General features: G+C 40.0%; 42 protein-coding genes, 1 long non-coding RNA gene, 2 other non-coding genes and 1 pseudogene across 60 annotated transcripts; 27 read left to right on the top strand and 19 right to left on the bottom strand.

Annotated features, from left to right (window-relative positions):
* Window positions 1-4951: 4951 nt before the first annotated feature.
* LOC135600144 (mediator of RNA polymerase II transcription subunit 17-like) lies at window positions 4952-11107 on the top strand. Its single transcript, XM_065094118.1, has 8 exons — window positions 4952-5257; window positions 5344-5557; window positions 6635-6748; window positions 8025-8110; window positions 8187-8577; window positions 8649-9119; window positions 9223-9543; window positions 10690-11107. The coding sequence occupies exons 1-8, from the start codon at window positions 5160-5162 to the stop codon at window positions 11011-11013; spliced, it is 2019 nt and encodes a 672-aa protein (XP_064950190.1). The 5' UTR covers window positions 4952-5159; the 3' UTR covers window positions 11014-11107.
* Window positions 11108-12370: 1263 nt separating this feature from the next.
* On the bottom strand, window positions 12371-17497 carry LOC135600160 (RHOMBOID-like protein 3). 6 transcript variants are annotated; one of them, XM_065094124.1, is made up of 6 exons: window positions 17059-17497; window positions 15370-15533; window positions 14372-14535; window positions 14111-14285; window positions 12988-13100; window positions 12371-12905 (listed from the first exon to the last, which is right to left on the bottom strand). In XM_065094124.1, exons 1-5 carry the CDS (start codon window positions 17340-17342, stop codon window positions 13084-13086), a joined length of 804 nt encoding a protein of 267 aa, XP_064950196.1. In that variant the 5' UTR covers window positions 17343-17497; the 3' UTR covers window positions 12371-12905; window positions 12988-13083. The 6 variants fall into 6 exon arrangements, with proteins under 6 accessions (XP_064950196.1, XP_064950193.1, XP_064950191.1 ...); XM_065094121.1 differs by having other exon boundaries at window positions 14026-14285; window positions 17059-17496; XM_065094119.1 differs by having other exon boundaries at window positions 12371-12895; window positions 14026-14285; window positions 17059-17496.
* A 697-nt stretch (window positions 17498-18194) lies between these two features.
* Window positions 18195-23749, bottom strand: LOC135600128 (probable RNA-dependent RNA polymerase SHL2). Its single transcript, XM_065094117.1, has 2 exons — window positions 20702-23749; window positions 18195-19317 (listed from the first exon to the last, which is right to left on the bottom strand). The coding sequence occupies exons 1-2, from the start codon at window positions 23429-23431 to the stop codon at window positions 18481-18483; spliced, it is 3567 nt and encodes a 1188-aa protein (XP_064950189.1). The 5' UTR covers window positions 23432-23749; the 3' UTR covers window positions 18195-18480.
* Window positions 23750-28706: 4957 nt separating this feature from the next.
* LOC135600112 (nicotinate phosphoribosyltransferase 2-like) lies at window positions 28707-39958 on the top strand. The gene is made up of 15 exons (XM_065094116.1): window positions 28707-29119; window positions 30155-30299; window positions 31336-31455; window positions 31645-31779; window positions 31875-31936; window positions 32484-32559; window positions 32949-33050; window positions 34582-34698; window positions 35204-35262; window positions 35470-35644; window positions 37469-37603; window positions 37681-37779; window positions 37999-38107; window positions 39453-39565; window positions 39644-39958. Exons 1-15 carry the CDS (start codon window positions 28932-28934, stop codon window positions 39719-39721), a joined length of 1713 nt encoding a protein of 570 aa, XP_064950188.1. The 5' UTR covers window positions 28707-28931; the 3' UTR covers window positions 39722-39958.
* Window positions 39959-40862: 904 nt separating this feature from the next.
* On the top strand, window positions 40863-44258 carry LOC135600096 (small ribosomal subunit protein eS10z-like). The gene is made up of 5 exons (XM_065094114.1): window positions 40863-40963; window positions 41064-41112; window positions 41205-41487; window positions 41581-41719; window positions 43999-44258. Exons 1-5 carry the CDS (start codon window positions 40961-40963, stop codon window positions 44071-44073), a joined length of 549 nt encoding a protein of 182 aa, XP_064950186.1. The 5' UTR covers window positions 40863-40960; the 3' UTR covers window positions 44074-44258.
* On the top strand, window positions 42317-42412 carry LOC135613870 (small nucleolar RNA Z161/Z228). The gene has a single exon (XR_010487392.1). It is a non-coding gene; the product is annotated as a small nucleolar RNA Z161/Z228 (small nucleolar RNA).
* A 1219-nt stretch (window positions 44259-45477) lies between the features above and the next one.
* On the top strand, window positions 45478-47198 carry LOC135600080 (uncharacterized). The gene is made up of 3 exons (XM_065094113.1): window positions 45478-46228; window positions 46302-46487; window positions 46576-47198. The coding sequence occupies exons 1-3, from the start codon at window positions 45734-45736 to the stop codon at window positions 46858-46860; spliced, it is 966 nt and encodes a 321-aa protein (XP_064950185.1). The 5' UTR covers window positions 45478-45733; the 3' UTR covers window positions 46861-47198.
* Window positions 47199-47600: 402 nt separating this feature from the next.
* Window positions 47601-53302, bottom strand: LOC135582379 (uncharacterized). Its single transcript, XM_065094112.1, has 8 exons — window positions 53094-53302; window positions 51369-52021; window positions 51160-51291; window positions 49384-49479; window positions 49106-49298; window positions 48591-49003; window positions 48001-48249; window positions 47601-47911 (listed from the first exon to the last, which is right to left on the bottom strand). The coding sequence occupies exons 2-7, from the start codon at window positions 52017-52019 to the stop codon at window positions 48028-48030; spliced, it is 1707 nt and encodes a 568-aa protein (XP_064950184.1). The 5' UTR covers window positions 52020-52021; window positions 53094-53302; the 3' UTR covers window positions 47601-47911; window positions 48001-48027.
* A 962-nt stretch (window positions 53303-54264) lies between these two features.
* LOC135612699 (uncharacterized) lies at window positions 54265-56266 on the top strand. Its single transcript, XM_065109296.1, has 2 exons — window positions 54265-55422; window positions 55553-56266. Exons 1-2 carry the CDS (start codon window positions 54840-54842, stop codon window positions 56152-56154), a joined length of 1185 nt encoding a protein of 394 aa, XP_064965368.1. The 5' UTR covers window positions 54265-54839; the 3' UTR covers window positions 56155-56266.
* Window positions 56267-57651: 1385 nt separating this feature from the next.
* Window positions 57652-64030, top strand: LOC103976051 (long chain acyl-CoA synthetase 9, chloroplastic). Its single transcript, XM_009391234.3, has 12 exons — window positions 57652-57833; window positions 58230-58765; window positions 58919-58999; window positions 59929-60201; window positions 60709-60840; window positions 60927-61100; window positions 61199-61428; window positions 61951-62068; window positions 62743-62874; window positions 62962-63096; window positions 63165-63371; window positions 63716-64030. The coding sequence occupies exons 2-12, from the start codon at window positions 58367-58369 to the stop codon at window positions 63878-63880; spliced, it is 2046 nt and encodes a 681-aa protein (XP_009389509.2). The 5' UTR covers window positions 57652-57833; window positions 58230-58366; the 3' UTR covers window positions 63881-64030.
* Window positions 64031-65589: 1559 nt separating this feature from the next.
* On the bottom strand, window positions 65590-77836 carry LOC103976052 (CBS domain-containing protein CBSCBSPB3). The gene is made up of 14 exons (XM_009391235.3): window positions 77490-77836; window positions 77240-77399; window positions 77010-77142; window positions 75502-75672; window positions 73141-73219; window positions 72919-73032; window positions 72716-72782; window positions 69714-69819; window positions 69585-69643; window positions 68697-68806; window positions 68487-68614; window positions 68306-68388; window positions 67968-68057; window positions 65590-66053 (listed from the first exon to the last, which is right to left on the bottom strand). The coding sequence occupies exons 1-14, from the start codon at window positions 77645-77647 to the stop codon at window positions 65880-65882; spliced, it is 1632 nt and encodes a 543-aa protein (XP_009389510.2). The 5' UTR covers window positions 77648-77836; the 3' UTR covers window positions 65590-65879.
* Window positions 77837-78929: 1093 nt separating this feature from the next.
* Window positions 78930-85277, bottom strand: LOC135600018 (calcium-dependent protein kinase 24-like). The gene is made up of 7 exons (XM_065094111.1): window positions 84340-85277; window positions 82582-82725; window positions 82305-82457; window positions 82099-82214; window positions 79851-80018; window positions 79484-79708; window positions 78930-79305 (listed from the first exon to the last, which is right to left on the bottom strand). The coding sequence occupies exons 1-7, from the start codon at window positions 84893-84895 to the stop codon at window positions 79180-79182; spliced, it is 1488 nt and encodes a 495-aa protein (XP_064950183.1). The 5' UTR covers window positions 84896-85277; the 3' UTR covers window positions 78930-79179.
* Window positions 85278-89184: 3907 nt separating this feature from the next.
* LOC135600002 (patellin-3-like) lies at window positions 89185-92032 on the top strand. Its single transcript, XM_065094110.1, has 4 exons — window positions 89185-90802; window positions 91047-91171; window positions 91259-91400; window positions 91483-92032. The coding sequence occupies exons 1-4, from the start codon at window positions 89306-89308 to the stop codon at window positions 91741-91743; spliced, it is 2025 nt and encodes a 674-aa protein (XP_064950182.1). The 5' UTR covers window positions 89185-89305; the 3' UTR covers window positions 91744-92032.
* Window positions 92033-95554: 3522 nt separating this feature from the next.
* On the top strand, window positions 95555-98110 carry LOC103976057 (protein WHAT'S THIS FACTOR 9, mitochondrial). 2 transcript variants are annotated; one of them, XM_009391239.3, is made up of 2 exons: window positions 95555-96005; window positions 96339-98110. In XM_009391239.3, exon 2 carries the CDS (start codon window positions 96346-96348, stop codon window positions 97501-97503), a length of 1158 nt encoding a protein of 385 aa, XP_009389514.2. In that variant the 5' UTR covers window positions 95555-96005; window positions 96339-96345; the 3' UTR covers window positions 97504-98110. The 2 variants fall into 2 exon arrangements, with proteins under 2 accessions (XP_009389514.2, XP_018677656.2); XM_018822111.2 differs by having other exon boundaries at window positions 95555-96227.
* A 635-nt stretch (window positions 98111-98745) lies between these two features.
* Window positions 98746-101991, top strand: LOC135599986 (short-chain dehydrogenase TIC 32, chloroplastic-like). The gene is made up of 8 exons (XM_065094109.1): window positions 98746-99207; window positions 99729-99960; window positions 100102-100181; window positions 100911-101064; window positions 101144-101222; window positions 101345-101429; window positions 101505-101560; window positions 101660-101991. The coding sequence occupies exons 1-8, from the start codon at window positions 99093-99095 to the stop codon at window positions 101834-101836; spliced, it is 978 nt and encodes a 325-aa protein (XP_064950181.1). The 5' UTR covers window positions 98746-99092; the 3' UTR covers window positions 101837-101991.
* Window positions 101992-102027: 36 nt separating this feature from the next.
* Window positions 102028-105885, top strand: LOC135599919 (amino-acid permease BAT1 homolog). The gene is made up of 8 exons (XM_065094106.1): window positions 102028-102374; window positions 102549-102825; window positions 102908-103090; window positions 103725-103844; window positions 104042-104233; window positions 104476-104781; window positions 104861-105043; window positions 105188-105885. Exons 2-8 carry the CDS (start codon window positions 102754-102756, stop codon window positions 105677-105679), a joined length of 1548 nt encoding a protein of 515 aa, XP_064950178.1. The 5' UTR covers window positions 102028-102374; window positions 102549-102753; the 3' UTR covers window positions 105680-105885.
* Window positions 105094-110726, bottom strand: LOC135599935 (3'(2'),5'-bisphosphate nucleotidase-like). 2 transcript variants are annotated; one of them, XM_065094108.1, is made up of 9 exons: window positions 110415-110726; window positions 109558-109633; window positions 108463-108536; window positions 108180-108382; window positions 106554-106764; window positions 106384-106482; window positions 106151-106304; window positions 105785-105969; window positions 105094-105675 (listed from the first exon to the last, which is right to left on the bottom strand). In XM_065094108.1, exons 1-8 carry the CDS (start codon window positions 110709-110711, stop codon window positions 105797-105799), a joined length of 1287 nt encoding a protein of 428 aa, XP_064950180.1. In that variant the 5' UTR covers window positions 110712-110726; the 3' UTR covers window positions 105094-105675; window positions 105785-105796. The 2 variants fall into 2 exon arrangements, with proteins under 2 accessions (XP_064950180.1, XP_064950179.1); XM_065094107.1 differs by having other exon boundaries at window positions 105660-105969.
* A 335-nt stretch (window positions 110727-111061) lies between these two features.
* Window positions 111062-113177, top strand: LOC135612696 (probable polygalacturonase). Its single transcript, XM_065109290.1, has 5 exons — window positions 111062-111596; window positions 111794-111914; window positions 112084-112258; window positions 112336-112406; window positions 112490-113177. Exons 1-5 carry the CDS (start codon window positions 111138-111140, stop codon window positions 113125-113127), a joined length of 1464 nt encoding a protein of 487 aa, XP_064965362.1. The 5' UTR covers window positions 111062-111137; the 3' UTR covers window positions 113128-113177.
* Window positions 113178-117615: 4438 nt separating this feature from the next.
* On the bottom strand, window positions 117616-120236 carry LOC135599903 (alcohol dehydrogenase 1-like). Its single transcript, XM_065094105.1, has 9 exons — window positions 120076-120236; window positions 119793-119976; window positions 119374-119699; window positions 119210-119292; window positions 119041-119116; window positions 118861-118922; window positions 118283-118378; window positions 118037-118198; window positions 117616-117938 (listed from the first exon to the last, which is right to left on the bottom strand). Exons 1-9 carry the CDS (start codon window positions 120110-120112, stop codon window positions 117822-117824), a joined length of 1143 nt encoding a protein of 380 aa, XP_064950177.1. The 5' UTR covers window positions 120113-120236; the 3' UTR covers window positions 117616-117821.
* Window positions 120237-120911: 675 nt separating this feature from the next.
* On the bottom strand, window positions 120912-122479 carry LOC103976062 (actin-66-like). Its single transcript, XM_009391245.3, has 4 exons — window positions 122426-122479; window positions 121953-122346; window positions 121257-121870; window positions 120912-121098 (listed from the first exon to the last, which is right to left on the bottom strand). The coding sequence occupies exons 1-4, from the start codon at window positions 122477-122479 to the stop codon at window positions 121033-121035; spliced, it is 1128 nt and encodes a 375-aa protein (XP_009389520.2). The 3' UTR covers window positions 120912-121032.
* A 4744-nt stretch (window positions 122480-127223) lies between these two features.
* Window positions 127224-132143, bottom strand: LOC135599887 (putative RNA polymerase II subunit B1 CTD phosphatase RPAP2 homolog). The gene is made up of 6 exons (XM_065094104.1): window positions 131092-132143; window positions 130081-130815; window positions 129753-129946; window positions 129394-129657; window positions 127833-127991; window positions 127224-127542 (listed from the first exon to the last, which is right to left on the bottom strand). Exons 1-6 carry the CDS (start codon window positions 131651-131653, stop codon window positions 127450-127452), a joined length of 2007 nt encoding a protein of 668 aa, XP_064950176.1. The 5' UTR covers window positions 131654-132143; the 3' UTR covers window positions 127224-127449.
* Window positions 132144-133141: 998 nt separating this feature from the next.
* Window positions 133142-133738, top strand: LOC135611645 (NAC domain-containing protein 41-like). The gene is made up of 2 exons (XM_065107283.1): window positions 133142-133219; window positions 133319-133738. Exons 1-2 carry the CDS (start codon window positions 133142-133144, stop codon window positions 133736-133738), a joined length of 498 nt encoding a protein of 165 aa, XP_064963355.1.
* Window positions 133739-146519: 12781 nt separating this feature from the next.
* On the top strand, window positions 146520-149104 carry LOC135599850 (S-adenosylmethionine synthase 5-like). Of its 2 annotated transcripts, none has more exons than XM_065094102.1 (2): window positions 146520-146669; window positions 147604-149104. In XM_065094102.1, the coding sequence occupies exon 2, from the start codon at window positions 147614-147616 to the stop codon at window positions 148805-148807; it is 1194 nt and encodes a 397-aa protein (XP_064950174.1). In that variant the 5' UTR covers window positions 146520-146669; window positions 147604-147613; the 3' UTR covers window positions 148808-149104. The 2 variants fall into 2 exon arrangements, with proteins under 2 accessions (XP_064950174.1, XP_064950175.1); XM_065094103.1 differs by having other exon boundaries at window positions 146545-146689.
* On the bottom strand, window positions 148857-154194 carry LOC135599876 (uncharacterized). The gene is made up of 5 exons (XR_010482221.1): window positions 153856-154194; window positions 152285-152386; window positions 151999-152092; window positions 151878-151915; window positions 148857-149905 (listed from the first exon to the last, which is right to left on the bottom strand). It is a non-coding gene; the product is annotated as an uncharacterized LOC135599876 (long non-coding RNA).
* A 2009-nt stretch (window positions 154195-156203) lies between these two features.
* LOC135599834 (diacylglycerol O-acyltransferase 3-like) lies at window positions 156204-157577 on the top strand. The gene is made up of 2 exons (XM_065094100.1): window positions 156204-156623; window positions 156805-157577. Exons 1-2 carry the CDS (start codon window positions 156249-156251, stop codon window positions 157495-157497), a joined length of 1068 nt encoding a protein of 355 aa, XP_064950172.1. The 5' UTR covers window positions 156204-156248; the 3' UTR covers window positions 157498-157577.
* Window positions 157578-168751: 11174 nt separating this feature from the next.
* Window positions 168752-170334, top strand: LOC135599818 (transcription factor MYB61-like). Its single transcript, XM_065094099.1, has 3 exons — window positions 168752-169057; window positions 169139-169268; window positions 169330-170334. The coding sequence occupies exons 1-3, from the start codon at window positions 168925-168927 to the stop codon at window positions 170210-170212; spliced, it is 1146 nt and encodes a 381-aa protein (XP_064950171.1). The 5' UTR covers window positions 168752-168924; the 3' UTR covers window positions 170213-170334.
* A 4910-nt stretch (window positions 170335-175244) lies between these two features.
* LOC103976069 (uncharacterized protein C24B11.05) lies at window positions 175245-177135 on the top strand. Of its 2 annotated transcripts, none has more exons than XM_065109265.1 (8): window positions 175245-175328; window positions 175546-175606; window positions 175690-175755; window positions 175887-175984; window positions 176051-176176; window positions 176261-176575; window positions 176655-176720; window positions 176835-177135. In XM_065109265.1, the coding sequence occupies exons 2-8, from the start codon at window positions 175561-175563 to the stop codon at window positions 176985-176987; spliced, it is 870 nt and encodes a 289-aa protein (XP_064965337.1). In that variant the 5' UTR covers window positions 175245-175328; window positions 175546-175560; the 3' UTR covers window positions 176988-177135. The 2 variants fall into 2 exon arrangements, with proteins under 2 accessions (XP_064965337.1, XP_018677677.2); XM_018822132.2 differs by having other exon boundaries at window positions 175256-175328; window positions 175552-175606.
* A 1626-nt stretch (window positions 177136-178761) lies between these two features.
* On the top strand, window positions 178762-180019 carry LOC135612682 (zinc finger protein 8-like). Its single transcript, XM_065109258.1, has one exon. It carries the CDS (start codon window positions 178987-178989, stop codon window positions 179791-179793), a length of 807 nt encoding a protein of 268 aa, XP_064965330.1. The 5' UTR covers window positions 178762-178986; the 3' UTR covers window positions 179794-180019.
* A 152-nt stretch (window positions 180020-180171) lies between these two features.
* Window positions 180172-180253, bottom strand: TRNAS-GCU (transfer RNA serine (anticodon GCU)). Its single transcript has one exon. It is a non-coding gene; the product is annotated as a tRNA-Ser (tRNA).
* A 177-nt stretch (window positions 180254-180430) lies between these two features.
* Window positions 180431-182464, bottom strand: LOC103976071 (heavy metal-associated isoprenylated plant protein 20-like). Of its 3 annotated transcripts, XR_010482155.1 has the most exons (5): window positions 182231-182464; window positions 182011-182086; window positions 181264-181591; window positions 180629-181165; window positions 180431-180543 (listed from the first exon to the last, which is right to left on the bottom strand). XR_010482155.1 is itself a non-coding variant. In XM_065094098.1 (4 exons), the coding sequence occupies exons 1-3, from the start codon at window positions 182315-182317 to the stop codon at window positions 181299-181301; spliced, it is 456 nt and encodes a 151-aa protein (XP_064950170.1). In that variant the 5' UTR covers window positions 182318-182464; the 3' UTR covers window positions 180431-181165; window positions 181264-181298. The 3 variants fall into 3 exon arrangements, 2 of the variants coding, with proteins under 2 accessions (XP_064950170.1, XP_009389530.2); XM_065094098.1 differs by having other exon boundaries at window positions 180431-181165; XM_009391255.3 differs by lacking the exons at window positions 180431-180543; window positions 180629-181165 and having other exon boundaries at window positions 181190-181591.
* Window positions 182465-183314: 850 nt separating this feature from the next.
* LOC135599772 (ATP synthase subunit beta, mitochondrial-like) lies at window positions 183315-189115 on the bottom strand (annotated as a pseudogene). Its single transcript, XR_010482119.1, has 9 exons — window positions 188572-189115; window positions 187808-187880; window positions 187601-187689; window positions 187332-187449; window positions 187150-187253; window positions 186903-187053; window positions 186566-186808; window positions 186184-186495; window positions 183315-184487 (listed from the first exon to the last, which is right to left on the bottom strand). The product of XR_010482119.1 is annotated as an ATP synthase subunit beta, mitochondrial-like (transcript).
* A 492-nt stretch (window positions 189116-189607) lies between these two features.
* LOC135599736 (uncharacterized) lies at window positions 189608-193161 on the top strand. Of its 3 annotated transcripts, none has more exons than XM_065094097.1 (5): window positions 189608-189810; window positions 189883-189976; window positions 191374-191580; window positions 192060-192326; window positions 192429-192818. In XM_065094097.1, the coding sequence occupies exons 1-5, from the start codon at window positions 189733-189735 to the stop codon at window positions 192752-192754; spliced, it is 972 nt and encodes a 323-aa protein (XP_064950169.1). In that variant the 5' UTR covers window positions 189608-189732; the 3' UTR covers window positions 192755-192818. The 3 variants fall into 3 exon arrangements, with proteins under 3 accessions (XP_064950169.1, XP_064950168.1, XP_064950167.1); XM_065094096.1 differs by adding an exon at window positions 192856-193161 and having other exon boundaries at window positions 189610-189810; window positions 192060-192755; XM_065094095.1 differs by having other exon boundaries at window positions 189610-189810; window positions 192060-192818.
* A 236-nt stretch (window positions 193162-193397) lies between these two features.
* Window positions 193398-197019, bottom strand: LOC135599720 (uncharacterized). The gene is made up of 7 exons (XM_065094094.1): window positions 196775-197019; window positions 196567-196647; window positions 195743-195870; window positions 194296-194447; window positions 193985-194132; window positions 193743-193902; window positions 193398-193643 (listed from the first exon to the last, which is right to left on the bottom strand). The coding sequence occupies exons 2-7, from the start codon at window positions 196577-196579 to the stop codon at window positions 193552-193554; spliced, it is 693 nt and encodes a 230-aa protein (XP_064950166.1). The 5' UTR covers window positions 196580-196647; window positions 196775-197019; the 3' UTR covers window positions 193398-193551.
* Window positions 197020-197790: 771 nt separating this feature from the next.
* Window positions 197791-200961, bottom strand: LOC135599694 (B3 domain-containing protein Os11g0197600-like). 2 transcript variants are annotated; one of them, XM_065094092.1, is made up of 5 exons: window positions 200842-200961; window positions 199609-200173; window positions 199017-199163; window positions 198718-198881; window positions 197791-198185 (listed from the first exon to the last, which is right to left on the bottom strand). In XM_065094092.1, exons 1-5 carry the CDS (start codon window positions 200953-200955, stop codon window positions 197907-197909), a joined length of 1269 nt encoding a protein of 422 aa, XP_064950164.1. In that variant the 5' UTR covers window positions 200956-200961; the 3' UTR covers window positions 197791-197906. The 2 variants fall into 2 exon arrangements, with proteins under 2 accessions (XP_064950164.1, XP_064950165.1); XM_065094093.1 differs by having other exon boundaries at window positions 200736-200949.
* Window positions 200962-202019: 1058 nt separating this feature from the next.
* LOC135582321 (N-terminal acetyltransferase B complex catalytic subunit NAA20) lies at window positions 202020-206639 on the top strand. Its single transcript, XM_065094091.1, has 7 exons — window positions 202020-202178; window positions 202458-202655; window positions 202762-202852; window positions 202938-203070; window positions 205081-205150; window positions 206137-206197; window positions 206296-206639. Exons 2-7 carry the CDS (start codon window positions 202578-202580, stop codon window positions 206385-206387), a joined length of 525 nt encoding a protein of 174 aa, XP_064950163.1. The 5' UTR covers window positions 202020-202178; window positions 202458-202577; the 3' UTR covers window positions 206388-206639.
* A 2632-nt stretch (window positions 206640-209271) lies between these two features.
* Window positions 209272-211340, top strand: LOC135599663 (beta-hexosaminidase 2-like). Its single transcript, XM_065094090.1, has 2 exons — window positions 209272-210179; window positions 210277-211340. The coding sequence occupies exons 1-2, from the start codon at window positions 209366-209368 to the stop codon at window positions 211239-211241; spliced, it is 1779 nt and encodes a 592-aa protein (XP_064950162.1). The 5' UTR covers window positions 209272-209365; the 3' UTR covers window positions 211242-211340.
* Window positions 211341-214176: 2836 nt separating this feature from the next.
* LOC103976077 (protein OBERON 4) lies at window positions 214177-221679 on the bottom strand. The gene is made up of 2 exons (XM_009391263.3): window positions 217870-221679; window positions 214177-214955 (listed from the first exon to the last, which is right to left on the bottom strand). The coding sequence occupies exons 1-2, from the start codon at window positions 221318-221320 to the stop codon at window positions 214399-214401; spliced, it is 4008 nt and encodes a 1335-aa protein (XP_009389538.2). The 5' UTR covers window positions 221321-221679; the 3' UTR covers window positions 214177-214398.
* Window positions 221680-225183: 3504 nt separating this feature from the next.
* Window positions 225184-227744, top strand: LOC103976078 (small ribosomal subunit protein uS5y/uS5u/uS5v). Its single transcript, XM_009391264.3, has 2 exons — window positions 225184-225905; window positions 227349-227744. Exons 1-2 carry the CDS (start codon window positions 225231-225233, stop codon window positions 227505-227507), a joined length of 834 nt encoding a protein of 277 aa, XP_009389539.2. The 5' UTR covers window positions 225184-225230; the 3' UTR covers window positions 227508-227744.
* A 510-nt stretch (window positions 227745-228254) lies between these two features.
* Window positions 228255-232782, top strand: LOC135599617 (calcium-dependent protein kinase 20-like). Its single transcript, XM_065094089.1, has 8 exons — window positions 228255-229457; window positions 230184-230307; window positions 230492-230635; window positions 230806-230958; window positions 231068-231183; window positions 231363-231530; window positions 231885-232115; window positions 232355-232782. Exons 1-8 carry the CDS (start codon window positions 228954-228956, stop codon window positions 232508-232510), a joined length of 1596 nt encoding a protein of 531 aa, XP_064950161.1. The 5' UTR covers window positions 228255-228953; the 3' UTR covers window positions 232511-232782.
* A 1236-nt stretch (window positions 232783-234018) lies between these two features.
* Window positions 234019-235237, bottom strand: LOC135611639 (transcription factor MYB83-like). The gene is made up of 2 exons (XM_065107274.1): window positions 234936-235237; window positions 234019-234810 (listed from the first exon to the last, which is right to left on the bottom strand). The coding sequence occupies exons 1-2, from the start codon at window positions 235235-235237 to the stop codon at window positions 234225-234227; spliced, it is 888 nt and encodes a 295-aa protein (XP_064963346.1). The 3' UTR covers window positions 234019-234224.
* Window positions 235238-237036: 1799 nt separating this feature from the next.
* LOC135599586 (GEM-like protein 1) lies at window positions 237037-241335 on the top strand. Its single transcript, XM_065094086.1, has 4 exons — window positions 237037-237529; window positions 237616-237717; window positions 239319-239593; window positions 240972-241335. Exons 1-4 carry the CDS (start codon window positions 237211-237213, stop codon window positions 241170-241172), a joined length of 897 nt encoding a protein of 298 aa, XP_064950158.1. The 5' UTR covers window positions 237037-237210; the 3' UTR covers window positions 241173-241335.
* A 499-nt stretch (window positions 241336-241834) lies between these two features.
* On the top strand, window positions 241835-242863 carry LOC135612677 (NAD(P)H-quinone oxidoreductase subunit S, chloroplastic-like). The gene has a single exon (XM_065109249.1). It carries the CDS (start codon window positions 241969-241971, stop codon window positions 242683-242685), a length of 717 nt encoding a protein of 238 aa, XP_064965321.1. The 5' UTR covers window positions 241835-241968; the 3' UTR covers window positions 242686-242863.
* A 1087-nt stretch (window positions 242864-243950) lies between these two features.
* On the top strand, window positions 243951-244862 carry LOC103976392 (NAC domain-containing protein 74-like). The gene has a single exon (XM_009391584.2). It carries the CDS (start codon window positions 243951-243953, stop codon window positions 244860-244862), a length of 912 nt encoding a protein of 303 aa, XP_009389859.2.
* Window positions 244863-246310: 1448 nt separating this feature from the next.
* On the bottom strand, window positions 246311-255528 carry LOC135599601 (novel plant SNARE 13-like). The gene is made up of 10 exons (XM_065094088.1): window positions 255132-255528; window positions 252310-252402; window positions 252018-252111; window positions 251896-251933; window positions 250754-250851; window positions 249104-249183; window positions 248969-249025; window positions 247451-247543; window positions 247280-247354; window positions 246311-246724 (listed from the first exon to the last, which is right to left on the bottom strand). Exons 1-10 carry the CDS (start codon window positions 255206-255208, stop codon window positions 246617-246619), a joined length of 813 nt encoding a protein of 270 aa, XP_064950160.1. The 5' UTR covers window positions 255209-255528; the 3' UTR covers window positions 246311-246616.
* A 2715-nt stretch (window positions 255529-258243) lies between these two features.
* LOC135599570 (uncharacterized) lies at window positions 258244-260238 on the top strand. Its single transcript, XM_065094085.1, has one exon. The coding sequence runs from the start codon at window positions 258515-258517 to the stop codon at window positions 259517-259519; it is 1005 nt and encodes a 334-aa protein (XP_064950157.1). The 5' UTR covers window positions 258244-258514; the 3' UTR covers window positions 259520-260238.
* Window positions 260239-262450: 2212 nt separating this feature from the next.
* On the bottom strand, window positions 262451-263814 carry LOC135582306 (uncharacterized). Its single transcript, XM_065094084.1, has 2 exons — window positions 263340-263814; window positions 262451-263202 (listed from the first exon to the last, which is right to left on the bottom strand). The coding sequence occupies exons 1-2, from the start codon at window positions 263444-263446 to the stop codon at window positions 262728-262730; spliced, it is 582 nt and encodes a 193-aa protein (XP_064950156.1). The 5' UTR covers window positions 263447-263814; the 3' UTR covers window positions 262451-262727.
* Window positions 263815-267195: the final 3381 nt, after the last annotated feature.

Raw genomic sequence — 267195 nt, 5'->3', positions numbered from 1 at the left:
GGAGGTCGAACACTGGCCTTCAAAACCCTCCGACAAGGATACTACTGGCCAACGATGCGCCGAGACGCCGCATCATACGTGCAACAGTGCCAACAGTGTCAAAAGCACGCCCGGCTGCAGCATCAACCGGCGGTCCCTCTCAGCCCGATGGAAGTCGCTTGGCCCTTCGCCCAATGGGGACTCGATCTCCTCGGTCATTTCCCTCCGGCTTCGGGGCAATGATGTTTTCTCATTGTCGGGGTTGACTATTTCACAAAATGGGTTGAAGCCGAACCGTTGGCCTCCATCACCGAGAGGCAAGTCCAAAGCTTTACATGGAAGAACATCATCACTCGGTTCGGGATCCCGAAGGCCATTATCACCGACAATGGGGCCCAGTTCAACAACGCCAAGTTTAAGGCTTACTGTTCATCGTATGGAATACAACTGAAGTTTAGCTCGGTGGCACACCCTCAGACCAATGGGCAGGCTGAGGTAATGAATCAGGCGATTCTAGAGGGCCTGAGGAAGAGAGTCTCGGGCGCGCACGGAACCTGGGTAGACGAACTGCCAAGCGTTCTATGGGCGATGCAGACAACCCCGAAGACGGCCTCAGGTGAATCCCCGTTCAGCCTTGCATTCGGGACCGAAGCAGTCCTACCGCCCGAAGTGGTATTCCCAACCTTTCGCACCTCGGATTACAAACAAGAGGACTCCGAGGAAGGCCTGAGAGCGCGCTTAGACCTCCTCGGAGAAAGGAGGACCGAGGCCCACCTACGCACCCTGGCCTATAAAAAGGCCGTGGCGCGAATGTACAACCAAAGAGTTCGTCCTCGCCCAATCAAGATCAGAGATCTCGTCCTCCATAAAGCAGGGGTAACCAACCCGACCCGGGCAGGAGGCAAGCTCGCGCCCAACTGGGAGTGCCCGTACAGGGTCTACGACATGGTCCGAGAAGGGACCTACCGACTCGAAACTATGGAAGGGAGCCGCCTCCCGAGGACTTGGAATGCAGCAAATCTGAAGAAATTCTACCCGTGAGGGAGAACCAAACAAAGACATGTATCACGCGGATGCACGAGACAATAGTCAGAATAAGTCGTCTCCATTATGAAGGATTCATACAAAACGTTGGGTAGGCAATACAAAGACCCGAAAAGCCAACCTGACCAAAAACAAAAAACACGCATCAACACGGAGGGGGCGTCTCGGGCCCGTCATCGAAGGGGATGCTCGCCGGCATATCCACCGCCTCGTCCGATGGGTGATCGGCGAAGGGATCCGACTCCAGCTCCCACTCCGGATGACTCGAGCGGGCGCGAGCATAGGCCACTCGGTATCCGAACTCGTACGTCGCCCGTCCGGACCTCACCAGGCCGCGCTCGAACCCGTCCGATGCCTTGTATTCGGTGATCGCCCTCTCTATCCGCCCGGGCAGAGCCTGTTGTTCCTCCTTCAAGGCTGCCTCGGCGGCCCAAGCGGCCGACCGCGCGGACTCAACGTCGTTGGAGAGCGTTCGGAGTTCATCGTCCAGCATTCGGGCGCGAGCCTGGCTCTCCTCCAGCTCGCCCTTCAGGCGCTTCACCTCTTCATCCAACGTCGCGGCACGCTGCTCGACCGCCGCCACGACCTCCGGGCCGAACGACCGCCTCAGCTCTTGGTTCTCGAGACAAAACGCGGCATAGGTGCTCGATTGTCGTTCGATCAACCGCCCGACATCGAGGACTCGGTCGATCAGCGCCATGGCGTAGTGTTGGCCCTACACGCAGATCAGCATCAACACCTGAAGTGACGGATAAACGAAAAAAGCAAGGATGCCACTCACCCACACCAAGGATTTCGCCGCTCGATCTGCCAACACCTCCGAGGTGGAGCCATAAAGTTCTCTGGCTAGCAACGGGTGGAGCGCCCCCCGGATGAACTCCTGAGCCGTCGATCCGTCGGCCCAGACCTTGCTGTCAGTTTTAAGCCCGGGCCACCGAGGGACGTAGGAGGCTCCTGCTACGCCGGTAGGGAGGCTGGTCATGATCGGGGCCTGGTACTCCTCATCACCCAACCGGCTGACACGGCACAGGTCCCGCATCGACTTCGGGCGTACCGATGCCCCTTGAGCCACCAGCCGGCTCGTCCGCCTCCTTTCCTTTGGCGTTTCCCGAGGCCCCCCCCGACAGGGCGGTCCCCGTCAACCCCGAAGTGCCACGCTCTCGAGCGGCCGAACGCGCAGACACCTTCCGGACCGTAGTCTTCAGTTTCTTCGCCGGCCGACTCGTGTTCGGCAAAGTCGGCGTGGTCTCGCACGCGCCCCTCTTCGGGACCTCTCCGGAGCTAGTGCCACCCTGAGGTTGAGACGCGGTCGGTCGGGAGTGCGACGCCTTCTTCACGGACTGAAAGTTCACCATCCCTGCAAAAGGAGACCCGATCGGTCAGATAACTCGAGACGAAGGAGGAGGTATATACGACGTGAAGGCAACCATACCCCCAGCAACCGGGCTCAACCCTACGTCGGCCAGCCACTCCTCGGTCATCTTTTTTATCACCCGAGAAGAGGACAGGATGCCCCTTAAACGATCTACATCCGCCGACTCTCTGCCCGAAAGCAACGGGAGGACGTTGTCGACCGTGCGAGAAGTCCATCCGGTGCTGAAGCCCCACCCCCGACTGCAGCTGACGAAGAAGAAGCGACTCTTCCAGCCTTTATTATTGGAAGGGGCACCACTGATCCTGAACCCGCTACGGGCGGCCAAATAATACCCACCCCGACCCCTACACAGCCGAAAGCAGGCCAGAAATAGAGCCCTGGACGGTTCTATCCCGGCCATCCTACACTCCCCGAGGAAGACGACCAAGTATCGCCAGGAATTGGGCGCCATCTGAGACGGCGAGATGCCCCAGGTGCGGAGGCAGTCCTCAATTACGGGATGGAGCGGAAACCGCAACCCCGCCTCAAGAGCGCCCACTGTCAGCCCAAACCCCTGAGGGAACTGGTCATACGGCCGTTGGTCCGGACGAGGGGCTGACAGGCCGTAACCCTCCGGGATACAGTAGCGAACCCGGAGCTCCTCCAAAAGCTCCTCGGTCACCACCGACTCTACGTCGTGCCACAGCTTGAGGTTTGCAAGCCGGGCGGAACTTCCCCCCACTTTTAAGGATACACCCCCCGGAGACAAACGCCTGACCCCGGGGCCCTCAGAAGAAGGGGTGGAGGACGAAGAAGAGGAGGAAGACGAAGACATCCTAACCTCAAGACGATGTGGAAGGCCTGAGTCGAAGGACAAGGCGAACAAGGGGCGGCGGCAACCAAACGGAGCGACAGCAACTGAACGACGATCAGCGAAACCCCTTTGGGGAAAGCTTATATAAAATAAGCCGAAGGTGACGGTCGAGCTTCCTGAGAAAGGAGAAATAAATCGCAGCCGGCAACGCGCCACCCCTCTCGAAGCGCCACGTGGCGCGTGGCGCCGCGCAGTCCACTCAAGACGCCCGCGTTCCCGCCCTTGGGAGACAGCAGGGCAGTGTCGCCCAAACGCAATAGAGGTCCTCGCCTCGAACGCAGCGCCAACGCGAGACAGCATACAGTCAGTTCAAATTCCGACCTGCGACCCGTCGATCCAGTCATTCCGAGTCGCGTCAGTTCAAATTCCGACCTGCGACTCGTCGATCCAGTCATTCAGAGTCGTTCCAGTTCAGGTTCCGACCTGCGACTCGTCGATCCAGTCGTTCCGAGTCGTTCCAGTTCAGGTTCCGACCTGCGACTTGTCGATCCAGTCGTTCCGAGTCGTTCCAGTTCAGGTTCCGACCTGCGACTCGTCGATCCAGTCATTCCGAGTCGCTTCAGTTCAAATTCCAACCTGCGACTCGTCGATCCAGTCATTCCGAGTCGTTCCAGTTCAGGTTCCGACCTGCGACTCGTCGATCCAGTCGTTCCGAGTCGCTTCAGTTCAAATTCCGACCTGCGACTCGTCGATCCAGTCATTCCGAGTCGCTTCAGTTCAAATCCCGACCTGCGACTCGTCGATCCAGTCATCACGAGCCGCTCGTTTCTCGGACTTGTGGTTCGCCTGTTCAATACACGAGGACGCCCTCCATCCACGAAACTCTAAAGACCAATGCGGGGATGCAGACTGCGACGCCAGCCATCCCGTGGTGTGACACCCGAAGGTACTCCCCTAAGGGAGTAATGACGACGTGACACGCCACGTCGCCAGTCGAGGGAACGAGCATTAACATCGACCCGACATCGCCAACGTCACCCCTCCACAGCCAGCGACTCCCTCGCCCATGCCCTGCACGTTCACCCAAACGCAGGGGGCAACGATCGAGGCCACCCACATCCTGCGACAAGATGGTCCGCCACGCGACCTTAATAGCAATGTCAAATCCCGCCAGAGACACGACCTTGCTCTGACAGACAGGAACATCAGGTAATATCAGACCCAAGCTATAAAGAGTCCAAGGCCCTGAGAAAAGGGCCATTCTGCTCTCGTCCACTAATTAAACCGTCGGAGGGGTCGGGCCGGAGGAACGGTCCGACCTTTGTGCAGGTACACGGCGACCGCGCAACCGGGGCGTTGCATCTATCCGCCTCCGAAGACCACGACCCGAGCAGGTTGCTGCGAACCCTTTCTCGAAAGACGTCAAGCTCCTCTCGAGATCCTCGGCATCCGGACCCGAACCGAGCCGTACCATTCTGAGGTCACGGCTTAAACTGGTGTAGGCCGCACAGGATCAGGCCGCATCAAACACCACCAGTTGTACTTGCAGAGTAGTGATGGAGAGGAGAGGGGATGGGGGACAGAGGAGAGAGCGACGAAAGGAGAAGAGATCGAACGAGAAAACAGAGCTTTAGGGTTTCTAGCGACTTATGCGGGCCCTCCGTTGTGTCGAGCAAATCGCAGCCATCCCCCGCAAGTCATGTCCCATTAGGAGCCACGTCATATGATGGGTTCCTCCTTTGGGAGATGGGTAGAAGTTTTACCTCTCCCCTCTTCCTCCATTCGTGCTGTCCGCCCGCCCTCTCTCTCTCTCTCTCTCCTCTTCTTCTGCGCCGCACCACCTTTAGCAGCGGCGAATCGATTTGTGAAGTGTCATCTTTCTAGGGCTTCATTTTACTTTGGTGGATTGCGGTTGGTGTTTAGTCTCAACTGATTGAGATCGAGAACGAGATCGAGATCGAGAGAAGCATGGAGGAAAACGCAAAGAGGAACAGGGTCGATCTTGACAGACTCCCGATCAAGCGATTGGACGCCATTGATGAAGCCGGGAACGAGCAATTCCCTCCGTGTGCATCGCCCTCCTCTTACGGCCACCCCTCTTCTTTCTGTAAGTTATATTTTAGGCGTGACCTGAGCACCTTCTTCCTTACAGAGATGTCAGCCATGAAGAGAAGCGTCTTGGTATGATTCGGCGGATCGATTTCTCTAACGTGGTGGCGGAGAATACGGACACGAGGAAGAAACAGAAGAAAAGCCCCAAGGAAGCGGCTCCCGCACCTCAACAGGCCTGGCCTTGGCAGAGTTTGGTGGAAAATTTGCAGCTTGCCCATCAGGAGTTATCTATCATCATCGATCTGATCAACACGGTCCTCTCTCTCTTTCCCCTCTTCTCGGAATGCAGTTGCAATGTTGTCTTTAGTATGGAGAAGTTATCTAATATTCCTATTTCCTGCCTCCAACGGATCGTTCTTCAGTTCGTTTGCTCATGTTTGTTGAGTCCCTTAGCTTCGCTGCGTGTTTCTATGAGATACTTGCTGATTAAGATTAACCTAAAGTTGCTACTGCTGTTGTATGTAACATGGACACGTAAATCCAAGAATACTCTTTCAATTCACAAACTTCTTTAAAGATGCTGGTCAGGCAAGACCGTTTTCTGTATTAGCAATTTCTAACCTTTTCTTAACTCCTAATATTTTGCCTTTGCCTAATGGTGTTCCAGATACCCAGTGAGTGGTCAAATGTTGAACCGTGCTAATATCAAATGAGCATGGTAACTTTTATGCTTATAGGTTAAGGGAATTGGTTTATAGCATCCACAAGTGTTTTAGGGTCTAGGGTTTTTCATACTAGCAAATTTCTAACTTTTTCTTAACTCCTAACTTTTTGCCCTTGCCTTTTCGTGTTCCAGTCACTGATTGGCCAAAATCTTAAACAATGATTATATCCAATGAGCATGGTAATTGTTTGGCTTATATAGCAAGGGAATTGGTTTGTGGCCTCCACAAACAGTCAAGTGTTTAGGGTTCTTAGTCTAGATAGTTTATGAGATCCACACTTGGGTTGAAGTTTTATTATACAATGTTAAGGTAGTGTATGAGATCCACAAAGGTAGTCAAACTCTTATTCTTTTGATAAATAAAATGATTATTTAGATTTTTATCTTTGTAGCTTTTCATTTGCCTCTATTAATGGTATACTAATACTAACTATCATAAATATCTGGTATGTTTGGATCTATAACCAAGAACTTAATAGACAAGTGATCAAGTTGTTTCTCATCATTTTTGTTCATTTCCAAACATGCAGCAGCTAGTTGTGAAATACAGAGAAGCTTGGCTATGCTTTTTCCCCCACATAAATTATGGAGAAGCTTGTTTATTGTAGGTTAATTTACATAAATAGAGAATTTACAGTCAGTTACTTTGTTGGAGATAACTATGTAGGTTGAAGCAAATGATGCAGTAGCAGTGGCTGGAATGCAAAGACCAAAGCAGTTGCCCAATGAAATCCTCTCGGATCTTGCAGTATCTGCAGCGACCAAGCTTCAACGTCTTCGGGTACTAATTTCACTATTAAAATGCGGTAGTGTTTAATGTACTTCCAAGTCATATTATGTATGGCTTTTACAGTTCAATAAGTTTGACCTGCAATTGATCATAATCTCCCTAATGAAGTACTGATAACTGATTATGGTTTAAGTGTATGTTTAGTTGTTTACAGTCTAAAAACTTTACTCTGATAGGGATTCTTCTGCTCTTAGGCTAGCATGGAGTTTTGAGCACTGCATGTTTATCCTTCATACTATCTGAACTCATAACGAGCAGTTTGGTCTGAGGCCACCAGTGAGATGTGGATGTGTATGTCAAAATGAATTTTCTCGTGTTGCAAGCATTGTTGCATGCCTATGGACATGTCAAATATATATGAGGACATTCCAAGAGATCGATTCTGCAACGGAACAAAAAAGAGAGATGAGAATGTTTGATCTTAGAATTGTATTCTTAGTCGATCATAGCCCCACAGTTTCTCCTAGCTGACCCTACTGCTGAACTCAATTTTGTAAATTTTGATCAATATTTTTCCCTTAGTTTACCCACATGATATTTTTTAGAATTAGATGTTTTTTATTACTCTTAAAGAAAACTAAAGGGCAACACATATATTGAATAATGATTATAAATATTTTTAAATTTCTAATCCAAATACTTATAGATCAACTAGACTTGCTTACAATTTCAAAGTAGTTTTTAAGAAACTCTTATAGCGATAACATGTATTACATTTAATTGAGTAAAGCTTGAGGGTCACAGTTAAGGGATTTTTAAGTATGTTGAAAGTCAACATTCATTGAGGGTGAACTGATCGTCAATTGTATATAATAGGTTTAGCTCCTCACCCGATGCACTGGATTTATCCTTTAGAGGATGATAAGATGACTCCTCCTCAACCTGGATGATCAGAGTTTGAGTCACAGAATACTTTCTCTATTTATAGGGTAAGACTACAGACGTTTATCCTTCCTAGACCCCATAGTGATGGAAACCTTGTGCACTGGTTTTGCCCTTCAGCTCCTAGCATATTCTAATGTGCGACACTAGGTTAATCAAGTGTCAACTATTTGTCATTCCCTTAAACGAAAAGTCTCAACTATTTTCTTCACACTGATTAATCAGACTCTGGAGAATAAATCTGGATGTTATTCTGAATTTAAAATAATTGTTCTTTTTGGGTCTTATGCTGACAACATCTGGTGGTCCTTTCTTTGACTTAGTACATTTGTTAATTCTAAATTTTGTGATTTGTTGCTTCTGGGACTTAATGCATGTCATACAGAATCTTGGTAGATACTTCAAGCAATCTTCAAAAGCAATGGAACAAAAAGTTTCAAAAGAGGCTAGATTCTATGGCTCACTGATCAGGTATGTTCCAATCTTCTGGCAGAAGCATTTTCAAATTTTGGAAGAGTATCTAACTCAGTTTTCCATAAAATGATAGATTGCAGCAACACTGGAAAGTAAAACGACAACGTCTGTTAGCAGCAGGCCCAGGAAGTGAGGGGTTCACATTTGATATGCTAGATAATCCAGCAGACACGACCATGATATCTCGTCCATCACCCATTGGTGTGGTTCGTGTTCTTCATGAGACTGCAGGCCTTTTGGCCATACAAAGACCTCAAAGATCATGCCGCTTCATATCCATTAGATATCTTGGGACCAATTTTAGTTCCAAACACAAAGGACTCCCTACTGGGAATATATATGGCTCAGATGAGAGTCCTCAAGCAGACAAGAAGGAAGCTTTAACTGATGAAGATGTCAATTCCTGGGTCAAAGATACACATTCAGCTCTTCGTGAGATTCATCAATCAATATTTTTAGAGCAGGTAATATTGTTCTAATTATTTCATTCACCATTATGAACTTCATAAGTTGTTGGGTTTAATTGGAATTGTAGGTTTTTGATCGGGTGAATCGTGAAAGTTACAGCCCATCTCCAGGAATTAATGTCACTGGGATGCGAGAAGACTTTTTACAGTTAGCAATTGATCAAGATACTTCAATATGTTTATGCCTTGTGTCCTCTAAGAACGAAGATGATATTCAGATGATTGACTCCAGGAGACATCCTCAAAATGGGGAAAATGGGCTCACACGTCCTGACTCATCAGCATCGGCAAATACTAATGAGGACAATAATCCTCTCAAGATGAATAAATTTGGAGTTCCTAATCCTGTCAGTTTAGAGATATATTTGCTCCATGTTTTCCATAAAAATTTCCAGGTGAAAGTAAAGGAGAGACATTTTGCCACAAGAGCACCAGTTCCTGGTCAGGCTCCTGCTGATTCTTGTGGTCTCAGTCATTTCTGTAAGACAGTAGCCCATAGAATTTTTTCCAACAAAGTGCTGGCAGAAATTGAATGTCTCGTAAGAACTGTTCCTCTCTCTCTCTCTCTCTCTCTCTCTCTCTCCAATGATGAATCAGATTATGGAGAAAGTATGTTCTGATTCTACCTTCTTTTATATTCAGGTCAGCCGAATTCCATATCTTCAGTTGTTATCTCACCCTACTTGGCATTCCAGATCATCGTCATGGTCCCTTTCCTTGAAATTTCCCGACTCAATTTTTCATGCTGGTTGCCTCTCCAAGCATCCAAACATCTATGATGTGAAGCATTTAACCAGGTCACAGTTCCATACCAAGATAGTGGTCAAGGATGACCAAGTTACTGTGAGTGGAGAAGGTGCACCTGGTATCCTTAGTTCATTTAGAGGAATTTCTGCTGATGTTTTCTCAGTCAGTTGTTATGGTTGTGACTTGGATGACCTCCCACTGGTTCTTCTTCAGCAGGTATGATTGGTAACATACAGTGTGTGTTTATTCTAGAAAAAGGTTAAAGTTCCAAAATGATAGTACTTGTATTGTTTGACTTGAAAAATTCACTCTGCCAAGATGAAATCATCATGATGGAATGTCCAACTAAGTTCCGAATTCCGATCCTTGTTCCTTTTTGTGGTTGCTCAAATTTTAAAGGTTCAACATTTCTTACATTTAGTGCCTATTGTATTGTCAAGGCCTTGAAATAGTTTAGCTTAAAGCTTAAGAAATTGAGCAGATTGACAAAACAAAAAGTTCTTAGAAATTAGAAATTTGCGACCAAATGATTCAAGAGTACAGAGTAGAGAATGCTTTAACCAAGCTAACTTTGATGTCATTGTCTAACTAAGACAATTTTTTCAAGATATTTCCATCTGCACCCTTGTATAATATAACCAAAGAAAAAGTCAAGGTTTCATTTGAGCAATGAAGCAGATTGCAGGAAATCTGAATTCAAACAAGAAAAGAATGGAACATTAGTGGGATGGTTCATGTGGCCCATTATATCTCAACTATAAAACCTATATAAATCCTGCAAAGAGTTGTATAAAACTTAATAAGCAGGTCAGGAGACTAAGTCGATAGACAGCAAAAGTGAAGTATCAGTTTGGAGTTCACTAGTTTGTAGTTAAAATAGCTGTATAGAAACTGATATGAGACTCGAGGCTTTTGGAACATGTGAATGCTAGTTAATACATTTTAATATTTTCCCTTCCACTGCAATTGAATTGTCATCATTGTTAGGTTCTTGTAGAGTTTCATTCATAAGCTGATCTTGAAAGAGAAAATCGATCCTTACAAGACATGTTGCTCATTAGTTCTGCATTATTGATCTGGCTAGGAAGAAAAGTGTAGCGCAATGTCATTTGTATGCATGTGAACTGTTTTGACATTGTAATTGCTTCCATCTTTTAAATTGTAATCTTCTATTAGTATAAGAATCTCCTGATTGTTTGCATTTTGATGATGATTTCCCGGGATATTGAATTATGACAGAAAATAACCTTGATGGTATCAGGCAGGATTGACACCACGTGTATATGCATCATTGAATTTTCAGAAACCTTATTCTGTACTCTTATCAAATTAACCTTGACATTGCATCTTTGCTTCTGACAGATCGCAGGCCAGATCATCCATTGGCTTCACGAGGAAGCTTTGGTAGTTGGGATGAAGGTAAGTAGAGACTTCCTATGCCTGTATTTTGATGTGGACCAAGGTGACATGCTTGGCCTCGTGGCACATGTGGACCCTAATGATGTTGATGGCTGCATATCGTGGTGGTTGATAATGGAGGATGGATTGACGGAGGATGGGAAGTTTTCTAGAGAAAAGGGGGAGTACGAAAACCGAAGATTTCTCGGTCATTTGTCTCTTGAAGCATTGTATTCTCTGTTGATGGATCTAGTGAACCTGTGTAGTAGTACTACCGGAAGCCATTAATAGTTTAGGGATGGATGATTTCTTCTAAGAAGTAATTCTCATAGTCTGTATCAAGATGATCCTGTAATACATGGGGTTGAAATTAGTATTATAATTTTCTTCTCGCAAACTAAATGCTTTTGTGCTGCGACTCCCTTTCAGACGTAATGGTACTGCGACAGGGTGTGTTTTTAAGTAAATTCTTATAGAACATTAGTGATGCCAGCAAGGAGTTGCAGCTTGTGATAGGCCTCATCTCGGTTGTGTCAATTTGGAATTGGAATTGGAATGGTTGGTTTCTGTTTTATCAAATTTGGAGCTGGAACCGAGTTGGTTCTATAGTCATTTCGGTTTTGATATTGAAATTATCCTACTGTCGGTTTTGATTGATTAAAAAATAAATAAATTATTTCGTCAAGATTCAAACTCGGGCATTAGACTTTATGATTAGAGTACTAATCATATCTTTGTGTTTCTTTAATAAATAAATAAACTTTTTCGTCAAGACTCAAACTCGGGCATTAGACTTTATGATTAGAGTACTAACCATATATTTGTGTTTCTCTTAATTTTTTTCATTTTTAGTCGGTTTCAAATCATTAGATAAAGTCTTAACCACTATATCTATTATGTTTTACTTTGGTTCCGAACCATCAAATCGTTGATCTACATCAGTTGCGATTCCAAGTCAATTCGATTTTTGGTTCCGTTCGAACAAAATCCCGGCCAGGACCATCTTTCTACAAGGAGATATTGTTCCGTGACATGCTAAATCAGGTATATCCATACTGCTGAAGGGGTTCATAAGTGAGGATCAAGCTGAATGGGCTAAAGTAGGGTTTGGAATACCGATCCATGGGTTTCGAAGACCGATCCATACCAATATATCTCGAGTTTTACTCGGCACGATACCTATAGATATATATATCATTAGCACACTAGGGCATATCGACGATATACTCTAAAACCTTAAAAATACCTCCACCTACCACATCAGGATATACCGATCGATAAGCCTCGATAACAATTGTAATCCAAGGTGGTATTGGTCGATTTACCTCGGTACCATTGGCACTGCCCAGTAAAGAACGAACGATTCGCATATCAATATCCTCTTGGATCAGTATGTAATGCCCATATCGAACAATACACATCAAAATTGACAACATGGGCTGAACATCATTTACCATTTGAGATGTCGAAGCTTATTAGTGTACAAACTGATTTCTGTGTGTCATTATATTGTTGTCAAAATCTATGACATCTTAATCCTACATCAGTTTTAATTTTATTCATTTCTTCTATTAGACTAATAGATTTACAGCTAAATACACACTTAGCTTGAAAAATATTCCAGGTTAATCGAAAGACACAACGATAAGAAAATCCGCAAAATCTACTTGTAAAATTCACAATTTGTTTACAATTGCTGCTATAAAGTACAATTATAAATATATAATATGACATTCCTATAGACATGCTATAAGGTAAACTCTTGTCCCTTAATATATCGACATTCTCAGTGTTCAAGATCAACTATGCAAGAGAAACACTAGTCCAATTCCAATGATTAACGATAAGAAAAAACATCTGGTGAGACCTCCAGAACACAGTAGCAGCTTAAGAACTTCACGGTTTTAGTGTTACAGAATTGTGGCTCAAGTTTCCACTATATCATGTTCGATTCATAGCCTGCATAGGAATGAGAATGAGAGCACCTGGTTCCTTGTTTCCTAATGACAATGTCCATCGGCTGCTACTCCTTTCATTCACATCTCCTCCAGTCGAAGATGCTTCTGCCGTGCGAAGCAGCACAATTTTTGCAAGCATTGCAGTAAGCAACGTCAAGCATACATCTCTCACATTATATAAAGATCACCATTGGAAGTTGACTTTTCCTGTGCTAAAAGAATCTTACCCCATCAAAGATGAGCAATAAGAAATTGTTTACGCACATATTGGGTGTGCACAAAAGATTCCAGCTATTCTTCTTACCTGATATTTTGATGAATGAGGTTGTAAGTTGCCCAAGCAAATATCACAACACCAGAGCATATCAATGTAGCTGCCGGTCTACATATGATAGCTTAATCAAGCCAAACAAAAATCTGAAATCCATAAAACACGAGCGTTAAAGATGCCATCCGAGGGGCACATGTTCATAAAGAATTCTTGTGAAAGCAAAATTTGAAGGAAAAAAAGAAAACTGGTACAAGCAATTTCATAAATGTTTGTGTTTATAATTTGATGAATGCAACAAACAAAGAGATATTAATAAAATCCTATAAATTTCAATATAGTTGATCCTATGAAATTCCAGTCCTGAAAAGAATAAAGATCATGCAGGCCATGTTGATTCAAATTATCATTGAACCACAAACACCTGGTGATATATCCTAAAAATTTTACCACCTAAGTGAGGGCCCTCTCACCACAACAAACTCATGAAAATAAACTTGCTTCCTATCAACCATGAAGGAGAAAACACATCTAATCCACCAGAAAAGATTACTTTCAAGGTTCCAAGACAAGTTTTAAATGTCCATGATTTCAATAACACACCAACTGAAATCATGGCAGTGGCACAAGCACACAATAGAGAATATAAACTACAAAAGGCTAGTTAGACTAAATGATGATGATAAATAAATCTATCATTATTAATTGCCTTCCAACTTTTGCAGTTGACAGAACCAAGCAGAAAAGAAAGGTAAAGTCAAAGACTGCTCTATATTGCTTGAACAAGTAATTTTTTTCAGAAGAAATGAGATCTGTGAATTATCAAAACCTAATGTTAGTCATTTATGAAAAATATGACTAGCTATAATGAACTGTTACAGAAAATAAGCTATAATCTTATATTTATGAAAAATATAAGAATTATAATCTATAAATCTTTTGAAATTAGGTTATAGCAGAGCCATAGATCTGACACTTAGTTAAGTGACAAATACTGATAACCACAGACCATACAGTCAAGCAGATATAAATTCAGATCAGCATATAATAGTCCAATGAATTAGAAAACTTTACCCAATGATCAAGACAACAAGGGCTGTAAACCAGAGAAGATATTGGCACAAGTTGTGCTTTGGTCTAACAAGTTCCATGTTATAACCTGGAGGGATGTGCCTACGGCTGATCCACCCAAACTGAGGACGCATTAGAAGCACAAAACCAAGCAGAAAACCAGAAACAAATCCTCCAATATGGGCAGAACTATCCACATGAGGAACAACTCCAACCACCAAGTTAATAGCAATTACGACCATTAGAGTCAAAAGTGCTGCACACTGAAAGGAATTTCAATTCATGTTTTATCAATTCAAAATCTAGTTTTAGAACTGTCTTTGATACTCTGCCATTTAATAATTAATACCTTATTAGAGTAAATTGTCCAATTTGTGATCAGCTCAGACAGCATTGCCCCTAACAATCCAAAAAGTGCACCTGATGCACCAACTGATATATTTGATTGAATAGAGAAACAGGACATCAAGCTCCCACCAATGCCAGAAAGGACATATAGTAATCCAATTTTCACTGCATAAAATAACAATGAAGAAAACAATTAAAGGTATATCTTAGTAGATAATGCAGCAACAGCAACCTTCATCCAGGGCGATATTACATATGAAGTTTCAGCAACATAAAAAAGATGCAAATAAGTAGAAAAATCTGCATCAGAACTATAAAACTCATAGAATTAGGTAGGGGCAGCTGCTATGAGGCCTCTTGAAAGACTGTTGATCTTTTGTGATTTTTAGCAGAAAAGTCATCATCTACAGGATTCTGATGTATCAAGTTTTCTACTATCTTTTAGGAAGCTTGAGACCAGCTTGCAATTCTGCTAAAAATTTATAAGGACATACCAAGAAAGAAGTAGTGCCTTCTCCTCGTGGCATAAAAACCAACCACAACTGTAGTTTCCAAGCTTACAGGGATTTTATAGAATTTCAAGGTAAATCTTACTTTTCAGTGAATGCTTGACATGTAGATAATCTCATATTGTAAGCTATTGAACTACAGTCCACATGGATCTAAGAGGATCATGCAAAGGATTCCCGTGCCACATGCTGAACTCATGTCAGCCACAGAGTAATGCAATTTTGTGCTGCACTTGCCAGCCCATGCAGATTTCAGGACCTGGAAGATTCCTGCATTTGAACATAGGCACATGGCATATGAACAAATATGCCTGCATGCTATGATAAAATGAGCATCTTTTTGCCTTTTTTGAACTATTTGTTCTCATGGGCAATGAGTCCAGATGTTGTGACCAGTGTACTAAGCTTCTTACAACAAACAAAAAGAAGGCAAATGTACATCTGAAGTTAGTATAAGATGACTAACACTAGTTCACATTTTAATTCTTACCAAATCCAAATTCCTGTTCAAGACGAACGCCCGTGAATAGAAGGCTTAACATGTTAGCAAGCAAATGGATAACCCCAGCATGTAACCATATGCAGGCAAGAAGCCTCCATCTTTCACCTTCCACTACTACTTTATTGTAATCAAGAGCCCCCAAACTATCAAGCCTGCATAAAGTTCAGAGATGGATTACAATCCTCTCTTTGCTTAGTGCCACAACATTAGCATTGTGATATAAGAATGAGAAATAAATGTAATATTTGTTAACACCTTATGTCAAGTACAATGCAACGACATCTTTAAAATTTCACATCATAATGCAGTCAACATTGTAGCATGCATATGCATCATCGTGTACGCATTACTTCATGATGTCCAAAATTCTTCTATTTCAGAATGTGAATAGTATAATCCACAATGTTAGAGACTTGACAAAATTGACAAGATAACAGACACTAACATGTACCATATATTCCTCTCATGTTCTAAACTTCTAATGAACCGTTACAGAAAAGATCATAGTATCTTATAAAAGTCTGCCACCATTAGCACAAGGACACAAAATTTCATGCATAAACAAATAGCATATAGAGATTTCCCTCAAAAAAATAAAAAAAGAGCCAATCCTTGGTTCTTAAGACTATTGATAAGAAAATAATTAGCAGTCCAAAGTTCAGGGTCTAGGTTATCTTTTCAACACTGTAGGAGGAATGGACCAAGTACAAATTATTAAATTAATATTATATAAATCTAAATAAACACCAAGAAGAAAGTACTACATTCTCAAGTCTTAACAGCCAAGCAAGATGGCTGCCAATAGTCTATGTCGCTCAATCAAGTTCACAAACTCAGATGGAAGCAACAAGTTCACATCCAGAATTATTCACAATGTAGTTCTGAAGTCCACCTTACATATGACATCAATGTAAAAGAAGTTATCAACAAGGTCATGGTATGTAAATATTCTTATATTATGAAGTGAAATAAATAATAAAAAGAAAAGGGACAAAATATTAGTGGTATGAAACATCAGATGTTTAGGGAACAACAAAGAGAGCCCAATGCAGGACAAGTCCTACTTGTGCTCATGAGAGCTTGAGTTCTCTTATTTCCTTTGATTTTCTTCATCTGTTTACAAGTTCTGCTTTTTTCCCCTTTTCTAGTTCTTTTTCTCTAGTATTACACACAAATAGAGCTTGTAATATTGTAATTAAGTTTTCTAGTCATAAATAAACCTATTTCTAAAATGAGTAAAATCCTGCTGTGAGCGAGTAATCATTGATGCCATCAAATTCACCATTGCTCTTTTTGCCCTCCCCTTCGTTTTAGTGAATCTGATTTGGAGAGTTTTCCACCCATTAGTCAATCGTTGAACAACGAGACAAACTCACAAATGTGCAACTAGCTAAATAAACCCAAACCCCAACACCCCCACCCCCCTAAAACGAAAAGGCCATACAACGTGACCTTTGCGGGATACAAGAAATGCAAAAGCCTGGTACTAGCCACGGGTGTGATAACATTCAATTGCTTCCTTTTCTATTCTCCTCTCCTATGCATTGTCAATCACTAGATACAAAGCGAGAAATATCAAGCATAACAAATGCCAACTGAAGTTAAGATTCAAAGGGAAGGAACAAGGCATAGAAGAATAGAACCCGTAATAGGATGATAAAAGAGAGACGAGCTGACGTGTAGAGGGAGGGACCAAGGAGCGGGTTGATGGAGAAGGGCTCGAACGCGAATCGGCCAAGGGAAGGGAAGACGCAATCGGAGGCCTCGAGGCGGTGGGTGGAGGGGCAGTCGTTGACATACATGGTGTAGCCGAAGGAGACAATGTTGGCAAGGGCGATGAGGGGCACCAACCACGCCACCCACGTCTCCTGAGGCGGCGGGGGGCACGGTGCCACCCACGGGCCTCTTCGGCCAGCGTCCAAGTCGCTCATAGCTGGCGAATACGAAGCCTTCTTCCCCATCCTCCTCCTGCTTCGTTCGACGGCAGCACGAGACCGGAGGGAAGAAGGCCACTCTTGCGCGGTCTTCTTGGACGAAGGTTGTTAGGAGGGAGAGGGCGACGGGGAAAGACAACCAACCAATCAAAGAAAGAGGGAGGAGGGAGCCACCACTGCCAAACAGATGCAAAACCGAATTCATAAATAATTATAATACAAATAAAAAAAGGATTAGCGGTTATTTATTTATTTATTTATTTCCGTTTTCCTTAAAAAAAGATAAATCAATAAAGACAGAAAAAAAAATAAAACAACTCATTTTTAAGAGACAAAACAAGAATATTAAAAAGATGAGACTCTACGCGATTAAAAATAAGCATGACTATTTGTGGCGAGAATTGGCAAGTTTTTTCCAAGTAATTCGCCCAATAAAAATTAATTCTTCTGACTAACTAATTTTGTTTAACGTAAATTAATTCTCCTGCCAGGATAAAAAGAAGAGCGTATTATAACATGGACACTATCAGAAATGAAACAGGAAAGAAAGCAAACCCCAGCTTAGATATAAATATATTCCAATGCATCAAGGAAGTCTCACCTGTCCGGAGAAACAGATAGACAACTCGGAACAAAAAGAATATTCCAAAATCAAGAGAGTACCTTAGGGTATTGCAATGGATGGTGATCAGAAGAAGCTGCCACCTATATTTCTGTCCACCTTAAGTCGTGGATGACAGCAAGACCATGGTTTCAGCGCAACTTTCCTGCTTAAGAGTCCTGCTAGTAGTTTAAGCAATTGTAAGCACATCTTCCAATGAAGTTTCTCTTTCTTGTGCTTCTTTAAACTGAATTAATCAAATGGCAAACAGGCAAGTGTAATTTCTAAGAGTATCAAGCGCCACAAATAATCATTGAAGAGATCAAGGTATCTGCCTAGAATCAGAGAGGAACATCTGGAACCACATGACAAAATAGTTACATTATACAGAAAGTTATGAACCTGATTTGCAACATACCCTTGAACAAACAAATTTGATATCCTATGAGTTAAATGCTAAAAGTTGGTAGAGTGGTCTTGCTGACCAGAGAAGACAATTCTGAATAGAAGCTGATGAACCCATAAAGCAATCAAACCCTTCCAGAAAGATAGCTTGCAAGTGAATCAATTGGCCTTTTGGCTATCAGGTGTTCCCCTCTCCTGGCATCTTACCTTGATCCGAACCAGGTAATCAGCTGCTATCCATGCAAAACTAAGCCGTGCAGGCACCCCATCCCCATCAGGTTCTTTTAATTCGCTATACTTTTTTACCCACCGAGGATGATAAGTCACTTGATACCATGCTGAAGCCTTCATTTCATAAAAAAAACACTTCTCATCATCTGTAAGTTGTAAAAGATCAGGGCTCATGGTCTTAAAAATATGCCGGAACTGTTTACGAAGTGAGCTGTATGCATTCTTTAGCCGCTCCTTTAACTCGCCTTGTTTCCTGCTATTGTACTTTGGCAAGGACCAAATATGGCCAGTAACCACTTCCCCCTCTGAGCTGACTCTGTACTGAGCTAACAATGCATTTAGATGTCGGTCATATACAACCTTGTTTTGCCATGCATCGGCAAGGTAATCTAAGGATCCAATAATCTCAAGATCCGTATCATAGGGTAAGTCCTCAAATGTGCATGGTAGTTCGGATGGCAACTCATCATCAGTGGCATCTTTGATCTTACGATACAACTTTCCCAAGATCTTCTCTGACTTATAGGACAAACGGTCATCCTTACCCATGAAATCAGGATAGGTCTTAGGTTTAAGGGCTGGCGGCATAGTTACAATTTTTCCTGTCTTCGGGAAGTCCACAGCAGTGGCAGCCAGCTCAGCTAACTTAAGGCAATTCTCATCCAGGGCTCCATGTTCACTACGGTCAGCATGGACCACATGAGCATTACAAATGACACCATGGTTTTCATTTACCATATTCTTCAAATAGAAGTCAATAATGTCCTGGAGGAAAAAAATTGAAAAACCATGTGTGAAATTCTACATGTAAAACCATTTCCTGGAACATCAATCTTTTACAGACACAAAATAAATATCAGTGCGAGTACACAGTTTCTTAACTCATGCTAGCAATATGATATTGCATGTTTACAACTTGATCTTCCATTGAAAAAAAAATATCCGCTTCTATTTACTGAAAACAGCATATGCATGCTTACAACTTATAGTTCATATAATACTGCAGAGTTGAACGACCAACACACAAACCGAGCAGTCAATTTTGGGTTTATCAATCTTAAGAAAATTCTCATCAATTATTCTTCACATAACCTTCAAATGAATAATAACAAACTCTATAACCCAATATATGTATTTTGGGTGTACCAATCTTAGGAAAGTCACAAATTAATTTTTCTTCATATAACCTACAAATAGATTATTACAACTTCATAACCCAATAACTAATAGTACATAAGATGCTAACCAAACTTTTGTCAGCATATGGACCCAGAACTGTGGCCTGTTTATCGTAACTCACCCCACCATCTCTCTTATTTGATGACCAGGGAGAAGCTATATTAACAACTATAAAAGGATATATCTCATGGAAACAACAACCATCAATATCCTTTAGTACATTTATACTAATGCTTCACCACTAACAGATGGACTACAGCTGTATACATTTGATATTCCAGCTGAAGCTGTTGCTTAGAATAAAAAAAGTATTTCCTGATGATGCAACAACATAATAAAAATGTATTTAAGCTAGTTCTTAGCTGAGTCTAGGGTGCACCGGATTTGAGATACTAAATTCAACTAAGGTATGAATATAGCATTTTGGGAAAGTTCTGTTGCGATAAAGTAGGAAGTAAATGATCTGAAAGCCTTCTAACTTAAAAAAAAGAAAATCATCTCTTTTGCCTGCATGTGCTATTCAAGATGATGGCATGAAGCTATTGACTCTGCATGTTTCTCTCGAAAACCAAAGTGAGTGCAGGGAGACCCTTTTACTATCTTCTTCTTCTCCTTTCTTCTCCCAGGATGTTTTTAGAATATCCCCCATCCCCCATGTAAAACTGATTCACAACTCAACTTCATTGTAAGTTTTGGGACAGCAAGATAATTACTATGTCCCGTTGACCCATTCTCCAATTTTTGGTATTTGATACTATAAGAAATTATATAACCACTATTCATGATTTCCTGCAAACTATAATTTGTTCTCTTGACTTAGATTCAATGATTAAGGTTCCACTATAGTTGCTATCATCTGACTGGTCCATCATCATTCCATCATCGTGTAGATTTAGTGAATCAGAAGTTTTTAAGTCCATGGCACATGCAAAATACTAGTAAGGTAAAAATCATATAGCATAGAACTTACTTGAGGCAAGATTTGCCGTGGAAATTGCTTGACTTTAGCAGGGGTATAATCCATTGGTATCCAGCTCTTCTTGCCTGGAGGTAAAAGATTTTCATCCCATGTCACAAAGTAGAGATCGCCATCCAGGTCACTTCCAGATGCCTCATTGGTATGAGGCCTGTCTCCTCTTTGAGGAAATATTAAACAATCAACATGATGATGCAACTCAGGTACATCAACAGCTTCAAGGATCCTAATATCTCCTGGGTGAAGACACGGGTTTTTGCCTACAGCCACAGTACCCACAATTACTTGCCTATTGTTCTGTGATGCTGAAAACCTCGAACCGTGCTTTGACAAACAATTCTCCAGTGAAGGAGTTGAGGCCTGGATAAAGCATTGTCCATGTTCAAGAACCCCAAGTTCATCAAGGCAGCCCATTAACAACCTACCTTTTGGAACAAAAATTTTTGTTTTTGCCAAAAGATCTCCTAGCTGTGTGGACCTTATGCATGAGAGCATCGCTTTCAAGTGAGGTTCACTTTGAGGTCTGAAACCAGCACTCAACATCATTGCTGCAGTGTTCCCTTGTTCAGCACATGAGGTGGTAAGAATCTCAAATGCAACATTGGTATCATGAAGTATCTGATTCAGTTTAAGAATCATCGTGTCCTGCATTCTTTCGAAAACACTATCAGGTACCTTCAATGATGAAAGCAATGTCACGATCTGTCGGTTTAAAAAGCCTGGCTGGAACCTGGTCCATGAAACCACCTCCAAGATTGTATGGTTAGACTCAAATTTGTTCATGCTTGGTCTCAGGGACAGCTTGATCCCATCATCATTTCCTGGCCAAACAGCTACGACCCCTTTGCAGCCAGCATATCTGATCTGATAGGCAGAAGGGGGGTCCTCCGTCAAATGCAGTTTTTGGGCAACTTCCAGTGCAAGCTCTGGTGTGATCTTTCCTATTCCATCTGAAAAGACATATCCATTTCGCTTAATATCTTCAAGTTCAGAATTTACTTCATTTGGTGTCACGTTCACTGTGGCATATGTGGATGAAAAGCACTGCCCCATTCGAGCAGCACACTTCGCGACATTCTTATTAGAGAATTTGCCCATCCAGTTCCTAATGGTTGCCACTGTTATAGAGCCAGAAACCTCTGCAAAAAACCAGGCTGACCGATCCCGTAGCTGATTGGACGAAAATGCTAAAAAGGAGTACTTCTGACCATATAGATGAAAACCATTAGTTAGTATATCCTTTACCCTCTTAAACACAGTAGTTTTCTGAGGAAACGAGTTTGAAGTGATGTCCCGAACGATCGGTGCAACATAGTAGTTCAAAACATTACTATTCAACTGTTGCATCCCTTCATCCGTAAAAGTCACCCTCAAGAATCTATCAGCAACCTCCTTGTACTTCCGAAGAACCCTATTCGAGAGTTCTACCTCTGGAGGGAGACAGTACGCCTTTGTTGGAGTTATAACAAGCTTCCTCACTTCAATAATGTCATCAGAGAACTTCGAGTGCCTGAGAAGTTTGGGGTTCCTTAAAAGCCACTCCTGGACAAGCTTAAGCCTCCCCGGGGCATCAAATATGGGGTACTTGTAAGACAAGATATGCATCAGTGCTGTTCCATTTACCATCTCACTCTGGCACCTCAGTAAGGAAAAGAACTCGTCAGACAGTTGGTGCTGGTTAACTATGCCTCTATGTACTAGTGCATTCACTAAAAACATTGTTGCAAAATTGATACCTTTTTTGTTCTGAATACAGAAAAAGGGATCAGACATGTGAGCTCCATAACCAGGCTCATCTCGGACTACAAGCCGGCATCTCGGCCGGTTCTCAGCTACACCATGTTCTCTCAGATAAGCCAGGGATCTCTCCATCTTAGGCCCAAAACGTGGGGACAGTGAAATCCTGTATGAGTTACACCGACCGATGGCACCACTAGGTGTAATGTCCGTTGTTCTGATCCAGGGATCCTCATCGTCTAACAGATTAAACGGGACAGACGTGTAGATGTCATCATCAGCAGTCCGATAATACACGTAAGGCGCTGAGATTAGCTGGAACTGCATCACAAAGGGGGCTGCATCCTTGTGTACTCTCACTTCATTGATGTCTCTAAGCAAGAACTCCACCTTGAAATCACACATGATCAGTGTCATTTCCCGCAACCCTTTGAAATAGAAAGCTGTCTCTTTGGAGAAAAGGATCTTGCAGCAATCATCGAAGGGGTCGATCACAAAATCGACCGCCGAATCAGGCCCCTTCCAACTGACCAAGAATTCATCTCTGCTGACCAAATTACCGATCTCGACGCTGGCGTTGGAGAATCTGAAGGGGTCGGTTGTCCTCCTCCTGTTGACACGGAACGAACTCTCGGTTCCCACATTGGCCCTCAGCGGGCGGCCATTCAAGACAAGATCACACTTTCCCGCGGCATCCATTGCTTTCTTAACGGCATCAGGGCGCGCAAAGTGAACAAATGCGTGAGGCACCACGCGGCCGTAATCGTCCTTCCTCGGCACATCGAAGGCATCATCAGTGCCCTTGAAGACGGGGTATGACTCGGGCGGGGTCCAGGACGTCTTCACACGACACCGCCAAATGATCCCAGCTTCATACTCCAAGAAATCAGCGAGTTCCTTCGAGGAGACCTTCGCATCGAACCCGCCGAAACTTACCTGACTAACAATCATTTCCTTCTGCTCCGTGTTCCTATGGAACGAATCCATGGCGTCCTAAATCAGAGGAAACCGGACGATCGGGTGTCGCTGCTATGATTGTGAAGATCTCCAATACGAAAATTAAGATTATCGATTAAGTCGGGAAACAAAACAAATCAAATCGTATCCCATCTCCGACTCCACTCGCGAAGGCTGCCCGAGAAGCGAAGCAAGAAAGGGAGAAATGAAATGGGGGAGGGACGACGTTGGTTACCACGAATGCAGTTCTGCTTCTTCCGCCTCCTTTCTTGCGGCAGTAAAAGGAGTCACGCCATGTGTCGTCCCGAGATTGCAAGATTGAGTTTTAGGAGGGGCGGAGTAAACGCAGACCGCGCCGCTGGGATTGTTTATAGAATGGTTTTTGCGGCAACGAGGTGGATTTGCTTATAATAAAAATATTTGTATTCCTTTAGCGTTTTTTGTTTTCTCAGATAAAAACCTTCAAATTTTCAGTATTTTCAATGTACGTCTTATTTTGTTTTATTTTTATATAATATTTTTCTTTAGTCATCTTTATCATTTTATCTTAGGCTTCGACTGTACTATATTTATCTTCGTCTTGTCGTTATCACCTTCCACCCTATACCCCCATTCGTAATTCTTTTTATATTATTATCTTTGTAGTGATGGTAAAAAATGAAAGTTAGAATATGACCTCCACAAGAATATAATAAAAGAAATGATCATACAAGATAAAGGCAGTAAGACGAAAGACAACCACGATAAAATAAAGATGATCACAATAAAACAATGGACTAAGGATATTTTCATATTTTAGCTAAAATAAAGGATATTTGGCAAGAAGTAGAGTGAAAAATGAACATTTCATGAGAGAAAGTAGACAAAATTGAATAGATAAAAAATTTCATGAGATGCTTATTTTCAAACCCCTATTTACTATTTATAATCTTATTTTTTTTAAAAAAAAATATTTTTAAATTATTCCTTTGTAAGTGGACTTAAATAAATTTTTTTCTTTTTATTATTTTTCTTTCTCCTCAAAGAACGTTGTTGAGGGCGACGAGTATTAGGGAGTCTTAGTGTGGATAGGGAGCATAGGATAATGATCGACAACAATGATGGCATTGGTAGGGAGCATAGGATAATGATTGACAACAACATTAACAAAGAGTAGTACCACGGGGTTACGGGGAAGAAAAAAAGATAAATTAATAATAATAAGATTATAAATAATAAAAATAAAAAAAATATTTTTAAGGATTATCAATAGTAAAAATGTGGTTGTGAATAGTAAGCTTCAATTAAACCAATATTTTTCGCTAAAAAAATTCCATAGCATGAGTTTACGTGTAATTGCTTTCATATGCCCACTTTCACTATCATCGTCACAATCCCTTGAAAAGCAAATTGGGATGAATTATATATTCAAGGGCCTCTATCACCCAAAAGGCTATTCATTGATGGGCATCATTAGAGGTCATCGAATGCTTTCAATGAGCGCACTAATTAGCCATGATTATTGTAGTATAATCATCATTCAAGATAATTATATCCTCCAAAAATTGGGTTGCGATGCATTATGCTTTCCTCAAATCTACTCCGCGTTCGTACTTCAACAAAAATACAATTTAGTCTCCTTATACTGACAGGATTAATTGTGATTTTGGCAAATAACACTTTTAGTCAAGCTCAATTTATCATGTAATCCATAATTTTATTGTGAGCATTTGGCAGACATATGATAAGACAATGTGATATTTTTTATATAAATTATATTTTTATAAAAATATAAATTTATTAAGAGAAATATTTTAGGAGATTACTATTTATAACTCTTATTTTGAAATCTCCAACCTCATTTTAATGATTTTTAATATATATAAAATATTCCTTTGCAAATGCACCAAAATATCATTCTCTTCTTCTACAGGTAGCAGAGTCGACGGTGACGATGCCATTGGAAGATCGATGATAATGACTTCCTCCTCTTTCGTAGCCAGTAGAGCTAACGACAACGTTAGCGGAAGATCGATGGCAAGTGGACATGCTAGGGTTAGCAATAGGTGACAATAACTTTCTAAACTTCAGTAGCAAGCAAAGCTGATAATAGTATCAACGAAAGATCAATGATAGGTGAGTAAGTCAAGGCCATCAATTAATGATAGTGAGCGATAAGGACAAGAACGTGGGTGATGATCGACGACAATAAATAGTGGAGAGAGTCGACAACAATAATTATGGGGGATAATAGGGTGTGCAGACGATAGGGAGAGTCCGTGGTAATACGGTGTGCAAACGGAGGCCTACAGGTTTCTAATATTTAGGGCCTACAGGTTTCTCCCATTCATTCATGATTCAACATAGTGGCAGTAGTGCGAAATGTTTCGGCATATCATCATTGGCTTTGTGATGCCCATCCCTCTCTTTAGAACGCCAATCATGAAAATTACTTCTCATGCACTCCTACTCCTATACAGAACTGCATTGCCAGCTTCTCCATCATCTCCATATGCTATATATTTCCTGGGCAACACAGGTCGAGGAACCTTAGTATTTTCACAAGACCAAGTTCCCTTTCTCTATTGCAGCCTCACAACATCGTCATAACTGCAGCTTCAAATTATAACGACGACGGATATCAAGGGAATAACCCTTGACAATACAATCGGGCGTAAAGGATCCTCTATGCACTACATTTCTCCTAACCCTCCTTGAACCCATGAGAAATCGACAGGAGTACATACAAAAGACATGGGATTGAAATGCTAAGATCTTTTTTCTCTCATTATCTTTCTCTCTCTTCCTTATTTTACGGGTATTTGTTCATAGGAGACTCATGATATTTTGTTTAAAGAAAACTTTATTGTAGATCGCCTAGAACATGAGTGTCCTCCTTAAATATAATTTACTAATTGATAGGGCATATTTTAGTAAACAGACTCTTCAACATCAGCCCATGCTAACGATAGCACCGTCAGGTACAAGCTCATCTTGAGAAATTCGGGACGACATCGTCAGGTACAAGCCTACCCTGAGAAACTCAGGACGATGCCGCACAATGTCATCCCGCACCATAATACCAACTCCTATGTACAGGTATAAATGTCCACTACACAGCCAGCGACGCGCAGTGCCATTCCGCAGCATACGACCAACTCCCATGTAGAGCTAAATGTCCACTGCTCAACCAGCGTCGCACAGTGTCGTCTCGCACTATACGACCAACTCTCATGTATAAATATAAATGTTCACTGCACGGCTCATGTAGAGCTAAATGTCCACTGCTCAACCAGCGTCGCACAGTGCCGTCTCGCACCATACGACCAACTCTCATGTATAGGTATAAATGTTCACTGCACGGCTAATGCCGTGCAGTGCCGTCTCGCACCATACGACCAACTCCCATGTACAGGTATAAATGTCCACTGCCCGGCCAACGCCACGTAGTGTCGTCCTGCACCGAATGACCAACTCCCATGTATAGGTATAAATGTCCACTACCCGACCAGCACTGTGCAGTGTCGTCCTGCACCATACGACCAACTCTCATGTACATGTATAAATGTCTACTGCTCGGCCAGCACCACGCAGTGTCGTCCCACACCATACAACCAACTCCCATGTACAGGTATAAATGTCCACTGCTCGACCAACGCTAGGGGGAGGGTGACACATTCGACTGACTCTCATTCCACTCAATTTTAACTTGAGCTTCGAAGGGGTCAGATCAGGAAAAACTCCTCCCGACGTTGGCCCTAAGTGCATGGGTTGGCGATACGATAGAATGTGACAACTTTTACGACCCATCCCGACCTAACGTTCGTCTCGGTCATCAAAGATTTTACGTTAACACCCTTGGATATTTAGAACCGGACTGAACCATGCTGACTCCTCGATCACGGTACAAAGGTGTACTAACACTACTATTCAAAAGGTTGTGAGTTGAAGCGTTCGTAGTTCGATTGATATGAATCCCACTAAATGCGTTGGTAGAATGGGGATGCCATTGCAAAGATTTTGAGGGATCAGGGAAAAGGTGTTGAATGTTTGAGCATATTGATGAGACTTCACCACAAAGTTGGCGAAGCAAAGTTATTTTGCTAATTGAAAATCGTCAATAATAGCCTATCATTCTGCATGTAGTGGACTGTAATCAAGATGGTGGGACCAACCCTTACCAATCATGATTCCATCAAAATCGACAAAGCTAATTCTATAGCCTGCAAAAAACTTGTGCTTGAAAAAGACTCATCGCTAGTGCTCCACCGAGGGGGCTTATCATCGGGGCTTGAGAAAGAGACGACATCGTGGAAAAGAGAGGTAGCCTTAAACTAAAGTATCATTGATCAATGTAGACAAGATGTTTGATGTCTGTTCATGATAATGTTTTATTTTTATTATTTTCCAAGTTTCTAAGTATTTTCTCCTGGGTAACATGTTGGAGGTAGAAAACATTATTATCAATCATATTTTTGCTTCTTGTTGGTTTTTTTATTTTTTATTTTTATAATATAAATATTAAAAAATAATTTTTAATTAAAAAAAATAATTTAAAATAATTTTATTCTTTATGTCTGACTAATACTTAGCGATATGAAATATCAATCGTCTCAGCCCCTTATATATTCTTGCATGACATTGGGATGGATGAAGTCTTAGGTATAAATTAAAAGGGTGATATGATATCTTTAGTATTTTTATTTTCTATTTAACGAAAATATTATGTGAATATTAGGCTTGAATATACCGTTGAAACTTTTTTGTGTTTCTAATTCAGTCTATTTTTGAGACTTTATGTTTAATGAAAATTTAATATTTTATGTTACTTATTAGTTTAATTATATAATACACACTCCCCAAAATCCCCACATATACAATCAATACAGTAATAACTTCAACCCGCACCCAACGGAAAAGTCAAAATTAGTCACTCCATAATATTCCGTCAAACAGGAAATGTCAAATCATCTACGCACGTCGAGATAAACAATTAGAACTAATTTGACGTCACATTCCAATATCACAAGATGATCCATCAGTGTTGATCTTAAAGCACATCAATGTCACAAGATGATACGCTACACAAAAGGTCAAACGATGCATTAGGAAGTCAGCAATTGGGAAGTAAAAAGGACGATTTCTCTTATTTCGGACCGGAAAAAAAACAGAGCTAGTCACGTGGACTGACCCGTGACATGGTCATTCCACTCTTTTGTTGGGCCCCACCGCTTCTTGGGTCTCTGATTGGTTCTCTAACTTCAGATTACCTTCCTGGTAAGTTCGTCTTCCGCGGATATCAGCCGGCCTCCCCGCACCGCTAATTTCCAATACGCACCCAAACGTTCTTCCCTCCTTCCACGGAATACCCGTCCAAGCCTCTCACCACAAATATACCACTGACTCCGAGGAAGCTATAAATACCTGCGGCGTACCCTTGCCGTCTTCATCCGCTGCTCGTATCCTTCTCCTCCTCTCTCGCCTCCGTACTTCATCAGATCCTCCTCCGACGCTGTACCCGGGCGATCGGAAAACCCTAGTGAAGAGATCCATGGCGGCGCTTGCGAGCGGCAACGGGACGATTGACGCGGCGGCGACGGCGGAGCAAAGGGAGACGGCCCAATCGGCGCCGATCCGTTCGGCGACGAACCCCATGGTGACGCCGCTCCTCACGGACCTGTACCAGTTCACCATGGCCTATGCCTACTGGAAGGCCGGGAAGCATCTCGAACGCGCTGTGTGAGTTGCTCCACCTCCTTCATGATATCGGGCTAGATTGTCCTCTTAGTTCGTTTGGGGATCCGACGGAGAATTCATTTGCTCTATGGTTCTTGTTTTCATTTGGTGCTTTATTGCTGAATTAGTCCTTTTTCTTTTTTCTTTTTCTCTTAAATTCTCTTTCAAAATATGCATAATTATTGACTCATTATCCGAAATGGAGTTGATTAGTTTCCCTGTATGCTCTTTCTTTCATTGGACTTGACCACTGTGTTCACAGACTTTCCCTTGTCTTCTTGTATGTGTCGGTTTAAAATTTTTCTGTTCTGATCGTAAGGTGAAAAGGGCAACCATTTAAATAAAGGATTGTTGGCTGCCTACTTTTGGTTTGTACTATGACTAACTTAAAGACAGATTTGTTGTGGTACAAGTATTTGTTAGGGTGTTGGTTGTTTCTTCTCTAACACAAGATATCTTAAATGTTCATAGATTAAATCGAGGTAGAGTATCGTCACTGGCTATGAGGTTGTAATGTAATTTCTATTAGGATATTTTAGTTACCACAATTGTATTTTTGGTGCATTAAATATGACCAACTTTTAATTTGCTGTAAAATGAATATATAGGATATTTTTCTGCATGACTGTCCAGAATATCTAAATACTCCCAGAACTTTCTAGGTTTCTATTGAGGAACCAATGATTTATCAGAGTAAGGTCATGATTTTCAGAGCAAAGTTGTTGTTTCCTGTACTTCAGTTGATAGAATCTTTGGCTTCTCTGTTCTGGAATAGATGTGTTTTTTGCACTAAATATCTATTGAACTCTGGAAATTTTGGCACTTTGATGGCATTAGTATGTCAGATTGTATATACTAAAAACTTAACTATTTTGAAGGTAGAAGATAGAAAAGTTTGCGGTTTTTGGTAAATCATGCTTTCTGAATTGTAAGCAAGAAATTTGTACTTCTTTGTATGAGAGATTTGTTTCTGAATCTTGCTTCTTCAAAAATGTTATGTTGGGACTGCATTTCTTCATGAATCTTAATTTGTTACAGGTTTGATTTGTATTTCCGTAAGAACCCCTTTGGTGGTGAATATACAGTCTTTGCTGGTCTGGAAGAATGCATTCGACTCATTGCCAATTTCCATTTCAAGGAGGAGGATATCTCTTTTATGCGCTCGGTCATGCCTACTTGTGAGGTATGGCACACTAGGCAGTTAGCTGTTAGTAAACTTTCATATTTCTTTGTTTTCTTAGAAGTACTCTTGAATAGTCACATTTTGATGTGCATCGTGTTTAAAATTTCAGAATACTGTTAATTCATCAATTAGATGATTCTGGTTTCTATGGTCGTAGTTGATCTGGAATATTAACTTAAATACCAAGGTGGATAGATTGCATAGTGCTTCATGCAAGGATTAAAATCTCGGTCTTGTTCCTATATCAGCCAATAATTAGACTGGCATTATCTTGTACTATGCATTCCTGAGCGCCAAAATGGGGTGGTTCCAGTCATTACCATCTGGAATACTAGAAGAAAAGAGATGGTGGGGAGAAGGTGGTGACATGAATGAGGAGCGGTGATGCTGCTGAGAAGGAAAAGGAGGCAAAGGCGGAAGATGACTGGCCAGTTGTCGATGGAGAGGGGGATTAAAGAAAAGTGATGATCTATATCCTTGGATAGGAACAACTTCCTTGTTGCAAGTTTCAGAGAGACAATTGGGATTTATGCATCCAATATGCAGAGATGGAGAATCATAAAAAAAACTAAACAGAAAAAAAAGACAAATAAATGCAATTTACATGAAAATGAGGAAGCAGTTTCCTGTAGTATTAGTAGTTCATTACCAAGTTATTCATATATTATAGATATTAGATAGGACGGTCATTCCTTAGCTCTTCTTGATGTGAAGCCTTTCATTATCTTATTGGTTACATTGATTGTCATATCTGTTTTCTTACTCTGTGGTGCATGTCATTATTAAAGCTAGCACAACTTTTAGCCAACTGATCTGTTACAGCTAAGTAAGATGACAGTACTAAGTTGCTTGCTCTGTACTGTTAGCTGTACACTTTTAATGTGATGTCTTGTTGAAGTTGAAAAGAACTAAGTCGAAATACTATTTAACTTATGTTTAATGTTAAAATGCACAATTTATATCTTAAGTAGCTAAACCTTTGATTCTCCAGCCGGAATTTTATTCAAACTGACGATCTTTTTCTTCATGTCTCTAGGATGGTTTCTTTGAATATCTCAGAGAACTTGACTGCTCAGATGTTGAAGTTTATGCTATCCCCGAGGGTTCTGTTGTTTTCCCCAAAGTGCCTTTGATAAGGGTTGAAGGCCCAGTGGCGGTGAGTAACTGCAATGTTAACTTTGTGCAGTCTTTAACAATTGTTTTGATAAGCTGTATGTTCATGTGTTAAGATGTGTTACTGAATATTCCTGGAGGAACAAGTTATCGTTTTTGTTTTGACAAATTAAATTTTAAGATCTATGATGACCTTTTGTATTTTAAATGCTTTTCTGCTCCATGTATCTAGGTAGTTCAACTGCTTGAGACCCCATTTGTTAATCTCGTAAACTATGCCTCATTGGTGACTACAAATGCTGCACGACACCGATTTGTTGCTGGAAATACAAAAAATTTACTTGAATTTGGACTTAGAAGAGCCCAGGTGAGCTCTGAGCTATATCCTCCTTTATAAATGGCCTTTTAAGCTTTTAGCATGTGACTTGTTGAGAAATTCTTCTCTTTTCACCTGATGCTTAGGGCCCTGATGGTGGAATAAGTGCTTCAAAGTACTGCTACATTGGAGGATTTGATGCAACAAGGTGACTTGTTTTGAAATATGTTACTGCTTATGCTGTGTGGCTAATTTTTATTTCATACATACATACATACATACATACATACATACATATATGTGTGTGTGAACCTGTTAACAAGTATCAGGCTTGTGAAACGTTTTGTGTTTGGAGGAGGTGGCCGTATTAAACATGTTAACTTGATTGATACTTGCTTACAGTACTTAATCAACATATATATGTTGTTTTGTGGTCAATCACATAGTGCCTTTAGATGTGCATTGGTTGAAGAAATTATATGCCAAAAGCTCATTACTTAATATTTATGTTGTCATAAAGAGCTATTGTTTGTTTCTAAATGATTTTAATTTTCGCCATTCTTCTCTATGATTAAAACATGACATGAGAATTTCATGTTGTTCAGTGTTGGTGCCTGATTTTCGGACATTGTATGTTTAGTATGCCCATATATAAGTAGTAGGATACTGAAGATAGTAGTTCTCTCAGTTCTTCCTGAAAAGGTTGATATCAAATGCTTGTCTATGTTATTAATATTTCCTCATTGTATAAGCAGCAATGTCGCAGCTGGAAATTTGTTTGGCATACCCCTTCGAGGAACACATTCACATGCCTTTGTTAGCTCATATATGGTGGGTATGTTCAGAAATTAACATTATATATGTATATTTTTGTATTTCTCCTAGACAATAAATGTCATCCATTTGTGTGGCAAAGAGATGAATTCCTGCATTATTTTCTTCACATATGCTCCCATACCTTTTATCTACATGAATTTACATTTTGAAGCATAGCTGTATCTTACTTGTAGATATCAAATGTGTTAAAATGGTTACTTGAACATGAAGCTTGAGATCAATTATCTTACAATAGAAATGGTTAAATGTGTGTGATTTTTTTATATCTGTGAAATAATAAAAAAATATATTAGCAAGTTCTTACTATCACCACTATGTTTATTCTTTATATCTTTACTGGAACTTGTGGTATCCAAAATCTCACTTATTAGGTGATTTTGTAGAGCCCTGACGAGATTGTTGACAAATCACTTCATAGTCATGATGGTTCAAGTACTTGTATGGATTTCCTTAGTCTGGTGCAGACATGGCTCAGCAAACTCCAGGTAGTCAATTGTTTAACTGGCATTGTTTGGTTCTGTTTCCATTTTTTTTATAGTTTGGATATTGTATCTTTTGACTATAATATAGTGTTCCTTTCATTTGACTGTTATTATGTATGTATGTATCTCAAGATCATTATTTCACTGTGTTATCCTATATATTTTCACAATGATTATTACATAGATTATTTTAGTAAATATTTTTTATATTGTCTTCTAAACTCATGTTCTTTATTGCTTAATGCACTAAAACTGTATGTACTGATGTACTTTAGCATTTATTTGCACTTATACAATAACAAACTTTGATTACAATGTTGGGCCATGAATAAGTTGTTGGCTGATAGAGCTGTTAGAAGATTTCATTTGTATCTAAAAGCAATGTTGTTCTCTTAAATATGAACTTAGTATGTTCAAATGTAATTGCTTCCATTTTTTGCTTTGTTCATGAATGGAGACCACATGCATGGTGTTATATTATATTTACGGTTATAGATACTAACTTGTAGAATTGGGTGGTAAGAGTAGTCAGCCTATTTGATCTTGAAGGTCTGATCTTGCCAGGCTTGTAACTTATTTTTGGTAGACATTGTAGTTTTTGGCTGTAGGATACAGTATGACTGATTTACATAAGTGCATTCGTACAGAACTCACTGAGACTGACTTGCCAATTGCTATGTTCCTGAATCACCTGATCAAGTCTGATAAGATTTACACTAGTGTAGGATGCTATAATCAATTATCATGTACGGTTTGTACTTTTCTTTCTTCAATTATTGCAATCTTAAACTAGTTTGCTACTGAAGACTCCACAAGTTTCTGTACTAGCTTGCTTCTCATTCTCTTATGGGATTGCCCTGTGCTTGATTATGTTTGTGAGACTTCATGGGTAGAAACTACAGAGTAATAAATGAAGTGAAGAAGAGAGTTTAGCAAGCTCAACTTGTATAGTCATATGGATAATTAGAGAATTCTTTTTATATGCTAGGTCTTTTAAGACTTAGTAACATCTTTCTGTTCTTGCTGAAGCATTGTATTTTCCAGTCATGTAAATATGATTAACTAAAAGCAGAGCTTGTTTTGCTCAGCCTTTTGGGTCTCTGTCACAAACTATGCATTTGATAGATAGATGGTTGTGTCTTTTGTGACCTGCCTATTTCTCTTCCTCCATCAAATCAGCTTCATCATCAAATGTCCTTGTAATGACTGCATGCTGCACACATTATTTAAAGAGTACTTGACTATTGTAATTCCTCCTAGAACTAGTTATGAGCCAAAGAAAATGTGGCCAATTCTTCTTCCTCAAATAGATTTTTTGTAAAACATTAGGGTCCTTGTTTCTCGATAATTAACGGGCAAATAGATGCATGCTCTAGCTTCTTTTTCATCTTTCTGATTCTTCTGAGTGTTGGTAATCTTGGTTGCTGCCATTAGCTCTTTATTGCTGTTTAGTTGCTTCTGAAGTTTTGCTTTGCACAACTAGGTGTGGAGAAGTGATGTCAATTGTCTGACTTTCCTTTTTAATGCTTGTCAGTTTTCAGAATCACTGCATGGTGTTTTTGGTGAGACAAATCAAAGTGAGCTTGCTGCGTTCACTTCATATGCGTTAGCTTTTCCAAATAACTTCTTGGCCCTTGTAGACACATATGATGTGAGTGAAAAGCTGTTGACTTATTTCTGTCATTTTTTTCTGTTATTTGTATTTCAATAATTATGTTGTCAGCAGTGCTAGTCTGATTATATGGTCTTAAATATTTTTACAATTTTTATATCCTTCTGTTTCAGTAATGGAATATTTGAATGAATTTGGTACTGCTAGTTTCTCTTTTTGGAAATATATTAATGTACAACATGTATATAACTGCATATTAATTTGACATGAAGAATATAATGCTTACTTTTAAAGAAACACACATATGGTTTGGCTTTTCATCATCCAGCTACTCAAAAGTAGCAGAATGCCAACTTGGCCTTACAAAATTACATAGTATTTAATGGGCCTAACTGGTGAATTTAGGGAGTATATAACTAACAGTGGGAAAATGTTTCTGGGTCAACAAATGTCCCTATGATTGCATCAGTGCATTTAAGAAATATACGAACATTATTGTGTTTTTCTGATGTTTATCAGCTTGTTTCTATGACATTTTAATCAGGTTATGAGGAGTGGCATTCCCAATTTTTGTGCAGTAGCTTTAGCACTTAATGATTTGGGGTAAGTTGTGAAGCTTTTCAACTTTTGAAGTTAACTTCTCTTTTTAGGATCACCCATTCTGATTTCTATGGTTTATAGTCTGATAAAGAATGTAAATGCCTTTGATTCTCTTAATGATTATTAACTTGTTATAAAACTCGTACCCACTAGAGTATGAAATTAATGCAGCTATTTTTGAATTACAAATATTAGAAATTTGTGATGCAGGTACAAAGCATCTGGAATTAGGTTGGATTCCGGTGATCTAGCTTATCTGTCTATTGAAGCTCGAAAATTCTTTCAGGCAATAGAGAAGGAATTCAATGTACCTGGTTTTGGAAAAATGAGTATTACAGCTAGCAATGACCTGAATGAGGAAACTCTTGATGCCTTGAACAAGCAGGTAATCTTCTTTAATTGCTTGCATATGGTGTGACAACAAGCTTAGTACATTATTATGAAATTTCTTATGCATCTATTTCATCCTAAAGATTGAATTGAAAATTCTCTTTGTAAAGTAATTAGGCCAGCTGGATAGGCATATCCATGAGAGATTTTGACAAACTCCGACTCCATTGGTAATTTAGTTTCTGATTTATTTGCTAGCACCTATTTCTACATGGATGGGGACTATATTTTTGTAGCAAAGGTGGCTTTTACATCCCTGTATTATCCAGTCACAATGAGGAAATGTAGGACTGTTGAAACTGCTGCATCTGGATAGGAATTAGGTAATCCAAAATTCTGAATACGTAGGATTCTGAGCAGATATGACCCTTCTATAGAAATTTATTTTTAGTTTGAGGAGAAAGAACCTTGCAAAGAGAATAAGAGGGAAGGAGAGAGCTAACCACCGAATTAATTGTATAAAGGAAATAGTAACCAAGTGTTTGGGCTTGGTCTTGCTTACTCTCATATATATAGAAGTTGTGGGACTGAACCAGAGGGAACTCTTTAATCTAGACTATGAATCCTAATAGTAATGTTTTATTTTATAGCAAAGCAGACCTATATGAGATGCATATTGAGGATTTAAGGCACCAAATAGACAGGGACGTTAGAAGCTCTATGAAATAGCTACCAAAATTGAGGACAATAGCTTGTCTGAGAGTAATTGAAAAGTAGAAATAACCTAATGTACTTGTATAGTTAGGAAAAGGACTCCCTTTTGGGTTGTGACTCAAATGGAGAGAAACTGGAAGAACCAAATCATTCTACAAATTACCAGTTTCAAGGGTGAAATATATGATGCCTAACAGAGGAAATGGTTAAAAAAAAGAAATGAAAATATATAAATATAAGGAAAAAAAAAGAGAGATCATAATGAGAATTATGTGAACTTGGTGGACCAGTGAAGATGCTTGTTGACCAGTGAGACTAGTGATTTCCTACTCCGGTTTCTTTGAGCTCTACTTTGCTGTCACCAGCATTCTCTCTGATCTCCCCTTCTTGTTTGACTACACTGTCCGTATTAAGAGGAACAAGGAGTGGTTGCCAGTTGTGAGGGCAGTTGGTGTAAGGGTGGATTAGGGCTGTAGTTCGAGAAAAGAGTGAAGACGAGGGCTAAGATTGGAGAAAACAGTGTATGGTTGTGGCTAATAAGATTTAGGTGATAAATATTTACATGGGTAAAGGCATATGTGCTGGCAAAGAACAAGGTTATCATCACAAGAACATCAAATTATTCGCAATATTTGTTTGCCACTAAACGTGTGATTGAGAATCTTTGATACTACACTTTGAAAATTTTGTCACTATTGCAGAGTTTTGGCACAAGGATGTAAAAATTATCGTGTGGAAGAGATTGGGCACTGAAGCATTGTAAACAAATTATTTATTGTCACCTAAACAAAATTTAGTGACAACACTGTCAAACGAACATGTTTTTAGGGACGATTGTAATAGCCCATAGCATAAAACTTGTCAATAATGGATCATTTTCTTGTGGTCTTTGGCACCTAGAAAATTATGGCAGCAGATCAAGTTAATTTTGGACTCAATCTAGTGACTAATTAGCTTAAAATTTTGGAAAATACAGATTGAGAAGTTTTTCTTTTTTGTTATACTGGAAGCTAAATAAATATTTTGACTCATTCGAGGATGTAAGTCATAAGTTGTTTGGATCTGCAAATTATGTAGATTAGGTCTGATATTTGGGAATGCTAACAATAATAATTAAGCTCATTATATGACAGTTTTATATTTAATTGTTTGATACATTTTGTAGGGACATGAAATTGATGCTTTTGGAATTGGCACATATCTTGTTACATGCTATGCTCAAGCAGCTCTTGGCTGTGTGTTTAAACTTGTTGAGATAAACAAGCAGCCCCGCATTAAACTCTCTGAGGATGTTACGAAGGTCTGGTAGCATGTTAAAGCTAAACCATAACATGATTTTACTTTTCCTGCTAAAGTTTTATTAGTTTTCTCCTCTAGGTTTCCATACCATGTAAAAAGCAATGTTTCAGATTGTATGGAAGAGAAGGTTATGCCTTGGTAGATATCATGACTGGGGAGAATGAAACACCTCCAAAGGTAAGTGATAGCCTTTTTCTGCTTTGTTTTTCCAAATGTCATCTTGCATCTGATCGTGTGAGTTTTAAGTTTTATCATCATATGGCACAATGGCACATATTCACCATCACGTACACGAACTCTTAAAGAGAGTAGCCTATATATCTATGATGATGAACAGATGGAGAAAAAAGATCTTTTGCTATTTGATTAAAATATTTTCTCTCGCACTATCTGCAGGTAGGAGAGCGTATTTTGTGTCGCCATCCATTTAATGAATCAAAGAGAGCATATGTTGTGCCACAGCGTGTGGAGGAACTCTTGAAGTGCTATTGGCCCGGGAGTTCAAGTATGAACTTTGTTCTGTAGCTTACTCTTAAGTGAGCTTGTTATTAGACGATTAGCTACTTCTCATTATATCAACATGCAGATTAATTGTTACTGACACAAAATAATAATTACCAAAAAAACACACACACACATTTCAGTTAAGTTTTGCATGTCTTTTTTTTCTGTAAAAAACAATGCTTTCCTTTTCAATTTTATTAAATAAACTAGGTACATGTCATTGGGAAATTTTTTATTTTTGTATACATCCCCTAGATTTTGGTGGTCAGTGTTGTTGCTATCATTGTATTTATCCAGTCTAAGAATTTCTGACACTTATTCAATTGGTGGCTTTTTTTTTGTTAACTGAAATGTGACATCTATTGATTCTCAAAGGCGGTCTGTTATTATACCTATTGTTTTCCTAAAAGTGACCTGTTATTGTACCTTGGAGAAGTAACCTGCTGGCCTTAGATAAGGTGTTGTTAATGGTGGGTCTATGAAGTATCAGGGACACTTCCAATGCCTTGAAGAATTTAGTTTCATACTTCCATAGAGTATCACAACAATGGTCTGGATGCATTCTTCTTCGCTGGTGTTTTATTTATCTGCTATTCTGTTGAGGGTTGACATCTTCATGAACAACTCAAGAAATAAGTCATGCTTCACTCTCATGGGCAGATTCCCTTGGATATTATCTCAAATATACCAAGAGATTGGTGATTATCATTGGGGTTTGTGGTACCTTTAAAGCTAATAGTCAGGTGCCTTGGTCATGGGACACATTTTGCTATTAAGATAGACTTTGTACTCTAGGACTTGCCTTGGTACAATTGTAAGGTTGTTCATTCGTGAATTGGAAGACTAGAGATCGAGTCATAGAAACAATTTCTCTGTAGAGCTAATGCTGAAGCCACCTCTCATTCCTTTCTTTGTTGTAAGTTGTAACTTTATTCTCCATGCATAGTTCACTCAAACTTACGCTTCTTAATCTGTTATTGACTAGTTTCAGCGCAAGTTGAGCAATTAGCTACTAGTGGAAAATTGAATGTTCAATGTATGCTTGTTATGTTTCAGCAAGCATACTACCAAACTTGTCCAAAATTATTGCCTGGTGGTTCTCTGTGGCTTTGGATGGTTGTTGGCGGTAGCATTATGTTTCTACTGTTTTCACTAAAGCCAATGCTTTCTTCTTACTTGGGTTATTCTTGAGACAGTATATATATACATACACATATATATTGTGGAATTGAGTTTCCCCATAGTTGTACACCTGATATTTTATTGAAAATTTTGTTATATATTTCAGTCAAACCTGTTGAATTTATAGCATATGATCATCTTATTGTGGTCTCTGGTTCATGCAGATAAGCCAAGAGAAGATTTACCCTTACTCAAGAACATTAGAGATCGTTGCATGCAACAGCTAGAACAAATGAGGTCTGATCACATGAGGAGGTTAAACCCAACACCTTACAAGGTTAGTGATCATCTTGTGTAGTGTTTGCTCCCTGTAAAAACCAATTTATGCTGTAACAACCGCTGGATGATTGACCAGGTGAGTGTCAGCGGGAAGCTATATGACTTCATTCATTTCTTATGGCTCAGTGAGGCCCCAGTTGGTGAACTGCAGTAAATGAGGATAGTTCGGGACAAAATAAGGGATCATCATCCAGATTTTCCGCCTCGTATATGGTATAGAAAATATGATGTTAAAGGTGCTTATAGTCGAGTTATTTATCCTCATTGATAGGCTGCTGTTGCTTAGGAAATTGCACCGTTTTACAAAGCCCTACGTTGGGGTTTCCATTTTTATTTCAATCCTGTAACAAATACGGTTAGATGCAGTCTATTGGTGTACTAGTTTATGCCATTCACCATGTTCTTTTTTTTTGTCTGAGTTTTGCGATTGTATAAAATTTTGTTTGCAGGGAAACGCCTGATTTCAACGAATCCTATAAAAATAGGATAAAGTTGTATCTGTATCATTGCATGTCGAGGGAGCACAAAGCTGGGCAAGCATCATATTCTTCCTGCTCAATCTGTGCTTTGCTCGTCTTGTAAGGTTGCTGCTACAAAGCTTATTGCCTGCTAAATTGCATCTTAAATCCTGGAAGGATTTGCCTACTTTTTCAAGGTTTTATTCTTTGATCATAATAGTGCACACAGATTCTGTTTCTTTTTCTATGAAATGAGAAGAATCAGATTACTTCACAAAATGAGTACATTTGGCATCATCTATCTCATAAAATAATCCAAAGGAAAAGTATACATACATATGAATTTTTGCCGATATCATCCGTCTTTTAGCTTGTTATCAATTAGTCAAAATTGGTAACGCTTTCATGCTGTTCTTTATTCATATTGATCATACTATCCTTTGAATGCAAACTCATTGGACTTCAGAATTTTATCTTTCGAATATCTAATTTCAAGAATTCATTCTATAGCCAAAATGTATAATATTTTTTTTATTTTATAATTTTTTTAATCCTTTTAAATATGATATATAGTTTATCTTTAAATATTTTATATTCAATCTACGATCGGAGGGTTTGATCCATTGGTTTATTCAAACTTGAGGTTAAATCTTGATAATATTATTTATCGAATGTGTCAATTAGTTTCGTCAGTAAAGTCTTTGATAGTTGTAAAATAAAAATTAAAAATTAAAATAATTTTTTAATCAAATATGGAATGCAAAGACGGATCAACCCGCTCAATCTGAGCCGCATGATCCGAAGATTATCAACGGCCCAAAACTGTCTACCCTTCCTATTATAAACTCGTTGTGGATAAAGGCTAGGGTTTCGTCGTCTGTTACGCTCCCGCGCTCCAAATCCCCTGCGGCAGATCTCTTTTTCCCCGTGCCACTATGGTATGAATGACAATGCGAGAATCGATTCTGCTCTCCATCGATTTCTTCTCATTCTTCATCTAATCTCGTCTTCTTTTTTGACTTGAATCCCCTTTCTCAGATCATCCCCCAGAAGAATCGCCATGAGATCTGCAAGTACCTCTTCCAAGGTTCGCATTTGTCCTGATTCATCTGAATGCTGTCTCAGTTAGTGTTTTGATGGTTGCTGATTTGTGTTTGGATTGGGTTTGTTGGGATGTAGAGGGGGTGCTGTACGCGAAGAAGGACTACAACCTCGCCAAGCACCCGGAGATCGAGGTGCCGAACCTGCAGGTGATAAAGCTGATGCAGAGCTTCAAGTCGAGAGAGTACGTGAGGGAAACCTTCGCGTGGCAGCACTACTATTGGTACCTAACCAACGATGGGATTGAGTACCTCCGCACCTACCTCAACCTCCCATCCGAGATCGTCCCCGCGACTCTGAAGAAGTCCTCCAGGCCGCCGCCCCGACCCTTTGGTTCTGGCCCTCCTGGTGATCGCCCAAGGTACATTTTTTTCTTGCAATGTGAAACGATTCTACTGTTATTTTGCGGGTTTATGGATATAGTAGATTCTGAAAGAATAAGAACGGTGGTTAGGGGTCCACCTCGCTTTGAAGGTGACCGGCCGAGGTTTGGCGATAGGGATGGGTACCGTGGAGGCCCTCGAGGAGGCCCTCCAGGTGATTTCGGTAGTGACAAGGGTGGCGCTCCTCCTGAGTTTCAGCCATCATTCAGGGTGAGCAATCTTTTATCTATTGTATGCTTGCAGATGATAATTGAATATACTTTTTGCAGATTGTGTCTCACGATCTTAATTAGTTTATCCTATTTTGACATATTATGGATGACGTTCTGTTAGTATATATATTTTTAATGTTGCATTCTATGCTTTGCTGTTGGTAGATCTCTTTTTCTGCAATGCTTTAAGGAAACAAAAAAGAACCTATACCTTCATCTATGAGTGTTGTGAACATATTATTCTTTTATGGTCTGTGTGAAGAAACTAACGTGGACCCAAATATTGAATAACTTGGGTTTACATGTCTTTTATGCTCAATAGTATGTTCTGCCAATTCAACACTCATTCCAAAAGTTTTGATGAAGCAAAAGAAATAAATGGTTGATAGAATTGAAATTGTAAAAAACGGACGATGCTAAATATCATGTTTGTCATCTGGAATCCGTAGTTGTTCTGTCTATGATAAAAAACGGATGATACTAAGTTTTCATTTTTATCTTTTCCGCAACATCTTGTGTGGTTTCCCTTTTAGTTGTGATATTCGTAATCAAAATTATTTCTGTATATTCTTGGGTAAAAGTTTATGAAGTATGGAGCTAAATGATGAGTGTGGATCTTTAAATCTCATGACGGTCATCTGAGATGCTTTCATTAGTGTCCAGGACGATGCAACTCCCATCTCTGATGGCTTATATATTAACTGTACAAATTATATCTTAAGCAGCTTTTGGTGAATCTGAGGGTTGATAACTGTGTTGTGTACTGGTTGCAGTTATTGCACCTAATATTTTCTTCAATGTTTTGTCATTATGGTTCTCTTAATAGTGCTATTTCCCAGGTTTGCTTCATGATTGAAGCCATCACTTTTCAGAGTATCCTATGCAAGAACAGATATCAACTGACTTATAGTTGGACTTCAAAATGTTTTTCGCTGAAGTTCTTGTTCGTTTCATATCAATTTGATTTTATGTTTCCTGAACTTTTATTTGTCAATGCTTGAACACTTGTTTCTGATGAAATACATTTTTGCAAAGGTAAAAGCTGATTTTACATTGAAGTTGCACAGCAACATGACAAGAAGCTTTTGGTGGTTATAGTGTTATACCAATAGTATTTAGGAAGTTAGTGGCAGATTGATTTTGCTTAAAAATATCAGTTGGCTTATTTTAAGATCAACATTCAACATCAGATTTTGCACTTAAGGCCTATTGAGCATCCATTGTCTAGCTGGTAGGAGATGCACCATAACCACTTGTACTGGTTGTTGCATCTTATGATTAAAGTATGTCTCATGCTTGATTGTTACACTGTTTTTATTTCCTATACCCCCCTTGATTGAGCATTCTGAAAGTAAAAGCAGTTTTTCACCTCATTTGGAATATCTGTGGTACTGAATAGCAAATATGTTTGACCTGATGTCAGCACCTCCCACTGGCTAATTTTGATGATTTGTTATGTTAGACAGAGGAAATATATCCTCTTTATTCATTTCTTTCATCTCATTATTAATCAATTCATTTTTTTATGCTCCTGGGGAGATAGAAAGGAAAAAGGAGAGGGTCTGGCATCATTCTTTCTGCTTGTTGGCAGTCATGAAGTTTGATCTGCTTTTGATCAGTTATGGAGGTTCAGTCATCTAGGCATTCATGTCAGTTTTCCTTGTTCTACAAAAAAAAAGGTCACCAACTGGTCCATAAGTAAGCCATAAAGGAGGGAGGCTGATGTTAGGGCTTAGAGGGTGGCGTGTTGGAAGGGAGGTTGGAAGGTATCTGGAGCCCTCAACAGGGTCAGTGATGCTAAGTTGGTCTATGGGGCAGTACCAAGCAGAGATCGGTTGAATATAGATAGGAGGATTATTAGTGTGGCAAATAAAATCAGCAACTTACCTGAACAGCACTTTTGGATATGATGGTTTTGAATTCATCAGGTGCAGTTGTATCATGAGGAGACCATCGTGAGGTGGGCAATGAGTGTGTGGTAGAGTTGTTTAATATAATTTGGATTGAGCTTTATTGGATATGATACACCACCTTGTCGGTAACATGAGAGTTCACAATTTGGCTGATTAGTATCACTGTTCACTGGTTTTGACTTTTTTTTTTTTCCCTTTTTGTGTCATTTTCTAAATGCCAGATTTTTCTGGTGGCCTAATCCAAGAACACAGTTGGGTCATTGATCACCAGCATATTTTATGTTTTAATGCTTATAATTGGTGCTTGAACTTGAATATATGATGACATATTTAATTTGATTGTATCATGTTTTGGAACTTGCAGGGTACTGAAGGTAGGGCTGGCTTTGGCCGTGGTCGTGGTGGTTATGGAGCAGGTGCAACATCGTCAATGGAGTAGATCTAGTCTTTCTGGCTTACCTTGCTCTGCTTATACTCACGCAGCAGTTCTACTTAGATCGTTCTTTTTCCTGCTTTTGGACAATTTTGTCAAGTTCAAGCTTATATCGATTAACATATTGCTCACATGAACTATTCTTCCCAGACATCAATCGCAACGGTATAATAAATTGTTCTTTTAAGTTAGTCCATGTTGACATTTCTGGTCGTTGGCTTTGATGAGGCAGTTATGTGACCATATGATGTACGTTCTGGCTTTCATGGTTTGTTTTTTGATGCAGTGTGTAGGTTACCTGAAGCAGCAATCTTGCTGTGAGCTATACTCTGCAACTCTTTTGCATGGGTGACGAGGAATTCGTTATCGTTTAGTATCTCAGAAACTACCTTACATTGTTAATCTGATAATAAAGTTGACACGAATTTAATATTGGAAACACGTCTCAAGATGTCTTATCAGCAAAGTTGCTCTCTTTCAATTTTTGATGTTGTAATAGGTTTACGAAGCATAGACATTGGTCACCGCCACTGAAAGTGGCCAGTTATGATCGAGGGCGTGATGTTTACACTTGTAAGCTGAGCTAATTGGTGCAATGGCTTTGTCTTTACAGTTGAGTTCATCTATATCCCGACCACGTATGTATGGGTCACCCAGTTTGCCAGAAACCCATGGATGAACATTGATGCATACACAGCCATGGAGTGATGCTGCCAGAGCTAGTGATTACAAAGCAAGCAAGACTTAATCATGGGACTCTAGCAGACAGCTAGAGAATGTCAGAACTGGACGATCCATCGATGGTGGAAGCTGTTGATTTTGTTTGGAGCAGCGCCATTTGGTGGTAGGGAGGGATGGCCAAATCGTGTACTCGAAGGGAAGTGGCGAGCAAGACCTATGTGAGAGAGACCGAAGAAGGTGAAGGCAGACAAGTAACGAGGTTTCTTTGCTTCTTCCATCTTCTCCGACCACTTGGATAGATCTCACATTACTCAGTGGCAATCGTTCAAAGCGTACTGCTACTTGATGCCATCACATGTTCCCCATGGGCAATGAAACCCTCTCTCTCTCTCTGTGTCTATGTGGACACGTGGAACCAATCTGGGTACTTTTGGTGTGGTCGGCATCAGTGGTTCTCGGAAGCTTCGATCCCGGTCCTACGGGACACCATTCTCGTAACAGCAGTCGTACCGTGATCACATTTGATGTGTATTTTGTAGGAGAAACGAACAGCCACAGAACGGGGCATGGACTACACGTAACGTGGTCATAGCATTTAGTAACTCACCAGTGATCCGTGGACCCCGGACTCCTTGGGGCCCACCCGTTCCTTGTATATGGAACAAAATCTATATATATCACGAGAGAAGAATAAAAGAACACAATTCCTTCAGCACAAAGGGGGAAAAGAAAGATGATTGATTATTCTGAACTCGTTGCAGAAAAGTGTCACAAGAGAACGTGGGATGTCAATGCTTGCTTCCCCCATTAACCTCAGATCCAAAAACAATGCCTATAAATAATAAGAGAAAAATATTGCTCTCTCTTTCTCTCTCTCTCTATATATATATGTATTGTCATCGAGACTGATATTAAACCACACCCAGTGTCGCAGCGGGAAGAGATCAAGCAAGGCAGCGGACAGAAGCAGGCGGTCGCTGCAGATATGCCAAGCCACGAGATGGACGCGAAGACCGACTCCGAGGTGACGAGCAACGCCACGTCGTCCCCGGCTCGGCCGGTTTACTACGTGCAGAGCCCGTCGCGCGACTCCCACGACGGCGAGAAGACGACGACGACGACGACGTCCTTCAACTCCAGCCCGGCGCTGTCTCCGCCACGCTCCCACTCCTCCGTCGGCCGCCATTCCCGGGAGTCGTCCTCGAGCCGGTTCTCGGGATCGCTGAAGCCGGCCGGGGCCAGGAAGATCTCGCCCCACGACGGGGGCGGAAGGGGCAGTCGCCGTCGAGGCGGCAAGACGTGGAAGGAATGCGCGGTGATCGAGGAGGAGGGACTGCTGGACGGCGAGGAGGACGACGCGGGCGTTCCTCGTAGGTGTTACTTCCTCGGCTTCGTCCTCGCCTTCTTCGTCCTCTTCTCCTTCTTCGCCTTGATTCTTTGGGGCGCGAGCCGCAACCAAAGGCCTCGTATCATCATGAAGGTGACCGCCGCCGCCTCCTCATCGTGTCCGCTCTCCTTCTAACGATGCATGGCTGATTCCTCGCTCGTTGCAGAGCATCACATTCGACAACTTCATCATCCAAGCCGGCACCGACGCGTCGCTGGTGCCGACCGACATGGCCACCCTGAACTCGACCCTCGAGTTCACGTACCGTAACACCGGCAGCTTCTTCGGCGTCCACGTGACCTCCACCCCCATAGATCTCAACTACTACCAACTCACATTGGCTTCCGGAAACGTATCTCCATCACCACCCATCTCACTTGTGTCTACATTTCCTCTCAACATATGACTTGGTAATATGATGATGCTGATTCTTACTGTAGATGAACGACTTCTACCAATCAAGGAAGAGCAAGAGGGACCTCAGAGTGGTGGTGAAAGGGCACCAGGTTCCTCTCTACGGCGGTGGTTCAAGCCTTAGCAGCTCGGAGGGGAAGACGAGCGGGCCCGTGGGGATGACCCTCGGCTTCACGGTCAGATCACGAGCTTATGTGCTGGGAAAGCTCGTCAAGCCCAAGTTCTACAGCAACGTGCAGTGCTCAGTCACCATGGACCAGACCAAGCTCAGCACTCCAGTCTCCCTAAAGAACTCTTGCCGGTACAGTTAATAATGAGGAGACATCAGAGGCTGCAAAATGAAGAGAAGACTCCGTGGCTCATTCACTCGAGTAATATTACTTTGTTCTCTTTCTTTGAGCTGTCAAGCTCTCAGAGATCTGAGCGCGCATTTACTCATCTATTCGATCTGTCTCTCTCCCCATTTTCCCAAACGAGAAGACAGCTATGGAACTTGTGTTGTTCGAAGTGCTATGGAGTTGAGAGTTTAGCTTCATTCTTACCCTTTATTTTGGATGGTGTGCTTGAGAGTGACTGAGAAGCATCCATGTGGTATGTGGTCTCTATTAATTGCTTCTTCTAATATGATATATATCAGGTAATAATATAATATACATTGAAGTTGTGACCTAGAAAAGAACTATATCTCATTCAATGCAGGCATATCTTGTTCACTAGCTTGGATGATGGGAAGGACACACATCACTAAGTGAAAGGACAGCTTCGTATATAAATATAAGTGTCTTAAATGGCTACACCATCACTTTGAACAAAGACTTAAATATCAAAATTTGTTTAATTCTAATAAACAACAATTTGAAGACAATTCTTAATGGTTTAATAATCTGATTTTATGTTAGTTTTAAATGAATTTTTCATCATTAGAATTATCATGCCTGAAATCTCCCAACCACACAAAATTTTTTTGTAGAAAAGCAATTAGAATCTGTAATCCAGAAAAATAAAATACAATGCCAATAGACCATCTAGCAAGGAAAAATTGAAGCATATGTGGGACATAAGAAATGATGATATAACAAAAAATAAATCAAAAAGTATAACAGTTCATGTGGCTGTAAAAGATGGAATTTACTGATCCCCACATACGGCAGTATAATTGGTTGAATTGAAGCAATCCCAGAATTTGATACAGCCAGAGTATACTTACAGAAAGATCAAAGATTGTTGTGTTGTTATGTGATATTTCATCCACCTTTCAAGCAAAAGAAAAGGGTGTCACGGTGCATGAGGCTCCCTCCTTATGAGATCTGAGGGACCACTGGTGCAAGATACTCCAGTACTCTAGAATAGATAGGCTGTCTCCTGAATCCAAATCCATAAAGCTCAGGTTATATCAAGTCAGCCTTGTTATTCTTTAGTCTGAACTGATAGAATAAGTCAAGCCTTCTTACTCTTTATATCGAGACAAGCTGCTACAATTATGATTCATAATGCTTAAACCATATAGGCACCGAGTATACAAGAGTTCCCAGTGCAAATGATGGAACGATGGTGACAATGATGTAGAAGAAGGCCCTCCAGCCATGCCCAGTCTTCCACATACCATATATCTCAGCAGCAAAAGTTGAGACTGTGCTCAAGCAGCCGAGAAAGCCTAGTTGAAATCCACTGACAATGATTGAGCATCTCTTTGTGTTTACCTGAACAAAACAAGAAATTAATCAATGCAAAAAACCACCCGCACACAATAAAGACAACAAAAAACCACATTTGCTTGCTAAAAGGAAACCTAAAAAATTGTGTACAGATGCATGTATGTGTGCGCATGCAGATCTGTGATTGTGTACGAGTCTTCCTTGTCATTGTGTGGGGATCTATTAGACCCTAAATTATGACAACATAAAAAATTTGCATGAAGCAACTCCCCTGCAAATCCTAGCAGGTGCAATTTGTTTCTCAATTGTCAATACAAAGTAATATTAGTGAAGTATGGCAAGATATAAGTTCAAGATTGATCCTGAGTTTTGCACCAGATGCTTACCGCTTTGCTTATGATAGCAACTGCAGCCATAATGCCTGCTGCAAGTACATTGGCCGAAAGAGTTCCGATTGGTAGCCATTTGAGCATTCGCTTGTTCCCTATACCTTGTCCATTAAACCTAGCCAAGCGCCAGCGGAGCCACACACCCGGGGGACCCACCAAGAAAGCAAGCCAAAGAACAGCAGAATTACTGACTCTGTTCAACTTGACCCTAAAGAATTCTCCACTCAGAGTCCATAACAAGCACCATATCAGTAGAAAAGCAGCCATTACAACCAAATGCTTATTGCGGTTATCCACCCTCCATTTTTCCAGGTTGGTTGTTCTCTTCTCACACCAATCAATAATGATTCTGCGGAGTCCTCCGGCACATCCAACCCCAACAATGATACTATAGTTGACAAGGAAAGTCCCTATAGATGGGTAGAAAGATTAAGAACAAAAACTGTCCAAGTGATTCAAATAAATCCTCCACAAATTCTAAGCTAACCTATCTTCAAACTTTGTTATCTCACCAAGTATCAGGCCAGCAACAGTATACACCCAATGGCCCTTGGAAGACGATTCGAGCATCTTCTGGTTCCACCCACTGAATGTGGTGAGACTGCCCAAGTACCCTGTACTTAATCCTACCAGCAAATGTTCAGATACATGGAGGATGTCAGCCTTGAAGACAAATCCAATCCACCCCATCAGGAAGGAACCTATCTGTTAGAAAGCACATTATGAATTGCATCAGTGAATGGAGATGCAAACTTTACCTTGTCAAACATGAAGAAAGAAAAGAAAGAACCATATTGGAGGGAAGATCAAGGTACAATGGGTTATCCCCTGTGAGACGCAAGAGGCCAGGACCAAAGAGCTTCTGCAGTAAGTATCTTGTATACACCTGTATGTTGAAGGGCCATTCGCTTAATTCTTGTTGCATCAACAGAAAATTAAACAGAGAAGAAAGCATGTACTAATTTTGATAGATACAGTGTGTTAACATTGTCAATAATTCTTCATAACAGATACAAGAAGTGATTCCTGTGGCTTCAGGATGAAAGTTTTCCCCTAAACAAATCATGGTAGAACGCTTTGATGGATATTCCAACTCTCTACTCCCCTTGAGCTGCTTCAGTAGCTTAATTTGTCAAAAGAACAGGAGGCCTAATTTATTCATTTCGGCTATATCATATATATGATCAATGATGACTAGCTTTACAGTATCATTTCTCCCCTTCTATCAGTAATTACGTCGTTCTTAAATGGAGTAATAGTACTATACTAACTCTAAACAGTCTATGACAAGAGAACATCAGAAAGATAAGAGAATGCTAAAAGCTTACTCCTGTGTCATAATAATATTTTTCATCATCTAGCGGATAGTAGCAAAGTCATTACTTAGAAAAGTCATAATAATATTTACTCATGTGAAATCATTACTTAGAAAAGTGACATCTGTCAAACCAATCTATTGTAGAGGAGAACAAAATATGTGGCACAGAAGCCTTTCAAATAACATCAGACAGCACCCATTCTTACGTTTCCAGAAAAGTATCATTTGCTCATAACTATGTTAACTTTTATCCACAACAAATATTCTTTTCCATTGTTTAGCAATCAAATACAACTTCAAGAAGCAAGAAAGTTTAAAAATTAAATGCCCAAAATTTTCTTCAGAAGGTCTAACGTTTTTCTTTATTGACAGATATAGCAATAGAGAAAAATTAGCATGCACAATCACACACTTCTTCTATCATTACAACGGATTGGTTTTGGCTCTGTATATATATTTTTAATCATGTCTCTCAATTCAAAACATTCTTGTATTTGTTTTCTGAATCCAAAAAAAAACCTAAGAAGTCAACTTAGTTTCCTAAGCTCTTCATTTTGATGTTCCTGGGTAATTGTTTTGAATTTGAATCTTTTCATCTCAAATGAGTCCTTAATGTCCAAGCAAAAGTAAGCAATTCCTTTCCCATAATAAAAAAGTGAATCCACTTGTATATAAATTAACTACAGGCCGAGGAGATTAACTTAATAATGAAGTCCCCTAGATTAATCCCACCAAAGAAAACTGGTCTAGGAAGGAAGTTGCACAGAAAAACACAAGTTCATTCTGAGATTTAGAGATACTACGGCTCATCAAGCATAAACTACTTTATCCTAACAATTTCTCACAATAGTCAATTCCTTTGCACAACCTTCGTAGAATGATCAATGCAGTATCTTCCATTTTCATTTGGATTTGAACAGCATATGCAAATATTTTCCATTTTAGTTCCTATTAACTTTGTCAGAAAGAAATTCTTTTGCTCTGTATATTCAAACAACAAAATATCAGTCTAATTTAACAAAAAAAAGCAAGGATTTGTCATATGTTAAATCTTTACAGTCATCAACTGGCTTAATGCATGCTACAAGAAGAGAAATTTTTTTGAGATGAATAATGTATTTGTAGCCAAGAAATTTCACTAAACAGATAATGGAATAATAGAAAAAGGAAATAGAATAATCAAAGAATAAGTGCAGACAAAGATTATATTAGATAATGGAACTATGACAAAATCCTAGACTCAGTTACCAAATTGTGCCATACACTCTTGGTAGACAGTAGAAAAGATTTCAAAAGTTTTACCCCAAGAATTCCAAAGACAGCCAAATGACTCAAGTAAGAAATATAGTCCAGCCAAAATGGTAGCTTGTATTGCTTATCCTGCAAAAAAACATTAAAATATCAGGAAAGTATTTTTCTCCCTTCTAAATTAAAATCTAATCATTCATGAAGCTCACCTTTGGTGAAGCAATACCTGTCATTTGACCCTTTCCCGTTGTAGACAAGATGGAATCAGTTGGAAGAGGAGACACAATTTCTTCAGTTAATGGAGTCACAACTGATGGCAAGTTTGCTTCATATGACCAGGAATTAAATGATAGTATTAGAGAATCGTCGGCAAATGTCACAACTCCATCCTCATGTTCTTTATCATCCACTCGACTCCCTCTGCATCCTACTTGTGCAAGTGAACTATCTATCTTATCTATTAGTTCCTGTGGAAGTGCCAGATTATCGATAGTTCCACGATCACTAGAAAAACTAATTGAACCCCTCGGCCAAGAATCCCTACTACTCATTCTGCTTAGTGAACCTTGTTTGAGACCATTTCCAGCCATCTCTGCACCAATTGCTTGATTATCACCAGCTGCTGCCGGCCTAGTGGTGTCAGCAGGAATTCCTTCAACTATAAGGTTGGGCCTGATAGAGCCAAGCTGCCAGTAACCCGTGCCGCCGATCCTGCCCAACGATGCTGTCCTCATGAAAATCCTCTGACTAGATGAATCTAAGCTCAGGAAGACACCGAGCGATCTTGCGGTAGGGCTGCTACTCTCACTAACAGCATCCCTTCGTGAAGTCCCGTGCATCCTGTTATGCTCCTGTTCCATGTCTGCAAAAAAAAAACTACTTTTGCTAAGAAAGAAAAGTTGTATATTGAGGCATACAGTTGGAGATCATATTGATAAGGTACACCAAAAGTGTGAAGGGAAATGGACTTTGTTATGAGTTGTGGTCATACAAAAAAAGTGGAAGGAAATGGACTTTGTTAGTGTTGTGGCCTGTGAACCTCATCTGATGCCATCAGACAATGACATGGGAGACCAAAGTATAAGATACTAATATAAAACTAAACCATGCAGTGGTTGCAGCCGCATGAAGACATAAAGATTGCACGGCGGCGAAATTAAAATGGGTAAATTGAACACTGATCTACAGCTCTGTGATCGGGAGAACGCAAGGATCCAAACATAATCATCTTGTTGAGAGGATAAAATTCCTGAAACAAACAAAACTGTGCAATTCTTTTCTAATCAGATAAGATCGGTAAGAGATTTCCGATGGTGAAGCAAGTGAAAGGCATCAATCAAGCTACGTATGTATTGAGGTAAAATATGCATCAATCAGGATGCAAAAGAAATATTGAGGTCAATTATCGCTTGCACATCGATTCGTTGGAATCTTGGCCTCACTGGATTAAAATAATAGCCCGAAGTAACCATGGTGATGATAGATTTGGATGGAAAAGGACACGCATAGGGCACTGTGGCGGAGACTTCGCAACAATTTGAGGGCCCACCGACCCACCGACCACTTCAAATATTCGAAATAGGTTGACGAAGAACTGAATGGAAAAACACATCAAAGAGATCCAAATTACATGAGTCGGTGATTCGCAACGACATTCGTGCCTACAAGCACAAACTTTTGGGCTAATTTTACTCCCAATAGATCACATGAACCAGAAAGTTTCTGATCGATTTTCTTTAAGGGGAAGAATACCAAATTTGCAGCAGTATAAACGAGAGTCGCAATTTCTTTCCTTTTCTTTTGTTCTAAAGGAAAAATTACTACGAGCTATCTCAGATCCAAAAAGGCAAAGGCACTAATCCATTTCGAAATCAGAAAAAAGAGGGTTTCTCTACGAGAGAAATAGGAAGGAAAACAATAGAAAGACCACGTACTCGGAGGAGGCGGAAGAGGATGCACCACCGGCGTGGGAGCGTCGGCGACGCCGGCCTCCGGCCTCACTGCGGCACTCAACGTCGAGAGACGAAGCACGGCGACAGAGGGTTCCTTGCGGCCACGCGTACGAATCGAGGAGGATGCCGTGGGTGGGTAACTCGGCGTCACAAATCCCGCTGCTTCGGGGTCAAATATGGCGGTACGAAGAGTCGTCAACGTCTGTGCGAAGCCCGACCACCGAGAAGATGCCAGGTCAGTAAACGGGTCGGATCTTTTCAACCACATCTACCCGATCCGTTAAATTGGACAAAGCTTTCATCGATCGAACCCAATTAAATCCTATTCGATACGGGTAGAGAATTTACTATGAATCCGGAACCGATTAATCGAATGGCCTCACTGTGTGTTTTAATCTACGCAATTTAAATCAAAGTTAGTGAATTTAATATCAACAGAAAATTAATAATATAAACCAAACATCAAAGACAATGGAGGACATGAAGGAGAACTTCTTGCCGGCCCAAGAAACTTTGTGAAGTAAGCCCAATGAGCCTACCATGTTGTGGCCTGTTGCACCCAGTAATGTTCTTGCTTCCAAGTCAAAAAGATGATCCAAGAGTTCTTTAAGATCATTTTGTTGACACATTTCTGTCAATTTAATCTCATGATGTTCCCAACCAATCCTTTTGATCATCTGCAAGCATGCATGACGTGCTTCTAACGATCAGCTACCTTTGACGTCTCTCGTGTTCTCATCTTCTTCGGGGAGCCAATGAAGGTTCTTGCGGTCTTCGTCGACGACAATTCATCGACAAAGCGACGTGGAACGCCGAGAATGTAGGCAAAGGTTTTGGTGGCTCGTTTGTCCATGGCTGATGAGTTTTCATGTTCCGAGCGCTGTTGCATTTATTGTCATGCCCTCGATGCGTTCCCCTATTGAATAAGGCCATATCAGATGCATGACCTCCTGACCTTTATCCAGTGAATTTGTACAGGTGGTGTTTGTCACCTACCTCAGTGATCACCTTCGCCTCCACATGCATGTGTACAATAAATAGGATCAGGCTCTTTGAAGCTGTTTCAGATAGTGTTGTGTCCTTCGATGCATAATGTTAATGGACCTGCGTCAAGGAGGCAGCTGGCATAGGGGCCCCTCCCATCTCCCCTCCACCGAATGAAGTATTTTAAGCCATTCATCTTCATCTTCATCATCATCATTGGGATTGCAGTACAAAAAATCAGCAAAGAGAGAGAAAATGAAGCTCTAAAACAGCTTGTGATTTATGACTCTGTTCATATTAGCTATCTGCTTTTGTCAGATGAAAGATCACGGTTAATTTTAGCTGGTTTGACTGGTTGATGAATGGTAATCTACTGATGCTTTATCCTTCATCGGCAGGAACAGCAGTCTACTGTTTGACACAGATGAGCTTACAGGAGATTCCTTGTTGCTGCCCATGCTAATTGCAGGAATAAGTGAGAACATGGTCTGCTGCAGCAGAGGTGTCTTAACATGACTCATGTTCGATGACCACCATTTCCTGGTAGTCTCCTTCGAGGACCACCAAGTCTCAGTTGCTACATTCTAGTCTTCTTTTCTTCACAAAGCCTGCATTATATATAGTTGTTGTAGCTATTTACACATCACACAAGTATTTCATCTGATCCAAGGAAGGAGAAGACACTCCAGGCCTCAAGCAGCAGGAGAGGATACAGACTTGGGAACAAGATCACCACCACTCCCAATGGCAGATACAAGGAATGGAAGTAGGACCTGCAATAGAAGCAGAAAGAGTAAGATGCAAGTTCAAAGGAAGGCCAATAACTCACTCTCCTGGGGGTTCCTGAGACGCTGGCTCTCGTGTAAAGATCAGAATGATGTACAAGAGAAGAAGAAATCCAACAAGACTGCATGCTCTGTGTCTTTCCGTAGAATGAGGAACAGCCCAAGTGTTGTCAAGCCAGAGATCACCACACCTGAGTCTTCCAAGAGACTGGCTGCGACCAGCAGTCTTAATACTCCCGGCAGATCCTTCAGGTCTCCTTCCAAAGATATCAGTGGAGCTATTTCCACCTCCTTCTCCTCTCATTCATCTTCTTCCATCACTGCCTCGGTTACAACATCTTCTTCTTCTCTGGGAGGATCTTTCAAAGGAATGCACCTGAGAAAGTTATCCGGGTGCTACGAATGTCATGTGATGGCTGATCCCACTAATGGGCCATCAAGGGATGCTTCCATGAGGGCTACCATCTGTCCTTGCCCTGACTGTGGGGAGGTCTTCATGAGGTCTGAGACTTTGGAGCTTCACCAGGCAATTAGCCATGCAGGTAATTATCCATCTTCATCATAAGCAACTCGGTTTCTGGTTCTCAATCTGAGATACTTGTCATGTTTTCAGCTGCTTCATTATCATTTACAAGATATAATCATCTGAATCTTCTGTTCTCTGCAATATAGTATCGGAATTGGGTCCTGAAGACACAAGCAGAAACATAATTGAAATCATCTTCCAGTCAAGCTGGCTCAAGAATCAAACTCCAGTCTGCAAGATAGACAGGATACTGAAGGTCCACAACACCCAGAAGGCCATCACAACGTTCGAGGACTACAGAGACTCCATAAAGATGAAAGCCAACAAGCTGGGGAAGAAGCACCCAAGGTGTGTTGCAGACGGGAATGAACTCTTAAGATTCTACTCCACCACTTGTGCGTGCTCCCTCGGCCTCCATGGATCCACCAGTCTATGTCAATCCATCAAACACTGCAACGTGTGCGGCATTATTCGGGATGGGTTGAAAGTGGATGAGCTGGGGAAGATACGAACGATGGCCACCAGTGGGATGGCACATGACATGGCTCATGCTTCATCAGATGATGAGAACAGGGCAATGCTTGTGTGCAGGGTAATTGCAGGAAGAGTGAAGAAGAGCCAAGAAGCTGCTGAGGAGTTTGATTCAGTCACTGGTGTGGCAGGAGGGTACTCAAATATGGATGAGCTCTTTGTTTTCAGTCCTAAAGCCATCTTACCTTGCTTTGTTGTGATATATAGAAGCTTTTAGTGCAATCAATGTGTGTTAGCAGTTCCTCACACCAGCTTTGATCTTAGAAGTGCATGTACTATATTCATTGTTCATTTATGTGCTCCTTGGAACATTGATTTCTGCACTGCAATTTACGAGAACCCAGGCAGTATTATTCTGCGATTTTTGTTCTCAGACAATGAGGTTTACTGCAAACAACATAGCTGAGAAGAGATGAGTTATTGTCACAAACTCATGATGAAGGCTGTAATTAAAATGTCATAGTAATTTGTATCAAAATTATGCTTACCAACTAAAGTAGATCTGTAGATAAATAATGCCCAAAGACTTCATTCCCCTGCTCTATGATCCCTTATTCTAAGCATTCTTTACCCTTGTAGTTACCCATATACAGGTGAATTATATTAAGTATGTCAATTGGACAAGCTGATAAAAACACAAAGCTTGTGCTTTTTAGTGTCGTTTATTAGCTTGAAACAGCTTTCGAAGTGTCTTCTTCATCTGACTTATTTCATGTGTTTGCCTGTAGAGATACTGCATCAGTTCCTAGGAACACTTTTGATATCCAAAGCATTCGTCTCATCTCCTTGCCCCTATTTGACGCAGCCACTGTGCTCACCTAATTTGTGGTACATGCAGCGGCTACATTATTGTAACCTGTCTTAGATAAAGCTAAAGGAAGGAATCAGCTCCTGACTCTTCTGGAGCTGCCAAGCTCCGTTCTCCCATTGAAGGAAGAGAGGGGCTGTGAGCACTCTATCATGAGCCATTCTTTGCGAAGGCCACTGAAACCTGAGATTGGAAGCTGTGTAGGTTGAGGTCAGATTCAGGTGGCCAATTATATATCTTCGAATTAAGTTTAAACCAATCCAAGGAGAAGAAAAGATTCCACAGGTGACAAAAAAAAAAGGGATGTAGAGAATTAAAAATAATCAAAATAATAATTGTTCTCTATTTTTCGGCAAAATCATCTTTGCTTAATCATTTCCTTGTGATAAGAAAGACTCATTCAATTCTACTCCAATGTACCTTATATCAGCAGCTTAAAATTACTTCGAGTCAAAATTTGCCTTATAAATAATAAAGATTGTTGACATGAGACACATATATTTCATTTTGCTAGTAAAGTCAAATTAGAATTGTAGTAGATGATGACATATAAACTATTATAAAGTGGTACATAGTAATGGTAACAATAAATATAGTCAACATTGGGTAGCATAAATTAGTGGCTACTTTTCTTTTGACTCAAGTAACAAGAGTGCTTAGTCTCCCATCAAAGCTTGTCTTGACCAAATTCATGAGAACGTAAGGTGGTCAGGTACAACTTGCCGTACACGTCATCTGCATGGATTATGTCTCTCATCCTTATTTGACCTTGAATATGATTGATCTAATGATCTACTACAAGTTTATTGAATCTATCTTTCAACAAAATGGAATAAATGATGTATTAATATTATTATTATTATTACAACATTATGAGAAAACAGTGTTGATGAGAGTTGCTCGTTGTATCATTACAAGATATAGATCGCATAATTATATATTTATTTCAACTAATGATCAACTAATTATCTTATTTATTATGTTATGTGGGTGCATTGATCAAATCTGTGGCTTTTCTTCCCACCGCTACGAATTCGGAGGGCGGAATCGCGTCGATTCCGGCTCCGGACTTCGCTACGACCTACGAGGTACGGCAGCTGCTACAATCGTTTTTCGCTTTCCCCTCGATTCTCGACTCCTAGTTTCTTGATACGATGGTCCAATTCTATTGGAAAAAGGAGAACCTCGATTCCTTTGGGTTTGACGTGGGTTTTTGCTACTTTCTTTTCCCGTGATCGTGTTCGCTTCTGGATTGATAAAAAGAGGTTTTCTTTGATTTTCTCCTATGATAAAAGTGCGATTTTGGAGAAGAGAAACTAACGGAACGTGGGGAACGAGGAATCCAGTTGAGGACACAACATTTCGGTGGTTTCTTGATTGATGTTTTCGCGAATCTAAGCTGTGAATAGGAGAAATTTAATGTGTTAAAAGAAACGTCTTAATTGAATCCCATCCCTTGTAATATTTGTCGTTGTTGTTCTCAGAGTTCTGGTAGATTTCCCGGTGAGAGATTCTGCATTGTGTGTTGAGAATTGGGCCAGACAGAGAGAGTAATTGCCTATTTCAGTGAGTGAATCCATATATTGTTGGAATTTTCGTCCCACTTCTTGTTGCTTCAATCATGTTACGGGAGTCGAACGACACAAAGAAACGAGGGTTGCTAGTTGATGCTGGTGGAGAACCTGGATATGCGGTTCGCAACCACCGTTTCGCTTCTCCTGTGGAATCTCTTTGGGAGGGTGTCTCAACGCTGGCTGAGCTATTTGAGCAATCTTGCAAACGCTTTGCATGCAAGCCTCTGCTCGGATCTCGGGAACTTATATCGAGGGAAACAGAAGTGAGCCAGGACGGGAGATCCTTTGAGAAGCTCCATCTGGGAAACTATCAATGGATCAGTTATGATGAGGCTTTCAAAGCTGTCTGCAATATTGCATCTGGTCTACTGCAACTTGGTATCAAAAAGAATGATCACATCGCGATATTTTGCGAGACACGAGCAGAGTGGTTTCTTGCTCTACAGGTAGATGTTCTTGTCATGCATGCTGAGCACTTGATGAATATCCTGATACTTGAATTTTACCTGGAGAATTTAATTATGGCCAATAAGCTGTGTTGCATGAAATCTAACATAATGTGAGTCCCCTAATATAATTGACCTACTTCCTTAAATTAGGGTTGCTTCAGGCGAAATCTCACCGTGGTTACTGTATATGCTTCACTGGGGGAACATGCTCTTTGTCACTCACTAAATGAGGTTTGATTGTTCGAGACTTCTCCCCATTTAAATATTTTTTTTCTATCTGTTTGCCTATTGGATTGAATGTATTTATGGACTGAAGTTTATGTGCTTTTGAGCTTCTACTTGCATTTCAAGATTATTCAGCTGAGTCTTCCAGGAGTATGGAAGATATTTCAGCCTATTGTATCCTTACTGGGGATTATAAGTAGTTATTTCTTTGTAGATATACATATATATTTACAGAAGGTAATTCCTTCACAATTATTTATTCTCTTTGCTCTTAGATTTTATGTAGCATTGACAAGATTGTTTAAGATCTATTATTGACAAGGCATATGACTTTTGCTGTGACAAGATTGTTCGAGAGCAATTACTGGCTTCTCTGACATTTCTAATAACAAGAGAGCTTTTCTTATTAGTGTTCATATTATTTCTTTTGCCACTGCTCTATCATCCATTTTAACTCTATAAATATCTGAAAGTTGCATTCAGTTATTCAATTTCAGTGACAGAAGGTAGGTGCACTGATCTTTTAGATCATATTGTGGAAATATATGCAACTGGTCATTTCTAAAGTTGGGCTGTTTAGCTGCATATAAAAGATTTTACATTGTGTTCTGCAACTTATACCAGTTCATACATTGATTTTGTTCACTTGGAGAGGTCTTAATTGCAGAAAGTAAGCATCAATCACTATATTTCTTCATTGCATAGGTATCATTTTTTATGCTATTAATTGCATTATCTATATGAATTACTTATGTAAGATTGGATCAAGGAATAAAACTTCTCTTTCTTTACATAGCTTCATTTGGATCTAGATGAATTGAGCCTTTGATGTCTACTCTGTTACTGTTAAATTCCTTTAGCATTTTCTTGTCCAATGATTCTAATCATTTAGCTTCATCTCCATTGCTTATCAGTTTGGTTTGTGATTGACTCAGACAGAGGTCTCAACTGTAATTTGCGGACATAAGGAACTTAGAAAACTGATTGCCATAAGCGGACAACTTGACACTGTAAAACATGTAATTTATATTGGTGAGGACAGCATTTCAACTGAGGTTTCACTGACCAAGGAGAATACCAGTTGGATGATCACATCATTGACTGAAGTAGAAAGGATGGGCACGGAAAAGCCTGTGGATGCAGATCTGCCTCTTTCATCCGATCTCGCCGTGATAATGTATACAAGTGGTAGCACCGGTTTGCCAAAGGTTTGTTAAGCCCTCATGCTTTTTTTTCTAATACATCAAATTGCATTTCCCTTGTAGATTATATTTAGTTTTCTCGATGCTAAGCTGGATTCTCATGCAGCTTGCTTGCATATCTCCATTAATATGGTTAGAATTGTCGCAACCAGGGTTTATATGGATGAAATTGTTGTTGTCAGAACTACTGGAACCACTAACATTTGTTTAAAACTTTTGATCCAAAGTGCTACTTGATTAAACATACAGTGACCAATATTCTGCTTTAATCATACATTCGGCAATTAATTTTGGAATTGACACTGAAAGATCTAGCTGTATTTTTTGGATTTTGTTTAGTTGTGTTCTACGTAACGTATTCCTATTGTGCATTGTCTCAAAGTGCCCTTGCCACACTGTAAAATTTTGTGCTGACAATACAAAGCAAATCATTATTTACTTCAAACTGTTGTTGACTTAAAAATGTTCATAGATGTGCCTGTTATATTCCTAATTCCTTGTGTTTTCATGCAGGGAGTGATGATGACGCATGGCAATGTTCTAGCTACAGTTTCAGCTGTTATGACTATCAACCCTTCCATTGGGACTAAAGATATATACGTGGCATACCTGCCGCTAGCTCATATTTTTGAGTTGGCTGCTGAGGTGAGAAGCTTCATAATTTGCACATGGTCTAGTTTCATTGTTCTTTTCTTTGGTCAATAATAATTCTGTAAATGTGCCCTATGCAGATTGGAATGGTTGCTGCAGGCATTTCTATAGGGTATGGTTCACTTCTGACTCTCACTGATACATCAAACAAGATAAAGAAAGGAACAAAAGGAGATGCCTCAGTCTTGAGACCTACATTGATGGCTGCTGTACCTGCTATCCTTGATCGTGTTCATGATGCTGTGCGGAAGAAGGTCTTGCAAATATTTCTGTAAAGAAGATCTTCATGATCTTTCTCACATGATTTCTAGGAGACTAATATTCATGTTGCATACTTCTTGATATATTTCAGGTAGATGCTAAGGGTGGGTTGTCGAAGAAATTATTTGATGTTGCATATGGTCGTAGGATGGCTGCAATCAATGGAAGCTGGTTTGGTGCATGGGGTTTAGAGAAGGTTCTATGGGATTATATTGTCTTCAGAAAAGTTCGAGCAGTTTTAGGAGGTCATGTACGTCATCTTCTCTCTGGTGCAGCTCCTCTTTCTGGTGATACTCAGAGATTTATCAACATATGCCTCGGGTTAGTCTAACCTCTTCAGTTCATTTCCCTGAGGAGCTTGCATATAATTTAAACCTGAACTTATAGGATCTTGTGCACGTGTAGAAGCAGTTGCAGGTGCTTTGCTTTTACTGTAAGCTTCAACCGTAGATGCTGATATGCTAATTAAGATAATTTGGTGACAGCTAATACTGATGTGTTCTTTTCCTAATTATCCTTCTCATTATAGGTGTCATGGGCTTGAATCTTGATGGCCTGATTTCATATTTAATTTAGAAAAAGTAAAATTTTTAGTTTCGCTTGAAATTGTTCTCGACTTTTTATTGCTAATTCTGACCATGGTGACTTTCTCTACCCAAGTTATCTGTCAGCATAAGTTGTGAAATAATGACTCTATGCAGGACTTAAGTGCATAGAACACAACTACTGTATGAAATAATTCATTTGATTTCTTTGGTTATCAACATCTGTTTCTCACATATGCATGGATCTTAAGAGCACGAATGCCTTCTAGCCTAGTAAGACCTTTTCAGATATTTGCAGGGCTCCAATAGGACAAGGTTATGGTCTGACGGAAACTTGTGGTGGTGGAACATTTTCAGACCACGATGATACATCTGTTGGCCGTGCTGGTGCTCCACTTCCCTGCTCATATGTCAAGGTGAGAAAGAGAAATATATGTGATAGATCAGTCAGACTTTGATGACATTGCTTGCTCAATTGGCATGATAGATCACTGTTTTCTTGTCTAAAATGCTGCTTGTCTCCTGATTTTTGTGTTAGCTTTAAGATTATCCTTCCTTGCTACCTTTACTTTATATTGCAACTTGATGGATCTATCATAAGAACAAAATGTTAACCATTTTTTCTTTTGCAATTTCAAGTAGGTAGTCTTGTGTCTTTTTCCACCAGATCTGAAACTTTTAAGCATGAGGAGACCTCTTTCCTAGTCCTTACTCTTGTAACATCTGCAAGCAATCAGTCAGGACACATTTGCTATGCTGATGAAATATGAGAGTTTTCTATCAAGTGGAAGAAAAACTGAGGTCTTCAAAGGTTCTCTAGTGTCCTTAAATTCTTCGGATTCTTTCACATCGCCGGTGGTGTTGGATTTTAGAGTTGCTCAATGAAGTTTGTCTAAAAATCTGTTCCTTGAAACTGCAGTTTTGAGGACTCGCCAACGCTTCATGGCAATTTTCTACATTGTCCTACTCTTGCATTGCAATAAACAAAACATTATTCTGAATTCTGTAAACACATAGAACAGATATGTTTACCATTACTTTAGATCATTATTCATTATTATTCTCTCTTTTTTTTTAAATTTTGTAACAGCTGATTGATTGGCCAGAAGGCGGATATTTAGTTACCGATTCACCAATGCCCAGAGGGGAAATTGTCATAGGAGGCCCAAATGTCACTTCCGGGTACTTCAAAAATGAAGAGAAAACAAAAGAAGCTTACAAGGTTGGTGGCCTCTTGCAATGCTGCTTCTAATGTCAACTCTTCTTCCTGGTGACGCTAATGTGGGTGCCTTGATGCCCAACTAAAAAGGTTGATGAGAGAGGAATGCGGTGGTTTTACACTGGTGATATCGGAAGGTTTCATCCTGATGGCTGCCTAGAGATAATTGATCGTAAAAAAGACATAGTGAAGCTTCAGCATGGTGAATACGTTTCTCTGGGAAAGGTAAGACTGTTCATGTCTGTTTACTAAAGCTTTAGTTCAGCAAGCAGGCCTTATTCCTTCTTTCCCAGGTTGAGGCTGCTCTAATTGTGAGCCCATATGTGGACAACATCATGCTGCATGCCGATCCTTTTCACAGCTTCTGTGTTGCACTAATTGTTGCTGCACAACATGCATTAGAAGGTTGGGCTTCAAATCAAGGAATAAGCTACAGTGATTTCTCAGATCTATGCCAAAGGGAAGAAACTGTGGAAGAAGTGCAAGGTTCCTTGTTGAAGGTCTCTACATCTTCTATACTTCCATTTGTCATTACATGACATCTCTGAACATTTTATGAATTGCATTCTGCTTCTACTTGTTTGAAACATTAAATATCTTTGTCAAGGTCTCAACTCTCTTATAGTTGCATGCTGTCAATATATCACCCAAAAATATGTTTGCATTGGAGTTATCAGCATAATTACTGCTAATTTTGCATCCCTAATATATCTATGGTCCTTATAAGCGTGTGATGAACAATAATACATGACTCCACATGAACCAAGCTTCCTAGTCCCATTCAATACTTGTAAACTGTAGCCTTGACATCTCGTTTGGTTTCTATGTCTCTATTTGAGTGCAGGCGGCAAAACAGGCAGGATTGGACAAGTTTGAGATCCCAGCTAAGATCAAGTTGATTCCTGACCCATGGACTCCAGAATCTGGTCAGGTCACTGCAGCACTCAAGCTCAAGAGAGAAATCATAAGAAAGGCATACGCTGATGACCTTGAAAAGCTATATGCGTGAATCTTTGTTGATACGTTACAAGATAATTTGATTAGCCACCATGTAAAATATGTACATCATGGCAATAAACCAAGACATTATAATCTTGAAGGGAAAGTGTAGTGTATGTGAATGTTTCTTATACCAGAAAATATTTGCTACAGTTTGTGATTACAGAGGTAAACCTTGATGAAAGTTTTGATTACCGGAATAATTATTTAGTTACCATAAAAAAAGATTCTCTCCCTTGGTTCTAGTGAGAGAGAGAAATACTAACCAATCTGTCTAGGGAGAAGGGTCTTCCTGCTAAAGTTGGAGCAAGGTGACTGGGAGCATTACTTCTACATACGGTATCATTCTTTTTGGCGAATCTATTTAGAGAGGCAACTGAAGCCCACATTGAAGGAGAAGCTCTATAGAATCCAAATCCAAGCTGCGCTGTGTGTAGAAGTGGATCCAAGAGAGATTCTCTTAATTTACGAGGAATGACAAACGAGTTTATACGATTAAGTTTTTGGGTAAAATTTTATGATCGTCAATTTTTTTCTAGTTTCAATTTCACTCAATTGAGAAATCAAAACCATCCTCACTTGGAAATAGCTTCAAGGGGCAAGTTAGCCTGCATGCGTGTACTATTGAATCTTTGCTCTCTAGTGCCCCGGGAAATCCGGATCTTGGTTGGAGAGGCAGCTTACCTAACATTTTGCTTCAAGTGTGATTTAGTGGGACACCGGACTTCTAGCTATGAAAGTTTTACAGCTCCTATAGCCCCACAATCGGTTTTAGTAGCTATGAAACTCGTCTTCTTCTCTCTTCTTATCAACTCATCCGCATTAAGTCCTTAGGGCTAAGAGGTCCTATTTTTTTTATAAGCAAAGCAAAAAGTCTAGAATAAATAATTAAGATAAATCCTCCTATCAAGATCATCTCATAAATTTTTTTATTAATTAGAATATAATTATATTCATAATATATCTTTTCTAACTAAATAAGTTCATATATAAAAAAAATCTAATTTGATCATAAGGTGATATCGTTATTAAGGTGTATCCAAAGTAAAGATACTTCTATAAAAGCACATGTTGGAGACAGCTATAGCTTCTGGAAGAGCGGAGAGTAGCGGGTCGTTTGATAAGGTGTTCCTCTCGATGGTGGCAAACACTCTCGACTGTGGTTGTATAGGAATGAATGCGAGGCCACCGCATAGGGTCCCTTGTTAGGAAGGTGGGCTCTTGATAAACCTGAGGGGGCAATCCCAGCCAAAAATTATGGCAACATAGATGAATCGCAGTCTTGATTGGGTTTCTTTACCCCTTCCCTTTGAGGCCACCAGCTAATTCTGATTAATACAAGTTCCTTCCTTTTTCTTAGAAAAAGAAAAGCTAAAGTTACCTCAAACTAGTAGAAAGTTCTTGCCAGTCTCTGCCACTGCAATTTTAACGCCACGGAATAAAGATGGAAATCCACTTGCTTGTGTATGATTGCATAAAGCAGACCATGAATGATTTAGCAAATCTAAGAATGAGCATTGACAGAAGCACATCAGATGCACCATAAGATTGTTTGTAAAAGGAGGGCAATTGAATTAGTGTGATATCACCACTTTCACCTTCAAATTAATGGTAGCTAAAAATTTTGATCCTACTGGATTATAAACCTTCTTGAGAACAATTCCCCAAAATCAATTATAGAAGCTTTTAGTACTGAGAATGTAGAAACTGAGCGTCCCATAAGAAAGACAAGCACATCGATACATGAATCATTTAAAACATGTAAAAACATAGTGAAGGCAGCTGCAGATATTTCATGCAGACATTATCTTATTTCATATACTCAATTAGCATGACCCCTGTAAATTCTTCTACTGGGGTATATTCAAAACTGGATGGAAATTTCTTCGAGGTTGTGGTGACTATATGATCATGCTCAGGTTCCTGTAACCTAAGTGTACAATCATTAAGGATCTCTGGAGCTTGTTCTTTTCAAGCCTCTCAAGTAATTCTTCTAGCTTTCAGTTGAATCACACCTTGGATCGTTTCAAGTAAACCATAATTCCAATGCTGGCCAGTACCACAGTTCCTGTCAAAATCCCAGCCTGGAGAGATATCAATCCACTCCTTTGGACCTCCGAAAGATCTGATGGTCTTGCAGCTTCCTTCTTGGTTTCTGACTCATCAATATGCAGCCTTAGAACCTGAAACAAGCAAACAATAAGGGTCAACTATATGAAAACATCCTGTCCAAGTGACCAGAAACAAAGTTGCACTACTTATCATAAGGACAAAAGTGTACATCTGCACCAAATCTCATCATATCTTGGCATTAGTAGGTTACATCAAGATTGTGGCAAAATGAAACAAAGTTTCTTGTGTTTTGGCAGGAATATGAAGACTGCAATATTTCTTGCTTGAATCTAATTAACTTATTGCACAACTTCATTTGAAGGTGGCCTCATATACAAAGGTTATTCATCTCTGCTGCTGAAACGAAATCATCTAAGCAAAGTAGTTAAACAAAGACAAATATATCCATATAATAAAGATTAACTTAATCCACAAAAAATCCTGAATTAACCCTTTGATCATAAATGGAAAGTGCTCGATTGGAACATGAAAACGTGACTGAATTGGTTGTAGATACTCTTTGGGACGCTATATATTTCAAAAGAATATTTGGTTGCCCACAAGGTTTTTCAACTCCTATGATAGCAATGTAAAGTCTTCGGTTCACAGAATGAAGAAATCACATCACCACAAGATCCAAAAATCTGTAAACTCATTCATAGCCCAGTTTGAAAATTTTACTGAGATTCAACTCTATTAAAAACTGGACATTCTTGTAAATGAATTTCCTAGGAACATTCACAGCTAGCTGTTCGGGGACCTAACCAACATCCTTCCCACAACATTTTGAGTTGATTGTCAGCCATGTACCATAAAGACTCGTTGCCATAGTTCAACTCACGGTTCTTGAACCAAGATCTGACTGTTTGATCTTCTTTGAGAGCAGCAACTTAATATACATTATTTTAATAGAAAGTCAAAAATGCATTCACACGTAAGCATAATGGAAAAATTGCCATAATTCACAAAAGTAAGAAAATATGGGAAAAAAAAGTGGCTTTAGCATACAGATGAAGCTACACCTCATAAATGCTAAACAAGGTCTACATGCATACAAACTCTCTATGCCATAAAAGGAAGCCTCTATATTAAAAGAACTAAATGGAAGGATAACTAAAATTTATCTCTAACACCAAACCCAGAAAAGGATCTATAGATGCAAAAAATCAATTTCTCTTCAAAGGAACAGATGTGTGGTTGAACTAATAAATAACAGGTACAATGGGAAGCAGAGAAAGTCCCCTACTATTTAGGTCAGCAACATGGATCCTTTCCCACCATTTAGGTCTCTTAGTAAACATCACTAGTCAAAGTCAATTATACCCACAAATTTTCTAGTTGCTCATAATGTCCTCTATATCCATTGACAAATCTGCCTAGCTGCATTGTCACACAGGGAATGCATATAGTAATAAACAATATCACTAGACACTTCTTAGAGGTGTTTGCATTTATGCATGATACTATGCCAATGTTAATTTTGCTGGAGTCTTAAACACACTGCTTGTTTAGTGAGTTGCCATAATAGCTCAGCTTCTTAGAGATGTTTGCCCAAAGGGTTTGCTCATGCTATTTAAGCATGACGCTATGCCAATGTTAATTTTGCTTGCGAGTCTTAAACACACTGCTTGGTTAGTGAGTTGCCATAATAACTCGGCTTCATAGCCAATATGATCAAAAGACCAATAGACTCTTTTAAAATGTATTAGATTATAGAAATCCTAATAGGCTTGTATTATAAAGCTGATTTTTTTTAATCAATGCATGAGAATTAATCAGTATGAAGCTACCAACTCTACCCCAGCATCTACACGTGCTATAATTTCACCTGCTAAACAGAAGAAATATGTTGTGCCACCATAAAATCAGTCCAAATTGATATTTCCATATGATTGGGTATAATTTACTACACCAACACGTTCTTCCATATGATACATAGATGATCAGATGCTTGAACTAAAGAAGATAAAAGAGAAAAAAGGCACCTTCCATCCTGCTGATCTTGCATGATTTACAGCTCCAACAACATCATTATCTGTAATCAGAAGAACCCTGTCACCTTCATCATCTTCATACTGCACAAGACAACAGTTACGGTTGGTCCCTGGTAGCTATACCACACTACACACATGTCTGCATGCTCATCCAAGGACACACAACACAAAATACAACCCGACATATTTTATATGCATTATATACATGCGCATAAATGCATGTGTATATGTGTGCACACACAAATTCATGCCTACATGCATGCATGCATACATCCATGCATCCATCTGTTACTCCATGAACACAGATATATATCGAATTATTATCTCACCAAAAGCTGAAGTTTGTCACAGTCACTAGCAAGCCCCATTCTCTGCCTTACAGCAGATTCCAGCTCATCTAGAACCTCAGTACCTGCAAAAAAACAGCTCACATGTATGTGTACTGGCAATACACACTAGGTAATAGTTAACGGAAGTTCTGACATTAAGAACATGATTTTTGTGTCATACCACAATTAAATCTGTGTACGCGTCCCTTTCGGTCCTTAAATTTGAAAACAAATGAGTTTCCAACAAGAGGGGGATACATGTACTTCCCAGTTTCAGCATACTCTGATGTCATCAATGCTGACAATTCACTGCAAACAAGATATTGAATGCTCAGCGAGATGAGGTTTTGTTACTTAGCAAAACACAACAGGAAAAAGATACAATAAATACCTATGTGTATCAAACTCCTCATCTGCCGGCTCCAAAGCAAGGGCAGAATCCCAAAACTTTTGCATCATCGTACTTGCCATGTCATTTACAGTGTCAGCACCCCCTTCAACCTTCAAGAAATTATAATGCATTAAGGAAAGACATAATTGTAATATAAACTCTGTATAAACTAGAAATATAGGTCTAGTATCATATTCCATGAAATATAATTACCAAACAGAAAACAGTCTGAAAGCAGTATCTGGGTCAGATTTGGTAGGCCTTAGATTGTATCGAAGTGTGACCTTTTCACTATAGCTTCATGTAATAAGTAACAAATTCTGTACTATAATCAGTTTTAGTGATTGGTAGAGACTCCACTAATGAGCTGACGAGAATGTATACAAAGATGCATGATCCTTTTGATAAGCTATATGGTTAAAGTTTGTTTATCTTAAACAAATCAACATGAATAATACAGTCAACACACACACACAATGACAAGGGCATAAACAAAAGTGAATTGTGAGACCACATAATAGTTATGTAACAAGTTATAAATTAATAACAAAAAATCATACCAAGCCTCTTGTGTTTCCGACCTGCAATATATTATTCATTTCTGAACTAGATTAATATGGGTGCAAGATATGAAGAAGCTCCAGGAGTTTGATCAGATAGAAAAAATTGTGATAGTAAGTATGAGATACTAAATTTTGATTAAAGATACCAACACATAGTGCCAGTTTGGCATAATTCTAAAATGAAGATTGAATGTGGTAAATGGCATAACATAGTACAAAAAGCAACAGAAAACATTTTCTATGTTGCTTGATATATACTGACATATTTCAGCAAAAACCTATGGAATTAAACAAATTGCTAAAAGCAAAAGCATATGACTATTACCATGGAAATCGCTGCATGTGTTAGTTGCAGAACGTCCAAACAAGCAACAATGTGTCCATCTGTTTCTAAAAATGTGTCAGAGAACCAAAACAAAGAGGTTCACATCCATGACAATAAATGACTGATTACCTCTGCCTAGCACTGGAAGATGCAGGAATTTCCCATCGTGCAGAATATGCAAGGCATCAAGAATTGGTGTGTCCAGTGTGGCAGATTCAGGGTCTGCAGTCATTACCTTCAAAAGGAACGTCAAACAGTAACTAATTGAAAGAATTCATGAGAAAGGCATTCCAAATGCTATGCAAAATTCAGCAGCATAAGAAGGAAGATTTGAAACATCAAACAAGAATAGACAAATATAGAAATGAATCGACTCTCATGATAAGAAGTTGCTCTCACACACACACGTGTATGTGTGTGTGTGTGAAGATTTGAAACATCAAACAAGAATAGACAAATATAGAAATGAATCGAAGGAGGTGTATAGGTGCTACATGCAAAGAATGCACTAAACTGGGGAGTTCTGACTAAACCTTCTGTTGTCTTCACCTATTGACAACAAATTCTTGAACAAAAATTATTTCAAATTTCTTAACAAGCCACTTCAAGGTTTTCTATGGACATGTACAAACCACTCGACTATCATTCTTCATTTTATCCATTAATTGATGTAACTGAGACTTACCAAGAATACAATCATGCTACACATCCTCTGCCTAGCTACCCTTATGTTACATACTTACCAAGAGATCCTGAAAATTCCATTTAAGAATTCCATTTGGCAGCAGAATACACTAAATGTACCTCCACTTAAGTTATCATGTGTTTGCTCTATGAGCAGCATACTCTTAAATCTCTTTTAAATTTAAGAAATAAAGGAATCAAATCAAAAAGCAATCATGTTCTGTACTTCTTGATGATTTATTTCAACCATGGTTTTATTTATTAATGTGATATTTCTAAAGTTGCACCATGTAAATCGGCACCATGTATATTCTATCCTGTTCCCAATCACTTGGTGATACAATTGTCTTCATAATTCACCATTGAAATTTCTTCATTGATTAAAACAATATTATTAACACATAAATCACCATCAAACTTCATCCATGGCTAGTACTAACAGATATGGACTCAAGGCTGGCCCTAAAAAGCAAGGTCTGCTGCAGTATACTGGCCAGTATAAGCGGTACATTCCGGTCCGACAATGGACCGGTACACGGACCATCCTGTACCAGTGATCTACGTTATATGATCCCGTAACGTCTGATATAGGGTCTATACCGGTCAGAACAATCAAAATCCGATCATTACCGGCCTTTATTGGTTGATAACAGTTGGATTTCAATCGATACAGATCAAGGGCCAAGATTGATTTGATTCAAACGGTCCATTTAACCGTTTGAGCCAGTAGAAAGTTAAACCCTTTCTATCCCCTCATTCTCTCCCTTTTCACTCTAACTTATCTACTCTCTCAATCATATTCTTACTCACATATTTCTCTCATTATCTTATTTACACTCTCTTTAACTCCACAAAACTGCAATTTGTGGATTGGATCAAACTTGAGAGGCTAATTAGGGAGGATTAACACCTATGTTAGAAGAAGAATTATCTAACTTTAGATTATTCTCTTAAACTCCATAAAGTTAGAGTAAGAACTCGCAAGATTAACACTTGTGATTCGTTCTTGAAAGCCCGAAAAAAATACGTGCCACTATTCTTTCCTAATTTAGATTAATTTTACTAAATTTATACTAATTTATATTTATTTCCTACCAAAAAACCCTAATCTTTTTTTTATTTTTAATTTTTTTTGGAGTTATTTTTTGTTATTTTCCTGTGTTGTTGGCATGCCTTGCTGTGCCGACACATGGTACACCGGCATGGGGCAGTATATACTATACCACCAACCGGTCGGTACACCGATCTAGGCCAGTAAGGCAAACGCTACTAAAAAGTGTATCAGTTGAAATTCAGACCTCAGTTAAATCAATCTCATTGTCCTGTCAGTAATAATGCTCCGTTACATCCTTAGTTAATGGCAATATACATATCAAACAGTCCTCTTCGGAAACCTCCATTCTCTAAGAACATTGTCATGTTTTTCTGTCAGTAAAGATCATGTGTATCCTTTCACTAGAACTTTCATTATCCAGATCTTTCTAGTTTCTAACTCAAGTAACACCTGATACGTCACATTAGTTGTTAATTGTGCAATATCTCACTCAAACTTCAGTAAGAAGCAATTTTTTGCATAGCAGGAGGTGAGAAATGTTCTACACCTAGTATCTCTTAATAATTCTACTCTTCTGCTGGTGGTGGCAGCATGCAAGCGAGCAGGTGGCATGATAGAAATGATCCATCAATGCAAAATTAGGTGTATTGTAAGCTATACAAAGACCAGGAGACAGTTCTCCAAAGTGAAACAGAAAGGAAATGCAGAATGAAAGATTTTATGGTGCCTCTACACACCAAGCAGAGCATAATCTCATTCGATGTTTTAGAGCTCAGCATCATGCATCACAGGTAAATCCAGTTGAACAGAACTTCAACCAGAAATGCTCCTTGAAAAGTTAACTGTGTTGCTTCAACTGTAAAAAGAAGCACTATCCCCCCTTAATAGCACCAACAAAACCAATATGATATGATCACTTTATAAGGTAAATCAAGAAACATCAGGTGTTGTTCTTATCAGAAGGAAACAAGGTTGTACAATGACACTAAAAAAGTTGAAAACATTAAAGAAGTTGCTATGATGAATGCAGATAACGTAAAAGAAACCACTTCAAAACCTATAGGCATTGTGACAAATCATTAGAGAAGCAAAACCAGGATGGCCCATGAGAAAATCCATGATGAAAGCCAAGATAACAAAATGTAAGGATACAACAATTGTGAAACATGGTTGGATCCCAAATGTAAAGAATAAAACTAAATACAAAAGTTTAGAATAAAACAAGACAAGATTGGTTTTGGTGGCCTGATATGACCTCGAAAGAGACATTTAAGGAAATTGATGTGCATGTGCTTTTAGGATTTAAAGCTTATAAATATTATCAAGTACCATAATGATTAAACATTTTAAGGAGCAGATAAGTTTTCTAGAATCGAGTTTAGCATGAAGGTACCTTTTCCACAAGAGTTAATTCGGGTGAAAGATTTTGAGCAACTACTCGCATAAGCACATCCTTTGAGCTGCAACATATTGCATTTAGTGATTAAACAACTACTATCGAGTGATAACCATCAAATACTAAGGTGAATGGAGGAAAAAACATCATTTAAGCAAATAAGAAAGAAAAACTTGAACAATCCTGAATGAACAACACACGTCAAAATCCCATGAAGCCTGCTTCCTGTCATGATAATGACCGAGTTAACTCGAAAGTCATGCATCTTTTTTGTGGCAACATAGACAGGATCAGAAGGAGATACTACTGCAACTCTGCAAATAGGTAGAAGGCTCGTATATTAACTGCATATTTATGAGTAAAAATTAAAAACTAACAGATACTTCACGTAACATAAATTTCTAGATGATATCCAGTCATACTTTGTGTGCTCCGTCACTAAAGTTGACAAAGTTGGCTTGAACATCCGATCTCGGAGAGTCTCAATGAAAGCATAAGGGGCTGCATCCAGGAACATGTAAATATCATAAATACCTTACAAAGTAGAGAGCATTTAATTAAGCAAAGTTATATGAAAGCAAAATTCTTTTTCTGCTTAAAAAGTATATGACAAATGATTGTTCGCAATAAGGTTGTCAAAAGGCACAGGCAATCCTATATAGTGATCCCTATGTAGACTCCTGAAGTACAACATGATAAAAACAAATGAATCACTACTTAATATATTCCTACAGCATAAACTATCTTTTCTAAAATAAAGATTCACAGCTCAACAAAAGCTCATAATGTTTAACACAAGATGCAGCGTTAAGTGCTAATAATGTGCAATTTTGAAAGGTTTGAAGTGTTAAATTTTGACAAATTTGTATAAAGCATAAACCCCCTGAATTTTTCCTTATTATATGGAAAACCCCTCAACACTTGCATTTTTACATCTCACCCCTAAAAGAAACCAAAAGAAGAGGTGAACCGCCTGCCCTTTCTGACAGAGTCAGACACTAAGTGCAGATCTATTCCATTATATTAAAGCAAACCAAGAGGCAAATGTCACAATTACCACTATAGTGACAAGTCAAATAGGACAAGACTGCTTGCAATTTCCCAAAGTCCTCAACTATGGCATCTCCCCAAACTCCCTTGCTAACACTTCACTCCAATCCAACCTTCCATCTCCACAATCTAGGCATCAGTCTCAATAATTGAAACGCCATCCTATCAACACAGTGAAGCTCAATGATCTAATGATGCCTAATCTGGTTGGTACAATGAAGCAGAATCCTTCATTTCGGAGATGGCAATGAACATCTTACGTAATACAACATGTTGTGCATTTCACCTACCTAGATTGTCCAAAAAATAAGAGATAAACAAACAAAAAAAGAAAAAGATAGGGATTTTGAGCTTGATAAAAGAGTGTATGAAAAAGAAGTCAATTCCAATCAATTCTTTTATAAAAAAGGAAGCATCATTCAAAAGGGAAGTACATCAAACAAATTTGAAAGGACATCATCCAAAAGATTTGACTTAAGGAATAGGATTTCTTGAATGTATTTTCCATTTTTTGGTTCCCCTTTTTCTTTCTATACTTGGGGAGACTAATGAAGGGAAAAGGATTGGTATCAAGGAGACAAGGACGACAAGGACATCATTGAACGAAAGAAAATTTCCCTTTCCCACACTACTGTGTACAAGTGAAGTGTGGTTAATTTCTTTCCCTTGGAGTGCGTTTAAAGTTTTAAACAACATGGTTTGAGTCCAATGTAACTATTCATTTCTTGGCTTCTTGTCCTCTCCTGTCATGCCTAATATATATCCTCTGTCATTTAAATTAGCCTTAAAGCTTTGGAAACTTTGGAAATCTATATTACAGTCTGCTGTCCAAACCTCATATATCTTTATGTAATTTTATGTCTTATTTGGATCCAATCACTAATCTGGATCTAAATGTTTTAAATGCATCCTTACATAAGTTTAGCAAATTTTATGTACATTGCGATGTCAAAAGTGCTTACCTTCACACTAGTAGATACCCAAGTCAGAAGAAGAAAGCAAGGAGAAGATGTTCCAACAGTTTCCAGATAATGTAGATCATGTTCAACAAAATTAATCTAAATTTGACTTAATAAAATAGGGGTTACAATCAGTGTTACATGGACTCTCATATCCAACTCCATTAAATATGTTCGACGCATGTCCACATCAAAGACTTACCAGAGTCTTCAATTGTATCGATCCAAAATCAAACTACACAGCAATGTTAGAAACAGATTGTTATAATTCCAAGTCTTCTTATAAACATAAATTCCAATGTTTTGTATTCTCATGATGTTTCAAGTTTCAATATATTTCTATATCTTTATTTTGTCTCATCAAATTGGACACTGTCATATGCATCTGTGATTACAATCTTCGTAATGCAATACTAGCTAAACCCCAAATGTGATCCATATTATACATCATATGTATTCTAAAATATGCAAATTATATTTAAATCCTAAGGAAGTTCCATTTGACGTTCTACTCACAAGGCTACAAACACCTTTATGGTTAGTCTATCAATTCAATGAACTAAAACTGATATGAATCTGAAATGATATCTTGAGGACATCAACTTTATCATTCCATCCATCCTTTAAGATTTTCAAGTCAACATGTCTTATATTGAATGGCATGTGGTGTGGGTCATGGGTCTTATACACATGCACGCTGCATACATGACACGATAACTAAGGTGCCTAATCTACTGAGAACTAATACATTACAACTTCAATAAGTCTTTCAACCTGAAAAGTTGCTTCCCCATTGACGTTCTACTCCCTCAACTGCAGCTGCAATAGCGCTGCCATGCTCTGCAGCCTTCTCCATTCTTGACATAGCATCATACAAGCACTTCGTGATATCCAGCATTGCAATAACTTCACCATTTTCTACAACAGGAAGGTGTCTAAATTTTCCTGTAAAGAAATGAAAGAAAACCCAGGTCAACCCAGAATAGATATGTAGAAACAATACAATGTTTAAGAATAAGATTGGAGAGACACTAATCATGCATATGATATTAAGAAACAAGAGATATAAATATGACCATGCTAGGAAAAAGTGCCTTATCGGACTAGTGAACAACGGTTGGTACCATACTGGTACCAATTAGAACTCACCAAGAAAATATTGAAAGAAAAAGTTTAATGTTGATATTTGGTCCACAATAGCATAATACAGTGCCCAGTCATACCAATACAGTACAACTGATATATACCACAAAATTTCAAACCATGGTATATTGCTCGATCATATAGAAAATTTAAAGATTAAGCTTTTACAACAACAGAGAAGTTAAGAACATATGAAATTGAATAAAGCGGTATCACGGGAACACATCAAACAAGGATGATGAGAAACCTCAGAAGTCCCACCGTGGAAGGTTGTGCCTATGTAAAAGGATGCCAATAGAAGGAAAGTATCTGCCCAATCAAGATTATTTTGCTTCATCCTTCTTTCCCAAGTCATAAGTCAATCACAGTAGAACGCAAGTGCAACAAATGATGGCAAACCAATATGGAAGAAAAATAATGTCATATTCGATTATTCCCCAGTGTAGATATTTAGTTACTATGTCAAAAGATCAAGTTAAACCTTTTTAGAGTACCACAGAATTAAATCCATCAACACATCATAATTACATTTAAAACAATATAAGATAGCAAACCTAGAAGAAAGATAGTGGGTACAAGAAATTTGATCCATATAGACTCAAATAGCATTAACATAATTGATAGAAAAGCAAGCGATGCATGAATTTCAGAAAGAACAGGCACATTATGACCATTAAATCACACAAGGAATGTGATTTCTTACAAAATTTAAACTTCGAAAACTCTCCACATTGTAGTACGTTATGGTATTACTCACTCGTTGGACAAAAGAATGGGATTGGTAATTGTTTGCTATGCTATATACTTGAACTATTGCCCTGAGAGTCTGAGACTAAATATGTTCAGTAAAGGGAAGATACCATCATTCCACCACACTTTTCATTATTATTTTGTGCTCATCAGCTTTATGTAATGATTCAATTGTTCATCCTAGAAATTCATATTTCCGAAAGAAATGCTGTTAAACTAATGCATTATTCCAAAAGACATGATACGAGTTCTGCAATTTTTTACTGTTTCGAAGAAGCAAAAAAGTACATGTCAATATAACAAGACACTCAAAGTGATCATCATCAGCAGCACCAAGTAGGATCAAATAGATGTAAAGCAACAATGCAATAACTCATGTACAAGCTGACCTTGGACCATCTTCTGCAACGCCTCAATTGCGAGAGTATCTGCCATTACATATAGTGGGTTCCTCGTCATGATCTTTGAAATAATCGTCTGCTCTGGCCTCAAACCCTCCGCTATAACCCTTGTGGCTATATCCTACCAAACCAAACACCAATCCCAAGAAGAACAGTTATTCTCGAACTCAAAGAACACATTCGAATCAAAATAATGAAAAGCTCAGCTTTGAAGCAACCTTATCTGTTACAATCCCTGAGAGAAGGCCAGTCGCATCCGTTAGCAGCACGGAGTCCACTCTTCGCGCAGTCATCCTCCGACACGCATCGGAGACAGTCGTGCCCTCGGGAATAGTCAAAGCTTTCGACAGCTTCAGCTTCTTCACCGTCCTCTCCCCACTGTTCCAACACCACAAAAATCAACCACGACAAGAACCATACAAAAGAACAAACTTGTACGAAAGGAAAGAAAGGATCAAGGAGTCTTACGAGGTTTGGGTAGGGGAAGTCGGCTTGGTGGCGTTCTCGCTGGTGGCGGCCGCAGTTGTGCCGCCGTTCTCCGACGGGACGGACTTCTTGACCGCCGCCGATGGCCGGCGGGCGGCGACGCCGTTCCTTCTTGGCGGAGGGACGGCGTGGTTGCTCATCTCCGTCTACCAACCGAGCTAGGGTTTCAAACCGTGGAGATGACCGGATTCGAAATCCTCGATTACTCTTGTGCTTCGTGGGGGATCCAAGAAGGGCCGGAGAGGGGAGGAGGAGGAGGAGAAAGGCGTGGTTTTCGATTGGGGGCTCCCTCTGTCTCTCTCGCCGTGAGTTGCCTTTTCCGCGTTTATAGTTACATTAATAGAAACAAAGGTATGGATGATTTTACATAATAATCCTTCAAACTCATCATATTTTTGACACAAAATCTCGTTGTTTGTTGGACTTTTTTCAGTTTGGTACCCTACTTTCTCTGGAATATATAAATTAAACCATTAAAGTTCGGACGATAGGGACCAATGCGCACATATAAAGAAATTTACGGAGTGTGTTGTGTAATTTGACTAAATCTATCAGCGACCAATTTGAAATAGGAAGGGAAAAGGAATCCGAGAGAGCGTGAATCGGAGATTGTTGGGCAATTACCGGCACAGCCATCGGTGCGTTGGGGGTACCCTTTTGCTGTTCGGTGGGTCCACCGTCGCTGCTGTGGTGGCATTGCGACGAGGAGAACGGTCTGAATTCTTCTGGGACCGATCGTTCCGTGGCATCCACTCGGTCGCTTGCCCGTCCCGCTATATCGTTGCTAGTGGGATCCAGCCGGACCCACCCGTCATCGGCAATAATAAGACGGGTAATTCAGGTGGGTAAGATGTTGTTTTGGTGCGTTGGGGGGTGGGGGAGCGGATCGTTCTCTCTTCCTGTTCATCTGGTGACCACCTAAAGCAGCGTCATCATCGGCTTGGCCTCTGGAATAGGGATACAAATGTTTAATATTTCGATTTTTATATATTTTTTTTTAATTATAAATATTTTTATATTTATAAAAATAAAACATTTAATGCTTTTACAAAACTTTCTTCTTTCCTTTTTACTTTTAATATTATAAAATTATTTTTTTAATCTTCTATAGAGATATAAATATTTTATTTTTATAAATATAACTATCTTAATATAATTTTTAAGATTATAAGGATCAAAATGACCGATATACATTAAAATTTTTAAAATTAAAATTCTCAAATTCAACCAAGAATAAATGGTAGAAATATTAGATAACTTAATATAATTTAAACTCTTTTTTTTAGATGAGTTAATAGATGATGCATTAAGTCGCTAATTAAAAAAGGTAACATATATATTTTTTAATAAAAGATTTTTGAGATTTTAGAAGCTACCATAAGACAGCATCTATAAAAGAAATTGTGTGGGGGATAAAGGATATGTAGTGGAACCTACTCTTATTTGCGGGGAAAAAAACAAGATCCAATAAGTGCAGTTAACATCACTTGCTACAAGATTAATTACTCAAGACATCACCAACAAAGTGTTAAACAAATCATCCTTGAAAGATCTCTCGAAATAAGTCTATAAGTTCTTCATCAAGTGATCAACATGATCGTTCAGGATTCATCTCAGTTACTTCCATGATCACCACCATGTTGTCCATTTTTTTTGTTCCGGAGAGCATGAGTTAGTGTTCTACGTTGAAGGCATCACCCAAGTTAAAGTTTATGCCGGTTCTCGTGGCCCTTCTTCCAACGCCTACATTGCCTTTTCTCATCATGGCCGTGAATTCATTGTAATCTATTTGCCCATCCTGCAAATATAAAAAAACCTCGAGGTCATCCGTGTATACCAGTACAAAGAAAATTCAATTGTGGTTATGAAAAATCAAGATAGAAGTTACTAAAATAATAAGAGGAAACTGAATTATTGGACCGAAGATTTATGAGGGAGGAAAAAGAACTTCAGAAATAAGAAGAAAGAAGACCCACATTGTCTTGATCGGCTTCTTTGATCATCTCATCAAGGTGAACTTCATCAAGACCAAATTCTCTGCAAGCTTGTGAAAGTTCATCAATAGTTATGTAACCGCTTCCATCTTTATCGAAAAATGAGAATGCGGACATCAAGTTCTCTTCCCTCTCCAACTTATTCATGTGTACTGTTGCTGCAAGAAATTCACCATAGTCGATTGTGCCACTTCTGTCAATATCAGCCTGCAGCCAGTTCAAACAATCCAAATCAGAGTTTCAAGTATCAAAATTTAATTTAATGTAATTAACTAGAAGAGATGAATTTAAGCATTTAACAATGCAAAAAGTTCAAGCCGAGGGCACTAATATAGTCAATATTGCGTACTGCATCCATTAGTGCATGAATCTCAGATTCCATCAGTTCAGACCCCACCCTTCTCAATCCTTCTTTCAGTTCATCAAATGTTATGGTTCCACTGTTGTCTGTATCAATCATCTTGAACAACTCTTTCAGACCACCAATCTCTTCCTCGGACAGGCTTTCAGCAATAACCTGTAGAAGAAAGAAAATGCATGCCATTGAGAAACATACATTTTCCAAGAAACAGATTTTCAACCATTTGAGAACAGATTCATTATGCTCTTAAAGAATTATTTTTGACGATTTGGAAATGATACTTCACAAAGCAAGATCTAAGCAGAAATGCATCTTTCTCCGCAAAATTGTATATGTTATGACATATGTGACAGGTAGAGTATGATAAACAATAGAACAATATAAAGATGAAGGGCATTATGCAGTCCAACTACACTTAGTGCATGTGTCTGCTGGATTCTCACTGATCTCCTTTATATTTGCAGGGTTTCTAGTATTGCATCCAAAACAGCAGAAAATTTTCTTCTGTAATAATAAATACATTCCAGTCATATGATATCCACCAACAACAATTTGGTCAAAGTGAGGTAAATAAATGCATTTATCCCAGAAACATATATGGAAAGAGAAGAAAGTACCAAGCTTGTAGCTGACAATACCTAACAGGGCAAAAAAGAAATTTAAATTTCCCACAATTGATACTGGAGATGAAGCAATTAAATGTATGCAGTCCAGAAAATATAAAGATGTGAGTTTGTAGCATTAAAAATTCCAAACAGGATGAGATGAGACATTTTGATTTCCTAAGATTGAAACTGTAATGCCAAATTAGTTAATTTCAAGCCAGTTATCGACATAATTCTGTAATCTAAACATCTGAGAAGGTAGTATGCAGTATATGGCATACAAGTAAACCACTATGTTCTGAAAGCTTATTAGCATATTTTTTTGCTTTGAAAAGTCAGAGACAGTATGAAACATATAGCATGCTCTTTTTTACAGCAGCAATATTAGCAATACATATCCTTCTCCAGCACCTCAGAATTAGTCTTATCTTGGATAAGAAAGAAAGTAACAAATAAAAGAGAAAGAAGTAAAGACTTAAACAAGCTTCCGCCAGTGCATGGTGTTCATATTGCAAGCTTCTCAAAAGACATGAGATAAGTAAATAGTTAGAGAGGGCAATGAAGATTGCAAATTGCATTCCTGCATCTTCTATTGTGCTGGTTCCCACAAGGATAGCTAATCTAAAAAGAAAAGATTTTGTCTTGCAGCGAATCAAACATAAAAGTCTATCTACAGGTATGTTGACATGGTTTGTAATTTATATATGTTATAAAACCAATAAACTACATGCAAGGGATTGACATAAGTTTGCCACTCAGATTTTTAGTAACAATACATTCTATTTTGGTTTGCAGACAGCACACCTCAACCATAACTTTTCCACATTGCTGCCAAGTCATCAACTTTGTCAAGGACAAACCTCAGATCACCATTCTCAAAGCACTAGCAGTTTTGCTTATTAGGCAACTTGAAGATTCTAAGAGGACAACATGATATCTCCAAAATCCATTACAAATTGAAAATTCTAGGAAAGGATTTCTTATGCATGTTTACTAGGAACCCTCTGACCCCTGTGGAACCATGATTTGGATTCTTCATCCCGTACATGATACTTCAGCATGTCACTGTGGTGTATGATCCAAGATGCCAAATTTGAAAATTCAAATCATAAATGTCATTCAATTTAATTGATATAAACCAACTAAAGAATCCATAGTTGTTCCGACTATAGAATCCGACAAGAAAAACAGAAAACAACAGAATCACTAAATAGTTAAGAAAAAATAATAAATTAATAACTTTAAAGTCTTCTACTGCCATCATTTGATGACCTAACTGAATACATGGTTGATTACTTGTAGCAAGTGTCCTAGGTGAATTATTCAATGGGTACATCAACTCGAAATAACTAACCAATTAAAGCTACCCTCACACCAATAACACAACCTAGAATGTTTCACATTCCAAGTAACATAATATATAGATTGTGACAAGTCCAACAAAACCTTCATAGCTCAGGAAGTTAACACATAAAAGACTTGAAAAGCTATGGCATCAAACAAAATTAAGGATTTATCATCTAGATAACTAGTATGATAGAGATTTGAGAACAGGGAACTTTATTGAAGTACGATCAAATACCATGACAAATACCTCTTATCAGCTACAGAATATCACAAATGAAAATTACCCGTAAAGCCATCTTCTTGAGCTTGTTCATGGCAGAGAACTGCTTAAGACGTGATAGCACTGCAGAATCCAAGGGTCTATCAGGCGCAACATTGTCATCAGTGATCCATGGGTGACCTGGCAGAAGAAACTTCATATTAACTAAGAATCTGATTTGCATTTGGAGAATTTGACTCCTAAAGCAAATTATTTGCTCAAAATACTTACAAAGAACTTGATGTGCTGTAAATCTCTTCTTCGGATCTCTATTAAGCATATTACGTATAAGATCCTTAGCACTATCAGAAATGCCAGGCCATGGTTCAGACTCAAAATCTAGACGACCTTGTAGAATGTGTCTGAAGATCCCTGCTTCAGATTCTGAGAGCGACAAGAAAAAAATACTGATAAAAAAATTGCAACAAACTTTTGGGAAAATAAAATTAGTCTAAATGATCCGGTATTAGCTTGTAAAAGCCGAAATTACAGATCAATAATGAATTACCTGCCCAGAAAGGAGGCACTCCACTTAACAAAATATATAAAATGACTCCGGCACTCCACACATCTGCTTCTGGTCCATATAATTTACGCAATACCTCAGGTGCAACATAATATGGACTTCCAACCACGTCAGAAAATGTATCACCTATATAGTTCAAAAGAAACCAGCTTAAGGTGTACCACTCATTTGACTCTATGCTATTTAGGTTTATATGAAAAGTGTGAGACATCAACTTTCTTAGTACAAACTTGCATGAGAAAAGCTAAATAATTTATGCTTAATTAGATAAGGACATCTTTTGAGTATTAACAAAACAAGATAGTTTATTTAAACTGTAAAGGGTCAGGGATAAAAGTGAGCTCCTTCAGGCATTCATGGAAAATAGGAAGTCTTCCAAAATCTCCTTAAACATCTAGTGAAGGTAAGGAAACATTAATGTCAGTCCATGCAAATGGCAAGACTTTGAAAAAAACTCCACTTGCTCTGTTCTTAGCATTTCTTTTCTTATGGAATAATTGGACACAAAAAAAAGCAATCGACTCAAAATCCTTAGCGAATGAAACAACCAAATAACTTTGTATTAGAATTTCTTAAGCTTTTTTTTTAAAACAAAAATTCTTCTAAAATAAATGGAAATATTCCTTTCTAGACATGTAAGGAAAGTTCTTACTCAAGTTTTCCTGCAAACAAAACAATGCCTATCTTATGGGATTTATTCCTCTAACCTGCTTGTAACAGAAACCATCAAAATCAAGTAATAACAGACCTCTAATGAACTACACAGGCAGCTGAAATGATCAGGAAGCTAAAATCATGATATCAGTACAATGGATGTATGAATCTGTGCTGCAATTCTATACCTCATAAAAGTGCAAAAAGTTATTTATCATACCATTCAATAATTGCTCCTATATTTGCCACACACACACACATTAAAAAAAAAAGAATAGAAGGAAAAGATACATTAGACAAACTACCTTCCATGTCCAAAAAATATCATCTTTCCCTGCTTGTCAATCCTCTTCACCTCTCTCAAGCTATCTCGTCCGGCAGAAGATTATTTATTCATTGTATCCAAGCTTAAGCTTAAAAGATCTTCAAACTTTCTCATCTAACAAGCATATAGAGCTTTCAGTGATTCATTTTTTATATCATAGAGTGGCTGCTCCAACCATAGAGGCTCAAGATATGTAATCTTTTCCTTTTTTTTTTTTGGTTCTCTTTTCAGTTTCATGATGTATAATTAACTGACCCATATCATACTATCAAAGATTATTCTCTCCCCATGAATGATGCAGGGGATGTGATGAATAAGAAGATTAAAAAAAGAAAACTCAAAGTACATGAATTTTGCTAATGATAATTCTTGAACTACTGACCAAGAAAGCGGGAAAACAAAATTGAAGTATATGATGCAAATTAATCATCAGGATGATGACCATTCGAGTGCTGCAATTAAAAATGTACTAAAGACTTAATATCAAAGCAGACACAAACATACAATCACCTAAACATTTCAATTCATCAGTTATCATTTATGGCGTAGCACAGCAAATGCTCTTCAGGAATTAACGAACAAATGTAGATGAGCCTAATGCACAAGAAGCAGACTAAGACAACCAGATGAATGATATGATAATATGACCATAAGAGTTCGACAAAGTTAAGAAAAAAGACAGAACAAATGTCCATCATAAACAAGATTGGCAAAAGATTAGAGATGATAGGAATAGGTCTTCGATGAGAACGAGACGAAACCTGGCTTATAGAACACAGAGAGCCCAAAATCCGTGGCTTTGAGTGCCGCATCCTCATCGGCGCTGGCGAACAAGAAATTCTCCGGCTTGAGGTCCCGATGCATCACCCCGAGAGAATGGCACGCTTCCACGACCCCCACGATGGTCTTGATCAACTGCGCCGCCTTCCTCTCGCTGTAGTGCCCCTTCTGGATGATCCTGTCGAAGAGCTCCCCGCCCGCGCAGAGCTCCATCACCAGGTGCACAAAGAGCGTGTCCTCGTAGGTTCCCTTGATCCTAACGACGTTGGGGTGCTCCGACAGGTGGTGCATGATCTGGATCTCGCGCCATACGTCCTCGTAGTCATCGCGGCAGAGAAGCTTGCGCTTGGGGATGGACTTGCATGCGTACTCCTTGCCATCGTTCTTGTCGACGCAGAGGTACGTCGTGCCGAACTGGCCCTGCCCAAGCTTCTTCCCGATGCGGTAATGCTCCCGCAGGTTCGGGGTCTTGTACGGGAGGACCGCAGAGGGCCTGGAGGGACGATGGGGAGGAGGGTTGGAAGAGGGCTGACTCATGGATGGAAAGATTGAATCTTGGCCTCCGAAAGCGAAACAGAACACAAATTGGGATTTTTAGGTAGGGCGGCGTCAGAAAGATTCCGTCTTTCTTATTCTTCCTGATGAATTCTTGAAATCGTGAGGCATTCCTGAGGAAATCGATGCGAAGGGTCTTCGGAGGAAGGAAGAAACGGATGGCGTTCGGGGCTCTTCACGGAAATTTGCAGAATGGGAGCTGAAGGAGAGATTCTTGAAACCTCCGGGATGTGTATAAAGGGATGAAGGCGGAGGTCCGCGATTGGGGTCTCGGGGAAGGAGAGGGGAAGGGACGCAGGGAGGGAGAGTCAAGTCAAGAATAGAGAAGAGGTCATCATCCCTTCTCCGATTGGTGGCAAGAACATGGTTATCTTTTCTGCACGACCTTTATAGGGGGTTCCGTTTCCCTTCTCATGGATCATCAGTTTTAATGGGTTGATTGATTCTCTTTTCCCTTTCCTTCATTATTTATGAATTAACAACTTTTAAATAATAATATTCACATTATTAATATTGGAAATCATATTTTTTTTTTTAAGGATTTCTAAATTAATATTTTTTTATAAAAATAGAAATTAAAAAAAAAAGATAACCTTTTATTATTTTCTCATGGCCTTTGCAGATTAAATTTGTCTTATTGTGATAGATTTGGAGGTTAAAGTGTTCTGGCAGGACAGCAGGTGGCCTATTTGGATGAGGCTGATTGCTATTGACAGTCGTCAACCATTCACAACATAATATTATTATTATTATTATTATTATTAGGATCAAATCATTATAAGTTGATCCAAAATAATAAAGAAAATAAATTGCTCAAATATAACAACACCCTATTTTCTTACTCTTCTCCTGCAGCATCCATTGATTCAATAGGAAAACAGCATCATATCGAACGGCTTGCTCTTAAATATAGCATATTGCAGATTCCTGCTGCTGCTGCAATGTTTTCACAGTAATACAGCTTGTCTTAAGGGACCAATGTGTCCTAAAAGTCAATCCAATAAATGGGAGAGATCTAAACTGTGCTTGATTTTATCTAGTTTGGTTAACATATTTGATTTCTAATATTTTAAGTTTATTGCATATTATAGGAGAAAACATTTACAGAAATCAAATTGATATATTGATAGAAGATAAGAAAATATGTATATGATCTGATTAGATCAAGTGAGATAATCTAAACTCTCCTGATTTAATTAAGAAATATTATCTTGTACAAGACTCCGAATAATTGTATACTAAGAGAAGGATCAAAGAACACTGCACACATACAAGAGAAGAGGCAGAGCTCTGATAAGAACCATGTTCATTAAGAGGCATCAAACTCAGTTGCTTACGGTAGGTTACAGATTCCACTGATTGCTCTGCAAATGGTGTGAGTCAAGGAGGGAACAGTTACTGAAGTTAAGTATAGAAGGCAGGAAGATGACAAAGAGATGCATGAATCTCACATGAGGCAGTGGTTTTCTGAAGCTGACAAAAGGAGTATGCATGAACACTGTGCATTTTGTTAGAACCAAGCAGAACGAGCACCTTGTGTGGTTGTACTCCAAATACCAAGTGCAGTCCAAATCTACAAGCATACACGGCAGAATACATTGAGGAAATCTTTTGACATGTTTCATGTACCCACCTTCCCTACATGCAACCAAATACCAAGTAGATTCTTTGGCAGATGTGAAGAGAACTAGCAACATGTTCCTGGAAAGCACATAGCATCATGATTTCCAGCTCATGTGCAGCTGAAGGTTGGCTGATAAAGATGGAGGAATCTGAGAGAGGGAGCGAAGCTTTGTGGCACAACATGAGGAAGATCTTTCTGGTATTCACAAGATGGCTTTTGGTTCTCTGGAAGGTGATCTCAGTATGATTACTCCTGACTGTAGCTCCATGTAAACGAAGTGTAAAGACAATAATGCCTTCTCATCAAGAACACTCGTACATAGAAATACTAGAATTGGATTTGCTCGCACTGTGCCGAACAAATCAGATCAAACGTAGTGGAAGAAAGGATGATTTCAGGAACGAATTCATCCATTTCTCTCTGCTTTCTACATTTCTGTTTTTTTTTTGCCATCGATCCAAAACAAAAAATCGAAGATTGAATCGGTTTACACACTTCAAGTCTCCGACAAACACTAATTAAAGCCCAATTCAGCTCCAATAGTAAGCGAAAAAAGCGATCTTTTTTTCCTACACACGCTTAATGTCCCCCGCCGCTGTCGCAGTCCAAGACCAGCAGTTCTCCTCCGACGAGCCGCAGCTGGTCCTCCAAGTAGCGGCGCAGCAGTCGCGGCTCCATCGCCGGCGCCTCCTGTTCCTGGCACAGCCCCAGGATCACTGAGGCGCCGCCGCTTTCCCAGCCCGGTGAGTTCCGCGGCCGCCGCCTCCTGGCCTGGAGACAGAGCCCGACGATGCAGAGCAGGGGGAAGGAGGCGCAGGCCAGGGGGATGAGCACCGGGGAGCAGCAGATCAGGGCCAGTATCAGCAGGCAGGTCCTCCTCCACCCTCCTTCACCACTCGCCGGAGACCACCGCAGGGCGGCGCGCGGCAATCTTTGACCCATATCCGCCTCTGTCGCTGATGCCTTCCCCTCACCCCATAACAACCGCTGCCATTAGAAGTCCACTTGGCCAGCTATCCAGATTTCCATACCTTAAGGTCTCTAATCTATTCTTGCCCTTTGGGTTAGGCGTCAATAACTTCTATCTTCATATCTTAGTGAAAGAAACAATCTTTTTCTCTCTCTAACAGGCCTCCACCTCTAACTGCCAGACATATCGAGTGCTTCATCCTCACTCCCACTAAATAGATGTAGGCAAAGATGATAAGATGCCTCCTACCAACCTCTCTACTGATGGCACCGTTCATCTTACAAATATTGCCGTAATGTTGCTTCGCTCGAAACACAACCATCATCACATTTATGTGTGGTAGTTCAGTCATGCCTAGTAATTAATTCCAATGCATTAATTAGTAGAAAGGTACGCAGAATCATTCTAGTACAAATGCCAAATTGCTTATTACAGTCCGAAGTTACAGAGGATTGAAGTTGTCTTACTCTGTCGATGATACCAAAAATCTCTCCACTGCAAATTGGTAACTTGACAGGAGAGGTCCAAAAGCCATGGTGTCTCAACCACAGCCATGTTCTGCAGAATCCTCAACGGCTCTCTGTCCACAAGAGCTGATAGAATGGGCAGAGAAGGCAACAGAGTTGGCCAGTCCCCACACTCGTCGACTGACCCAGTTATCTTCTCATGTTCTTAATGCAGCCTCTAAATTATTAGTTTCTGTGGAGAGCTACAGATCTTTTGTGTTGGAGTTCCATCGCCCCCAACTTTGGTTAGCTGGACCAGCTGCTATCGACTACTGCTACTGCTCTTTCCAACTACATCATTATCACACACCAAATACTATCAGGCTTGCCTTCCAATCATTGCTCTTAGACTTTACAACCATGTGTGCGCGGATATATTATTTCTTGTAGCGCAACACGAGGCATGAAACCCGGCCATTAATGTGAATTATGTCTTAGCATTTATCCTTATCCATCAGTAAACAAGCAGCAGGAATAGCAAATATTCTGTAGTCGTTCATTAGGACTTCTTTTCTTCTTCTTTGTCCAGATAAGTGTGGTGGGGAAGAAGATACTCGGCGAGGAACATGTAGGACATAGCTGGAGACGTGTTGGAGGTGAGAGACGAAGAGAGAGGCAGGAGATAAGAAGGAATGAAAGCGGAGCAAAGTAAAAGAGAAAGCGACGTGCTTCCCTCAAAATGAGCACAATCTCGTCCGCCTCATCCGGCCTTCTCTTGGGATGCATTGGATCCTCGATAGGCTTCTTTGTCGCCATCTCCATCGATAAGATGCCGAAGCCCATTTAAATATTATGGTGTTTTTGTTGTTGTCAACTCTCTACGTGATTGTATGATAATTCGGCGAAGAAATAATAACATTCTCTTGTCCAAATCACTGTTCCAGCCATTAATTACTAATATAAGATCGACATTAGGAATCATCATCTTGTTCTCTCAGCAGAGTGATTGATGCAAAACCAAATTATCGAGCAACATTAGGCTTATTATGCAGATCGAAGGAAGGAGGAGGTGTCGTGAGATTCCTTCGAAATCATTGCAACGGCTACAACTTGTTCGTGATTTAAAATCCTTCACGAATCTTAAAGAAGTCGTCCTTCTTCTCCACAAAAAAAGCCACCGCAACAGTTCTCAAAGCTGTCCAACGGACTCTGACAGCCTGTTCTCTTCTTTGTGGGTGTATATAACTCCGCCTACCCGTTTCCCTCTTACCTACCAACGCAGCCATCAGCTCCGCTTCAAGACTCGAACTTTTTGAGTCCTCTTTGCTTCTGTTTGTTTGGAAGACCAAGCGATGGCCGAGGAGACCAAGACGGACGCACCAGAGGCGGCTCCCGCCGAGGAGGTTGTCGTCGCGGAGGTGGCGGCCGCGGAGAAGGAGGTTGTTGATGAGCCGCCGCCGCCGCCTGCGCCTGAGCCTGAGCCTGAGCCTGAGCCTGCCCCCGAAGTGCAAAAGCCGACCAAGAATCCGGCTTTGGAAGTCGCGTTGGCAGCTGAGGCGGCGGCCGAGGCGGAGGAGAAGAAGGCCGCGGCGCAGGAGGCGGAGGCGGCTGCTAAGGCCGCCACCATCCTCCAAGCTGTCTCCTTTAAGGAGGAGAGCAACCTCGCTTCCGACCTCGATGACCCCGAGAAGAAGGCCCTCGAGGAGCTCAAGCAGCTCGTCCAGGCCGCTCTCGCCAATAATGAATTCTCCCCTCCTCCTCCTCCGCCGCCGCAACCGGCCCCCGCTGCCGCTGGACCCACATCTGCTGAGGAACCTCCTTTCAAGGCGGAGGAGGCCAAGGCTGTAGAGGAACCCGCTGCTACCCCGGTGGAAGAGCCCCATAAGGCCGTGGCGGAGGAGGCCAAAGCTGAAGCGGAACCCGCTGCTACCCTGGTGGAAGAGCCCCAGAAGGCTGTGGTTGAGGAGGCCAAGGCTGAAGCGGAACCGGCTGCTACCCCGGTGGAAGAGCCCCAGAAGGCCGTGGCGAAGGAGGCCAAGGCTGAAGAGGAACCCGCTGCTACCCCGATAGAAGAACCCCAGAAGGCCATGGCGGAGGAGTCGGCCCCACCGGCCAAGGAGGAAGAGGCCGAGAAGCCGGCGCCGGCGTCGGCGTCTCCTACGGCGGAGAAGGCCATCGTGGTGGATGATGACGGCGCCAAGACCGTTGAAGCCATAGAGGAAACCGTCGTCCCCGTCGCCGCTCCACCACCCGCAGAGACCGAGGCACCGGCGGCCGAAGCGCCGAAGGCGGAGAAGGAAGAGGAAAAGTCACCTGCTCCTCCCACCGAGCCGACTCCACCGGCGCCGGAGGAGGTCTTCATCTGGGGCGTCCCGCTCCTCGGCGACGAGCGGAGCGACACCGTTCTCCTCAAGTTCCTCCGCGCCCGGGACTTCAAGGTGAAGGAAGCCATGGCCATGCTCAAGAACGCCGTGCTCTGGAGGAAGGAGTTCGGCATCGAGGCACTCCTCGAAGAGGACCTCGGCGTCCTGGAGATGGAGAAGGTGGTCTTCATGCATGGAGTCGACAAGGAGGGCCACCCCGTGTGCTACAACGTCTACGGGGAGTTCCAAAACAAGGAGCTTTACGCAGCAGCCTTCGCCGATGAGGAGAAGAGGAAGCGGTTCTTGAGGTGGAGGATTCAGTACCTGGAGAAGGGGATAAGAAACTTGCTTGACTTCAAGCCGGAAGGGGTTTCAACAATGGTGCAGGTCACTGATCTCAAAAATTCCATTGGCCTGGCAAAGAAGGAGCTCCGCCAGGCTCTCGACCTGCTTCAAGATAACTATCCCGAGTTTGCAGCCAAGCAGGTAACTTGAACTCTCGATCCTCCATTACTTTAAAGATACCAACGTGATTAGATCTTTAGACTGTTAATCTAAGTTGAATATAAGCAAAAGATTCTGATTCCAATGATGTTGCTATCAAACGTTGGATTTTGATGGGTGCCTTGAGAACAGTTATGATGAATTCACGAAAAATTCTTGATGGTTATGGCTAATGATCCTACATAATACAATCGAAAGCGTAACAATGAGCTGCTGTCTTTGTTAGGTGTTCATCAATGTCCCCTGGTGGTACCTGGCTTTCAACAGGATGATTAGCCCATTCTTTACACAGAGGACCAAAAGCAAGTTCGTCTTTGCAGGGCCATCTAAATCAGCTGAGACCCTTTTCAAGTTAGTAGAGATCTGTCAATAATTCCTTTATTGTAGTAAATAACACGGCTGCTAATCTTAAATTTCTTGTGTTATCGAATCTTTTAGATACATAGCTCCCGAGCAAGTCCCTGTTCAATTTGGAGGCCTGAGCAAGGAGAATGACACAGATTTCAGCACCACTGATGCTGTTATAGAGACAACCATTAAGCCCTCAACAAAGCAAGCGATCGAGATTCCAGTTACTGAGGTAGGGAGGTTCTTCTTTTCCACTTCCAAACAACTTAACGTTTACGTTGTGTTGTGGTCTTGATTGAACTGCTACTTTACAGTCATGCATTCTTGTTTGGGAGCTTCGTGTTCTGGGTTGGGACGTGAATTATGGTGCTGAGTTTGTGCCTCGTGCCGAAGATGGATACACAGTGATTGTGCAGAAGTCGAGGAAGATGGTCGTGACCGATGAGCCTGTGGTGAAGGACAGCTTCAAAATTGGAGAGGCTGGCAAGGTGGTTCTCACAGTGGACAACACCACCTCCAAAAAGAAGAAACTCCTCTACAGATACAAGACCAAGAGCTCTAGTGATTCAATTTGAGGTGCTTGCTGTTGCCCAATCGCGAAAACCGAAAGAAGACATAGCGCTTTCTGTTGATTACATAGAGAGTTCTAAGCACTTTACGTTCATGGATTTTGTGTTGAGTTAATTGTTTTGCATGATCTAAGTGGATGGATGCTGTTCTTTGCGAGTCGAATTCGTTTTGTGAAAATAGGTACAATGAGGACCTCTCTTGCTGCTGTCCTGTAAATTAAATCTTGTATACATGCTGTCTGTCATATGATTTTTGCTTGTGTTCAGAGTTCCAGCCATGAGAGCTGCTATCTGCTGTCTGAGTTCTTCATTTCCTTCTTGGTTCTGTCATTTGGAAGTATATTATCTATTTGCTGTCTTCTTCAATCATGTGGTCTGCCACTTGAAGTTCAACTAGCATATCTATCTCCTACATTTGCTCATTCCAGCTAATGAGATTGGAATAATACAGCCAAGCTAACATGTGATGCAGTACAAGGATGGTGCTCATAATTGTTCCTGAGTCCTATAAAAACCATATTAGCCAAATTCAAATTGGCCTAGTGGATCCTTCAAAGTCCCTGTTTAGTGTGGTGGTATCCAACTTATTAGCAATTTCAGGTGGTCTTATCACAGGCTAATTGTGCAGGTGGCTGAGCCAAAAGCAAATAGCTGGACAGTCTAGTTTTATGCTTTGGCATCATTGCCTTTGTTTCACCTTTCCTGTGGAGCCAGAACACAGCATCTGAACTTGGCTGTAAGATCCCAATTTCTGGTCATAACATAGATGATCAAAGCTAATACTTTGACAAAAAGGTGGGTAAGAACTTCCCTACATTATCATGTCTTTGGTATAAAGCTCTCATAATCTCTTGTTTGGCCACAGCAGGAGAGGGAGAAGGTTCATATTGTGTTTATCTTTAGCAGCTGTAAAGTTCTTCGACACCCTACATGCAACCAGTGTGTTGGAATTTAGAACATGATGGTGGTCACTATCCCTACCTTGGGGCATCTTCTCTGTGACAGTTGCTGTCCTTGATTTGGTCAAAAACTCAGGCTCCTCCTCTAATCTTTCCAACTTAAAAAGAGGAAAACCATTTCATTAGGAGAACACCTTGCATAGATTAAAAAATGTGGACTCATCTTGATTTGATCCTACAACACCTGAAGTTTATCACCCAGAAACAACAACACCAACACAATCATTTGATCTTCTCTGTGCTCCCATGTGCAGGTCTGCTGGAACTTGGCCTACTTTACCCGTATCAAACTCTAATGCATGAACTTAAGCTACCCATGAATCCTTACAAAATCCCCCATGGTTACAATCACACAATCATGCTCAGTTCATCTTGCCCCAGACACCAAATTTCCATGGAGTACAATGATTGTTAGAACAGCCAGTGGGTGCAGGGGGAGGCATTTGTACTGTGAGGGGATCCCAAGTTATCTTTGTCAGAAATTGACTGCTATTTAAGATGGCTTCAAGATCCAGCAAACATGAAGAAGACACCAGTTTGTGAGAAGGAGAAGGAGCCAGGGAAAGATGCACTTGTTGCAGGGCAGTGGCATGTGGGTGTGTCCAGGACTTGCAGCCTTAGCCTGGTGGCAGGGAAGCTGGGGAATGTGATTGTTTTGTTGCCCATTAAACTTGATGGCCAGGACAACAATGCATGTGCTTCATTAAAATCTTTTGGCCTTCAATTTATTATGCATCACACTCAGATTGCTTGGCATCTCAGATCATGCCATGAACTCTTAGTCTTTTTCCTTTTTTTATTTTTTTGGGAATAACTTGCCATCTATTGCCAAGCCTTCTGTGTAATGCCAAGATTTTTCAACAATTAAATCATATTTATAAGTCTATACTGCAGAAAAATGGGAAAATATTAGAAAAAGTGAAACATTAATGCTGAAAAGCATATATATATATATATATATATATATATATATATATATATATATATATATATATATATATATATATATATATATATATATATAGTTAATATCATTAGTTAAAGTTCCAACTAACATCAATAATATTACATATTTATACTTTCTAAATAAACAATCAAGTAGAAGGTGAAAGTGATAAGAAGTAGTTTAATTACTTTAACATCTTAATCTATTTTAAACTCATTGATAATTATAAGTAGTGGTAATTAATTTAAGTTTATCGGGCAGATTCTAAGATTAGTAAAATATGTGTAGGATTTAAATATTTAAAGGATCGGATGATTGATTAAATGATCACAAAAGACATCTTTAAAAATTCAATGATAATAACCTTATCTTTTCTACTTTTTGATGTCTGTGAAGAAGCAGTCAAAGAGCCACAACTAGAATTGGATTCCGGGTCAAAATTTGTCTTAATCCGACCCGATTGTTTGAGTATATTTCAATTTGGGATTGGGTTACAATGAACAAATCAATTCGCATGATGTGAGTTGGATTCATGGGAACGTCAAGCCAACTTGTTTTCATAACACATTATGTGTTCTATCAATAATCTTGCTAAACGTGTCGTTTAATCTCATTTATTTTTTCTATACGCCACCAAACAATCCAATGGAATATTTTTTTTTGTTATTAAAACTTCGATTTATTATTTTATAAAAATATTAGCGATTTTATACTTGCATTGACTTTTTGAAAATATTTATCATCAGATATAAGGTTATATTTTAAAGGAATATTTTTTAAAATATATTTATTTATATTATTAATTAGAGTAAATTAAAGTGTAAATTCCTTTAAAAGAATTACTTTTTAAATTTTTTTGCAAAGCATCCCTATTTAAAAAAATCAAAAATAATAATTTTCTTCAACATAATCATTTTATCTTGTCTGTACTCAACCCTGGTCGTCGATCATTGTCTCCATCCGAATCCAGCAACTTACAACAATATTACTTACTCAAAATCACTAAGGATGATCTACACATGATGGAAGAAGATGATCGATCCTCGCATAAGAGTTATAGGTGAAAGACGCTCAACTTTTACGTAAGACGTATATAATGACTCAGGCCTAATGGGCTAACTGGCCTATCAACTTTGTTTAGTCTAAACCACTGACCAAAATGCTTAAGCTGAAGTTGATAGTAGTACACTCATCAGACCCTTATAAGTCAATCTTAATCCTGCCCACTTTCGATGTGGGACTAATCAAGGGTGTTACAATCACCCCCACTCAAAGGCTTGACGACATAACCCAGATCAAACCCTAGCATAGTGCATGTGAGGCGTAGCCCAGTGGTGGCTTCATGCCGTGATGAGTCCTCTGATTCCGTCTACGAGTAGCCTTTTCCTACTCGAGCCCCCTCACCATCGAAAGTGCATGTGAGGCGTAGCCCAGTGGTGGCTTCATGCCGTGACGAGTCCTCTGACTCCGTCTACGAGTAGCCCTTTCCTACTCGAGCCCCCTCACCATCGAAAGTGCATGTGAGGCGTAGCCCAATGGTCGCTTCATGCCGTGACGAGTCCAGTGATTGTAACACCCCTGATTAGTCCCACATCGAAAGTGGGCAGGATTAAGATTGACTTATAAGGGTCTCATGAGTGTACTACTATCAACTTTAGCTTAAGCATTTTGAAATATATACGAGTGCATCTTTATGCTGAGGGCTACAAGTAACGATGGACGATAAAAGTGGTGATGAGTTTGATAATATATTATATATATATCTTTATCATACTAAAAAAAAATCATTCTACAGAAATTTTCAAAAAAAGAAAAAGTCTTTTCCGAAAATTCGTTATAAATTAAATATAATTTACACGTCTTCTGTAAACTATAAAATAAATGTTTTTTTAATAAGGTAACAAATCTGCCCTCCATGTCAGAAACCAAACCGACCGTTCTCCGTCGACGCCGCCGTCCTTTGTCGCTCTCGCGCCTCCGCCTCTCTTCATCTCTCTCGTGCTTCAGCCCCTCTCACTTTCTCGCCGTCTCTCTTCTCCGTACGCCGCCCGCCTTCTCGCCGCGTCACGCAGCACATCAGCGCCCGCCTTCCCTCCCCCGCTGGTTCACGGCTTCCTCTCTCCCTTTCTGGCTGTCGCCATCTTTCTCTTTTCCGCTGGCTCATGTCAAAGCTGCCACCAAATCTTCCTTCGTCAGTCGCCCTGTAGCGCGTCCTCGGTCCCTGCCACCGGGTCCCGGCCATTACTTATTCCGGCCTTCGACTGTCTTCTAGGAGGATAGGAAGAGGGAAGAGATGTTTTGAGGAGGGATTCGAGGAGGTTCCTACGTTTCCATAGGAGAGAGACAGAGCGCTAGAGAGAGAGGTAAGACTGTTGACTCCATTTCCTTTTGTTTGTATTTGATTCTGGAAACTCCAAAAACCCTAAGCCCTAATGGTATAAAGTCTCAAACTCCAATCTTCATCTTATTCTTCGGAAAAAGCTTTGCGTTCTCTGCTTGCTGGTTGATAGATTAGATTGTTCTGAACTTAAAATCGTAGAAAAACCCATCAAAATCTAACCTTTCTCATTGGAGACAACGATCAGGTAGCTTCTCATCAGAAACTCATGTAATTTCCTCGCCTGCAGTAGACTTGGTTTATCACCAATACTAAGAGGTTTGCTTGATCTGTAAACCCAAATACTGAATTCCTGTAGGACAAAGATGCTTCTGCTGCTTGTCAATAGAAGGTTTAGAGAACTGGTGTTATGTTATCCCAAAAATTTGGCTTTCTCACACACACAAAAGTCCAACTATGTGGATGTGAAAATGAAATGGATGAAGGATCCTTTATATGATTCTGTTAACATCCTTCTCAAATCCAAGGAGCTCCGACCACTCATCTCCCTCAAGAACATTATTTCCAAAGAACCCACTGGCTGTATCCCCATCTCTGCCGTCTCCAAGCAGAACCGCATTCTAGAAGTCTCTGGCAAGGTTGCAGGATTTCTCAGGAGGTACCCAGCTGTTTTCGAGGAGTTCACCGGTCCAAAGTACAACCTCCCATGGTTCAAGCTCACTCAAGAAGCTGCTGATCTTCATCACAGAGAGTGTAAAGTCTATGCGGCCCATCGGTCAGAGATTGTTGACAGATTGAGGAGATTGATCCTTATGTCGAGGGAGAGGAGTCTGCCTTTGAGGACAGTCCAAGGTATGTTATGGTATCTCGGATTGCCCGAAGATTATCTTAAAAATTCAGAAGAGATTTCAAAAGGATACTTTCAGATCGTGGATATGGGAGATGGAGAGCAGGGATTGAGTGCATCAATTTGTTCAAATGAGCAGGTGTTTTCTGTGCTACAAAGGAATGCAATGAAGTCAAATGGGATCCTTCACTCGCCACCATCAGTCATTGACTTTCCTCTTTTCCCATCTAAAGGTTTTCGCTTAAAGCGGAAGATTGAGCAGTGGTTAGAAGAATTTCAGAAGGTCGAGTATGTCTCCCCATATGAAACTTTTTCAAGCTTGGATCCGAATAGTGATATTTCAGAGAAGCGGGTGGCTGGGGTTCTTCACGAATTGCTCTCTCTCTTTGTAGATAACTCTGCTGAAAGGCGGAGGCTGCTTTGCCTCAAGAAGCATTTAGGTTTGCCGCAAAAGTTTCATAAGGTGTTTGAACGCCATCCCCATATTTTTTACCTCTTGCTGAAGAGCAAGACTTGTTTCGTTGTCCTTAAAGAAGCATATTGTGCTGGCTCAGAAACTGCTATTGAGAGGCACCCTCTTCTGGGAGTGAGGGAAGGGTATGTGAGGCTGATGATCGAGTCGGAGGCTATTCTGAGAAGCCGAAGGAGTACGAAACCTTTGGAAGAAATATCATAAGGAAATTAAGATGCAAATCCCGGTTCCAAGAGTAGAGAAAATCCTGATTCTGTGTAGATGGGAAATGGAAGAAGGCTGCCATAACTAGTTCTGTAAATTTCAATGGTAGCTAGAATGCCAGAACACCATAGTGGTTGCACAACATGCTGAGTTAATATTAAAAAAAAAGAGCCCATGCAAGTACTCCATTGTTGTTAATATTAAAAAAAAAGCTACTGTTTTATTGAAGCATCAGTGCGAAGCTTCAGATCAAATTACAAGATCTACGTCCCAGTAGAACTGAAGAACCCAAGATACAGGATGCATCCAATAATCTCATTAAAAAATTTCTCGTCTCTTTTGCTTATTCATGAAATATGAGGATCAAGAATCAGCTATTGTGCTGGATACTGTGTGGCTTCAACATTGAAAACCATCATGCTGCCAGAATTCATATTCCAGTTTCATCATCAGGATTGCTATTTATTACCAATGATGGAGCTTTCAAGTTAAATATGCACATCTCAAACCTAGTAGTTTGTATCAGCTAGAGTTGTCACTGGAAAGCTAACTTTCATTAGTAGCATATGTATTTTTAGTATAAGCAGGACCTCATTTTTTCGGCGTAGTCTGTATTTGCTGAATTTTGTTCATTTTGATGAAGGTAGCACCATAGGTAACAATGGATAAGAAAATTTAACTCATCAAGGGCCTGTTTTGTGGGCTTTCAAAATTTTGAATTGTGTTTCTAAAAACAAAAACAAAAAACAATTATTATTTGGATGATAGTCTGTGTTCTGTGATTGATGATTGTGATTACGAAACAGAATATGGAAAACAATTTTAAGGTGTCATTACTTGTCATGATTTCTATTATTGACTAGTGGTCTTAGTGATTATCTGCTACATTTTTTTGTTTTTACTGTAGATAAATGTCCTACTTTATGCTATTGTTCTTTTAGGCTCTTTCTATGAACACCTTGTTCAGTTCCAAATTGAATTGGGAAGCTTTTGATAGGATAGATGTGCACAAACATATATTGATATATATGTAAGAAATGATGATTATTCATGGTTATTATTGGTTTTTTTTTAATGATTAAGAATGTTAAGACAGAGTTTGTGACACAGCTACAGCATTTCTTAATTAAGAAAAAAAAAAGTTTATCTTAGAGGGCCTCCCATTGCTGAGCATTTATATCATCTTTGTCATGTAATAGCTCACTTTTTGTTTGACGATGTCATCCGCGACTCTCAGAATGTGATGATGAAGTCCGAGCACGAGCAAATGATTCGAGCTCGTCCGGTGTTCGTGCAAATGCCCTTGAACTTGTACTCTCACAACCACTTTGATATGCTGCCATTCTGCTGGATTGCTATTGAAGATTGACTCGAGGCCCCAATCCACATCATTCGAAGCCGGGGCTCTTGGAATCCACAAGCTACCTTAGCTCTGATCCATAAATCCACGCATCCGAACGCCGCCACTTCTATGGCTAACAACAGCCCACCTCTCTCTGGTCGCAGTCTCTTAGCTTGCTGTCCTACCACGCTATGTGCGTCGTACTACACCGATTCTGTAGTTGCTAAAGAAGAACAGAGAGCCGGAGATGGGTCTTCTCGGATGGCTTTGGCGAGCAGGTCCTTCTGGCTTTGGCTCATCTTCGACCGCCGAGCAGGTCACAGAAGGAATTGATGCAAGTCAACTTACCGCGATCGTCACAGGTTCTTGAGCTCCTTCTCCTCCTCTCGATAGGGATTGCCATGGCAGCTCTATCAGTAGTGTCCTGTGAATTTATCCTTCTCTTGAAAATGAAGACGGTTCCAAACTTATTAGAAGCATGCTTCACGAAAATGAACTGCAAGTGAACCAAAGGGCTTAGAATAAGTAAAGTTGGTGACTTTGTAGCCAAATCATCATTCGCTACTGCCTTTTCCTTCTTCCTTAGAATTTTACACTCCTTTGTCATCATTGCTAAACTCAAGGAAGGTTTGATTTGAAGCCAGAACTGTTATTTCATGTCCTTTTGTCCAACGTGCCTTGGTACCGTAGACCATGCGGACAAAGTGACCGACGAATTGCTCCAAAGAGCATGAGAATTCTCACCCTAGTGTTTGAATACTTGACCATGCAAGCATAACTTGTGACTAATGAATTGCCTCTGAAAATAATCAGAATATTAGCAAAGCATATTTTAGATTTGATTAACACCACAAATAACTACCATCTATTTTATGTACTGCAGGAGCAACAAATGGCATCGGAAAAGAGACAGCAAGAGTACTAGCGCTCAGAGGTGCCAAAGTCATTATACCATCACGAACTCTGGATAGTGGGTTGAAGGTGAAACAAAGCCTCCTTGAACAGAATCCGAGTGCAGAACTTCATGTTATGGAGATGGATCTCAGCTCCCTCGACTCTGTTGGCTCGTTTGCTCGATCTTTCAATTCATCGCACAAGCATTTGAACATACTTATGTAAGCATAATCTCGACTGATGCAGCTATTATGTAAAATAGCATGAAACTTTTGACCTTTATACTAAATTTAATTTATGAAATTTGATTCCATTTAATTAGCTCACAAAGTAACATTCTTATCTTTAGAACTTCGTATCAGCAATAATGCAGGAATCATGGCTTGCCCTTTCCAGCTTTCTAGAGATGGAATTGAGCTGCAGTTTGCCACAAATCACCTAGGTATTTGTTTCAATCAAGCAAGTTGCTTTCCTAATTCCACATTGCATTTCTCCAACTATTTCATATAACTTGCTAGTCTTTCTCAGTAGCTATAACACTTCTTATGGAAGGTGCATTGGATACAATGCGGCATGAGTGAAGTACTATATATATATACATATACATATATACATATATATATATATATATATATTTATTTATTTATATATATATATATTTATATATACATATATATAAGAGATAAATAAATGTGAGTGCCATCCCATGATTCTTCTGAGAGGATTTACCTGATGGTCCAAAAGAAAAGATCTGTGGGAAGGATCATAATACGATGGAGGATAAGTTATTTATATGACAGGCGACTTTGGAAAGCAACAGAAAGACATGTAGTCAGGACTTGGTATGTCCATGATGATAGCAACCAAATAGATTTGAAGTGCATTCCTTTATAACTAAAATCCTGTATTGTGGTAATTCACAAAATGAGAGATAAGCTTAGTTATCATACAGGAATAGTGACAGTTGCAATCCATTCCACTGTAAGCTTTATATATTCTGGATGATCATCATCAAGGCATGATTAAAATCAGTGCTCATTAAAAAACAAGGTTATATTATCTTGAGAACAGCCAGATCAGGTATATACTATTGATGTAAGCAAACAGTAAGAAATAATTTTTGCTTCTTTAAAATATCAAAGATGTGTCCTAATGTTTATGAATGCCACAGGACACTTTCTGCTCACTAATCTCCTGCTGGACAAGATGAAAGCCACAGCCAAAAAAATGGGAGTGCAGGGAAGAATAATCAATGTTTCATCAAATGCTCACCGAACAAGTGATGGATCTTGCTTCAACCTTGATAAGATAAATGACCAATCAAAGTTAGCTTCCTATTGGATAACTTATATTAGCAGCTGATCACATTTCAATTGGCTTACTTGATACAAACTCTTGCCACAGGTACAAACCTTTCATCGCATATGCTCACTCAAAACTAGCTAACATACTTCATGCAAATGAGCTGTCTAAGCATCTACAGGTCTGCATCAATTATGCAATTGCTGTGAAGTACAACAAAGATATATATTTGCAATTTGAAGTATCTTGCATGACTTTAATCAAGAGTGGATACATTAAGCTCCATTTAATTATCATCATCAGGAAGAGGGATCCAATGTGACAGTAAACTCTCTGCACCCAGGAGTAATATTTACGAACCTCGTTCGTCATATAGAGATGAACCCTAGTATGTACTTATTACTCATCTTCTTGTTGAGTCTCTAAGTAACTTGGAATAAATCGTTTCCTTTTTTCTTTGTAGCCTTGATGAAATCACTTGCCGCTCTTGCAAAACCAATTTTAAAGAGCATACCCGAGGTATGTCATCGATTTCAATGATTCTTACTTGGAAAGTTATAATGCTTTTTTTCTCTGCAATTGCTGATCTTTGAGTGAGCAAGCATTCCGTCTTTGCAGGGAGCAGCAACTACTTGCTATCTAGCATTACATCCGCAAGTAAAAGATGTTACCGGGAAATATTTTGCGGACTGCAATGAGGCAATGCCTTCAGGAAAAGCAAGAGATGAAATCTTAGGCAAAACGCTGTGGGAGTTCAGTGAAGAACTTCTTAAAAGAAGAAGCAGGCCTGTGTGACATCGTATGGTCTCTTTCCTCGTGTATCGATAATTCACGGTTCCCTCTACCTTACAGTGTCCCACATTATCATGACACTTCTGACCTCGAACTTATTCTGTATGAAGACTGCTTTATAAAGCAGTATGTTACGGCAGACGACACCGCTTTCTTGATCTCTTTCACCATGCTCTGCAAATGGCGGCTTGCAGGTGGGTTCCGCAGTCAAGCAGTCCTAAATGGCGGCGGCCAAACCCCGACCCGAGAGCGTGTCCGTTGCGGCATCCACCAGTGGGGCCCCGTCGTCGCAGTCGACAAGGTGGGTGCGCTTACAGTTGCATCTGGAGATGCGCATAATATTGTGCGAGGATCTTGAAACTGGATTCCAACAGACGAGATTCGTATACTGTTACGGAGAAGATCTTATCGGATCTAGGAAGAATAAACGGGTTTCGAGGATCTTCCCCGGTCAACCAACTCATTTCTTATTGGAATTACGTGGCTGGCTTCCCGCGCACACGTTTCACCGCTGCCGTCTCCCACGCCCAATAGAACCACGGTATCAATCAAACCCGGTCAATGCGTGCTGTAATTTTAAATCCATCGCATCTCATTTTCCCGATCGCAATCTTAGTAGTTGGAATTTTTTTCTCTTCTTATATCTCTACTTTTAGCGGAAGCGATGTCATATTAGTCAACTGACCGACGACAGCTGTTTGCTTTTATGTTTCAGAGCCGCAGCACGCAAAACAAAGTGTTCAATTGCTGTGTAAGTCAACCACGGTAGAGAGATCGGAGAGGCTGCGTTCCCACGCTCTGTGCTCTGATCCGACCTCTGCTGCTCCTCTTCCTCTATTTATCATCCACGGCAGGAGACTTTAAAGCTTCCATCCAATAATCCGAAACAGAGGCGCAGAACGAAGAGAAGGGAAGCAAACATGGTGGAGATGGATTCGGGGGAGAAGCGCCTCAACGAGCTCGGCTACAAGCAGGAGCTCAGGAGAGAGATGGTGAGTCTCCGTCCTCACTTTCCTCCTCATCTCTCTTGTAGAGATGGTGAGTCTCAGGAGCCTTGTCTGCTGCGGTGTACAGACTCTGTTCAAGACGCTGGCGATATCGTTCTCGACGATGACGCTGTTTACGGGGATCACACCGCTCTACGGCTCGAGCTTGCTGTACGCAGGGCCGGCCAGTCTCGTCTGGGGGTGGGTCGTCGTCTCCTTCTTCACTTGGTTCGTCGGCATCGCCATGGCGGAGATCTGCTCCTCTTTCCCTGTAAGTGCTCGTTCTGAGGTCTCAGATCATGATCTTTGCGGGTTTCTTCTTCGATCTTGCCTATGGTGTTCTTTATATTTTCAACCATTAAGGATCTAGCCTGAAGAGTGGTACTATGAGACCCTTAAATTACCTGCTCTGAACCAACTTGTTTGTCGCATCTTTCACTTGTTTTGATCTAATCTTAAGTCTCTGCTTACCATGGAAGCATGGCTTTTGCTGCAATCTAATCTGTAATAAAGGAAATGATCTCCTCCCCTTTGGGAATCGAATGCGCAATGAATCCATGAATTAATTTCCAATGGTTTATTTAGATTGTATTCCCTTCTTTTTGTGAGGAATGTAGGTATTTGCTCTGTGGTCTGAATACTGAAGGAGCCATTTCCATTGCTAATTGGATTGCATAGGCTCCATCATGCTCATCCAAACCTCAGCAGTATTTGCCAGAAGGTTGATGATGAAGCTGAAGTTTGATATATTTCTCATCAACCCATTGTCTCTCAGTTTGAAAACACTCCTGATTTATAGTAGGATAATCATATGGAATATACAGTGTAATACGGCAAATTTGCGGAACTATATGCAATATTCTATTGGCGAAAACACTCGTTAAGCTAATTTTAATTTTTGACAGACCACTGGTTCACTGTACTTTTGGGCTGCTCATTTGGCTGGACCTGTATGGGGTCCCTTTGCATCATGGTGTTGTGCTTGGTTGGAGGCTATCGGACTTATTGCTGGAATAGGCACTCAGGTTTGATAATCTAAAATTTTTCTTTGTCATATCTATGTAATTGCAACATTACCAGTAGACTCTTTCGATCATACTCTGTACAAGAACAATGCAAAATCAATGGTTTGATCATCTAAAAGTACTTAATTCTGCTTAAGATCGGAAGTAGTCAGTCTACCGATATTGCTATTAATCTGAAGATGATTTTGTTGTCCCAGGCTTATGCAGGGTCACAAGTACTGCAAAGTATCATTCTATTATGCACTGGGACAAACAAAGGTGGTGGATATTTTGCACCTCGTGGAGTCTTTCTAGCTATGTACATTTGTCTTACAATTATATGGGCAGTCCTCAACACATTTGCATTGGAAGTCATTGCTATAATCGATATAATCTCTATATGGTGGCAGGTAAATGTTTATCCACATGGTAGACTCATCTGTCCCACTCCATTGCTTTTTTCTGGCATCTTATATGAGCTGCAGATTGGCATGTAATCAGATAAGGTTGATGTCTACCGTGTGTTTACCTGATGTGATGATGTGTACTGTGTTCCTAGTGTCTATTTGCATATCTTAATCCATTTTGTAGCATCTGAAATTGCATAAAACGTGTTCCAACATTGATCATATGGATGGTAATGATGATGCAGGTGATTGGGGGTTCAGTTATAGTGATCATGCTTCCCTTGGTGTCTCTCACCACCAAGCCTGCTTCCTATGTGTTCACTCACTTCGAAACAGCCCCAGATTCGACCGGTATTACCAGCAAGGCATATGCAGTCATCTTATCTATTCTTGTAAGCCAGTATTCGCTATACGGATACGATGCCGCTGCCCATCTAACGGAGGAAACGAAAGGCGCAGATAGGAATGGTCCGATCGCTATTCTGTCAAGTATCGGAATCATCTCGGTGTTCGGATGGGCATACATCTTAGCTCTCACTTTCAGCATCCAGGTACCGTTTCCAACTCTGATACTGTTATTGGTGCCATGGCTCGACTTGTTCATCATGTTGAGGATGTTTCCTATTGCAGGACTTTAATTACCTGTATGATACTGGCAATGAGACGGCTGGTGCCTTTGTGCCGGCACAGATTCTGTATGATGCATTCCATGGGAGGTACAATAACTCTGCCGGAGCCATTGTCTTGCTGTTTGTCATCTGGGGTTCCTTCTTCTTCGGCGGCCTTTCGATCACGACAAGTGCTGCCAGAGTGGTAAGTCAGCAATGTATAATCATTTGTCTTTAACGATGCAAGCACATAAATGGAGATAAATCTCACCTCTTATGAGCCTTGATTATCCTACTACTCAATCAAAGTAAGACGAAACATGATTATCACTACTATTACTACTCGCAGGTGTATGCATTATCGAGGGACAAAGGAATCCCGTTCTCGTCGGTATGGCGGAAAATACACCCCAAGCACAAGGTTCCTGCCAATGCAGTATGGCTGTGTGCAGCCATTTGCATCCTGCTCGGCCTCCCGATCCTTAAAGTCAATGTGGTGTTCACTGCCATCACTTCCATTTGCACAGTTGGATGGGTTGGTGGCTATGCAGTGCCGATATTTGCAAGAATGGTGATGGCAGAGAAGAGGTTCAAACCTGGTCCATTCTATCTGGGGAGAGCAACAAGACCCATTTGCTTGGTGGCGTTCTTGTGGATCTGCTATACTTGCTCAGTCTTCCTGCTGCCAACACTGTATCCTATCAAATGGGATACCTTCAATTATGCACCCGTTGCTTTGGGTATTTGTCTGACTCTTGTAATGCTGTGGTGGGTTCTTGATGCCAGGAAATGGTTCAAAGGGCCGGTTAGGAACATCGATGTGCAAGATGGGAAAGTCTGAATTGGCACACTCATTTTTTTAAGTTCGAGTAATTCAAACAATGGTCATTTGTTAAGATAGAATGTAATAAAAAGATACAGAAAGCTGGCAGAAGATGGGTGGTACCATTAGAGTGGACTACAGATGGGAGGCAGATTGGGTTTGTTCTCTTATGGCCTCTTGTACTGCAGTCAACAGTGATGGCATCAGCTTCTTGTTTGTGACAATAATGCCTGTATCAAGATCGAGGTACCTCCCCTTTGAGAAATCCAAATTGTTTCCAGCAGCATCTGTCGCGATACCACCAGCTTCTGCAAAATATATGAAGGAATTGTAACAATCTGAAGAAATTAAGCTTTCGGCTTAGGTAACACCTAAAGAACATGATGCATTCTGGAAGAAGACTTATCTAATAAATCCTTACACTAATCTGATGTAGTATCTAAGAATCCACCAAGTAGAACAGTTCATGAACCTGAAGGTTGTCCCTACCTGTGACAACAATAGAACCAGCAGCATGGTCCCATATCTTCTCGCGATATCCTTTATGTGGGAAGCGTAGATATATTGCACCATCTCCTCTCGCCAAAGCACCATATTTGGCCTGACTGTCTATTCTAACTGGTGGTGCTTGGACTCCGAGTTTCTATTTGAACAAGTATCATCAAGTTTAATTTGCTATAGATACTCTAATTCGAATACATAAATTAATATGTTCTTAGTACCTTTGCTATTGCACTCGACAAGTCATGCAGGGAATGAGCTGCTTCATACGACTCGAAGAATGATGCATCAGCAGGATTTTCGGTAGTGCAGACAGATATCTGAATGGGGTGGGAAAAACGTCAGGCAGAAAGTAAACCTTGATGAAATAAAACATCAAGGAAAACACTACCTTTGCTGCCGAAGGTTCATGTAGCAACTGCATATAGGCACCACAACCGGTTTGAGCAGAGAAAAGGCAGCCAATTTGATTTTCCGAAGAGTGTCCATCAAGATTAGCAATAGATGTAAAAGGAAGATTTGGACATGCCAAAACACCTAACACTACTCTTCCTTCATCAAGCAATGCTAAAGCAATTGCATATTGGTCTCCCCGTACGAACCTAAATTTGGATGAAAGACCATGAGACTGGAAATGGAATATTTTTGGCAATAAATCATAAATAAAAAGAAGTTCATCCTGTTAATCATGGATGTATTGCTTGGGATGAGATAAAAATAATAATAGTACAACCATCATTATCAGAAAAAAAGCTACAATTTCCTCCATCCTTCAGAAACAATTCCAATTATTGCTGGACTTAATTTAGTTTTAGGAAGGAAAAGAAATGGTCCAGGCTTTGACTGCATAACATCCTTAGCCTCATATGCCTATTTTTCTTTTTGTGATGTTTGCAGTTTCATCATGTTACTAGCATACTAGAAATAAAATATAATAGATCATCAGGACTGTGGGTAATACAGTGTTGATTATCTCATATTGCAAACATATAATATCAAACAATATTTTTATGATCTACACCCCTTGTTAAGGACATAATATATTGGCTTTCTATTGACTTCTCTAGCACTGTATTGCAAGTATGCTATAATCATTTCTGGTATGCTCATACGTCCTATGTCTCTCCCTTCATTCTCTAGTTAGGTATGTCCGTAAATATCAAGATCCACTGTCCTTGCTGTTTTTCTGTAGCGATAGGTCCATCAAACTGACTTAAAAAAACTATATCATAACCAACAAAGATACATATGCTCTTTGAAAAACTATATTGTAAGTTATCTAATGTCATACATAAGCTCTTTAAAACTATATTGTAATTTGTACATAAAAATCATTATCTACTACAAGTGTGATGAAAGCTTGGATGCAACAAATTAAAAAAGCACATCCGCCGATTAAGACAATTATACATGCAGATTTCAAAGCAGCCCATAGAATTACATGAAGGCATGGAATCATATAAAAGAAAAGGATGACCCAAGCATAAGACAATAAGTAAAAGCAGCCTTACCCCTACAAGCAGAAATGTGGTTTTTGCCATTTGAAGCCTAGTCACTTAGGTCTTAAACGAGCATCGTTAGCATGATGTCATGCATGCCATATCAAATCATAGGTTGATGTGCCACTGATAGCTATAGTTCTCCTAAACGAGCAATCATTAACTACATCTATATGGATGGTAGGATTTCTAATAGGTCTGGGTAAACTAATACCAATTAATATTAGCAAACAAGGATATACACATAAAATTGTTCAAATACAGTGCTAAAAGTATAAAAAAGAATTAACCAACCTAAGGGAAAATAGGTTTGCAAAGAAGCATACATCATATGGCAACATATTATAGTTCCATAAAGATGTATCATCTAGTGGAGTGATTTAAGATTTAGAATAATGTCTAAATCTTTAATTCCAAACCTAATCAAATGACATCTATGATTAACTTGTACAAAGCATTGACATTATATCATATATAAAAATTGGAGACAAATTTTTAAGCTAGAATTACATATTTACCCTTTAGTACCATCTATAGGATCCAAAACCCAGTGCCGGCCATGAGGGCCTCCATCAGATTTGCCACTGTCAATTGCAGCAAGCACATCTTCCTCAGACACAGATATACTGTATGTACCTTCAGAAGAGAAAGTATCATTTACAAGATCTGTAATGCGTTTCAGTGTTTCTTGAGATTCATCCTTTTGTAGATCTGCCGAATCCTAAAGGAGTAAAATATCATTGCTTTTCAGTGAACTTAGACAACGAGAACTAATACATTTTAGACCAAAATTATATGCACCTCTTCAGCCACCAAAGAAAACTTTTCAGAGGGAAGTTCCATCTTCAAAACAAGACTGACAATTGCTTGTGAACCTGAAAATACGAAAAAGATATGTTGGTAGGAGGAATATACTGATTATAATGTTCCAATGATCCCCATTCTGTCCAGCTTTAGGGATTCCTCAATCATTAACTCAATTATATTGCTTACAAACAGTACGAAAGAACATGATGGTTCAAGATGGAAATCTTCACAACAATTTAACAGCTGATTTGATGATCTTGAGGACACCTTATTGTGGTATATTCATCCAACAACCAGTGATAACATCAAGGCAAGAGTTTGCTGTAAATTCAATTAATTGGCTACTACAGTCTGGAGAAACAGCTGTTCCTTGATTGTTGTAATGGCAATGGAACCATTATTAGACACCAAAAATATAAGCAGGGAGGTGCTACTCCAAAAGCAGTATTATATGAATAAATAATTATCTTTTCACGTGATGCCCACAGCATACTGGAATTGAAGGTGACTATATTTTTCCAGGGAGGTGCTACTCCGAACAATATTTTGCCAGATAACGAACTGGAAAATAGTGGCTATTATTTATCTTTCATATAACAGAGGCAGGAGATTCATGACCATACAAGTAAGTGACTCTCAGAGATGAGCTTATTTTTTCAAATGATTTCTTAATTATGTTTATTCTAATGGGTACATCCAGACTCTAATGAAGGTAGGACCCATTAATTATTATTGGCATAAAATCTAAAAAAATAGGGACAATACCGAACATGCTCCTTATTTTCCGGAATAGTCTGGATCCGAAAGAAATAATACAAGCATATCTATTAGCAGAAAAAAAATTTGCAGTAGAAATTTTTTGTATTGCCATGTGATATCACCTAACTGCATGGACGTGATAAAAAATAGAAATATCCACTCAGAAAATGTGGCACTATAAAACAACACCAGCATAAAATATCTACAACCATCATATGTCTAATCATGACCACCTGTAGAATCTCACAAAAGACGTTTATTTTTTTTAGCAAATATTGGTTATTTTCCCAGCATATAGTGCCAAGAAGAGAATATTTGATGAGATTGTACCATAATCTGCGACTGTAACAGGACTTTTATCTGCTTTTGATTGAATATCTGATTTCAAGAGTGCCTTTTGTACTGTCTGCAAAGTAAAACAAAGCATATTCACAATCTTCAACAACAATGCAGGAAGCAGAACATATAATAAATCAATGAAACAAGGACAAGGCATATACCAATCCTCAATATGTTATGTAGACAAAGGGTGAATCAATAATATGCCATTTTTAGTATCCATTTAACCAATAGACCAGAAACCTTAACATAAAGACATATTAATCCAAGCTATTTGTTTCTGTGAGGCTCATTCCTTTTTTCTTTGAATGACAGCAGTGGAGCACCAAGTACCACTTAGGTCAGATGAACATATCAATACATGGATTTCTCAGTTCATGCGGAAAGACCGGAAACTCGTCCAAAGCCCCTGCATCCATAACTACGGCCTAAACCCTTTTACCCGGAAAATTTAGTACAATCACCACTAGCGTGTAATTTTGACCAAAAAAGCACGCTTAAAAAACCTAAATTTCTAGAAAAAATTTTAACTACGAAGCCAGCTAACACCATGCACAAAGATTGTCGCAAAGTACACTCCAATATTGTTATATCATATGGCTTGCAATGCAGTCCCGAAATTTATTAGCTATGACCCCAACACCTCCAAACTATAATTTTCGTACGATAGCTCTGTTAGCAAGGGAAAACAAGTCCAAAACAGTCTCTAAAGACGCTACTACAGCATCAACTCGGAGCCACATGGCGAGATCGTTTTCCCTCTACTAGCGCCCAAACTGGTATGACCAGGGAAATCAACACAAATATAACTGCAAGAATTTCCAATTCCATCCATCCGACCCACGCACCTGGCAGAGGCGGGCGGCGAGGGACGCCGCCTTCTTGGCGGCGGCGAGTTCCTTCTCGTAGGAGGACGAAGACATGGAAGACACGGGAGACGAAAATCCGGTGCGGTAGGAGGAGGACGGGCTCGGTGAGGATCGAGGAGCAAGGGGGCGACACAGGGGGACGAACAGGTGACGGCGGTAGGGTTTGGGCTTCGAGAGAGGGAGGCAGAGCACAGGAGGCGGTCTGGATGAGGACGCTGAAGCAGCGAACAATGGGCTTCTTCCGTGCCTGAGTCGGATCCCGGCCCGCGATGCCATTTGGGTGCTTCCATAGGGGACACCACTTTTAATCTTTTTATTTATACAATATTAAATATCCATAGTACATTAATATATGTAATATGTTGGTAACATAACCATAGGGAAAAAGAGATATTATTATTATTATTATTATAAATATTAATTTGAGAAAAATAAAAGGAGGAATTAAGATGAGAAGAGAAGAGGGGATGAATGGGAGACACTTTTATGGCATTCCTACGAAGGCAAGCCTGCATAGAGTAGGATTCCCATTCCAATTAAAATTGCCAGCTGTCACCGAAGCACAAACACGTGAGCGCGGGCTGGAACTTGCCATGCGCGCCAAAGCGTCACCGGACTTAACGGATCACGCGTTCCTCGCCATGCTCACGCCTCGTTACGACTTCCTCCGTGAAGCCTCGATGATGGAAGTATAGCGGACAGATGGACGTCCAAGAGAAGCATCCATGTCTGTGGCGCTGGCACCGGTGGCAGGACGGCCTGAGGCGGCCTTCGGTGGTGCTGCTCCTCGGAGCCATATCCTTGTTGGGATGGTCATCGCTCCAGTCTACCCCGGCCTGGGTGGCTGTGGCCCCGGCGGCCGCCCCAGCCACGGTCAAGGACGATGTTGCCGTCGCCGGGAGGAGGAGTTGCATGGAGTTCTACCGCCCCGTCGGGCCTAGGAATGTTGTCTTCTCCATCAAGGAGTTCGGTGGGGTGGGCGACGGTAGGACTTCGAACACCGAGGCGTTTCGGCGGGCCGTGCGTCGTCTCGGGGAGTTCGGAGACAAGGGCGGCGCTCAGCTTAATGTCCCTCCTGGGAGGTGGCTGACCGGTAGCTTTAATCTCACCAGCAACTTAACCCTCTTCTTGGAGAAGGATGCGATCATTCTGGGCTCTCAGGTACATCAAAACCACGATTCTATTAGGTTTCAGGCACTTCAACATGGACCAACATTTGATCCAATCATCATGTCAAGGATATGAAGAGCTCTAATTTTCTTGGATGCTTTGAGTATTAAAGCTTCTTTCCTTCCTTAGATATCATATCAAAAAGATCCGAGACCATTTTAAAGATCTTTGTGTAACCCATTGTGTAGGATCCGGAGGAGTGGCCAGTAATAGAGCCATTGCCATCATATGGGCGTGGGAGAGAGAGACTGGGGGGACGCCATATTAGCCTCATTCATGGGGAGGGCCTCAGCGACGTCATCATTACCGGTCTCTCTCTCTCTCTCTCTCTCTCTCTGTGTTGCATGAATAACTACACATTTGGTTCAGAAAACAAAGCGATGTGATCGACAAGCATATGCAACATTGCATACCAAATGTTAAAGAACTTGTTTTTGTCTAGAAGAGAAGAAATGCTGAACGCCATACTCTGTTGCAGGGCAGAATGGGAGCATTGATGGCCAAGGCAAAATGTGGTGGGACTTATGGTGGAATAGAACCCTGAAGCACACAAGAGGTCACCTGCTTGAGTTGGTGAACTCAGAGAACATTCTCATCTCCAACCTAACCTTCCGCAACTCTCCATTTTGGACAATACACCCAGTTTATTGCAGGTCAGCCTTCGGTACATCGGTTTTCATGGCTGCTTTCAGATACTTTTCTCTCACAAGAAAGTTTCATCTTCTTTCAGTAATGTGGTGTTAAAGAATCTCACAGTTTTGGCGCCACTTCATTCTCCAAATACCGATGGGATTGATCCGGGTATCTTGGCTTATCAGTTAATCCAGTCAAAGGACCTTTCAGTAGATACTAATTCATCTTGTTTCCGGCCTTTGTGATTCCAGATTCAAGTTCACATGTCTGCATCGAGGACTGTTACATAGAAAGCGGGGACGATCTCGTCGCTGTGAAGAGTGGCTGGGATCATTATGGCATCGCCATGGCTCATCCTAGCTCAAACATAGTCATCCGAAGGGTCTCAGGAACAACTCCAACTTGCTCCGGTGTCGGAATCGGCAGTGAAATGTCTGGGGGTGTAAGCAACGTGGTGGTGGAAGACTTGCATGTCTGGGATTCTGCGGCTGCTGTGCGATTGAAGACCGACGTCGGACGAGGAGGATACATAACCAATGTCACTGTGACCAATGTGACAATGGAAAGAGTTAAGATTCCTATAAGATTCAGCAGGGGATCCAATGACCACCCTGATGAGGGATGGGATCCAAAGGCTTTCCCCAGAGTTAAAGGTGTCCGTATAAGCAATGTCGTAGGGTTTGATGTAGATAAAGCTCCAGTTTTGGAGGGCATCGAGGGCGCGGTCTATGAAGATGTCTGCATCAGAAATTTCAGCTTGTCTGTAACAGGCCGTGAACCCCAATGGCACTGCGAATTCGTTGCAGGAGAAGCCTATGACGTTTCCCCCTCGCCATGCCTGCAACTCAGCAGCAATGGGTCTTCGTCCTGGTGCAGACATTCATCATGAGTACATGAACAAGATGACAGAGAGAGTTTTGTTCCTTTGCTTCTCTTTTATATCAGAGAGAGAGAGAGAGAGAGAGAGAGAGATTTAGGCTTGAATTTGATATTCATTCCATCTTCCTCTCTTCTCTTTCGAAAGAACAATGGTAGATATTTATAGTTCTACTAAATCCTCAATTTCTTTATAATCTTTTCAACAAGTAATCTTCCTACAGACTGATAATCCAATTATTTCACTAGTGTAATCAGTAACCTGAAACTCATCAGCTCAAAAGCGAAAAGCTTTCCTTCTTGCTTAAACATATAGCAACAAGAAGGCCCTGAAGAAGGATGAGCTCATCCTTATTAATGAAGCAGGCATCTGCTCCTGCCTGCACAAGGTTGAAGAATCAGTATCAAACTCATCAGTTTCTCTCTGACTGCATTAGGATACAAGAATACAACAGAGAACTGATTGTCCAGGAAGAATGATTGGAAATTCAACTCATGTTGCTAAGGGAGCATAGTAGCCAAAACATGCGAGGATATGAGTTTTAATCTTATCAAAGATTTGGAACAACAATACCTGAAACTTCTTCCGAGATTTATCCACTGAATGTTCAAAATGTTTCAGTAAGCATTTGTTTCTGATTTACTCTTTTGTAAATTGAAATACATACTGCTCTTTTACTGGTATACACAACTTTCAACATCAACAAGCATTAAATTTAGATTTAAGTATTTTGGATTTATGGTTTGAACCAAATGAGATTAATGGATCAGTTATTCTGGTGAAAATTGATATTGACTTGTTATATTTTTTATAAATTGAAGGTTTCAGGTAAAATTTTTGATGATATAACATAATGTTGTGAACTCCAATACTATTTTTACTATTTATCATTTTAAATAAATAAATAAATAAATAATATCAGAGCCCCTAGATGGAGTTAGGAGGCACATCATGATGTGAAAAGAAATGCTACTCAAGATTCGCAATACCGTACCGTACCGAAGTTTCGACCTGGGCTCGGTACTGGTACGGTACGGTATACCGCTCGGTACACCTAGGTGTACCAAACGGTATATTCAGGCGTGCCGAGCACTGTAGCATTGCTACAGTGTTGGAATGATAACATATGATCCGCGTACCGGAAGCCTATCGGACCGGTACATACCGCCCGTACCGGACGGTACGGACCGGTACTGCAAATCATGATGCTACTATTCTTTTTCCCTTCAAATATCACCTACAATAAACAACATAAATTAGTGCATATTGTCGTATAAGCATGAAGTACTATACAATTTAATGGGCATATTGAACTAAAGCAAAAGCTTGAATCTTGCACTCTCTGTGCATAGAAAGTAAATACGGTTATATGCACAGTAAAATACTTTGACACATATCTTAAATTTGTGTCGGAGAAATTAATCTTTATTCGTTCAACAAAATACATATATATAGATATTTATAGGGCTAATTAAGTATTACCTATATAGTTAGCTATCTTTAGCATCTCAATCTTTATATTTTCAAGAGTTACATTAAGATTCCTATACTTACAAAAATAAAATATTTAAGTTTATTTCTTCTTACGTTGTTGACAAAAGTACGCTATCATATATGAAAAATGATATTAAAATAGGATCAAAAAGTAATTTTATAGTTCGATTCTCGTCAATATTAATTTCTCATACTATAACTTATGTGAAAATAGTAGTTGAGAAACCAACAACAATCGACGGATAAGGAGGTAAAATCAAATCACACGAGAGAGAGAGATCCTTTTTACCGAGTGTTTCTAGGAAGACATAAAAGAGAAAACGTGAAGCAATTGAATAGTACTGTCTCACTTTGTTTCCCAATAAAACCTCTCTTTTTAATTTTTTTTCTTTGGACGATAAGAATAGCATTAAAAAATTATTTTTTTACTATGTTTTAACATTATTTTTCTCACATGATAGCACGTACAATATTTTCGTTAATAAAATTGATAGTGTGGGGAGGAACATAATTAAATATTTTATGTTCGTAAGTATAAAAATTATAATATAACTTTTGAAAGTATAAGAACATAATAATTACAAAATTACAAGAAATAATCTATATATGCTTTAACTTATCAACGTCATAATTGTGGATAGTGAATCTTTGCATGAAATTGGTCTCGTGCTAATTACGTGTACATAATCTGAGGTTTATAACAGATTGGAGGATTTTTAACCATGAGACTGCTGTCAATTCCGTAGGTTAGATATAATAAAACCACATTCACATGACAATTGGAGGTGATCACCATTCCGTTCAAACCAAAATCGAATCAAATCAATAATTTAATGAGTTTGAATCAAATCGGAGATAATGTGTATGAAACTGGATATTTTAATTCAAAGTTTATTGAGAATTAAAATTATCTGAAATTAATTTGGTTTCGGAATCGAAAGCTGACGTTTCGGTCACCCCATAACAAATTCATGATGGGAAACTGACGAAACCTCATCGTCCGTTAATGGACAGCGGGACAGCACGATTGGACGTTTGGACAGGATCGCCGTAGGCGCGTCGGGACACGTACACCGACGCCATGGTGCAGCTCTGAATCTTAGCCGAGAGACCGGTCACGAGACGATGGACACGTACATCGACGCCATAGGAGTGTTACGGAATATTCCGATGCCTTTCCTAAGCTTGATCGCTCGAATCTGGAGACACGACACAAGGGTCTCTGTTTCCTGCGCTGTGGAGAACCGAATCCAATAACGTGACAGTGCACCACCTCGTCGTGTCGCCAACTATGTCGTAACGTAGAGAACACGTTGAGCATTTTGCTTGAGTATAATATTTTATTCCAGACATATTATGTGTTCACATGAAGAATCGGAATTGATAACTGATACTTCGACGATGCTTAGTCAGTTCGACTGTAGGATGTCTCCTTTTTTGATGGGATTCCAACATGGTTTTTATTTATGCAGTCAACCAGCTTATGAACTATATCTATTCCACGTGCACATCCTGCATAAAATAAAATATAAAGTTAAAGATTCATTTTAGCATTTTGATAATGGATCACTTAAGATTTAATCATACTTAAAATATTTTTTATATATTTAAAAATATAATATATAAGTTCCTTTCATCAAGTCTAAATTTAAGTTAACAAGTGTTAATATCTTATAATATAACATGTTGATTCATAATAAATTATTAATATAATAATATATATAATTTTAATTTTAAAAATTATTTTAACTTTTATTATTTTGATCAGGGATCACTTAAGCTTTACGATTTTATTTATATCTAAAATAATCTTTATATTTTTAAAAATATAATATATAAATCTTTCGATCAAATCTAAGTTAACCGACATTAAAATCTATTTACGTAACATATTGACTTATAATAAATTATTAATATAATAATATATATATATATATAATTTAAATTTAGAAAAATATATATCTTGTCGTTGAAGATGAGAGGTTGGAGGCAGTGAGGGAGAGTTGGACGATGCACTTACAGAATACTAAACTAAATGATTGTTATTTAGATTGAAAGAGAAAAATTCTTCGATGATATTTAATTAAAACCAGACTTGAGTATATTCTGTATGAACCTGCATTATGTTCGATATATAACTTCTAGAATATTAGATGAATGAGGGATTATATATATATATAGTGATTGAGGATGGACAGGTCCAATGGATTGAATCCCTTTGTCTCGTTTAGAGACAATAACATAATGACATAGTAATCTTATTATATATCCAGTAAACTTCTGAATTATTGGATCTTTTAGATGAGATCCGATCCGATAAGAGTAAATAGAGATTTTTGGATAAAGATTCAATATCTAATAAAAATAATGTATTATAATTAAATAATAAAAAAACTCTATAAATATGAGAGGCTAAAAGCAATATGTACGAAGAAAAAAATTATACAAATGATTTGAGAAGCATTGAACAATCTAAATTTTTCAATAGCTTCCTCCTGTCATTGATAATGATCTTAATTTTTTTTAATTATCATATAAATATATTATAATATTTATTAACTTAAACTTATTTAAAAAAACTTATATGTTATATTATATATATATATTATTTTATACATAATTAAAACCATAAGAATTTAAATGATAATAATCAAAATCACAAAGATTAAAATATTTTTTTAATTAAATTTAAATTATATATATTATTATATTAATACTTTATTATAAATACATAAATAATATAAAATATTTATATGTTATGTTTTAAAAAAATATATTAATTATTTTAGACAGAATAAAATATAAAAACTTAAATGATCCATAACCAAGATCACATACGCTAAAATAAATCTTAAAATTAAAATATATCGAGAAGCATACTTATATCAATCACTAATAATTGTGTTGAATAGGTATGACCGATACCCTTAAATTTCATGATATCAAAATTCAAACACAAACAATTATATCAGTCGCTAAATTTAAGCCAAATCATTTGGTCACACAGAGCAAAATGTAAATATATTGAATCAAACTTGCGAAAAAAGAAGAAAAAAAAAAACAAGTGAGACATTATCTTTATTATAAGCGTCAAACAGCGGCTGTCAAGTCAAGATCTTGAAGAAACATAAAAAAGTACTAATCCCATATACCACATAATTAGACTGCAAGAGAGACTTATTTTTTACTGGTTTAGCAATGCAGTAACTCGTCTAGCCATCCATTCGAATGATACAGCGGAGGCTCTCCCCCTTGAGCATGAGGTCAAAAGCCTTGTTGATCTCAGAGAACGGCACGGAATGGGTAATGAACTTATCCAATTCCAGCTCCTGCAACATCAGAGTGTGCCAAGAATTACTTATTACGGAGGGACCATCAGATCACATTAAGCTCAACTCTATATCAAACTCGGTCTACACCTCATTACCTTGTTCATATACTTCTCGACGACCCCGGGGATATCTGTACGTGGCTTATAGTTCCCAAAGAAGGTTCCTTTTAGGGTTCTTTCGTTAAGAAAGTTCACAGGGTGCGTCTTGAATTCAGCATCTTTGTGAGGCACCCCGACAAGTACAGCAACTCCCCAACCCTGTAAGATGACAACCTTCAGAATTATGAGACATTGCCGTATATTAGATTTCTGAAAAGCAAGTTCACGAGGCAAGAGAAGTACATCATGAACACACTCAAATGCAGATATCATGGCGTTTATGTTGCCAGTGCATTCAACGCTCCGATCAACTCCACCATTAGTCATTTCGGCAAGCACCTGTAAAAGTGATACATTCATCATGGGAAACACAGGTGATACATTTATTGAAATACAAATACAATGTCACACATGCTTAGTAGCTAGCAGCTTTCTTCCATTTGGAAATATGTATAGTGGCAAATGGAGGAGATGAAATGTGGTATCCATCCCATTGATCGTCAACTAACCCACTACCAAAATAAGGACTATGCATTTGCTTGGACTGATATGGTATATGTTTCATACTATTTATGAACTCTTTGCACATAATTTCTATAATTTGGACTTGTATATTATTCAATAATGGAATAATTCTTGTTATACTACTCTATGCAATGCATTTTCTTGAACACTCTTTATTACAGTAACTATAGCATGTTCTTGGTGATAGCATGTGGATCATACTTGAACATGAGGGGCTTTGCACAATGAGATCATGACAAAATGAGATATTTGATAGCAACTACAGAAGAATTAAATTGTGAGCCTCAGGAACAAACCTCTTGAACAGGTTTCTTATGGTCTGCAGGATTCACAAACTCAGTCACGCCAAACTTCTTAGCTGGTGATAAAACAAAATGAAGTTAGAACACAAATAGCTTGATAAGCACAAACAAAAATAGTGAGAAGATCCAAACATAGAAATAGACTCAAGTGAGGTAACAGTTCATTAATCCCACCTTCCTCAAATCTCTTAGGGTTAAGATCAATACCAATAATCCTTGATGCCCCTGAGGCCCTTGCCCCTTCAGCAGCCTAATTGAATAGAAGTTATGATGTCACAAACTAAAATAATATTTTCATTAAAGGCTTACGGAACAACATAACGAGAGGAAAAGAGAGACTCACTGCAAGGCCTACAGCTCCAAGGCCGAAAACAGCCACTGTTGAACCTTTTGGTGGTCTTGCAACATTGACAGTAGCACCATAACCTACAAGAAATCAACAAGATCAGTCACTCTGTTGTCCTCCACATCCATCTGTATGGCTCGATAGGTGTCGGCGAGACTCACCTGTCGATATACCGCAGCTGATAACACAGACTTTATCGAGCGGAGCTGCGGGGTTGATTTTGGCGACGCATCCGACATGGAGGACCGTGTACTCGCTGAAGGTGGAGGTTCCCAAGAAATGGTAGATGGGCTTACCGTTGATGGAGAACCTCGACTGCCCATCACTAATCATCACTCCTCTGTCTGTGTTTATTCTGAGGAGATCGCACATGTTGCTGTCTTCGGACTTGCAGTGAGCACATTCCTTGCATTCTCCCGTGAAAATAGGGAGGGCGTGGTCCCCCGGAGCAAGATCGGTGACACCCTCCCCCACGCTCTCCACAATTCTAAGAGCACCAAACAAGAACAAAGGTAACGAAATTGTGTTTCAGTAGACAAAAGCTAACACAGCTTTCTAGCTGAGACGAGATGATCCATACCCTCCAGCTTCATGGCCAAAGATCCGAGGAAACACAGGAGTCTGGCCCTTCGCTTCCCAGAAGTAGACATCAGTGTGGCAAAGAGAAGTGTACAGGATCTTGAGCCGAACCTCCATGGCCTTGGGAGGCGCCACCTCGACCTCTTCGATCACTAATGGCTTCCCGGCCTCCCAAGACACCGCGGCTGAGCAACAACCCAACCATACGAATCCAGATTCCATTAGCATCACAAGATTAATCGGAACTAAACAAGGCGAAAAGAACAAAACGATCAAAGGCCAACCTCTGCATTTGATGACCTGACCAGCCGTGCTCGACATCTCTTCCGCTCCTTCTCTCTCTCTCTCTCTCTCTTCGATCTTTCTCTTCGGTACACTTGAATTTGGAAAGACCAGCTACAGGGTTACTTATAGCCGGCTGTTAACTAGCATAGCGAAGAGAGAGAGAGAGACAGAGTTCGTTCCTTGATTACGTTCCCAATATTTTCCGCCGTCGCGTGGCAGCCTCATACAACGGCGAAACCAGGACCCGGTTTTGGAATACGGTAGTCTGCTGTAAGTATATTATTATCCTGTACCCGCGAATGAGACAAAAAGGGTGAATCGAGTAGCCAGGCTCTCAATCTGTGGAATGGACGAAGGTTCAGGTTATGGGCGGGAGTGGCGTACGTGGGAATCGCGTCGGTCTAAAACCGAGCGCTGGTTTCGGCAATTGATCCCTGGTTTTCGTGGCCATCCGCGGTTTTGTCGGTATCACCGTCTTTCTCTTTCTCTGGTACCTGTTCTTCGTTCGGGCCCCATTTCGCACGGGATTTGCTGGGATTTATTGTGACTTGCAGCATGATTTCTAAAATTAAAATTTAGAAACTTATCCATTATCCTGATAATTATCATGCAGTGAATATTATATTTAAAATACCCAAAAAATAAGATTTAAAATTAAAATTTATTAATAATAATTTTTTTAATAACGAATAAGGATTCGACCCAACCGATAAATGTAACTTTAATGAGAGTTTTTTCTTAATTAAAAATATTTTTATATATTAAATGGCTTATAAGATTACACCTGTATTTGAATGTGCAATAATGTATTAATCAATTGATATGCATATGTGAGTTGAATATGAATATTTCTTGAAGTGAACACATCAATTACATTTGTAGAATCTAAAGTATACAGCTCAAGAAAATCCAAAATACCCCCAATACAACCACTTCAAAGCTCTTCCGGATGAGACTCAGAAGCACTTCCTGTGGACAATGGAAGGGCCATATTCTTGGTACTCCTCCTTTGAAATCCACGACTGTTTTCAATGCAAGAAAAGGAAGGAAAAAAACACATTATTAGCATGCATAAACTGGAGTTGAATCATTCACAAAAAAATAGGAAAAGTAATTGCAAGATGTAGACATGCATGAGATAACAATAATAATAACAAATAGGTCACTTGTCTATCGTTACCTGTTCGAAACTGCTGATGGAGGCGAGGACGGAGCCACCAATCCAGACACTATACTTGCGTTCAGGAGGGGCGACGACCTTAATCTTCATACTCTTTGGGGCGAGGGCACTGACCTCCTTGCCCATGCGATCATCGATTCCAGGGAACAAGCTTGTGCCTCCGCTGAGAACGATGCTTCCGTAGAGATCCCTCCTAATATCCACATCACACTTCATGATGGAATTGTAAGTGAGCAAATGGATCCCACCAGCTTCCATACCGATCAGTGATGGCTGGAAGAGCACCTCCGGGCACCTGAACCTCTCTGCACCAATGGTGATCACCTGTCCATCCGGCAGCTCGTAGCTCTTCTCAAGAACGGAACTGCTGTTAGCTTCCTCTAGTTCATTCTCATAATCCAGGGCAACATACGCAAGCTTCTCTTTGATGTCCCTAACAATTTCCCGCTCAGCGGTGGTAGTGAAGGAATAGCCTCTTTCTGTAAGGATCGTCATCAAGGCATCAGTGAGATGACGACCAGCTAGGTTCACACGAGAGATAGCATGAGGGAGGGCATATCCTTCATAAATCGGGACAGCATGGCTCACACCATCACCAGAATCCAGCACAATACCTGTCAACAGATGCCGCAGATCATCATGTAAAGAAGATGCCTGAGACTTCAATGCTCGATCTAAGTCAAAGCAGGGCATTACCGGTCGTGCGACCACTGGCATAAAGGGAGAGAACAGCCTGAATTGCCACGTACATGGCCGGAACATCGAAGGTATCAAACATGATCTCGGTCATCTTCTCTCTGTTAGCCTTGGGGTTGAGAGGGGCTTCGGTGAGCAGCACAGGGTGCTCCTCGGGGGCCACACGGAGCTCGTTGTGGAAGGTGTGATGCCAGATCTTCTCCATGTTGTCCCAGTTGTTGACGATGCCGTGCTCGATAGGGTATGACAGGGTTAGCATACCCCTCTTGGATTGAGCCTCAGCACCAATATAAATATTTTTATTGTTCATCCCAATCATGACACTGGTGTGACGAGGTTGCCCGACGATGCTAGGGAACACGCTCCTGGGTGCATCATCTCCAGCAAAACCAGCCTGCGGTTTTGGCAACATGAGCTACTCCAACAGTAATCGATCGATTGGAACATAGGAGAGGAAGAATCGAATGTCTGACCTTGACCATTCCAGTGCCATTGTCACAAACAATAGTCTGACCGTCAGTATCCATCTTCAGGGAACCTGAGAAGCCAATTCATAGCATAGCAATTAGAAGACATAATATAACATCTTCCATGTATTTACTACAAGTCCTCTCGCAAACATTTAGCCGATCGAGTATCCCTCATTCATGTGCTTTAACAAGAAAAATAGCCTGGTCAATTCGAGATCAAACGGACAGATTACTTCTCATGTGATCTCCTGCGTTTCCTAATAACCTTAGAACCTCGATTATTTGTATCGTTCGTTTTTTGGGTCAATTTTCCAATCACTATCAGCAAACCATGGATCGAGATCAGCTTCTCAAGATTGAGCGTTTGAAACGGATCATAAATCATTCAGATTTTGGACATTAAGATCGTCAACAATGTGTCCGTCCACTAATCTTTGAACACGCTCGATCCACAATTTACCATAACAATCATGTTCGAACTCACACACTCGAGCAACTAGATCCTAAAATCGAACACAGGAAAAAACTAAAAATCCACCAAGTTTCAGATAAAAAGACGGTGATCAGTAGCACGCGCATAGGAATACGAAGAAGAAGCGATCGACCAACCTTAGTACAAGTCCTCAGCGCTTTCCCAAGAGAGAGGAAGGAGAACAGGGAGCGACACGAGAGGGAAGAGGAGATGGGACGACGGAAGGAATTTTAGCCGGGCGATTTCGAAACGGTATTCCGCCCATCATCGCGGTCGCAAGATTAAATAAAGGGCCTCGGAAGAGCCACAACCGTCCGATGAACCCAGATCAGGGTCAGTAGACCGTGCGATCGGGTTCGGCGTAACGTGCGGTGTGGATGAGATGTTGAAGCCGTGCGGCCACGCCAAACCGTCGATTACTTGTTGTTCGTTAATTAATACCTGTCGACAAAACTTTATTGTTTTGTCGTCCTTTATACTATGGATTTTGTGTCAATTAAATTCTCGAGATGTTTATTTATTTATTTATCCGAGGTTGACTTTTGTATTATTATTTTATTTGTAAAAAAATAAACACTTTCACACGTAGAGGTTTTGCCTTATTTGAATTAATATGTTTTGTAGATCAAGAAGAACCTAAGTAAAGAAAACATGGCTAATTGGTTCCTACGTCTTTAATCATAACGACAAGTTAGACATGTAATTAATTAATTTGAAACTAAAAATTTATATGTTCTTATTCTAATTAGGGTTTTTGCCTTGTTTGGATTAATATATTAGTTATTTTTTTTTAATTTAAATTAAGAAAATAATTTAATTTTACTTAATTGTCTAAAAATATAGGCAAAATATTAATTAATTAACACATAATTAATTAATTTAATTTTTTAAATAATTTATTTCTTTTGGTAAGACTCTCCTTTTCCTCTTATTAAAAAATGAAGAGATGTCTCTAAATCTTTGTCTCTCATTACTTTCTGAGAAAATAAAATATTATTATTTTTTGACATGATTAAATTTAATTATAAAGTATTTTAGTCTTGATCTAATAAAATGTCACTATAAAGCATCCTTTACACTTTGATAAGGGGAAGTGACATGTGGGCAATTGCAAACATGCCATCCTATAAACCTGATATCTATTCTTCATTGAGAATTAACTTCATCATGAGTCATTGTACTATAACTATAATGTTCAATAATTCGATATACATCTTCACGATTAAATAATGACTGATGATTCTACTTAATCATCTTGTAAATTAATTATCCACTTAATTTTAGTAGTGATTCATAGCCCACTATCAAAATGGCTATTGAATCCTCCAACCCAATTAACTTAAGTATTATTGGACCTTTGTTGAGTATGTCATCAGAATAACTTGTGACAATCTCATACGTTAGACTTAAGTTGGATTTAAATCCTTAACCTATTAGATAACTAAAATATGAAATAATATATTAGCGCTAGGAGGGCTCAACATCTCATAAGCAGATTGTGACAAAACTTTATGAAATCATTCAAATGAAGTATTATTCGATGACCAAATTCAATCATGAAGAGTCCTCTAATAATGATGCAATTAAATCTGATAATAAAACATCATTCAATGATGATGTAAGGCTAATAGAGACTCAGGGATAAGAAAGAATTAGTAATAAGATCGATATTCTATGGAAGTGTTCAAAAGTTCATCAAATATTCTAAAAATCGAAGGTATCGAGGGTCAATCACATAATAAGTGTAAAGAAAATAAAGACCGAATGATCCCCTTTAGTTGGGTGATCCTTGAATTCTATTGTTAGGTCATTTAATGCATTAGGATTTAATTGGGAAAATGACGGGATTGATTACTAAGATTGTAATCTCCTCGTATCCCCGATAGGTTTTTTGAATACTGTCATGAAGCTTTCCTAATTAGCTATAAGCAAAATCAACTATTCATGAATCTTCATAAATTAAATCATATCAAACATTGCAATCAAGGGAGCCAGTAATGGTTATACTTATGAAGAACTCAAAAGGATAATTATAGATTGTACATACATATTTGAACCACTATAGTGCTCATCACGAAAGCCAATACCCTAAGGTGACGATGATTAGTTGCACATGTGATTTGCATAATGATAAAGTATGTGTAGAAAACACCTCCTTGATGACAATGGTGATCAAATATGGTCATGAGGCATCATTCTATGATAATACGATCAAATCTAACAATAAATAATCCTATATGATCAAATGAAATATTATTCGATAATGATGTAGGATCGATAAGACTAAGTGGGAGAAGAACTAGTGACTAGTCTAATTCTAAAGAAGAAAAAGATGGTAAATATGACATTTAGACCTGCAGCTTTAGAAGTCCATGGAAGGTTCTAAAACTAAAAGGTCTAGAGGTTCAATCTCATGGAAGCATATAGAAAATGAAGGTTAGACAACTCCTTTTATAGGAACCAAAGTGATCTTTGAATTTAACTACCGGGCCTTATTGATTGTTCGATGGTTCAATTGGAAAAGTGACAATGCAGCCATTAATGATTGATCATCAGGAGTGCAATCTCTTCATATCCATGATGATTTGACTAAATGTTGATATAGAGCATTCCTTGTTGATAAGGGATGTAAAAATAGTTGCAATGCCCATTAGGCAAGTTAGTACCCAAGCTGATGGTGACTAGTTACACACATAACTCACATAGCACATGTAGAAAACATCTTCTCAATAATAATATGATCGAATTTAATCATAAAATATTATTAGATGATAATATAATCAAAAGGGAGGAGAAGCAACTAATGATCCATACCTTCTATGAAAGGGTTTGGAAGTTCACTGAAGGTTCTTGATATAGAAATTATGACAAGTGGATGGTTGCTCATACTTCGTCTCCTCTATCAAGCCAACAACTAGTTGTCACACTACCTTTATCGAGCTAGTATGTGTAACTATTCTTGACAGTAATTATGATGTCTCCTCTATCAAGCCAATAACTAGTTGTCACACTACCTTTATCGAGCTAGTATGTGTAACTATTCTTGACAGTAATTATGATCCCGAATCCAATGGTCATATACCACACTTTAAAAGGCCTCTCACGTGTGTTATTAATAAGATAAATTTTGATACAAATTACATCTTATAGTTTCGACATTTAATTAAATTCTCTGAACTCAAACTAACTTAAGTATTAAAGGGACCTTATTGTGGTATGCCCTTGACATAATCATATAGAGTCTCGATCTATATATTATATATTCTACTGATCGCAATTTGAGATAAATTTGAAAATGGATCTCATTAGCTTTGAATCTCCATCCACGTTGAGCAACCAAAATTTGACTGAATAGATTACCATAGAATTTGTCAACCAAAATTTGACTTAATAGATTGCCATAGAATTTGACATGCACAACATGAGTTGTCGAAAGTTAAAACACAATCAAATCGACCATGAAGCACTTCACTAGAATGATAACATGGTCAAATGGACCATAAAACGCTATGCTATAATAACATTATTGAATTAGTCATAAAAGCAAGCACTCTATTATGATGACAATGCAATTGACAAGATCAAGTTAGACAATAAACATCCTACTCCAACAACACAACCAGATCAACCTCGTGATTCTTAACCAAAATTCAGTAGTAGGTAGCCAAATAAATTCTATATTGTATCCCGACCTTGCTCTACGTATTATAACACCATGGAGGGACAAATGTTACAGGGAGTATGACACACACCTCATTTTCATTTGGCTAATACTTAGTCACCAAGCCACCTTTATCCAACTAACATGTCACTACTATCTAATGAACATCTCGACTTTATTCAATGGATACGTCATATAGGGCCAAGACTTACAATGCATTTAATGTTGCACTATCAAGGGGTTCGATTTAGCTCCACACAGTAATCCATGCAACACCAATGAAAAGCTGACAAGTCATTATCACATGTTCCTCGGGTTTGATGTGATGCATGACTTCATGATCGGATGGTTCTTATAACTGTTCATGACATTAACCACAATCTCAAATCCAACAATTGTGTATAACACTACAAAAAGACCTGCCAGGTATATTATTGAGCATATGATAGATTCTAATATAAATTACATCTTATAATTTCAACATTTGACTTGAGATCCTCTAAACATGAACTAACTTGAGTACTAAAAAAACCCTCTTAGATACTCTCCCAACATAATTTTGTAAGGTCTTGACATATATTTTCTGCTCATCCCAACTTGAGATAGACTTATAAGTAGATTTAATAGTTTTAAAACTCAAAGATCTAGAGAGTCAACCACACAATGTGTGAAGAAAATGAAGGTCCAATGACCCTTATATAGGGCTAGAGTAATTCTTGAGTTCTATTATCTAGTCCTTTGATTGCTGGACAATATTATCTAGTCATATTATATCAAATTCTATTGCCCAGAGGAGGGTCCAACAAGAAACTAATACCACTACACTTTACATAGAGCCATTTGATATATATGATGAGTCACTGCAAGGAGTCCATGCTTTCATTATCCACCTCTTTATATTGGAATGTCAGAAGACCTGCCTAATGGAGTAAATAGATCTCTCATGGAGTCATACTCCTGGCTGCTAACCTGGGCAGGATTCAACACCTGTTCCATCCAAAAATGCAGGTGGAATTATTACCCCAAAAATAAATAATAAAATAATAAAAATCTTTCCACCTATTGAATGTGTTCCTTGAAAATGAAGTCATCATAGCCAAAGAACATTCCATGACAAAAGAACAGAAAATGATACAAAGCAACCTAGTTGATTAATCAACTCCTGGTGGTGCTTTATCATGGTTAAAGAAGCTTAGAATCAGCAAGAGCTTGACTTGCAATAAACAGAAAAAGGACAAAAAAGAGAGAGGAACATTAGTGGTACAGTGGTCTTTGACCTTGTGTAGCAGCAAATCCATATTTGTCACTTCTGAAGCCAAGGATGGCAGTCTGTGCACGGAAAGGGCATCAAGAAACAAAAGGACAACAACTTGCCATTGCTCAAGTTTGAAGGAAGGCAGTGCATCTACAAATGACATTGTATCGAGCAAGCATCCCTGAAATAATACATTATCATTACAACAATCATAAAGTTATTCATTGAAAAAAAATTGCTGGAGACAATCAGGTAATCTGTAAAAATAAAGAACATAGTAGCATCATAAAAATATGATAAGGGTGAATGGTTAAGATCTTCATATTACTATGCAGAAGTTCATATTTAGATGTTCAAGTAATCTACACTTAAGCAACTTGTAAAACTTTAAGCAACTAGCAGATAATTGACTTAGTGGAGTATGGTAAAATTGTAAAACATTTTACATATCACAATATAAACAAATTGGAATGCACATGTATCATCTAAATGGCAGATTCAATGCAGACAAACTGTCATAGTTACTTTAAGGAGGTGCAAGCCGTCAATCTGTGGTGGACAAATCAAGCCTAATGCATTGCTTCAAAAGTTAACCCCATCCAGAAGGAATCATGATTCATAATATTCAAAATATCAATATCCTGAATTGTGAAATCATGATTTCATCCACCCTAAATTGTAATAGGTATTTTATGAAAAATGGCACCACTATTTCCAATAAATTTTATAGAAACAGAGTTCAAACCTTTTATGTGTCCCCTGTAAGTCGTTGAAAAAAAGTAAAACACCAAAAGAAGAGTTCGTGTAGCCTTTATAAATCTTATTCTACTATGGCAATGTAAGTGCTTCTGTTTGATTTGATGAAAGACTTGTATAGATATAAGTGTACATATAGATACAAAATCTCTCTCGGCACCTACTTCAGGCTACTTGTGCCATTCCATCATTGTAAAACCTAAATAGTTACAGAACCTTTTGAGAGGTGAATTCTGCAATTTGGAGACCAATTTGTTCTATGGCCATGGTCTTGCATGTCTCATCATGCTCGTCTCAAGATTATCTTCCGAATTTTTTGATCTTGTTACTAATTAATCTATTTTTATCTTCACTCAATTGTGCACAACAGAATAACTTTCTAAAAAGAATAGTACATTTATTTATACATAATGTTTGTATCTCCATGCATATGCTACAAATATCTTGAACAAAGTTGTCTATAGCTTATTGTTGGCTTTTAGCATCAGATTTCTTTAATGAATTTACAACTTCCACAACCTAGGATGCCATTTCCTGTAGCCGTAGAGAGTCAATGCTGACTCATCCAGCCTCCTAGAATGCAACAACCTTTGGTACTTTCATTGAAAATGAATAACTAGGAGTTGGTATAGGCATTATGTTGCACTTTCCTCTGACCCTTTTTTTTGTCAATTCATCTTTCCATCCCAGCTGACATGTTGCCCCAGCAGAACACCTCCATAATCGGATAGGAAGTAAACAGAAAAACTTGGATTGTGTAGATCAATTTTCTTAAGTAAAAGAAATCAATTGCTGCATAGAAGAAACAACAAGAAATATCGTCATACCACAGTTCTCTCCAAAGTTGAAAGTGGAACTGGCAAACTAATTTCCATGACAAGCCCTGACAAGGCACGACAAATACATCCATCAATAGTTCGTCTTATCTCAGGTGAGTGACCATCTTTCAAGATTATCTTGTGAGGGTATTCCCTCCCATTAACATACAAGAAATCCTCCAGTGAACTATTGTCACATCCATATATATAAGCCAAAGAAGAACATGTTATCCATCCAAAAAGTGCCATCCACATTGTGGCAAATGATGATAACTGAAAGAAGAATTGTCATAAATTTATGTAAATAATCCACTAATTAAAAGGAAAAGGGAAATTTATAGGAATTATAGGAGAAAATAAAAACTTACTTTCAAATCGAAACCTTCAGGTGGAGTGTCATGCCATGAGTCTTCAACATCAAACATGTCTGTGTCCAGAAGCACAGTCTTCTTAGGCCACTTGACATATCCCCTATCAAATTCGAATGTATCCTCATCTTCCTCGACATCCCCCTCATCAACACATATTGGTTGTGGTAAGATAACAATTCCAGCCTCAGAAGCTTTTGCAAAAGATGGGGAAAAAAGAGAGGATCCTAGTCAGTCATATCTTTCATTTTTTCACCTTTCTGTGGCAAAATCTATCTATATTACCCTAATAAAAAAGGCAAGGTATAACTCCAGTAGTATGTCAAACCTGCATCTCCAGCTTCAGCGATGCCTGAAGCAACAGCCTCTGCTGCCTGAGTAAGTGCAGCTGCACAAGCCTCAGCTGATGCAAATCTTAAAGAGCTGTCATCTTCAACTTGTGATTCTTCAGGTTTCGTACTACTTTTATGGTCATCTTTTCTTTCTTCCTGAGCCATGTTTTCTCTCTCATCAGCCCATTTGACAGACCTACTAGCATTTTTGGACCTTGAAGTCTTAAGAGACGATTTCAACACGGACCCCTTGTCCATGGAAACCTTCTTTTCAAATTCATATGCAACCTTCTGAGAACCTGTTGTACTTTCCATGTGAATCCCACTGTCCAATTCTGATATCAGCAACTCCTTATCACCAACAAATGTTGTACTAGTATAGTCCAGCTTTGGAGTATTTTGAGCTGCAGCAGATGACCCAGGAGGAACCTGCTCACCAACAATTATGGTGCTCATGAACTCCACCTTGTGTGTCTTGTTCTTCTTTGAGTGTTTGCTCGCCTTAGATTTAGAAGATTTTGATGCAGATTTGGTTGTCTTTGCCTTTCTCTCCTCAAGAACAACCTCTTCCAACTTCTTAGCTATTGCTTCTGAGGCATCTACTGTACCACGGGATGAGTAAGCAAGTCCATCATCCTCATTTTCGAGGATTACAGCACTTTCAAATTCAACTTCACCAGGTGCAGCATCTTCTACTTTCTTCTTGGGCTGCTGATTCTGTTTGACTCCACCTGCAATTAGAACGCATGCTCACTCCTATGTTCACAGAAAAAACCCGCAAAAAAAAAAATATCACACAAAAAGAATTCAAAAAAGTTTTTATGAGATCAAAAGATAGTTTCTTTGTCCACAGCAAGATATAATATGTCCGTTGCGTGTGTAAACAACAATCTATTCATCCCAAATGTTCTCAATCTTTTATGAAAGAGATGCATTAACATGTCCATTAACAATAGAGAAACGACCAAACAATCTAAACAAGGATTGAAAGAGAAGTATAATTTCACCTCGGTTGCGGTCGTAATTAGGAACATAGCCCTCGATAGCATTAGATGGTCCAATCCATTCGTCCAGAGAAACCTCTCCTTTTTCCGCGTCGCTCCTCTCCCGAATAGTCAAACTCGAAATCCCCAAATCCCCGTCCATCCCCAAATCCCCATCGGATGATTCCTGGCGTCGGAACAAGCCCAGGATCTCTTCAATCTTGGAGGCACTCACGTCTGAGCTCCTCTCGCTGCTGAGGGTCGCCGAGAAGGCGCGACTAGAGACGACGCAAGCCTCACAGCAGTACTTGTAGGTCTCCTCGAGGTCGTATACCTTGTGCTCGCGGAGTGAAATGCGATACCGGCCCCTCTTTTGGCGATCGGAGGGGAGAGGGTTGCGGCAGAGCGGGTAGCCGCAGACGTCGGCGATGGATAGCTCCACGACGACGTCCTCGTAGTCGGGCCGGGACAGGAGGGCGGCGGCGGCGAGTAGATGGTGTTCGGATCGGGCGGCGCCATTAAGGAGCGCTTGCTGAATTTGGTAGACGGCGTCCGCGACGGTGGCGGCCGTCGGCGGAACAGCCATGGTCGAAGAAATGAGAGAAACCTAAGGGTTTCAAGGTTGAAGAGAACCCGTTATGTTATATATATATATATATATATATGTGTGTGTATATATATATATATATATGTGTATATATATATAGGTCATTGCTTGTCGAGCACGCCACGATGTATCACGGTAGTGAACTTTGATGATGGCAAGGAGATGGCTAGAACGGGGGTTTCTCCTTCCTCCTCCCTTGCACGACCCATCGGCATCGCCCATGTGAACCCACACACCGCTCCACCCTTAAGCGTTGCCACCACCTTCATCGCGGAAGACCTCTTCCACGTGGTCACCTCCTCCTCCCTCCTACTTATCGACGCCATGGTAATAAGGGGCGAAAGCAGGTGGGTGGAAATAGTTGAGAGCAAACGATCGAGCAGCGGTGGAGCCTAAAGAAGAAGCTTGTTGCCATCTCTCTTACCCACTTCATAGCCAGTGAGGCGGAGCCGACGGGGTATAAGCCGCAGGGTGGAGACGATCGAGATGGAAGCAATAATCGATTATAACAAAAGATATATATATATATAATTATAAAAAAATAGGAGTGCCATCTGAAAAAACGAAAATATGAGTTCTATAAAAAAAATCCAAAAAGAGCTATTTTAAAAAAATATTATATATATTAATAATACTATATATATAAGGCATTTTACCCCCCAAAAAAACAAAGTCGGATTTTACTTGGGGCGCTCCTTTTTCGTACTTTAACGAAAATACTCATTCGCCACCGGCCCCGCCCAGCCGCCGCCCCTGACCACTAGCACACTGTCGCCCTCCTCCAGGACCTCCAGCTCCCCCCTTCGCCTTCCAGCGTCGTCGCCACTTCGCCGCCTTCCACCAGTCGTCCCTTTGCCTTCACCACCGTAGCCTTGCCCCTCCTCACCACTATCGCCAGCATCACCGGAGGGCAGAGGATGAGGAAGGGGGAGCGGGAGCGAGGGAGGGTGACGCGGGCGACGCCGAGGGTGCGGTCGAGATTGGAAGGGCGGGGCCCCATGTGCAATCTGGGATGAGGAAGGGGGAGCGATGGAGGCGACACTGAGGGCACGGTCGGGGTCGAAAGGGCAGGGCTCCATGAGCGATCAAAGACAGGGATAAGAAAGGGGGAGCGACGGCGGGCAACACCGAGGGTGCGGTCGGGTTCGGAAGGGCAGGGCCCCATGAGTGGGGCCATAGGGCTCCGCGGGCGACGGTGACGGTGACGGTGTGCCGATGGTCGGGGATGTGGATGGTGGCACAAAGGGTATTTTCATCACAAGTGATGAAAAAACGGCATCCCCATATAAAAGACTCGTGTTCGGAGTTCCGATTCGGAGTCGGACTTCGTTTCCTATTTCAATCCGGATTAGAACCGATGCTATGTATCCGGCTATAAATACGTCCGCCGAACTGGCGTTGCTTCTCCATCAACAACCCACATCAATCCCTTCCCTTTTATTCAAACCCTCGCACCGTTTCTTGCCGATGGAGGACAATATGTGGGTTGGGTACAGATTCACGCCGACGGATGAACTGCTCGTCTGCCAATTCCTCTTCAACAAGGTCCGAAGTCTGCTCCTGCCCGTCCCCTCCGATTTCGTGATACCAGAGCTCGACGTCTACGACAAAGCTCCCTGGGATCTCGACATTCGCTCCGCCTAGTTCATCGACCATGAGTCCTACTGTTTCGTCCGCGTGTGCCGCTCCAAAGAAGCCGGGGACGAGAGGTCGGAGCGGAAGGCTCGCGGCGGAACTTGGATCGCCCTAGATAAGCCCCACGAAATCCTACGTGTAGACGGGAGGGCCGTCGCAGGGAGTCGGAGGAGTTTCAAGTTCTTTGTGGACATCGACGATCCGACCAAGAGCGAGGAGGGCAGAAGGGTTGCGACGGGGTGGATGATGCACGAGTACCGCCTCCACCCCAGCATGTACCCGCCTCAGTACAAGGAGGACGAGGAGATGATCCTGTGCCGAATCCGGCAAGGGAAACAGATCCGTGGACAGCAGCAACAACCATCGAGTGGAGGCTTCACCGGCAGCAGAACAGGTGATCGCCACACGAATCCTAATGCAGTTGCCTGACTTCGGAGCCGAAATGTTCCTCGTGATTTGTGAGATTTTGAAAGCGGCGGTGGCTGCTTCGTTACTTCGAATTGTTCGAGATAAGTACTCTGCTATGTGATTGATTGACTACTCTTTTAATTGAGATGACTACAGTGAGACTTACATTCCCTCCTACACATCACGATAATTTGCATATACGAAGATAAACCCATCAGAATGTGTTTGCAACAGAGATGCTTGTATTAATCATATCCAGAAACCTGTACTTGTCGGATTATAGCAAGCTTACTTGTCTAGAGAACACATGAATGCATCAGAGTTTACTTCAATTCATACTTTGTTCGTATCAAATGCACATTGCTACCGTCACACTTTTTAACACCTTAATTGCCAAGAGAAGTTGAGAATACGTGCCGTGCTACTCTATTTTATTAACACATATAACTAATTCTAAATCAAAATTACACTTGTATTTCAACTTAAGGCATCTTTGATAGTGAATATTTACTCAATTCTCTTTTTAAAATAGGAAACATTCGGTGATTCCTAATTCGATTGGGATTTGGCAATCGATTATTTACTTCTTGTTTCTCACGAGCCCAGTTTTTATCTATTTCTCGCCGCCTTTTCTTGTTCGTTCCACTTCGCTCTGCAGCAATGGCATTGGAAGACAACGACGACGACCAATTTACCCCTACGGATGAGGAGCTGATCGACCATTTCCTCAAGACTAATATGGCCTCGATTATTTTGGCTCCCTATCTTATTCGGTGTTCTGTTAACTAAAACTACTAAATTTGCTGGATGAAACAAAATTCTCGAGGCTTGTGTAGATTCATTCTTTCTCATCATCTCATGGAATCACGAAACTTGTTCTTTCTCATCAATTTTTTTTATATTTTTTAATACAAGACTACTAAACCATTTTTGTTATGAAAGTAATGAGAGAGAAATAAATACATATGGATTATGTAAAAAAATATGTATGTATGAGATTGATAATACGAAAATAAATGATAGAATAATGAGCAAATGAATTGATGAACATGATTCAAATCCTTTACTAGTTCGTTGCAATCACACCCAAATAAATATTGGGAAGTATATTATTAAAAAATTAAATCATGATAAGATTATCATGATCATCTCAATATTTTGATAATATATTATTATGATTTTAAATTATAAAAATTATGATAACATATTATCATGATTCTATTAAATAACGAGAATCATGTTCTCAATGTGATCTCATATATTATGAAATGATTTAGATAAATATTTTATATTTATTATTGATTGAAAAAATCATGTGATTATCGTATTTTGTAAAATCTCTATATAAATTCATACCCAATATCAATAAAAAATTAAATTAGTCATTTCTTTCATGGTATCAAAGCTTTATTCTAGCAAATCCCTTTTTATTGTAAGCTACTTTCAATCTTTTCTTCTCCACTTTTTGACATGATCGATAATACCTCTTCAACTAATAACCAATCTTATATCATTCCCAGCTTCTTTATACTTGAAAATACTTATCTATATTAATATTACAATGCAAGCTCCTCTCAAACTCATGTTCACAAATTATACCGTTTGGTATACTTAATTTTATTCTCTTTTAATCGATTATAATCTTATGAGTTATGTAGATGGCACTATCAGTTATCCACTATAAATGATTAAAGAGAATAATATTAAAATTATCAATCCTAAATATACTTTTTGGATTCGTCAAAATTATATTCTTAGAAGTGCCATCATTATCTCTCTCTCATCAAATTATTCCCTACATAGCCTCTACAAAATTCTTTCATGAAATATGGTCCAACCTTATAATAATATATATCAATCAATCTCTTGATTGCCTCATGCAACTTTAAGAAACTACCTTTAAGCTTTCTAAGGGCACATAATATATATCTGATTACATGCAAGTTATCATAACTCTAAGCAAATGCTCTTGCTATGTTTAATGCACCTTTTGACGATACAAATATTATTTTTCATATATTAAATAGTCTCGATTCAGATTGCAAGAAGATCTTGACAATGATTCATACTTGTAATAGTACTATATCTTTTGAAAAACCTCATGAAAAGCTTTTTAACCATGAAGTTTATCTTAAGTGAGAGCCACAACTTTTTTATATTACTTTTATCATCGTTAATTTTGCTAACGGAACTAATTTTAAAAGGCATGACCCGTAATCAACAAAGTAACTATTTAAACAATCATTCTAGAAATAACATGCAACATGACCACAACAAATGTGTTAATAAATCCACGCAACAATTCAACAATAAAGTCACTTATCAAATATATGATATACAATGCCACATTGTTAGGAAATATCATCGCTTACAAGCTACTATTTCATGGATGTTTCGGCCTTCATATCTACTCTATTCTATATATCTTGCTACACTACCTAAATACTATTGTGTGCTTACTTTGCTACTTAATCCTTTAAATCTTTGTTAAATTGGTTTATTGATTCTTGGGCTTCTAATCGTATCATGTTTGACTTCAATAATTTATCTTTTCATTTAAATTATGATGATTCAAATGATATCATTATGCGTGATGGTAAAAGTCTCAAAATAACTTTACTAATTCTACAAACCTCTAGGCCTTGAGTAACATGGCACCTTTAGCCCAATTGTGAAGTCAATATTTTATATATTACCCAGTCTAACAATTGAAAACTTCGATAATTTGACGTAAATAATACACTTCTTCATGATTATATTTTTCGAGGATGTATTTATGAGGTAATTTCTAGGCTTTATTGATCATAATTTTCTTTAAGGCTTTTTATGATCTCAAGCAGGCCCGCTTGGTATCATAAATTTTGAATATATTTAGTCTAAGTTAGATTTTATAATTCTCAGTTTGATAATTCGTTATTCATTTATTCTCATAAGGGCATAATTATATTTTTACTAGTTTATATGAATGGCTTAATTATTATTGATAATTAATTAATTCTTTCGGTAGCTTAGGAATAAGTACTCTTAGGTTCCTCAGCTATTTTTATAGCGTTGAAGTCATTCACATAGTAAATATTTTATTTTTTTTTCAATATAAGTATATTCATGATATTCTTAATCATACTAAATGCCTGAAGTCAATATTGTTACTATGTCAATCTTTATAAGTGTTCCTCTTATCTTATTTGATAGTGCTAATCTCATTGACTCCACTGAGTATCGTCAAGTTGTTGACAGTTTATAATATTTAACATTCACTCGTCCGAACATTTTATATATGTAATGAATAAATTAGCTTAATTTATGCACAAATCTACTTCCAACCATTAGATAACCAATAAACATTTCTCCGATACTTAAGGGGTACTATTGATCATCGCTTATTTTTTTGAAAGAACTCTTCTCTGTTGCTTCATACATTTATGGATATTGATTGTGCAAATAATAAGGATATTAGAATATTATATCATATTTCTTGGTTATAATCAAATCTCTTAGAATTTCAAGAAACAACGCTATATTATAAAATCTTGTACAAGAATGAATATCTTGAAACTACTAAACTTTGTTGGATTCAATAATTGCTATATATACTATTTATCATATTCTTTGATCCTCCATCTATATATTATAATAATATCGGGACAACATATATGTATGCTAATCTTATATTTCACCATCGTAAGAAACACATAGCTATTAATTTTTATTTTGTTCGTGATAAAATTCAAAATGGTAAATTACATGTTTCTCATATCTCATCTTGATCACCTTACAATCTAGCCTACGTGGCTAGCAATTCATTTTACTTCAGTCTCATATCAATATTTTTTATGAGAGCACCAACTTACGAGGCTATATCATGAAGAATATTATTAAAAAAATAAATCATGATAAGATTATCATGATCATCTTAATATTTTAATAACATATTATTATGATTCTAAATTATAAAATCATGATAGTATATTATCATAAGTCTATCAAATATTAAGGATCATAACATCTTCTACATTATGAATTCATAATGATTTAGATAATTATTTTATATTTATTATTAATTAAAAAAAATATATAATCATTATAATTTATAATATATATAAATTTATATCCACTATCACCAAAAAGCTAAGCTATTCATTTCTTTCAATATACACCACCACCAAGGTGAAAAAAAAATTATAGTTACTATGCTGATTATGTATGTATCTATAACATGCATCAAACTGCAATTCTCATATTTACCATCCTGCAGGTTGAAAGAAATTTATAGTTGGCTATCATCGGAATGGAACTACCGCGGCAGCAAATAATGCTGCTGAAGCCAAGAATGATGCATGAGCATGACGTAGTGTAAGGGAGCTTTTCTTAACCTTTTGGTCTCTGACCTAACAGTAGACGAGGTATAAAAAGGTATTGCAAAGAAGAAGAGTAACCCAGAAACAGAAAAGAAGGCATTTGAGTTGCTTTCTTCTCTATTAAAGCTGGAAATTATCATTATGTGGTGAGTTGAATGCACCCGACCCGTCCTTTCAGTAATAGTAAAATCAACGTAACGAGGACTTGGGAAAGTCAATGAGTATAGAATTCCGTCGACGAGCTCATTATTCATCGGATATATTATGATGTGCTTCTCTCACCCTACGGCTAAATCTATCTAAAACTACTGTTTCCCACTGTCATCAGCCTGTCACATCTTATTAACCATAATTAACTCTTCTCGTCAGCTTGCTGTGCTCATTTGCCCTCAAAATTCTTAAAGACTATCCACCCATATTTGACTGAAATAATTAAGTTTTTACTATAATATTTGATACGTTATCATGGACCATTTCTTGAATCGATTATACTTTGAGGATTACTCCAAACCTACGATATGATTGACTCGCGCCTGTGTGGGGATAATCCACCACATATTGGTTGGACTTTCCCCTTTTTGCGATTAAATATTCAGAAGAAAAAAAAACACGTATGTTGTCATTTTGGTGATCATTGGCAGGTTTCTTCTGCAGTAATCATCGGCAGCAATCATTTTAGTATGGGATGAAGAGAACTGTGCTATTGGAAGGACCAAGTCCTCCCGAGTGGGTGATCTCTCATATCAATCGTGCTATATAACCGGACTCAGCTGGCTCGCCCCTCCATAATGCCATCGATCATGAAGGTAAGCGGTGGCTTAGATTGATTTCATGTGTCATCACCGTGGTTTCTGATCCCATCTTTCCTGGAATCCGATTGCAGAAGATCGTGTTGAAGGTCTGCATCATGTGCAACAAGTGCAAGATCTGCATCATGACGATCATCGCCCACTTCGAGGGTTAGCATGCAAGAACCCTAACCTGCTGCTTCAGTCTTGGCAGAGAGATGTGAGTGCATGCAGGGGTTGTGTCGATAGCACTGGACGCCGAGAGGAACACTGTGACGATAGTGGGGAACGTCGACGCCACGCTCATCGTGAAAGCGCTGAGGAAGGCCAAGAAGACAGTCGACATCGTCAGCGTCGGGGAAGCCGGCAAGGACATGGAGGAGAAGACGAAGAAGAAGGTGGAGCTATGCACGCCTTCGCAGTCGCACTGCAGCTCTTGCAGGCCGGTGATGGTGGTGTACGAAGAAACCAATTGGTGTAGCATCCTCTAAAGCAGTTGATTGTGCTACTTATGTGTTTATTGTTGGGTCATAGTGAAGAATTCTAAAATCAAAATAATATTTTTTTTCTAGAAATCAATAAATTAACAAGTATATCAGAAAGTCAATGTTGGTTTAATAAATCTCATATATATTTATAGATAAAACTAAATTCTTCATCATACGAGATCAATTATAAGACATCGAATTATCCTCACTTAAATATAATTTATTTATAGATCATCTCAAATAAATTTAAAAAAAATTACTTTTCTTCCATCAAAATTTACATGAGATATTCATATAAGAATCATATCCTAATTATTATGATTTTATTTCTTCATGAGAATTCGTTATGTATTAAGATTCGTTATCTCATTAGAATATTGACTTAAAAATTTTAGAATACTCACCAATCCCAACATTTATTTATATTTCAGTTCCAATAATAACCAAAATGACGTACATCACTGCATATTCTATATTGATCTCAAGATAGAATTCATGTACTGATCGATACATAAGAACTCAGATGCAAAACAAGGTTTTGTTGAATCATGCTACAGAGAACATACGTTATCTTTCTCAGTGCCCTTTCCAAAAGGCCAAGGGGTCAAACAACGGCATACGCTCGGTGGATATGCAGGTTATCTTCTCTCCATTAAGAATGATTTCTGCGATCCTCATATGAGCTCCGCTGACCTTGGAAAAGAAAATGATGTGGTCGTACAAGGCTACCTCATTCTCCTATACAGCTGAGACTGTAAACAAAATTAGTTTATCAGATAGGTGGCAAGCTTCTCTTGACCTAATCAGAACAAAGGGAAGATGCATGGAAGGTAGCTAAAACAAGAATACGGAGGATTCCTGTCGGAAATAAATCGACAATTAACTTGATATTTGGCATACTACTTGACATGTTCAAAATGGTCGACAGATTGCACATCTGATGGCAGAACGAGTGATCATGTCAACTCACGTATCTTCAAACAAACCCGAAGCATTTATTGCTGCTTAATAAGCAGAACATCGTTGCTCTACCTCCCAAAAGGCATGTATAGATGGCATATGAAGGAACTCATCCTAAATAACGAAATGTAGAATATTACTTTTGATCATGTAGGAGCATCATCTTACGGAGACATAATAGAAAGGATATTATTCAAAAAAATAAATCATGATAAGATTATCATAATTAGCTCAATATTTTAATAATATGTTATCATGATTCTAAATCATAAAAATTATAATAACATATTATCATGATTCTATGAACTCAACATGATCTCCTATATTATAAAATAATTTAGATAAATATTTTATATTTATTATTAATTAAAAATATATAAGTTATTATGAAATAATTTAGATGAATATTTGATATTTATTATTGATTTAAAAAATTATGTAATTAACATATTTTATAATTTTTTGTGTATATAAATTTATATTTATTATTAATAAAAATTTAAGCTAATCATTTATTTCAATGTACACCACCAAGATGTGAAAAGAAATTTATAGTTAATATTCTGGTTACGTATGTATTTATAACGCGCATCAAACTGCAATTCTCATATTTACTATCCTGCAGGTAGAAAGAAATTTATAGTTGGCTATCATCGGAAAGGAACTACCGAGGCAGCAAATAATGCTGCTGCTTCTGACAATCGAAGACAAGAGTGATAGATACATGAGCATATAACATAATGTTAAGGAAGCTTTTCTTAACCTTTCGGTCTCTGACCTAACAGCAGATGAGGTAGAAGAAGAGTAACCCGGAAACAGAAAAGAAGTTGACAATCGAGTTGTTTTCTTCTCTGTTGAAGCTGGAATTTGTCAGAATGTGGTGAGTTTAATGCACCCAACTGGTCCTTTCAGGTACAGTGTAATCAACGTAACAAGGAGTTGGTAAAGTCAACGAGTATAGAATTTCGTCGACGAGCTCATTATTCATTGGATATCTGACAATTATACATTTATGATGTGCTTCTGTCACCCGATGGCTAAGTCTATCTCAAACGACTGTTTCCCACTGTCCTCAGCCTGTCACATCGTATTAACCATAATTAACACTACTCGTCAGCTTGCTGTGCTCATTCACGGATCATCCGCATTGTTCCGTGTGGTGTATTGGCACTCAAAATTCTTAAAAATTATCCACCCACATTTGACTGACATAATTATGTGTTTACTAGAATATTTGATGCGTTTTCATGCACCATTTCCTGAATCAATTATACTCTGAGGATAACTCCAAGCTTACGTTATGAGAAACTCGCGCCTGTGTGGGGGATAATCCACCACATATTGGTTGAACTTTTCCTTTTCTGTGATTAAATATTCAAAACAAAAACACACGTATGTTGTCATTTTGGTGATCATTGGCAGGTATCTTCTGCAGTAATCATCGGCAGCAGTAATTTTAATATGGGATGAAGAGAACTGTTCTCATGGAAGGACCAAGTCCTGCCCAGAGGGTGATCTCTCTCGTATCAATAGTGCTATCTATATAACCAGACTCAGCTGGCTCGCCCTCCAGAATGCCATCGATCATGAAGGTAAGTGGCGGCTTAGAGTGATTTCATGTGTCATCACCGTGGTTTCTGATCCCATCTTTCCTGGAATCCGATTGCAGAAGATCGTGTTGAGGGTCTGCATCATGTGCAACAAGTGCAAGATCTGCATCATGACGACCATCGCCCGGTTCGAGGGTTAGCATGCAAGAACCCTAACTTGCTGCTTCAGTCTTTGGCCGAGAGATGTGAGCGCATGCATGGCCTTACGTACCTTTTCCCGGCCGGTGATTTGCAGGGGTTGTGTCGATAGCGCTGGACGCCGAGAAGAACACGGTGACGATAGTGGGGAACGTCGACGCCACGCTCATCGTGAAAGCGCTGAGGAAGGCCAGGAAGACAGCCGACATCGTCAGCGTCGGGGAAGCCAGCAGGTACAGGCCGGTGACGGTGGAGCTATGCACGACTTCGCAGTCACACTGCAGCTCTTGCAGGCCGGTGATGGTGGTGTGCGAGGAAACCAAAGGGTGCAGCATCCTGTAAAGCAGTTGATTGTTCTACACTCAAAAGAATATTTTTTTTAGAAATCAATAAATTAAAAAGTAAATAAGAAAGTCAATGTTAGTTTAATAAATCCCATCTATATTCATAGATAAAATTAAATTCTGAGATCAATTATAAGATCTTGAGTTATTCTTATTCAAATATGTCTTGTTTATAGAGCTTCTTCTCTTATAAATTTTAAAGAATTTATTTTTTTTCATTTTTTTTAGAAATTATAAAGAATTTTTATTTTTAGAAATTTTAAAGCCTTGTTGTTAGGGTGATGGTGAAGATTTCTGCAATCCTCATATGAGCTCCGCTGACCTTGGAAAAGAAAATGATGTAGTCGTACAAGGCCACCTCATTCTCCTATACAGCTGAGACTGTAAACAACACTAGTTATATCAGATAGGTGGCAAGCTTCTCTTGACCTAATCAGAACAAAGGGAAGATGCATGATGTGTCTGCAAAAGGAATATAATTATAGCATTTGGTGTAAGAGATTGGACCAAACCTTCATATTCTACCTTTTCACGCTGATAAACCTCCCCAATATCTTAAATGTATTCATCCTCTCTTCCTCACTTCATATCTTTGCGTCTGCCTATAGGAGGCATAAACCATTTCATTTCCTCACTTCATTTCTAACGTAAAATGCATGAAAGATGGTCTCAGTCCTCGTGAAGCAGTGTGTTAAAGCAATATTGGATATGGCAACAGACATGCGATGATGTTTGGGCAAGGACTACTGCCTTAAAAGATAAATGTGATGAAAGCATATTAACAGGGAATAGAACTCCGAGAGAAGGTCTCCAGACATACTTCCCATGGCGCACTGGAGCAGCATTCTTGCCAGTAACTCTGAACAAAGTCAAGTGTCGATCACTTGTATCGATTTCTAAATGATTCCAACTCTTATAACTCGAGCACAATCAGAAAACTACTCCAAACCTGACAAAAGGGGACAAAGAGCATTCCGATCGAACACCTGCTGCACTCTCTGCCTTTTGTGGAGAACAGAGCGCACGGCGAAGGAACAAAGAAGGATGAGAGAGTGTCAAACAGGTGCACCAAATCGCACTAACGTGAGACAAATGTTGGCTCATATCATCAGAGAGATAATGTTGAATCCAAGAAAGACATTTTGCTCTGAAAGAAGCATGAATGAGAGACTGCTATGCCCAAAACTATAGCGTCTCGAAGGAACATTATTGAGAGTAACGTATAATGGTCAACGCAAAACTGCTAGCATATAATGTGCATGAAGATAGCTGAGACCAACAGGATCGAGTCAGGTGAATTCGGCCTTAGCAATTTTGGTTTACGACTAATCAAATTCAAATTAATACACTTAATAAACTCGACTCCGATGTGATGGTGAATCCAATCCTAAATCCGATCAAATCTAAAATTTCTAGAAACTGTAATATTATATTTAATAAATATTTTTAGTGGCTTCCCTAATTTGATTGGGGCTAATTTCAAGTTTAAAACAGGTTTCCTTCTTCTAATCGTGTTTTCTAATTCGATGGGAATTCGGCATTCTCTCTAATATATACCGCTTACCATTCCTCCTCCATCTACACCTCACACACACTCTTCTCGCTTTTGGTTCTGTCTTCCTTCTTCTTTCTTCTTCGTTCCCCTTCGTTCTGCGGCAATGGCGTCGGAAGACAACAGCGATGATGAAGAGAAGAACTGGATGTAGGAGCTGATCGACCTTTTCCTCCTCAAGAAGGTCCGCAATCTGCCGCTGGGAATTCTCCCAGACTTCAGAATTCCCGAGCTGGAACCTGGGTCGCCAACGGCAAGCCCCGCGACATACCACATCGAGATCGGAGGGCGGCGATCGTCGGGACTCTGACGAGTCTCGAGTTCTTCAAGGACGGTGGTGACCTAAGGATGAAGAAGAAGGACAGGAAATTCGGTACGAAGTGGATAATGCACGAGTACCGCCTCCATCCCAGCTTGTACGGGACGATATCCTCTTACGAGACCGAAGAGATCATTTCGTGCCGAATCCGGCACAAGGGGAAGGGCCCCGCGGATGACGGCGATAGCCTCGCAGCGAAGGTCCCAGCTTTGGCGGATACCCAAGAAATGTCGGAGCCATCGAGGGCGGCACCTGCAACCCAGGACAGGGCAGTTGACGTCCCCGGGTGTTCTGGGGTTTGGCACCGGAGCTGCGGAAGAAGAGCCACGAATGCCGGCACCTGCGACCCAGGCTGCGATGGCTGATGCCCTTGTATGTTGTCGTGTACCTGACACGAGAGCCTTGGGAAAAGAGCCATCTTTCGAGGATTCCGCTGCGATGCTAGAAGTGGAAGAAGAAGCGTGGACTTCGGATGAGATGCATGAACGTCACAAGATGCTTGAACTCGACGACCTGCCAGCGGAGGCCACGGCTGCAGGAGAGACAGCGTCAGCGCCACCAGTTGCGAAGCCACGGATGGCGGCGCCTGAGACCCAAAGTGCTGACCCTGGGTGTCCTCCTCTCCATCACAAGAGCTACGAAAGAAGAACCGGCTTCCGCGGGTTTCGATGCTACGAGACTTTCTACCCGCTGAGGACGACAAAGTGTGGACTTATGACATCGATGAGTTACTGGGAGAGTTCCCAGTATCTGCCCCTGCCACGGAACTCTCCAATTCATCCTTCTTTAGTAGGTCAGACAAGTGAGGACTAGAAAGTTGTCATGACATGACCTGACCTGACTCAACCACAACCCCACCACCCACAAACCTGTGAACCTGAATCGAATCTGTTGGAATCCCCGAGAAGGTGCACACGCCATGATCCTAATCTCTCTAAATTCTCTTTTCACGAGTAAAAGATGGATCTTAACTTTATTTCATATAAAGACCAGCAAACACAACCAACATGTTTCATGCATGCAGCTCATTCATAAACTTTGTTTGATCCACAGCCAGTTCTTTATGTCGGTGACATCATCATGTACTCTCCAATTCATGAGGAAAGGCCAGTGAATTAATAGACTTGTAGTTGATGGCTTCTGAGAGAGCAGTAGATATATATCGAAATGTCAACATGTTGCAAGTGTCATCACCACCACCACAAGAAGCCAAAGCCTCTTTGCATCATTTGCTGCGTCCTCACAGAACACCTAATAGCATTCACCTACCAACTCGTGATGTCTCTAAAGCAACCCCACCACATGGAAATTGTCACCACCTAATGCAGTAGTAGCACGTCTGTGTTGGTTGCGAGCAAAGGTCGACGTCATATGGACTTTCTGACGGAGTGAGTTGGTGACTCGCTTCTTGACATTTCAGTATACGGAAGGTTGGTGGTGAAGTTTTAGACGATGACTGATTTGAAGAAGAAAATTGTAGAAGATTATATTAGATAATGAAGAGTCAAAATAACATAGCAATTGATTCAATCAATTAAATACATATATACATAAAACATCTGTATCTGTTTCCTAATAATACACATAGCAGTTCCTCACCGTTGACCTTACTTTCTACTGCAGATAAGGGATGCTCGCTTAAATGCCCAACGTGTGGGGTTTATGTGCAATGGATCCGAAATCCCATGAGATCCGTGAGAGATCGCACAGGAAAAGCCATGCAAACAAACAAAAATCTGAAGTGATTCCATCCAATATAATCAACCCCACCTAATGACGAATCCATAGTTCCTACTTGTGCCAAATGACACACGAGTTTGTTTGATAGTGTTCCAATTTAAAGATAACGGATCATAAATATTTCCCTCCTCGTAAAGGGGTTGGTGGGCTACCGGGTCCGGGTCGCTGTCCCTTACCGACTCCGGCAAATATTGGTCGCAGGATCATGTGTGATCCGACGGCTATGATAGCCCGACGGACTAAGAGGATCTGGATCTCACAATCTTTCCGCACTCGGTCCGCAATTTACTCGCTTGTCTACCTATCACGTGACTAAGAGAAGTTGGGCCCACCGATCCAGACGGTCACAGAATGGGTAGATCCTTCGTGTGGCGGACGAACGGGTTTGGAGAAGAATTCATGATGTGTCGCATCTACGCGGCTTGCAGATACATGGTCTACCCGTGGACCCCACATGGAAGGGCTATCTCCTCTATCTGATCTGTGTGTCGGTAGGTTGCTCGAGTAACACAAGGACTGGTTTACGAAGTAATTTATGAACCACCCGCTCTCGAAGGTGAACGCCGCTCGTCTATAAATAGGCGGCACATGGGAGGGGAAGAGGGTGTGAAAGGGCAGGTCTCCATTACCCGGCGCTTGCAGATCTTGTCCAAAGGTGAGGGCTGTCGCCTACAGGTTTGGTGCTCTGTCGCTTGCTTGTCTCTTTTGCGTTGGATTTCTAGCGATTTCGCTTTAGTTTCGTTGCTCCTTTCTTGTTTCTCGAGCTATTTATTCTTCGGATGTTCAACCCTTTCTTGTTTCGTGAGGTGGTCTTTGGATGCTTACTCTGTAGTTGACTGGTTGGTTCTTTTTGTGTTGCTCTGCGGTTCGAATGGCCAGATCTGCCATTTCTAGTTGTTCGTTGGGCTATATGGCTCGTGCTTCTTTAAGTAGAACCAGTCTTGTAGGTGTTCTTGACCTTTGGTGCAGAGATCCGCTTGGAATAATGGAGATGCTGTGGTTTTGTTGCTTTGAAAGTGGCTGGATTTACCTAGAACTATGTGATTCTTGATATTCTAATGCTTTTATACTTCAGAAACAAACTTGGAAGATTTGTCATCAGTTTTCAAGATCAAATCTTGCTTGATTACTTGATTTAGGGAATTTTCTTTACAGTTTCATGTGATTTACTGCAGAAACTTGTGATGCACGCGAGACATATGTAATGGTAAAGAACTTCTGCTCCAGTAGGAGGGAATTTTAGGAAGTAGAAACGACATGACTATTAGTTTATCACGGATGATGTTCCCATAAATATAAGTGCTTTGGCAAATGAAATTATCCGAAAACAGTGTAATTTATTAGTATTATTTTGTTTTAATCTTGGAACCTGAGACAGAATTTAGGATCTGCCTAATAGGTGTAAGAACAATCTGTTGCTTTTGGGTTTGTTATGCCTAAAATTCCTTGTCTTCCATTCGAATACTCTGCTCTGTCGTCCGTTGTTTGCGCAGGTCATGCTTATGGCATGTCTGTCTACATGTGTGTCTCTTTGGGGGATGAGCTCGTGGACTCGCATACTGAACATTAATCTCGTTGTGATTCTCCAGGCTTAAGGAGATGGCGGCCAGCAACGATACCTTCCTTTTCACCTCTGAATCCGTGAACGAGGGGCACCCTGACAAGCTCTGCGACCAGATCTCCGATGCCATACTCGATGCCTGCCTCGCACAAGACCCCGACAGCAAGGTTGCGTGCGAGACCTGCTCCAAGACCAACATGGTCATGGTCTTCGGGGAGATCACGACCAAGGGCGACATCGACTACGAGCAGATTGTTCGTGACACATGCCGTTCGATTGGGTTCGTTTCGGATGATGTCGGCCTGGACGCTGATCACTGCAAAGTGCTAGTTAATATCGAGCAGCAGTCCCCTGACATCGCCCAGGGCGTCCATGGCCATTTCACCAAGCGCCCTGAGGACATCGGTGCCGGTGACCAGGGTCACATGTTTGGCTACGCGACCGATGAGACACCTGAGCTGATGCCCCTCAGCCATGTCCTCGCCACCAAGCTCGGTGCGCGCCTCACCCAAGTCCGCAAGAACGGCACCTGCTCCTGGCTGAGGCCTGATGGGAAAACCCAGGTTACGGTCGAGTACCAGAATGACCATGGCGCCATGGTTCCCATCCGTGTCCATACCGTGCTGATCTCCACCCAGCATGATGAGACCGTCACCAACGATGAGATTGCCGCGGACCTCAAGGAGCACGTCATCAAGCCCGTCATCCCTGAGAAATACCTCGATGAGAAGACAATCTTCCATCTTAACCCATCCGGGCGCTTCGTCATCGGTGGACCTCACGGTGATGCTGGGTTGACTGGCCGCAAGATCATCATCGATACGTACGGCGGTTGGGGTGCTCACGGTGGTGGTGCATTCTCGGGCAAGGATCCCACCAAGGTTGACCGCAGCGGTGCGTACATCGTCAGACAAGCGGCCAAGAGCATCGTGGCAAATGGCCTCGCCCGCCGCTGCATTGTCCAGGTGTCGTACGCGATCGGTGTTCCTGAGCCTCTCTCGGTTTTCGTCGACACCTATGGTACCGGCAAGATCCCAGACAAGGAGATACTGAAGATTGTGAAGGAGAATTTTGACTTCAGGCCTGGGATGATCACCATCAACCTCGACCTGAAGAGGGGAGGCAATGGCAGGTATCTGAAGACTGCAGCTTATGGGCACTTTGGAAGGGATGACGCTGACTTCACCTGGGAGGTGGTGAAGCCGCTCAAGTGGGAGAAGCCTGCTGCCTGAACCCAAACCATTTCATAGGTACACGTCAATCTATCTATCTATCTATCTATCTATCTATCTATCTATCTTTTTAGGTGGTGGCAGATTGTGTGTCTGCATCATTGCCATTTGCTGCACCAGAACTCCAGTGTTTAAGATACCGCTCCATTCTAGTTAGTTTCGTGCAAGAGGATAAGTTTGATTAGAAAGGGAAAGAAAAAGAAAAAAAGGACGAGGCTATATGGGATTTGTTTGGAGTCACTGATGTTATGCCGTGTGTCAAGTTGAAGAAAAATAATACTCGTGTGTTGCAGTTTCTATAGAGCGTTTCTTTCTGTTCTGTGCTCAGTCCGGACAAAATTTGGTCCTCCAATCCATCAAGCTCTAGGGAGTAACATGTCATTTGATTGATTATTTGCTCACCGGAATCCATAGTCTACCGTAGAAAGTACTATGCAACAATCAACGATTAGATAGATATTTTCACATACATGGTAATCACAGTGAGGACCGCAGATGAACGTTGCTGACACGAAATTTAGTAACATTGGTGGTTCCCCACTTTTTCGTCTCGTAAGGCAGCCCGTAGAAAGCTGCCTAGAGATAAATACAACACTGGGTTGCACAATGCAAAAAAGAAAAGAAAAACTCAAAACTATCTTGCACTCTGAGAGAATGAAAGTACGATATAGAGGGAAGATGATACAACAAAAAAAAAACTGGCATATCATACACGTAACAAACCAACAGCACATCACACCATGCTGTGAATCCAAACATATGGATTCCAACATCTAGGATCTCGAATTAAAATAATAATAATAATAATAATATCAACCAACAGGGAAAGAAACCTTATAAGATATAAGATGGATCATCAGCCAAACAGGCTCTTGCTCAAATGCCAAAGTTACTCTAAACTCCCCAAAGCTCTTCTGACAGCAATCTCCTTGCAGTGGGAGCAGGTGGGGACAAGCCAGGTATTATATCTCTGATGTTCTTATTATTTGGGTTCACAACCGACAGTTTCATATCAAAGAGTTCTCAGTTGCAGGATCACTACCTCCAGCACCCATATCAAAGAGTTCAACTCTTTGATTACCAAGGCTATTTTGATATCTGAAGGCCACAAATAAAATTAGAAGGTCTAGTCAATAAAATAATACATATAATAATTAAAAATTGGATTCATCTATGAAGAAAATAGATAGAACAACTATACTCAGAAAATAAAAAGTTCCAAGTAACTAAACAATGAAAGTGAATGTGTTTTTCTGGTAGACATATTTTTAGGTCATTAAATATGATGAAGAATGGTGACAAGAAAGCACATCTTCATGTCATGTTCCCACATAGATAGAAGCTACTTGATAAGCATGCACAAATGCAACACGAAAAGAAGCTAAAGAGATGATTGTTACAGGCTACAACATAAAATAAAACAAAAAAAAGATGGGTAAGAAAACAGGCCAGATAAAAAAGCATCAAGCTACAATGTGTCCCAAATCTTGTAACTGGGCTAGAACAGGTGTGACCAACTTGTTTCCATCCTTTAATATTATGACAAACAAGCATCTGAATGATATAATTTTGTCAAATAGATATTCTCATATGCTCTTTCAACAAGCTACAGCAAATAGATCTTCTAACTAATCATCCACAAACTAATCTAGTAAAGCACTAAATAAAGCAATATCTAAAACTCCAACTTCATGACCCTGCAGCCTCAAAATCTTCATGCTATCTCCTTGTGTTACTTTCTGTTTCTCTTTTCCTCATGGCAGCCATAGCTTCAATGACAAGACAAGTTGTATTGATGATTGCAAATAGCAGGCTGGCCATTCTAGTGGGCAGCTTTGCCACGTCGCTACCATGGCTACTGGCCAAGATTGGGGGATATCATGGTAGGTAAGGTGGAAAATCGAAAAGAAAAAAACCATTAATTAATTATGTATTCAGAGAGTTGGGCTTAACCCATGCTACTATCATTGGGTTTAATCTGTATCTAAGTCTTTAGCCTAGACACAATTAGAATCGAGATTGTTTGACAGAAACAGAAGTTGATATACAGTGGGATTGGACCAGGTTAATTTTGGATAGATATATTGAATTATGTCTCAGCTATGGATATTTTGTTTGAGTTGATTCAGTCTAATTAAACCAGCTCTGAATTTAATTAGTTGTCATATTGATTGAATACAATCAAATCATTGAGCCCCTAGTAGGGCACTCTGGCTGATTGCATCATCCAAAACAATAGCCAGACTGCCAGAGAATCACTCATGGTCCCAAAGTTCATCAGGTAGACTAAAAGGAAGACGAGCACTCACCTAGGTTCCCCTCACATGGGTTTTTTGGGTTACATCTGTGGGAAGAACTCCCACATAACTGAGTGGCTGATCAAGGGGATCATCCACCCCACGATGGCAAAAAGTTTCGCCAAATAAATGACACCCAACTAATCCAATCAACGTCCAAGGCCATGCCTAATATAGCTTGCTTTATACAATCTTGTAAGATAATTTTCTTGTTCTTCAGCTGGACCTGATTAGTTCGAAACTGTTCTTACAACCCAAGCGTCATCCCCAAACACTTTACCATTATTTATTTATTATCTTTCAATTGTCTCATTGTGTTGAATTGTGACCAATGTAATGAAACAAAACATCAGGTCAGGATTTAGATAGACCATCATGCCAGCATATACCTGCAGCAAAGTGAATAAAACTCTATGACATTAGATGATATTAAAGAAATGCACAAATTGCCTTTTCAGAATCCAAGCAACAAATTGTTGGTGAAACATATAAAAAACATATCTTTCAATGTTAGTTCCTCAAAGGGAAGGCATGGAACACATGTCATCCTCTTCAGGGAAAAAAGGTCAAAATGAAAGGCCCTAGATCAAAACTGAGCTGCATTTCCAGCTGTGGAATCATATAATAAATGAGATAAATTTATAACTAAAAGGTGTATCTATATGTAAATTGTGTATCTGTAACCCAAAGGCGTATCTATATGTAAATTGTGGAATATGCTACTAGCAGCAACCATAAGTTGATGTCAAATGGAATAACTAACCAAGACCTACGTTTTTCTCATGGCCACATACAAGTTCAGCTCCTTGATCTGTAATAAGTCAATGACAACTGATTAGGAGAATAAAAGAATGGATGTCGTAAAGTACAAGAGTAAAAGAAGAAATTACCTACCATGGTTTGCTTCTTCTCATTGAGCTGCTTACTAACATCAGGAGTATTTCGACTCTCCTGATCCTTAATTTCACAATCAAACTCTTTAATTAACCTGTAAAAGGTTATTTTTAAAACAATTTGAAGTACATATAAGACTGGAGATTTATGGAACTGGTTGTTTCAAAGTGTAAATTGTAAGTATAAAGAAAACATAACAAAGATTGATCCAACATGTTAAGTTACTATGGCAACCAACATGATAAAGATACTCATACAACGATTGAAACTTGAAATATCAACTAACCTGCCGCTTACATTCCCTCATCTTCCCAGTAAGATCCTCCAACTGCTTAGACTCTGTTAGGACTTAGGATACTTAATCTTATCCAATTTCTGGAATCCATTTCTGCAGATATACATAGGAAAGCTAAAATGTCAGTTTTGCGTCTTTTGATCAATGTATAGAAATAGGCAATTCCAAGGTTCTTCCATAAATTAGTGGGGAATGATAAGGACTCAATAAGGTTACAGGCTCAATAATGATTCTGTGTACAAGTAGGAATGCAAAGACCTAACGGAAACTAGTTGTATAACACAAAACAGGAAAAATAGAATTTGTATAACACAAAAAGGGACTAAATGTCACATGAACTGATAATTATGAATCAATCTGCAAAAAAAAAAAAAAAACAAACAAACAAATGTATGTTTTTTTCAAAGTGCATATCTATAACCACTTAATTATTAGCATACATAAAATAGAATGAAGAGAATGATATGCCAAATCACCCTATGACCCTAATATAGATAGCTAAAGCTTTTTTATAGCTAACATCAATATAACCACAAGTTCAACATATCATGTCCAAAATAGCTAAGATATACTTTCCCAACTCTACTTGGTAGTTTCTAATTAGAATATAAACTTGTGCACCTAGGAAGATAATATATTTGCCTATTCCTTGTCAATGAACATCAGAGCAACCAAAAACCAAAATTATTCTGTGCCACGAAATATTTACCTCCAGTCATTTTACATAGTTGCAAATCTGCTTCAAATTGGCATATCAATTTTTTACTCATTCCAGTGTAATGATGCTTTCAGGTAGAAGCTTTCTCCTTTCCTATCTAGCTAGATCTTAGAAGCCTATTTTGAAAACCACACTGACGATTTCAAGATTATCTTCAAAATTTCACTACAATTTTTGCTCTTACATATCATATTCTAACAACATATTGGTCCAAATCGTATCTGTAGATATAATTTCTTAAATTATAGCACATAAGGCATGCATTAAGTGTCAACTATAACCACCTTGCAAAATAGAATTCTTTTAAGCTGACTATTATACAAGCACATCAAGAAAAAAAAAGTTAAAATCACACAACCAGGTCAAAAATAGAGGAATTATTTTTCTGAAACGTGTGGAAGATGACCAAGAAGATATACCTTTTCAATTGGATTTTCTAGCTTCTTACAAAATCAAATAGAAATTTACCTATCCAGCAAAGACAAAAACAACTTTTGTCTTCTCCCCATCAACAACCATTGGTGCATCCCAACACCAAATTTCTTTTGTGTCACGAAATCCCACTCTGGTCACTTTGTATACCTTTGCAATTCTAATTCTCTAGTACAGTAATCTTCCATTCCAATGTCACATTTGGTAATGCTTTCAGGCAGTCCTAGATACTCGCTTTAGAACGCGAATCTTTATTACCCATTTTGCTCTTACCATATCATTGCACACATCGATCAAGAAGAAGTTGGTAAAACGCAACAACAAGAAAACTACATAAAAGATAGAAAGAATAGTTTACACAAATACCAGCAGAATCGCACGACCACATCGCAGAAGAGAGCGATGAACTTACTGGAGGGCACGGAATATGTCCCGGATTTCGCCATCATTCTGCTCCAGCTCCGTGCTTATAGGCGCTCCGCTCGCCATTTCCCCCTACGAATAAGCTCGAATCTCCAGCAGCACAATCTCCCAAACCCTCCAGATACTCGGATCATCTCCGAACCAAAAACAAATCTATCTATCCTATTCCACACAAGGATCAGGTTGGGAAAAGTCAGGAGACAGGGTTGGGATGAAGAATTCCAAGAGAATCCCTAACCCTCGTTAAAGAAAAGCTCCGCCAAGAAGAAACCCTAAAAAGGAAAGAAAGGAAGAACCATATAAAAAGAAAGAAAGTGATAAGGCTTAGTTGTTGTTTGAGGAGCGTGGAACCGATGGTTTATAAGTCTATTGGGTATCCCTTATCCTCATACGTGTCTTTTAAAGTTCACATGCTTCGAAAGGATAAAATTGTATGGGTACGTTCATCGTCCAAAGTGATAATTTCTTAGAGTCTACGAGTCTACGAGTCATACCAATAGTCGACCGACTAAATTGGTCCCTTATAAGATCGGCGTTAGAAGTCCGCTAGGTCTCCCTTATCCTCTGAGGTGTCTTTTGGAACTCACATACTCCAAAAGAACAAAATAGTGTAGGTACGCCCATCGTCCAAAACAGATAATTCCTCGCGAGTCTACGGGCCGCACTAATAGTTAACCGACCAAATAATCCCTTATCAGATTGGCACTAGAAGGAGGGCCCAAGTCGTGCACCTCGACCGAGCAAACTTGCTCCTGAGTTGTGCACCTAACCCTTAGCTCCTCTATAAGAAGGAGCACTTATAAGGTCACATAATCTCATATTGGTTGAGTAGTCTGGAAACCAAGAGCTCATAAGTCCGCCGAGTCTTTCTTACCCTCGGAGGTACCATTTAGAACTCACATACTCCGAAAAGATAAAACCATGCGAGTATGCCCATCGCCCAAAGCGGATAATTCTTTGCGAGCCTACAGGTCGTATAAATAGCCGGCCGATCAAACGGTTCTGTATCAAATTAGCACTAGAAGGAGGGCCCAAAGCCTGCATCTCGGCTGAGTAAACCCGCTCTCGAGCCATGCACCTTGATTATGAGTCATTGGCTCCCGTACGGAAAGCACTGATAAGACCATTTAGTCCCCTACGGGCCGCACAAATGGTCGACCGACCAAATGATCCCATATAAGAAAGAAACAAAGAAAGAGGGGGAATTTCGAACCAAAACCAAATCGATCGAGAGTTGCGGAAAAGAATTGCTCTTAGAATTTTCCTTATTTAAGAAGTCTATTTAAACCCTTCGATGGATGCATCGTATTATTTTTCGAGCGGAGAAGGTTGTTAGCTTAACTTGGGCTTGACGACCCGAGAAGGTATGCGATTCAAGGTCACAATAACGTCTGATCGAGATCGAACGTTGGTGTGCTTCCATGCGATAAGAAGCCGACCATTGAAGAACCTTTTGACTCTTTCGGGCTTAACCTTCTTGACTTATTCTTGGCGGACATGTGGGTCCACATGTGAATTCCACTCCAGTCGAGTGGCGAAAGCCCATACCTTTAACAAGAGTCGATACCTCAAAACACCCAAACCGATGTTACCTTAACCGGTTTTTTGGCTTGCCAGCCGGATCCCACGTACAGCCCTTCACTTCTCCAATTAAAGAGCGGTATGCGTTTGGGTAAACAATCGCCTCGTAGACAAAAAAATGCTGCCACAAGAACCTTTGGTACGATGTGCCCTTCGCAGCGGGGTCCACCCGCCAGCTAATGGGAGTTAGTGAAGTGGGACCGACGTTCAGAAAAAGAGTCCGGCCGACGCGAACGAAACGCAAGTGGGGCCCGCAACCCACGCCCGCGCATTGTTTCTCATCCGTTTGACTCGGTAAAATTCGTGTCGAGCCGTCCGTCTTTGACCTCAACTTCTATTATGAGTGGACGACTTTTTTTTTGAACGGCTACAGTACAAAGACATATATACCTTTAAACAAACCTTGAATTATCCGATAACCATGTTTGAACGGCCTCCACGGTCTGAGGTGGCGAAGGGCATTGTCGTCTTAAGAAATCCCCATGATGATCGTGGATGACGCGTCGCCCACCTGCCTCTGATCCAGACTGTTGAGTCCTGAGTAGGACAATCGGACGGTCCATATCGGCTAGTCTCGTGTGGTGGAGACGCGGTGAGCGGGTGCCGAGACGTGCCTGCGTCAAACCGCCACGAGCCTCTTGGCGCGAAGCGAATTCAGTGGTCCACGTACGCAACGAACCACCGTTTCACCAATTAAACGACGCCACGTAATCGAGTATTTTCCTATATTAGAAACCGCTCCCAACCGCAGGCAAACTCCACCGACCGCTCCTCCCAACGAATCGGAATCGAAGTCGAGCGATGGAGGTCTCCGGCGCCGTGCTCCGGCGAAACCCGGCCGTCTCCGTCTCCCCGTCTCTCCGAAATTCCGGCCGCCCTGCCCTCGCATGCTCGTCGACGGTGGGGTTTGGGAGGAGGGCGAGCGTTTCGGCTCGGCCGATGGGAGCTTCAACTGAAAGCGGAGGCGGCGGAGCGGTGTTCGCCGACGTGGGACACCTCAACTACTACGCTTCCCCGGTGAGGAGCGGCGAGGGGAAGAGGAAGAAAAAAGAGCAGAAAAAGAGGGCGAAGCTGGTGAAGGGGCTATCGAGGGATCTGACCACGTTGTTCACGTTGGGGATCGGCGCCGATGCCGGCGAAGGGGTTGCCGGAGAAGTCAAGGGGAAGATGATCTCGGTGCGTGCTAAATGTTCCTTCTTTTGCCAATTTGTTTATCTGAATTAGCGCAATCGATATTAATGCAGGAATACAAATTAATTTTGGCCCAAATTTCTGCATGATCATCATGTTCTTAATGCGTTCTTATTCATCTGAATTCAAATGCTTGACATTCAATACAAATCGGCTTGTGGTTCAGGAAGCGGCAGAGATTTTGCTGGCAGAATTAGAACAGCTGAGAGCCCAACAGAAGGAGATGAAGAGAAAGCGGAAGGAAGAGAAGTCTGCGATGAAGGCCGCAAGGGCTAAACAATGTGCAATGGCTGAATCCTCCTCGAGCTCTTCATCGGAGTCGAGCGATAGCGAACGCGATGAGGTCGTCAAGATGAGAAATTTTGGAGCTGCTGCTGTCCAGGAACCCAAATTGGAAGACCTGGCAATTCCATCTGCAGAAGCTGAGTGCAGTCCACGACCTTCAACTTTGGAGCCTAAAGCACTGAAACCTTCTCAAGAATGCTGTGGTACCGGCAGTAGTGCATGTGTTGGTTGCTGTAATAGTAGTAGTACGAGCAGCAGCACATCAGGAGTCAGGAAACCGATGAACAAGATTGAGGTTTGCATGGGAGGCAAGTGCAGGAGGTCTGGTGCGGCAGAGCTGATGGAGGAATTCGAGAAGATGATCGGCGTCGAAGGGGCCGTGGTTGGCTGCAAGTGCATGGGCAAGTGTAGAGATGGACCAAACGTTCGAGTCTTGGATCGCAGCAATGGCAATGGCCAGGAAGCAGTCAGGGTTCCCAAGAATCCCTTGTGTATTGGTGTCGGATTACAAGATGTTGGCACGATTGTGGCCAATTTCTTTGGGCAGGAGAGTTTAGGGCTTGTGGCAGCATAGGGATCAACCAATTTGTATATAAATGTCTTCGTTCGTTTCTGCTCCCATTGTTTTAGTAAAGCTTTCTTAAGTTTGTGTCACTTGGCATACTGATTCTGATATAATGTCAATATTTTTTGAATGGAACCAAGTAATCACAGACTTGAAAGCTTAAAGATTCAATGGAAGTGATGTTTGATGGGTTTTCTGTCACCTGGTTGTTCACCGGCAAATGTTGCTTGTTAATATTGGTGGGAGAAAAAGATTCGGGTCATCCCGGCGTGGAGTGGATAAGAGCTCAAGATAGGGCAACCTCCAACGCCACGTATAAAAACACGTCATCAATATAATATCAAGGGGTTTTACTTCTTTCCACCCGTCTACAATTATCATTAATTTGGGTGTCGAAGTGATCATGTCGAGAAATCTCTTGATCTCGATCTTCATACAAAAAATACCTCGATAACTTGATATTTCTACCTCGGATGTATCTTTAAAAAATCCACGCATATGAGTCCGAACAACATTAGATTGATCAAGATGTTAACGATTTTTTTTCCTAATATTTTTTTATGCTAGAAGGAGGTCCGATGTCGCAGGAAAGTTCGTCTATCAACCCTCTCAATGAGTGCTCGAGCAAGGAGGCTTTGTCTCTAACTGATAGTACTTTTACTAAAGAGAGAAGTCGTCACCCTTTTTTCGCACATGGATGTATCTACATCGGCGTAAACGCTGATGCAATATTAGCGTATGTTTAATGACACAGGCCTCTTCCCCCCAGGGGCTACCTCGAGTCACCTACTCATCCCTGCTGAAGTGTTCTTGAACCTCATCAAGCATGTGCAGATGCTAACGGGCATGATGTGAGTTATAGCTTTGCTCTTGCCTCACATAGCCTAGCAGGCAATGCCATAATCTCAGCCATGGTCAACAACTCAACCGCCACTAGCACCGATGCCCATCAGGGTCCCCCCACTCGATATAGTACCAACATCTCAAGAGCGCCCAAGGCCCATCAAACTATCAGCCGAGGGAGCACCCCGCTCTCCAATCGTGAAGTTTAACGAATCATTGCACCACCACTCTACTCCACCTAAGTTCAAGACCCAATTGGTAGATTCAACGAATTATTTCCTAAGGATCCAACTATGACAAATGGATTGATATTTGCAAGAGATGCGATGAGAGTTTCAACAATCCAAAGGAGAATGATCGGTCAACCCCACCTCGATCGATCGACATTCACCCAGAACATCCAAGAGGAGCTGATCTTGACAAACTTTCGCTTCCCATCATTGGAGGCCTTTGACGATAGTACCGACTTAGTGGAGCACATTATTGCTTTTCATGCCCAAATCTCATTATACTATACTTTGAACACCCTAATGTATTGTGTCTTCCCAACTACGTTAAAAGGCTTGGCGTGAGAATGATATGCTTACTTGAAGCCACTCTCCATCAGTTCTTTTGCTCAGCTCACAAGGGAGTTCGAGCTTCACTTCCTCATGAATATTTGCTCGAGACTATCTACGATAATGCTTCTTGAACTTAAGCAAGGAGAGAAGGAAATACTCTGAAACTTTGTCACTTGATTCATGAATGAAATCCGAGGGGTGAAAGATGGTCATTCGTTACTCATAATATAGGCATTTATGATGGGACTAAGGCTCTCTCGTCTTTTCTGATCATTGGTAGGGAGGCCATCAATGATAATACTCGAGATACTTTAAAGGGTCAATCAGTATATTATCATCAAGGCAATGATCTCAGATAAGTATGAAGAAGTACATAAAAAGTCGAGACAAGAACGACTATGATGATGAAGAAACGAATGAGTCAATCCAAGTGGAGAGGCTCCAAACGATTGTCATAGAGGTTTCTTTGACTCTTTAACTTTTAGTAGTATATAAGTATCAAATTTTTATTATTAATGGATGCATAAACTAATTTAAATTTTTTAAGAATTTCTTTTAAATTTTTTTGATTTTTTATGAAATTAGCATTGTAGTATGTTAGAGAGATTATTCAATTGCAAGGGGTTCATCCGACAGGAATCTAAGGTTCATATTGAGTTTTTAAAGAAGTTCACAAAAAAAAAAAAAAACTTTGGAGACTCAATTAAAATTTAGTATGATTTTTTATCCTCAAACAAATGGACAATCTGAAAAGCAACAATCGATTCAAAAAGATGTTGAAATCTAAAAGAGATCTGTCAAAAACTATTATCGACTCAGAATAGATAAAAAAATTATGCTAGCTAAAGGAAAAGAGACTTAGAGTTTAAAATTGGGAACCATATCCTTTAGAAAATATAACCACTTAAAGATGTTATGAGATGAATTTAAAATTGGGAACCATATCTTTTACAAAGTATCACCACTTAAGGTGTTATGAGAGTAAATTTGCTCCTAGATTTGATCTATGAGACATGTAAACAATCATTTATGTGATTTTATGTTTACCACGAGCAGATTCTTTACTTAAGCATAACAAACATTTTGTTCTTGCAGATTAGATAATTTTATTTTATTTGAGTTACTTTTATAAGGAAAAAATAAAAAAAAATAAAAAAAATAAAAAAAATCCTTTTTTTTTTTCTGAACTCTCCCAAATAAAAAACCTTCCTTCCAAGTATGATTTTTCCTAAAGGTTCTCCACAACTGTTCCACACCATCCCCTAAAATTTGTCCCTTTAAAATGCATTTAACATGTGAAACCTAAGATTTGTTATGCATATGAAGGATGAACAAGATAAGGATGGATCCAATAAGATTTCATCATTGAACATAAATTTATGTTTTGATTTATCTCATCTATTTTATGATGGGAACAAAGAGAGATATATATTACACCCAAGGTATAATCAAGTTTGGGGATCTTTTTCTTTTGAAGGGGGAGGAATGTAATCCCTAAACAAATTGAATTCAGAATAAATCCGAATTTAAATAGGAAAGAAATATATATAATAAATTAAAAGAGGGGGTTTGAATCCTAATCAAAGTCTATTAAAAAGAAACTACTTTAAATTAAATAATTAATTATTAACTTCGAATATATTTTGATTGGATTCATAACCCTAGTAAGACTCTTTTCCTTTCACTATATAAGGACCAATAGATCCCCCCCTCCTTTTCACAATGGAGCATGGCCCTAATATAAGTGGACAGGCATGAGAGGATTGTTGTAGAGGTAAGTTGTGTGACTCTTTGGCTTTTAGTAGTATGTAAATTTTATATTTTTGTTATTAAGGGATGCATAAATAGATCCATAATTTTTAGAATTTTTTTTTATGAATTTTAAAATTTTTATAATATTAGATTCGTTCACATGGAACTCATGTTTAATCGTAGTTAGAAATTTTGGTTCTAATAATTAGATAATTTTATTTTCATCTCCATACTTCATGAAATATTTTCTAATTAGACCTAACGAAAATCAAATTAGAGATGATTTCAAATCAGTCATTGAGGATTTTATATTGGTTCAATTAGGTTTTGGTTAGATTAAGTATGGTTCGGATCAATTGGATTGATTCAAGTAAAGTTTAGGCCAATTAAGGATTAATTAGAGTATGATTCTAAATACTAATATTATATAATAATTTTTGGATTGATGATAATTTCTTGAGAGCCAATGAGAAATATTACTCCATCCGCCGTGAATACGATATGAGAAATATTATTCATTTACTAGAGAGAATTCATCATAAGGGATAAAACATATCCATCTTTCGTTGGAAAAAATTGTGACACTTTGGTTGGTTTCATCGACTATGATTATGTTGCGGATCTTGATAAACGAAGATTTTTGACAGGTTATATTTTTTTTTACATTGGCGATTGTGCAGTTAGTTGGAAAGCTTCCTTATAACTTGTTGTGGCTTTATCTACTACAGAGCTAGAATATATGACGATGAGTGATAGAGGCGATCAAAGAAGTTTTATGGTTAAGAGGTTTATTCGACGAATTATGTCTGCATCAAAGTGTTACTACAATTTACTATGATAATCAAAGTGTTATTCATTTGACTAAAGACCAAATGTATCATTGGAGGACGAAACACATCGATGTGAAGTTTCATTTTATTCGGGATACTATTGTTGAGGGAAATGTCTTTATTTAGAAAATTCATACGAAGGACAATCCGGCTAATATGCTTACGAAGCCCCTTTCGGTTTATAAGTTCAAGCAGTGCTTGAACTTGGTTGGTGTTCATTATTGGTGATTGCCCGTTAAAGCTTTTGTGAAAAAGGTGGAGTAAGTTTTATTAATTGTTAATGTTGGGATATGCCAAGGTGGAGATTTGTTAGTTTGGCAAGACCCACATAGTCCCACATCGGAAAAATCAAGCTTGTTATCTCCTATTGTAACTATAAATAAAGGTCTGGGCTTTGAAGTTAGATGTACCAAAAACCTAATTATTTACTTTGAGTTTAATTTGTATTAAGTTCACACTTAGTTAAAATAATTTGGGTTTATAATTTGGATTTTTTTTGTTTAGTAGTTTTAGGTGTTTTATGGTTTAGAAATATTTTCCTTAAGGCATTTGTAAATTTTATGGGGCCAGTGTCATAGATGACGATGGCACGACTCCTTCTGTAGCTCCAATGCCACATTGAACCCCAAAACACCTAGAGACATCTAATGTCACTGTCATCCATGGCTCGTCTTCCGTAGTCATATTGAACCCAAGAACACTCAGGGACATCAATTGCCGGGTGGCAGGTCCCGCCCTCCATGGCTCCGGTTGGGAGGCTGTCGCCGCCACTCTTGTCCTCCCCTTGTGTTGGATTCGGCACAGGATTATCTCCTCGGTCTCGGAGGAGCAGATCATCTCGAAAAAGTTGGGGTGCAGGCGGTACTCGTCCAGTATCCACTTCAGACCGAGGCTGCTATTCTTCTTTCTCGGATCACCGCTGTCCTTGAAGAATTTGAGGCTCCTCCGAGTCTCCGCGATCACCGCCCTCCTATCTTAATGCGGTATGTCACGGGGCTTGCCGTTGGTGAGCTAGGTTCCACCGTGCGTCTTCCGCTTCAACTTGTTGTCCTTGGCTTTGGAGTTGGGCATGCGGACGAAGCAGGACACACCCGTGGAAAGGTAGCTGGAGCGGACCATCAATTCGTAGGGAGCTTTCTTGAACACCTCTATCTCAGGAATTGTAAATAGGAATCGATCAAAATTATGTTTTATTTATATTTATTATATTCATTTTTGTTCGCTTAGTATCATTTTATAGTTGATCAACTATTGTTTATACACCAAAATCATGGATGTCTTCATCTAGGCAGCAGAATATATGGAAATGATGAACCTCTTCAGAAGCTGTTCGTGGCTGTAAGAAATGAACTCAATCTTGACCTTAAGAACATCGATACAGAGCAAGCAAAATGTTGGAAGCCACATCCTTCCCTCGTTAAGGTAATTATTACATAATTACGCCTAAGATGGCCCCGTTGAACTGGATTCGGATCTCCTCGTTCTCGTACAAGTTGGGATGGAGACGGCACTCGTGCACTATCCATTTCATACTGAGGCTCCTATCCTTCTTGTTCTTCTTTCTCGGGTCACCATTGTCCTTCAAGAACCCGAGACTCAGTCCATGTGATCGCCCGTCGTTACGTCCATCTGAAGCTGATCATCAGTTCCCAGGGCGCTTTCTTACGTCCAGCTCGGGAATGCTAAAGCCCGAGGGGATTCCCAGTGGCGGATTACAGATCTTGTTAGCAGGAAATGGCCGATCGACGCCTCGTTCGTCGGGGAAGGACAACGGTGACCCGAGAAAGAAGAACACGAAGGCAGGAGACTCAGTATGAAATGGATAGTGCACGAGTGCCTTCTCCATCCCAACTTGTACGAGACCGAGGAGATCATCTTGTGGCGAATCCAGTACAACGGGAGGGGACCCGCAGACGACGACGGCCTCGCAGCGAAGGCCCCGCTTGTGTGTGTGGCAGATACCATGGATGGCGGAACGTACCACCCAGCGCATGGAAATTGACGTGCCTGAGCGTTCTTGTGTTCGATATGGCACCGGAGCTATAGAAGAGAGCCATGGACGGCAGCACCCGCGACCACGGATGATGTAAGAAGCGTGGACTTGGGATGAGATACTCGCACCTACTTTGGACCATGACTTGATCTAATCCAACAGGAAGGAAATTGGATCTAACTCATGTTCATTGTAGTTGAATTGGATTCGGATTAAGGATTCGTTATTAAAAAGATATAAGTTTATTTAACTCGAGCAAAATATTGCTGTCAGAGCAGAAAACCAAATGAATAATATGATATCGCGAGACATTATGGTACACTTTTTTAAAGCAATTATTTGAAACATTATTAAAATTCAAGTAAATCCTATATGAAGTCTGCGTTACAGAAAAAATGATAAATTTATAAATAAATATTGTATAATAACTTATTCCTAAACAAAGGGTCAACGGCCCCTATAATCAACAGTCTCCCTCCCTCCCCCAATTTATGCTTTCACAGTACTTCAAAGCATTCAGATACTCATCTTCCTCTACAAGAAACTTTGGCCGTTCATTAGTTCCATCACCATTGCCAATGTTGGTAGAATAAACTTCCTCCTCTAGTGAAGGTTGGTCATTCATTGAAGTGATTGGATCCTTTGACACAAGTCCCTCGTGAATATATTAGGGAGACTTTCAACATTCCGATTGAATTTAAGTGCAGTCACGAGGATTGTGAGATCGCACTTGAACTAACTCGATTCCTAAACTTATACTGTTACAATATGAATAGATATATGTAGGGAAGTACAGCCACGGATCTAAAAGATTAAGGCCCAAGAACGTATGACCCGAATCCGCTCAGTCCATAGAATCATCACGTTGGCATGTGGTGTCCTTTCTGACCCCGGCTTGCGTTGAGATTAGTGCAGAAGAGGGAATCGCGACAGATTCCAGCGAAGCATCCCGCTAAACGCGCCTGCGGCCGCGTGTCTGTACTAGACGTTTGTTAAGCCCAGGAATAAAAAGATTCCACATGGCAAGCGCCGTCGGGAATCTTTTTATTGTACAGATGGCCGAAGAACACTGGCCCAGGCGAACAACGACGACGACGCCGCCGCTAATCGGGTCCCACCAGGCTGTCACGACAGCGAGGCGGCGGGGACCCCAAAAGGGAACGCAGACAAGAGAATCGTTATCGTTTTTGTATTTGGCGAACCCGGAAAAAATGCCTAGAAAATTTCAGCGCCAACTGCCAACAATTTCAACAGAACATTCCTAATTATATAAAAATATCATTTTACTTTTATCTTTGTTTCTCTCTTGATGCACCGTTCTATTTTCACGGATCCTATTAGTTCTTGTCAGGGTCATTCTTACCTTCACAACTCTTGTTAATTTTAATTGGACTCATCTCTATGCGCCTCACTCTCATCATTCTTACTCATGTCCCTTTGTGTTATCGATTTCGTCTTTGCGTGTCTCGCCCTCGTTGTCTTTGTCTATAATATATGTGACCAATGATGAAGGTGCAAGCAAAGGAGCTACGAGCGAGGAAGGATGGGGCACGAGGACCGACGTCGCCTCCGCCCTTGGCTGCCTCCGTCGTCACCTTATTGAAAGATATTGTAGGTGAAGACGAGGGCACGTAGATGATGGGCAACGATGCTAGACTAAAATGATGGTCGATAAAGGTATTCTCATTATTTTAATAAAAGATGTTTTACGAGAATTTTTGAAAGTTAGAACGCTAATTAAAATTTTTAAAAAATATTTTTTTTCAGAAATTCATCATTTTCCATTTATCCTTGTAAATTGAAGTCCAATGTGCCTATTTCTACAAAATATAAATATCTGTAAATTCTTATATTAATTGACTGTCACTTGATTACTAATCAATTCTTTAATCGGATGAGATATCTTCTAAGAACTGACAAAATTTCAAGAGATTTATATTTTATATAATTTTTAACCTGAAATTACTATTATTAGCCTAGTGAAAAGGAATTAATCTTAATATTTTAGATGGATATATGGATGTGTTTTAACATTTGAATACTAAATACTATTTCCACACTTAAATCCCAAAAAATCACCATGTCCTCCTGAACTACCGTGCTCGTGGCTTCCGTTGGGTCCCTCATCTCCTCACCAGGGACCACCTCATTTACTAACGGCCCCGAGTGCCCTTTTCCTAACGTACTCCCCTCACGTGAGTTTTGCATCCACAGAACGGTGTCCACGTGAGCTCATTTATCCTACCTTCTTTGAAAAGTAATAATAATAACAACAATCAATTTTAACTACACACATACAAAGGTTGCAGCTCAAGTGGTTGATGCAATCTAGCGACCTACCCAGTGCTGCGAAGATGATCCTACGGGGGGGTCAATCGATGAGGTGGGAGGTTATGTCACTTTGATGCGTAATATACAGTTGGAGAATGATTGATCAGATGCATGTCATGGTGGAGTTTTAATTACGAAAAAGAGGATGTAGTTCTCAAGTCATTTTCCCAAACTTCTTTTAATTAAATTATTAGATATATTGATGCATGCATTTTTCATGGCTTGCATGGACGTCGACGACCGTAGTCTAGAAGGTGAGCAGTGGGCGTGGATGTATCCAAGAGAAATCGACACGAACCATGGCATGAGATCGCAATTACGTTGGTTACTGAGACGTGCATGTTACCTTGAAAAGGACGAGGACGTGATTGATGGTCGCCTCTAGTCGAGTGGCCTTCCGCCACACACTGTCACAATCACATAGATTAAACTCCTAGTGTGTCCTCAGACGATGGATGTCAATCTTAAGATCTACAAATCGGATTTCCCTTCAATCTATAGAGGATAGCTTTCGTTTACAGTTCTTCTTCGAAGAGTGATCGGAATAAGGTACTGCTCAAGGGTGGCGTAAACTGAAAGGAACCGATCAAAGAGACTGAGACTGCTGCAATCATATATGGTTGCCCTTCCCACCTAATCCGCCGGCATTGTTGGGTGCAGTGTACTTTATTCTGAAGGGAACATTACCTTAAAAAAGTGGGGGAAGGACCAATTCATTTCCTTTGACAACCCAACAAGACACCGCAGTAGGTCACTCCTCATCTCCAGTCCCCCCTTCATGAAGCCAGGCATAGAGAGAAGGAGCACATTCCACACCCAATAATTAAGTTCCGTCCCCATCTCTATCCTCCATTTATTTTGCTTAGGAGATAAGTCCCAGAGAAGGCCACGGATATTTGTGGTGGAGGTAGATAAATGGAGGACTCAGTCGGTCATGGCCATGGCTGTGGTTGTGTACAGACATGTGCTTGGTAGGGTAGTGCAGGCATTGAAGGTCAGCTTGTCCCAAGAAAATGAGGACCATCTGTGGGTCAAATCCACTACATCATCAGCCAAATTAGCCACCACATCAGTTCAGCAAATCAACAACGTCTTCTTCTTCCATTCCTTTTCTTCCTTGCCAGTGAGTGAGAACTTCTGCAGGACCAGCTTCTGGTAGTAATCCAACTATGGGAGAGAAGAGTAGACAAGCAGTATAGAAATATATAGCAAGACCATGAGTTAAATGATAAGGTCAGTGAGTGATGATGTATTTAGACAGCATCAGCAGTGTAAGATGTGTTTCTGTGCAAAGTATATCTATTTGAACTTGTGAAAAATCAAGGGATGCTGTCACAAAGTCAGAGTGTTCTTATCCACCGTCTTCTTCTTGCATAGGTATGATCTGTAGCTCAAGCCAGTATTGGACCTGACAAGTGATCCAAAGATGATTTCTTAGATTATCTCCAAATGGTTTGTGTTTATGTTCTAAATGATAATCTTTCATTATAAATGGAGAGTATTTGGCATTAACTTTGCTAGGTTGGCTTGTAATTGCACAACAATACATGATTCATGTACAGCTGAACATTAGGGGGGGGTCCATAACACTGGTTGGAAACAGGATGGATACAGTGTGATGATAGCCATAGAATGGAAGCAATGGCTTCCATCAATTGCAAGGGTGGTCCAATGTGACAACCACCACAAATATTAATCTGGTCCACATCATGAAATATCATCGAAGCAGCATTGGCATGTTTCGGTCTCTTTGTTTGACTGAGAATACATTGCAGAGTGTCATACGGAATGGTTCAATGTGTTGCAATGATTGGTAGCAAACAAAACCAAGTTGTAAATATGTTAATCCGAACAAATCTATTTTCCAAGAAAAAAATCTCTCTAATTGACCATAATTTTTCATTTATCCCTGTAAAAGAAATAGGAAATAGTTTTAGTTGTTTTTAATTAAGGTTCATAGAGAATGAACTCTTGTTGAGAACATTCTTCAATTGTGATCTTTCTCACCAAGCAAAGCCACATACATGATTCAATACCTGTCATATGATCGACGATTATGATTCATACTTTTTTTGATATAATTTTAGATGTTAATAAATATTCTATATTTCATAAAATATTTCGCACTTATCGCCACCGACTGTATTGTTCCACACTTTTATGACAAAAAAATTCAATGAAAATTCTTGTGACCAGATTCAAATTAAGCAAACTTTTATCTGCATAATGTAATGCATAATTTCCCCACTGTGGTACTTGCATGAAAATTAATCATACTTTCATGCACCGTATAAGCTTTACTGCATGAAAATGATGCAGATTTTTTTGCAATCCAAGTTAATATCGTTCTGTGAAACTAACACGCAGTACTAAAGATCAGTATGACTGCCCTCAGTGTGAGCAGATGTTAACATCAACCTATACATTGCCAGTCGATCACTATTCACAATGCATTCAGAGATGAAGTTGCTCCGAGAGAACGAGTAGTGGTAAAAAGGAAGATGCTGTGTGTTCTGAACTGACATAGATGTTGCGTTCTTTCTGTTCAGCGATGGGGATTTCGGCAGTGACCATGAGTCCAGGGATGTTCCCACAAACCAGAACCTCTCTGCACCCTCTGACACAAAGATATTGTGGAGATCGAACAGGGAATTCTATTTACTGGCCCTTTTGGGACAGAACAAAGTCAATACTGCAGTTTTGGCAAACAAGACTCATGGACGTTGATCTTTTACAGATGGAAGGAAACCTCATGCTCAAAGAGACGGTGTTGTCTTCCTACTTGTACTGCAGTGATCAGCATCAGAATATTTTAAGCTTCTTCGCTGGAAATATCAGACTCATGTCAGCCCCACCATGGCCACACCAAACATTGGTTCTGAGAAGAAGATAAGACGTGAGCATTTCAGACAATTCAACCCTCTTCTTGCCAACATTTAAACGAAGGAGAAGAAAAGGAAAGGAGAGGAGAGGAGAGGAAAGAGAAGAAGGCAACCTCGACTCAAATCCAACCACTTGACTGTGACTCGCCCTTCCTCTTCTTTTTTAGCTTGGCCCTTCACTTGATTCCGACGCCTCCTTCGGTGTTGCCGACACTTCCGCTGGCAGGCCTTTGTTCCTGGTAGGAATGGGGAGGCAATCATGCTGCTACAAGCAGAAGCTGAGGAAAGGCCTGTGGTCTCCTGTGGAAGATGAGAAGCTGATCAGGCATATAACCAAGTATGGCCATGGATGCTGGAGCTCAGTTCCTAAACAAGCAGGTAATGCATATACGCATTGCCAATTCAACCAAAATATGTCCTCTCCGCTGCCTCTTGTACTCATATGCGCAATCGTTTCAGGTCTTGAGAGGTGCGGAAAGAGCTGCAGGTTGAGGTGGATAAACTACCTGAGGCCTGATCTCAAGAGAGGGACGTTCTCAAAGCAGGAGGAGAGTCTCATAATTGAACTCCATGCAGTGCTCGGGAACAGGTAGAAGAACCCCCTGCAGATGGCCTTCTCTTTCTCGTTTCTGACTCCACAACCTCTGCAGATGGTCACAGATTGCATCACGTTTGCCAGGAAGGACCGACAACGAGATCAAGAACTTCTGGAACTCCTGCGTCAAGAAGAAGCTCAGGCAGAGTGGCATCGACCCCAACACTCACAAGCCGCTCGCAGAGATGGAAGACAAGACCTCTAACTCCGGTGATCTCAAAGCCCCCGCCACAACCTTGGAGAAAACCAAGCATTCGGTACACAAGCCGGCATCATCATCATCATCATCAGGCGAGAGCAGAACATGGAAGAATTCGGTGACGCCGACCAGAGGCTTCTTCCACGACCACGAGAGCTCATCGGCCTGCCACTTATCCCCTCTTCCACAGTCAGGCTTTGCCCCTGACTGCGCTCCTCTCTTCGAAATGAACCAGGAGTTAAATTGCAGCACGATATCCACAGTTCTGCTATCGGTTCCCAGCGGAAACATCTCAGCTTTGATGAGCCTGAAACCAAATATCGATCTTTTCCGTGATGAAATTGATGGTATTCAGTGCAGCAGTGATGTTTATTTGAGTAACAGTCGCCGGAGCAGCATGAACACTGGTAGCGTAATCGAGTTGCAAAGCAGCACCTCCTTCGACGGTGGCATCCTCCCTTTCTCGGAGCTGACGCCAGAAAAGAACGCCCACGTCCAGCTCGAACGGGAACACGAGGACCTCAAATGGTCAGAGTACCTTCAAGGAACCATTACGGCATCGGCAACAATCCAAAGCCAAAGTCATCCTCTGCAATATGACATCAAGACCGAAAGCCAATCTGTACTCGTTGGTCTGGGCACTTGGCAGCAGAATCAGCAAGGACAGCAGCAGTTGCAGTCCTCAAACATCTACGGTAAGGATTTCCATATGGTATCTGTAGGTTTCGGACAGGTTTAAATCGAGTCAAGAAAGGTAGAGATAGCGACTCTCTTCCAACTCTTAGAGCTCCTCTGTGTAATGGGTGTATAGACATGATGTTCAAGAGTGATAAGCCAAAGCTTGTTCTGGTTGAAGTTCCACACTTGTGCAAATTGAGTTTTCCTCTTTCAGTGATTTGCAAAACATGGATGAAATGCTCCTTTCTTCGACTAAGATTCCTAAGCTCACAAGTCACTGATGCAAATCCTAAACAACCTTTTGTTCCAGCAGCCAACATGGACTTGCATCGAGGCTACTACATCATGGTTTCTTGCTGTCTACCTTTTTTGTAGCTCATCTGACAGCTGCTTGCTTTCCTTCTACCTCATATAACTGCTTCCATCATTGTGAAGAAGAAGAAGAACATACCGCAGAAAGAATAGGATGGTGCCTTTAAGTTTTCGATTGAAACACCTTTTCCTTCAGGCATCATACGAAAGCACAAATTTCCCATGCTGTGCCAGTTTCATGTAACCTGTGGTAGGAATCATGAGATCAAGGATCTTGTGGTGCTGCAAAGTCTGGAATGACACTCAGCTCCTGCGGCAGGAAGACACCATCCAAGGAGTTAATCTGTGGATGTGAGTCTTCTTAATTGGCTCCTTCTGATGCTGACGCCTTGGTTGCAGAGTGGAAACGACGACACCTTTGTTTGCTTCCTCTTCTTATTCCTTCTTCTTCTGCCTTTTGATGTGTGAATTCTTCCAACACATGATGAACATGAGTAAGAAAGAAGACTCGACAGTTTTGCTGATCCAAAACTCGTAGGAGTCTTCCTTGGGACACAATTGAACTTTCTTAACCTGGCAGACTTGTTAGGGACAGGTCGGCATGCGAATTAATCCCTTGTTCGAGACTAATCGAGATCATAGAGTGTTGACTTGTATCAATAGTCGACAAGGAAAAAGACAATACCATTAGCGACATTCCCTTTGCCAGAAAAACATCATCATCAGTCGATTTTAAGCAAATTTACCAGTCCTGTGAATCTGCAAAACTAAAGTAGGATTGGGACTAATGTGAGACTGTCCTTTTATTAGAACTATCCATTTGTTGATTGCAGTTCAATACTTTCTATCCACAGTAAGATCAAATTCTCCACCATAAACACTCGGAACCCCTTAGCCTCTAAAAACATCGACTACATAAATTCAAGAATATTTATCAATCCTAATATGTTTAAATGATTTTATGTTATTGATTGTTTTAAAAGACGACAAGTAAAGACTATCAAGCAGAATAGCTAATTGAGACATGAAGAGCAGAGAGAAACTTGTTCTGTCAAGGGAACCTCTCAAGAGAAAAAGCATCACTCCATAAGACAAAACATGATTGTGATATAATACTATAAATTATGTCAAATAAAAAAAATCAAAGAATGACCGGTGTGTCAAGGAAAGCCGTGTCAGAAATGCAAAGAATGATTGTCCGAGGGAACAGCCCAAAGATCCATATATATTCTGTGAACCGTAAACGTCTCGTGGAAAAGAGAGACCATTTTCAAAAGAAACATGGTGACAAACTCACCTAATCAAAATTAACACAAATACAACACCAGAGAGAGAATCCACCATATTTGAGTAGAGGAACTAATGGTTTGTTCAATCTTCCTTTCATGCTTGGAATTTGCCTGAGTTCTGGCTAATAATTTTTTTATTTATTATAAGTATAAAAATTATAATTATATTTTTATTATTAAAAAATTAATATTAAAAATTAAAATTAAATAATGATAAATTAAGATTATGATTATGTATCTTTCGATGTCATTCAAAAAATATTTATTTAATCTATAAATATATCATCATCTAATCCAATGAAAGTAGCGATATATGTTAGAAAAACTAGATTCGTCTTTTGATATATTCATATTTTTTTTCATAGGATCACTATAAACGATGAAAAAAAGATTAAAGGGAGATATGAAAAGATTTGTAACCTCTCTTTTATATGTTATCATATCAAATGTTAATCTCTTGGAGGTCCCTAGGAGATTCCCTCTCATTAATGTCATCTCGTAATGAATCTTATCGTAATTGGAATTTTTTTCTGTTAATATATATTCGTAATCAAAATTTAATTATATTTATAGTATATCTTACCTAATTAAATATGATCACATAATCTAATATTCTTTCGCTTCATCCATTAATGGGTAAGTTATAAAAACTTAAAATCAAAATAAATAAAATAAAATTTTATTTAAAAATAATTTTACTAAATTAGATTTTAAAAGTTTTTAAAAGTAATTTACATGTACATACGAATTTTATAAAATATACTAATAAGTCTAATAAATATAATACTATATTAAATTTTACTACCAATACAGATTGTATGTCATCAATATCATATTTTTTTTCTATGTACTATAACACTAACTTTTCTAATATAGTCCATAGTGATTTCTATAATTTATCTAGTTAAGAGAATCTCTTATCATATTCAACTATAATCCCTCCAGTGTCATAATACTAAGTCATAGTAAATTCTTTTATTAATGTGCTAATTAATGACTTATCAACATATTTCAATCTATCTTCTATAGCTCGCAAATATTTAGTTATAAACAGGAATGAAGTTTTTATATTGTTTATAATTATCATTCTTATAAATATTAGATTGAACTTATTAGATTTTTTTTAGCATCCATTTTATTAATTTGTTTCATAATATTTTTATTAGTTAAGTCTACTGACCTTTCAACAAGTCAAGATCTTATACGCCTAGTATAAACTACATATACTCTAACTATACTAAATAATTTGAACAAAAGTGTCGATGGATACTATAAGCATGAGAATGAAGCAAATACTATTATAAAATATATAATAATACTAATGCTTTGAGTTTCTAAAATATGATGCTATTTACATCATTTATATTTTATTTTTAGGTGAAATATTGATATATCAAATGTTCACTCAAAATTATTTATGGATGATTAATATCATCCTTGTGAAATAGTATTACTATATCTAGGTATAAAATCTTAAGACGCAAGAATATCTAAAATAGTATCATCGTACTCCATTGCATAATCATTTGAAGTAAATTCTCGTTTGGGATTATCTAAATCTCATAATTATATGTGCTATTATGAATATTATTTTTAATATTATTTAGGACTAATTTTTTAATATAATTTTATAAACTATTAGCTTATGCCACTTTGATGATTACAAGATCAATATAATAATATAAAATAAAATTTTAAAATATCTTATTAATAACAAAATATATGTTGTAATTCATGTCCTAAAAGCATATATAATTCATGAACCACTTTGAAAGTTATCAGTTAGATAAAACTTAAATATATAAATTATAAATAATATTTATCAAATATATTTAATTTAATTTATATAAAATAGTTTTATAGTAATAAAATAATAATAATCATAACAATTATTAAACATTAATCAACCTAAAAGAAAAATCTAATCTGATAATTATAAACATGATTAAACATAAATTATGCCTTTATAAGAAAAATATATATTATTTTATAATTTTAAATAAATGTATGTTAATAACTATAAAAATATCTAAGAACAATAATTAAAATTTAATTATTACAAGCAAAAAAAAATAATCAACATGTCATATGAGAAAACTATAAAATAAAATCATAATTATAATTTATTTTAATTTTATAAATAACCTAAATAGGTTAATCAATTTTATTTAATCTGGCATCCCAAAATTAAGCTACCTAGATTAGACCCAATAGCCAAATTAATTAAAATTAGATTCAATCAAGAATCTAATTTAAAAAATAAATTAATTAAAAATTAGGCTAAAATTGAGCTTCGATCAAAAATTGACTAAAGTAGGTAAAATTGGTTAATTTTATATCTAAGAAGCACGAAGGAATATATTCAAAGATCACCCATGTTACATCACCTATAAGTAAGCGAGGAGCACGAATGAATAGATTCAAATATCACCCGTAAATAGACGAGGAGCATGAAGGAATATATTCAAAGTTCAGACATAATACACCATAAATTAATTTAGAAATAATATTAACTCGAGATTGAAATCATGATTAAAAAAATGAACAAATCTAGTCATATAAATAGATCTAAAATTCTTTTATGATATAAGTTATTTTGATTTCAAAATATGCTGGTATCAATTATAAACATAAAAACTATAAATATGTTATAGAAAAAATTAATATCAACAACTTAAATCAAATAATGTTAGATCAAGATCCAGATTATATACCTTTCATTTCAATGTCATTCGAATAATCTATATTATCTAATTAAATAGATGACATAAGCAATCAATCTATATCTTCGTTCGGTAAGCATTAACACTTTGTCTCTGTGAGTCGTATTGTTCATCCACAGGTCTGGACCAGATTACTGAAGCAACTTCTCAACACATCTGGCAATGTATTGTTCCTTCTGTTGTGCAACCTTACCACATACCCATGAACCACCAAGAAAAGCTGGTTTGAGTGGCCATCAGCCACCATCCTTCCATGCTTCTCACCAGCCCTCCTTCCTCTTATCCAACTCGATCTACAATATCTAATTTTCTATACTGCTTTGTGTCTCATCAAAGCAGGCCACCACAAGAGAAAGCTAGCAATGCACTCCAAAGAAAGGCTGAATGCTTCATGCCCATCACTCTCTCGACAGAGGAATAAACCCCATCGTCCACTACACCCTGCAGAATCCTGCCACGTGACAAGACTCTAGCAAGCAACTGCTCCCAATATTCCAAGAGGATGTCGGACGTCTGGCAACCAGTGGCCGAGCAGCATAAGAAATAAGGATATAGAATGGAATTTGGCGGTGTTTAGTGGTGCTATTTGCCTCTGTCTATGTGAGGAGGCACTTGGATCTGTGTAGGAAGGCATCAAGGATAAAAGAAAGAATATAAACTGCTTTATTCGAAGAACAGATAATAAATGCTTCCCTAACATTCCACTGGAATCATTGGAAGAGTCATATCCCATTAGCCACTAATCTGGCTTCCTGGATTTGTATAAATTGAGCCTTCCAGGAGATCACTCCAAGCAATCAGCTTCCCATATTCTTTCACTTGGTTTTCTTCATTTCGGGTCTTCCTTCTCAAGGTGTAACAAACAACAAAGTGGATGCTCCCGTCAAACTTCTCTTTCATTTTTTGTTTTAGCTCTTCATGTTCTTCATTGCAATGAATCTCTCATGTCATCTCTTTTGTTTTCCTTTTTGAAGCTAATGATAATTTCAAGTTCTTAATTGTTCGAGCTTTAGCTTCGCGATATAATCTTCGTATGAGTTGTATTGCTCATTGCTTCATATTTCTTCAAGGTATAGAATTTGAGGATGGAAACTGCTGTGAGTGAAGCCAAGTATGAGTGTCTGCTCTTCGGTAAGCTCAGACTTCGGACATAATTATATACGTGAATCCTTCTTTCATTAATGAAGTCTTACATTCACATGCACTAATGGTAGATATGGATGATACTTTATATCCCTTGAGTGGTGGCATCAATTTGGCTTGCCGCAAGAACATCGAAGGTAAACTTATCTGTGGCAGCAGTCCATTTCCTAATCGTTCATCTACCAATAATTAGTTACCATAGGTCATAAACATATCTAGACAACGAGTTATCACACGGATCTTAATGTTGGATTGTGCTTAACCACAGATTACATGCTGCACCATCTTCAAATAGAAGAAAGCCAAATCCCAAAAATGTGCTTGGAATTGTACAAAGAATACGGAACAACAATGGCTGGTCTTAAGGTACAAACTTCTACTTGATTAAGAACTCCGTTAAGATAGCCATCAGTTGAAGCATTTCATCGACAGGCATTAGGTTTCGTCTTCGACAACGATGAATTCCATGCTTATGTTCATGGAAGATTGCCATATGAGACACTGAAACCGGATCCTTTGTTGAGGAATATGCTCCTTTCAATGCCACAACGAAAGATAGTAAGCAAATCTACTTACGAAGAGCAAAGATCTAATTTGTTTAGACATCTCATGCTACTGATTTCATTGATTCCAATCTCTCAGATCTTCACAAATGCAGACCAAGCCCATGCTGCGAAGGTTCTCAGCAGGCTTGGCTTAGAAGACTGCTTTGAAGGTGTCATATGCTTTGAGACGCTCAATCCACCACCAAAAAAGACTGAACTTGATGATAAGCTTACAGCTACTCCAGCTTATAATCTACCAGATGATCTAAATAATCATGGATTCTATAGTGAAACCGAGTCAATCACCAATACTGAAAGCAACACAACTCCCCATGAACGAATACTCTGCAAACCATCTGTGGAAGCCATGCAAACTGCAATTCGGATCGCAAACATCGATCCCAGGAGAACAGTTAGTCATAATTTAGTGATCGTCTTTTGATTTCAGACACAAATGAACATATACTGATCGAAGATTTTTCGGCACACAGGTCTTCTTCGATGACAGTGCAAGAAACATTGCAGCAGGAAAGGCAGCAGGCCTTCATACTGTTCTCGTAAGTCAAAGATCTCCCCGCAAAAGTTGAAGGACCGTGCAGTTTCTTCTCAAGGGGGTATTTATATGAATCTATTATCACATAAAATTGATGTCACATAATATATTGTTGCAGGTTGGGAGCTCAGTGGTCGTGCCAGGGGCTGATAATGCACTAGAGAGCATTCACAACATAAGAGAAGCATTGCCTGAGATCTGGCATGATGAAGGAGACGAGTTGAAACCAGTGCTTGAGACCACCTCTGTGGAAGCCATAGTCCTGGCTTAAACATCATTGCATATGTATTAAACGCAGTGGGGATGCTGACATTACAAATCCGTGTACCATTGATGAAGCTAATATATATATATATATATATATATATATATGCAACTTTGTGCTAAATAATAATATGGCGGGGATGATTTATAAACCACTTTATCTGTTGACTCTTGTTGTGTCACTTTGAGAACCTCGTTGCCATGAACTAATGCTGATGTTAGGGTATAAACAATACGATCTGATATCAGAAACTTAATGTGGTTGGAGTACATGAAAGACAGATTTGTTAAAGGATCAAATGATGGTGCAGTGGACTGAAACATTTAGGGTTTCTCATTTATTTTAACATGCCCAAGCTGGAAGATGAGGGGAGAAGATAACAGACTGAAGGCAGTCCTGATTGTAGAGGCATCCATGAATGAGGCAAACTTTTCTGCACAAGGTTGACAGTGGTCGATTGTAGAGTTTGGTTGGTGTGCAGGTGCCATGGTCATCATCAGGTCACTGTTTCAGCTAGAACCTGTGCAAAGAGGTCTTGCGTCCCAAAAAGCTCAGAGCTTGTATACATGCCTTCCTTGGAAAGGAAGAGAGAACAAGCTCACCGAAAGAAACTCGCATCAATCTTGCCCATGTAGGACTAAGTTGATTTCTGTGGAGTACATGGGAGCAGCCTTTGGATAGATGCAATCTACAAAGCAAGGGGTCTGCAAGGAACAAATTCTAGGTTTCTTTTCCTGAAAATGACAGAGTGGTCCTTTTTGGTTGGCTAAATATTGGTGTCAGAAATGAATTGCTATCTCTGAGTGGCGCATTCAACGTCAGAATAAGAGTGTAAATGAATCAGCACCCCCACCCTGTTTCTACTTGAAGCATGTATCACTGCACGTCACATGGAAATCCAGGTTGGAGAGCACAGTGCAGAAGCATGCATGACATAGTACCTATTCAGATGTAATATATAGTGTACTTATATCTAAAACAAATACCTTTGCTACTGATGGAAAGAAGTGATATCTGAAGAAGGTTGGAAGCTGTTCACATCTGAACATAAAAGGATTGTTATTAAGGTTAGATGCCATAAGGACCACATAAACGATGATAAGCTAAACTCCATAGTCCAAGCTGTACAGAGATTCTAAAGCCTGTGCAAGTATATAGAATTCCCAGGTTGCAGCAAACCAAGCTGTACTCGCATCCACTGGTAGCAGAGACATCACTGTGTGTGCATAGATTGTAGATTAAGATATTTGCATTTGGAACTCACTATCTAATTACAAAGTTGACCGCTAGATTGTTCTCTATATCAGTTATAAGATATGGCCTTCCAGAACATTAGATTGGGTTAGGTTTCATATCGAAAACTTGCATGAAAATTGCAGAGGGGAAGATAGTAGAATTGTGGCTGGTTTAAATCTCAAGTCACATTAAGTTGATTACCTAACGCAGACTCTGGACCACTTCCAATTGAAACAGTGGTTGATGCAAAGAAGCCCACAGCCATAAAGAGCTTCCACAGCAATCGGTACCAGGAGTGTCGCATGCTGTAAAAGATGTTCCCATCAAGGCTTGTCACGTACCCATTCTCCATGCTGACTGATGGGCACACATGCACGAAAGCCGGAGAGAGCAAGAGAGAGAGACAGAGAGAGAGAGAGAGAGAGGTGATGGTGTTGTTACAGCAGTAGCGGATGTTACTCGGTCATTTCATCAGTACGGTCAGCTCTTGTATTTAATTAGCAAGAATAAAACGAAGGGGAGGAAGATGAAGATCCAACCTCGAGCTGCAGAGCGCCCCTTGCTTCATTCAAGAATCACATGTTGCCTCCATTGTAGCCGTCGCTGCTGCTGCACCTCCATGCTCGAGACCTGCACAAACTCCAAAGGTCGTTGAACTTGTATCGAGGAGATATTGCAAGGGCAACATGATCTCTTTACCCAATCTCTTTCATTTTCTCCATGGACTCTCTTCGAGACCTTGTGTTCTGTAAGCCTGTTGCACACAGAGATGGGTGAGCGCGAGACTCGCGACTTTATGAACCTTGACTCCTTCTCACATCTCCCGTTCATAAGGCCGGCCCGTGAGAGGGCCTCCACCACCGCTTCCGGAGTCCGCCTCTTTGGCGTCGAAGTCCCGCACGTGCCTGACAACGGTGAGAAGTCCTCCAAGGACCTCACCACCAACCCCGACAGCGCCACCGTCTGTAGCCCCGGCATTGGGAGCGAGAGCCGGCGCCGGTTCGTGTGCCACTACTGCTGCCGCCACTTCCCCACATCGCAAGCCCTCGGCGGACACCAAAACGCCCACAAGCGCGAGCGGCAGCACGCGAAGCGTGCTCAGCTCTATCCGGACATGTCAGCGGCGCTCCACCACCAACCATCCACTGTCGACGGCCACAACGTGCATGGACTCAGTCACTACCATCGCCACCACCCCTGTTTTGGACTCGATTTCCCTACCATTCCTCACTACCCTTCATGGCGCGCTAGTACCAGCGTCGGAGCTCGTTTCCTTGGTTCGGCGACGCAGCCGATCAACACCAGCCCGTTTCCATGGAGAGTTCCTGCGGCGGTGCATGGTGGCACAAACATGGGTTTGGTTCATGCGGATCGAGTTATGCCATTGCCTCTCACAAGAGGGGATGAGTCGAGAGTCGGTGGAGCCGGAGGAGGTTTTGGTTGGAGCGGTAATGCTGCTATCTCTGCTTCTTCTTCTTCTTCTTCTACTACTACTACTACTACGTCTTCAAGCAGTCGATTTTGCTATGAAATGCGAAGTGTAACGGAGACTGTGAATTTGGATTTGCACCTGTGATCAAAGCATGCATGCATGCATTGCTTGGATTATTTCAAGAAATTATTCGTCCTTCATTCTTCCTAGCAATCTATCTATCTATTCCTGTTCAAGTAATAAAGCTCTGCTTCTTAGTTTCTTCAGTGCTTCTAAGAGGAATATTCTTCATAAGAAAATGTGTGTGATAAGAGATAAATGAGTGTGGATTTCTTAGCCCAAATGACCATGTTTCTCCACACCCGTGTTCCTTTCTCTCGTTATAAGGATGGGCTTTTTGGTCTTTTCGAGGCTTCCTCCGGTGAAAGTTCCCACGGCCATACTTTTTTTTCGTTCCTACAGATGGAGCCTTGTGATTGGAGGTGGAAATGGTCCCACATTTTAGTTGCCCAAAAATACAAGCGTCGCCTGAGAGATTCGAACTCTCGCGGGGAAACCCCATGTACTTAGCAGGCACACGCCTTAACCACTCGGCCAAAGCGACGACTTGAAAGGTACCTCCCATTGAACCTATATAAATAAGATCCAACGTACAAGCGTCCAAAAACAAACAAAATCTATCGTTTCATATACTCTACTTTCCATGTGTTTGGTGCTTATATCCACTGCCAGCACATGTGAGTTTGAGCTGCAGCTGCTGATTTGAAATGGACATTGTTGCTCGAGCATTGCAGCTGTCTCTTCTTGATCATTACTAGCTTCAAGGCTTTACATTATTGTTGTCTTTCTTGTGTCCTTACCTCTAGTCCCATCATTACAATTAGTTGTTGACACCTACATGGAAACACCAGCAAGCTCCATGTTCAGACAAAGCCTGCGCATGTAGTTCTTGAAGACACTAGAGGGAGAGAAGATTCACCGAGCTGGAAAGGAGTGTATGTGGACAAGAAGAAGAACAATGGGAGGATGATGAGGTTGCAGTAATGTGACATGCTGGTGCCAGATGACCATTGGTGATTGGAAAGGGGCCCTTGACTTTGTGCAAAGTTTCTTCTTCTGCTCTTGCAATCAGTGTCCTACTATATTATTGTCTACCTTGACATTGTGATCCAATGATTGTTCCTACTGGAAAGTTCTCACTCCGTTCACTTCCTTGTTGGATGGCACTTGCCAATGGCTAATCATGGCTGTTCTTCGCAATAATCTTCTACATGTTTCACATCTCTTTTTTTCTTCTTTAAGTGACAACTAATTGATTGCTTTCTGTTTTGAACATGCATTGGCAAACAAGAACACGGTCATCTGCTCATCCTTGGCTCGAAGTCTGACAGATTGATACTGCTGCAATTTGTGCTGTTACTACTCCACAGACTTCACATATATACATGTAGCAGTACACGAAAGGCTTAGGAAGCACGAAAACCTTTTGCTGAGAAATCGGTAGATAATTCCCCTTCTGCAAGAAATATACATGCATACATAGTAATTAACAAGATCTATTTTTTCTACTCATTTAACTCGGGAAAATTGAAGTTCTCAGCATCACAATTCCACCTTATTAGCTCACTCACAGCCATGCGCAAGTTGAGTCACATGATGCTACATGCATTTGGGTTATCGTCGCTGAAGAGCGACATGTACTGCTCTTCCGGTGCGTCGGGGTTGGGGACCGCCTGAGCCGCGTTTCGGACAAAACCAGAAGGGGCCTTCTTGTCGTAGGCTCCGGCGACGTAGGGATACGCGACCAGGTTGTAGGGGACGTAGGGCCAAAGCTCTGCTCTCTTTCCCGTGCTCTTGATCCTCTCCAAGACTTGCTTTGCCTCGATGTGGCCGGTGACCGTCACCCTGCTTTGCTTTCGGTTCACGTTCACGTTCGTCACACCTACCACCCAATTCGTTCCAAGTCAGCTATAGTCGTAAGGAGAGAAGACTAAGGTGCAGAACCCAATCTGAAGTGTTCATGGAGCCGTACTTCCTTTTCAATCGTGAAGGATCTGTTTCTTACAGATGGTGGTGAAAATTGTATTTAGTAGTTGTGACAGAAAGAATGGGTGATCCCAAATATTTGATTTGATGAAGGTGCTCAAACATGAACTAGATGGAGATGATCGATAATGCTCAAGCAAAATCTCCAACCGGTGATTGTATTATTCTAGTGTACGGTATTCATGCATCTTCGGTACTGATTTCTTGTTCCAGCTAAACTATTTGCAGATACGATACAAGAAGAAACAACATGATAGAGAGAGAATATTGCACGAAGATAGAGGAAAGGGAAATGAAATGAGGCGTGTCAAGTACCTCTTATTGAGCTAACAGCATGCTTCACTCTCCTTTCACAGCCATCGCAGTCCATTTTCACCTTCAGATCAACAGTCTGATCGAACCGAAAACAATACAAACAAGAACTGATGATAAGGACAAAGCGTAGTAAATTTAACGGTAGAGAGCAAGCAGAAGAGATTATTTCTCTTCTGATGCCCCTGAAGCAAAAGGGCTCGAACATGGTGATGTTCTTCACCTGTAGCGGTCTCCTTTTCCTTATTTGCAGTGTTCTTTTTGTCTCTGTAACACTGCACATATCCGAGAGGTGATCGAGTGCACCCATTGAGAGAGAGAGAGAGAGAGAGAGAGAGAGAGAGAGAGAGAAGTGCTTGTGGGAGATGGGCCGAGAGCAATGTATTTATAGGAAGAAAGCAAGGGTAATAGAACAACAGGCCAATACAAGTCCATAAATTTTGCCTCCACACCTGTTGTGATCATATGATCTTTCAATTAGATTACAAGAACTGGTAGTCAAAGATTTATAGCTCAGCACACGCGACCATGTGAATGTTCTCCTGGTTAATCTATCCACCCTCGAAGAAGACCTTTTTAGTATGATGTGATATAGGACTCTGACAGACATAAACATCAATTTTGGTGGTAGATTTCTTTCATTATATGTTTCATTAACTACGAAGGGGAAGTCCACCGGGTAACAAAATGATGTTAAGTCGACATCCATGACTGCCCACTTAGCAGTGCAAGCATCAGATTAATGCTATATTACGTTAAGTTTATATCATCATTTAGGTGGAGATAAACTATAACTATGTTCTTCCTTTCGATTCTCTCTTTTCGCTTTCTCTGCATTAATTATGGAGAATTGGCTTGTGGTGGAGGTCATTTGCAGCTTTGCTTGAACAGTCCGGGTGTGGCTGTATCAAGTGAGAGAGTTGTCTGTCCCACAGCCATAAATAGGCTTGAGCTCATCCCATCGAAGGCCACACATTCTACATGTCCCTTGCGAGTTACAAGATTGATCTGCCCCTTGCATGACTTTTATGTTATTATTTCTGTGTTATTATTGCTGATGTTGACAGTGTGACCTTTTGGTTTGCTCCAAAAAATATTAAAAATATTAAAAAAAGTTATTAATAAATCAGGAAGAGAAACTAAAATTATATCTCTTCACTTGGACTTGTTATGCAAACTTTGAGAACTCGCTTATGATATTAATAGACTCTATATATGACTTTCTAATCAACCTTTTACATGCAAAATTCTCCTAAATACCCTCTAAATAAGTTCTTTAGAGTCAACTTTGGTTAGGAGCAACGATGGAAGTCATACATGAATTTTAGCATTAAAAAAAATAAAATTCGAAGAACAGTAATTAATCACTCGTATTGGTGAGAGACTCTGCATTCGATTGTTCTTTTTCTTACTGTGTATACAGATAAATATATGAATACCTTGTACAATAATAATAACGGCGTCCACTACACGGCACGCAACTTTGTGAAGCGCCTAAACGGGGCTTCAATTATGCAAGGGAACAGATGGCGTCGCTGGTGGTAATAATATCCAGGTTCTAATGATTGCTGCTCACCAGTTTGGTTGGACAAGGATGATGAGTAAAGACTCTCATTTCCAAGTATTCCAGCAAATCGCAAGAAAAGGACTCTCTCTAAACGTTAAATGAGAGGCATTATTACAATGAGTCCATTCCACCGCTCCAATAATTGCAATTCCAGATGCCAATTACAGCTTTGAGAGGCATAGGCTGCTGCAGCTTTTCCACAACCACAAAGCCAGCTTTGAGTAGAGCAATCACTCCCTACAAGAAGAAATGTAAGGCTGGCAGGATTGGTGGCCAGTGCAGGTTTCCCCTTGTGCAGTTCATAGTCCCTTAGACTTAATAAGTTCAGAAGAAATGGAAAGATCAACTGCACAATTAGCAAGCAATTGTTTTCTAGTCTCCAGCTGCCCCTGATCATTAAATTGCTGATATGGACGTTCTATTTCTTGGAGGCCAGAAGATGCACCACAAGAAGAAACTAGATCAGCACCAATAATTGTCCATGTGAACTCATGCACCACCACTTTTGAAAACGAATCCATTTGCCTTACAGCCAATGCACACAAATACTTAACTTGAATAGACATTTGAAAGTTCCATCTTAGTGCATGATCAAACAGACCTCTGCATTCTCGTGTTGGGCCAAATGTATCCTCGAAGGACCATGATGTTTTCTCATCTCTAAAGAGCCACAAATCTGACCCAGGACTAACGAAGCATAAAGATTTAAGTCACCACTTCAAAATTGCAATTTGTTGAATGCAGGAAACACCAGCTGCATCCTCAAAAGGTACTAAATATGGATAGTAGTGAGTTCCTATCATGCTGCTGCCTCCTTAGAAATCTTCTCTGCCTTTGCGATGACTTCCTCGATTCCTCCAACCATGCAAAATGACTGCTCAGGCAGGTCATCATACTTCCCATCCAAAACACCCTGCCAAACATGGTATAAAAGCGTAAATCACATGAACCAACATATATGCGAACAGCAGTTACAGAGATAAGTCCAATAGGCTCAAGAAAAACAGGCAGTTGAACAAACTCAAAAGCTAAGGAGACATTGAGATTTAAAGAATGTAGTAATTTGCAAACATATTGCATCTCAGAAGAATGTAATATTTTATGGCACGATCTCAAAGATGCGCACTATCCCTTTTATTCACATGCCGTAGAATGGCCGATGACACCATAGTCGCCGAAACTGGGTCTCCAATATCTGTGTATCAAGTTACACACATTTAGTATTGCAGCAATGCACAAAAGCTTAGTGGAGCCTGCTGCAATGCATTGTCATGAAAAGTCTGTTGATGGACAGTTAGGCACATACATTTCTCAAGAAGGGGGAACACTAATGTTGCTAACCTATCAGGACAATCTCAAATTTAAGGAGCAACATGGATCTCCCAAATACAGGTGATAACTATTCTGATAACCAAAATTTTTACATGAAACAGTAGCCAAATTCCGAGAAATGGCTATAGACCTAACATCAAATCATATTTATAGGGCTAATGGTTTTCAATTATCTTAATTTAAGAAGGGTTCTAATCTAATCCATATAGTTCTAGGAATAACATGAGTAATATTATAAAAAGTATGTCAAATAATCGAAGTAAATCTCATCTGTTGATGTAGTTGCTGTCATCCATTAAAGAAACATGGCTGATCATCTATGGTAGGCCCTATCTGCTTGTCATCCCCTCTCGACAAGGACCATCGACCTCAGACTCCATCGAAGTGGTAGCCGTCAGCCAGCCCATGTTTTAATAGGGATGGAATTCTAGAATCTCATCTTCATCTTTTCATCATTTTCTTTGTTTAGCCTGCCAGAGATCCTTCTTTGACTGGATCTTCAATCCCACCCGAACAGGAAGGTTGTCCTTCCTTATCTAGCTTGTACAGAATTCCTTTTAAAAGTCAGTTCCTAACTTCAAAGCCACTGATATTCCGATCAAGAACAAGCTATAATCAAGCTTTGAGGCTGCATCCACCTCTTGGCCTCATGTTTGCCAAGCCCAATCTAAAGCAGGCTGCCATCCAAGAACAAGATAAGGTTGATCACCCCTCTTCAGGCTAGCTGGACAATGGCTAGATTGACTTACAATGGGTCTTTGGGTGTGCTCAGAAGGGTCCAGTCTGCTCTATAAAATGTGATAAGGCAACATACCATGTGGTCAAGTCAAACAAAACAAAAATATTTAAGAAAAATCATATTATTGGATCTGCTAGTAAGTTTTTTATCTTATCACCATCTTGACTCCAGTATGCAGAGTGCAAAATTTCACACGTGTCTTTGTAGTTAATTTTATTTGTTGGTTAAATTGGCACAGAGTGATTGTTTTATAAAAAAATATGCATAGAACTAGCCCATATACTGGAAAATCGTTATTACATTTCTATCTCTTCCCTCTTTCAACATGCAACTTTCTGAAGCACTTGTGGATTGTATGCTTAAGAATAGAATTTCATAATGTACTAATCACCAGAACATGTATGTGCCAAAGATCTGATACCTCTGACACATGAGAAACACTTTACTAGACTAACACAAACAGAGCATCCAATTTGCTTAAAAGAAGAATAATAACTTGAAAACACAAGTCTTTGAAATAGGTTCCTGATTTTCTAACCTGAAAGCTGTTAACACTTTCTTTCAGTTCGTCATATTTTCCAGGTGCACCTGTGAATACCTCAGCAACATGGAAAGGCTGGCTCAGGAACCGCTAGATCTTTCAAGCACAAGCAACTGTCAACTTATCATCTTCACTGAGTTCATCCATTCCCAGAATTGCAATGATATCTTGTAGGTTCTTATAGTTTTGGAGGACCTTCTGAACACCACGAGCAGTGTTATAGTGTTCTTCCCCCAACATGTGTGGAGAAAGCATTCTGGATCTGGAGTCACGAGGGTCGACAGCAGGATAGATGCCGAGCTCAGAAATCTATGAGTGGAAAAACAAAGCCCATGAAATTAAACTAGGATGGTAAGACAATTAACACACTGACAGAAACAGCTTACAGAATAACAATTGCATATATAAACCTGTCACGAGCGTCCAGATGGGCAAAGGTTGTTGCAGGAGCCGGATCTGTCAAGTCATCAGAAGGGACATAAATAGCTTGCACTGAAGTAATAGATCCTTTCTTTGTTGTTGTAATACGTTCTTGCAGCCCTCCAAGATCAGTTGCAAGGGTTGGTTGGTAGCCAACAGCAGAGGGTATACGACCAAGCAAGGCAGACACTTCAGAGTTTGCCTAGCTAATTCAAACTGTATGAGGATACCAAGTATAGAGTATAAAAGTGATACTAAGATAAAATATTCAAAATTCAAGATCTCTACAGACGTACTTGTGTGAAGTGAAAAATGTTGTCAATAAAGAGAAGCACATCCTGCCCCTTAGCATCTCGGAAGTGCTCAGCAACCGTCAACCCAGTCAAACCAACGCGTGCACAAGGGCTCGTTCATTTGCCCATATGCAAGAGCACACTTGCTTTCATCCTGACATACAAACCGAGTAAACAAACACCATCATTAGAAAAAAGCATTAAAACAGCATAATAATAAAAAACAATAAGAAGATGATTCCAAATAGACCTGCTTGTCTCCAAGCTTAATAACACCACTCTCAATCATTTCTCTGTACAAATCATTGCCCTCACGAGTACGTTCCCCAACACCGGCAAAGACAGAGAAACCACCTTTGCAACGAATTTGATGATTCAAGTTAATTACCGATCATCAATATCAAGAATAAATGATCAACTCTTTAGACCAACCATGAGCTTTTGCAACATTGTTGATTGGTTCCATGATTAGTACAGTTTTACCCACACCGGCACCACCAAACAAACCAATCTTTCCATCCCTTTGATAAGGTGCCAGAAGATCAACAACCTATGAAAATGTGAAAGTTATGATAGGCAGAGCACTTCAATACTAATCTGAAGAAAAAAAGAGAAAAATACAGGAGTTTAAACAAAACAACATTATAAACAATACCAAGAGGAAAAATGCATCTGACACAGGCAGGTGAAGTAAACCACACCTTGATTCCCGTGACAAGAATCTGTTGTTCTGTTGCCTGCTCAACAAAAGCAGGTGCCTCGCGATGAATGGGAAGAAAATGACTTGTCTCTTTGCCATGAAAAGAAAGCAACAAATAAATTAGATATAAGCATGCATAATATCATAAAATATGAAATTAATTTGAACAAAGTGTAAAGAAATAATAAATAAAACTCTGAAATCTTACTGATGTCACCCTTCTCATCTATCGGTTCCCCAATAACATTCATAATGTGGCCAACGGTAGCCCGGGCAACCGACTGGGACCTACACAAGTAGAGAAGCCACAAATTGTAAGTGAAATTGCATATTTATTACTGCTACCAAATAACCAGGTGCGAAAAACTAAGGTAACATGCATCTGAACAAAGAGAAGCCAAAACCAGATATGAAAAAACATGATGATGAGGTTATCATCTATGTTCATATGAATTAAGAGTATTGCCAAAACAGAAGTAACTCGACCAAGTCCACCAATCAATATTTGTAATACTCAGTCACCACAAAAGACATTGGATGGTCAATATTCACAACATGGGGAACGACATTAATAAGTGTGAATGCTTTCTGAGGACACAGAATTAGTTACAGCGTAAGCTGAAAGAAAAAAAAGGAAAAAACTTGTCTTGTTGACTTTCTAGCTGTTACTGAAGTAAACAGATAAATATCAATATATACAAATAATGATTTACAAAATCAATCTAGAGCCATATCCAAATTTAAGCTCATATGCTACATTACTCTGCTAATGATCTGTTTGAAAAAGAAAGCTTACCTTTTATTTACATTGCTACAGTCATCTTTGACATAAATAACAATTGCTTTGCACTCATCATCTCACCACTACCCGAGAAAAAATATATCGGCATTGTACAAGAATTGTTTTTGATGTCGATCGCAAAGAAAGGCCATTCCGATTGAAAAGAGGAGAGAAGAGGTTTCGAGGCTCACAGTGATGGGCGAACCAGTTTTCAGGACTCTCTGCCCGCGGACGAGACCTTGGGTTCCGTCCATGGCGATCGTCCGCACCATGTTCTCCCCCAGATGCTGCGCGACCTCGAGGACGAGCCGGATCTGGTTGTCGAGCATCTCCAGCGCTGTTAGGATCGGGGGCAGCCCCTCGTCAAATCGGACATCGACGACGGCGCCGATCACCTGGCATACCTTCCCGATCGCGCCGGCGCCGGTGAATTCGTCAGTGATCTTTCCACTGGGCCCCGAGGCCGGTTTGGGAGGAGGAGTCGGCGCAGGTGGCGAGGGTGTTGCAGTGGCGGCGGCGTAGCGGACGGCGCGGTGGAGCAGAGAGCCAACAGGGGAAGGGCGCGGGACCCCCGGGGGGGAAGAAGGGAGACGGCCGAGGAAGGGTCGGCGGGAAGATGAAGAGCGGAGGAGAGCGGAGAGGAGGCGGCGGGAGGCCATGGCGGCCGGATTGGAGAGGAGAGAGATCAGATTCGGGTTTTCAGATTCTAAACTCGGCCGAAACAACCGGTGAGAGGGCGACACAACGCATCGCTTTCTTTAAATATAATTAGTAATTTATATATTGTCTAATATTTCCCTACCTGTTAGTTTTTAGCCATATAACAAGTCTTGTGGGCCCACAACCAATGCGCGAATGGCGTTTCTTTCTCCAATCACAAAGCAGGTAACAAAGTGAGTTTATCATCGTTTGGTGGCTGCCGAATAGAGCCGCTGTCTCCAGTATTTTTACTGCCCCACCTGGCACCGTTTCGATTGTACCGAATGAGTGGGACCCATATAAAAACTACTGTTGGCCCACTGCTGTCCTCCAAGCACATTGCAGGTTGGCCGCAGGGAGCGAAATGTATGATGTGCCCAGAGCTGAAGGTATCAGTATATGTTCTTATTTAATTATTTTAAGATAACATTAAGAGCTTAATTGGGTTGTTATACCTTACGGACCATCCTCACCCAGAGCCGGTCCATGTGTTGCATGGAGCGGCTTGAAGGCACCGATTTGACTTAGGGTTCACATGGACCGGCTTAGAGCAGCTGATTTGACCTTAGGGTTCACATGGACCAGTTTGGTGACATTACGCTTCAACTCAGGCTCTCCTCCTCCGGTCTCACCACTCCACGATCGCCGCCGAGATGTCGAAGAGCGCGAAATGGGCGCATCTCTCTCGAGTCCTCGAGTCTCACGTCCACAGCATCCAGGAGACCTTCCAGGTACGGCTATCTTGGTATTCTTCGCTTGTTAGTCATCGCCTTCATTCATCCGTGCCGCGATTGCGATGGCAGATGTTGGAGCACTCCGCCGGTTCGTCTCTGGACAAGGTGGATTGGTCGGAAGTTACCAAGTTGGGGGATGAGGTCTCCAAACAAGCAACTATGGGTGCGCGTGCTCTTTCTTTTTACGATTAATTTTGATCAAATGAGTATTTTGCATCTTCTTAAGCCATCATGTAGAATCAGAAGCCACCGCATCTGACTAGAATTAGTGGAATAGTACTGATTGAAAGGCAACACAGCAGCATCCGATGGTTATGAATGGGTTTGAGCTCCATGAAGGAGAATATATCCTATTCTTCTGCTACTACTCTAATCTGTTTAGGCATTAGAAACTTAAATTTGTGTTAGTTTAGTTTTCTGTCCATGCTGTGTTTCAAGAAACATGGGTCGATTTTACTCGGAATTCCTAGTAGCATCAAAGTTGGTACTCGATTAATTATATGTCATCTGCTACAGCTTCCGGGAGCAATTTGATCAGGGTGCCTTTTCATTATCATAGTATCAGTCAAGTTTGATACAATACACTTGACAAACTTTTGCAGACTTCTTGCCTTTATAGCTAGAAATTGATCAGAATTGGCTAGAATCAATTAAACTAAATTGAAGGTTGATGAATTATAGACAACCTGACAACCTCAAATGAATAGAAAAGCAGTGGCGAGCAGTGGAGGAAAGGAGACGAATAGGGAAAATGACATAGGAAATAAAGACAAAGGAATTTATATCATTCTTTAAGCCCACTCTTCTTTTTTTTCTCCTTTCCATCTTCCTGATTTTTCTTTTTTGAGGCTATAAAATTAGTTAAGAGTTTGCCAAAATTGGTCAATCTGGTTTAGTTTGATGAATTTTAGCTTATTCTTACCAACTTTTGGCTATAATATTGAGAAATGATCCATAATCAGATCAGAATTATACAATACTAATGTATATGTGGTGTATAATATCAGACTTGACTATGTTTTGGTGGCTACTTGCTTACTGAAATTGTTACCATTTGGTGATCTTTAACAAATCTGGTTGAATGACTGAAGATTGTACTGGTTACTAATTTTAATCATTTTCGAGCAATGATAGCAATCAATTCATGGGCAATGCAGATTGACAAGTGTTGTACTTCTAATATTTCTTTTCTGGGGTGTAATTATTTAAATGGTGCAGAGGTCAGTAAGTCTAAATATCTGAATATACTTGGAAAGACACTGTATTTCTTGTGGGAAGGATTTGGAGGTAAAAAATGTCTGTGGCTCAGCGCCAAGTCATCTGCTTATGTTATCTCCTTAATCAGTGCATGGTTAATTAGTATACTTAAAAATTTTGCTTTGATTCTGTTTTCATAAGCAGCTTCCATTAGTATTATTGAACATGTTTTGATTTGTAGAATGATGTTAATTTATGATATCAAAATGCGTGAAGCTATCCTCTCAGGATGGTATCTATTCAGTATTTGAGCTTGCTTTGTTAGATGATGTAGTCCTTAATTGTGCTTATGCTAGTATGCAGCTGGAATGCTTTGGAGTGGAGAAGCACCCGATGCCAAGGCATTAGAGGAGAACATGGGCGCATATTGTAACATAATTCATGGTTTTGTCTTACTTTGCCATGGAAGCACAGTTGGAGCAGGGCCCACCCTCCATGCAAGTATCTACGCTTCTGCCAAGCAAGTTGTGGATTGCAGCCTTGCACTATTAAGAGAAGCAGTGTCCTATGGTGCATATCATGCTTTACTTGTGAATCCATTTGCAGTTTTAGATTTGAAAGTTCTAAATATTCTGTCTGTAGATTGACCTTTTCTTTTCTTCACCACCTTCAAGATCTAAGATGATCCATTTCCATAATCTGATTAGCCAGCTACAATTAGACAAGTGCTAAACTTAAAAACACACCAAAAAAAAAGATTAATTTTGGATCTTAATGTTGACCGGCGAAATCAGTCTAGATACATGACTGATTTCAGTCATCATTTTATGGATTTTTAACCCTTGGAGAAAAGATTCACCGGTCTGGTTACATGACTGATTTCAGTGATAATTTTATGGATTTTTTAACCTTGGAGAAAAGAGCTCTAGTTTTTTTTCTTCTTTTTTCCCTCAAAAAACTATATTGTGTTCCTGTTACACTAACAAATTTAACATGTTTTATTAGTTTGAAACCAGAAGAATGTAATACATTTATGAACTTTTATGCAGAGTTGCATGATCACGAGAAGAGATTTTCCATCTCACAGCTAGCAGGAACAGTTTGGGAAGCGTGTGCTGCCCTCAAGAAAACCCCAACTACAAACTGCACTGCTGTTGGGCGAGCCATAACTCAGGTTGCAGTTTCAGTGAAGGATGTCCTTCGGGAAATGGGTGAACTCAAATGTGCTGCATCTAATGACTTGGGAGATGGAGTGTCCAATAAGGCTGCCGAGTCAACATCTGATGAAGAGGGTGACTTAACTGAAGCTGATATCGGTGATGACCTCTCGGCCGAGGAGATGGCAATTGCACAATTGATCATCAGTGTGGTTTCTGATACACTAGCTGTCATTAAAGAGCTTATTCGTTTTATCACAGGCTTGCTCAAGAGCTCCAGCCTCAAAATTAACAGCAAGGAATCCACCGATTCCTTGGAGAAACTTCTTAGTTACTGTCGGGAGATGGGTCAAGAGGTGAACGAGCTGGGAGCTTGTGTCTATCCACCACAGGAGATTTCTCAGATGAAGTCGAGTGCCAACAAGATGCATCGCTTAGTTGATAAGATGCACGTTGAAGTTGAGAGTCTTGAAGGCTCACCTGACGGTGTTTACGGCACCTTCAAACAATTGGAGAGTTCTTTGGGAAACCTGCAGCATGGATTGGGTGGTGATCTAACAGCTGAAATGGGAAGGCTAGCCGTGTAATGTATACATTCTTGTTATCCACATTATATTAGCTCAAAGTAACGAGGCATTGACGTTTTAATTCCTCCTCTGGCTTATAATGTTTGGAATCTTGGCAATAGGTACCTTTGACATGTTTGTTGTGGAAGCCATTACTTACAGCTACTATGGATTTGTCTTATGATGCAAGATATAGAACAAAGCTTTGTCCTAATCAAATGGAGATTGCTGGTTCTGCAATTTGAGCAGCATGCAGCAGAGGATTCCATAAAAGGAATGACAAAAACAAAGGGGATGAGTTTTTCCTATTTAATTTTTTTTCTAATTCTTGTAAATTTCGAGTGGAGCCTATCAGTGAGTAAACCTTTTGTATCGAGATGATTGCAATGCATGTTCGATTACATACTTCCAAGTTTATTTCCAAGGAATTTATTCTTCGTTCAGGAAAAAAAAAACAAAAAGGTAATCACCAACAGGTAAATTAGGACTGAATGACGATGCCAACATGCCCCCAAGGAAGGAAATATGTCCGTATGGTAACCTTAATAGAGTTCTGTATGACAAACAACGAATATAACATTTCTTTAACCAAAAACAGCATACGGTTCTACACACAATAATTGCAAAACTTGTTCATAAATTTTCCACCAAAATAGGAAACAGGTGAGAACAAAACCCACTCAAATAAATGCACAAGGGTCTTTACATTTCCTCAAGAGCCTTGTGTAGGGCACAGGAAATTGCCACATTGATGGTTCTTATCCACCTCAGACCATTATGTGATAGTACATGTAGAAAGAGGAAACCAATCCAACTACTCACATGAAGTCATAATCATCCATATCATCATAGCCACCGGCAGCATACTCATCCTCTGCCTTATCTACATGAAGCTGCTTTTTCTTTGTGCCTGTCAAATTATATCAGTGAAACAAAATATTCCATCACTATTCTGTGTCAGGATGGCAGCAGATATATATCCTAAAACGAGGCCATTCTAAATACTTACCTTGTTTCTTCTTGCCCGCATTAGCTTCCTTTTCTGCCTTGAGTTTTTCATTTGCAATTGCTGTAACAGCAGAAGCTATTTCTTTCGCATCTGCTGCTTTTAAAGAAGTCATAGAGAGCCTCATAATGGCTTTAAGAAAGCCTATGTAATGAAAGCTTTTCTGAAGAATAAATAAGTAGGTCAATACAAAGAGAACGGGTACCAGTAAAAGATTCAAAAAATCTTCAGACAGATCTGCGAACCTCGTGAGGCTGGATTTTATGAGAGAGAAGCTCCGCATACTCTGAGAAATCATCCTCTGAATTGGGAATAAAGTTATCTAGGGATTTTTCATCACCTTTCCTGGCAAACAACTCAGCAGTTGATTTGTAGTCAGCTTCTTCAACAAGTCTGCCAAGAGTTGTCACGTGTTAGCCAATGAAAGCACCTGTGACCAAAATGGCTAAAATAAAGGTAACTAGTGTCTTGTCCTGATTATATTACTACACAAGGGAGACATTACCCAGAGTGAATCCCTTGAAAACATAAACAAGAAACACAACAATTGTTTAACCTTTGTTGTCGAAGTTTCTCAGCAAGAGGATCTGCTAGAACTTCACTAGCAATTTCGCTCGTCTTTGCTTCAGGTACTTTTTCTTTCTTTCCAGTGCCTTTGCGACCTGGCTTTGGTGCAGCAGTTTCTACCACATGTTCTGGTTTAGGTGCCTGCATCAACAAAATCACAATTTACATCTCACTATATATATGTATGTACATATATACAGATGAAAATTAGCACCCTCCTCTGTTGTCCCACGGAATACCAACATACATCTTTCAACTGTCTTAGAATAACAGATTCACAAAACTCTTTTATCCAAACGAGAACAACAAAGAGGTTTGCAGTGAAGGAATTAATCAAAGCAACTATTGGACATATACAATAATGGAGCTGCATTTTCGCAGGAACGCCTAAAAGCAACCCAGTGAGAGTGCAGTTAGAGGCTGAGGATACACCAGTGTCACTGCATCCAAGACAATGTAAACATGGATCCAACAAAAGAACTATTGCACTTTTGAGATAGTTGAAAGGCACTACCATGTGATGATGTTACAGAAGATGTTTGTCCATACTGATAATAGTAAGGCACCATAGACTTGTGTCCCTAAGCTATTTCTTGAAAAACCTAACTGTTCAATGAAGAAGCTAAATCCTCAATGCTAACAATCCCCGAACAACCCCCATCTCTAGTTTCTTATCATATTCAATGAAGATGGTTTAATATCTATTTAAAATGCAAATGCAGATAAAAGAACGTAATATGTAGATAATGTGAGCATTCTACCATAAATCTGTAGAAATAGTGAAATACATATATTAATCCAGACCATAGAGCTACAGACTACTGTTTTCTTTTTGTTCAATGAATTAACTATTGGATTCAAGTCAATTTGGCTTCTATAAGAATACCATAACTTTCTTATATGTATAGAAAAACCATCCAACGAACATCCAGCAGATATAGGTGGATAATTCTATAACACATCCATTTATAATTTAGTTGCTTGCTGAGCCTAAATTATTAACTTGTACAAGTACATAATGTCCAGTTCCATATTTCATTTCAGTAAGACAAGACATCACTATGTACTATGAATTTCCTCAGACCTGCTAGTCAATATTTCCTCAGTACCATGCAATGTCCCATGCCAGAAACTGACCTACATACAGAAGGGTGAGCACACCTATACATATATTCAAGGATATTTACTTTCCTTTTCATTACAAGTGGACCAAAACCTTTAGTTTACCTGCAAAGCACATTTTACTGGAAAGCTATAATTAAACAACAACTAGATTAATTAATTCACATCAGCATCATCCATAGCCAAATTATAAGTTCCAGGATAGCGATAGGACCATCCACATATTCCAGGAAGGGGAAAAAAAATCTCATAAGTACATCTATGAAATCACCAGCATGCATATCATGCCACTGGACATATCAGGACAACTTTACCTGCACAGGAACTTCCTCATCTTCCCAGGATTCTTTGATATCTTCATCTTCCACATCCTCATCATCCCACTGGCTCTTTGGCTGATTAGTTATTAAACTTGGCCGTGCTGGTTCAAAGTCGTCTTCTTCTGATAAAGAAGAATGAAGAAAGAAATGAACATGGCTATACTAGCAAAACACATCACAGGAGGGACCACAAACAGAAGAAGGATGCAAGATACTTCACCCTGCAAGGAAATACACTCATATACTAGACTACGCCATTTCATACAGATGTATCACACAAATAGACACATCAAAGACCTATTTCCCCCATAAAACCTATGTATGTCTTACAGAAAAATGTTAACAAGTAATGAATCTCAATAGAAAATGGAATTCAAGTATTTGAGAGATAAGATTATGATGTTGTCAAAAAAATCTGAAGAGCGGTGCTTCAGATTCCGGCAAAATAAGCCCAAAAAGAGAAATTCTAATGGTCCTAATGTCTGATGAGAGGTAATGATCAAGGTAGGAATTCTGACATACATGATAGCTGTAAGATTAACAGTTATTTCTATCTCAGGCATCTTATTGTCAAAATCATAAGTGCTGAATCACATCCAAGATATGAGTGCATACAACTTGTGCCCACAAGTATCAATGGCGACAGTCATGGTATTAATCTTAATTACTCCTAAAGTCAAAAATAAAACATGTTTGCCACTCCAAACAACTATGAATAACAAAATTACGACTAATTTTTTAAGATTTAACCATATTAGTCTTTTTTTTCTAAATTAAAAAGCGATCATCCCAAAATCTATAGTTCAATGACAACTAACCCCAATCGGCCATGAGCTCCCTCTTTCAAACTCAATCCTCTATTGCTTCAACCAACCAATGCAATGATCTAATCGAAATTTCTGCAACAAAAGCACAAGTACACTATCCGAATAAGAACAAATCATCCGCCAAACCATTAACGAACATAGCACAACCGTCCTCCCCCATTATCCGAAGATGAGGAGCAAAACAAAAAGATGCCGAAACCTCTAGAGGAACAAAAGATTCGGCCCAATCGACTGTCGCTCGAAGCAGCCAAGATTGGCCCTCGGGAGGGTTTGGTGGTGGACAGAGAGGAGGAAACCGGTGCCCAATCGTCCGTACGTGGAGTACGGAGAGGGCGAGGCGCAGCCGAGCAAAGGGGGCAAATCGCGACGGCAATAGATGCGTGGAGGCGGAGGCGGAGGCGGGCGGAGGTGAGGAAACCGATGGGAAGCGAAACCGATTCAGGTTGAGGCAGTGCGGGGTTTAGACCGACCGCCACCCGTTTGTCACGTGATTCGGACGTTGATTAGCGCAGACCATCGGGACGAGTCGTGAGTCGGTCAAAATTTCTTGACCCAGAGTCGACCTGGTTGGGTCGAAACGAGTCACGTCGGATCGGAATGGCGAATTAAAGTATGCTTTCTTTGTTCTCGTGACTCGGATCGGATTTATGAACCTAGTTGTCAAGTCACATGAGTCGGGTCCGAGCTGTGTCGAGTTCACCCGGCGAGTGCAACTCAAGATTCGAATCCTTGATGTGGACTTCGAGGTATGTTTGGACGTAGAGAAATGAGAAGAAAAAAAGATAAAATAAGGTATAAATTCCCTCGCACAAAAGAAGGAAATATTTTGCAAGCAAATTTGGAGAGAATAAAAAATAAAGGGAATCAATTTCTCTCCAAAAGTGAATAGATTGGAGAAAAAATGATTTTTAAGCTATCATTTTCCTTAAGAGAAATTAAAGAAGTAATATATATATATATATATATATATATATATATATATAGTGGTTTAGATAAGATGCATAAAATATTTCTTCTATATATCAGTTAAAGGAAAAGAAATCAATTAAATGGTCTGAGAGTTTCTTGCAAGAATTCCATAGTAAAAGCTTCTGAGTTGCTGTTACAAAAAACAGTTTCAGATACTTGAATATCAGATTTAGACACCAATAATTCTTCCAAAGCTTAGATGATGAGTAACACACTGCAGTGACAATCACTGAGCAAGATGACACATAAGAGGATAACTGGACAATGAGAGCCCCAAACAATTCTGAGTCTTTATTAAAAAAGAAGAATCAAGCAACATACTTTCAGTCTTCTGATGGAAAAGAAAAAAATGCCATAGAATTTTAACTTTCGCCTCTAAAATTCTGGATCAATGGCGTTATTTTGTCGACGACTCTGAAGATATGGACCTTCATAAGAGATCTCTTAATTAGTTCAAAGACGCAGACATCATGCTTCTCCAGATTCTGAGTGAAAGAAAAGGCTCCCCAACCACCACTTAGGCCGCCGCAGTTGCTACAGCACACATAGGTCACCTTCCACGGCTTCCCATTTTCATCCCATAGAGTAATCCTTTGAGAGATCTTGGGAAGGTGCAATCTTGCAAAAGATGAAGGAACATTCTGCATACCACTTAACAGAGTTTAGACTTGAAAGGATTGAGCAGAACCACATAGAAAGAAAACACACATATACATATAAATCATTTTATGAATATCCAAAATCTAAAACCAAGAACAGAGACAAGTGAAACAGACAAATATCCTCAACTTGCTAGTGTGTATAGACTAGTATAAACAGGAATTAATGACTATGTATTTGCAATGTCATGTCTAAATATACTATAGAACTTAGCATTGAAGAACCTCAGACAGATAGGTGACACTGATATGCACAAGGCCTCTTCCGTCTCTGCAATATGATCAATCCATCCAATCAAACAATATATATGTATATATATATTGTGGTTTTAGAATTAGTTATACAGGAAGTAACATCCAAAAATATGAAAGAGGGAGAAAATTTATGAATGAAAAAGGCAGGCAATGGCTTTCTCGAATTAGTAAAAACAAATTCTTCCAAACATGTGAATTAGTAAAAACAAATTCTCGAATTAGTAAAATTGGAATGTGAAATAGATTAATATGTGCTTACCAAAAAAAAGCCTGTGTAAACATGAGAATCATACATAACTACATGAAAAAATGGATTCTTTGATTTGAATGATTTTGCCTTTCGAAGAGCATTATATACTTCCTCTTTTGTGACAGGCCGCCGTTGCGATAACAGAGCTGGCATTTTTTGCACCTTTGCCACAACTACAAGAAATAGAGATGCTAAGGCCCAACAATTTGCTTTACTTATAGCGATAAAACAAGCATAAAGCAACTACAAAGATTTGTACTTTTTAAGAAGAAAATATTACATTCACTTTCTATGAAAAAAGCATGTACCTTCCCCACGTCGACAAACTTCACTCGATTTCAGCAGTCGCAAGCACTTCAAAAGCTCATTTGATTGCTTTGATGGACTGAAACCCGCATGTTTTTTGCTTAATGATTGTGTTCTAGAAGATTGAGAATAAGTACTAGTTTTAGCAACTGCCAACAAAAGATTTAGCTTTCATTAATACCTTGAGTATCAAAGATGAACAGACGGCATAAACAATCACACCTTTTGTAGACAGAACTAGCTGAACAAAATGTATAAATTCGCAATTGGAACTATGTTTTTGTGTGACCACTCTGCGGGTTTGATTTAGCCTTATTCATGATTAAACTGTAGCAGATTGAAGACTTCTGCAAAGATATAAGACTCTGGAACTTTTCATCTATGGTACTAGAGGGTAAAGTTACCTCGCTGATTTATTTCTCTTAGAGAACAGATAATTAAGATTCACCAGATCAGTTGTCACTAGTATGAGCTGAAAATATCAAGTTAATCATACAACATATTAATTATAAAAAAGGAACTAAAATATGATATTGTTGGAAGTGGATAGAGAAATGCATAAACTGAGTGCACCAAAGAGAACAAAAGTACAACCTGCTTTAACACGTGGGCCTGTTTTCGATTGTTTGGACTTCAAACTATCAGGATATATGCATGCCTCCTTCAAGGGAGATCCCTGGAAAGCGAGACAGTCAACGCTTCTCATCTTCTTTTTTTCAACAACTGGGACATCACTTGGGTGTAAAACCAGAGGTTTGGAGTCCTGGACTTCCTCCCAGTCGTTGTTCACATCAATGACGGTATCAATGTCCTGCAGGTGAGGCCTATCAATGACAGCTTCCTCCTTGCCATGCATGAACTGACGGACAGTGGCAACATTACCACAGCTAGGCATTGCAAGGAAAGCCACCTCCTTTTCGCATGCAGTGGCATCAAACACCAAAACTGAGAAGCAAGAGCAGCCCTCAAGCCTGAACACCAAGAAGTCTCCAATCTCCATGGCATGGTCCACAACAAACTCCTTCCATCCACTCTCAAATCGAAGCCCGTTTGAGCTATCGACCAGCTCCACATCCCATATCTTGCCACTTGGACCTCTCAAAGAAACCATCCCCAAAGATTCATTCTCCAAGTGTACACGGAAAGCCGGTGGAATTTTCTACAACAAACAAAACAATTTACTATAATTCAGAACTAGACAACCACAACAGCTATTACAACAAGCCATAATATCCCAATTATTTGATTGGCTGTATGAATCTTTCCCATCATTGAGCACCCTGCATAACTATATCTTTAGTTAAATCAAGAGCTTTCAAAACTATTTTGTTTGTTACTAAAATCCTATTAGATTTTCCTCTACCTCTCTCTGCACCACCAATATCTGTAGGTCTCCCTTGAACATGTCCATGTCATCTTATATATTCTCCCTCGTTTTTTCTACAATCAAATTGAAAACTAGTACATTTTTATATATTCAAAGTACTAATCAGGACAGACATATTCATTACCACAAAAGTAAATATTCACACTTCATGCTCAATTAATTAGCTACTTCACCGGGAAAAAGTTATTCATTGATACAAGAAATTGCTGGTAGATTGTCTGCAAGGAACTAAACAACCACTGATGCCTAGTCCACTCGCTGCCCTCGGAAAGAAAACCAGTCGATTCCTTATAAGATTAATACTTGGAAGGAGGACAGAACCAAAAAACAGTACCAGGTGTCGACAACCCTAAGGAAACACCATCATCGTGCTTTGTTAGCTACTCCGACACCAAAGATTTGATCTTTGACCCGAGAGCCGGAGGAGGGGAAGGGAATACCAGGTATTCGGAGCAGAGCTCGGGGAAGAAGACCTTGACGAAGTGGGGGCTCGACCTCGCCATTGGAGTGTACTTCATCACTTCGTTCAACCCTGCTTGACTCCTTGAATCCATGGAGACTTTACTCCTCCTCTTCCTTTTTTATTCCGAAGAATCTAAATGACCCCCAGATCTCCATCCATCGAATGACGCGTGGCACAAACTCGTCAAAGACAATTAGGTGTCGTTGGAGCACTAGTTGCATAATCGTCTCTTGATTGAATCTATACAGCTGATCCTTGTGAGGATCGCAGTAGACCTGGTGGATTTCTAATCGTTGATCACGTGATGGACGGCTGATTTAGATTGTAACTTCATATAGCGGGATGCCCACAATTCGATTTCGATGCCACGAATTCACGTGAATGACGTCATTCACAATGGTGAGAGAATATATAGAAGGACGAATTTCGAAAAAAAAAAATCCCAACTTTGTTTTTTTTCAGATTATTTCAAACTTTAAATTTTTTTCATAAAATATATCTTGACTACATAAAAAAAAATTATTTTATCTGACCTTATCCTACATCGTTGCTCGCGACCCTCGCACGAGGAAGGAAGGATTGTCGAACCCATCGTCAACCTCGTCTCTCTGTATAACTCATATCATTGCGGATCCTGCGAGTTACATCCCTTTTTTTTCTCGCTTGAGATTGGATAATAATAAAAGTACCTCTCTTTTACGATTAATAATAAAATAGTATCGATCATTCCTTTTTCTTTCTCGTTTATTCATAATTAATGATATAAAAGAGGTCAACGATAATATAATAGTGATGGACTAGAATGATTATTGAGGTCCAATAAGGACGATTATACTTCGAGTGATAGACGATTCTTCGAGCCGATCGACACGACTGAGGGGGGCGGTTGATAGGGCAGAGGTGCAATGGAAGGTTAGTGAAGGTGCGTCCAAGATTGGGCGACGACTGTTGATAAGGGTAGAATGGTTATTAACAGAATTAAATTGGAGTGCTATGAATTCGCACTATATAGAATGGACGACGTGGCCATCCATCTCTGCCAACTGGATTACGTTTCTGCCGAACGACACCAAACATAGAAGAAACACCTCGGGTTGTCGGCCGACTGTGGGACCCATTTTGAGACACACAACATTAAAACAAAAGGTGAAGACCTCGTCTCACCACCAAGTTCGTCTCCGGAACATCCTTCCGCCGCCTTACGCTGCCAACTCGTGCGCAGCCCTCTTCCTCGTCGCCGTATCCTCCGCCCAAAACGCCGGATCGGAGGTCGATGTCTGGGAACCTGATCGCCTTGATCGACCAGTGACTCCGGTGACGCTGAACTTTTCATTTTCCCCTTCGTCTAATTTTTACATCGTACTGCGAGTGCAATAACAGACCATATGACGCTAATTAGGATTTGTTGATTTCTAATTGTTTCACTTTTTCCCACGATGGTCAAATGGTCGTGGTAGGAACCCTAACAAGGAGACTAAGTAGGTTTAGTGGACGATTCCTTGTTTAGAACGTTGCTTTTCTTTTCTTTTCCCTTTGTTTTGTTTGGATTCAGCAGGTTATTTAACCTTCTTTGTGTCATTTTTCCCTGTCTAGGGTTTAGCACTTGTTCCACAAGGAAAAGCTATTTGTAGCCCAAAAAGACGAAGCAGTGAAGATAAAAGAATAAGCTTGCTGAATAACTATCTTGCTTTGTTTCTCCCTGCATCTGTGCCAATGACGACCATCCGCCGGTTCTGCTGCAACGATCTACTTCGTTTCGCATCTGTAAATCTTGACCACCTAACAGAAACCGTAATCTTGCCTCTCTATTACTCATCTTCAATCTTTCACTCTTTGTTCACGTTATGGTTCTTTCGCTCACCTAAATTCCTTGCCTCCGGTTCTGGAATTCAACCAGTTCAACATGTCGTTCTACATGACATACCTGGCACGGTGGCCCGATTACTTTCACGTTGCAGAGGGCCCCGGTAATCATATCATGGGATACAGTAAGTTCTTTATTTCAGATCTATGTTTCTAGTGCTGTTTGACCGTCTGGTTGATTGTATCAGTGTGCTAATGTCCTTGTTTCAGTTATGGGTAAGGTTGAAGGACAAGGTGAATCTTGGCACGGCCATGTAACTGCAGTTACTGTTTCTTCTGAGTATCGTAGACAAAAACTAGCCAAGAAACTCATGCACTTGTTGGAGGATATCAGCGACAAGATGTAGTATTTGTTCTCTTTCTGCCTTTATTGTGTTTATTTATTAGTCATGACTAATTTCTGGGCTTTCTGTTGAAGTGCATGCCTGAATCTTGCAGTTGATTGTCTCATCGCTTATCACATGATTTAATGGAGTTGCCTATATTGAGCACATAGATGTTATTCAAAATCAATTTTGTAATTCTAATTCTATGGTAGTTGCCTCACAAATAACTGAGCTTATGCCTAAAAATAAGTACTTGTTAGGAAAACTTTTTACATGAATTATTTAATAATAAAATAATGTCTTTCTATGCTCAGTACTTCTTGTATTGCTGTTTCAAATGTTTTACATTTCATACTGATTGTCATAGCAATCAAGTTAATCTTAAAATATTAAAATTTTCTCTTCTTTTTTCATCTTTCTATATCAATTGAAATTTGACACTTTTCTTGTAGATTACATTTTAAACCACAACCCAATAGATAGATAATCGATAGAATAGCTTAAAAGATTTGTTCTGCTAGTGCAGCTAGCTGTGCCAGTTAGATTTGCATTTGAATGTCATCTTATAGAGTTATTGGGTTGACACTGGAGCCAGCTTAAGCAAAATGATGCGGCAGTTAAAATCCATGGAAGCAGCCAGTCCTCATTTCAAGTCCAATACGAAAATTAATTTTGTTTTCTTATTAAAAAAAAACCCCAACTCATTTTTTTATTTTTGAATAACTGTAAGAAATAGCCATTGCAAAACTTTACTTGATGGTGACAACCAATCCTGGGATTTTTTTTTCAAGGCAGTCATATTTTTTTGTGTCCTCGAAATCCTTATCCATCCCCCTTCATGACTCTTTCTAATTTTCTTAATTGCTTCCAACAATTCGATACTCCAAAAAGGTTGAACATACCTTTTCCTTGAATATAAGTTATCAAGACATGGTAACAATGAAGTTCCATTAAAAGGTGACTGTCTGTCTGGTTCTCTTTTCACTATTGAGTCGAGACACTGGATGTGCTAGTGTAAGTTGAATTGCAACTTTAACAAGTCATTCATGCTCAAGAAATTCTTTGGATAAAGAACCTCTCCTGATCCTTTGGGCATGCTGTGGATACTTTGTGAGATGACTTTGTTATGGAAATGTGCGGAACAATGGCCATCAGTTTAATTGATGTAATTGGTCTGCGGTCACACTCATGAAGTCATATTCAGCAAGGCAGTTATGCACAAATAGCCAAAACAGGCATAAACATCTTTACCTCAACCCAAGTATTTGAGTTAGGAGGTGTCCCTGCATTTCATTTGCAGTCTTTGACATCAAATGAATGATTAATTTGTCTTCCATTTCTTAATTATCGTCAATATCTATGAGGTTGTTATTTCCATTGTTGTTGATGTATCTATCATCCTTCTTTAAGCCTTTAAAATTTGAAGGTGGTCTGAACAGCTCATGAATGACAAAGTACCAGTAAATCAATTTTCTAAAAGGTGCACTTTAGTGCACGTAGAAATGTTGTAGTCTTTTGCTAAATGATTATACAATATAACCCTTGACAATAAAAATGAATTGACTGATCTTTTTTTTGCTTTAACCCTCTCCTTGGCCTCTCTCTATCTCTTAAATTCTGTTAATCATGAGGATGATCATGCTCATGATTGATCAAGTTTGATTTTGTTTGGAAGATGGAAATGGTCAAATTGAATAGTGATTCTCTGTTAGATACAGTAACAGGAAACAAATGTGCCTACATCCAAATTCCAAGCTAATAACAATCTGGTAATTCATAAAGCACTTGTTTCTCAGCTGAGGTTCCTATCATTACTTTCATCAAAGCTGTTTTATGCCTTCAAAATAAAAAAGAAAATTGTCTTCCTATGTTCCAATGGAAACTATTTGATCTTTGAGTAGTTGTTCTTGTGGTTTAACAATTCTGGTTGTAGCAATGCCATAAGTCACACATCGTTGGATTGTGATAGTTTTCCCCTTGTTATTCTGGCGTTTCTTCATGCTAATATATAAAGTTACCTTGTGCAGCGATAAAGCATACTTTGTGGATCTTTTTGTAAGGGCATCCAACATGCCAGCCATGAAAATGTATGAAAAGGTAGGCCTTCTATCACTTCCAGCTTACTTTTGACAAAATCATTTCTGTTTTTTGTCATTCTGTTGTTTGATAGACATCATGACATTCTCGTGTTCTGATTCGGCAAGTCTAAACGGTGTTTAATGGAATGAAAAAAAGCCCTGCTATGTGTTGTTTAAACTTTAACTTAGTATTTCTGTGATGGGGAGCCATTACCATTATGAACGTAAATGAAGGTGATGGATGTGATAAAGAGCAGTAAAGAAGTCCATATTTTGCTGGAAGGAGAGTTATGAGGAATTGATTGCATCGTGTTAGTGGATGACCGCATGAGTGTTTCCTTTGTGAATCTGGAAGGAGCAAAAGTGTGGTTTATTTATTGTAACTGTGATCCATTTTGTTGTAGAATGAAACTATAAACAACCAAATTTCTGTGTTGTTAGGTCACCGACATAACTTTCTTGAGAATGCTAATCTTAACTTAAACCAAATTTCTGTGTTGAATACCTAACCACATTTCTGTGTAGAATCCTAACAACCAATCCTTTTTGAGTAGTATCCCAAATATCATAGGTAGGAAGTAGATAAACTTTTGTTTTTGAATGTGTGTCCAACAAATCCATGGGCATGGGTCTATATGGAAGAATTTTGAAAACTATAGAGACAATCATGATATTAAGTTTAAAGGGGCGTACATGAAACTTTTACATATTTTAAAGGATTTGTATATAGCTGCCCTATAAGAATGAGATAGATGTTGGTGTTAGAGTCAACTTGTTTATACTCGTTAAGGAGTTCCATGGTGCATTACTAAACAGTAGTCACTGGCCCTGATTTGATGCTGGATTTGTTAAAACTTCATATCAAGCATTTCATTGTTCTCGCTTAGTGGTACCAAATCTCAGTCAAACAAGTTATTTTGATACTCATGATTTCCTGCTTGTGCAGTTGATTATATTTGTGTTCATTTATTATGTTTGTTGACCTTTTTTTTTTCCCTTCTACAGCTTGGATATGTGATATACCGAAGAGTACTACGCTACTATTCCGGGGAAGAAGATGGGTTGGGTAAGTGACTTCATTCAAAACATCAAGTGACAGCATGCTTAGTTATCCAAACAGATCATGATGCTAATTATGTTTCATTTGCTTGCCTGATTTTTCAGATATGCGGAAGGCATTATCTCGTGATGTTGATAAGAAGTCTATTATACCCCTGAAGCGGCCCATCACTCCGGATGAGCTTGAATATGATTAGATTGCTTTTGTAAGTCCTCAACTGATTAGGTGATTATGCGCAAATTGTTGGTATCTTTTAGTGTTAAGCAAAACATCAATTAGATGTCTTGGATGATAATATTTATGTGAAAACTGTTGTGTTGATCATATAGCATTGGATTATGCTATTCCTACAAACGACACCTTGGCTATGTGGATGTTAAGGACGCTGGTTTGGGACAGTCAGAACAAATTTGTTGAATTTTGTTGAAATATACACCATATTCATTTAGGTCCTCCATCTCCGAACCTTTTCATTTGAGGTTATACTTTTCTTTATGATGCAGTAGTAATTTGTGAGCTAATTGATGTCTGATGCAGTAGTAATTTGCATTGCCATGGAAATCGATTTGGAATAAGCTGATTCTGAAAACAAGGAGAGGCCAATACAGAAAACAGTTCTTTTTCTTTTTTATTGTCCTGTAATGTTATTCTGAATCCGTTTATCACGTCTAACCTAAACCAAACATTGTGATCTACAAGCCAATTGTACGCTCGCTTGGAGAAGGCAAGCTACCATTGTTGTGAGTTCTCTATACGATGCTGTTGTAGCAACAACAATGAATAAACGTGGGTTAATTACATATTTATCATTTAGTCATCTTAGTATTTTGATTTTTAAAATTAAAAAATTAAATTAAAATTTTTATAATTATGAAAGTGAAATATTTAATTTTATTTATTCTAATACTATCGGTAAAGATATAACATGTAAAATGATAGACAAAAAGATAATTTCATTATCTTAGTTTTTTTTTTCTTAGTCAATTGTTATTGTGGTGGCAAACAATGACTTCGCTTAGGACTTAGTAGCTGTTGTGGTTATGGTCGACGAGAACGACACTGGGATGTCCTTGGAGATGGGCCGAGTGAAGTTAAGGGATTTCTACATCTTCTTGTAAGGGGAGGAATGATGGTTGTGTCGATACAGATGTAGAGCGACGTCGTTCGCTATGCATATGTGACTTTTGCTCTATATCGCCTTGTATCTGTGTTGGCGCTAACGTAGATGCAAAGCAGTGCTCATCCTTCTTCCTTCTTTTGCTGCTCCGCATCTACGTAAGTGCTAATGCAGATGCATGGCAATGCATATTAGAAGTTGTAGATGCCAACGTAAATGTCGACGCTCTGTATCTCATCGACATCACTCTACATCTGTGTCGGCACCGATGTAGATACAAGGCGATGCAGAGCAGAAGCCGCTGATGCAGATGTCGACACGCTGCATCTGCATCGATGTCAATCTGTATTTGCATCAACGTCGACACAAATGCAGAGCGGTGAAAGAGGAAAGAAGGATGAGGGATTAGGGAAAGGGGGAAGAAGGATGAGCACTGCTATGCATCTATGTCGACATCGACGCATATGTAGGCCGATGTAGAGCAAAAGTCGCATATGTCAACGTAGATGTCGACACTGTGCATCCGTGTCGGTGTCGATGCATATGCAAAGTGATGTAAAGCAAAAGTTGCAAATGCTAACGCTTTATATTTGCATTGACGCTGACACAAATACAAAATAACATAAGGGGAAAGAAAAATGAGGGTATAAGGAAGGGGGGAAGAAGGTTGAGCACCGCTCTACAATGCTGACACAAATGCAAGGTAATATAGAGTAGAAGCCACATATGCTAATGCATTTGTTGATGCAGATGTTGCTCGGCATTTGTGTCGATGCCAACATATATGCAGAACGATATAAAGTAAAAGACACAGATGCTGATGCTCTGGATCTGCATCAACATCGCTAGTCATCTACGTTGGTGATGCAAAGCAAAAGCCCACAGATGTCGACACAGATGCCGACTCTCTGCATCTGCATCGGTGTCGCACTACATTTATGTAAATACGACCATCGTTCTCGTCCTCCTCCTTTGCCTCATCTTCCATTGTCGCTCTCCCTCCTCTTTCTCCTCTGGTATCACTTTGCATCTATGTCAGTATCACACTGCTATGCATTTATGTCGATGGGACACAAGGCCCTTGCCTCACCTCTCGTTAACGCGGTTGTAAAGCAACATCGACGCAAATGACTCACTTGGGATGTTAAAATTATCTTTTTGTCGATCATTTTTGTATCATGTATGCGATGTTACCTATCATATCTTTCGTCAATATAATGATAATGCTAGAGTAAATAAGATTAAATATTTTACTTCAATAATCATAAGAATTTTAATATAACTATTATAAGTTAAGGATCAAAATACGAAAAAGTCAAACTACAAAAGATTATCTACGAGCGATCAAACTATAAGACTAACGACCAAAGCTATGACAGCAACTACTTACCAAGTCTAATTCAATGAAGCCATATGTCCTCGCAAGATCACATATGAACCATCGAACAAATAAACGACGACAAACGAGTGCCGGCCGTGTGCATTACCAGATTTAAAAGAAGATTGTTTATTCTTGATCATGGTCAATATTTATTTATCTATTTCAACTCAAAAGTCATATAAAATATATAATATAAAGGTATTCTCAATATTTTTAACATCATAAAAGAATTACTACATAGCGTTAAGTAAGTTTAGTATATATATATATATATATATATATATATATATATATATATATATATATATATATCAATTGATGGATGCAATTTTGTCAATGTCTTTCTCTAGATGGCCAAGTGTTTGTCTCACCAACAACAGTGCTTAAAAGGTCCAACGGATAATCGTAGAAAAACCTCCCCAAGATATTGCCACGCTTGACAGATTCTAACGCCAAATGTCAACCTTTTCCTTTGCTTTCGAGATTAATTGGCCAACAACATAATAAGAAACCTAATTCCAAATGCTATAAGAAGAAGAACACAACCGTAAAATCCAATCACAAGTTGCCAATTATATAGCTCCAAATCGACATCCCCTTAACTACCTCTATAAGCCCCCCCCCTCTCTCCCAATCTCCACCTTCCGCAGTTGCAAGCAACAGTGTTGGGTCGACAATGGAGTCGACCCCTTCCATTCTCTTCTTCCTCGTCTTTGTCGTCATCGTCAACGTCATCTCCCTGGTTTCCTCCTCCGACGCGGCGCCCCTGATCGAGATCAACGTGTGGCCGAAGCCCATCTCTGTGTCGTGGTCCGGCCCGGCCGCCATCGCCGTCCCCCTCTCCCCCTCCTTCCGCGTCCTCAATCCATACAGCGAACACCCTTACCTCTGCGCCGCCGCCGCCCGCTACACCCGGCTCCTCCTGCTCGAGCGCTACCGCCCCCTCCGCCCGCCTCACCTCAACCTCTCCTCGTCCGCGCCCCCGCTCAGCTCCCTCGCCCTCTCCGTTGTCGACCCCTCCGCCCCCCTCCGCCACGGAGTCGACGAGTCCTACACCCTCTCGATCACCGCGAATGGCTCGTCCACGGTCGCCGAGCTCTCCGCCGCTACCCCCTGGGGCGCGATGCGCGGCCTCGAGACCCTGTCCCAGCTCGCCTGGGGCAACCCACCCGCAGTCGCTGCCGGTATTCGCATCGAAGACCGCCCTCTCTTCCCCCACCGAGGCCTCCTTCTCGACACCTCCCGCAACTTCTACCCCGTCCGCGACATCCTCCGCACCATTCGCGCAATGAGCCACAACAAGCTCAACGTCTTCCACTGGCACATCACGGACTCCCAGTCCTTCCCCCTCCTCCTCCCCTCCGCGCCCCAGCTCGCCCTCCGCGGCTCCTACGGACCCGACATGCGCTACACTCCTGCCGACGTCCGCCGCGTCGTCCGCTACGCCATGAACCGTGGCATCCGCGTGATCCCCGAGATCGACGCCCCCGGTGGGCGATCCATCCCCCGCTTGACGTTTGTTGTTATGCTTGCAAGAAGGGAATGACTGCATTTGGACTAATGGAATGTATGTATGCGCACGCACAGGACACACGGCGTCGTGGGCGGAGGCTTACCCGGAGATCGTGACGTGCGCGAACAAGTTCTGGTCGCCGCCCGACGGTCCGGCGCTAGCGGCAGAGCCTGGCACGGGGCAGCTCAACCCGCTCGAGCCGGAAACGTACGAGGTAGTCCGCGACGTGCTCCAAGGAGTGGCCTCCCTCTTCCCGGACCCCTTCCTCCACGCAGGGGCGGACGAGGTGAACCCGGCGTGCTGGGAGCAGGACCCGGCCATCAGACGGTTCCTAGCCGGCGGCGGCACCCACGACCAGCTCCTTGAGATGTTCGTCAACGCCACCCGCCCCTTCATCGTGTCCGCCCTCAACCGCACCGTCGTCTACTGGGAGGACGTCCTCCTGGGCTCTACCGTGAAGGTGGTGTCCCCAGGGCTGCTGCCGCCGGAGACCACCGTCCTCCAGACCTGGAACAACGGGCCCAACAACACCAAGCGGCTCACGGCCGCCGGATACCGCGTGATCGTCTCGTCGTCGGACTTCTACTACCTGGACTGCGGCTTCGGGGGCTGGGTGGGGAACGACAGCCGATACGACCGGCAGACGGGGGACGAGCCGGGGCGACCATTCAACTACGCGGGCGGGGACGGCGGGTCGTGGTGCGCGCCCTTCAAGTCGTGGCAGCGGGTGTACGACTACGACATCACTCACGGGCTAAGCGCAGCAGAGGCTGCGCTGGTGCTGGGTGGGGAGGTGGCGCTGTGGTCGGAGCAGGCGGACGGGGCGGTGATGGACGGACGGCTGTGGCCGAGGGCAGCGGCGATGGCAGAGGCGCTGTGGTCGGGGAACCGTGACGGCGACGGGAGGAAGCGGTACGCGGAGGCAACGGACCGGCTCCACGAGTGGCGGCAGCGGATGGTGAGGAGGGGGATCGCGGCGGAGCCCATCCAGCCCTTGTGGTGCGTCATGCACCCGAGCATGTGCAACATGGTTCAGTAGTAGACGAAGACGTGATCACCTGACTGGGCTCGTTGCCTCTACATGCCTGTCGATTTTACTTATTACTCCAGATAAAAATAAATTTGTATTTCTCACGAACTACCATATATACATATATATACATATATATACATATACATATATATACATACATATATATACATATATATATATATATATATATATATATATCATTCACAGGAAATTTACTTCTAAATATGATTCCTGCTGGCTAGTTTGAGTTAAAATATATAAAAATACAAAACACGTAGAATATTTTTAATATTCTTGACATCAATAAAGATGTATGTTTGGAAAGAAACGAAGCGGTAAAGCATACTAAACAGTCGTATTCATAGGAATATACAACCTTACCTGCGCTCATCATCATTTCCCACAAAATATATAATATCAAAAATCACAACTAATGTCTCTTTTTTACGATGACCTGCAAAAGAGTTCTCACAGAAACACATATTATGATACAAGTATGCACGTTGCACAACTAAATCCATTCTATAGCAAATCTAATCAGATAATTCTTGACTGAAACATGAATACAGGAAACTAAAATGTGTCATCAGCACAGCTCGGGCTAATTCTGAATGTTTGCAACTCAAAATGAAAAGATGGTTCACATTTGAAAGTGAAAACACAAAAGTGATTTGTGAAGCAACAAGAGATATAGTTATGATCCTAATTTGCAACAACAAATACTTCCAAAAAGAGTCTTACTATCAATTGGACGGATAGCAAGTCAAAAACAATTTTATTCTGCAGATACTCCCTACTGAGCCATCCTATAAATCCCGATTGTGACAACAACTATAGCTTAAAATTGACCTGATTGACCCAACAAGTTCAATTAAAGAGAACCACGATTACCAACTTCATATTCTTCTACAAAATTTCTTAAGGTAGCAGCAATACACTATCAATAGGTTTACATCAATAGCAGGCTTCAAATCAAGTTTCACAGAAACATCAAAACTTGGTAAGGCACCATAAGATACAGTATTCATAAGGAAATTAAAAATCAAATCGTATATGTAATAAATACAACAATGTTTGACACACATTGATTGCAAGAACTAGTCATATAACATGATTCATGATAAGCACATCTACCTCGTTCATCAATGAGAATTTCTTTTAACATAATATGTCAAGATTATAGAGAAAGCAACAAGAAATTTTCGTAAATGAAGACCATTCCACTAATACAAAAATTATGCAAAACAATCTATCTAATAATTAATATCTACAAAAGACTGTTTTCTCAAGAAATATTCATGACCTATGTCCTAAGCATCTTCATAGCATTTTAGTTGCACAAGTTTACTAATTATTTAAGTATTAAGAACTTAGATGAAATATCTTATGCATACTGTACAAGTATCATATACAAAATATCTCGATATGAATACAGCTAGCAATATGAGGTGCTTTGTAACTTTGGAGTCAACTCCTTATTTGTAAAGTCAAGCCAATTACAAAAAGATAGTCAAACTAAAAGAACCTTAGAAGTAGTATCCTAAAAAAGGCTTAAAGCTTCAGGTTGCCTTTGACATATAGTCCAACTCCAATTGCGATATCCACATTAAAGTTAGCTGTCTTTGTTGGTCAAGGATACTCGTCAAAAAGCAAGATGGAAAGAGGCAAATAGGAAACTGGACAAATTGTACCAACAACTCCAGTTGTCCCAAATTACAAATGGTTGCCTTTCGTGCACTTCAATCTTTGAGACAAAATTTCATTTTAGGCAATTTTTAAGGTCAATCAGAACTTAATAGATGGTAAAAGTAGCAAATCAATCATTTTCAATGTGGAAGAACAGTTCTAATCTATACAAGTAATTCTTAAATTTTGTATTGGATGGACATGATATATTGTCAAAACTAAGCAGGAAATTCCGCGACAGAATCAGTTGGAAAATAAATGTATATATATAAGAAGAAAAGGAAAAATTTTCTGCAGATGATCACTCTAGAAAAGGTTACAGACAATAGGATTCAAATGGCATAATCCACCTGAACAATTCCAACAACAATGACCATCCATAATGTTCCAACTACTTGGGACCTTTTCCTGCAATCAATCTCTATGTAGGACAATATCACTAATCAAATTAAGAGCAATCACATCTACCAATTTCAAAGGGAGCATCAACTGATCATAGAGTTTTTTTTTTCCTCTCAGTTAATACCTGGATGTAATTCCTCTCCCAACCGGTTCAAGGAAACTGCTATTACCATAGCATATACATCCAGAAACCCTCAAGTGCCAAATGCTTGAGAGTTGTCTCTAGCAAGACATAAATGAATATACCACATAATTACATAGCAGCCAAAAGAACCTGTAAACCATTATCCAAACCAGGATGACGTTATCTTAGTCCATTACTTCTCCTATTGACATCTTATCAACATATTTCAATAGGAGGTAATTATCCAAACACATCAACAGAATTAGAACCTATAACAGACATCGTATATCTTCCAAAATGATATTAAGCACCAAGTTCTAGAAAACATTATTTCTGAAGCAAAATGGTGTAAAACAAACAAACAAAGAAAAACAAATTTATTGTTCTTTTTACTTGATTCTTGTCGCACCAAACAAGTGGACCATTAGGACAACAATAATGGAAAGACATAAGAATAGTCTTGGCATAACATTACCAAAACAAAAAAATAAGAACAACATGAGTAGCATAAAGCAACAAAGTTTTATATATATAATTGAAAGATAAGTGTTAAAATGAAACCAAAGTAAACAGCAAAAAAGGTCGCCAAGGAGAAAGTAAGGAAAATTCAGAATGTTGACTGTCATCAAACCAAGTCGATTGAGCAAAGTATACCTAAACAAAAACTGATTTTCACAGGAGACCAACTCACATGAAGTAGAACAACTTTGATTAATACTCGGTTAGCCAGATGACAAGGATCATTCTTTTTCTCTTTTTTTTTCATTTGAATAGCTATTCTTACATCATACAGATAATCAATAAAAAGGAGAGCATGACAAAGAGTAGAAAGATTAAAACTCCTACAACTTACAAGTTTAATGTGAGAATCCTACAAATGTGGCTGACCTATAGCTGTAGTCATCCGATAAGAAAGCCAAGTACCACAAACTGTCGGTCATTGAATCACAGTCATGTATTTAAATTTCGTCTGGTAGCTTCCATTTTTAATAATAGATCTTTGATATCAGCTTCCATCCGCATCTTCATATTGAAATACTCTCGGTGTGCCTTCTCGATAGCTTGTAGTTCTTCAAACTTTTGTCTGCGCCTTTCCTCTGCGTCGCTCAATCGTAATTTTTCAATTTGACTAGCATAGTCTTCATCAATCTTAGAATTCTTGGCTATTGATATGTGCTTTAGGCTCTCGGCTTCTCTCCTTGCATCATCAGCACGTTCTTGGTACATTTTTGCCTCCGCATGTTTGAACTTTATGACACTCTCCAGCTCATCAACAACTGGCTTCTTTTCAAGGCTCATTTGCAGCTCGACATCCCTAGCTTTTCTGCCGACCTGGTCACAACCCATGCTCAAAACAAGTCCTGTATTTTCAAGAAGGGAGGCCTTCTCTGAAGGAACAGATGGTAACCAGTCTTTGCTAGAGCAAGCTACATTGATTTGGCCAGCCTCATTTCTGGATGAATCCTTAGGTGTAGAGACGGAAGCACTGCTGAGGTTAAATTCACTATCTGAAATAAAATTTATAATGCAACAGAGAGATTATTATTTCAATTAGTAAAAAATCCAGATTTAGATATAAACACAATATTTTTCATGCATATGCTAGTAGACAAATACAGCAGATAAAACACATTTTATTTTGTGAATTAAGACTAAATATCAGTTGGATTATGTGGTTTGGAAGTGTGAAATAAAAGAACTATTCAAGCAACCAATCACTGTAGAGAATTGAGTTCAATTGGTGGTGTTAGAACCCAGGTGAACTTTATGCCAGATTAAAGGGGATCCTATCACGTTTGCTGGTGTGTTGATGCACCAAATCATCAGCAGAAGCTTCTAAGGATTTGGAGACTTCGCCTCATGTCTCATGGGAGGTAGCTCGTGGAGAAGGATAGTGTCAGCAGACACAGTCAAACTCAGTGTGGCTTAAGATTTAATTATTATTGTTTTGATTGTTGAATGTGTTTGGTAACTTCTTTTTTTATTAACAAATTAATCAAGAGACCCAAAGTGACAACATTAGTCCAGAAGCTCTCCAACCATTTTCAGAGTTAAAGACGAAATAAGATAAAATGGAAGAACTTCAAGAAGTACAAGTTGTCAATATGTCTTGAGAGGCTGAAAATTAAACAAGTGTAGAAAAGGAAAGAATGCACTGGAGTAATTCTGTTAACTGGTCCTGTCATATGGAGCCAAATTAGTCATCAAATTGTAGCAAAATTAATATGGAAAGGGGCATGAAACATTTGCATATAAGGAACTTCAAAGATAATTATATTTTTATATTATCAGTTGTCTAGCATGTATGGAACCTATGTAAGATGATGGCACCTTATAGACTTGCCTTTACTAAAAAAAAGATGACAACGTCCCTAATTGGCCAAGCTTTCGCACCTTTATATGTAATTTTTTGACATTAGAAGTCTTAATGCTACAGATACAAAGAGACATATTGTATACAAAGAGATAAACACAAAAAAGGTCTTAAACCCTTAAACACTGCAAGAGACTCAACCATCGTTTTAAGAGAAAAATACAACCTTACACATACAGAGCATTTATATGACAAGAATATTTCTATATTAAAGCCGAAGCAATTATTGCATCATTGATCACTGATCATATAATACCAACATAGAAGTGGCAAGTGGAAACACCAACTCTTAAAGACTAACAAATCCCACTATTAAGAACAAGCTTTGACCAGAATGTGGAGTCTAGATGGAACGTAACTTTCAAAAATCAAAAAAAAAAGTGGGGATAGTACCACTTCCTTGCCAAGCCAGCCACACCCCACTCCGAAAAAAAGCCAACCTCAACAATTTTATAAGTAGTTTTTGCCATTATCTAGCAAACGTTGAACACAAAAACATATGCAATAATACTATATTGTTCTCACTGTTCTTCAGGGTGCATTTTAGTTAACTGTGTTATTCTAACAGTTTACAATATTTCAATAAGTTACATAGGTACAGACTCAATTTTTAATGCTTGATGTATGGTAATGATTAATGTTTCAAACTAGGATTAAAAATTATATTATTGTGTAATGATACATTCAGATTTAGTCATGATTTCTATTTAGGGGTGTGAAAATTAATTATATAAATGAGGAATGGAAAAGCCGCATGTTAGTCTTGGTTTGATTCCCCTTCCTCCAATATTAAACTCATTTAAATTTAGAAAGAAACCAAACAACTCACTTTCCCTTACAATTTGATGTAAAAATTAAATAATCCAGCTCGGACTGAATACTGTATAATGACAAAAAAAAATTGAAACCTTTGATGATATAGTACATAAAATCTTATAATTATACATATTTATATTATAGTTACACGTCCTTCACCATATAAATTCACTTAAATATAGGTTTGGTTTCCAGTTCTTTCAAAACCAATCCAAAACAACCCATATCTGAACAGGCTGATATTCAATCATTTTATGACAGCCACATTTTTTATCAAGTTCTGGAAGAATGCATGATCAAAAGATGAGGCAACGGGAACAATCAGCTTCAACCAAACCTGAGCTGAAAAAATGGCTAAAACCAACCACCCTCAAATTTGATCAGATAAAAAAAAACAGTTAGGTGTCCAAAGATTTCAGTTGGAACTCAGTAGTTCAGTGTGCTCGGTCAAAAATTGATTTTCAATCAGATCATACAGGATGAGCTTTAAATCAAGCCAGTGAAAGGAAAAAAAAAGCAGCAGATATTGACAGTAATTACAATAAAGACAATAAATGAACAGATATAAGTTAGCCTTAAGAAACTAAATATTTGGTTTAACTACTAAAATTCATGTCCTCCCACTCAGCTCAGTGATAGCAAATCCTTAACGATGGCAATCTTGAAATGTCCTTAACATTTATAAACCATGTGTTGCAACAGTACACATAAAACCATAGAGTAACAAATTGTGAAGTACAGCACAAAAAGTCATTCCATATACAACTAATTGATGTTCTGATTTAAGGACAACAAAGTTGCATCCACCTATAAATTACATGATCAGTACAGAACAAAGCTTAACAAGTGAAGATAAAATTGAACATGGGAGAAGTGAAGATAATTTATTCTTCATTATAAAATGAAACATTAACAGAAAATATAACACTTTACTTGTCAGATCAGTCAGGTTATTAAGCTTATAGTCATATTTTTCTCGGTAAAGACAATTTCATAAATATGAATAGGTGCATGTGTCGCAACAGATTTCAAAGTTATCCTTAGATACAAGATGTATGACAAGCACCAAGACCTTTGATGTTGTTGAATTTTCAACTATAGAGCATGTGAAGTATACTACAATCCCAGCAAAATAGATGAAGGACACATAAGATAATGTTATGAACTGGATATGCATGAAAGAAAGGCAAAATTAACTGGAATTGTAATGTTGCAGATGCAAAACAATTTACCGGAAAGGAATGTCAAAATGTGCATAACAACTTCAGAATGACTGGCTTTTTTCTCCAGATTCAGCAGCATCTTATCAGCTAAATCGTGTAATCTTTTACCCCGTAAATCATTACTGGTAGAGAAGATCCTTTTGACATATTGAAGCTCCTTAGCAAGAGTGTCTACTTTCCAATCCTTAGCACAGGTTTTAAAAACTTCCTTGACAAAGCCAAACATCTCAGAAGGATGGTGACAAGCAACACAGTGAAATTGCATCTCAGTAATTCCTTCATCAGCCGACGTGCTAAGCCCATTTCGAATATAAGAACCTTGTAATCCACAATCTGTGTGGCACCAATGTAGACATACATCACAGCCAACCCAACTACAAGTGTTTGATGCATTATCAAACTTGGAACACACAAGACACATGCAAGCACTGCAGAAGCCAGTTTTGTCTATGCAAACTTTGCAGTCACAATCATCCACAGGCAAGGAATTCCGACAAGCAAGATTTTGGCACTTCAAGTTCAGGAATATCTCAACCAAATCGGAAGATTTTATGTTAGTAGTTCTCCGAATAAAATCAGGAAGACCTGTTTTTATGGCCACCAGAATCTCTAGGAGGACACATGGACAGTTGATTAATGTATCCATTGTCATGTCAGACCTCCTTCGAAGTGCCTCCTGAAATTCGCGCATCTGCCTGCTTTTATCTGTAACAGTTAGCATCTCAGAAATGGTTTCCCTCAGGTAGGCTACTGACTGATCAGTCATTTCCTGAAGCATTCTGCCACTAAGTTGCAAAGGTTCTGCCATAATCTTGGAAAGGATCTTCTCTGTAACACCAGAACCATTAAGGATGAGCTGCTCTCCATCCCGTTTCTCAGTCCTACACAAACTGCTGCTGTTTCTTTCCCCCATAAGCAGCCGCTTGTCCTTGTTAAGTTGTGATCCAGTCTCATGAGAACCATGGCTGTCCGTCGGGGACATCTGTCTTGGAAGGCTTGACTGCTGGATGCAAGTGGGCACTGATTGATGTTGGCCATTCGTGGTGTTAAGTAAATTATGTGATAAGTTACCATTCAGCAATACCCTTTGGTAGAGGGGGACAGATCCCTTCATTTTAGAATCATTTGAAGTCTGAGCTTGCCATATTGTACCACTGGACACCTGATCAACTCCTTGAAATATAGGATGGCTACCAATCGAGTACTCATAATTGTCCAACGAATTTTGCGTGAGAGAACAACTAGGATTATGAACAAAGGGTTGAGAGCTTGTGAATGAGATCGAAGTTGTAAATCCATTTGAATTTGTTCTCAATGAGGATGGCAAAGACTGTATGTCCCTGGCACAGCTCAGGGTTTCGATTTTTGGCTTTGAATGTTTTGAAGAATGATCAAACAAACCACCTGGCAAAGCAAGACAGAGATCAAGAGGTTCAATTTTGAGATTGTCATCTTCAAGTCTGCGGGCAACAATCCCACTAGAGCATGCTTTTTCTGGTTGACCAGTGTCAGATCGGAACACCAATTCGAAACCCCTTCCGCTAAAGCCCTCGATGGCATCATCATCTTCCACAGAATCCCTTTCGGCTGAGAGAGAAAATGCAAGTCCCTTACCTTTGTCCTTGTAATTCAGCTTACTCTGGTCCCTCATAAGTGTCAATGTCACTACCTCATGATTAATCTCACAAGTAACTTCCCTAGTTTGATCAAACAAGCTACTACTTCCCTCTGGTTCAGTCTCGAGATCGATACCACTTTGTTCTTTCTGCTGAACTTCAAACTCCACGCCAGTCTCATGTTTTTGCTGAATTTCATCTTCAGCTTCCACACCTTGTTCATTGGCTGTCTCATGCTTCTGTTTGGTTTCAACTTTAGCTTCATTGCATTGGGTTTCTTTCTTATTCTCCATTGAAATCTCTTTCTGCAAAGGGCAAATAGAAGATGTCATCACTTTTGCTTCTTCCTCAACTGCCTGCTCAATTTCGACTACAGCTTCATTGGGTCGAGCTTCTTCCTTATCCTCCACTAACTTCTCTTCTTTCAAAGGAGAAATAGCAGATGTCATCTCTTTTGCTTCTTCCTCAACTGCCTGCCCCTCATGATTGCCTGCCAGTTCTTCCCCATGAAACTGGGAGCACGAGTTGTCTTCCCCACAGGCTTCCTGCTTTGTCGCACAAAATTTAACCTCCACTTCAATATCCCCATTAGCATCCTCAGCTTTTCTTTCTCCTTCCCACCTGCTGTCATCCAGCTCCTTGACAGCATCACACTTCTCCCCACAAAATTTACCTTCTACTTCGTTATCCCCATAAGCATCCCTAGCCATTCCTTCACCTTCCCCGCTACCCTCATCCAACTCCTTGACAGCGGTAGACTGGTTATTCCTTCCTTGATCACTAATGTTTCCTCCGTCCATTACGGCATCTGTTAACTTGCTACTCACATCCAGCAGCCTACTATCAACAGCCTGATCATTTCTTACCTGATCATTTGTATTTTTTGTGTCCACTATAGTAGTATCTGTTAACTTCCCTTCCTCCTCCATAACAACAGAACCATTATCATCAACAACCACTTTCTTTCCACCCACTAAGATCTCTTTCTGGTCAGGAACTTCTTCAGAAAGACTATTGTACTCAGGATCTCTATCCTTGTGGTTCTGTGATTCCAATCCGGTTGCTGCCTTACTATCACTAGAAGGTTCAGCCACAGGTTCCGGTTCCGGTTCCGGTTTGGGATCTGGCTCGAGCTCCCCCTCTTCCATCTCGCTACTACTGCCGCTCTCCTTGCATGACTTCGATGTTTTCACGGTCTGGATCTCAGCCCTTCTGGATTGCACCCCGGTGGGGGAGTCCCTGGACCTCACTTTCCCCCTATGATCATCCGGCGACGCCGCATGACTCCGCCTCCCGACTGAATCCGAATCAACCGACGGCGATTTCCGCACCTCGTCAGCACTGAGCTCCTTGGAACTTCTTGATCTCCACCACGACGAGCTAGCATTCCCTTCCCTCCTCGACCGGTCCCTATCCGACCTAAAACCCTTCGGAAACTCCCTCCTCAACCCCGAGAAGCTCTCAGACCGGTGCATCCGGTCGCTTCCGTACGACGAGCCCCGCGGCGACGAGGCTTGCATCAGCCGATCCCCGCCGTCCCTGCCATCCCGGTACCGATCGTAGCTCTTCCGCCAATCGAAGGGCTCCGGCTCATGATCGTACCGTCTCCGGATGTGCCGCGATGGCTCCCAATCGTCGTCGAGAGGCCGATCGTGCGATGAAGAAGACGACGAGACCTTCCGCAAGCCCTCCGTCTTGGAGAAGGAGGGCCTTCGGTGCGACGACGAAACCGAGCGGTCGGGATCCTGGTTCCTCCTCGGCCAGTCCCTAAAGCCCAGCTTCTCACCCACATCGTTACCGTCGTCGAAGTCCTCCCCGTACGACGATGATCTTGGCCGCTTCATCAAGCCAACGAATGTTGATGAGCTACCTCTCTTGATCCGAGCAGCGGTGGGACCGCGGCCTTCCGAATCCCTAATTTCTCCAGAAGAGAAGAGGGGCACAGGGGATCGAAGCCTGAGCGTGAGAGGAAAATGGAGGGAGACGTCGATCCGGCAGCAGCAATCGCGGTGGGAGAAGGTTTCCGGCGAGCCGAGGATGGGGGTTGTTGAGGAAATTATTGTTCGTATTATTACCACTGCTACCACCCATTAAAGAGAAGTGCGAAGAAAGGAGAGCGAGACAACTCTTATCTCTCTCTCTCTCTCTCTCTATCTATTTGGCTTCTCGAAGGAGAGGCGTGTTAAAGAGGGCTTCTTTCCTTCGCTTCGCTTCGCTAAGCTTTTGCCTTCGCGTCTTTTCTTGCCTTTATCTGCTGTCGATCTCTTTCGTACATCGGTCAACGGAGTCATCCCCATGGTAACAGTGTCATTAATAGAAAAAATACCCCCACCCTCGTTTCTCGTTTCCCAGATTCCCTCGTTTCCTCGGGGACTCCGTGACCACCAGAGGCGGTGGCAGCGGTGGAGCGGTTGGGTGAGAGCGTTGGAGACAGAATTACTCTTCGTCTCCGCTACCAGCCCTATTACTGGACGAAACCGGAAGGACCACAGCTCTCTCCAATACCGAGGCAGGTAGGCCGGGAGGGCTAATTTCACGTTGCTCTCCATAGACCGCGAAGAGGGAAATGAAATAGCGTCCATCGACGAACTTATTCGTCGACCAAACCTTCGCCACGTCGCCCAACCGAGGGGTGACCGGCGCACGCGTCAGCAGAGTGGTCGCTGGGGGCGACGTTTCGTGCGTCGTGGGTGGCAGCTGATGGTAATGGATTGGGTGAGCACTTCCTTGACTCCTCTGACAGCGTTGCGTGGGAAGCATTGAGGCGATCGAGGTTTGACTTTTTGACTCACCTTGCATCCTTCTTTATTTCCGTATTATCTTTTAAATGAATCACCCCATGCATTAAGACATTAACTAAGCATAATGCTTGCCATTTTTTCGCATTTAATCTCATTTATAATTGATTTGGGTAAATTAAGTAGTCGACATGGACGATTGAAGTCACATCACGTCTCGTCGGACGCTATATCAGTTGCACTTACCGTCTCATATATATGAATCATACGGCAATTTATTTTCACGTAATGGATTCATGCATTAAGGCCCACTACATGTGCTGAAAATAGTTGTGTTGTGATGTGATGTGATGTGATGTGATGTGAGCTTGAAATTGGGTCTGAAGCTCGATTTATCCTAAACTTGCAGCTCATTTTATGGAGGGGTGTGTAAGACGTATGTGTAAGAAAGAGAAATTGGTATCGTATTCGTTTCTTGCACACGATGCAAACCAGCCTTTTGTTTCTTTTACTGTTGATGCCACGCTCGAAGCACGTGTGGAAGAGAAGAATAATCCTTGGAGGGAGAGGTGATTAAGTAGGAAGTGTAGCCTAAATTTGGGCATGCAATCGTCATAATTAGTGCAGACCGAGAAGAGACCCATCTTTTTCTTTTGGTTGTTGGATCATTGCCGATTTGATCATGTTCTTTGGTCGTCGTGTACTGCCTCTTTGAGAATGATAGTAGCTCTTGCATTATATGTTATGTTTATATCTCTGTTGATGCGACCACTCAACTCATGTTAAATTTTAGGGGAACGATAAGAAGAGATAGAAAACAATGATGTTAACATGATATTTTTTGAGTTAAAGATTTATTTTAATATTTGTGATCTTAACCAATGTATCAATGTAAGCAGATTTTAAACGTTTATTAATTTAAACTTGATTATAAAGATTTATATATGATATTTTAAAAATATAAGAATTATTTTAAATATAAACAGAATCATAAATATTTTAGTAGTGCATGATCAAAATCATCATAGTATTTTTTTTTAACTTAAATTATATATATTATTATATTGATAATTTATTATAAATCAATATGTTACTGATTCTAACGTCTATTAACTCATATTTGACGGGATGAACTTATATATTATGTTTTATAATATATAAAAATTATTTTAAACGTAAGTAAATCATTAAAAGCTTATGTGATTTATAGTCAAATATAATCAAAATCACATCGGCTAAAATCAATCATTACTCTATCATTTTTGAAAATGAGTGAGGTTGGATAGACAATCAACTTTGTTTCATATTCTTAAATCCTAAATGACTCCGATGCATGCAAAACATTATGGCAAGGTATATAAATATATGCGATTAATCGACAACCTCCTGATAAGCTACTTTTAACAAATATTAAACTTATAGTATAAATGTTTAATTAAATACATTGATCAACACCAAGAATCCAAGTACATGACATGCAATTCATGTTCACGTACATTCATTATGATAAAGTATTTGCAGTATTATGTCATCTGATGTCAACGTATTATGCCATAGCAAATTATTACGCCTTTAAAAAACCTGTCATATCATCGCCCAACGAATACATATCAAACGTGTGATTATTTTAACGTTCTTTCCCATATATATATATATATATATATATATATATATATATATATATATATATATATATATATATATATATATATATATATATTCTATTGTTATGTCATGTCATGATATCATATATTTATTATAATAGAATGCTTATCAATTTAATGTGAGGGATAAGAATTTTATCCATTTAATGCTATAGAGTGCTCGGTAGATTTGATATTAATTATTGATATGACACGCATATAAAAAACTTGCCATCATCGTATCGACACTAATTCATTTGTTGGTCAAAAAATTAATTCTAAGGAATGTGAGAATTAATTACGATTTTATTTCCAAAGTAATTTTTATACAAATCTAAAAAATATAATTCACTTTGTAGCAAAACCTTCACAATGCTACAATTTAAAGAAAGCAAGCAATAAATAATCATAACTCACCGAGTGTGGATAAAAATTACGTCGTGATTGTATAATCATGAACAAAATTTTCAAACAAAAGTTTTTATTATTTTATTATTTTATTGAAACATAATTTTTTTATTATATGAGATTATTTTCAACATCCATCTCGTTGGGCTTCGTCTCATTGTATTTTTTTCTCGTTCATCATTGTTATTATATTATTGTCCACTTCAACCTAATGATCTTGTTGGAATATCTTTCTATTTCTCTCGTATAATATGTATGTTTTTGTATTGTCACTCTTTTATTATTGTCATCATTCTCTAGACACGCCTCCTCTCACTCGACACCTTATTCTAAATCATCTCTTTGTCTCAATTATTTGTCGATCTTGATCATATTGTTGGCTTCTCCCATCCCAACGATCGATCTTATATCTTTAACTTAACGAGAAAATTTTTTACAAGTGACAGAGCACCAATCAAGTTTGAGCGACAAACGAGAGACAAAGAAAAAGATGAAGATAGTGCACGACACACGATCGATTAGACATCAAGGATAATATTACTCTTTAAAAAAATAAGGCATGTTGCGTAAATATAAAAAAATTTGTAAGGAAAAAAAATTGGGATTTTAAAAAAGAATTTATCATTAAAATATAAAAAATTTAATAATATTATAACAAACATCAATGATTTATGCGAAAAAAAAGGATTAAAAAGACGTGATGCGTTTAGTAACGATTAAATATCATATTATTAACATAGACTTTTTGAAACTCTTTCAGGGCATTTTGCATGATAATTTAAAATTATTTTAAATATTTTTAGAGCCACTTAAAACCCGGCTAACTTCTGCAATCAACTTCCGGTAATCGAACCTAGCGGTGCCGCGACCCTAACGCAAACCCTAGACTTCGCTTCCGCCTCCACGATATAAATCGCTTTTCTATTGAAGCATTAGAGACCCTAGGAACCCTAATCCCATCAAGGATGGCGGAGCGTGGCGGCGGAGATCGTGGTGGCTTCGGGCGCGGGTTCGGCCGAGGTAGGGGCGAACGGGGCCGTGGCCGAGGCGACCGCGGCCGTGGTGGGAGGCGCGGCTTCGGCCGGCGCGACGAGGAGGAGAAGTGGGTACCCGTCACTAAGCTCGGTCGCCTCGTGAAGGAGGGCAAGATCACGAGCCTCGAGCAGATCTACCTCCACTCGCTTCCCGTGAAGGAGCACCAGATCATCGACACCCTTCTCGGCGGCGGCCTCAAGGATGAGGTCATGAAGATCATGCCTGTCCAGAAGCAGACCCGTGCCGGCCAGCGTACCCGCTTCAAGGCCTTCGTCGTCGTCGGCGACACAAATGGCCATGTAGGGCTCGGTGTCAAGTGCGCCAAGGAGGTCGCAACCGCCATCCGCGGTGCCATCATCCTGGCCAAGCTCTCGGTGATCCCCGTCAGGAGGGGATACTGGGGGAACAAGATCGGGAAGCCCCACACTGTGCCCTGCAAGGTCACCGGGAAGTGCGGGTCCGTCACCGTCCGGTTGGTGCCCGCTCCAAGGGGGGCGGGGATTGTGGCTGCCCGTGTCCCGAAGAAGGTGCTTCAGTTTGCTGGGATCGAAGACGTCTTCACCTCGTCCCGTGGTTCGACCAAGACTCTCGGTAACTTTGTGAAGGTCAGTGTTTCTTGGTGCACTATTTATAGATCACATGTCTTCAATAAAAGGGATCGTGGTCGAGGTGGGTTATATCTATTGGCAATTGTTGGTTGTGCATTTGATAATGTTAAATGCTACCATAGATTCATCTTGGCGCCGTCATGCATGTGGATATCAATTGTTAAGTCTTATAGGTTATTTTACGAACGGTAGCTTGACGTGAAACTAACAATGAAACCATAGGTTGCTTCAAGGATGAAGCAACATTGCTCCTTTGATCCATATTGAAGTGTTCATGGTCAGACAAAGGGTTCTTCAGGTCGGATTATTTAGTCTAGTTTAAATCAACAAAACAATATAAGAAATATTTTGGAATGATACTTGGGAGAAGCTAAATCTTTTGTTCCCACATTCTTAGTATGTTTACCAAAGCTCCATAGGTTGCTTCAAGGATGAAGCAACATTGCTCCTTTGATCCATATTGAAGTGTTCATGGTCAGACAAAGGGCTCTTCAGGTCGGATTCTTTAGTCTAGTTTAAATCAACAAAACAATATAAGAAATATTTTGGAAAGATACTTGGGAGAAGCTAAATCTTTTGTTCCCTCATTCTTAGTATGTTTACCAAAGCTCTTTTCTGTTGGAACAAAATCAATTTAGTTATGTATATTATGGTCTAGTGAAGAAATTTGGGCCACATCAACATGTGAAAATTCTTGCACATTCTTTTTGTATGTCATCCTTGATACTCTAAATCAATATTCTCATCAACTCACCGTATTTGATTAACATCTTGAAATTGCCGAGTTTGGGCCTTGCCAGCTTAAAATTCTAACAGCTTAGTGGATTCTAAGTGCACAAAAAATATTCTCTTACAATTTTTTTTCTCTGATGGCTACCATCACTATAGTCGTCGACCTTGTCTCCCATCCCTCTCCTGTTTTCGTTTTTTCTTAGTTTGTTTAATAGCTTAACATAGGTTGGCATCAACGGAGTCTGATTGATTTCGGCGAATTATATTTGATATTTGATAATAAGACCAAGAAATAAGATAATATAGGATTGATCTTGGACAGTAACACTATGAATCAGGAGCATTGTTGGAATTATACAATTTGGACAATCACACCTATCATTTTTCTTCTTTTTCCCTTCTCCTTGGAATTGGAGGAGAAAAATGGCAGAGCATATGATTTTCTTTCTCCTTTGACATTTGTAGATCACTTAAAATCAGGCAAATCTGGAAATCAATGATGTAAATATTTTCTCTGTATGTTGCATCAAAGATTTACTTTAGGTGTTTCAGCATGTTTGTGGCCCGTGTCTATGATGTCTGCAACAACCTTTTCAAGATCATGTGGATTACATGTCAATGACATGGACTTTGTGAAATACCAGCAAATGTTTGCACCTGCCACATTGTACATTTGACGGAAACAATTTGATGCTTTGTGCCTTGTAGGCTACCTTTGACTGTCTCATGAAGACCTATGGATTCCTGACACCCGACTTCTGGACAGAGACCCGCTACAGCAGATCTCCCTTCCAGGAGTACACAGACCTGCTTGCAAAGCCGACAAAGGCTATACTTCTTGAGGACACAGAGAAGGTTGAAGCTTAAATGCTTGGAAGTCGGCTTTCTCCAAGCATTTGACTTTTATTATGCCATCTTGTTTAACTAGGACCTGAGTTGGTCAGCTAAACTCTTTATTGGTTCGAGTTCTTTTGCTAGATGTGACAATTTTGTTATCCGTGATATGTTTACTCCTCATCCCAAATCTTGTGAGCAAATCAAGTTTTGCAAGGTTTTAGGCTTCAAATAAATAAGGTTACCTTTTTGGGTTCCCTTTTGCTTTCAGATTATAAACGAGTGATATTACTCGGAAAAACATAAGTGTAGCAGTAATTGGAATATGGGCAGTAGAACTGCAAAAGCTGAAGTGCACAAGTATATCCCATTGATCAACTTTTTCATTCTCTTCTTCCAGGGTAAGCGTTCATATATGTTGAATGAAAGAAAAAGAGCATCTTCAAGTCCTTTTAATGGCAAAAAGTTGGCTTGGATCCTTTTTCTGCTCATCTCTGTTGTATGTTTAAATGTAAATAAATGTTGCTTAGAGTTATCTAAGAACAGAGTTTTTGGTAGATTTTTTTTGTCGGAAGTAAAAGGAGAGAGAGTTAGTATTTAGGTTTTGCAAAAAACAAGAAAAACGTGCATGTAAATATAGTCTTTTAGAGTAAACCATTTTTTATGGTTATGAAATAGCCACTAGTATGTCATCATCTCCAACTGATGGTCCAAATTGTCTGCATGAAAAAGGCAGTTTGGGGTTGATAAAGTCCAGAGGAATCTGAAAGGTACCATTTTTAGGTGGATATCCTCACAATGGAAGTTTTGCTTCCAGAAAAGCATTTTGACACAAAATTCTGTTTGCTGAACAGAATCCTGTTTTCTTTTGTCTTCAAAACAGAAATCTTTGGAGAGTAGGAGATAAGAAAGGGGGAGAGTTTTGGATTTATCGTCCTTCTTCCCCTTCCCCTCCATCTCCTTTTACAAGAGAGGGAGCAGAAACCGAAGGGAAGAGGAGGGGTGAGGAGAGTCAAAAGAGGAACAGCGGTCGGTTTGAGGCTTTGACCCCCTCTCTCTCATTCCACCTTCCTCTTCCAACTCGTCCTAAATTCCCTCCATAATCCTCTTCTTATTCCACCACCACCTCCTAAGAGCTCCTCCCAGGGTCGCATGATCATGAACATCCAATTAATCCCGCCAATTTGAGCCTTTTGTCGTTCTAATCCGCCTTTCGACAGTTGTCTCGAACGAACTGCTTGTTCTTGGCGTCTCTATTTTTGGTCCCGTGGAACCAAACAAAACTCGACTCTTGAACTCCAGCGAGTCCTCTTGTGTCGCTTGCTGTGTTCCTTCGAGATTTGATGGAAAGGTCGTATCTTGCTGTTGTCTTTGTAGGATCCCCCGATTTGTTCTTGTCAAAGACAAGTTTTTAGCTCCGTGTTCGAAGAAAAGCCTTGAAAAGATTGGATTTTTAGGATCCAAATTGCCTGAATTCCGATGGGGAACTGCTGCGTAGCGCCTGCCGATCCGGAGAAGAAGAAGAAGAGGAAGAACAAGAAGGAGAAGCGGCAGAACCCCTACTCGATCGACTACAACCGTGGGCCGGCCCGTGGCCTCGTCGTTCTCAAGAACCCTACGGGCCGGGACATCGGCAGCCGGTACGAGCTCGGACAGGAGCTCGGCCGCGGCGAGTTTGGCGTTACCTACCTCTGCACCGACAGAGCCACGGGGGAGCTCTTCGCCTGCAAATCCATCTCCAAGAAGAAGCTGCGCACTGCGGTGGACATTGAGGACGTGCGGAGGGAGGTGGAGATCATGAGGCATTTGCCTAGCCACCCGAGCATCGTGAGCCTCAAGGACACCTACGAGGATGACGGCGCCGTGCACCTTGTGATGGAGCTCTGCGAGGGAGGAGAGCTGTTCGATCGGATCGTCACCAAGGGGCATTACACCGAACGAGCGGCGGCCATCATCATGCGGACCATCATACAAATCATTCAGGTCACGTCTCTGCACTTAATCAGTCATCTTAGGCATTCTTGTTTTTCCCCTTTAACGAAGCATTTGGATCAGATTTTGCTATGTGATGTGTTCTTTGAAGCGCGAAGCCTTGTTGTCATCTTGATCTCTGAAAAAAACTACGGAAGTGCATCTCCTCCTTTTCTGTAGCTCCTTTCTTCCATTTTTCTGTTAATTTATAAACTGGTTTGGAACAAAATTTTATTTTCTGACCATTTGTAGAATTAGTGAAACTAACTTTTATGAGATCACCTCTCTCAAATATTCGGCTTTACTATAAGGTAATTCTGGTCTATTTAAAACAGTGCTGTCAATTGCAGAAGTGGAAGGTATATAGAACTCATGTTGGTCCTGAATTTGTTCGGGTTATTCACTTCATGTCTCCTAATTTTCACTGTTAAATGGTTGTGTATTCTTTTTACTTTTTCACTTTTAGTGGTTCTATCTTCTTTTCTTTTATCCAAGTTTTTTTTTTTGGCAACTATAGTTTCAGTTTGATGAATGTGTGAATATTCTAATCAGCTGCAGTTCAATCTGCATATTGTCTTGTATTAGGATGTCGTTTCCTTTACCTGTAACGGGATTATATTCTACCCATATTTTTTTGAAGTGGTCTTATTGTGTAGTGTTATTATTGGATATCATTGTCTTATTACAATGTGAATTATAATATACTGACATAGGCTTACTTGCTTTGTGTCATCTCAGGTGTGCCACAAGCATGGGGTTATGCACAGGGATCTTAAACCTGAGAACTTCTTATTTGGGGACAAAAAGGAAAATGGCCCATTGAAGGCAATCGATTTTGGATTGTCTGTATTTTTCAGACCTGGTAAATTGCTGAAAGAATACCTTTTTGGTATTTTGTCTCTGATAACATTTTTTTCCTTTAACTCAAAGACGCACGTGGTTCCTGAATCTTGATTAGCAATAATTTGTTGAGGAGACCGGTGGGCTTATTGTTCTTGCCGGCAAGTCAGTTTCCATATTATGATGATTTTTCTTCTCCTGCACAGGTGAGCACTTTTCTGAAATTGTTGGCAGTCCTTATTACATGGCACCAGAGGTTTTAAAGAGAAATTATGGCCCAGAAGTAGATGTTTGGAGCGCAGGAGTGATCCTATACATTTTGCTTTGTGGCGTGCCTCCATTTTGGGCTGGTAATCCTCTTTCATAGAAGATATGAACCATCAGAGAGCTTTATGCGATCTTCTTTGGCTTTCCTTTAGTTTAGATTTTGAGTTCTCAACAAGTGTATCAAAAAACTTGGGTGTGGATTTGGTTTGCTTCTGAACATCGAGCAGTTATCTAACTATCTATGCATATGCAGAAACCGAACAAGGTGTTGCCCAGGCAATTCTTCGTTCTGTCATAGATTTCAAGAGAGATCCGTGGCCAAAAGTTTCTGAAAGTGCTAAAGATCTTGTGAGACATATGCTTAATCCGGATCCCAAGTATAGGTTGAGAGCTGAGCAAGTACTTGGTAATCTTTAGCATTCGATCATTCTGTTTATGTCTCTTACTTTGATCAATCTGGTTCTCATAGCATGTATTGCATCATTGAATTATGCCTCTTATATTTGATGTTGCAGATCATCCATGGTTGCAGAATGCCAATAAGGCTCCTAATGTTAGTCTAGGTGAAAATGTAAGGGCGAAACTCCAGCAGTTCACCGTGATGAACAAATTTAAAAAGAAAGCCCTAAAGGTAAGAACATTCATGTTATTTTTACTGTGTCTGGTTAACACCCAAGGCTTATCCACCTTTGGCTTTTGATCTTGTGCATGAATGGATTTTCATCATCTGATATTTATCTATGATACTTATATCAATGTTCTTGTTCAAGCATAATTCAGCCACTGACCCATTCAGATTCATTGTCGTAGGTGGTGGCTGAATATTTATCTGTCGAGGAAGTTGCAGGCATAAAGGATATGTTTGAGAAGATGGACATAAACAAAAATGGAAAAATAACTCTTGAGGAGCTGAAATATGGTTTGCTTAAACTCGGTCACCAGATTCCTGATGCTGATGTCCATATTTTAATGGAAGCTGTAAGTATCTGAGAGTCGTAGTTGTTTTTATATACTTCACATTTGCATTCAATTTGTGGTCATGTCAAGTAGACTTGATTACCATGTGTACCCATGCGAACCTTGATGGCAAAATATACTGCATAGTGTACAATTGTAGAACCACCTCCAACATAGCTGGAAGATTGGAACAGAGATGGCTGCACAAAATATTGAAGGATATGTTGTTGATTAATGGCTAAATACTTTTTTTCAATGGAAATGCTATCTTATAGATTTGTAAACTGATATAGTATGGTAATTAATTCCTACATATATTTTCAGTGGGAATAATATTTTGTTGAGTTTAAACTGAGATTATGTTGTTACATACAGGCTGATGTCGATGGAAGTGGCACTTTGGACTATGGGGAATTTGTTGCTGTATCTGTTCACTTACGAAGGATGGGAAACGACGAGCACCTGCACAAAGCATTTTCATATTTTGATCAGAACAACAGTGGATACATAGAAATCGAAGAGCTCGGCAACTCCTTGGCTGATGATTTAGGTCCAGATCATGAAGAAGTCATTAATGCTATTATTTGTGATGTAGACACGGACAAGGTCAGTTATTTTATCGCTTTTACTTAACACCCCACACCTATTTCTTACAAAATTCATCTTTTTCTTCAACAGACAATTAGAATATCAAAATAATTAATAATTGGTTTTACCAGTAGTTGTCTTTAATGGATCTCAGCAGTTATTTTTAATGAATTTGATTAGTTAAATAAAATTGAGAGCAAGAACTCAACATTTGAATAGTTATGGATGATGAGCTGATGTTGGACCTTTTATCCCAGGATGGGAGGATAAGTTATGAGGAATTTACAGCAATGATGAAGGCAGGCACGGATTGGAGGAAGGCGTCAAGGCAATACTCAAGAGAAAGGTTCAGTAGCCTCAGATCTAATTTGATGAAAGATGGATCTTTGCAGCTGAAAAGTCACGGTAGATAAAACTAAATGAAAACATATCTGTATATTTGAAATTGTCTATTCCCTTCTCTTCTTGGTTATGTGATATTCTTTATAGTTAAATTGGTCCCCCCTGATAAGTTAACGTGGTTATTGAAGATTTGGCTTCTATGAGTTCCAACGATCGATGATTGTGATATTACATTCCCGGAAGTTATCAACTTCGAACCTGAGGTTGCTCTTACAATTTATGCTCAACTTTTGTAAATTTCTTGATGGATATTTGAATTCAATTGTAATTGCCATCATTGTGATGTTGCGTATTATATGTCACGGCTCTTCTCATTTTATCCTCGGATATCGTCTTCTTTTATTGGGATCCTTTGATTACTGTTAACAATGATATAGGATTCCGTCGATTGCTACTTCTATTTGGTCTACTGTTTTTACTATATACGACTTCAAAAGTCATGATAATTTTTTTTCACCATGAGCTGTTATGATACAATTTATCATGAATTTAGTTGATTTTTCTCATGCGATACGAGACGTAACGACTTGCGTAGAAACAAAATGGATACATTGTCATTGTCGTCATTCTCACTCATTCGACTTGCGTAGAAACAAAATGGATACATTGTCATTGTCACTCATTCGAAGCATAATTTGGGATCGTATGAGCATAACTCAATAAAGTACTTTATTAGCGGCACATTTTGCTCACTCCAAAATAGAAAACACAGATGAGTTATCTACTGTCATAGCTCTCTAGAACGAGGAGGGAGAAGAAGAACTGGATGGATTGCTGTCTTCAATTATTCAGATACAAAGTCTGAATTTTATGGGGAATTTGGAGTTCAATTATTCTATCATTCATTCATCTAAGAATGTTCCTCAGAGAGTCACACCTATAATAACAACATCTGAGAATGTAATGTGAGATTAACTTACAGCCTTTTATGTCCACAAGAGAAGTCTATCTCATATCCCCAAAATAAAGCCTGGAGATTCCATGGTCCAGAACAACAATAAACCAGATCTTGACTTCGGTTGGACGTCTCAATCCAGATTCGCTTGCTTTCCAAATGACAATTATAATTGCCATCAGGAATTAGCATCAACAGCATGCTTTCATGCCCCCCACCTCCTTTACACTCTGACCAAATGGTCATAATTGCTCCATTAGTTGCCTATGTTGCATATGTTATATTGAATGAGAAGGTATCATTGCGCACTTGAACAACAATTTATGAGTGACAGCCATGATGATGATGATGATGAACACATGTCACAGGGAATACAGTAGCTCAAAAGCTACTGTTGACCCATCTAGAAGGGGGAAAAGCTACTCAAGAAGAAACTTGTGATTATAGCTGAAGACATAATATTTAGTAAAATATCAACCAACACACTCTTCCACATGTACACAACCCTTCATTTGCTTCATTTTATTCTTTCATACTCACCACACTTAAATACAGCTTCTTTGAGAACAACGTTCTTCTCAAGATGAACATTTTGCAGAGAGAGAGAGAGAGAGATTGTAGAAGTTAGAAGAGCAAGCTTCATAGAAATTGCTGGAACTATATGGATAAAGTTTGAATTTTGTGGAGTCATAACGAAGAGTAGGAGGAGGTTTCAGAGAATTTGGAAGCCTACGCAATTAGCTAGACTGCAACGCAAAAGGAAAGGAAAGGAAAAGAGACATCTTTCATCAAGGAAAGATGGAGGTGAGATCTGAAGAATTAATGGCCCATCATTCGACTTGGAAATCAAGGAAAGGAAAAGAGACATCTTTCATCAAGTCTTCCAACTCCCACTCCCACTCCCCCACTCTAACCTTCTCACCCTCCCAAAACAATCCACCTCCCACTGCTTTGTCACTTGGGATCTCGTTCACATCAACATTATCGTCAGCGATCAGGTTGGTGTTAACGAGAGGGGGCACCAAGAGCAGCTCGCCTCCTCTACCCATAGTGCCTCCTCCCTCCATCGCCATTCCCTGACCCCCACCATAGTATCCATTCTCTGTACCGACTCGAGCTTCATGCAAGTAGTAGTCGTTCTCTAGCCCAACCTCAGGAAGTGGCACTAGGTCGTAGTGGTTGCCCGTGGGCAAGCCATGCGTCGATGAAGAAGCTGAAGATGATGATGAGTCCATGTCCATAGCCTGGATTTGAGGTTCATTTACAGTGCTTCCATCTCCACTGTTAAGGAAGAAAGACGATGACGATGACGACGACGACGACGAGTTCTTGAGCCTCTTTTTAATGGTGGAGTTCCAAAAATTCTTTATCTCGTTGTCGGTCCGGCCAGGCAAAAGTGCCGCAATTTGAGACCACCTGCACAAGTTATTCGTACATGTACATGAATCAAAACACTGATGCATGTGTTCATATTTGACGTACTAATGCTGGAATCAGGATGAGTTAAGCATATAGAATGGAGGAGATGAAGTGAAGACAACCTATTGCCGAGGATGGAATGCAAGTGGATGATAAGCTCCTCTTCCTGAAGGGAGAAAGCGCCGCGCTTGAGACCGGGTCGCAGGTAATTGATCCAACGAAGACGGCAGCTCTTTCCACACCTCTGCAAGCCCGCATTCCTGGCGACCTCGCTCCAGCAACCTTGTCCATTTCCGACCATGTAGTTCATGAGCTTCTCATCCTCCTCGGGCGACCACAGCCCTTTCCTCAGCCTGCTGCCTCCGTCGTTGGTGCTGTTAGTGCTGGTGCCATCTGTCTTCACCGGAGCGTCCGGCTTCCTCATCCTGCCAAGCCTGGGTTCCACTTCGAGGTCTCGCTGCAGTGTGGATCACTTCATGTGGTTCGAGAGAGGAGTCAAGAATATATATGTGCACAATTAAGCCGAAGATGATGGAAGAAAAGGAGAGACGCATAGTAATGATGATAGTGATGGCTGTGACCTTTGCTTAGAACCCGGAGAAGGGAATAGAACGTGTCGAGCAGGAAATGTGTGCGTTTTTGTTGTGTGTGTGTGTGTGTGCTGTGCAAGAGAGAGAGAAAGAGAGAGGTGGGTCTTCTTGTCTTTGACTCCAGTTTTCGTCTTCTTGGATCCATTTATCTTCACTCACAAGGTAATCAGATAAGGAATGAGAGAGAGAGAGAGAGAGAGAGAGAGAGAGATCGGGGATTGTTTTGTCGTGAAGCGAAGCTACGTGTTGGGGCTACAAATTATACTCTCCAAACTTCTCTATCTTCCTCAGTTGCCATCACGGACATGTATAACAGAAGTGGAAGAGACAACAGTATACGTATGGTTTTGGTTACAGTTCATGCACGTACGTATGTTGCTTGATTAGCTGAAATGTACACACAAATCATTATTGCATGCACAAGAGATAGAGATAGCACAATCTCTCTCTCTCTCTCTCTCTCTCTCTCTCATGAAATTAACATCTAAGCAAGTGGTTTTCATGGGGAGCTACGTAAGTACTGGTCGAGTCATATATATAACATTATATTCCCGTGGTTGGTGAAGCTGTGTCTTACAATCTTGGGAATGTGGTTCCCAAGTCATTCTTCATTGCTACGTGACCCCCTTTCCTTACAAAAATAATAAAATAATAAAATAAAACTTACTCTCTTGTTTCACTCTTTCACATGTGGGTATGATTCTAGATATCACACTACCTTTTTATTTTCTATTTTTATTTTATATATATTATATTAACTTTACATATATAATATTAGGATTTGAGCTTAAAATATCAAAGTCTTGTTTTTTGTTAGAACCATAAATGAGGCATTTGCAAATGTGCTTTGAGCATACCTGTAGAGAGTTCCATAGCCCTCTTGCTTTCATTTCTTTCTCACTCTTTGCCTAACTATGTTCTCTATGATCTAAAGAGGTGAACATAATTAAACGTTTAGGGAACAAAAACCAACAAAGAAGGAAAACTATCAAGTATCCATGAAAGAAGAAACATGATAGACAGATATTGGCAGGGATTCAAAAGGTTTTGTTTGATAACATTTTGATTGGGTAACTATGGACCCAAATGAGAATGAGTATTCTATAAATATTTTTGATTAAATATTAAAAAATAAGAAGATGCATGATTTAAACTCAAAACCTCCTATGATGTCATATATAAGTTAGGAGGATACTAGTCTTAAGATTTAAACAAGACGAAAACACTCCGATATATTAGGGATAAACGTATGATTTGAACTATAGTAATCCTAAAAATTTATGTTGATAAAAAAATGATGCAAAAGGTGTGTGGAAGGTTGAATCTATCTTTTGTGATTGTTTTTATGAACATATTTACTTTAGAAAAATGTTCTGAATGTTCTCAAAATAATTGCATTGAGTAAATGGAAGAAATAATATGCAACTGTTGGTGGCCTCAGCATGTAAATAATATACATATAAGTGACCATCACGTCTCTAAGCACATTTGGACATAACATTATATTCGTCATCAGATTCAACCGCTTTCAACGTACGTCAGTCGAGACGCGAGGGCCCACCAAATACAGAGTACGTGGCAGGTTTCATTTGGTGTCTGTGGTCATGTATTGGATCCGCCGTGTGGAGGGGTGCGATGGCACGCCCGGTTTGCCTCGAACCCTCGTCGTACGGCAACTTCCAGATCCGACAGACGCCCACCGAATCCGGTGCTCCCGGATCGATCTCATTGACCCCGATCGAGTTGTCGCTTTCCTCGTCGCTTGCGGGAAGGAGGAGAATCGATTCGTTCGGGTGGTTGCTTGTTGATGGACCAGGGCAAGCTTGGAGATGGGGCGACGCCGGGGACTTGGGTGATGGGAACGCCGGTTGCGCCGCACGCCAATCCGGGCAACTGGCAGGGCGTCCCCGTCGATCACGTCACGTCGTCGTCTGCCGGGCCCTCGGCGGGGCACTGCCCTAGCAATACCAACCGCGCCATGCCTTCCGTCCCTGGTGCTTCCCACTTCCCCTCCTCGACGTACGGCGGCGGGACCGGCAACCCTTATGTGAACATTTCCCCTTTTCCTCACGGCAGCAACGCCAGTGGAAACCCTTATGTGAATGTTTCCCCTGTTCCTACCAAGAGTGTGTGGAATATCTTATCGGTGCTGTCTTTTTGTTTTGAGTCCTGTGGCTTCTTGAGTTTCGATTGTTTGGCTCCTTTGTTCCAGGCCCATCGGAGACAATCCTTAAGGTGCTTGGGCGGTGCGGGAAGAAATTGGAAGACACCACCAGAAAGGCAGGGGACGTCGCTGGCAATGTCTGGCACCATCGTATGCTTTTTTGCCCATTACATCCTGGTTTCCTGCATCAAGTACAATTTTTGCATGGTTCAAATCTCGAACATGTGTTACCTACCACTGGGGAATCACCAGAGTGACCAAATGTATCTTTTTACATGCATTTATATAGAGAAATTGTAGGGGTTAAATGATTTTGTTACTAGTTGACCAATAAGATCTGGTATCCAGAGGAGTTAAATGTCGATAAGCTACTTTCTTTTTGGAAAGTACATTTTGCCCTGGTAACAAATGATCTCATGAAGTTGTTGATGTTCTCATATCTATTCAATCTATAGCATAATTTCATACTTTCTATTGTTCAGCAGGAGATAGCATCTTTAATGTGTACTTATTTCAGTATCATGAGTGCATATTGAAGAAATCAAAACTTGCGGTATATGAGTTTAGTCAGCAGAGAGCTAGATTCTTGCGTAATGCATTTTTGCTAGATTAGGAGTATTTTGATTGACATCACAACAAAACCATGATACATGGTCATTCAAATAATAAGTGGTATCTTGACAAGATTAAACAAATGAAGTTGGAAATGGTATTTAATGAGTTATGTGGAAGCAGAAGAAGCTATTATCATATTGGTCGGAAATTTTACCCAGCTGATTAACTCGAGACAAATTAACTGATAAGCTAATGACTTACACTGCGGAAGACATAATTTTCTCACCTTCTTTGAGAAAAAAAAGGTGGACTTTGCATATCAACCTATTTCAGGAGAAATTATATGTTATATGGCCTGTCTATAGCGTTTGGAAGGGTCAAGAATAGCTTCACACTTGGTGTGAGTTTAAGATGACAAGTATTGGGTTTTCATGGCATGTATGTGCTGCTATCAGCGGATTGACTGTCCTAACTCTGGCAAGGAAATGAGTTGATTTCTCAATGTGGAACTCGACTGAGCTGAACTTACAAACAAATAATTAGTAAAGTTAGTTAAAGTATGTACCAAACCCAAAAATCAGTTAACTATATATTTAGCATGTCATTGCAAGGCTGGAATTCAGGTCTTAAACAAAGACAACAAATTTTCTGTTTAGTTGTATGGAACATATATTATCAGGTTCATTTGAGTTTATCAAATAATACTTAAGCATATTCATTTTGTTGGATCAACTAAGGAGGTCCTAGTACTAGTAGTTTCTCAATGTATTAACAATGTGATGATCACCTGATCTAGATATTATATATGGACTATGAAGCTCAAGACACATGTATGTGATAGCATTTTATTCAGGATTTGACAGCTTGACTCCTGTGGTTAATGTTTTTGATGGCTATTCATTTTAAGCTACAATATCTCAGAAAATCCAAATAATGACTACCTCTAGCTTCTTCCGTCATTCAGTTTGGTCCAGCACTCCTAGTGTTCCATTTTTTAAGCGCCTTTCAAGATAATAGGATATGAATTCTTTCCCATTTTAAGGCATTAAGATAAAGCAGTGATGTATAAAAACCACAAATTAAGACATATCTGGAACTTTTGCTTGCTATTTTGGGTTTTAGTTGGTAGAGATACTAGTTGAAAGTTCCCCAAGATATGGTCATTTGATTGTTCTCATATGCTTTTTGTTTGACAGTTAAAACCAGCCCCAATGTCACTGATGCAGCCTTGGCTAGGCTTGCACAAGGAACAAAAGTTCTTGCAGAAGGTGGGAATGAGAAGGTTTTCCAGCAAGCGTTTGGTATTTTTCCAGGAGAGCAGCTAAGGAAAGCATATGCCTGTTATCTCTCTACTTCAGCAGGTCCTGTGATAGGAACACTGTATTTATCCACAGCCAGGATTGCATTTTGCAGTGATAATCCTCTTTGTACTAATTTCTCCAATGCTCAACAAGAGTGGGCATATTATAAGGTGCGTCTCTAATCTACATAATTTATTTGTTTTGCAGTACAGTGTGTCTATAATGTTCAGATGTCTCACATGATAATAGAAAGATGATGTGATTATTATTGTTTACGGAATGTTTTGTTTTGAACAGTCATAGCTGCGAACTGTAAGATATAAACAATAATTTACTCAAATTGGCATAGGTTAACCACCTAATGAATATATGAAGATGCCTAATTTATGTTCAGTAAAAAGTAACTTTTAATTAAACTAATGCAATGGATTGTGATCAAGATGCAAATATGCTGAATTCTAGGTAGAATATAGTGTGGCAATCAACTAAAGCTTGCAAAATTATCCACACTAGAATATCAAGCTCTGAAGAAATAATCGAGCAATGATGATACACAAGCTTCACAATAAACCTAGGAGGCAAGGATAAGTTTACTGTATTCTAGAAAATGCCAATCTATAGATCACACATGAGCTAGGGCTCAAGCCCTGGTGTGTTTTGGTTACAGGACAGAACTGTTATCTCATAGGAAAACCAGTAGTATGAATCTAGTAAATTTTTGACTTCTATAAACCCCAGATGAGCTAGGGTTGGATCTCTCGTGTTCAGGGAAGGATTTTGGAACGTTGTTGTAGGCCTGTAGGGGAATGGCAAGCGATTATTGTGGAACATTTAAATGAAATTGTCAATTTCATAGTAGGGATGCTGGTACATTTTTCATCTTGTTTAAGATGCTTGTGATGCGTATTTGTGAGGGCTATTTGCTAAGGCACTAATATTTGTTGGATTTTTTGGGGGTCAAAAAGCAGTTTTCCCCCCTTTTACAATGACCAAAGGTTGCCGGGGATGCAACAGAGGTATTGTAGCAGTTGGGATTGAATTCTCTCAGTTTCTTTTTAGTTTGCTGGGAGCTGGGTTGGGTTTTTACCAACCATTCTGGGTTGGTAAAACCAACAGAGTATTGAAGTTTCTTGGAGCTATTTACAGTTTCCTATTATCAAATTCCTTGGCAAACACCTAGCTAGTTAGAGTCCTAGTCCTTTTTTCACTAAGTTCAACCTGGGCCGATTGCTAAATTGGATATATTCTGAAACTAAAACTTCACCAGATGATACCAATTTAGTTTTCCCCTGATTGGTAGCTCCATCGCGTGCGGATGGCTATTTTACCAATGAGGGAGTGTCCTTTTCACTCTTCTTCCACCATTCTACATGCAAATATTTCTGACAAATAAAATATCACAAGGTTGAAAAAACCATCAGGTTCTTTAGACAGCAGCATCTAATAGTATATAACTTTTTTTTCTGGATTTGTTCAGTCACAATTGAGCTCTGATTTTTTAACCTCTGTTGCTGATTTCTTAAAATTTCAAATTTCATGAACTTGCAGATTGCTGTGCCTCTGGATCAGCTGAGGGCAGTCAATCCTTCTGCTAACTCCAGGAACCCTTCAGAGAAATACATTCAAATCATCACCATGGACAACCATGAATTCTGGTTCATGGGATTTGTATCATATGACAAAGCTCTCAAGAATCTTAGGGAGGCCCTACACTTCAGTCCCCATGGTTCTTACCAGCCCAACTTCTAGTACCAGTTAGATCTTTCAGCACACTTTAATTCAATCTGGCTGGCCTGAGTTGTAAATGCTGCAAAATCTGTAGCTTGCAGTGGGAGATGTTGGAACATGAACAGTTGTATAACAATGTGCTGCAAATTAAATAAGTTTGCATCAATATGAAACATTATATAAACTGAGGTGCAGTGTCTGAGCGCAGAGACGAAGATGATGGTTCTCAATTCTTCGTCTCTTTTGCATATGTTGGACATGTATGATCCTGATGGGTTGCGTGGATAAATTTTTAGTATTATTTATCTCACCATTTTTGACATGGCTGTCCTAAAAAAATAAGCTACTTGTCGTTATAAATTTTGGTGCAATATATATTTTCCTCTAAATATCTAAATATTAAAATCCTCTACCTATTGTCATGATTAGTATTAACTGATTCGAGTTAACAGACCGAAAAGATCCTTCGTGTTCTTTCATCGTAATTATTGTTTAAAGCATATATAAAATATTGATATATAATTTTTAAGTTCTGAATGGTATGTAGTAAACATAAATTTGAAATTATAAATGTCAAAATAATTTACTCTCTTGTGATATTTGTAATGATAATAGTAATAATATATGTGATTTTGCTCCCTATAAAAGGGGCATATCTGAATTATGATCATTATCTGCTCCGCTTTCATCATTCATGTGCATGTCACGTGATTGGTGATTTGTGGTGTCCAGGCCTCGTGCGACCCGTCTGGCGGTGGTGTTGTCCCTCCACCTGCTGCCTTCCTCACTTGGAACGATTGTTCCATCGAATCCATCCATGGCGGCGCTGATTCCTATCTACACTACCCAAAATCCTCGTCTCCTCTTCCTCCGATCTTGCAACTCCACCTTCGTCCGCGGAACCACCACCATTTCTACCTCTCCCAACCCCCCTCTCCGCTCCGCCCCGGCCGCCCTCGCTCCCTCCGCCAAATTCGACCTCTCCGAGCTCCTGGGAGGCCGCGGCCTCTGCAGCGGAGAGCAGGGCATAAAAAAGGAGCTCCAACGATCCCCCGCAGAAGCCCCTCCTCCGCCTCCCCTCTCTTCTCCTCCTCCTACGACCGCTCCTATTTCGGCACTGGGCACCGGCGATGACGCCTTCGAGAAGGAGCTCGCCGGCCTCACCGGTGGCTTTCCCGGCGGCGAGAAGGGCCTCAAGAAGTTCATAGAGCGGAACCCCCCTCCCCCCAAGCAGAGGCCCGCCGGCGAGGACCTGGCCACGGTGCTGTCCGGGCCGAAGCCGAACCCGCCCGTGCTGCCGCTCTTCTTGCCGGGGATGATCGTCATCGTCAAGAACCCCAAGAGCCCGTTCTACATGTACAGCGGGGTCGTGCAGAGGGTCACCGACGGGAAGGCCGGGGTGCTCTTCGAGGGTGGGAATTGGGACAAGCTCCTCACTTTCGACCTCAGCGAGCTCGAGCAGAGGGAGAAGGGCCCGCCCATGGTGAATCCCAAGTCCGCCATGCTCGAATCCATCGTTCAGAAGTTGGGATGAGAGGGGTCCCTCCATTTCATCATTTGTGAAACCCCACATGAATCTGGCATGTCATCTCTATCGACCATTCCATAAATCTACTTGAAACTCTCCGTCTGCTATTGTTGTAAGAGGTAGTGGATCGAATTGACATTGAAGCTTCATCTAATAGATTGCTTTGATGGTTGTGAAAATTTCAGCTGTTTGACTGTTAATTGATACGAGTGATAATTGCTGTGAAACAAAATAAACTATAATATGTTAGCTTCAGATTAGTTTGATTCAACTCGATGTATCCTCTGGTGACACTAACTGTGTCATTCATTTGATCCTATAAACATGACAGCTTCCATTGCCTGGCTCTTAAATCCTAGCTTCAGATCATGCACTGTAATAACTCTCTTCTTTCAGTGCATGATCTACAACACTAGCACACAGTAATTTTGAGTCCTAATCAAACTCTATTAAAAATTTAAATATATTTTTATTAGATTCGTAATCTTTGTCGTTCGAGATAGAGGACGATTGTTCGAGAGATAAGTTTTCCGACTCTCTAATCTTTTTTATTATTAAGGGATGCGAGTTATCGAACCGGATAGAACGTAGAGTTAAGAACTCGAGCAAGAACTAGCACATATTCGTGACAGTCAAATTAAAATGTGATGAACCACAACTACATAAATATGTATGTAGCTCTTTCCAATGATTACTACATGCTGTTTTCAGGGTCTGAAACTTTCTGGATAGTGAAGCTGGAAGGTTTTTGTTGAGTCTTGGAGATGCTCAGAAGGATTTGGTCCGAGAAGCTAATAAACACGGATCGAAGGAACTGAGAAAGAAAATGTTATGATCCGAGGAGACACATCACGGAAGAGCAATATGCAAACATCCCTGCGATTACAAAAGGCTGTCAAACAAGCCGCATTTGGGTCATAGGATTTGAATGGTCTAAGCCTTGTCCGAGGAGGAGAGGAAATGCTACTCTACTTATAAGCACGGTGAAGAACAAAAACTGAATATAATAAATATAAATAATACAGGGTGTTTCCTAATTGGATTACCCTCTCCTATCTCTACTAAGCACAATATAACGTAATTTTTGTTCCCTATGTAAAGCAGGAAACTATGGTGTTTCCTAATTGGATTGGCGCCCTCACACCCCCCTCCTCTCTATATATATGATGTCGCCGACGGCGACGCCACTTTTCTTCAGTCTGGCCACTCTCCTCCTTTCGCCTTCTCGGTTCTCTTCTTTCTCCTTCTTCGTTCCCTTTCCTTCGGCGGCAATGGCGTTGGTAAACACCAACGATGGCGGAGACGAGACATGGAGGTGGGCGGGATGCAAGTTTACCCCGACCGACGCAGAACTGATCGGCAATTGCCTCCTCAACAAGGTTCGCAATCTGCCGCTGCGAATCCCCCCCGGCTTTACCATTCCCGAGATGGAGGTGTACAAGAAAGCGCCCTGGGAATTGATGGTCCGATCCAGCTACCTTCCCACGGGTGTGTCCTACTGCTTCGTCCGCGTGCCCCGCTCCAAAGCCAGCGACAATAGGCTGAATCGGAAGACGCGCGGTGGAAGCTGGGTCGCCAACGGGAAGCCCCGCGACATACCGCTTCGATATAGGGGGGCGGCGATCGCCGGGACTCGGAGGAGTCTCAAATTCTTCAAGGACAACGATGATCCGAGAAAGAAGAACAAGAAGGACAGCAGCCTCGGTCTGAAGTGGATAATGCACGAGTACCGCCTCCACCCCGGCTTGTACGAGACGATCCCCTCCTACGCGACCGAGGAGATAATCCTGTGCCGAATCACGGACAAGCGGAGGGGAGCCGCAGACAAGAGCGACGGCGACAGCCTCCCAGCCAAGGCCCCGCCTGTGGCAGATAGCCAAGAAACGCCGGAGCCATGGATGGCGGAACCTTACACACACAGCATGGCAATTGCCGTTAGCACCGGAGCTATGAAAGTAGTGCCGTTGATGGCGGCGGCACCTGCGATCCAGGATGTCTTTGGCAGATGTATTCACGAGGGTCTCCCTGCGGTGCCAGAAACGTGGACATTCGATGATATTTTTGGATTTCTTGACGACCTCGAGCTCGCAGCCGAGGACACACCTACAGCGGCGACGACGGTAGCTCCACCTACTACGAAGCCGTGGATGACGGCACCACCCAAGACCCAGGACGACGACTGATGCATCGCACTGCAGTGGAAGAAGCGTGGACTTGGATAAAGAGAATGGAAGCACGTATGGAAGGCTGTAGTAACTAAGAGAAACTGGAGTTGTCACCAATTTGTCTCCACAACATGTCCTCTATTATAAGTAGTATGAATCACTCGCTCGCTCGCTCTTATGGTCAATCTATAGTTCCATTCGAGTTGAAGCACAAATACGACTCAAAGGTATTTTTCCTGTATTGGACTCTTCTGTTCTATAGTGAGTAAATTTTGCTGGTTGGGTACACCATAATTTCAACTCAAATGGTCTTCCCGAGCTAATAAACATACACAACATATAAAATTATCAGCAACACCGTATAAACTTGTCCGAGGTATATGCAGCAACACACAACGAAGTTGGAACTATCAACTCTTGGAATGGCTACTTGTCTCTCCCTTATCCTGTCTGTGTATTTACTTCTCTGGCATCTAAATGCTAATTCTCTAGTATTGTCTGTCTCTCCTCTGTAATCATAGTTATTTAAACCTGCCCTTGAATACTTGTGTTCATCAGTCAGTCTCTAGCACTGACTATTAAGTGTAACTGTACATTAATTTCCCCGGTTAACATTTTAGATATTAGTATCATTTTATTGTATTATCATTGACTGCACTGCACTCTTTAGTCTGCTTTTGTGCTTTCTAGGTTAATGCAATTCAAACTTATCAGATTCTTGCACATTATTCATCCTTTTTGGCAGCTTAAGATTGCAATTTTTGGTTCCATCACTCATTCCATTTAGATATCGTTGAGCAGCCATTAGTCGTAGTGCGATCCTAAAATGTTAGAAGAAGGGGCTTCTTTTCTAATTAACAGTTTTGGTCGATCCTCATAGTTATATAAGAAATTCTGCAAAAGTATCTTTTTGTAGTCGATCAACTATTGTTTATACACCAAAATCATGGATGTCTTAATCAAGGCTGCAGAATACACGTAAATGGCGAACCTCTTCAGAAACTGTTCATGGCTGTCGATGTTGACCTTAAGAACATCAAGACAGAGCAAGCAAAATTTTGGACAAAATTTTAAAGAGGTCCTGAAATGCATCGGGTTTTTTCTTTTCTACTGGACAAAATTTGCAGTAATATTGGCAATTGTAATCTGTGTTTTGTCGAAGAGATATAATACCTGTGTGTGTGTTGCGGTTTATAAGTTGGGACTCATGATGACATATTGTAATTGGGTCCTCCATTTTGTCTTGGAACATGATGCTCTGGACAATCCATCAAAATATTTCCATGCACAACATAAAGATACCTTTTTCTTTATTTTCTTTCCTCCTCCCAAGCCATGCTCGGAATCAACTAGATTTAAGACGTCGAGCCAGATTACAAGAAAAACACTAGAATGAAAGAAATGACATTAATTACTCCTGACACAATGCCAAAAACAATAGTTGAAAAACTCAAAACATGCTGCGGTTTGAGAGAATGAACCATGGAATTCCGATATTGGGGGAAAATGATACAACAAAAGAGCGCACATCATACACTGTGACGAGAGTGTCTAACATGCTGTGAATCCAAACACATGGATTCTAACATCTAGGGTCTTCAGGAGTACACCAAACAAACAAACAGGGAATGAAATCATATACAAAAATCTTACAGATACATGATGGATCATCAGATTCGATTCTTGGAGATTCGCATCTTCTGACAACTTCTTTCAACTCGGTCGGAAAGAGAGTAGACAAGCGGGCTCGGGTTCTTCCTCAAATGTCAAAGTTATCCTAAACTCCCAAAGGCTTCTGCTGACAGCAATCTCCTTGCAGTGGGAGCAGGTGGTGCCAGGCCAGGTATATCTCTGATGTTCTTATTATTTGGGTTCACAACCTACAGTTTCACATACATAAACACAAGAACGGTAGTTAGAAATTCCTTCTAGTGCATAAAGTGGAGCACCAGAACTAGCCATGATAAATAATGGACCTCTAAGCAAGGGTTTGTGATTCTTGTCTGAGTTTGCGGGTTCTAAAATTTTACAATAAGCCACGGTGTTGAAATTACTTCACCTTATGAAAGAATTAGGTGTCTTGCACGACAGCCATTAAAGATCAGCTTAGCTCCTTGACCAAAGCATTTAAAATTTAGAGATAATCAACCGATGTTTGAAATCATGGATGAAGATCCTTTCTGAGTAAATCCGCTGAAACATTGCACTAGCAAATTGGCAGTGTGCACAATCTTACATGTTATATACTACACAGACTTGTTTGGTTTTCAGTTGAAACTCTCTCTTGGTACTGAATGGTAAGTTTTCATGTAGTAAAATTTATTATCTAAGATCATAATAATCTTTGAACTAGATAAATGAAGCTCCAGATTGACAAAAATTGAACCAGAAAAATCATGACAACCACTAGACCAAACAAAGAAAAGAGGGAGTACCTTCACGATGATGATTGCAATTACACCACAAACAATCAGAAATAGGAAAAACATGATGCACTTGTCAGTGGCAACCTGAAAAAAAAAGTTTTGGCTTTCAGAATATTTTTATTAGAAGATATACTGGAAATTTTGAACAAAGAAATGGTGGTGTTATGACTATGGAATAACCTGCCGACCAATCTCTTTCACCAGCTGAGTAGCCTTCTTGATAGAAAATTGAATAGTATCCAGCTCATTGACAATCCGACCCATTTGATCAGTCTGCATAATTAGACAATAACTACATGCTGTAAAACTTGAGGCATCATTTACTAATCTGTTTTCCAGCTTTTGACCAAATGCACCTAGACTGTTAAAGAATCCAAGACATAACAAGGCAACTTACTTTGGCCAAAGCTGTAAAAGCACATTTCTAAGATCCTGATGAAACTCTACCAATATAGCCATGATAAATGAAAATGATTTCCATTTGCAAGGTGACAAATATATTTAATTGAAAAACCATGGAGAGAGAAGTTTAAAGTCCTGCTGCACACAATGTACTAGTTCTGCAGCTTAAATCCAAAGCACGGAAGCCTGGCGTGACAATCTATTAAATAAGAAAAGTATATCATCATCCTAGAAGACCTTGAGTGCATTTAAGATCTCAATAAATGAATCGAACAGAAAGGACTATACAAGTTAGATTCTAAGCAGAAGTTAGAAAGTAAGCTTGAGAAGAGTAAAAGAGTTCATGGATAAGATTATCTCAAAGACTACCAGAAAAGAGTTAGACAATCTGACATCAGCAATCCATTTTCTTTAACAAATTTATCATACATAACACAATTTCAGCAGTCATAGGTTTTACCTAATGCAAAGATTTAATCCTGGTTGGGCCTGTGGCTTTTTGACTATTGGAATTTCCATAATATCTAATAGCTTCGATTCATTGTTTTATCAATATAACTAGAATCAAACTGAGCAATTGCCTGATGCAAATGTTTGGTTCGGGTATGGGTTTCCAAATCCTATTCTTGTGGGATTTCAAATAGCTTAGTGACATCTTGCAGTCTTCCATACCATAGTGTGGGAAGAGAGACAAGAGACTTACAGAATGAAAAACTGCAAGAGAATATTTCCTGAATGGAATGCAATCAAACTATTTGGTTTTCAGCAAGTTTCAATAGAAATTAGATGAAATCATTAGCACCAACTGAAGGTGCCTGAAACTGGCCAAAATCACTCAAAATCAACCAGAACTAACCAACCTTGACCAGAAATAATTGGTTAAATATGTTGGAAAGCCAGATTGGTGAACTTAACCATTGACATTGGTTGAGACTATATTGAAAAGTAATGATTTTGAAGAAAGTTAAAATCATCATCTGAAGATCAGATAACAAACTTGACTGCTACATGGAACTCCAAACAAAGTAACCGCTCCACTCCCTTGTTCGATATGAAGTCAATGAAGACTCTTAACACCTAAATAAAATATATTTACCTGCAATGATTAGACTAGCCACTTTCCATACATTTCAACTTAAATCGGATTTTAAATATTTGAAAAAGCTTTGTAGAAAGTATGCCAAAGTAAAGGCCAAAGTATAACAAAAACATAAACTAATTCTAGGGACTTCCCTTAGTGCATTGTGTAAATGAAACCAACGTTCACTTAAATAGGAAGACAGATATACAACTTACTTGTTGCTTAAGATTTGCAGCAGTTTGAGTTCCTACTTCAATAGTTTGCTCAACGACCTATCATAACAATGTTCAATCTGAGAAGTGAAAGAAGCATTAAGTATAACAAAGAAATTTTGCACGTCAATGCCACACCATTTTTGAGCGTTGAATAGCTTGGTCAGTCTCATCCATCTGCTTCGTTCCAGCATCTATAAGCTCTTGATTAGACATATCTGCACAATCACAGAGTACTAAGAACCTAATAGGAAAGACAATTGTATGGTAAAATTTCAAAGAATGAATGAGAGATGATTAAAGAACCTGTTGCTTTAAACCATATATCAGAGAAGTGCCAACAGAAAATTACTTTACTACTCTTTAGTGCAAACTGTAAATTTTGGGCAGAGCCATGCCACACTTATGTACCAGCATTAGATATTTCAACCAGGCATATCAGACCTGAATTTACAACATAGTCTCTTTGATTGAAACAACATGCACAAGCATTCGACTAATCATGTCTTAGATTCAATGGGATGTGTACAATAGAAAAAAGGTGTTCCTTATCAAAACCTCTCGCACAAATCTGATTTCACATTACATGGATCTGGAAACAGTGTATTTTGCTGTTTCAATGCAGTCAATAAACAAAAATAAATGTAGTATCATTCACAGTAATTATAACTGATAATAGCAGAAGTTTTATAGAACAAGAAGGAAGTACCAACAGCTATTAGGGATTTAAAGAATTAAAATTTAAAAAGTGTTATCACAATAAAATTATAATGAAAGTTATTTTTAGCCTAAAATAATAAATCCTTAACTAATGTCAGTGGGACTTCTGGCACATCTTTATCTGATTGGAAAAGTTTATTTTGATAATCCTATGGCTGCTTTTACCTGCATCATTTTTGGACTTTCTCCACAACCACCATAGTTGCTTGGTGTTTTAGTTAACATCCAACAATGTAGACCGACCAATATTACTGAGACTTATGTTAACCAACCATTTCTGTAACTCAGTTCCAAAATGCTAAAATTTCCATTTTCACGAACCTAAAGCATGTGGATCATACATTAAAATTTTAAAGTTTCTGTTCCATAATGCATTTATGCATCTTTTTTTTTTGTCAGTTCTGCTCAATGACTTACTGTTACTACTCTGCAAAACACTTTGAGCAGTTATTTTCTTCCCCCAATAACATAAAAGTGCATCCTTTTCCATAAGACCAAAACAAAACTAGATGACTGAGCTATATGCTTTCACCAAAAAAAAAAAAGTCTTGTATCTAATCTACATTCTCTTTGGTTAACAGATCATTGCAAGTTGTTAATTCCAAGTGACGTTGTGACCTTTTCTGAAGATCAGATTACAATGAGAAACAGTCATCACTATGTTGCCATAATTGTAGAAGCAAGCATATAAATGAGCCCTTGCAATATACTGGAACCAACTCAAAGGTCATGATGATTAATGTATAAGGCCAAGCCTTTTAAAAAATGATGCTTCTGAAAGTCCTTTCTCACTACATCTACACAGCTCCTGCAGTCTTCTGCTTCCAGTGTAATCTTCTGCTGGATATTAACTACACCAAACAGCTCTCTAGCATATATTTCTTTGATGGTGTTTATCCTGTTTCCCTTCTTTCTGGTGCTCCAATCATTTGGTTACTAAAAGTTTAAATTGTATCATGGCCATTTTGTATGTCTTGGTAGCTAAAACCAATGAATGAGTCTTTAGGATAGAGATACCCTAAAATATAAGATATAGTAAATGGTGAAAAAATACCACTAAAATATTACCTGATGCCATCTTAACATTGTCCTCAGCTACAGGGTCACTACCTCCAGCACCCATATCAAAGAGTTCAACTCGTTTATTGCCAAGGCTACTTTGATATCTGATGGACACAAATTAAAATGAGAAAGTCTGACTAAAAAAAAAAAAAATCTAATCTCAAGTTGGATCCAATTATGAGAAAACAGATAGAACAGCAAGTATAAATAAAATAAAATTTCCAAATAACTAAAAAAATGAAAAAATAATATGTTGCGAAAGAACACATAATTAGGGAATTGAAATTAATCAAGAATGGTATCAAGGAAAACCTTCTTCATGCTGCGTTCACACATAGAGAACTAAAATATTTCTTAAAACACCATTAAAAGTCACAAAAAAAACTTCATATACATATAGCATAAGATCAGTTTTCCTGTACGCCAAACTTACAACTGGAAATGGCATGAAAGCTTCTTCTAGCTGCATTCATATGTTTGTCTCATCCGACAACAGCAAGTTAAGGTGACTGTTCTTATGAAGCCCTGATGTGGCCATATTTTGCATCTGGACTATAACATGACCTACTTGCTTTGTTCCTTTAATATGACATATAATCATCCGAACAACTGAATTACATTTAATAGATATCCTAAATTGCTCCTTGAACAAGCTACACTGAACAGTTCCAACTACTAATCCACAAAGGCACAAACTAATCTAGTGAAGCACTATATAGAGCAATATCTACCACTCCAACTTCATGAACCTGCAGCCTCAAATCTGATCCAAGGTACGGTATGTATGATCACATGAGTACATCAAAAATTATGAGAGTAACTGTTCCTAGGAAAAAATACATGCACAAATTGTCTATTTAGAATTCAAATATAAAGTAGTTGGTGAAAGGCAAAAAAAAAATTTCCTTGTTTTAAAAGTTTGTTCCTCAGAAGAAGGCATGAATGGATGTCATCTTATTTAGAAAACAGAAAGTCATGATTACAGGCCCTAGCTAAAAACTTGGTTAGAATGCATTTGCAGCTAGAGAATAATATAAACAAATGAGATAAATTCATAATTCAAAGATGCATCAATTTGTGGAATAGGCTACTAATATGTAGTAACAACTGTAATTAGATGATGAATGGAATAACTAACCAAGACCTACGTTTTTCTCAAGGCTACATATGAGTTCAGCTCCTTGATCTGTAATAAGACAAAGACGACTCACTAAGAAAAAGATAATGAAAGAATGGCACAATGTGAAAGAGCAAATGAAAAGTTACCAACCATCGTCTGCTTCTTCTCATTGAGTTGTTTATTAACATCAGGAGCATGCCGACTCTCCTGATCCTTAATTTCTCGATCAAACTCTTTAATTAACCTGTAAAAGGCAATTTTTGAAACAATCTAAATTACATATGGGATTCCACATTTTTGGAACTGGTTGCATGTGAAGTATAAATTGTCAGTATAACAAATTGCTCAGATAAGTTAAGCTACTATAGTATCCAAATTATAAAAGATATACAATGGTTGAAACTTGAAACAATGAGACTGAAAGAAATGTCACTTGACCTACCGCTTACATTCTCTCATCTTCCCAGTGAGCTCCTCCAACTGCTTAGACTGTCTGTTTGAATCTTTAATCTTATCCAGCTTCTGAAATCCATTTCTGCAGAGATACATAGGAACGATAAAAGTCAGTTTTCAACGATGTATAGAACATGTGATTCCAAGATTTTTCCATGTACTACTACTAGAGAGGAATGAGTATCACACACTCAATGATTCTGTGTTTGATGCAAAGGCCATAGTAAAATGAATCGTATAACACAAAAATGGACTGAAGGTCGCATGATACTTGTGAATCGAGTTGCAGAAGAAAAAAAAGCAAATGTAACAATTTTTTTGTCAAAGAGAACATATAAAACTTCACAAGGTTATAAGGACAAAACTGTAAGGATGAGAATGAAAACTATTGCTAATGCATTCTCACAGTGACATCAACAACTATCAAGTAAGTAAAAAAAATTGTCCTCCAAATCAACTGATAATTCTCCACCAGTTTCTCAACTCAGTCATGAATCTTTTCCAATATGTAAGAACTAAAAAAATCATTTGTATGATATAAGCTTACAAGTAGATTCTGGTGTTTGCATCCTAGGATTTGGGTTAACAAACTAACCAGATAATTATCTGAATATTTCCCTAACATAATTTGAATTCTTCCAACTTTGTTGAAATCACAGACAACTATGTGTGGTGAAACTACCTAATATAAATGTAATATGTTGACAAATGCATAGGTAATTCTACTCCTAAAACATTCCAAGTTATGAAAAAAAAAGTCATGGATATATGGCATGCGTAATTATGCGTCGGACAAACATGGCTTAGAAAGCTCTATAAAAATTAAGCAAGTTACAAAATTTACTCCCAAGCTCTCCTAGTTCTCGTACTCCATCATGCATCTCATTAACATTTTCAAGTCATTCTCCACCAGAGAACGCTATCATAGCCAACAAACTATATTATAACCACAAGTAGAAGTGTAGAACATATCAAGTTGATAACGATCAACATACAATTTTCCACTATATTTACCAGCTTCTTGCATTTAATTAGAAAAACGTACATACTATAAATATGATTGTTTATTCCTCGCCAATCACCATTATAGCATTAAACACCAAATTCTTATGATGCCATTGAATAAGTATCTCCAGTCACTTCATACACATTTGCAACTCTACTTCAAATTGGCTCATCAATCATATATTCCGACATTATGGTCTAGTGATGGTTTCAGGTTTGAAAATCTCCTCCTCTGTTTGGTTAGATCTTAGAAGCCCATTTTATATACCACACCAAATATATCAAGATTATCTTCGAACCTTCACTATACCTTTTGCTCTTACCATATCATATTCCAAATACATATAGGATTGAAATTTCATACCGTACTGGTGTACCAAGCTTTGCTCGGTACAATACGACATATTGAGGCGACATCGTCGAGGCTGCATACGCATTTTATAAAATATTATATATATATATATATATATATATATATATATATATATATATATATATATATATATATATAATATTTTATAAAATGCGTATGCAGCCTCGACGATGTCGCCTCCTCCTCTTCTCCTTGTCGCCTCGTCTACGACATTCGGCGAAGAAGGCAGCAAAGACGTCAAAGGCCGTAGACGAAGAACGCAGCAAAGAAGAAGGCTGCAGAGTCGCAGACGAGGCAATGAAGGAGACTACCTCTTATGCTGCTCTAGCCATCGCCTCCCCTAATCCCCGCGCCTCCAGATCCTCCTCTTTACGACTCTCCTCGTCGTTGCCTACTGGATTGGGATCGTCGAGGGAGGGCGACGTCGGATTGAGATCGAGAAAGGGCGTGGAAACAAATTCACGCCGAGGTTCTCCCGATTCTCCCTCTTCTTCTCCCTCTTTTTCAAACGCCCTCTCCTTCTTCCTTCTTCGACGCTTCACCCTAAGCCTCACCACAGCCAGGTTGATACCAGCCATTACCACCCGAAATAGCCCTGTATCGTCCGATACGGGGCTATATCGAGCGGACTGCCCGGTAGCAGGCGGTCCGCATAACGATTCACAGGTAGACCGGTACGGGCAGTACGATTCGAAATCACAAACCTTGGTCCAAATCCTATTTTTCAATGTACATCACAATACATGAGGCATGCATTTAACATCGACTAAAACTGCATTATGAAAGAAAGAAACTTTTCTTAAAAGCTGACAATTTACTCAAGCACATATAAATAAATGTTATGGTGATACAACCAGATCAAAAATAGAGGAACAATTTCATTGAAGCACAAGGAAAAAACAAAGATATACATTCTCCACAAGATTTACTAGTTTCTTACAAATAGAAAGTTTACATACGTAGCAAAGTAAAATTCAACATTTATCTCCTCCCCATCAATCATCATTGGTGCATCCAAACACCAAGTTTCTTCTATGTCATGAAATTCCTACTCTGGTCACTTTGTACCCCATTGTAATTCTACTTTAGGACATTAATCTTTTGTTCCAACATTGCAATGGGTGATCTTTTCAGGCTCAGTGTTGCTTTCCTTTATTATTATTTCATTATGACCCTAGATTTTCGCTTTATAAGCCACACCTAACCGGAACATTATCTTTGAATTTTTATTGCCCATTTGGCTCTTATCATATTATCCCCAACTATATCTCTTCCAAAGCCTCCTTGTCAACATAAGCTTTTCGCGTCAGAACATGCAGCAACCAAAAATAATTCGTAGAACACAATAAAGACCAGATAAGGAAAGATGGGATTTTTATAAGAGATATAAAGCAGTCATACAACCAGGTCGCAGAAGCGAGAGATGAACTTACTCGAGAGCGCGGAAGATGTCCTGGATTTCGCCATCAATCTGCTCCAGCTCCGCGCTCATAGGCATGTCGCTCGCCATTTCTCCCTACAAAGCAGATCGAATCTCCAGCAGCACGATCCCCCAAACCTTCCGGGTCTTTAGACCATCACCAAACCAAAGATAATCAAATTATCCGACTTCACCAGAGAGAAAGATCGGGTCGGGGAAAGGTACGAAAGGGTTGGGATGGAGAATTTCAAGAAAATCCCTAATCCTAACCCTCTCGAGAGAAAGGCTCTGCCGAGAAGAAACCCTAAAGACGAAAGAAGAAGAAGAAGAAAATGGGGGGCAGATTTCGAACCCAAATCAAATCGATCGCGATCTGGGGAAGAGAATTCCTCTTCGAATTTTCCTGATTTAATAATTATGTTAAAGCACTTCGATGTGCCATTATTTTTGGAGCGGAGGAAGGTTACCCGTAGCCTCGAGATCGTCTGATCGAGATCGAACGGTGGGCATGGCACCTTGAGAAAAGAGGCCTTCTAAAAATTACTTCTGCCCCCAAAACTACCGGTTTTATTATTGGAGGACATGTAGGTCCATGTGGATCCCACCGAAAATAAACCAGAAAGCAGATACGCGTACGAGTACGCTAATCGAGTAGCAAAATCAGCACTTTCCAAAAATCGGAGGATACCTTGCCCGATTTACGCCACGGCCTCGGGCATTCACGGTCTCCCACGCGGGTCCCACATTAAACCCTTGCGACGCCCAATTAAAGTGCGGTAACTACTTGGGGTAGCCAATTAAAGTCTAGAAATAAAAGAGATTGCTGCCATGAGGATCTACGGTGGGAGGTACGGGGTAATTAGCGGGCTAACCGGAGGCGGCGAAGGATAGGACAAGGGGAAGGGAGCGCACGTGCGGCAAAAGATGACGTACGTGACGATGCATGATATATATTTCGTTTTCCATTTTGAAATGTTTTAAACATTATGGTTTATTGTTGGATGGTTTATATATAGAAGAGTATAAACTTTGAATCTTGTTTACTCGGTATTATCAAGTTGCTAACGATGTATAATTTTGGTATGTATACATGTTGAATCAAGGGTAGTGGATTTGTAAAGTAACTACGGCAATATTTATTTGATATCTTCTCTTCTCCTACGTAAGTGCATCCAAGAATGTTTAACCCACTTCACTTGTGAACAATGAGATTTTATTAGAAATAAAATTATAATATAAAAATTAATATCAGATTGAAATTAAATATCTTAGATATAAGACATCAAAATATATATTTCTTAAATATGATAATTAATAGGATATTTCGAATATCACGCTCGATGATCGATAAAAAAAGATTAGATCCTTGAATAGGGACCTATTGTGAGATAAGAGAAGAGATCTCTATGATTTAGTATGTAGCTTTGTTTAACAAGTAACAAAAAGTGTAAAATTCAATCAAAGCTAATGTCTTATAAAGTTGACTTAGAAAAGAATCAAATAGAAATAAAATAATATAAAATTTAAACTAGTGATAGAAAATAGGGTTAGCAAGGCTTGTTATATCAAGCGAGTGGCAAATCTCTATTGAATCAAGAAATATCAAAAGTTTCATATTATGGAAAAATGATATAGAAGATGTAGTTATCTGAGAATGACACATTTAGCACTATCAATTAATTAGTGACACATGATTATTACCTCAATACTATATGGATGCTGTATCAATACCAAGTGACTATCACATCATCACCAAATGATAATACATCAGTGTCATGCAGTCGCCACCTCAGTGTCATATTATTATCGACATATGATTAATATGTGGTAGACACATGACCAACCTCTCAGCAACCACCTCTTGTAATCAACGTCGATCATAAGATTAACGGTCCAAATAGCAAACTATAAAAGGGCTCCTTAGTATGATCTTAGACGCTTTTTCTCAATATTGTTCAAGTCATTAGTCGAATCCTCCAAACACAACTAACTTAAGTATTAGAGGAGCATTTGTCAAAAACACCCCCGATGTAGTTCTACATGGTTCGACCTCTTCAGAGTTGATCAGATTCAACCTCTTAGTATTCAACAAATCTCATTAGAGTCGGACATGTATAATACTTTCATATGACACCCCAAGATCAAATTACGAGAGATGTGGAATGAACATCTATCGACTTAAAATCAGTATCCACGTTAGATTACCAAATTTTACACTAATATTTTCTAATTTAAACAGGGAATTGAGTAGATATTCACTATCAAAATACTTGGTGTAATTCTTGATTTAGAATTGTATGTGTTAACAAAACAGAGTAGCCGGGCACGTATTCTCAACTTCAGCATTTCTTAATGGGTGGGAATACGTGCCCTGCTACTATTTACACCTTTAACAGCTCACCTAACAATATGCACTGTAAAGCATACCATCGATAGCATTTATTATATATATATATATATATGTTAAAGGATGACGTATTGTATTTGCATTACTGTGCCAATGCGAGTATGCGTAGGTTTTGTCGTATTCCAACTGCTAATACTGCCAGTGTCCGACGCGTTGCAGTCTATGGGCTAGTCCTTTGTCCATCCGATCCAACGGTTCCTTTCCAATCTGATCAACTCTGCCCACCGTCAAACGGCGCCCGTCTCCCTCTCTCTCTTAACGAGGCAAGCCCACCGAATCCTAAAGCAAACGGGGGCGATCGAAATGTTCCGAACTATCCAAAACCGTACCCTCGTTTATCCCCCCCACGAACTATCTCGTTGACGCGGTAACCGCCAATCCAGGATTTGGGTTTCTTTTTGGGTGCCAGAATCACGTGGTCGAGGAACGAGAAGCACCTTTCCCACCGTTTCTGGGTTCCTGCCATTTGTTGGCGGGTCCCGTGCGACAGTTCCAATCAAAAAGGTGGGTACGCCTGCGGGCAAACGTTAGGCTTTTCCCTCGAAAGGTATCACCGGAACACGCCGGTGGAGAGTGGTACGGATCATGTGATGACGAGCCGGTATGGCCCCCATGTCGGTGGTTCGTGCCGACCGGAACGTGTCCTTCCGAAAACCATTTGCGCCCGTGTGGGGCGACGGGTGTATAAGCGTGTAAACGATCGCTGGTATTGACGGGGCCTGGCTTTGCTTCGCCACACTCGCCTCTTATATCTCGCTCGTGAGCTTGAGACTGGACCGAGTTCTCCGCGATATAGATGCCTTCATCGCCCGTCGAGCACACCGCTGTCCGGTACTCCACACGGGAGATGATTCGCTTCCTCGTCCTGTGAATATATTGGTTTCCTGAGGAGTTCGGTGGGCACAAGAAAGTAATTAGAGTTAGGATTATTCTTATTATTAGGATTAGCAGTGGCGGTGGAGGAGAGGTGGAGGGGTTGAGAGTATAAGATGAGTTTTATGGCGGCGAGGAGGGCGGAGGAGGAAGAAGAAGCGGCAGCGGCGGAGATCCACTTGCCGGCGGAGGTGGATTGGGAGATGCTCGACAAGTGGCGGTTCTTCGTCATGGGCGCGGCTCTATTCTCCGGCGTGTCTGCGGCCCTTTACCCGGCGGTGGTCCTCAAAACGCGGCTCCAGGTCGCGCAGCCACCGTCTCCGTGCCTCCGCGCGGCGGCGGCGATCTTCCGCCACGAGGGTCCCCGGGGATTCTACCGTGGCTTCGCCACCTCGCTCGCCGGCACCGTCCCAGCTCGGGCTCTCTATATGGGCGCGCTGGAGGCTACCAAGAGCGCCGTCGGCTCCGCCACTCTCCGGCTCGGCGTCCCGGAGCCCACCGCGTCGGCTGCCGCATCCGCCGCCGCCGGGCTCAGCTCGGCCGTCGCCGCACAGGTCGTCTGGACCCCCATCGACGTGGTCAGCCAACGCCTGATGGTGCAGGGTTCGGCGGCCGCAGCCGCCAGGTACCGCGGCGGGGTCGACGCCTTCAAGAAGATCCTCTGTTCCGACGGTCTCCGCGGCCTGTACCGAGGGTTCGGGATGTCCATCCTCACCTATGCCCCGTCCAACGTTGTGTGGTGGACGTCCTACTTCCTCTCTCAGAGACTAATCTGGGGTGGCGTCCGCTACCACATGGACGGCGGTGGCGGCGGGGAGTTGAGGCCAGGACAGGGGACGGTGGTGGCGGTGCAGGGCGCGAGTGCGGCGGTGTCGGGGGGAGCGGCGGCGGTAGTGACGATGCCGCTGGACACGATCAAAACGAGGATGCAGGTGTTGGACGACGGCGGCGAGAGGATGACGATCGGTAGAACAGTGAGGAGCCTTCTAAGGGAGGGGGGTTGGAGGGCGTGCTACCGAGGGCTAGGGCCGAGGTGGGCTTCCACGTCGCTGTCGGCCACCACCATGATCACCACCTATGAGTTTTTGAAGAGGCTTTCAGCCAAAGACGGCTCTTTTTGAGGTACTTCACCCCGGGAAAAAAGGGGAATCTTTTGCCTACTCTCTTCTTCTTCCTACAATTTTACTGTATATAAATTAGTCACTGTTAGTTGAATGAATGTTCGAGTTTTCAGTGCCATTACGGAATTTTCTGATGTATTCTAGCGCAGGTATGGATATGAACTTTTATGAAATGAAAACTCGATCTTGATTTATTGCTTTCCTCCCAACCTTTGAGCTAGAAAATGTTCCTAAACCTCTGTTAGATTCTTAGTACTAGATACTTAGATGGCAGTGTCAAAGATAAAAAGCTTAGGGCTCTGAAATGGATCAATAAGCAAGGAACTAGAGATCTCAGCTCCAGTGGAAGGCAGGGAATGATAATGCAGGAGATGTTTGATCATTGTGGGGCCTCTTTTGGCATCAAATTGTTGTCCTTTCATTTTTGGATTGGGTTTAATAGTTGGGATTTTTTGATGAGCTCTTGTTGAATCCAAGGGGCAATTGGTTGCTTCTGAGATCTGTGGGCTTGTTTTGTTCCTTCCAGTAATAAATAGTGGCTTAGATTGTTCCATCTGAGGCCACCCATGGATGACCTTTCCTAGTGTCGTGGTTTTTTGGGAGCAACGTTGGCTTTGAAGTTGGGTTTTTGTCTCTGGTGCTGAGTCGGAATGTATTCTCTTCATATATGACATAAATGGAGACCAAAGTCTTTGATGCTGATGTAGAAATGTTTATCACGTGGAAAGAAGCCTTACACAATGGTTTGCCGCTGGCTTCCAACTCTCTTTACATGGGAGAATTCATTTCATGGGTTATCTGAACATAACAAGCTCTTCTTGTTTGATGGTATAAAATCACATAACAAAGTCATCACCTGACAAAAATAGGTCTATATATAATGCATATATATGAAAACAAAGAAAAAGACATGTTGGTGCGCATTGAAGACAGATGTTAACAAAATGATGTTGTACTAGTGTTTGACTCCCTTCTGATAAGTAGAAAACAATATGCAACGATGCGTTGACTAGCATCATTGGACTCGTCAACCACTTGGGAAGACTTGGATGTCCTTGTGGTTTTAGAACAAGCTTCTCCCGTCAAAGAAGTCGAGCATTCTATGGACATTTTGACTCTTTCAAGTGTCACATGGACGAGGCTTGACCTTCGTCTTTGTGACACGAGAACTAAGATAAAAAGTTACTTTAACGAGTTGGACCATTTCTGTGTCAAAGACTATCTAATAAAACCCATTCACTATAAATTGCGACTCTGACGCAAGCGATCATTATCACTGTGAATCATAAAAACATTAAAGAAGGTGAGAAGAGTACGAATTGAGAAAAACAAAAAATATTTTTACTGGATTTCATTTCAACTGCTTACAATGTGTCATTATGTGAATAGATTTCATGTTTCACAAAGTCCAAATAATCAATCAACTTGCATACAAAGGAGTTTCGGTGCAAGACCCACAACCTAAAATAATTGAACCACTAATGTGTGTTCCATTGGACCACTTATCTAACAAGGCAAAAAGGATAAGCAAGCGGGCTTATCTTAATAAGTTTACACACCAGCAAATCATGTAGCTCAGCAGTGGCTAAGATTCTAAATGCTCTAGAAAATTAATATCTTGCTAGTATAATAAGATTAGAAGCATCTGCAAATATGTAAATATATATATATGGTGCATGTTTTAATGCCACCTGTTTCAGCTTGCTACTTCATATCTACTCTGTTGTTGTCCAACGTTAGGCCAAAGGATTCTCCACAAGCCTTTCACTGTTTTTATTTAGTCGATGCTCATAAGTTGAAGAAAGCTCATGAATTTTGTTTTCTTGGATGATCTGTCAGCCAAACATCTTGATACATGTCAAAACTGCAATACTGTCGGTTTTGTTTTCTATTTAACTAGAGATATTGTCTTAAATAAAGCTTAACAATGGAAAAGGAAGTACATAGCTGGTCCCAAAATAGGTGAGACATCCTTCAAGATCATGTTTCCTAACAAGAAAATGACATCCCAACAAAGATGAGATTGCATGGATAATTGAGAGATTTCTGTCTGTTCTTTGAAACAATACATAACAAATAAATCACGAGGCAAGACATCGAGAGATTTTAGAAGATCAAGATGCCACCAAGTAATCAACAAACATAAATTAAAAGATTATGACCCTCGATGTGTCTTCTTCTGATTAGAATGACGACACTGATAAGTGGAAGCTGACTGAAGACTTGGGCAATGAGAACTTAGAGACGGAATTTAAAAGAGTATATGTCATAATTACCTTACTGCCAAGAGAACATCTGCAATGATGAGCGAATATACAAGAGCACTAATGAAGACATACGTTGGTATAATATGGTTAGGTTAGGTTAGGTGGACCAACATCTAGAGTAAAAGGCCATCAAAAGTTTCTCCACCTCCAGATAAAAAGGCAACAGTGTTTAGATGAACTGTCTGTATCTGATGTATCAAAACCACAAGAATGTCTCTCACCTGAAGTCCCATAGTATGTATCGTGAAAGAAGTGAAAGACAAAGCAGACTATTAGCTAAATTTCTTTTCTGTAGTGATGATATGAGTGCTTGATATGAAACAGATAGATGTGCTAGAGTACAACTCACCCAAAATGAATACACTGCTTTTGACCAACTTCATCTCTAATATTTTTATCCCAGCTATGATGTCATCTCAGTGAGACCATTGACACCATAGTTCAGAATGACAGATAAATTTAGATGTTTTGTTGTGGGATGTTCCAGCCATTGCTTATTTGAAGACTTGTAAGCAAACCGAGTAACAGTACAGTAATACAATGATTCATGCTCACAACACATGACGACACTTACTGAGATGGTTTGGCCAACCCAAAGATTTAAAGAACAATAGGAGATGATCACTTTCGGCTTCTCAATCCCTGTGAAATAAGTTTCAGGTCAGAAATCAATGCTAAGTATTCATATAAAATCCTCAAATTTCTTTTAACATTTAGAAAGTGGAATTCTTCTTCCAATTTCCAATGATTTTTTCCCTTACCACTCCGATGACAAGTAGCAAGAACTTGATGTGAAATTTTGCCTGATACAGAACGATGCATCAAAGCCTGGAGTTTGAGCAGTGATTTTTCTTTTTATGAGAAAAATCATACTCCATTTTTCTCTCTATTTCTTTTCTCTTCTTGCCATTCTATATCATATGATTTCTCTTCTATGCTTCTCAGCCAAGTAGTGTCGGGAACCCACTGCCGGTCCGGCCCAGGGCGGCCCGGGACCCGGCCTCACCATTGGACCGGGGGCTACTCGGGGTTGATCGGACCGCTCGAGGGGAGTCGAGGCTCCGTCGGAAGAGCTGCCTGACGGCGGCAATCAGCCGCTCCGCCGGATCCACAGACGGTTCGGACGAGGCCGACGTACGGAAGCTCCGGCAGAAGCTGGCGTGGCGGCCCACGGCCTCCTCCGGAGAGAGCAGGAGGCCGGAACGGCAAATCTCGTCCTTGACGGCCTCCGCGCAGAGGCCGCAGATCCAACGCCCACCGTGCCGCTCCCGGACCCTGGCGATGTACGCCGGCGTGCACTCCTCAGTAAGACCGCAGCAGTCGCAGGCCGCGAACTCCACCTCTGCCGTCACCCCCGCTACAGAGTCCGCCACGCTAATCACCGTCGCCGACATGACAAAGAACGAATCTGGAGATCTAAAAGCAAGGGAAAAGAAACCTTGGACGGCTTGAAACAAAAAGGAGCGATGTATTGCTCGCTCTATATCTCTCTCGATCTACCGATTTGGGGGCAGTGATGGAGATGAGATGGGAGTGGATGGACAGACGGCTACCTCTCCGACTCAACAACAGCGCCAAAGATTGGGGATTCCTTCTCTTCTGCGTCACCTTCCGCTACTGCCGGCGGTGTCTCCTTGTCTTTGGGTGAAGAGGCCTTCATCTCTCAATCAAGATCGAGATCAAAATTTGGCTCCTCTCCTCCTCCTTTGTGGAACTTTTCTTCCCCGGAAGCAAAGAAGCTGTGTCCACTTGATCCTCACGTCTTCTTCCCTATCTTGCACTCTTCTTCTCGGTTCCCATGTTTCTTCTCTCTTTTCCTTCTTCACCGCTGTTGCCGTTCCGGCCGCCGCTGGTCCGAGTGGTATTCGTTTTTATTGGAGGGGGGATGGTGGATCCCGCACCAATAATTGGGGAGGAAGGAAGGACGAGGTGGGTGGTGGTGCCTGGCATAATTGGCGGTAGCTGCCATCGATGGCAATTACTTAATGACGCGTAATTCGAATCACCAACCTGAATCGTCACTGCAGGTGATGACGAGGCAATGAGGGCCCGGGCGTCGAAACCTGTGGAACAATCATAACGAAGGTTGAGGTGTGGGTAGAATGTAGTTCGGTATACGCTGCTCCTCTAATATGCCTAATTTATAATAAGATAGATGCCAGCTGCCTGCCAATTCATCCGAATTTCTTCTGGAGTCTTCGTTTGTAGGTTGGACGTCATGCGCACCGGTGGGCACGACAGGCGTCCGCGAAAGACGAGCCACTCGGAGAGTGCCACATCCTCCAATGACGCATGTCATTTGGGGATCGCGGCGGGACCCAGTTGTGTGATTCCGTACACAGACGACAGGGGATCCACATGATTCTTTCTACATTTTAGACTTATCTCGTCAATATTTGTATCCGAATGCTCATCCCCACGCCCAACCCATATATAACTTGCAGGACTCATAAGAGTCCTTTTCCTTTACTCAAAAGCGTCTTCCCTGTCCGTGGATGAATGGACACATCACATCAGGTGAGCCCGGTTTCAACTATCTATTCATCAAGCACTAGTTGACTAGAATTATGACATCTTCCTCGTATTTACAACGCGAAATTGTTTGCCATGCCCATAAGAAGGCGCATCACCATTTACTGAAACATGGGTAGACTTTCACTCCAACAAGGTGGCACTAGGAACAACAGCACTTTGACGTGCATTGTGCATTAACAACCTCAACATCGCATCAAACGCTGAAATCATAATCAATTGAATTTAACATTGAAGAATCTATAACTATTGCAGAATAAGCTGGTGACGATGGCATACCACTAAGCTAAGGACATCCACAAGCATCTCATGTCCATATTGGTAAAGATATACCCGCTCCATTACTTGTTTGAACTAAATATCATGCATCAGACAATTAGAATACTAATGTTTCAGCAATCCTGAAAGGAAAGAAGATACATATGACCTTGGAGAGGAAGATAAACATATATTCAACAACCAAAAGGATAGGTACAATAACCTCAGATAACTATGTATTCTGTTTATCAACACCTATTGAGAATTATCTTTTTTATTTAGACATACATATAGTTGGGAGCTGCCTGTTCAGGTGATTATTAGCTGGAGATACCATCCATGTTAACTCCTCTTCATTCTTGTACACATAAACATTTGAAGACCGATAGTAGTAGAAGAGAGCAAAAGTCATATTATTGCAATACCCATGCAATACAATCTCGAACAAGCAGAAGTTAAGTATCACTTCATCCATTCTTTATGACAATTCCAATAAATGAGATGGAATGTCATATACAACTGATATTTAAGTCAGTAGTAAATTTTAGTCTCAAATTCAATATAAATCATTCTATTTATATCCAAAGGTGCATCACATGCATCACACCCTGTCGACTCATTTCCATAATTTAGTTCAGCCAAAAACAGATACAAATTTTAGAATTCAGTCAGCATATTACTTGCGTTCGTCCAATATCCCTACAGTCCTTTCAAAATTATGATGATTCACCGATACAAACTAATGTGCTTAATGCTCTAACTATATTCATAAACAAAAAGTGCCGAATATGCAAGGTTGTGCATCAGCCATTCTTAGCTAAGACCACCTATAAACCACACATGGTTTATCTAATGCACCTCTCGTAACGATGCCTCATCAGTCATATCAATATCCCACCTGCCTATACCATTCATGAGTAATCCTACACCAGTAGAATCCATACTAGTAATAACTTAGCCTCCTCTCAGATGCTTTTTGCTGAGCTTAAACATTTTAGATTTATGATATATTTTCTTCATCTTACGTATCTTCCAAATTTTGATCTCATATGATTGCATCTTCTTCATAATCAAGTATTTTGCAATTTGCTTATGCAAGAAGGTCCTGCTCAAATACCAATATGTATAAGAATCATATAATATCATTAAGCATCATCTGTTACTTCATCCACAAATCTTGATGTATCTTGCATATGTTATCTATTGATATATTCTTTCATATATGTTCATAATGATGGGTAGAGAAGTAGGCCACAGCATAAAAATTTTCGACATCAACCTTATATTATTTGTCTCCCAATATTCTTACATGTTATACTAAATTTCCCATGAATTTCTCCATAGTCTCACTAAAAAATCAACCTATATTATTTCCATAACGATCCAACTATATGTCATCCACAGCATACAACATTTGATCGCAAAACCATGTTATACCTTTGGCACTTTGCCTTAAGAAAACTAAATCTAGAAACTGGAAGTTACTGACATAAACAGATGTGGCTAATAGTCACTCCGATTAATTGAAAGACAATGACAGCAAAGATGGTGTCTACTATTTACTCGTATTAATGTGGACAAGTAGTTACCTATAAATGTTGCAGCAAAAATGTGGTTAAGAGAGTAGTATAGTCCAATTGTTACATAGTACTACAGATTTTTAAGCACACAGTTACGCTAATAACTTATAGCATATAAGATTTCCCGAGAAAATCTCGTTGATCTGTTGAGAGAAATCTTCTCTTCTATAAATAGTAATCATGTCAATAAACCTTAAACCTTGATCAAGCTATGATACTATGATAAATTGAAACGTGATTACAAAGCTTGATCAAGGTTTATTGACATGATTACTATTAATACAGGTTAGAGGAGAAGATTTCCCTGCTATCAATAACAACCATTCACCACGGGAGACTGAATCAGCAAATATCCAGGATTATACTTTCTAATGAGTAAACACATGCGTGGTATCTATTTGATCTAACATTTAGTCAATAACACAAAAGAAAGAAATCACGTTGTGGATCGTTCAAGTAATCAGGATTAGGAAAGCTCACCAATGTGGCAAAATCAATCGAAATCCTCCCACGCATATAGCGGAGGCCTTCAAGGTTGTACAAGCTTAATCTGTCCCAGTCGCCGGAAACACGCGTAAAGATTTGTCTCCCTGGAAAAAGGAACCGAGATCGAAACCCTAGAAACAACGCAGGAGTATACCAACCGATCGGAAGAAGGGCGGAAGCGGGTTGCTTGGGTGTGGGGATTCGCAGGGCTATCGACCTAGTAGCGACGGCGATCGAGGGAGAAGATGATGACATGGCGATCGTGGTAGCTTTGCTTTCTTCGATCGGATGATGGGGGTCGGAGTAGCGTTTTATCTTGAGGGATCCGAGAGTGCATGAGGAGGAAAACGAACTGACCGCAGATATGGTTGTTTGATTTTTTGGGCGAATTTTTGAAAAGAAAAACCTCTAGGATTTTCCCGCCCCAAATTTGAAAAAATTTCGTAGAAGATTTTATCAAAAATTAAAAAATATATATAATTTTGTGCTTGTTGGTCATCTCTCTCTGTCGTGGCTTTGCCTCGTCAGGCGCCTTGTTGGTGCATGAGGAAGA

Source organism: Musa acuminata, chromosome BXJ1-2 (assembly GCF_036884655.1).
Source record: "Musa acuminata AAA Group cultivar baxijiao chromosome BXJ1-2, Cavendish_Baxijiao_AAA, whole genome shotgun sequence".
NCBI lineage: Eukaryota > Viridiplantae > Streptophyta > Magnoliopsida > Zingiberales > Musaceae > Musa > Musa acuminata.
This window is presented reverse-complemented; position numbering and strand designations above follow the sequence as displayed.

Bases quoted from the DNA above. Each gene is read 5' to 3' on its own strand.
- LOC135600112 (XM_065094116.1), top strand. From the start codon at position 28,932: ATGGCGGCGCTTGCGAGCGGCAACGGGACGATTGACGCGGCGGCGACG. The intron at 31,937-32,483 runs GTGACTTGTTTT...TTGTATAAGCAG, and splicing joins GGAGGATTTGATGCAACAAG to CAATGTCGCAGCTGGAAATT. The intron at 37,604-37,680 runs GTCTGGTAGCAT...TTTCTCCTCTAG, and splicing joins TCTCTGAGGATGTTACGAAG to GTTTCCATACCATGTAAAAA.
- LOC103976069 (XM_065109265.1), top strand. From the start codon at position 175,561: ATGGAAACTGCTGTGAGTGAAGCCAAGTATGAGTGTCTGCTCTTCG. The intron at 175,607-175,689 runs GTAAGCTCAGAC...CACTAATGGTAG, and splicing joins GTATGAGTGTCTGCTCTTCG to ATATGGATGATACTTTATAT. The intron at 175,756-175,886 runs GTAAACTTATCT...GCTTAACCACAG, and splicing joins TTGCCGCAAGAACATCGAAG to ATTACATGCTGCACCATCTT.
- LOC135599903 (XM_065094105.1), bottom strand. From the start codon at position 120,112: ATGTCGAGCACGGCTGGTCAGGTCATCAAATGCAGAG. The intron at 119,977-120,075 runs GTTGGCCTTTGA...GTTGTTGCTCAG, and splicing joins TCAGGTCATCAAATGCAGAG to CCGCGGTGTCTTGGGAGGCC. The intron at 118,199-118,282 runs GTACTTCTCTTG...GTCATCTTACAG, and splicing joins CATTTGAGTGTGTTCATGAT to GGTTGGGGAGTTGCTGTACT.
- LOC103976071 (XM_065094098.1), bottom strand. From the start codon at position 182,317: ATGGGTGCACTCGATCACCTCTCGGATATGTGCAGTGTTACAGAGACA. The intron at 182,087-182,230 runs GTGAAGAACATC...CGGTTCGATCAG, and splicing joins GGAAAAGGAGACCGCTACAG to ACTGTTGATCTGAAGGTGAA. The intron at 181,592-182,010 runs GTACTTGACACG...ATTGGGTGGTAG, and splicing joins TGCTGTTAGCTCAATAAGAG to GTGTGACGAACGTGAACGTG.
- LOC135600018 (XM_065094111.1), bottom strand. From the start codon at position 84,895: ATGAGTCAGCCCTCTTCCAACCCTCCTCCCCATCGTCCCTCCAGGCCC. The intron at 82,458-82,581 runs GTAATTCATTAT...TGTCGCTCTCAG, and splicing joins AGTGCCTCCTTTCTGGGCAG to AATCTGAAGCAGGGATCTTC. The intron at 79,306-79,483 runs GTGGGTCTTCTT...TTATATTTGCAG, and splicing joins AAGAAGCCGATCAAGACAAT to GATGGGCAAATAGATTACAA.
- LOC135612677 (XM_065109249.1), top strand. From the start codon at position 241,969: ATGGCGGCGCTGATTCCTATCTACACTACCCAAAATCCTCGTCTCCTC.
- LOC103976057 (XM_009391239.3), top strand. From the start codon at position 96,346: ATGCTTCTGCTGCTTGTCAATAGAAGGTTTAGAGAACTGGTGTTATGT.
- LOC103976052 (XM_009391235.3), bottom strand. From the start codon at position 77,647: ATGAGCAACCACGCCGTCCCTCCGCCAAGAAGGAACGGCGTCGCCGCC. The intron at 75,673-77,009 runs GTCAGCTTGTAC...ATTTCTTTACAG, and splicing joins GTTGCAGAAGATGGTCCAAG to GAAAATTTAGACACCTTCCT. The intron at 68,615-68,696 runs GTATTTATTGTA...TCTTGTTTGCAG, and splicing joins GAGGAGTTTGATACACATAG to TGAATTGTCAGCATTGATGA.
- LOC135611639 (XM_065107274.1), bottom strand. From the start codon at position 235,237: ATGAGGAAGCCGGACGCTCCGGTGAAGACAGATGGCACCAGCACTAAC. The intron at 234,811-234,935 runs GTTGTCTTCACT...TAACTTGTGCAG, and splicing joins CATTCCATCCTCGGCAATAG to GTGGTCTCAAATTGCGGCAC.
- LOC135612699 (XM_065109296.1), top strand. From the start codon at position 54,840: ATGGCAGATACAAGGAATGGAAGTAGGACCTGCAATAGAAGCAGAAAG. The intron at 55,423-55,552 runs GTAATTATCCAT...TCTGCAATATAG, and splicing joins CCAGGCAATTAGCCATGCAG to TATCGGAATTGGGTCCTGAA.
- LOC135599935 (XM_065094108.1), bottom strand. From the start codon at position 110,711: ATGGCATCGCGGGCCGGGATCCGACTCAGGCACGGAAGAAGCCCATTG. The intron at 108,537-109,557 runs GTACAATCTCAT...TCGTATTTTCAG, and splicing joins TGTTACAGTCGCAGATTATG to GTTCACAAGCAATTGTCAGT. The intron at 106,305-106,383 runs GTACTAAGAACA...TTGTTCAAATAG, and splicing joins TGTCGAGTGCAATAGCAAAG to AAACTCGGAGTCCAAGCACC.
- LOC135612682 (XM_065109258.1), top strand. From the start codon at position 178,987: ATGGGTGAGCGCGAGACTCGCGACTTTATGAACCTTGACTCCTTCTCA.
- LOC135599887 (XM_065094104.1), bottom strand. From the start codon at position 131,653: ATGGCTGTTCCGCCGACGGCCGCCACCGTCGCGGACGCCGTCTACCAA. The intron at 127,992-129,393 runs GTATGACGATAT...GTATTATTTCAG, and splicing joins CAACTTTGGAGAGAACTGTG to GGATGCTTGCTCGATACAAT. The intron at 127,543-127,832 runs GTCAAAGACCAC...TGGATGGAACAG, and splicing joins TGGATTTGCTGCTACACAAG to GTGTTGAATCCTGCCCAGGT.
- LOC135599586 (XM_065094086.1), top strand. From the start codon at position 237,211: ATGGACCAGGGCAAGCTTGGAGATGGGGCGACGCCGGGGACTTGGGTG. The intron at 237,530-237,615 runs GTGTGTGGAATA...CCTTTGTTCCAG, and splicing joins TTCCCCTGTTCCTACCAAGA to GCCCATCGGAGACAATCCTT. The intron at 239,594-240,971 runs GTGCGTCTCTAA...ATGAACTTGCAG, and splicing joins AAGAGTGGGCATATTATAAG to ATTGCTGTGCCTCTGGATCA.
- LOC135600002 (XM_065094110.1), top strand. From the start codon at position 89,306: ATGGCCGAGGAGACCAAGACGGACGCACCAGAGGCGGCTCCCGCCGAG. The intron at 90,803-91,046 runs GTAACTTGAACT...TGTCTTTGTTAG, and splicing joins CCGAGTTTGCAGCCAAGCAG to GTGTTCATCAATGTCCCCTG. The intron at 91,172-91,258 runs GTTAGTAGAGAT...CGAATCTTTTAG, and splicing joins TCAGCTGAGACCCTTTTCAA to ATACATAGCTCCCGAGCAAG.
- LOC135599694 (XM_065094092.1), bottom strand. From the start codon at position 200,955: ATGGATTCAAGGAGTCAAGCAGGGTTGAACGAAGTGATGAAGTACACT. The intron at 199,164-199,608 runs GTTGTACTTTTG...TTTTGTTGGCAG, and splicing joins AGGCCCACGTGTTAAAGCAG to TTGCTAAAACTAGTACTTAT. The intron at 198,186-198,717 runs GTAAGCACATAT...AGTGGTATGCAG, and splicing joins TTTACACAGGCTTTTTTTTG to AATGTTCCTTCATCTTTTGC.
- LOC103976392 (XM_009391584.2), top strand. From the start codon at position 243,951: ATGGCGTTGGTAAACACCAACGATGGCGGAGACGAGACATGGAGGTGG.
- LOC135582379 (XM_065094112.1), bottom strand. From the start codon at position 52,019: ATGGAACAGGAGCATAACAGGATGCACGGGACTTCACGAAGGGATGCT. The intron at 49,004-49,105 runs GTGAGATAACAA...ACCCATCTATAG, and splicing joins TGTTGCTGGCCTGATACTTG to GGACTTTCCTTGTCAACTAT. The intron at 48,250-48,590 runs GTAAGCATCTGG...TGTTTTGTTCAG, and splicing joins TTGCTATCATAAGCAAAGCG to GTAAACACAAAGAGATGCTC.
- LOC135582306 (XM_065094084.1), bottom strand. From the start codon at position 263,446: ATGAAGGCCTCTTCACCCAAAGACAAGGAGACACCGCCGGCAGTAGCG. The intron at 263,203-263,339 runs GTAGCCGTCTGT...CCTTGCTTTTAG, and splicing joins GCTGTTGTTGAGTCGGAGAG to ATCTCCAGATTCGTTCTTTG.
- LOC135599617 (XM_065094089.1), top strand. From the start codon at position 228,954: ATGGGGAACTGCTGCGTAGCGCCTGCCGATCCGGAGAAGAAGAAGAAG. The intron at 230,636-230,805 runs GTAATCCTCTTT...ATGCATATGCAG, and splicing joins CGTGCCTCCATTTTGGGCTG to AAACCGAACAAGGTGTTGCC. The intron at 231,184-231,362 runs GTAAGAACATTC...TCATTGTCGTAG, and splicing joins TTAAAAAGAAAGCCCTAAAG to GTGGTGGCTGAATATTTATC.
- LOC135599601 (XM_065094088.1), bottom strand. From the start codon at position 255,208: ATGGCGAGCGACATGCCTATGAGCGCGGAGCTGGAGCAGATTGATGGC. The intron at 247,544-248,968 runs GTAAGTTGTATA...CTAATTATGCAG, and splicing joins CTGCAAATCTTAAGCAACAA to ACTGATCAAATGGGTCGGAT. The intron at 247,355-247,450 runs GTTATTCCATAG...TTTTTTTTTCAG, and splicing joins TGAAAGAGATTGGTCGGCAG to GTTGCCACTGACAAGTGCAT.
- LOC135599850 (XM_065094102.1), top strand. From the start codon at position 147,614: ATGGCGGCCAGCAACGATACCTTCCTTTTCACCTCTGAATCCGTGAAC.
- LOC103976077 (XM_009391263.3), bottom strand. From the start codon at position 221,320: ATGAAGCGGCCAAGATCATCGTCGTACGGGGAGGACTTCGACGACGGT. The intron at 214,956-217,869 runs GTAAATTGTTTT...ATTTTATTTCAG, and splicing joins CATTTTGACATTCCTTTCCG to ATAGTGAATTTAACCTCAGC.
- LOC135599663 (XM_065094090.1), top strand. From the start codon at position 209,366: ATGGAGTCGACCCCTTCCATTCTCTTCTTCCTCGTCTTTGTCGTCATC. The intron at 210,180-210,276 runs GTGGGCGATCCA...GCGCACGCACAG, and splicing joins CCCCGAGATCGACGCCCCCG to GACACACGGCGTCGTGGGCG.
- LOC135599570 (XM_065094085.1), top strand. From the start codon at position 258,515: ATGAGTTTTATGGCGGCGAGGAGGGCGGAGGAGGAAGAAGAAGCGGCA.
- LOC135599818 (XM_065094099.1), top strand. From the start codon at position 168,925: ATGGGGAGGCAATCATGCTGCTACAAGCAGAAGCTGAGGAAAGGCCTG. The intron at 169,058-169,138 runs GTAATGCATATA...CAATCGTTTCAG, and splicing joins CTCAGTTCCTAAACAAGCAG to GTCTTGAGAGGTGCGGAAAG. The intron at 169,269-169,329 runs GTAGAAGAACCC...CAACCTCTGCAG, and splicing joins CATGCAGTGCTCGGGAACAG to ATGGTCACAGATTGCATCAC.
- LOC135611645 (XM_065107283.1), top strand. From the start codon at position 133,142: ATGGAGGACAATATGTGGGTTGGGTACAGATTCACGCCGACGGATGAA. The intron at 133,220-133,318 runs GTCCGAAGTCTG...CGCTCCGCCTAG, and splicing joins GCCAATTCCTCTTCAACAAG to TTCATCGACCATGAGTCCTA.
- LOC103976078 (XM_009391264.3), top strand. From the start codon at position 225,231: ATGGCGGAGCGTGGCGGCGGAGATCGTGGTGGCTTCGGGCGCGGGTTC. The intron at 225,906-227,348 runs GTCAGTGTTTCT...TGTGCCTTGTAG, and splicing joins CTCTCGGTAACTTTGTGAAG to GCTACCTTTGACTGTCTCAT.
- LOC135600144 (XM_065094118.1), top strand. From the start codon at position 5,160: ATGGAGGAAAACGCAAAGAGGAACAGGGTCGATCTTGACAGACTCCCG. The intron at 8,111-8,186 runs GTATGTTCCAAT...ATAAAATGATAG, and splicing joins TTCTATGGCTCACTGATCAG to ATTGCAGCAACACTGGAAAG. The intron at 8,578-8,648 runs GTAATATTGTTC...TTGGAATTGTAG, and splicing joins AATCAATATTTTTAGAGCAG to GTTTTTGATCGGGTGAATCG.
- LOC135612696 (XM_065109290.1), top strand. From the start codon at position 111,138: ATGGACGTCCAAGAGAAGCATCCATGTCTGTGGCGCTGGCACCGGTGG. The intron at 111,915-112,083 runs GTCTCTCTCTCT...ACTCTGTTGCAG, and splicing joins CAGCGACGTCATCATTACCG to GGCAGAATGGGAGCATTGAT. The intron at 112,407-112,489 runs GTATCTTGGCTT...TTGTGATTCCAG, and splicing joins TACCGATGGGATTGATCCGG to ATTCAAGTTCACATGTCTGC.
- LOC135600096 (XM_065094114.1), top strand. The intron at 41,113-41,204 runs GTTCGCATTTGT...GTTGGGATGTAG, and splicing joins CTGCAAGTACCTCTTCCAAG to AGGGGGTGCTGTACGCGAAG. The intron at 41,720-43,998 runs GTGAGCAATCTT...TGGAACTTGCAG, and splicing joins AGTTTCAGCCATCATTCAGG to GGTACTGAAGGTAGGGCTGG.
- LOC103976062 (XM_009391245.3), bottom strand. From the start codon at position 122,479: ATGGATACTGACGGTCAGACTATTGTTTGTGACAATGGCACTGGAATG. The intron at 121,871-121,952 runs GTAATGCCCTGC...ATCTGTTGACAG, and splicing joins TGCCAGTGGTCGCACGACCG to GTATTGTGCTGGATTCTGGT. The intron at 121,099-121,256 runs GTAACGATAGAC...CATTGAAAACAG, and splicing joins CCATCAGCAGTTTCGAACAG to TCGTGGATTTCAAAGGAGGA.
- LOC135582321 (XM_065094091.1), top strand. From the start codon at position 202,578: ATGACGACCATCCGCCGGTTCTGCTGCAACGATCTACTTCGTTTCGCA. The intron at 203,071-205,080 runs GTAGTATTTGTT...TACCTTGTGCAG, and splicing joins GAGGATATCAGCGACAAGAT to CGATAAAGCATACTTTGTGG. The intron at 205,151-206,136 runs GTAGGCCTTCTA...TCCCTTCTACAG, and splicing joins CCATGAAAATGTATGAAAAG to CTTGGATATGTGATATACCG.
- LOC135600128 (XM_065094117.1), bottom strand. From the start codon at position 23,431: ATGGATTCGTTCCATAGGAACACGGAGCAGAAGGAAATGATTGTTAGT. The intron at 19,318-20,701 runs GTAAGTTCTATG...TTTTTCCTCCAG, and splicing joins CACGGCAAATCTTGCCTCAA to GACATTATTGACTTCTATTT.
- LOC135600080 (XM_065094113.1), top strand. From the start codon at position 45,734: ATGCCAAGCCACGAGATGGACGCGAAGACCGACTCCGAGGTGACGAGC. The intron at 46,229-46,301 runs GTGACCGCCGCC...CGCTCGTTGCAG, and splicing joins GGCCTCGTATCATCATGAAG to AGCATCACATTCGACAACTT. The intron at 46,488-46,575 runs GTATCTCCATCA...TTCTTACTGTAG, and splicing joins TCACATTGGCTTCCGGAAAC to ATGAACGACTTCTACCAATC.
- LOC135599834 (XM_065094100.1), top strand. From the start codon at position 156,249: ATGGAGGTCTCCGGCGCCGTGCTCCGGCGAAACCCGGCCGTCTCCGTC. The intron at 156,624-156,804 runs GTGCGTGCTAAA...CTTGTGGTTCAG, and splicing joins TCAAGGGGAAGATGATCTCG to GAAGCGGCAGAGATTTTGCT.
- LOC135599720 (XM_065094094.1), bottom strand. The intron at 194,133-194,295 runs GTTAAACAATTG...AACTCTTGGCAG, and splicing joins GAGAAACTTCGACAACAAAG to ACTTGTTGAAGAAGCTGACT. The intron at 193,903-193,984 runs GTTCGCAGATCT...TTTATTCTTCAG, and splicing joins ATAAAATCCAGCCTCACGAG to AAAAGCTTTCATTACATAGG.
- LOC135599986 (XM_065094109.1), top strand. From the start codon at position 99,093: ATGGGTCTTCTCGGATGGCTTTGGCGAGCAGGTCCTTCTGGCTTTGGC. The intron at 99,961-100,101 runs GTAAGCATAATC...ACTTCGTATCAG, and splicing joins AAGCATTTGAACATACTTAT to CAATAATGCAGGAATCATGG. The intron at 100,182-100,910 runs GTATTTGTTTCA...TGAATGCCACAG, and splicing joins GTTTGCCACAAATCACCTAG to GACACTTTCTGCTCACTAAT.
- LOC135600160 (XM_065094121.1), bottom strand. From the start codon at position 17,342: ATGGGGAAGAAGGCTTCGTATTCGCCAGCTATGAGCGACTTGGACGCT. The intron at 14,286-14,371 runs GTATTAATTATT...AATTCCTTTCAG, and splicing joins GGACAATTTACTCTAATAAG to TGTGCAGCACTTTTGACTCT. The intron at 13,101-14,025 runs GTAAAGTTTTCT...TATGGATTTCAG, and splicing joins CTTGTTGTCTTGATCATTGG to ATTTTTGTTTGGCTTGATTA.
- LOC135599919 (XM_065094106.1), top strand. From the start codon at position 102,754: ATGGTGGAGATGGATTCGGGGGAGAAGCGCCTCAACGAGCTCGGCTAC. The intron at 102,826-102,907 runs GTGAGTCTCCGT...TGCGGTGTACAG, and splicing joins AGGAGCTCAGGAGAGAGATG to ACTCTGTTCAAGACGCTGGC. The intron at 104,234-104,475 runs GTAAATGTTTAT...ATGATGATGCAG, and splicing joins TAATCTCTATATGGTGGCAG to GTGATTGGGGGTTCAGTTAT.
- LOC103976051 (XM_009391234.3), top strand. From the start codon at position 58,367: ATGTTACGGGAGTCGAACGACACAAAGAAACGAGGGTTGCTAGTTGAT. The intron at 59,000-59,928 runs GTTTGATTGTTC...TGATTGACTCAG, and splicing joins TTTGTCACTCACTAAATGAG to ACAGAGGTCTCAACTGTAAT. The intron at 62,875-62,961 runs GTTGGTGGCCTC...CCAACTAAAAAG, and splicing joins AAACAAAAGAAGCTTACAAG to GTTGATGAGAGAGGAATGCG.
- LOC135599736 (XM_065094096.1), top strand. From the start codon at position 189,733: ATGTCGAAGAGCGCGAAATGGGCGCATCTCTCTCGAGTCCTCGAGTCT. The intron at 189,977-191,373 runs GTGCGCGTGCTC...GCTAGTATGCAG, and splicing joins CTCCAAACAAGCAACTATGG to CTGGAATGCTTTGGAGTGGA. The intron at 191,581-192,059 runs GTGCATATCATG...ACTTTTATGCAG, and splicing joins AAGAGAAGCAGTGTCCTATG to AGTTGCATGATCACGAGAAG.